General features: G+C 41.8%; 6 protein-coding genes across 12 annotated transcripts in view; 3 read left to right on the top strand and 3 right to left on the bottom strand.

The window, feature by feature from the left end:
• Positions 1-19731: 19731 nt before the first annotated feature.
• STXBP2 (syntaxin binding protein 2) lies at positions 19732-55928 on the top strand. 2 transcript variants are annotated; one of them, XM_087709742.1, is made up of 19 exons: positions 19732-19899; positions 37540-37589; positions 38703-38784; positions 39033-39172; positions 39485-39563; positions 41211-41314; positions 43101-43249; positions 43737-43821; positions 46761-46891; positions 47008-47115; positions 47455-47512; positions 48267-48332; positions 49552-49632; positions 49798-49936; positions 50675-50781; positions 53062-53157; positions 53615-53700; positions 54090-54247; positions 54335-55928. In XM_087709742.1, exons 1-19 carry the CDS (start codon positions 19863-19865, stop codon positions 54412-54414), a joined length of 1836 nt encoding a protein of 611 aa, XP_087565868.1. In that variant the 5' UTR covers positions 19732-19862; the 3' UTR covers positions 54415-55928. The 2 variants fall into 2 exon arrangements, with proteins under 2 accessions (XP_087565868.1, XP_087565869.1); XM_087709743.1 differs by having other exon boundaries at positions 19735-19899; positions 39096-39172.
• Positions 55929-64103: 8175 nt separating this feature from the next.
• On the top strand, positions 64104-82627 carry PCP2 (Purkinje cell protein 2). 2 transcript variants are annotated; one of them, XM_087709745.1, is made up of 5 exons: positions 64104-64121; positions 65478-65663; positions 79956-80079; positions 80838-80995; positions 82461-82627. In XM_087709745.1, the coding sequence occupies exons 1-5, from the start codon at positions 64104-64106 to the stop codon at positions 82464-82466; spliced, it is 492 nt and encodes a 163-aa protein (XP_087565871.1). In that variant the 3' UTR covers positions 82467-82627. The 2 variants fall into 2 exon arrangements, with proteins under 2 accessions (XP_087565871.1, XP_087565872.1); XM_087709746.1 differs by lacking the exons at positions 64104-64121; positions 65478-65663 and adding an exon at positions 67390-67635.
• Positions 82628-84258: 1631 nt separating this feature from the next.
• On the bottom strand, positions 84259-88268 carry PET100 (PET100 cytochrome c oxidase chaperone). The gene is made up of 4 exons (XM_087709752.1): positions 88134-88268; positions 86593-86673; positions 84466-84498; positions 84259-84376 (listed from the first exon to the last, which is right to left on the bottom strand). The coding sequence occupies exons 1-4, from the start codon at positions 88206-88208 to the stop codon at positions 84299-84301; spliced, it is 267 nt and encodes an 88-aa protein (XP_087565878.1). The 5' UTR covers positions 88209-88268; the 3' UTR covers positions 84259-84298.
• A 36-nt stretch (positions 88269-88304) lies between these two features.
• Positions 88305-111214, top strand: XAB2 (XPA binding protein 2). Its single transcript, XM_087709751.1, has 19 exons — positions 88305-88391; positions 89494-89642; positions 89972-90095; positions 92112-92309; positions 96305-96439; positions 96596-96760; positions 99304-99448; positions 99882-100033; positions 100458-100577; positions 100886-101017; positions 101377-101508; positions 102247-102360; positions 103017-103179; positions 103820-104010; positions 106735-106857; positions 107543-107714; positions 107826-107952; positions 110366-110475; positions 110611-111214. Exons 1-19 carry the CDS (start codon positions 88347-88349, stop codon positions 110670-110672), a joined length of 2559 nt encoding a protein of 852 aa, XP_087565877.1. The 5' UTR covers positions 88305-88346; the 3' UTR covers positions 110673-111214.
• A 693-nt stretch (positions 111215-111907) lies between these two features.
• Positions 111908-150674, bottom strand: CAMSAP3 (calmodulin regulated spectrin associated protein family member 3). Of its 4 annotated transcripts, none has more exons than XM_087709748.1 (19): positions 150343-150674; positions 139176-139441; positions 131684-131818; positions 130615-130713; positions 129832-129864; positions 128671-128718; positions 126759-126897; positions 126517-126656; positions 125963-126056; positions 124780-124828; positions 122715-122788; positions 121912-121984; positions 118620-120333; positions 117672-117808; positions 117185-117411; positions 115314-115410; positions 115050-115168; positions 114669-114787; positions 111908-113442 (listed from the first exon to the last, which is right to left on the bottom strand). In XM_087709748.1, the coding sequence occupies exons 1-19, from the start codon at positions 150488-150490 to the stop codon at positions 113134-113136; spliced, it is 4020 nt and encodes a 1339-aa protein (XP_087565874.1). In that variant the 5' UTR covers positions 150491-150674; the 3' UTR covers positions 111908-113133. The 4 variants fall into 4 exon arrangements, with proteins under 4 accessions (XP_087565874.1, XP_087565873.1, XP_087565875.1 ...); XM_087709747.1 differs by having other exon boundaries at positions 122715-122791; positions 150343-150673; XM_087709749.1 differs by lacking the exon at positions 129832-129864 and having other exon boundaries at positions 122715-122791; positions 150343-150673.
• Positions 150675-203766: 53092 nt separating this feature from the next.
• NOTCH3 (notch receptor 3) overlaps positions 203767-288358 on the bottom strand; it is an 87888-nt gene continuing 3296 nt past the window's right edge. Inside the window, exons 2-34 of one of the 2 annotated variants that reach the window (XM_087709754.1) lie at positions 277064-277145; positions 243484-243626; positions 242968-243303; positions 242264-242386; positions 241692-241925; positions 241335-241490; positions 240936-241121; positions 236348-236461; positions 234708-234821; positions 233714-233947; positions 233314-233424; positions 232564-232756; positions 232203-232348; positions 231920-232033; positions 230912-231031; positions 230625-230777; positions 228296-228524; positions 227142-227343; positions 226804-226957; positions 225587-225771; positions 223327-223459; positions 222471-222722; positions 221154-221266; positions 220198-220739; positions 219541-219861; positions 217799-217947; positions 211898-212117; positions 209532-209616; positions 209078-209240; positions 208132-208436; positions 207667-207814; positions 206799-206896; positions 203767-206332 (exon numbers count right to left, since the gene is read on the bottom strand). In XM_087709754.1, coding sequence (XP_087565880.1) covers positions 205085-206332; positions 206799-206896; positions 207667-207814; positions 208132-208436; positions 209078-209240; positions 209532-209616; positions 211898-212117; positions 217799-217947; positions 219541-219861; positions 220198-220739; positions 221154-221266; positions 222471-222722; positions 223327-223459; positions 225587-225771; positions 226804-226957; positions 227142-227343; positions 228296-228524; positions 230625-230777; positions 230912-231031; positions 231920-232033; positions 232203-232348; positions 232564-232756; positions 233314-233424; positions 233714-233947; positions 234708-234821; positions 236348-236461; positions 240936-241121; positions 241335-241490; positions 241692-241925; positions 242264-242386; positions 242968-243303; positions 243484-243626; positions 277064-277145 — 7106 coding nt within the window. In that variant the 3' untranslated portion in view covers positions 203767-205084. Of the gene's footprint in view, positions 206333-206798; positions 206897-207666; positions 207815-208131; positions 208437-209077; positions 209241-209477; positions 209617-211897; positions 212118-217798; positions 217948-219540; positions 219862-220197; positions 220740-221153; positions 221267-222470; positions 222723-223326; positions 223460-225586; positions 225772-226803; positions 226958-227141; positions 227344-228295; positions 228525-230624; positions 230778-230911; positions 231032-231919; positions 232034-232202; positions 232349-232563; positions 232757-233313; positions 233425-233713; positions 233948-234707; positions 234822-236347; positions 236462-240935; positions 241122-241334; positions 241491-241691; positions 241926-242263; positions 242387-242967; positions 243304-243483; positions 243627-277063; positions 277146-288358 lie in introns of both variants that reach the window. The other variant, XM_087709753.1, reaches the window with a different exon arrangement.

The raw sequence follows: 288358 nt of genomic DNA on the forward strand, positions 1-288358 counted from the left end.
AGATGAGAGATCACATGAAAAACATTTCTTAGGAGGCTCTATTTTGTCATGGGTGACATGGTTCCTTCCTACCAGCACAATTTCTTCAGCTGCCATATTCTCCTCTACCCATAGAGGTTTTTTCTACTTATGGAACTTTTTTTTAGAAGAGTAAAAAAATTCTCTAGGCCAAGGGCACCCAACCATGGCAACTTTAAGACTGAACATCGAGAAGGTTCCAGGCTAGGCCTGAGAGGAGAGGAGAGGAGAGGGAGAGGGAGAGGGAGAGGGAGAGGGAGAGGGAGAGGGAGAGGGAGAAGGAGAAGGAGAGGGAGAGGGAGAGGGAGAGGAGAGGAGAGGAAAGGAAAGGAAAGGAAAGGAAAGGAAAGGAAAGGAAAGAAGGAAAGGAAAGGAATTAATCCTTTATGCTCAGGTTTTTCTGGATAAAATGGAGAGAATCAGGTTGATAGGTAATTAATTTGTCTTTCAGACATCCCAGGATATCCTTCTGTGAAAACAGAGTCATCTGGCATACCATGGTAACCAGTTTGCTATTAAACTCCATTTAAGAACTTTGTCCTTCCTAAATCTGAGTCAACACAAGAAAGTGAAAAAAAATACTAATTTCGCTGCTCAGAAGCTTAATGTGTTCGTGCTTCAAAGCTCTGTAACTAAAAATGATAAGAGTCAAGGCTATAAATTGTTTACCGCAGCTGTCTCTTGAGAGCCTTATCGGTACTGGGAGAAGGAAAAAAATGGAACTTCTCTCTTGTGAAGATTAAAGCTACAGCAGCAGTAATTTACAATTTGGAACATGGAACAATTTACAGAAGAGGAAGCTTTAACTTTGCAAAAGATTTGGAATGCAATTCAAGAGTTATTGGTAACTTGGAGAATTGACAAGGACATAGAGTTTATACCAGAGATGGAGTTCCAAAAACTGAAGAGAAAAAGGAACACAAAGATAAGAATACTAATGATTTGATTTCTGAACTGAAAGTGGTTGAAAGCAAAAAAATGGGAGTTTGGAAGGGGGAATTCGATGGCCTGCAGCTTTATCCCAAATTTCAAGGCACAAAAGAAGAAAAAATAGAAAAAAATGATGGTTTTAAAGGAAAAAATCTTATCAGAAACAGGATTGGCAACCAAAGATAAATCAATTAAAGTAGCAAAAGGGCGCCGAGATTACCTGAGAGATCCAATAGACAATAAGGTGCAGAGAGATATCCATAAAAACTTTATCGAGGAAATAAATAGAAAATTAACTCCACAAATGGCAAAAGAAATAAGACTACATACCTTTTGGAAGGACACAGGTTGATATATGAAAATCGATAATAAAAAATAATAATAATAGCTAAGTTTGATGATTAGTAAGTAGGAATTTAGTAACTCTTTAGATTGCTTGTGTAAATAAATAGTTGATAATGGTAACAAGGTATATTTCTATGTTGGTTGGAGGTGAGGAAGTTGGATATAAGTAATAAATGATTTCGTTACAAACATTAATGATAATAATAATAATAATGATGAAATGATAAGACTTATAGTTAATAACATATATGTACTGGCTTAATATAAGGAATTTGGATAGAAATTGCAAACAATGATTTGGGGGGAAAAGGTTTAGAAATTTAAATAATTAATTCTTATTTTGAATATGTTATAAAGGTATAATGTTATTGGATATATGAACGTAGATAAAAAATTTAACTAAGTTTTATAATTAGTAAGTAGTAATTTAGTAATTTATAGATGGTTATGTTAAAAAATAATTGATAAGGGCAATAAGGTATACATATATGTTGGTTTGATGAGAAGAAAATAGATATAACAGTAAAGGGTTTTTTGTTAACCAATATTAATTATAACAACCAACAATGGAATGATAAGGATAAGGGGTACAGTTAATGATACATACATGTACCATCATAACAAAAGGAACGTGGACACAAATTGTAAACAGTGATTTGAGGGGAGAAAAGGGCTTAGATATTTTGTCAACTAATTTTTGTTTAGAATATGTTATAAAGGTTTAAGGCTACTGAATGACTCTGTAATAATTAATGAAATGCCATTAGGTGGTTGTGTTTTTTAACTATGGATTATTCTAGGCAAAAGGACATTAAAACAATTTCAGTTAAATGAGAACTATGATATGTTGAAAGTAAGACTCATCAAGAACTTTGATATTCGATATGAATGTACGTAATGACTCTGGAAGAGATGCACGAAAGCTAATTGTAACCAATTGACACACTTTCTACAAGTTGTAATGTAAGATGATTATTTTTGTGTGTGTTGTTTGTTTAGTAAAAATAAAAAAAATGTTTTTTAAAAAAATTCCAGTATTGGAGAATTCACAACTTCTGTAGGCAAGTTGTGCCACTGATTAATTGTTCTAACTCTCAGGAAATTTCTCCTTAGTTCTACGTTGTTTCTTTTCTTGATTAATTTCTATCCATTCCTTCTTGTTCTTCCCTCAGGTGCTTTGGAGAATTGCTTGAGTCCCTCTTCTTTGTGGCAGCCCCCAAGATATTGGAACACTGCTATCATGTCATCCCTAGTCCTTCTTTTCATTAAATTATACATACCCAATTCCAGCAACCATTCTTTATATGTTTTAGCCTCCAGGCCCCTCATCATCTTTGTTGCTCTTCTCAGCATTCTTTCTAGAGTCTCAACATCTCTTTTACATTGTGGCGACCAAAACTGGATGCAGTATTCAAAGTGTGATCTTACCAAGGCATTATAAAGTGGCATTAATATTTCACGTGATCTTCATTCATCCCTCTGTAAATGCATCCTCTTTCTTTTTTTTAATTAAAACATCTATTGCAAATTAAATTATATGAAAACAATATAAAATATTAATTAAACAATTATAGCATCCACTTTATCAAATGATTTAAAACATCAAGACTTCACCTTTTTTTAGACTTCCAGCTGATGACGCAGCAGTATCGGTCTTCCCACTCCTGTACTGAGTTCTCCCTGTTGGTGGGCTCTGAAAGGAGCCAAAGCTGCCCTGTAGGGGGGGGGGCAAAGCAAAGAGGGGCACCCTTTGAGGTTGCAGAGAGCCGCATCTCTCCTGCTTGGCCTGGAGCTCTTTTCCCCTCTCAGCCATAATGAGGAGAAGAGGCAACCTTAAGATGTCTGCCATGAAGCTGGCACAGCCGACTGAACAGCTAAGACTGGTGCTGGAGGGGAGTTAGTGAAAAGTATCTGGAACTGGGTGAGACGATTTCTTTTTACTCAAAATCTAACTCCAAAATGAAAAATCCAGGAGTAATATTTGCTCAGAATTACTTGTTAAAGTGGCAAGTGAACATTTTGAGAAAAATACAAGATTGGAAAGAAAAGATCACGGGAAGAAAAACAAAAAATCTTTAAAAATACAGAAAATTGGATTTTTAAATAGGGAAGGAATTGTTTTGGGAAGGCATTTTAAAATACTGGAACTATTTACTTAAAAAGTTAACTTTGATTTTATAAATTGATTTAAAATTAAATTGGATTGAAATTTATTAGTTTTGTAATAGCATTGAAATTTAAGCTAAGAGCACCACCTGCTGATGAAAGGAAATACAACATATATTTACAAGCCTGGCAAGATTTTGGATATGGAATAAACAATATTTATTTGGGGGACTGTGGAGATATTTACTGCATTATATGCACAAATGTGAGAACAAGGAAGATGTCTAATTAGAATGACCCCTGAATGTTATGATACATGATGGGATTTATAAAGAGAAATTAAAGAGATTTTGAACAATTCCCTGGAATACTTAATGCAACTGAAGGATCAACTATGAGACATAAGGAATTATGATCAGTGTATTTTTTTGAAGAGCAAATTCAGGCTTAAATATATGGATCTTGGACTACTGGATAAGAACAAGACCTATTAAAATAAGATGAGATGCTCCATCAGGGGAAAATAAGTGGATTCTTGGCTATATGGGATTAATGTATCAAAGTATAAAGGACATTATAATAAGAAATCAAATGGAGATTAAGGAAATAATGAATGGCATGGAGGGAAAGCTGGACAATATAATACAAGGGACAATGAGTAAAAATCAAGACACCCAGGAAAGGAGGAGTCAACAGAAAGAAAGGAAGAAAAAATAGAACAGACGAACCAGCAAATAAAAGAAGATAAAAAGGAGACAACAATACAAATAACGACTGATGAAACAAACAAAGGGAAAATACTTTAAGAGTTTTTAGAAGAGACTTGGAGACACAGGACAATATTTTTGACAAAGGCATGGGTAGATACTCCAGGTGCCTTCTCCAGGTGCCATCAGCTGGACAATGCCGGCTGGCGACGCCTTGGAGCAGGGCCTTCTCTGTTGCTGCTCCGGCCCTATGGAACGAGCTACCCTCAGAGATCCAGACCCTACCGACTCTCATGGCCTTCCGAAAAGCTATTAAAACCTGGCTATTCTGGCAGGCCTGGGGCTGTTGACCTCTGGATTGAGGTCCAGCCCCGCTTAGATTGGGTGCATGTTGTGTCTTTTTTTTAATTGTTGTGTTTTATTTGTTTTTAATCTTTCTTAATTTTTGTTTCTGTAAGCCACCCGGAGTCCTCCGGGATTGGGCAGCCTATAAATTTAATAAACAGTAAACAGTAAACAGTACTTTGAAAGCTAGACAGCTAGACAGCTAGGGAGAAATATTTAGATTGAATAGTCAGGATGTGGAAGCAGACAGAAGCAAAAATTTAAGAGAGGAATATGGGAGGTGAGTCAAAAAATGAATAAGAATTAAAATATAATGTGGGCAAGAGATAATGGTTAGAAAGGAAATGTCTTTTAATATAAGGGTGACATGATTAAAATAGCTATTCTAGAATAGCGATAGTGATAGAAATTTAAAAAGGGGAAACATTATATAAACATTTATATAATAAAATAAAAGCAACAAAAGGCAGGAAAATTAGATATTGAATGGTGTTATTATTATGTATGTTTAAATAATATTGTGATTGGCATTGGACTAACATACTGAAATATCAAATAATGGGAAAGCATAATTTAACATAAATATGTGTACTAATATTAGAACTACATTAACTGTAGTGAATAAGAATTAAAGTATTAATTTGGATAAGAGATGAGGGGTAAAAAGGAAAAGTCTTTTAAAAAAATATAATAGTGGCATGATTAAAAATTAGAATGGAGATAGAAATAAGAGGGAAGATTATTAATATAATATACACATTTTTATATAATGAGAAATGCAAGAATTGGAGAGAAGATTAGAAATTGAATAATGGAATTATGTATGTGTAAAGAATAGTGTGATTGGCATCATAATAATATATTGAAACATTTAATAATTAAATAATGAAAGATTATAACTTAATACAAATATGTGTATTAGTATTAGAATTATATAAGTTGGATGTTCATGCATTGATGTGTATATGTAAGATAAAATAAAAAACTTGGGGGGGGAAAGACCACTTTTAAAAAATCATGAAGTAACAGGGAAACGTATTATAAGTAGGAAAAATGGACTCTTGATAACACATGACATTAGCACTTAGACATACTGTATAGACTGCTTCACAGCTCTCTCTAAGCGGTTTACAGAGTCAGCAAATTGCCTTCAACAATCCGGGTCCTCATTTTACTGACCTCAAAAAGATGGATGGCTGAGTCAACCTTGAGCTGGTGAAAATTGAACCCCTGGCAATCAGCAGAATTAGCCTGCAATACTGCATTCTAACCATTCTGTCTCCATGGCTCCTCTTTTTATAATTTTTTTAAAATATAATTGTTTAATAATCTATGTCTCATGGATTTCCTGAGGAAGAAATGGCAGGAATGAATGCCACAAAAAGCAGAGCCAACAACTTCCATAATATGAAGAGTCATCAAGTACAGGTAGTCCTCAACTTATGGCCAAAATTGATCCCCAAATTTGTGCTGTTAAGTGAAACATTTGTTAATTGAATTTTGCCCCATTTTATGACACGTATTGCCACAGCTGTTAAGTGGCTCACTGCAATTGTTAAGTTAGCAACAGGTTGTTAAGTGAATCTGGCTATCTCATTGATTTTGCTTGTCAGAAGGTAGCAAAAGGGGATCACGTGACTCTGGGACACTGCAGCCATCCTAACTATGAACCAGTTGCCAAGCATCTGAATTTTGATCACATGACTATGGGGATGCTGCAATAGTTGTAAGTGTGAAAAATGCTCATAAGTCACTTTTTTCAGTGCCATTGTAACTTTGAATGGTCATTAAGTATAAGTATAATCTTTATTGTCATTGTACTTAAATACAACGATATTGGTTTTAACCTCACTGGTGCAAAATTATAGCAGAAATGAAAAAAAGAAAGGAAAAGAAAAAAACTAGCATGGAGTGATTGTGGTTGTATTTAAAAGTCTGACAGCCCAAGGATAGAAACTATCTTTAAACCTCTTTGTTCGGCTGGCTATACTTTGATGTCTTCTGCCCAATGGTAGAAGTGCAAAGAGACACTGACCAGTGTGTGAATCATCTCTGAGTATCTTCCTTACTCTGCTAAAGCAGCGAGATCTGGCGATGTCTGTCATGATGGGGTGTTGTTTTTTTTGCAAGCTGTGCTTATATTCTAAGACATACGGTAGACTGATTCTTCTCTGTAAGCCTACTACGACCTTTTTCCCTTCTTCTTTCTCTTTCTGTTTTGCCTGCGACAAGGAGGTAGGCTAGGAACTTTACCAGAATGTAGTTATTAGCCAGTAAGGTTGTTTGTTATTTATTTTACAATAAAAATATGTTTTTTAGAATATACCTCGGGTTTATTGCTCTTAATTGAAAAGTATACTCCAAGGAAAAACCACAATTCAACTTCCTTTTAAACACAGGGCTCAATTTCCAACCCTCACAATGTCATCCAGTGGTGTCAGAGGGCAACCAATGGTTTCTTGTGCCGAATTGATCATTCTATGAAGGGCCTTCCTGTCCACAGCTGTTAAACCAGCATACCATACTGTACTACAATATGTGAGGACACTTTCTATGGTGGACCGATAGAAAGAGGTCATCAGCTATTGTTCCACCTGATTTTTTCACAGGACTCTAAGGGAATGAAGTCTCTGTTGGGTCTTTTCAAACACCAGAGACGTGTTGTTTTTCCAGGTGAGACCTTAACTAATAAGAACTCCCAAGAATTTAAAAGAGGAAACCCTCTCCACACAGCGCCCCCTCGATATACAATGGGGCAGGCTCCTCTCTGGCAAAGGATCTAGAGTTGGTTAGAAAAATGCTTGGTAATGCTGGTCTGTGAGGCTGCTTCCGTAACCGAACTAGCAAACCAGCTCTGCATCCCCGCTTCTGCTTCCGCTCTCTTCGCCGCCTCCTAGGCCCAACAACAATCCATGGGGAGCCTGGCAGTCTTACTATGACACTTGGTATATTATGAGACTGCTGGAAATTAAATTATGAGAATTAAATTAAATTAATTAAATTGAATTAAATTATGAATTGAATTAAATTATGAATTAAATTATGATTACTGCTGGAAGTTAAATGAACTGATGTAAGTTAAAGCACCTGTAGACTGACTCTTCAATAATTCCTCTCCAGATAAGGAGAGGACTTGAGATTGCCCACAAATACTCCAGATAGCTGTTTCTAATGGGAAGATCACACAACAGCAGTCTCTGGCAAGTTTAGCTATCTTGCTCAAACTATGGTGACACCTTTGAAAACACTAAGTTCACTTTTTTTCCTAATCAGTTCCAGAAACTTTTTGTTAAATTTTTTTTAGTTATAAAAGAAAGTTTTAATGGGTTTAACAACTTACTGTACATAATTTATTTTTAATAAATAGCAAAATAGTGATTAAAACTTTGGTTTTAGAAAATTATAGACCAAAGATCCAGATAAGTTTGAAATTTTAAAAAATGAAATTAATTATAAAGAATTTTTCCATGGGAAAATGCTTTTTCTTTGATTTTATTTTTTAAAGGTAAGATTTTAAAACTGGACATTAGTTAGAATTAGAAGGAACTAAAGGTTACAATTAAAGGAGAAGAACACATAATATCGACTTAAAATTTCAGAATGAAGCAAAATATTGAACATATTGAAGGATATTTTTGAATCACTTAATTTAAGTATCAATAGAGAATCTGCCTCTATGGATAAGGTGACCAGATTTTCAGATTGGTAAAGAGGGACACCTTTGACCGGGGGGGGGGGGGACTTGATTAAAACATTTATACAGAGCAACAAAAATTTTCATACAACGCAAAAATAGTACTGTAATATTTTTTTATTTCAACATAACTACAATTTACAAATATAAATTGTAGCTGTTGCCAAACATCAAAATTTTGATGGCGTGACCATGAGGATGATGCAACGGTCGCTAAGTGTGAAAATGGTCGTTAAGTGTGAAAAATGGTCATCAGTCACTTTTTTCAATGCCATTGTATCTTTGGTCACTAAACCCATTATACAACCTTTCTTGCCACAGTTCTTAAGTGAATAACTGTAGCTGATAAGTTAGTAACATAAGTGAATCTGGTTTCCCCATTTGACTTTGTCAAAAGGTCACAAAAGGCGATTATATGACCCCGGGACACTGAAACCATCATAAATACGAATCTGTTGCCAAACATCAAATTTTTGATCGCGTGACCATGAGGATGCTGCAACCGTCGCTAAGTGTGAAAAATGGTCATCAGTCACTTTTTTCAATGCCATTGTAACTTTGGTCACTAAACCCATTATACCACCTTTCTTGCCACAGTTCTTAAGTGAATAACTGCAGCTGGTATTTTGTATTTTGGATAGAATCTTTTTTTAAATAGTCTAAGACAATTTAAAAAAATAATCCACACAGAATAAATTGAAGCAAAACATTTCAAACTATTCCACACAGAATAAATTGAAGTAAAACTATTTTTAAAATTCTATGCACAATACATTTCAAAGTATTGTGCATAGAATTTTTAAAAATGGTTTATTTCAATTTATTTGGGATAGAATCTTTTTTTAAAATAGTCTAAGACAATTAAAAAAAAGAATCCACACAGAATAAGACTATTTTAAAAAATCCTATGCACAATAAATAAAATATTATTTTAAAATGCATTAGAAAAAATAAAAGAAAAAAACTCAGCTCACTTACCAGCAGGCAGGCACTCCAAGTCAATCCAGAATGATGTAGATGTTAATACAAAGAACTGAGCAAATTAAAATGGTGAAATTAGTCCCAGGGAAATATTTTTCAAAGAAACCTTGCTACCATTTTTCCCACACGAGCCGACCTCCAACCTCCATGCCCCTCCCCTCTGGGAAATCCAGGAAGGAACAGTCGCTACTTCTCTAGCCAAAGTATTTCCTGGAGCTCTATGGTACTGGGTCATCTTTTCTTATAAAAGGAGGTAAAAGGGGCGGGGGTGGTTCCATTTTCTTGCTTTAACGTTTTAATATCTTCAATGAAAGTATTGAGACAGAGAGAGAGGTTAGACAGAGTGTCTTTTGTTTTGCCCCGGTTAGGATTTCTTAAGCAAATCCACTGCGCTTTCAACATGAAGCCAGGAAATCGGGACTTTTTTAAAACGCCGCAGGACACGGGACAAATTGTTAGAAATCGTGACTGTCCTGCCAAAATCGGGACGTCTGGTCACCTTCATTTTAGAGGGTAGGCCTTTATGTGGTATGACAAAATTAAGGTCAATGCAGCATTCAAGAATCATTTTGTTACCCATGCCATCCTAAGAATTTGGAATAAACTTAAAATAAGGCTTCTTCCTAAGATATCTCTTTGGTTGTTCACCTCAAGAAGCCTTTCTCAGAAAAGAAACAATAGTAACAGCAACTTGATGAACTTATGGTGAAATAATATGTTTTATTCAAGGTTAATCTAATTTAAAGTTGAAGAAAAAATGGAGTTAGAAGGTATATTTGTTACTGGTCCACATATTTACAACTAAAAAAATGATTTAACTTAGATAAGAAAATCCATACCTAGAGTTTGCAAAAAGTGAGTCTGAAATTGCATTGTGTGCTAATGACAGACATATTATTTTTAAGATTTATAAAATGTTGAGATTGAATTTGGAAAATGGCTATGTTAAAGACTATGATTCAATGGACAAAGAACTTTGGTTAGAATCAATGGAAAAATATGTGAATGAAAGAATTGACTTGTATATTGAACTACAATCTGAAAGAAAACTTTTATAAAATAATGTATTGTTAGTACTTAATGCCAGGAAACCATCGAAGATGTATAAAGGAATTTTATATGTATGCTGATGAATGTAAATGTAATAAGGATACTTTTTATTACCTCTGGTGGACTTGTGTCAAAGCAAAGAGATAACGGAACCAGAACTTTATTTTAATTCAGAAGACTCTTAAAATAAATATAAAGCTAAAACCAGAACTTTTCTTTTTTAATGTGATAAAGAACTTGAAATAAAATTCAGAACCGTTACTCTGTTATGCCGACGGCGCTGAGGATTTTATATCCACAAAGATGGAAACATACATCAATTCCCACAATGAAAGAATGTAAAGGGGATAGTGAGGATGGCAAAACTGACTGTTTTAATTAAAAAGAATTTATATTTTTCCTACTTGAGGATTACTTCTGGATGCTCAAAATTGCTGCTTTATGCTCAAAACAGAAAAAAATGAAACTTTGATTTTAGGTTTTGATTATCAGATTGACTTTGCTGTTATAGAAATGAAGTGAATTAACTAAAATGTAAAGCAAAAAGTTGTGTTTGTAGCTTTTGCTGTACTCTAGTGCAATAGTTCTCAACCTGTGGTCTGCAGACCCCTGCAGAGCCATAATGCCACCACAAGGGGTCTGTGAAGGCTTGAAGAAATGTTATGATTTAAATCTTAAGTCTTGCAGGTCTAATAGACATGATCCGTGACCACAAAAGATATTTAAAAGGGGATCTGTGGTGAAGGAAAGGTTGAGAACCAGTGGTGAGATTCAATTTTTTTACTACCAGTTCTGTGGGCGTGGCTTGGTGGGTGTGGTATATGGCTTGGTAGGCGTGGCTTGGTGGGCATGGAAGGGGAAGGATACTGCAAAATCCCTATTTCCTCCCGATTAGCTGGGACTCGGGAGGCAGAGAATGGATGGGGGCAGGCCCAGTCAGAGGTGTTATACTGGTTCTCCGACCAGTTCTCCAGAACTGGTCAGAACCTGCTGAATGCCACCTCTGTTGAGAACCATTTCTCTAGAGCAATGAAAAAAGTCAGAAGTCACTGCTTTTGGTTTTTTTCTTTATCCTGCACCTTTGCCTATCCAACATAAAAGTCTCCTCCAGTTGACATGCATAACATTCTGGTTCTTCTATTCAGTGCAATTTTTTTTATTGGAAAGACCAGGCAATTCTTCTACCTCTTGACCACTAGGTGGCAACCAAGAGATTTGTGCAGCTGCTGGATAAATGTTCTTGAAAAGCTAGAATTGGGGGGGGGGGGGGGGTACCAGGGTGGGAGCTGTATCAGCCCAAAGAGTCAAGGATATGCAACTTTTGAATCTAACCATTTTATTATTTCCTTTATTATGATGATTTGTTTAATGACTTTGCAGTTCTATGATGCCTAATTATCTAAATTGAACCCCATTACAAAAGTACTTATTACATATATTTTTTTTACAAATGTAAAAAAAAAATGTGCTTTTTTCTGGAAAAATAATAAAAAGATTAAGGAAAGGACAACATGAACCAGGGCTTAAGGCTTCCTTGGGAAGGGAAGGGAATTCCCTGCCAGGCAGGTTCAAGCGTATAAAAGATGATTCCATTAGAAATGTTAACAGGCTAGTGAGTTTCAACCACTGATCTGGTTACCAACCCACTTATAAAAGTTTTAAAAAGTGACCACAAAAAGTGGCTGCACATCTTTCAGATGGAAAAGGCTGGTCCCTCAAAGAATCAGCAAAACCAATTGGAACCACCCATGTGCCAACAGAGAACAGATTGTTGCAGGCTGCCTGTCCCATGCACAGCAACACACACTATGTTGCCTCCAGAAAGCATCTGATGATAGGAGAACAGGAAAAGCACCAAACGCATGGAAGTGTGATGAACAAAGGTAGAAACCAGGAAACTAAGCGTTTCAATCCTGCCTTAATATGGAAGCTGGATGGGAGCCAGTCACTCCCTCAATCAACCCAAGCCACAAAGTTGTTGTTGTTGTGGGGAAAATCATTGTCATATACATTCTTGTGGGTTCATTTCTCATTCTTCCAACTTAATAAGATGTAGGTGATTGCAACTGGGAAGAATGTTGACTATTACAGGCCCAGGGATGGAATTTAGAACCATGAATGTTTTCCTGACACAGTATTGCTTCCAGTATCTGATGAAAGCTGTGAAAGTTCTTGCATATTGACTTCTCTGAACTTTTAGCTCACCAAATTGTAGCTATGCCGGGTTCTTTAAAAGGTGCTGAAGTTGAAATTTTGAAGTTTTTAGTTGTCTTAAAATTATTATTGCATTTTAATATTCTGTTGCAATAAACCAGCCAGAAAACACTGTTCTTAGATAGGCTACCAACATGGTAATATAACAAAATGTTTAACCACTAGATTCCTACAAATAAAAATTAAAATAATTTCTCTGGTCAGGATCAATATAAGTCTGTAGCAAAGTCTAAATAAACCATGACAGATACTTCAGTTCCTAAATCGACAATTCTACTGAGTATTTAATTGGCAATTACAGCATTTCATCCATTTCTTTAGTCAAATTAATCTTTTATGTAGAAGGGCATAGTTTGGAACAGGTTAGAACATTTAGATACCTTGGGGTGATTTTCCACTCGCAAGGGACATGGAAGGCACACCTGTAGGAAGTTATCACCCAGCCCTTTCCCAGAAAAATGAAATATCCTAGGAAATATTGAAAAGGCAGAATATCTATCTGGATGTGAAAAGGAAGAAACATGTTTTAAAAGACAGAATAGCTGCCTGCAGCTTCCTGCCCATCCTCCTTTGTCAATGAGCCATTAAAGCCTGAGCTCGTCCACTTTACATAATAAAGAGTTCTCCCCTTCAGCTTCAGAGTGATGGGATTAAGGCATGATAATATTGGCCCTTTACCCAATTCACCACATGGTATCTGAGAACTCAACCAAACCTGGATTCAAAACGCAGCCTAGAGAGTTGCCCCTGTATGGGCCTATGGGAGTCTGACAGCCAATCAGAATACAAGCTCAAGATCAAAGGCCAGAGAGGGCATAAAACCAGGGACTCAGCTTCTCTCCCTTCCTTCTCTTTTCTCCACCAACATTGAAGCATGTGATCACCTTTTCTGTTAGGACTCAAACCATGTGGTCCTGTCCACCAATAAACCATCTTTCCAAGCAGCCTCCATGTCTCCAGTGTCTTTTTCCCCAATTGGAGCCAAACCCAGAAGGACATTGCTTCCAACAATACATTGTAAGCAGCCAATAGGTCCTCAAATGCAATTAAACACTTATTTTACACAGGCGGAGGGCAGTTAGTACCTGCTGCCTTAAAACTTTTCGAGGGCAAAACATTGGTGCAAATTCTATATGGGGCACAAACAGGAATCCTTGCAAAGAAAGACTTGCTAGAAATCATATAAACCAAATTCCTGCGAGCCATTTTAGCTGCACCAAAAAGAACTCCAGATGCCCAGTTAAGAATTGAAACAGGCATGCCTCAAATTCAGGTAAGAGCCTGGAAGAAGATGATTATTCATTGGCTTAAAATGCATTTCTTTCCAGAGGGACTGTCCCCACTGGTGTTGACGGACAACTTCCCCTCCCGCTGGAAACAGGCAATTGATCACAAGCTGGGCTCTTATGGGCTCTCACCATATTCTTAATGTCCCTAGGCTTTAACCGAGCATGCAAGTAATAATCAATAGAATGAAGGACATGGAGTTCCAAGAAGAACTAAATAGGTTGCCTCTCCACAGTAGGGCTAGAATCAAACAGGGTGTGTGGGAATCGGCCAGATATCTAAATGATCTGATCTTCCTAAAACAAAGAATAGCATTTTTCCGAGCCAGATTTAACATTCTTCCTTCAGCATTTCTCCAGGGCAGGTATAAGAGAACTCCAATAGCAGAACGGGTATGGATATGTGGTAAAGGAGAAGTTGAAGATATTTCATATGTTTTATTGTACTGTGAGCTATACAGAGTTCATAGGTCTGCATATATTCTCCCCTTTACTAAAGAGATTGCCAAGGGAGGGCAGACAATTTTTAAGTAGGCTTTCTCCTCCAGGACTCAAACCCGTCTACCACGCATGGAGTGGCAAAATTCTATGTTGCTGCAATGTCCACAAGAAAAAAAATGGTTACAGAATTATAGCTGTCACCTTGTACCAATTATTTGGACATATCGCTAACAATTTCTGGACCATTGTATTTACTCCCATACTTATCGGCTTTTCACCCATGTAAACCAGGGAGTGACCTAAACAGTTTGAGAGCATGTAAGTTATTATCCACTTTTAATATCAGTACCTTTTAAATATATTTTCATGTCAGTACTTTTTAATATATTGTAAAAAGTAATGTTTATTGCTGGTCTTTCACCATAATAAAGATTATTATTACTGCTGTTCTGTGGGAAAGATTCTCAGATAAACATATGGGACTCTAGATACACTATGGCCTTAGAGTAGCCTCCTTATCTCCTCATTCCTTTGCCAAAAGAAGACCAAGCTTAACTTTAATAGGAAGGTTTTTTTCCAATAGATTCTTTGTCCCAAACAAATTACTGTTTTAAATACTGTAGAGTTGTCCACTCTTTTTCAACTGATTGGCCTAAATATTTCAAGAGTGAGTTCACTCCTCCCCATACCTACCTGAGATACCATTCTTGTCTGCAGCAAGAAAAATATTTTTAAATATTACCAGAAACTTAGGCAACATCCTGGTTTATTCACCATTGAGCCACAGAGCAAAGAGGAGCAAAATCAAAGAGTTTACCTAAAACAAATCTGGTATAATCTTTTTTCAAGAATATGTTAACTCCAGTGATTAATTTCATCAGGATAGTTTTGCAAGATTTGAACATTTCCTCTAACTAAACAATCTGAAGCCTGCTTTCTAGGAGCTAGAGGATTAAAAAAATATTTTAAAGAAAAGTCAGAGAAAAAAATGAATTCTCACAAACAATATGAAAGAGAAGAATTAGGTTTTCTAAAGATAAAGTATTCCCTCCTCCATCATCTTATAAGTAGGACACAATTCTATTTAGTTTTGTTTTTCTTTTAAAAGCTGTTTATTCAGGATTTGGGAAGAATAAAGCACATTTTATGAAGGAATTGCACAATCCTAATCTTGAATGTTTTACAATTATATTAACTTAAGAAGGATCCCCAAACAAACATTTAGATCAATTCTATTATATGCTGATGAGGGTAGCAATGAGAAATTGCTTTGCAAGCTGTGGGAAAAAGTATAGAAACTGCTCCATTGACCCAAGTGATTCAGGACAGCCAGTTTTTCATATTTTGAAACACGTTATCTCCCATCCTATCAACCCCCCCCCCTTGTTTATTTATATGTAATCCCAGCAACCCCTGTTGCAGTAATGGAATTGAGCATCCAGGATTGGGTTTGTGGTTTCTGAAAGAACATACCATCTGTACAATTGATTGATCTGTTATTTTTCCTGATACTGAATAATTTGTTTACAAAATATGCTCCTAATGTGCTTGTTGCTCATTGACATCAATGTTATCACCTGGCTATTCCTATTCTAAAATGGTATATAATTTTTAGCCCCAACATATATAAATGATGCTCTTCTCTGGAATTTATATTCCATTTTCTGATACAGTGTGATCTATTTTTAATGGCTGATTCCAAATTCTAAAAATAAGTGATAAGGAAAATTATTTATTTACATTTTCCATACTATATATTATTTTATAGTTATAATATAATGCTGCCCTTTGTTAAAAAATTACTTTGGATATATAGAAACAAAAGGCTAGAGAAACTGAGAAAATCCATGTTTAATCAGAATGTACGGTAATCCCTTTGCAGACGGGTCCAGCAACTAATTTCTTCTACTGATCATGATGGATAAAGAGCTTAACAAACTCCATCTAATAAAGTACATGCCACCCATGAATGCCGAGGTAGATGAAACACAACAGCAAGTTAAGGTAAACTAAAACAACAATGTGCCAAACAGCAGGGGAAAATGAAAGCAGGATTGATGGGAAAATGTAACAAAGAGTCAGAATGTGGACTTCCAGGAACAAGAATTGTTCAAGAACGGCTATAATCCTCCCAAAATTGTCTTCAGAATTGTAACGACATAACATGACAATGGTTGATGAAAACCAACTGTTGCATTCGCTGGCTGGGGAATTCTGGGAGTTGAAGTCCAGACATCTTCAAGTTGCCAAGGTTGGGAAACGCTGTTTTATTGTACACCACCCAGAGTCCTTCTCTGAGGGAGATGGATAGTTCAGAAATGTGAAATATAAATGAATGAATCAATGAATCAATCCATCAATCAATGAACATTATTCTAGCTTTTATTCAATAAACCTCTTGTTTTCTGTGTGTATGCCTACTGGTGACCAAGATCTTGGAAATAATTTTTCTGTTTCCCCTTTCCCTCTTTTTAAACTATAGGTATCTCCATACAGCTATCATTTTCAATCTTTAAACACTCAGAATAATGTTTAAGTGTCCTATACTTGGTTATCACCACCACTAAACAGTGGACTCTTCCTCACAATCACATTAATAGCATTCTTGATACAGCATGACTGACAGGTAGGAGTATGAGCTGAAATCGGAGAAGATTGACTTGGGCCATTAGGTGAGCCCTCATATCTCCATCACATGAGTTGAAGCAGGGGTTTATGTGGTGAACCAAAAATGGCAGATCAATCAGGCAGCAACTGGCTATGAGTAGCAGCATCCAAAGCAGCCCAGCAAGAAGCAAAATGGTGCAGGAATATGCATACCTCACAATGGAATGTTCAGCTCTGTAAACCCACTGTTGACAAAATCAAGACAAAAGTTTTTACACTTTCACTGGGGAAAGAACTGTGCTTCTCAAAGCTGCTAAAAATGACTTCAAAACAAGGTTTCGCAAAATGCATAGAGACTCTGTAGTGCCTAGATTTATTATTATTTTTTGCAAAGTATTGTTGAGATATTACATGGACAAATCCCTCTGCAGGAGTCCAGGCCAAAATGGTCATAGAAGGCACTACACTGTCATCAGAAGGGGATCCCATAGAGGCCAATGAGAGCTAAGAAGATTCCAGCTTCCTAACCACATCATCACTAATACTGTTGATTTGACACTCTAAACATGCGTGGGAAAAGGAAGGAAGCACTTTATTAAAATCTGTACAGATAAGGTGGATCTAAGCTGACTCTACAAATAGCGAGGTGATGTACAAGCAGATATGTCTTCTGTGCAAGGTATTTCATACGTGCTTAATGGAATATGAGGATGAGCCCACTAAAAATTACAAGAGCTGTCTATCATTCCCTCCAGCTGATTTCCGATTTCAGTTGGAAAGCAAAAACTGGCATTCAACCAATGATAGTGTGCAATGATAGTATGGCATTTAACCTTCATGAGGAGGAAGAAGCCCAGAGGCCAGAAGATGAGGTGAGACAAAGGGAAAAAAACTAATTAAAACTATTCACCTCAGGATAGGTACCACGAACTTACATCTGCATATACCTGTTCAGCACAGCTGAGTTAGACTTTAATTGGCTCCACTGAGAACAAGCAGAGTACAAGAGCACCATGCTCATCCTGGAATGGCTGTCTGAAATGTCCTAAAAATCCCCAAGAGTTGGATTCTAGCTCTCTTCTCATCATTTTGGTTGCACCTTTTCGCCATCCTTTCCAGGCCTTAAGGAGGAGAAAATATTCTCTTCTTTTTCAGAATTTCAGGATTTGTTTTCAGGGTTGGGCTGAGGGCCTGGCCTATTATTTTATTAGCAAACTATTAAAGGGCTCTTTTATAAGTGAGCCATGAAGTAGCTTCAACCAAAACTAGTTCATTTAAATCGGTTTGTCCATCCTTTTGCTTGATGTAGCCATTGTTAGAATCAACAGTTAGCTAATACCCACTTTGACACCAGAAGAAGCTACAGAGGCTGGCCACAAACATTTCAGCTGTTGGAAGAAATATCCATCTGGGTTCAGTTCCAAATGGTGAGAAAGACACTGGAAACATGGAGATTGCTTGGAAAGATGGTTTAATAGTGGATAAGACTACATCATTTGAGGTCCTGGGCAATCAAGCACATGGGAGAGGGAGAGGGAGAGAGGGAGAGAGGGAGAGAGAGAAATGTATACTTCCTCTTGGGCTTTGAACTTGCTTCCTGTTCCTGTGAAAGAAATATATTCCAATTTGTTGTCAACTCCCATGGGGTAACTTTGTAGGTTGTCTTGAGTCCCAGGCTTGGTTGAATCTTGCTGGGTGATGTAATGAAGGGGCTTAATGGCTTTGTCCTGGTTTGGATCTTGACTGAGGGCTAATCCTGTCACCCTGGAGTTGAAGGTCTTTTATCTTGTAGATAAGGTGGCCTAGTCTTTCTGAGGCTATTAACAAAGGTGGGAACTGCTTTCCAAGAGCATGTTTCTCCTTTTCTCTTCCAGGGAGGTGTCTGCCTTTTTAATATTTTCTAGAATATTTCATTTTTCTAGAAAAGGGGTGGGTACTAACTTTCTACACAGTTATAGAAGTGTTAGTATGGCTGGCCTTTTGCAGCTGTCCTGAAGAATTTTGCAAGTGGGTCTATTACAGCAAGGAAAGGTAATATTAAACTGTGGTCAAGAATTGATCAATGTCCAGGCACAGATCCAGAGGTAAAAAGGTCATCATTAGCATGTTAAAAAAAATTAGAGGTTGAAAATTTTAGCTAATTAAGTGCCCTCCTTATGCTTATATGGGATGTTAGCCTAAATTTGCCAGAGAGGACATCATACTTCTCTTTAATTCTTAGAAATAAAGTGTTGAACTGCAGTTTCCTATCTCAGCCCAATTATTGGCTCAAATTGTGTTAGGTAAAATAAATCTAGTGTTGGGCTGACCAACATGGCTTTGATTTTGGCCTCTGACTGTTCCTGGGTAAAGTCCTAAATCATATGGCTTTCCAGGGAATTCATAATAGGTTAGCAGGACCCTCTTTTGATTCTGTGGCCCTAGATTGTCTCTCCCCATCTAACCCAACCCTTCTTTATTTTACAACTCGCATCTTGCTATCAAACTATTTTTCCCTTCAAAACCTTCCTTCACTTTGCAGTTTCCACAACCCGAAACCAATGACACCTCGATCCAATTAAAGAGAAAGAGAAAAGTTATTTTCCCCCTAAATTTTTATTTTATTCAAAAAGATCAAACTAAAAAAAAAATAAAGCAAATTAAACCGGAACATTAAAATTAAAGTGAGAAAGAGGAAAGTTCGTTCCGAGATGCTATGGAACAAATCGAAGAAAGCACCGATCGGAGCTCCTGTTCAGTACTGGGTGGTTTCTTTTATCTATCGCCAGTCGCTGCCTTGTATTTATCATCTCCGCCCTTTTCGTAAGCGCGCCCTGCTTGTGAAAAGGCTGCTTCTCTTGGGCGATTAGCTGCAGCCCCAAGACCTACGCACCCAGTTGACACTCAGCGGCAGGTACAACCCGTAGCAAGCGGCCCATTCCGCGCCTACGCGGGCTCCCACATCCGGTCCACCGCGCCAACGCGGGAGTCCGGGAGCGCCCTGCTGCACGTGAGGGGTGTGTCCCCGCGGGCCGGGCTGAGAAGTGGCGAGGTTCGAGGTCGGCTCCTCCCGCCTGAAGACGCGGAAGTGGCAGCCTCCGGCGGAGCAACAGCAGCAGCAACAACAGCACCAGGACCCAAAGAGGGACTGGGTGGGACATGGCGCCGACCGGGCTGAAGGCGGTCGTTGGCGAGAGTGAGTGTGAACGGGCCGTGTGGGTCGCTTAACATATGCGGGGTTCGTGGCTGTGAGGAATGGTAGCTTTCTCGGGATGGGGGGGCGCGAGTAGCGCCTTCCGTTCCACGTCGCTTTTTCCCGCCAGTTTTCCCGGGGTTTATTTGTCCTACGCTTTTGGTAGCAACAGGGGCTTCTCTGATAGGAGCAGGCTTATTGGGGAAGGTGGGGGGAGGAAGGGCGGGCTGACAATCCAGTCGCCGCCTCCTCCTCCTCCTCACCCGTTTCTCATGCCCCACTGAGGTCCGAATATGGAGATAGACTTCCTCAATTCTGGCGATCGTTGTTGCTTACGTTTCTTCGTTCTTCCTGCTGCTTCCTACATTCTTCGTCTCCACGCACAGCAGTCTATTCTGTCTTAACTAAACCGTCAACATATTTGCAATCACTAATCATGGAGAAGACTCAACTCCTTATATAAAGCCTTAATTTTTGTCTTAATGTGTCCTTAATTTGTTTTTTTCCACAGAAATAGTACCAGATTTCATTGCTGACATATTTTAGAGTATCATGCTGGTTTCTCCCCCCCCTCGCCCCTAAATCAAACACTCTTGTCTTTATGTCAGTGTGATTTATCTTCTACACTCTGTAGTAAATCTGAATTTGCATTCTCTTCCTTAAACTACCAGATGCTAAGGTTTTATTAGTTTAAACAGTCGAAAATACACGTTTTTTTCCTTCTCGCTAAATTTGAGTCATGCACAACATTAAGCCATGATATAGTTTTTATCGACTTAGCCTGTTTAGGGAACCATCACTCATAGCTTAACATATTTGAACTAGGGCATTGTGATTTGTTTGACAAAGGGTAATTTAAAAATGAGACTTAGAATACCTTCTTCCAACTCAGGTTTAAAAGTGGAGGCTTGAATTGCTCCTCTTCTAAGTAAATTTTATTTGTATCCCGAAGGGTTCCATATCCAACACACCTTCCTCTTATTTCTCCCACAACAACAACCCTGTGAGGTAAAGGGTTGGGCTAAGAGAGAGGAAGTGGCCCAAAGTCACCCAGTTGGCTTTCATAGTTAAGGCGGAACTTGAACTCATAGCCGCCTGCTTTTTAGTTTGGTGCCTTAACCACTTCACAAAACTGGTTCTGTATCTTCATAAGCTTATAAGCATGTCTTCATGTTTGGGAATTCATTTCTTAGTAAACTATTTCATAGTTAAATATTTAATTTCAATGTATCACTGATAATGGCCTACAGTTGCAGGTGCAGTTGTAGGCCACTATCAGTAAGTAGCATGTACAGCTTTGAACCTTTCTTAGTTACTTAAAATAAATGCCCTTGAAACTTGTACATCCTTGTTGCCTTATGAAGTTATTTAGCACCTGCCTAGTGTAGCCTCAAGCCCTAAAACCTCTTGATTTTTATCTTTCTGATAAGACCCAGTACTTCTTGCTCTGCAATAAATCCCAAAATTTAGTAATGGTATTTTTGCTCAATTTCCTTATTTGAACTAAGAAAAGTATTGATTAAACCAATCAGGTGTTTCCAAAATATACTGAGGAAATATATAATTTTTGAGATTGTTTTTGAGATTGTTATTCCAACACATAGAGAGGGAACTAGGCTAGGTAAGACAGAATTAAAACATTGTAGTAGGAATTGATTAATGTTAAATACTTATTCATGTTTTGATTATCATTGATGTGATCTATCTAGTTGTACTGACTGAGCTCATTTTAACTCCTTACCTCTGGTATAGTTGAAACAAAATGGCCTCCCCTTCGCCACCATAAAATATGGTACATATTCAAAAGTTTGTGTGTTTTCTGGTCCAAGTTTTCCATTTCAGCCAGAGTCCAGTTGATGATTCCAGCTGAGTAGTGTATCACTGGAACTGCCCATGTATTAATGGCTTTAATTATGTTTCCAGCATTCAGCTTTGATTTTAATATTTTGCGGACCCTCCTGATGCATTCCTGTTGCGTTGACTCTTTGACTTTTCTATTCAAGATGTTATCTGCTTCCAATATGCCTAGGTACTTGTAACCATCATCCTTTGCTAATGCTTTCACTATATTTCCATTTCCCAGTTCTATTCCTTCTGTTTTTTCCATTTTTCCTCGCCACATGGATTGTATAGCACATTTTTCAAGCCCAAAGTTCATTTTGATGTCACTGCTGAACAATTGAACTGTGTTGAGTTGTTGTTGTTTTTGTTATTATTATGTTAATATTTGGTGAGATTCACAGTCTTTGGGGCTGGTTGTTAGCTCAACAGCTCGAGTCCTAACCAAGAACCTATGAACTGTTAAGGTAACGTCGGAAGATAGAAGGTGTTCCAAGTAGGGCGTTTTTTTGTAGAATCAGAATGTTCAAGTTTGATAAATTTAACATTTTCAAATAGCGAGGTAGCCCTTTGGATATTGTTCCAAGGGCTCCAATTACAATCGGGACAACACACGATTTCTTTTTCCACAGTCGTTCAACTTCAATTTGTAAGTCCCGGTATTTTGTGATTTTTTTCTTGCTGTTTATCTTCAATTCATGCATCTCCAGGTATTGCAATGTCAATGACCCATACTTTTTTCTTTTCAACTATTGTTATGTCAGGTGTGTTGTGGGCCAAGTGCCTGTCAGTCTGGATTCTGAAGTCCCACAAGATCTTGACTTTCTCATTCTCTAAAACCTTTTCAACCTGATATTCCCAGTGGTTTTTGCTGTACTCAAATCCAAACGTTTGGCACAATTTCCAGTGAATGATCTTAGCAACGCTAAGTAGTCAGTTTGTGAAATTTTGCTGCACCCACTGATCAAGTGGTTGACTGTCTTGTCTTTCTCGTTATAGAGGCAACATTTGCTGTTGGTGGTAACATGTTGAATTTTTGTCTTCATGTAGTTTGTGGCTAAGGCTTGTTCTTGAGCTAGAATAGAATAGAATAGAATTTTATTATTTGTATGCCGCCCTTCTCCGGGAGGACTCGGGGAGGCGAACAATTCAAGGGGGAAAAGGGGGAACATAAAAAACGAAATACAAATAGTAAAAGTAAGCAACAGTCGCACAGCCATACATGTCGAGAGGGGAGGGAACTCATCACCCCCAGGCCTGCCGGCAAAGCCAGGTTTTGACGGCTTTTTGGAAGGCCTGGAGAGAGGTGAGGGTCCGAATCCCTACGGGGAGTTCATTCCAGAGGGCCGGAGCTGCCACAGAGAAGGCCCTCCCCCGGGTAATAGCCAGATGGCATTGGCTGGTAAATGGCACCCGGAGGAGGCCACCCCTGTGAGATCTAATGGGTCTGTGGGAGGTAATTGGCAGCAGGCGGTCTCTCAAGCTGCCAAAATAAAGCCTTCTGTTTCTTTTTTCAGTGTTCCTGATCTTAACCAGTTCGAACTTAGCTTTTGGTCAGCTTTGCCTTCAATACTTTTCAAGTATTGGCATAGCTTTGCTTTTCCAATTTTCAGCTCGCTTCTCAATTAGTTCTTATATACAGCTTTTGACTTTGTTGTCTTTAAAAGACCTCCTTTATTTACTTCCTTAATCATTGGTTCTTCACTTTTCTGGATGTAATCATTCAAGCTGTGTTTTTCTTCCACAGTCTGTTTTACTTGTAGGAGTCCTCGACCATCCTCTACTCTTGGTAGATATAATCAGTCAACATCACTTTTAGGGTGCAGAGAATCATTCATTGTCATAAGCTTCCTTGTTTTTCTGTCCAAATTGCCCAACTCCAGCTGTGTCCAGTCAATTATTCCTGCAGAGTATCAAATCACAGGTATTGCCCAGGTATTTATGGCTTTTATTATGTTTCCTCCACTCAATTTGGACTTTAATATCTTGCGAATTCGTCGAATGTACTTGGCTGAAGTTAATTCCTTGATTTTATTATGCATTAAGTCAGAGGCCTCTAAAATTCCCAAGTACTTGTAGTCTTCTTCTGGTTTTACTGTCTTTATCATTTCTTCATTCTCAAATTGCGTTCCATCATCTTCTAGGACCTTGCCTGCTTTGGTTGTCATTGTTGCACATTATTATTGTTGTTGTTATTGTTGTTGTTATTATTATTATTCCCTGAAAATTTTGAGACTGTTTTTGAGACAGGAGAAAGGTTAGTACGTTGCTGATATATTAGACTTAAGAATAAATACATAAATATTCTAGCTCATGTATCATAAATAGTTGGATTTTAATTGGTAGTATTTTACAATACTACCAATTTACAATCCAAAATATCTTTTCACTTGAAGCATTATTCTACAGTTAATGGCCATACAGATCAAGATCTTCAGTTAGCAAAAGAGAAATATTCCAATTTTGCGGATTTAGGATACAACCCAATCTAAAATCCAATGATACATGCACAATTGCATTGTTTGTTTACATTGTTTACAACTTTATGAGATGTGCAAACAATGATCTGATTTCCTTCAGGAATGAAATGAGATTGCATTAGTTTAAATAAAATTGTTGAATATTTTGCTATTCTTCTATAGACATTTTAAAACAATAGTTGCAAAAAATATGCAAATGTACTTCTTTTGAATGTGAAGATATTTTAAACAAGACTGAAATCTTGTTAGTCTTTTATAAATAAATCTATTTAGCAATTATTAGGTGCAGTAAGCATTTTTTTATATTAAAAGGAGTGTGTCTCATGTACTTTCAGAGTAATTTTTATTTTCCTTTTTGTGTATCATCAGATTCCTATGACTTGTATTGTTAAGTAAATAACATTTTAGTACAAAACATATTACCGTATTTTTCGGAGTATAAGACACTTTGAAGTATTAGACGTACCTAGCTTTTGGGGAGGAAAACAAGGTGGGGAGTGGAATCTGCCTTTGCCTCCTTGCAGAAGTACAGAAGATATACGCTGTTTATGGTGTTACATTTCAGACTATATTTGTACAGATGCTGTTAAAATTGATACGGCTTTCTGGAAGTATACATTATTCTCTGCTATTTAAAAGAAGATACAATAGCACTGGGCCTCTTCAGATCAAGCATTTATTTTAAAAAGCTGCTTCATTTTGTTAAGTTGTCTAGAACAGCAATTTTAAAGTAGTCTTTAAAAAATAAGTGTAATAATTTGAACATTCTATAGGCTTTTATAGTTATTGACTTACCTCCTTGCAGGTTAAAAAAAAAAAATCTGCCTCTGCCTCCCAGCAATTTGCCTCATTGCAGCAAACAGCAAGTTTCCCTTTCAATTTCAGTTTAAGCACAGGCTTCCCGATGATCAGCTGTTTCAGGCTGCAGGTATTGCCATAGCCTATTGCTGCCTCCACAAGCCCCATTTTCTCCATTTGCTGCAAGGAAGTAAATTGCAGGGAGGCAGAGGCCAAAGGATGGGGGCCGGTGGGGGGGTGGGCTACATTTGGTATATAAGACGCACACAAATTTTCACCCTCTTTTAGGGGTGGGGGAAGGGTACATCTTATACTCCAAAAAATGCAGTAGTTTTCATTGCACTTTGATTCTTTCATCAACCTATCATCATTTGACTGAAAAAGATTTATACTAAAATTTCAGGATGTTGGCATAATTCCCCTTCAACCACAAGTTCAATACATAGGAGGAAAAGAACCTATTAATCTTCTGTTCCACACATTATGCCTGAAAATATTCTGCATGTTTTATCTGTATGTGAGGACAATAATTTTGAAAAGTTATTGGCGGAATCTATACCTTGAAGTTAATATTGTAACATTTTTATAATCTTATTGAATATTTGATTTAAAAGATAATTAATACAAAGTAAAAAGGAATGACAGAATAAATGCAGAAAAGAAAGAAAAATATGCAGAAAGAAAAGAATATAGTAAAGAAAAAAATATATAAATTATCTCCCCTTTCATAACAAATATAACCATTTTAGTAACATCACTTTCTCTTAAAATACAATAAATGATCTCTGCTTTCTACATTTCATTTTCTATCTCTAAGTAAATCATTAAAACCTCATTCAGTCCTAATCAGTGAATATATGTATTTTAACCTTGATCAAATAAACTTGCATCCCTTCCCTTTATCTTTAATCTTGATCTTTAATCCCTTGAAATACTGCCCTAGAATTTGATTTGTATTCTTTTTTGGTCCCTTCTCATAAAACCATTCAGAATTTTAAGATTCTTTTGTAAATCAAATATAGGAAAGTTAGCCATATCACTGGTTGGGTTTGCTATTTCTATATTTTCTTTTCATTTTTAAGACATCAGCCAATTTTACTTGTATAACCGGTATAATATCTTTTCCCATATCATTCTTGTAGACGTCATTTTTAAATCCACATTCAAATCAGACTCAGTCTTGTCCAGTATAACTTGTTTCTCTTCCATTATGTCTTTTAAATACAGGCTATCTATAATGACAGAGATTTTTAAAAGTAAAACAAAATTCTTTAATATATCTGATGTTAAAGTATTTTGCCGCATTCTGTATTAGTAAATCAAATTGTATTCCTTAATTGTAATCATAGTTCCTTCCGATTTTCTCTAGTGTTCAGCCTTCAAAATCTGTTTTTTTTTTAAATTCAAAACAGGAGCATTTATAAGACTTATGATTAAGATTTATAATTAATTTCAAAATCTCATTTCAAATATATATGGATCTTTCCAAAATCTATATTTTAATCACCCTTTTGCTGTTTATTCAAAAATAAATGAATTTTTCAAATCCTCAAATCTGTATTCAAACTGTTTTTCTAAGGATTAAAGATTAAAAGAAAGTTAGTCATATCACTGTTTTCATTTGTTATTTCTATATCTTTTTAATTATTAAGACAGCCAATTTCACTTGTATATTCAGTGTAGTATCTTTTTCTATATCACTCTTTAAATCCACATTCAAATCAGACTCAATTTTGTCTGGTAAAACCTGTCCCTCTTCCATTACCCCTTTTAAATATAGTCATAATGGCAGAGATGAAAAAAATATTTTGCCCCATTCTGTATTAGTAAATCAAATTGTGTTCTCCTTTAATTATAATCTTAGTTCCTTCTGGTCTCCTCTAGCATTTAACCTTCAAAATCCTTGGGTTTTTTTTTAGAATTCAAAATAAGTGAATTTATAATCTTTATAATTAAGCTTTATAATTAATTGCAAAATCTTATTTGAAATCCATCTGGACCTTTGGTCCATTTGTAAATTTCCAAAATCTATGTTATCATCACCCCTTTGCTATTTATTCCAAAATAAATGAATTTTTCAAATCCTCAAACCTGTATTCAAAATCTCTTTTGCTAAGGATTAAAAGAAACAGACCAGGTACTCTAAAGTGTGCCGTTGCAAAGGTTTCTAATAACTTAAAAGCAATTAAGCAATTTCTGAAAGAAGTGAAGCCGAGCAAACTTTATGTCCATCCAAGCTTCTTTAGGTAACAAGAGAGTCCAGGTTCTCTTGGATTCTAAAAGACAGCAGAAGCATTCAATTCAGTGGTAAACTCCTTTGCAATCTATGTCTTCATCTAAATAGAAATATATTGCCGCTATAATCCAGATTTTTTTTACATTTAATGACAATTTTGCATTTTCTCATTACATTGCATATAAACAAATTTACAAAACAAACTACCAAAAAGGGCCACAGTGGCATTTGGAAAAAAGCTATGATTTATTTTTAAAAGCCCCGATATTAACTTTCAGGTTGTCATTTAATAAGTCCAGCAGCTAATTTTCAAATAAATGTAGCTCAATTTATACCTACAGTATTTCCAGTTGCGTTTCTTTCGAAAATGACTTGTTTTATTCCTCCACTTCAAAATTTTGAATAGTTATCCCTTTTCCCCAAATCTTTTGTCCCTATCATTTTTCCTTTCTCCTTCCATCTTTTTCCTAATCTACTCTAGTACTTTCCAGATTATGAACCAATTTTGGAGGCGATGTAAAGATAGAGATATGCTATCATATCCATCTAAGTAAATTATTTACTTAACAGACCCAGTCTTAAAGTGATAAAATAACTTGTAAAATTGTATACGCTCAGCCCAACTCAGCTGACAGGATTGTTGTAGAGAAAATAGGAGGAGCAAAGGGAGTATTGGTCTATGACAGTGATGGCAGATCTTTTTGGCACTGAGTGCCCAAACCAGAATATGCATGTGCTGGAGTGCCAACAACCCAAAGACCAACTGGCCAGTGTGCATGCACACACTGACCACCTGCCCTTCGGGTTTCCAGAGCCCACATGCTTGCCGGCCAGCTGGTCTTCGCACACCCTGCAGTGCTGGCCAGCTGGTCTTCGGGTTTCCAATGCTCCAACATGCACAAAGACCAGATAGCTGGTGTGCGTGCCCACAGAGAGGGTTCTGCATGCCACCTCTGGCACGCGTGGCATAGGTTCACCATCACGGTATATGACCTGCACTCAAAGAAACCTCCATCATGTTTGATCTGGTCCTTCAAGTTCCCCAATTAATGTCTGCTAATTTTTTTGTATACATGATGTACAATGACAATAAAAGCTTTGAACTAAGCCTTAATTCTTCTAGAGCTTTATTTTAATTCTAGACCACAGAAAGGAAGGGTGGAACATAAAACACCCACAAAATGAAGTGTGCTTTCCGCCTAGTCCCTTGTTTGCTGTCTTATCTTCCATTGTAGTGAAAACCTTAATTCAGGGCTGCCACTTATTATCCTTTTCATTACCATTAAGATGCAGACCTGTTTAAAGGATATCTATGAATAGGAACTGAACAGAAATAATTGGTTTAGAAGTCACATACTGTTACTTGATAAATATTGCATTCTGTTCTTTGTAACATCATGTCCAACATGTATATCAGTGGTGGGTTCCGGATCCCGTTGCAACCAGTACGGTGCAACAGGGCCGGCATCCACCACATGAACATGCGCTGTTCACGCATGCGCCCTTACCTCTTGCGACGCCTCCGCGAGCCTCTGCAATGCTCCAGCTGCTCAATGGAGTTTTGTGCAGGAGCCATGCGTGGAAGTGCCAAAGAGCTCAAATACAGATAAGGAGCTCGGGCGGGTTGGCCCTCCGGAGTACTGTATTAGAATGGTATCCAGTGCTCCGGGCAGGCACCGGTACGCCCATATCGGGGAGTACCGCCTACAACCCATCACTGATGTATATCCATTTGCATCTGGTTGAAAGTTTTAGCTGATGTTTAGTACAGTGTAGGGAAGTCAGTCTTCTTCTCTAAACTGCCCAGAAGCATGCAAATGTGATGGGTTGGGGGTTTAGAAAGTTGATAAAATAAATAATAAATAAATAAAGACACCAGGCTAGAAACTTGAAACTGAGTTCTAGTTTTACCTTAGGCATGAAAGCTGGCTGGGTGACTTTGGGCTATTTATTCTTGCTCTGTCCAACTCTTGTCACATGGTCATTGTTGCAAGAAAAATAATAGGAAGGAATATTAGGTATGTTCGCCATTTTGAGTTATTTCTAAAAGTATTAAAGCAAAATAAAATCATTATAAAAATATCTCATCTAAATGACATTTACCTGCATTGATATAACAAACTGTAAAGTAAAGATGTACAGTCTAAAGCTGCATGCAGGATTTAGTCCCGGACCCCTCCAAATATTGTTCAGAAATTGTAAGTTTTAATGTGATGGAAGTGAAAAACAATTATATATATATTATTAGAATTGTCTATTAACAATTAATAGTTACTAATTGTCTATTAACTATATCTAATGTTGCAAATAAAATCAACTCAGATTTAGTTTCTGCTCTGATCCACTCCCAACATGCCTGGATAAAATGACCCTATCCTATAGCAGGATTTAGTTACTATAATTCTCACAACATAATAAGACAACTGTTATGCTTCATACAATTTATATTTGGCTGAAGGCTACATTTCAGAATCAAGTGTTTCTATGTACATTTGATAGCTCTTAGTTTTTCATTTATTGACATTTTATAGATTTCCTAGAGTTCCTTTCCTCCAGGAGCTTAAAGTGATGAACATAGAACTCCCTTCCCCAATTTCACCTCCACCATCCGGTGAGGTAGGTTCAGCTGGAGAGAAAGAGAAAAAGAGGGGGAGGGGGGAAACCCCCAAATCACCCAGTGGGCTTCTGTGACTTGGGTTTCCAAGTCATCCTTTCCTATCAAATTATGTGACCCAGAGATTCATATTCCAAGATAGGAAGATAGCTGTTTTTCAACAAAATTAACAACCCTTTAGAATTCATGTGAAATGCTAAATTGGGACTAATGGAAAGTTGGAAAAAAGAGTTTCCAATCCCATTATAGCTGAAGTTAAGGGAATGAAAAAGAAACATACATGAGTTCAAGTCCCAGTGCAACTTGTTCCTATAACAAAATGTTCATCATTATTGAACATTTTGAACAAGTAGTATTTTTAGCCTAAAGAACAAAATGCTTTTCTATCCATTTGTAAAAGTCATAGGCACTCAAAATGTTCCTGACAGACTGTGATTTCCTTGCTTTTTAGCCAAAATATATTTGTACATTATGATAGCCATAATCAGGCTGTGTACAGAGGGATGCTGCCCTTAAATGTGAAAAAACCCAGCATTCCTTGTTTCCTATTCCTATAAGTAAAATATAGGACAAAAATGGAACCTAACCTAACCTCACCTTAACCCTAACCCTAAAACCAGAGTAGTGGCTGATGTCTTTTTAATAAGGAATTAAGGTATTACCAATTATACCTGTTTGATGGAACTGGAACCCACAGTTCTAGTATTGGCTCCAGAATTAAAATCTCTCCCCAAAGCTGACATAAATGAAGATGATAATGAAGATGATCTCAAGACACTCTGATTCAGAGAAAAAGTTGTTTCCCTTCTATATATTGGAGCTGATCCAATCATAAATATAAAATTAACATTTGGGAAATGATAATTTTGATGATTTAGATAGATAGATAGATAGATAGATAGATAGATAGATAGATAGATAGATAGATAGATAGATAGATGATAGATAGATAGACAGACAGACAGACAGACAGATAGATAGATAGATAGATGATAGATAGATATTCTTTTTATGATCCTGTGATCCCTTGCATTGGGGTTGTGTCTGGGCGATTAAATGAAGCTCAGCGTTTACTGGACAGATGCCCTTACTGACACCTATGAAGAGTTTGCAGCAGATATTGTCTCTTTGCGCTAATAGAGAAACATCTGTCACTGCCTAGGATTGAACTTCCAACCTTCTGCATGGGAGGCAAGTGTCTTCACTTCTAGGTCACTGTGCCATTCATTCATTACTATATATACTTCTGCAGAATCCCATCTGTAGGTAAACCAACCCTCAAATTTTTAACTAAAATATCATGGAAAACCGGCCAGCCATAGATAAGCTGAGCCTTAAAATTTTTGTATATTTTAATTTACAATCGGTTTTTCTATAGGTTTTCTAGTCAGAGCCTTGGGTGGTTTGTGCTTGTTTGCTACTATCTTTGCAAGTTAACACTAATACAAAGGGGTTGTAAAGTGCAATGCTAGTGAATATTAATCTGGAAGATCTAACTGAATATTTAAGTGCTTAAATTATTTTTAATGTTACAACTGATAAATAAATGCTTTTTACATGTTGATTTAAAAAGAAATAGTGAAAGTTTCAAATCCAGTATGTTTTCATGATTAAGTTGTACTTCAGTGAAGAATCTTAGTTTCAATCCCCATCTGATCCTGAAGCTATTCACAGTTGGAACCTCTGTGTGAACTAAATCCATCCTCATATGGCTATATGATGAAGGTCAAATATTCAGAGATTTCCATGTACATTACTTTAGACTTGAGAGACCGCCTACTGCCAATTACCTCCACTAGACCAATAAGATCCCATAGATTAGGCCTCCTCCGAATTCCATCAGCCGGCCAATGTCGACTGGCAACTACCCGGAGGAGAGCCTTCTTGGTGGCTGCTCCGACCCTCTGGAACGAACTCCCCGTGGAGATTTGTACCCTCACCACCCTCCAGACCTTCTGCATAGCCCTTAAAGCCTGGCTGTTCCGACAGGCCTGGGGCTAAAGACTTTAACCCCACTCGAATGGTATGACTGTTGTGCTTTTTTAACGGTGTATTGTTTTCATGTTTGTAACTTGTCTGTTGTTCCCCTTCCCTTATATTGTGAGCCGCCCTGAGTCCCCCCAGGGAAAAGGGCGGCATACAAATAAATCAAATCAAATCAAATCAATCAGACTTCATGAGGAAATGCAGGCTATGGTTATAGGAAATAGCATAAAATGGAAGACTTATCTGTTTTGCCAAATATAGAAACCAGACTTGATACTACGTTGCCTGCCTGATCACTCAATTGGTTCAAAATGATTTTTTTTCATTAAATGAAAGTATATAAAAAAATTTCAAGAGCTTTTATCAGTAGCAATGTTCAAAGGGATGGCTGTACAAGAGTGAATGAATAGGTGTGAATCATTTCCTGCTAGAGAACTTCTTAAGGACAAAACCAAATGAGCCTGGAAAGACGGAGGCACTGAATAATATACTGAATTAAGAGATCGGGTGATGGAAAAATAATTCAATAGTTTATCACCTACCTTGTTGAAAACTCTATGGGAATACTATTTTAATATGCCTTCATAATGTGTCTTAGATATTTCCCGTTTGGTTTTTCTTTACTATTCCTTCAAACAGTACCCAGTATAACCATGACTTCTATTTTCTTTTTAAACAATTTTTCAAAATTTCATTTGTATCTTTATTGTGTTTCAATTTTACAATATTTTTATTCAAATTTGCATTCCTCCCTTTTTTTTCTTTAGTTCAACTTCTTATTTGTTCGTATATAATTGCTTTGAAGGAAGGGAATTTGAATATGATCGAAATTGACATTCTTATGTCGATTTTTAGAAGTACTGTAACAAACCAGATTCCACATCCGAGGAGGAACAATACCTTCTTTTGAGAGGGTTATAGAGAAAATGGCCTTGATGTACACAGGGAAGATTCAATGATCAGTTGATATGGCTTGAGTCCATGTCAAGAAAACTTTTACCCAAACCCTTCATACAGGACAGTGGTGGGTTTAAAAAAATTTTTGAACCTACTCTGTGGGTGTGGCCTCCTTTGTGGGAGTGGCTGGCCAGCCATATGACCTGGTGGGAGTGGCTTGCTGGCCATGTGTTTTCTTTCTCTCTCTCTGTCTCTCTCTCTGTCTCTCTCTCTCTCTCCTTCCTTTTGTCTCTCTGTCCCTTTTTTCTTTTTTTCTTTCATCTCTCACTTTTTCTTTTTTCTTTTTTTATTTATTTATTTCTTCCTTTCTTCTTTTTCTCTCTCTGTGTGAGTCAGTCTGTGTGTGTGTGTTGTGTGTGTGTCTTTGCTCCTCCCTCCCTCCCTCTGTGTGTCTCTATGTGATTCTCATTCTCTCTCTCTCTCTCTCTCTCTCTCTCTCTCTCTCTCTCTCTCTCTCTCTCTCTCCTTCCTCCCTCTGTGTCTGTGTCTGTCTCTCATTCCCTCTATCTCTCTGTGCCTCTGTCTGTCTGTCTATTCGGCTGTTTAAAAAGCCCCGCTTGGAACTCCTCTCCTGTTCCTTCTTTTGCTGTCTGTACATGCAGTGTGGGTTGTGTTCCCTTTTCTTTCACAGCCACCTCGTTTCCAATTGGGGGAGGGGGAAGAAATCGATTTTTTCCATCCCTCTCCATGAATCCCCACCCCAATTGGAAACGAGCTGGCTATAAAAGACAAGGGAGCACAACCCGCACGGCTTGCTCAAACAGCAAAAGAAGGGACAGGAGAGGAGTTCGGCTGTGTGAAAAGCCCCACTTGGAACCCCTCTCCTGTTCCTTCTTTTGCTGTTTCTACATGCCGAACGAGTCGCACTGCCTTGTCGGCAAGGGCGCTTTGCAGCAACAGGGGCCAGGACCGGTACCGGCATTCCAGGAAGTTAATTATTTCCAGATTCACCGACCAACCGGTCCGCAAGAACCGGTAGGAACCCACCCCTGATACAGGACCACCCTATTTCACATGAAGATAAACGAGCACATTCAGACTCGCAGATCTCTGTTACTATTCTAGCAATAGCTTTAGGACCACAGTGTCTGTTTCTTAGTGTCTGGTTTACTTTATAGGCTGACAGGAGGCAAGCTTGTAGTGTGAAAAATTGAGAATTTCAGTCTTCTCTCACAGAATCCCTCTCAGTCTACACACCCTAGAATCACATTATTCTTGAGCCTGTCCAGCAAGAAAGACTAGCAAGTAGGACACAGTCTTGAATGGAATACTTGTTTTAGAAAATAACTATACCTAGTCAGGGATCCTTTTCCTTTAGAGTTGCCAGACCTGAGATGTAAGTGATCTGGAACTACATGGTTATAGCAATGAAGAAACTAATAATATGCTTTGAGGAGCTTTACAAAATCTTTCCACTCACATGTAAAAGAATCACGTTAGGAAGTAGCAATTTAATATGTATAGATGGTCCTTAACTTACAACCACAACTGGGAGCAGAACTTCCATTGCTAAGCAAGGTGGTTGTTAAGTGAGTTACACCTATTTCACAAACTTATTTGCCATGATCATTAAACAAATCCAGCTTCCCTTTTGACTTTGTCTGTCAGAAGCTGGCTGAGAAAAGCGCAATTGACAATCATATGACTCCAGAATTCTGGAACTGTCATAAACATATGCCAGTTGCCAAGTGACCAAATCATAAGTGCGAGAACTAGTCATAAGTTACTTTTTTCAGTGCTGTCCTAACTTTGAACAGACCCTAAACAAATGGTCATATATCAATGATTACCTGTAATGCTTACTCATGAATTTTAACAGTATTTTAACCCCTCTTCCAATATCTGGTACTGTAGATTGACTTGCAATTTGCCTGGGTTGAAACTGACTTTCTCCCTGCAAGCTTCCCACATATACAGTAAATGGGAAAGCCAGCAGAATTCAAGGGAGGAAGAAAGATTTTCGATGCTCCCTGCCAGCATCCCACAAAGAAATTCAATGGGAATTTCATGTCAGGGAAATTGAATTCCCCTATTCTCAAAGTGATGCATTTCGTAGATAACTTGCCATCTCATCTGCAAACACTTTATGTGTATCTTCTTCTTGAGTCACCTGAAGCCCACACCTGTACTGTTATTTTTTTTTCTTTCTTCTTAATATTCACCCAGGCACTTTCATCGGGGTTTTCATCCTTTCATTATCTACATATAATGAAGCTCCAGCTCTCAATTTGTTGGGCCTGTTTCTTTTGAATAAAGTATAGCCTACCAGTACAGGTAATCCTCAACTTCAGACTATAACTGGAACTGGAAAGCAGTGATAAAATGCCTGGTCATAAAACCTGTACTGTATTTTAATCATGAGATCTTTCCTACCATTGATTGGGAGTCAATCAGTACTTAAGACAGTAAGTAAACTTATGATAATTTAGGCACTTGATGAAAGCATTTTATCTTCTGCTTTATAATAGTCACTGGCTAGATAAATTATTGTAATATTTTGCTAATTATTCAACCCAAACTTCTTTGTTCCAGGTTCAGTATGTTACTTACTATGTAGTACAGGTACACATTTATGAAAATTTATGCTTTAGGGTTTTTAAAAAAAAAATCTGAAGATTTTCTGCATGTAACTGCTTTGTATGGGGAAATGGCATATGGAGCCTGCTATACTCAGTCAGAGGTCAGGCATCAAAATCCTTCAGTTTATCTTGTAGCAACTACTGTTTACAGCTTGTTTTACATTCTCTGGTTATTGCTGCAACTTTCCAAACCAGTATTACCAGTTCTTTTTAACATTTCTATTTGTCCTGTTAGAATAAGTGTGTGTGAGAGAGAAGCAGACAGACAGACAAACATCTGGGGCAATCTGAATATTTATGCACTTTAAGTGCCTGGTAGATTATTTAATTAACCTATGTGATTAATTAAGATAACAACAAAACTCAGAAAAAACAACATCACTGCTATTGAGCTGCTTTCTAAAGATTAATTCCATCAAATTTCATTTGGATTCATGCACTTTATAAATATATTCACTATTTTTAGTAAAGAAGGACAACTTATCTCATTCCTAACTACTAGCTCAATTTTCTGTTTGAATTTTTAGATAATTATCAAGTATTTGGACATTACAGCTCAAGAGATTGGTTCAAGCTGGTATATAGTTACTGTTGTAGAACAGCTTTCTGTAATTAATCCATGGGAGACATCTGCCATTTGTCAATTAGAGATCAGAATGAGTTTTAAAAATAGAAATCTTGGCTCTTATTTCTTTTCATGGAAAGACTAGGGGAAAATGAGCTCTGGACCAGGATCCCTGGAATTTAACCTCCTCTCTAAGTAAATGTACAATCAATAGGGAGCTGATGATCTTTTTTTTCTACAGAAGAAGCAAGATCATACTTCCCTGTCATTTGGGACAAGTCAGTGCCCTGTTTTCTGCTGCCAGAGATGGAGAAATCTGGAAGTTATAATTTCAACATATCTGAAAGGCTGATTAAAAGCTTCTGGATTCTTATTAATATTTGCCATTTTTATTGCCGACTTGAAAATACAATGCTATAAGAAGCAATATTGTGATTCCTTAGGTCACAATATTTTAAAAGTCACACATAATGTAGTCTAAATTCAAATTAACAGCTTTAAATGAAGTTTTTATAACAGTAGCCTTCAAACTGAATTCAGGGAAAAGTCAACCAAGCATCCAAATAAGATGAATCCTACATTGGAAATATGTTAGCCGAGCACATATAAGGCAACAGTATTATAAAAGACCTGCCTATCTCTCCCACCTTTCAAGGAGAAGTGGGGGTCTCAGAATCAGACCTCTAACGTTGTTTATGTACAATATACATAAACGCCAATAAAATCCAATGCAGAGTTCGCAGTTACCAGTTGAAAACCTGAAATACTATAGGTAGCAAAATTACCTAAAATATAAAGTTAGAACCTGCAGCAGAAAGAGCCACAAATGCTCTTTTTACATGCACTGGAAACCTTTCAAGACTGTAGGACTTCGTAAAATCACAGAACACACACAGCAGATCTGTGACGCTCTTGTTCTGAAGCGGCAGCAAGTGTTCAGATTTCTGACATACAGCAGCATCTCTGAGATGAATCTCAAACTCTCTGGAATCAACTATTTAAACACACAACCTGGACAGCACTTCACACCTCCTATGTTGACCTGGTCTTCAAGATCTTCAGAAGCTTCCCCCTAATGTGTGAAATAAGAGGGTAGAATGCCCAGTGATGGGACCCTGATTGTGGAGTGTCCCAAGGTTGCCCTGAGGAATTTTATACAGATGACAGAAATATTATTCCATGGCAACATTTTGCTATTTAGAGACGAGAACATGCTGTGAAAAGCCTTTCTTCATCATGAGACAAAATGACCAATAGTAGTCCTAGTATTTCTGGTTTTTAAGATTTTGGGAGGCTGTTTTTAAAATGTTTTAGATATTATAATAAAATTAATATATTGTGGAATGCCCTCCTAAGAAAATTTCATCTGACTACGTTATAGTCTTTTCACTATCAGTGAAGGTTTTTGTTTGTTTTACCCTAGCTTTGTAATTTTGGCTTGTATTGGGGTCAAGAACAACCTTTCTTATTGTAACAAAAAGCTATACTGGGATGATAAGAAAATTATTTGTCTGGCACAGGGCTCAGCTAATCATTCTCATTGTAATAAAAAAGCCTCCATTCTAACTTAATTGAACTTCACTTTTCAGAGATTCTGAATGATGTTATACACAGCATGAAGAAGGAAGGAGAATGGAAGGTTAGTACACCTCAGTGTCTTGGATGAGTTAAATTTGCCTGATCAGTTTACTAATTAAATTGTATGCATCTGCATTGACTTTCTGTTTACGTGTTTAAAAAAAAATCTCTGATGCAGTTAATTCATCGTACATTAAACTCTGGGCCTTGTGTTCAGAGACCTGCTGTATCCTTCACTGTGACACTTAAGGTTCTTCACGCTTCTCATATCTTTTCTTGATGCAGCAAGGTGGCAAGTCAGCCTTGAAATTACTAACTGAGACAGACTAAGATGTTATTAAATTAGTTTTGCTCTACTGGGTTTGCAAGTGTGTTATGTGGCTATGCTGATTATCTCATTATCTATCCTACAATTTGCTGTCAAGTTAATAAATATTCTCCATCTCAGAATATTCTGAAACATAGTTGCCCCTTTAAACTATACACCTATAGTTTACACACACACACACACACACACACACACACACACACACACGGAACCCCCAATGCTGTGACCAATTTTGCATTATACTAGCCGAAAAAATACTAGCTAAAGATAGAAAGCAGATCTTAAAGTATCAGTTCCTTTACCTTTCTGCAGAGAAGTTACACCAATGAGATAACAGGTTTTAAAGGATTCTCTGCAATGCAAATAAAATGTTTTAAATGCTAACTCTTCTCTATAGTAGTCTTAGAACTGGACTATTGAATGCTGACTTACATACCCCTTTATTAGCAAAGTGGTATTATGATCCAGCCATTCATAATGATAAAGATGCCTTAGAACAAAGGTCAGCTCCCCAAACTAAAAACCTCTTATTCTGGCTTATTCTGAAATAGGACTTGGGGGGGAGGTGGGGGGCAAGAAATGGATGTAAATGTGGGCATATTTCAATTATCTATACATGTTTGGGAGTAGAAATGAAAAATGGGAAGGCCACTATAGAACTGAATAGGAGAATAGGATTCCTTGGTGTTATAATTTCATTACACAGAAGGAAGTACTTGGGAACATGAGTACAGCTATCTATTGTTCCATGCCTTTTTATGACATAACTAATCATTGTAATTATACCTTTGCTCAACTTTAAAAATGGCTTCTTTATATATATTATTTCCCTCTCTGTCCCTTAAGGTCCTCATTATGGATCAATCCAGCACCCGCATCCTTTCCTCCTGCTTTAAGATGTCAGATCTTCTGGCTGAAGGAATCACAAGTGAGTGGCATGTGCAAGATACTATTTGTCTATGGTTGATCCTGTCAGCAGAGGCCTCCACTAGAGCTGGAAAGACTTCTATCTTTTGTGGCAGAACTCTCTGCCTTAGTTCTCCAACCCAATGTGTCCAGCCAGGTACAGCTGGGCCCTGGTTTCTTTAGATCAATCTACAATCAGCTTCTTCTAATACTGTCAGAATCAAATATGTATATCTTTTTACCATTTTTTTCCTCCTTCCATACCCCTAGGAATTGTTGCCCAATTCTTTGTCTTTCCATCCAGACATCTAATACACATTTTACTTTCTTCAGTTATTGAAGATATAAACAAGCGCCGAGAGCCCCTTCCCAGTCTGGAAGCCATCTATTTGATCAGCCCCATTGAGACGGTAGGTCCATTGCCTAGTTAGGCAGTTAATACATTGATGAATGCCTCCTTAGATATATCTTGTCAAATTTCCACAGATACTTAGGCTACTAATTAGAGTTTTCTGCCAACTCCTTGGAAAGGAAAAAAAAAAGTTGGGAAGAACAAAGGCAAATGCTTTCGATTTCCCTGAAGTCTCAAGAGGAATATTATCCACCCAGACATCACTATGATTAAGGGTGGTTAGTATAACTGGAGGGTCAAGATGTGGGAGTTAGTAGAAAATGTTTGGGATTTGTGCAACTGCTGCTAACAGCCTGTTCTCCATTTGCAGTCTGTCCGTGCTCTGATAAATGACTTTAAAAGCACTCCCACATTCACCTACAAGGCTGCCCACGTCTTCTTCACGGACAGTAAGTTCAAGGAATGTTCTCAGGCAAACAAGAAGATGTGTAGGACTGTCTTTACTAACTTGGTGTCTTCTAGATTGGGGGATCCTGGGATAACATTTATTGGAAGCTGGGTGAATGAAGAATAAAAGCAACAAGGAATTATGGAAAAAATATAAAATTATACATAGCATAACGGCAGCAAGAATAGCATATGCACAAGATTGGAAGAATAATAATATACCAACAAAAGGGAATGTTATAATGAAAGTGTTAGAGTGTGCAGAGATGGACAAATTTACAAAAGAAATCAAAGAAAAGGAGGAAACAGAATATTATATAGTATGGAATGAATAGTACAAATGGCTAGAGGACAGGTGTAAAGCTTAAGGAAAGACTAAATGAAGAAGATACAGGAGTTAGAAATTAACATTGTATAGATAGAGATAAACAGAGATAAACATGTATAAATGGAAAGGATTATAAATTAAGGACTGTATATAATAGTATCATATGTATAATAAAGAGAAACTGAAATAAGGGGGGAGAAGTAAATTTACAATGGGTGTTTACCCAGGTGGAAATGTTATACAGAAGGAAATTGCAAAAAAAAAAGAAGAAGAATAAAAGCAACTGAAGAGAGACTTAGCTAATCTTAAGTGTTTCCTTGTAATTTATTATTTTTTACTATGAATCAAAGGGCTTTTATGCAATTGCTTGAGATATAATAGCAAAGCTGTATGGGCCTAGGGAGGTTTTTTCCCCTTCCATTTAATCATGTTGGATGCTCAGAGGCTGCCTGGACAAGTCCCTGCAGTTTCTTCATGTGGTTTTTCAGAAGTGGTTTGTCATTCCCTCCATCCTGGGTCTGAAAGAAAGAGAATGGTCCAAGTTCACCCAGTTGGCTTTGTGCCCAAGGTGGAACTAGTATTCAGTCTCCTAGTTTCTAGCCTCATGCTTTAACTACCATCCCAAACTGGGCTCTCTAATCCATAGTTGATGCATTTTATCTATTTGATTCAAAATTGTACAATTCATGTTAAGCCATAATTTGTTTAACTATGATTTGATGACCCAAAGGTGCTTTTTCAGGAGGCAACTGGACTTTCTTGTTTGGCTTTTTCCCCCAAAGATGTTTTGCTTCTCATCCAAGAAGCTTCTTCACCTTTGACAGGATAGTGGGGAGTGTCGGAGCTGAAGAAGCTTCTTGGATGAGAAGCAAAATGTCTTCGAAAGAAAAAACAAGGCAGTCCTGTTCCCTCCTGAAAAAGCACCTTTGAGACAACCATGACCTGGATGACTGAGAATCTCTACAGACTCATGATTTGATGAATAAATTATTTGGTTCATGAATTCTGCTGAGAGGTAAACCATGTTTTGCACACCATAATGGCTAGATTCATCTAACACATTACATCCAACAGAAAAAAAATTATGTCCTAGTGTGGTTCATGAACCTGTTTCACTGAGATTATGAATTGTGCTAGATCCCAGAGAAGAATCTGACCAAGAGGGCTCAAAAGTACATTTCTATTCTGAGGCACTTAGGAAGTTTTAAGTGTACTTAAAAGTGTTTCTGGGGTTGACCTATAACCATAAAAAAAAACTTTCAGTAAAATGAATGGTACATCTGGAGGATGGTGAACATTAACTCCCACCCTTGTCTTTCAGCCTGCCCAGATGACCTCTTTAATGAGCTTAGCAAGTCCCGGATAACAAAAGCAATCAAGACACTCAAGGAGATCAATGTTGCCTTCCTTCCCTATGAATCACAGGTGAGGTGGAAAAGGGAACAGAGTAGTGGCCTCTAATTATCACTATAATCTCAAGGTTGTAAGGATAAATGAATTAACACTTTTGCTTTGACAGATTTCACTTTTAATAAAAATAATTATATTGAGCTACTAGCCATCACTAAAATCCTTGCAGAAGAAAAGAAGCAGAGCTTCTTTTAAGGGTCTATGGAACTTAAGGGGGAGGGAGGTACAATGGCTCAGTGATTAAGAAGCCAAGATTGTCAGCTGGAAAGCTAATAGCCGGGTTTCAAGATCTGAACACTGTGTGACAGGTGAAGCGCCCATACGTGCCACAGCTCCTGCCCACTTAACAGTTTGAAAGCATGAAAATGCAAGTAGATAAATAGGTACCACTTCAATGGGAAGGTAACTGTTCCACTTTTGTTGCATGTTCTGCTCTGCAATGTGATGTCATGTTGGCCATGTGACCACGGAACCATCTTTGGACAAGGCTGGCTCCCTCTGCTAAGAAAGGGAGATGAGCATCGCCCTCTAGAGTCCAACAGGACTGGTTAGGGGAAATTCTTTATCTTTAGAATTTGAGGACAGAGCCTGTGCAATTATGGAGATTACATGTAGACATCCTGGTCCCTTCCATTGTTTTGGATTCCAACTGGCATCAACATGGCTAGTGACGAGGATTTGGAATTGTAATGTCAATTTAGATAGGCATTGTGAAAATCGACTATATTATGAGATCATTATGAGAATCTACTAGTAAGTGACAAGAATCATTAATACATTGGATTCATGTAATGCTTATATATATTACATGAAATTCCAGTAGGAGTTCTAAAAGAAAATCTGTAATCTTCCCAGTTTCCAATTTGAGCAAAAGACTTGCTGGACCCAAGTGTTGAGAATGGGTTTTTTTGTCAGTCTTCTTGATCAGTTGTGTCTATTACATTCACTTCTATCGTAAGTCAAGTAGCCCACAGCTTATTGTCATGTATTTGAATAGAGAGAATTATTTTCTTTTTTCTTTCTTATGAATTAGCTATTGAATTTATAACTAGCCTGCTTGAGAGCCAGGTTGGTCTAATGGTTGAGGCACTACAACAGTAGAAAATAGGAAACCATGAGTTCTAATCTTCTGCCTTAGGCATGAAAGCTGGCTTGGTGACTTTAGACCTGTCACTCTCTCTCAGTCCATCTCACATGGTTGTTGTTCTGTGGAAAATAGAAGGAAATAGCATTAGGTATCTTCACCACCTTGAGTAATTTATAAAAAAGGCGGAATTTTAAAAACTATTTTAAAACGTCTGTGATTGTACACCCATTTTTCCCATCTTTTTCTATCAAATTACCCTCTGCCCACTCAGCATTTTGATTACTCTTAAGACAGCAAGCAAGAAAGTTCTTAAAACTTCAAGATTCTTTTAAGATTAGATGAACCATAATACACAATGTTAATTGCAAAGTTCGCAGAGCCAAGAAACTGGCAGCATTTAATGAAGTGTTGTACATCCAGAATTTTCAAATAACCATTAACTCTGGTCCTACCGGTAGTATGATGGCTTGAAGTTCTGAATGAGGAAACTATGTCTAGAGGAGTGACATCTAAGGTCATAGTATCCTGACAAATGCAGGACAAGGGTCAATTCAGGGCAAGTGGTTCCTGGAGGAACAGACTATTTTTAAGGAAGGACACCACTATTGTGAAAAAAAAGTTACCAGAACACTGTATTTACACTGCATTTCTCATAGATCACTAATATAACACTCCCATTTTTCCCCCATTTCTTCTCTCCTTCCTTCTCTTCAGGTGTATACCTTGGACAGCGCTCAAAGTTTCCATCATCTCTTTAGCCCCTACTGCAGGGAAGATAAAAACAACCACTTAGAGAAGATGGCAGAGCAGATTGCCACACTGTGTGACACCCTCAAGGAATACCCCTCAATTCGCTATAGGAAGTTAGTACAAAGGGAAGAGGGAGGGGGGAAAGAATTGATATTCTACCAGTGCTCTGTTTAAAACTATATAAAGAGAATGAGAACAAATTGGGGTGTAATACTTGACAACTTTAGGGTGCAATTCTGGAGCATATTGGGAGGCCACATCTGTCCATTATGCAATGAAGCATCCTGCTACTTTTAGTTGATTCAGACAGGGACTGGCCTACTTCTTATAATAAATGTTTGCTGCCAGACCAGCTCATCTGCAGGATCTGATGCTTTAATCATGTGTGAGACATTGTTTCATCAATTGAGCCCCCTGGACACATCTCTGCTGCCAGGGATTGAAAGCAAATTTTCTTACAGTATATGTGTATAAGAAAGTAGGCCAAGAAATGCAAGAGACAAATCACTCTTTACTTTGTCCAGGCATTGGTCTCCCTTGGTCTCCCTTCCAGAATGCCAGAAGCCCTGTTTCTAAATAACGATGTGTTTGTGGTTGCAGTGGTTCTGAAGAGTGTTGCCTATTGGCCCATGCAGTGTTGGCAAAGCTGAATGCCTTCAAAGCAGACAACCCAACCATGGGAGAGGTGAGCAATCCAAGAGCATCCCAGAATGTCAAAGAGCAGGCCAGTGGATGGAACAAGATAGCAAAGACTGTTGTGTCACTTATTGACGGATTTAAGAATGAAGAGGTTGGGTGTAGAAATGGACCATTTTCTAGCCTCTCATCTCTAGGAAGAAACTAGTCTCTCAAGAAGAGTTGGAAGAATCCGTCTTCCAAATACCCTGCTTCCCTGAAAATAAGACCTCCCCGGATAATAAGCCCAATCAGGCTTTTGAGTGCATGTGCGAAAATAAGCCCTTCTTTGAAAATAAGCCCTCCCCGAAAATATTGCAACACAGCAGCCATGAGGTGACCACGCTCACTGCTTCTTGCACCTCAAAAATAATAAGACCTCCCTGAAAATAAGGCCAAGTGCTTATTTCTGGGGGTCAAAAGAAAATAAGACCCTGTCTTGTTTTTGGGGAAACATGGTACTATCCTTGATTATAAACAGCGTATTTAAGTGGAAGTAAAGAAAATTCAAAGCCACAGAAACAGAATTATAGTGGGGACATGAAGCGTAAGAACATGAAAAAGCTCAACAACAGTGAAAAAGTAAAACTACTACAAAATGACATCATGGGCAACAGCAAATGGACTGGAAGTCCACATTTTGAGTCAGAGGATCACACTGTTTGCTACTAAAGACATGAAAAACAGGGCTGGAAACTGCTTTTATAGTTAGGAAAGGTATAGCAAGAACAGTACTAGGCTACAATCAAATATATCAGTTTGATTTGTGGACAGTAACATCAGTTAGACTTTTAGTTTGACATTTATCCTAATGTGTGCTGCAATGACTGATGTAGAAGCATAATTTGATGGTCAAGTTCAATTTGAATGTGCTGCTTGTGATTGGAGACTAGAATGCCAAAACTGGAAATATCAAGGGAGAAAATGTAGTTGGACTATATGACTTAAGAAACCAAAATGAAACAGGAGAATGTCTGATTGATTTCTGCCAATCCAATTGTCTCTGGAGATTCTCAGTCATCCAGATCATAGTTGTCCAAAAGGTGTTTTTTCAAGAGGCAATTGGGCTTAAATCTTTTTGTTGTTGTTTTTCTTCTTCGAAGACATTTCGCTTCTTATCCAAGAAGCTTCTTCAGTTTTCATCTTTACAGAAAAACAAGAAAGTCCAGTGGCCTCTTGAAAAAGCACCTTTAGGCCTGCCAATAAAACAAGGAAAAGCAAACACAGGACATTATTGTGTAAAAACCCAACCACTGCAAAATTCTATGTATAAGGCAAGGTGACTTCATAACAGAACTCTATCTAGAAACCTGGGAGTGCGTTACTTCCGAATAGGAGGAAGTACCGTACTGCTTTTTGCTTTAAGGAAGAGATAGTCATTTGATGTTGATTTATCTATAACAAGCAATTTTGAGACACTTGCTTATAAGACGCATTTTTACAGCCCATGCATGTGTTTTTATTGAGTAGTCATTAAACTCCTGAATGCATGAAAAAGGATGCTATTTATCTTTCTGCGCCAGTAGTGCTTGGATATGTTAGCTTCCCCTGCTAGTAGCTATGTGATTGAGATTTCTGAGATTGTGCAGTTCCAACATAACCAGCGAACATTTGTTTAGAAAAGGCTGTTCTAACCTACATCTGGAGTGCTACTAACTGAAAAAAAGATGAATGTCCATAGGCCTTTATAGTGTATTTGCATGCCACCTGCAGGCTAAATGATGTATTGCATTGTACTCCAGCACCAAAGAGTGGGCCAGCAGTCCTACAACTGTTTTGGATAGCCTTGGGCATGCTGAAAGTGTCTCGGTAGCAATGATGCCCTTGCTGCTGCCTTTGTAAATGTTTTAACTAGATGTTAAACAGCTGGCAGCATTTAGCTAAAACTGGGTTCTCCTGCCATCCTCTCGCAGTCATCATAATCAAAGTACCCTCAAAACTCAGGACATTATTAGGTCAGTTAAAGATATAGTGGACATGGTGGGATGTCCAGGTAGAATCTAAAGGACTTGTTTCAAATCTGCACTACAGAGAATTAATAGCCTCCAGCTTGCCTCTTTTGTTGCTTGCAGAGTATCACAAGTATAAGTTCATTATGCTTGTGTGGGTATTTACTTCAATACGCAGTCTAAAACCATCTCTATCTATTGGACCTGATGGACTATGTGCCTACTTCTTTAAAAAAACCTTTCCACTGCAATAGCAAAACCTCTAAGCATAGTTTTTGAAAAATCTTTCAGTATCAGCTACCTGCCCAAGCAATGGTCACAAGCCACAGTCATCCCTATCTTTAAAAAGGGAGAGCCCAGCCTAGTTGAAAATTACAGACCAATCTCTTTATGTTACATCACCTGCAGAGTCATGGAATCATTCATTAACCAATCTATAACCCTCCACCTAGAGACAAACAACCTACTCTCCAACAAACAATTTGCTTTCAGAAAAAAAATTACCCTGTAATATACAACTACTACACTGCAAAAACATATAGACTACACATCTTGATCAGGGCAAAGCAATAGACGCAATTTAGACTTGCAAGGGGTTTTGCATTGCTTGAATAATACATTTTTGACCAGGCTAGGGATGATTAAAGAGGCTGCACATAGTCAACAATGTTTGGAGGGGAGATTGGATCTGCACTGTTCAGCTGCTCCACTCTTCTTTAGTGCCTGTAGCAGGGCTGCTATTAAATAATTAGCAGCGCAGCTCTGTGACAGTCTTTTTATTTACTCAGGCCCACTGAGCTTGGGGGAATTTATTTCCAAATAGGATTACAGATTAAATCAATCTTGCCATGGTTCATACATTTCATAAGATGCAGGGTGTGTCCTGTGGATGACCACGCCTAAGGACTCCACTTAGCAGGGAAGGATGCAACATAACACACAGACCAAAATCACGAAGTATTTTATTTTATTTTTGTCTTCTCCTTTTTGCTGCTTTCAGGGCCCTGACAAATCTCGATCACAGCTTCTGATAGTTGACCGCAGCTATGATCTGGTGTCACCACTTCTTCATGAGCTCACCTTTCAAGCCATGGCTTATGACTTGCTCAACATTGACAGCGATACTTACCGGTGAGAGCTATTGTGGGGGTGAAGAATGAGGAAGGGAATAAAAGAATTCTGTGCCTTCCCACTTAGAGAGCAACCATAAGTTTCTTACAGAATATTACTCTGTTGCCTTCCTTCAGGTATGAATCCACAGGCATCAGTGACTCCAGGGAAAAGGTAGTACTCTTGGATGAGGACGATGACCTCTGGGTGCAATTACGCCACATGCACATCGCAGACGTATCCAAGTGAGACCCTACCCATCTACGCAGCCCTACATACAACTGTCTGCCTGATGGGTTTGTGAATCAGCCAGAACGATAATTGGCTGAAGCGATATAACCCTGCTGGAGCCCTTCTTCCTAAATTGGTCTGGGTTGCCATTGGTGTCCATTGTAAAGAGTGGAGGCGGGGCGGGGGGAGGGATGTTTCTTCCACCATTACCCTCTGTTCCAGAATTGCTGCCATTTCTGGTGCAGAGAGCCCTGAACTTTGAAGACTGCACAGAGTCCATTGTTGTGGGAGAGATGGAGAGTTGCACTTTTAGGATGTTTGTATTTGGCCCTGAATGTGACCTCCTTCCACAGGAAAGTGACTGAGCTCCTGCGTACCTTCTGTGAAAGCAAGAGGCTCACCACAGATAAGGTAGGATGGCCAGAGCCTTGTCTTAGCTGTGATTTGCTTTCCTGAAAGACATGCTGGGGGGTGGGGGGAGCTTGCATTCTATATCTTGCAAGCCAGGCTTCTTTGGTTCAAGTTACTTGACAGTGAAAGAAAACATCCGACTGCTGTTTGGTTTATCAGGGAGGAAAATCAACCTTACTTAACTAGGTCTCATTTGTTCTGGGCAACGTTTTGAAAACTCAGTTACGTGCACAATGCCCAAGAAAGGTCGAGAGGTACAGAGGGTGCAAAAACGGGAGGGTCTTTGAGTACACCAAGATGAGGAATCTTCAGGCAGAGCAACAAAAGTGACATTGAATTCATTTGGGAGAATAAGAGGCAGCAAAGGATAGAGACTGATGTTCCCCCATAGAGCCTTCATCCAAACAGAAATTCCAGACAAAATGACTTATTTCCATTCTTTGAAGTTTTAACATGGAGTTTCTTCACGCATCTTGAGTGACTGCTCTAGAAATTTAGAGCTTACTTAGCCAAACGTAGAAAAATAGAAGAACCATCAGCCTGTAGGTCTTGTAAAACAACTTTCATCAACCTGGATGCCCTGCAAATATCTTTGGGCTAAATCCAGAGTTATCTAGGAGTATAAGGAGCTCACTCAGTCAGGTTGAAGGGAGCTGTTATAAGCTGAGAGAGTTGCTTTTATCTGAAATTTTACTATCACTTGGATTACCTTTATGTTGAGTTTGTAAAGGGCAATGGCTGTTTTTCTTTCTAGGCTAACATTAAAGACCTCTCTCAGATCCTGAAGAAGATGCCTCAATACCAGAAAGAACTTCACAAGGTAAAAGCTGCAAAATGTACTTAATTATTTGTGTGCTGCAGTCAGTTATACTTATTTAAAATAAGTCAATCCTATAATCACCCACTATCAATTAGCATAAATTAGAGTACAATGACAGTGCAAATTGTTTCATGTTCTAAAATGTCTTTAAATCTGACACTAAAAGGCTGAATAAAAGCAACTGGAGGCATGTCCACAAAATCAGATCTGGACATGTTCATCTATGTTTAATTTGCTGAGCTAATATATTTCTCATTCATGCAGCTAATCCAATAGCAGAAAAAAAGCTTTCCCCCATTAATAGATATAGAGATCTAATTTTTCCAGCAGTAAGAATGTTTGCCTCACCCTGCCTTCTGGCTCTTTGACTTCAGCTGACATGGTACAGTCTTCCCAGTTCTTTATCTGCAAACCTGTAGAAAAATGTATGCGTTTACAACTTCTAAACCCAAAAGTTTAATTCCTTCACCCATCCATGTGTATCTAAATGGCCTGGCTAAATTTAAGCTCTAAGAGAGTTGAGGCAGGACTTGGATTGTATACAGTACCTTATAATATGACAGCTCCAAAAGACTGCAATCCCCATTGTTACGACTTCCACAAAGCTTAGCCCATCCCATCTTGCCACTATTCTCATACTTTCTGAATGTTCTGCACCAAACTTCTGCTTCTTCCTTGGGCTTCCATGGAAGCTAGCTGAGGTTGTTTTTTTTGAGAATTATATTTGGTTGTGAGAAAGATATCTCTCATTTTGTGTTGTCTTCAAAATCATCATTTTCCACATACTGTACTGAACCAAAATCTTTGCCTCAGAGATACCCTGAAACTCTCATCTCTCTCTCTCTCTAAATAGCCAGGTTTCTGGTTGTTAAGATGGGTGTATAATTGCCAGAAACTCTCAAGCTCTTCAGCCAGTCTTCCAAAGCTGTAAAGGAGATTGGGTAGTCAGGGCTGGGGCCATTGCACTGCCAGAAGGACAAGCAGAACAGATTGTGCAGAATAATCACAGGGACCAGCTTAATTTCATTTGTATAACTTTTATTGATTGTGGCATTTCTAGCTACTGCAGAATGTGGCTATTTTTTCAGAAGTCCCTTGGATCTTGCCTTGCTCCTTGTCTACAGGCAACTGTTTTGTTCATTGGAGGAACAGTAGGGAAAAACTTCAATGCTGGCAAAAAAAAAAAGCCCACTGTTTATCATCCTCTTTCATCCTGCAGTATTCCACCCATTTGCATCTGGCTGAAGATTGTATGAATAGCTTTAAGGGCACCATAGAGAAGCTGTGCAGCGTGGAGCAGGTAGGCACATTATGAATTCAGGAGCGGCGAGAGCAAGAGAGAACGGCCATCACAGCCCAACTCTTGTGTATTCACGGTGAAATACAACCTACTTTGGGTGTCTCTCCTTCTCTTCCCTGGTGAAAAGGATCGATTCTGATGGGCATCTTTTCTCCCTCCTCACAGGACCTGGCCACAGGGGCAGATGCTGAAGGGGAGAAAATCAAGAACCCTATGAAGAGTATCGTGCCAATTGTCCTTGATACCAGTGTGGAGGCATTTGATAAAATTCGCATTATCCTGCTTTGCATACTTCTCCAGAATGGTACCGTTGCTGGATAACTTCTCTCTCAAATGCCTAGGTTAGGGAAAGGTCCCCTGTAAGGACCAAAAGGAAGAGAAATTTCAGGATGCTTCTTGTCCATACCCAGATGCCATATTTACACAGCACTGCTAGGTGTTACATCTGTCTCCTAGGAGGCGTTAAGCCCCTTCTATGACTAACTACATCAAACTCATATGTCTCAGGTGGTTGTCTCAACTGTCATTTTATAATCCTCTGAACCACTACAGAAAAGAAGGTCCTTGCTTTCGTTTTAAATTTTTGTTTCTACACAACATATTTTTTAAAAAGCATAAAAATCCATAGTAGCACAATCAGACTCATGGTTAGTGCTTATCCACTTCCACTCCTGGGTGAAGAAAACTGAAATAGCAGCAGAAATGGAGAGAACTGCTAGCCTAGAAACCAGGAGCCTAGGAGTTCCAGTGTGATGACTTACAACCGAAAAATGCAGATTCTGCTAAGAAGCAGAAGAAATAGATTCACAAAAAGATTCACTAGAGCACCTGTAATAATTGGTGGGAACATTGAGTTGAAAAAATTAGTTGCATAGAGCAAGTTGAAATACAAACTGATAAAGCCTTGGAGCATAACACACCAGATTTAGCAGCGGTTGAGAAAAATAAAGTGTGGGTGATTGATGTGGCAACAGCAGGGGATAATACAATAAAAGGCAAAGGTTATACTTTGAATGACTCAACTTTCATTCCTTTCACTTAGGCATTAACGAGGAGAACCTCACAAAGCTCATCCAACATGCCAACATCCAACAGGAGAGAGACACCCTCTACAATATGCACTGTCTGGGAGCCGCCATCATGCCGGAGGTATTTCATATGCACACCTGCTTAGTGACATTTGTTGGGCAGGTAGCTTGTACGTGTGCAGTTTGTGCATAGTTACCACTTACTAGTGCAGTCTGAATGATGGCCCTGACAATTCAAGGACAAGGGTAATCTCTGGCTATCCTATTGATGAAGATGAGAAAACCTCTCTATTTAGTCTGCCAATGTTGTATGTTTCTCTCTACTCATTCTTCTCTCTGCTCTTTTCCTCACTTGCCTGTCCCTCAGCCTGTCCTGCTGGAGCCATTTAGGTAAGTCACTCCATCTTCCTCTAAACACTGAACTTTCCTGAACCATCTTGTCCATCCCCTCCTGCCCTTCTTCCAGCAGGCCCGGTTCCTGCTCTTTTCATTTTTTTATATTTTTTTTCATTCAAGGTTTTTTATTTTTTAATACAAATTATACATATTATAGAAAAGAAGAGTTGTCTGGGTCTTTTGTTTTACATCCTTTCAATTACATAGCCCTTTTTACGTTATAGTATAATAGTTTTATTTTCACTTTCAGTCAAATTATTCTCTTCCATTATTTTTCATATTTATAGTTATTTTTTTCTTAATGCATAAACAATATCTTCAATTGCCCCAGCAAATTTTCATTTCTTATTTTCTTCATTGGTATATTTTGCTATATACAGCATACATCCTCTAATATAGACAGCATTTCTTTCAATTTTTTCCTACCATTACCTATATACTATCATTTCTTTATTTTTTAGTTACGTAACAATAACAATCTTACTACTATTTTCTTTAGCCTACTAATATAACTCTTTTCCCCTTTCTTCCTTTTTTAACCATTTTCTCTTGGGCTCTCTAAAATCCCAATTTTATTTTATTTTTTCTTCTCCCCTAATTTCTTCTTTTTCTTTCCCCTATTTTTGTGGTAATTGTATCTTTTCTTCAGCGTATTTACTTTTATTATTCTAGTAATTTCCCCCAAGATTTTCCCTGTTCTCCTCCTTACTATTTTGTGGTTTCTTTTTTGGGCGATCTCCCCCTTCATCTACTTTTCCTTTGTGACTAAAAATCCCAGTGAAATCTTCTATCTGCATTTTATTTTCAATTCTTCTTTTTCCACCTTATCTTCCTGTATCTTATTTGTGTCCACTTTTACCCCCTCTTCTCCTTTTTCTTGTTCTGTATATCCCCTTTCAGTTCCTAGCTTTCCTTTACCAATTAACGTTTCATCTGTGCTTTTCAACCTCACAAATAATTCATCATACATTCAAATCTCCATTTTGCAAGTTTAACTATTTTAACAGATTTTTAAATTTGGGGGTTATATCACATTTAGTTGCAAATTTAGGGTCTTCCAAATTCTGTTGCTCAATTTTAAAATTAATCCAGTCTAGTCCATGTTTTACACAGCTGTAGATAGTTGCAGTCAAAACAATGTTGAAAAGGCAACTCCCATGGCCTCAAAGCCTCTTCCTGAGTCACACTATGGCTCTCACTCCCCCCCCCCCCATTTCTTTCAAAGTATTTTAAATCCACAAAAAAATAAAGTGAAAATAAGGAGGAAAAGGATTTCCCTGTGTTATTATTATTATTTTTCTTCACTAGCCAGCGTAGTCTTTTCTGCTCACAGGTAAATGGCTCTCTCCAAACAGCAATACAATTCCACAGCTAGTTGTCAATAGCCATCAAAAACAATTTTAATCCAGAGAGACTAGAATCAGATAAGGAGAAAAGAGACTTCCCCCAGGGCTCTTCCTTTTAGTTGTTAATTTTTCCTTCACTTCCACATTGCGGAAGACACAATCCTCTGAGGCTTTGATGCTTAGCCTCCTCTGCCACCTTTTTTTAGTAACGTTCCACGAAAGACATTTAGTTAGCCAATAATTTTGCTTTGGGATCCTTTTTAAGATTAAAATCAGCTTTTTCCTTTTTTCTGTGAGTTGGTCAATCACTCGCCCGGTTCCAACACTCGTTCCAGACACCACTCTTGCCCAATAACTTAGTCCAGGTGCCCCAGCTTTATAGCAGTCATTCAGTTATGGCCGCTGCCCCTGCTGCCGGTTTGAAGGGTTTTGTCTCCAACTTCCCAAGACAAGGAAGGATAGGACATCAGAGCCATCCCTTCTTCTCCCCTGTCCCTCCAGGACAGGTTTTCAGTCCGAAGACCTCCCAACGGTGGTTTGTCCAGCTGGATTTCCACAAGGCTCAGCAGAGCATGCTTTTTTCCCAGCCGGTCTCTCTGTGATGCTTCTGGCTTCTCTCCTCATCTTTTTATTCTTTTAATGGGCTTTTCTACTCTCAGGACACTGCTGGAAACCTGAAGCCTGTGAGGAAAGTGCGGTTAGAGCCTACTTACCAACTCTCCCGGTGGATTCCTATTCTTAAGGATGTCATGGAGGTACTTAGAAGGAGGGAGAGGGAGCTGGCTGCCTTGAGTGTTGGTTGTGTACTTGAAGATGGATTCAGCTTCAGTCCTGAGGCAAATCCAGTTGAGAATCCATCTACCCTGTGTATCTTTGTGACCTGGATTGCACAAGAAAAAATATTAAGCTCTTGCCATAGAAAATAAACAAAAGATAAATCTTGAAGTCCTTATTACTATGTTGTTCTGTAATCCAGATCTATTGTGCAGCCAAACTGCACAACTTTGACTTCTTGCTTAGATAGTAGTTGTGATTAGGATGAAATGTTTGAGAATAGAACACCCCCAGGGGGAAAATGGCTGTGCCCGGGCATGCAAACTGAGCAGCCAGGATCAGCCATACGGCTTTTGTAGTCTTTTACACAATCCCAGATTTTATCAAACCAGGAAAAAAAGGGAACCCGTCTTTTTACTTTTGCTCATCTTGACACAGGATGCCATTGAAGACAAGCTGGATAAGAAGGTCTGGCCTTATGTGTCCTGCCCGGCCCCTGGTCCCTGTTCCCAAACTGCCGTGAGGTAAGTCATGCTCCAAATAGAAGAAAGCATAAGGCGGCACCATTTTTAACACAGAGACCAGATCTAAATGTAAATGATAAGGAGAAAATGTACTCACCTCTTAGGTAAAGATGTTTGCTTTTCCACTTAAGCTGTGTTGAAGAACACGCTCACATCACGTACGCGCCTGTTTGAAAGAATTGTAGGTGCAATTCCTTGAACGGCTGAAGAGTATATGATAGAGCTGATTCTTTCTATGTACATTTGGGAGGGTGGGGATCCTTCATCTCTTGGGCCTGTTTTGGTGTTGCTTGTTCCCAAATGCAAGGAAAGGCTGTTTTTCCCAGATTGCTAGGTTGACAGTCTTTTTGCAGATGGTCCCTCTGCCCATATCCATTTTTGTCTCACAGTGCCCGTTTTGGACATTGGCACAAGACCAAGACAGCAACTGAGTACAGGACAGGACCCCGTCTTATCCTGTATGTGCTTGGCGGTGTTACCATGTCAGAGATGCGTTGTGCCTATGAAGTCACGGAGGCTACTGATGGAAAATGGGAAGTGCTGATTGGTAAGTAGACAGCCAATGGATAGGCTGATTCTTCACATGTGCCTTGTTTTTTATGGGTTCCTGTGGTAATCCTCCTCTTCCCAACAGGGTCATCCCACATCCTGACCCCCAAGCAGTTCCTGGAAGATGTACGCAACCTGACTGAGCAGACACCGCTGAAGACTTAAAACTTCTAGCCCCTAAGAGACTTGCTGGCAGCTGTTCTATTAGCTACCTTTTTCTTCAGCAAGATGGCTTCTTCCTCATCAGTGCCTTTGTCTGAACTCTTCTGAGGCTGGCCCTATCTTGATCCAACCTTTAGCCAGCTATCATGATTGAATTGACACTGGAAGGACCTCACTCGGGGCCTAGAATGACGATAAGGATCTATCTTCATCTCTTATTATGTTGTGGTTTCTGGACACCCTTTATTTTTCTGCCCTCCCACAAATAAGGGAAGAAGGAAGGGCTATGTAGTTCATGAATAAGTCTCTCCTACTCTTGCCTAGAAGTTATTTGTTCCCTTACATGATGACTTGCCAAGAAATCAATTCTTTTGACTTGACCTACACAAATTTGATGGCTTTCATCAGAGCCTGTTTCTTTCTTTTTTCCCCCAGCAAAGGAAATCGATCAACAAAAGTGATTGCTTGTTCCTCCTTTATGAAAATATTCTGGAACAAACTCTCATTTCTGGATTCCCACATTTAGAAGCTTGGCTTTAACACTTAGCTTGAAAGGATGATTGATTGCTGCTTTTAAAAAGTGGGAAAGGTGATTTTGCTGAAGAGGTCATGTGCTGTCTTCGTTATAAAGATTGCACAGCTCAGCCGAGGAATCTCAGTCTTTAAAATAAATATGAAATTCAAGATTGTTGGCATTCTCTCTTCTGTAGAGGAGAATTCAAGCTGTGATAGACAAGAAAATAATTTTTGCTTCCCATATAAAGAATTGGGTATGTCAGCCTTTATCTTGGAAAGTTACTGTGCCAGTTGAAGACACTATTTATGAGTGTCTTTATTTTGGCCTTGTTCCACAACATACTACAAGGGGCTTCCTGATAACAGCATGGAAACAGTAGCCGGTCAAAAATGTTGCAGCAAGACTTCACCATGATGCAGTGACATGTAGGCTACTGCTTTACACTCCACAAGTGTCTTTGCTTGTATTTCTGACCTTAGTTTAAAATATTGAAATTAAACATTTAACCAGAGCTCCAAATTGTCTTCAGAATACCTTCAGATATTTAACGTATTTATTATTAAAAGATGTTACAGTATTTTAAGTTTAGTAAATTTCAATAAATGTGTAAAGATTATGCATTTCTGTAAAAGATATTAGGGATATTTTCAGATGGTCCAGCTCAGACATCTTCCCAAAAGGTGAGATGGAGACCATAATGACACTCATCCTACAGAGACTTATCTGGCATAAATGATCACCTTGGAGCCAGAATAAGTGGCCTGTGAAAATAAACAAGGCTTCATCTTTGGTTTTGTTTTTTAAATCTACATTTGAACTGTTTAGCTTTTTCTGTGACACAAGATTTATTCAGGCTTTCTTGTGTATTTGTTTCTTAATGTTTAGAGGGAGTATGTTATTCTATCTGATGTTGTATACGTTTAAGCTGCATTCACTGAACTGTCCAGTTAAAATGTAGCTATTGGTTGTGACAGAGACAAATAAAAATAGAGAAAGATAATTTTGCTGTGCCATGAGAGGAAAATAGATACGCCTTTTGATTTTGTGCTAAACATGGAATAGCTTTACATCCTGTGATAATTGCAGGTAGAGAGGTCCTTTTTCATTAATATTTTAATGCTAAACTAATCAGCAAAAGTACAGGTATATATAAGTATTAAAGGATCAATACAATCTCATAACTGACAAGTATAATAATAATAAGAGGATAAATAATATGTAATTGTAAAAGCTCAAGTTTTCTCTTTTCCCTTTTGTTGAAAAAATTCTAAAGGTTACAAGCACGTAGCAACAATCCACCACTGCAAATTAGTTGTAGATTTCTCTTTCCAATGTGTATTGATTCCTTTAGCTAATTCCCATATCTCCCCTTCTATTTTACTTTGATTGTTTCCAAGTAGACTTCAACTCAAGCTGTAAACCCATATTAAGAATTGTATTAATTCTTAAAGCCCAAAGCACAATCATAACAGGGAAAGAATAATTTTTACCAGTTAATGTTCCAGCTTCTGAGTTACATCTACAACAGGGTGATTCTTATAGCTAACCCTTATTGAAATTCTGTGATGCATCTCTTGAGTAATTCAGGCAGAATATTGTTTCTATAAGAAACTCCATGCAAATACAAGCAAAGGTTTTTAGAATGGATTCATATTTAATGTATGAAGCATATCCAACTATTGCAAGAAGGGACAGTTCTACCTAAGGTGCGAGTAACACAGTGCATAACCACACAAATGTATTTTAAAATGACGGCACACTATTCTGCTTCAGTACTTTTACACCAGTATAACATTGTGATAAATGTTTGCACCTGAAAATTGATGCACGGTCATCTTTAATACATACGTGTATATGCACGAATACTAGATGTTCCAAACGCATCCATCATTATGTGGCAATATTAATGACCTGGGATGGGCTACAATGTGGCTGATTCATTGACTGTCTGACTTAGTATGTGAATCAATTTCCCATTCATGCTAGTTGGATTCTGCTATTTTTCCTATGTGTTGTGGCTGGGTTTCATTTTTTTAGATTCAGAAGTACATAATACAACTTTTATGTACTTCCATCTGGCAAACTCTTGTATGATGAAAGGGGTTGAGATCTCAGTATCCTATAAGTCGTTTTTATGTGATGTCCTGTTGCAGATCTTTTTTTGGACACCCCCACACAATCTGCCCTGTGTAAAGCTTTAAGTCCTGATTCCTGCTTGGGAATTAATTGCAATTACTATCCATTTAGATAATTACTGTAAAGCAGCTGTCTTTAGCTGGATAGTGGGTCGAAAGAGTGGGATGTGTGTGTGTGTGAGAGAGAGAGACAGACAGAGGTACAAATTGGTGCTAAATGCTTCTTTGACAGTCTCCACCTAGATCCCTTTCTGCTTGGGAAAGCAGCAAAGAAGGAGCTGTTGTATAAGATGGTTTTAGAATGACTTCTGTAGCTACACTGCCAAAAGCTCCCAGTGCAAGAGCCAGGTATACTTTCCCCTTCTGGCTTGGTAAAAGAAAATGACTGTGAAAAGCAAAGAAAAAACTTGTTTATCAGTGATCTAATTTAAGTCCTTTAAGCAATTTTATAGATTTTTGTTTGTGCGTTTACAGCATCTTTTGTAGATGAAGGTAAATGTTTCCATGATTGCCTGTATAAGCCACAAATTATACACAATGCCGGAGAGGAATGCTGTCTATAGCTGGGATTTTCAAACTTTTCAATCCACAGAACCGGTTTAAAAGAAAATTCTAAGAACCCCTGAGCCAAGAGGAGAAGTTCTAGTTTTGAAAAAGGGTTGCATTTAAAAGTGAACTTTTCCCCTCTTTTAGTTCTTAGTCTCTCACCCAACTCCATTTAGGTTCCACATGATGCAATTTGATGAACTCTGCTCTAGGGCAGGACAGACAACCATTTTCATAACCTGATTATCAAGAGGATAGTTTGGGCTGATGGCAGTGGTAGTCCAATTCCCCCCAGACTTTGTTCTGCTGGAAAAGGGAGTCACTTATTAAAAAAGAGTTTCAAAGATGAATCACGCACAGTATATTTTTGGAAGAATGCTTTTCCATTTTAATTTGGTTCCATTTCCTTCCATCATTTCATCCTTCACTGGAGGGAAAAACTCATTCAGTAGAGCTAGGGACACAGTTTCAAATGTAGTGGGCAATTTCTCTTGACATTTTGCAAAGAAAAGACAGTGTCAAACAACTTTTCAAGAGCTGAACTCCCTTTGCTAGTCATTTTAGTATTACTGTGGAAAAGTCCAGTAGGGGGAAGCCTATATGGTTAACCAAGGGAGACCAGACCAGAGAGGAGAGATTCTATCATTGACACAATATTCTTCCCCACTTTGTCTCTAAATAAGTACAAAATACTTTCCTCAAATCCTTTTCTGAAATACTCTTCTTTGAAAACATCTCTAAAATAAATTATCTTGCAAATGACAAAACTGGCAGGAAAACACAGGTGAATTTCACTGTCTCGTAGTAGTCGTGAGGCTTTGCAGCCCTTTGCCATGCTTCTTGAAACCTCCCACAGATGCTAGCATAGTGTAGCTGGAAGACCTTTTTGAGTTATGCAATTAGCTCCAATGCGATGGTAAATTTAGCAAGCAACCCATATCCCAATCTGTTTATGGGATGGATTGAGCTTTTAAACCTCATTTCCTAATTACTGGACAAGCTCCAGCAACCCCACTTGAACCAATCTATTATAAGCCTGCTAACTGGTGCCGGAGAACAGTTAAGATCCAATGAGTAATATGCTTCTATCGTATATTTTTTTAACGTAGGAAGCAGCGTAATGGGGAGGGAAAACCTCTTCCTGTGTGCCACTTCTTTAAATACCTTTAAGTAGGGTTATAGCAGGTGATCCAAGCCTTGTTTGATCACCCCTTTTTAAATTAATATTGCAATGGCTGCAACGAGAAGGGGCCAGAAAATGTCAGTTGAACACAGCACTTACAGGCAGAGTGCTTTTTGACAATTAGGATCAAACTATTTTATAGTCTTCAGGTGTGAATTTTTCAGAGTTGTTTTATTATTACAGAAAGGGAACTAAACTATTTTAAAAGGACTGCATGCTGAGTCTGCATTAAATGGGAGGAAATTAGTTTTTAATCTCCTTCCTGGATTTTACTCAGTGTACTACACTTGGCCTATGTGTCTGAATTAATGAGATATTCCTTCCTTTGCATTGAGAGCATGCAGTTTCTGAATGCCAAACACAAAAATAATAAAATAATCTCAACATACCTAACTCTATTTTAGTAAGTATGTACCTACAGAAAAGATAAATGCAAGAGAGTTTATCAGCAGGACAGATCTATAGCGCAGGTAACCGAGTCAGTTTCATCAGTGACATTGCTTCTTCAATGTATTGTCCTCTGCTGGGTTTGGACTTCGGTTCCCATATGCCCCAGACTCATAGGAACCATGGAAGCTGGATTTCTCAGAGTTTGAGGGCAACATACTGAAATATTCTTATTACATTGCAGCAAACTAGATGAGAAGCTGCAGCCCAGAATAGTTGGATAGTACCATTTCCTGGCAAATAGGATTTCCATAAGTTGGTCCTGTTTCTAAGATGCACACCTGATTTCTGCATCTACATAGAATACAAAGGGGTTCCACCACAAAACCGCGAAGGACAAAATCGCGCTCGACGAAAGCGTGCATTTGACGTCATCACAGTGCGACGAAAACATCGCGCTGTGATCGAAAAATGTAAAAATAAAGCGAAAACCTTACCCTAACCCCCCCAAACCTAACCCTTAACCCTAAATCTAACCCTAAACGTAACCCTTAACCTAACGCTAAACCTAACGCTAACCCTTAACCTAACGCTAAACGTAACACTAACGCTCTAAACCTAAACCTAAACCTAAACCTAAACCTAACCCTTATGTTTATGTGAATCGGCTTGCTTTAATTTTAATTTTATTTCAATTTTTATTTTTTTTCGTCGTGCTGTGATGACGTCAAATGCGCGCTTTCGTCGAGCGCGATTTTGTCCTCCGCGGTTTTGACGGGTCACGATACAAAGGAATGAAGTAGACAGGGAACAAGGAGCATGTCTGCTCCCACTCCTGATATCTTGAAAAAAATCTATAAACATTTCATATGTAATTAAGGACTACACACACATTCATTTGAAATAAGGATGGCCATTACCCCTCTAGGCATTTACCGAAAATACTTTGGATAAAACTATCTTAGCATTGCTTGCTAATAATGGATATTTTAATCATAAGAGCAACTCTGTAACATCAGACCATAGAGCTGTGTAGTTCAGCCTCCTGCTCTCTGTTGTGACCAAACCTCCCAATCACAAACCCTGCATACCTATTCCCTCAGATATCAGAGCAATAGGTGACAATTGTGACTGGTAACCAGCCATTGGATAGTTCTATCCTGTGTATTTTCCTACCTGGACACCATGTGGTTCAAGACAGATGTCTGAAGAACATTGAATGGGTCTCATTATTTGGGGCCACTTCAACTAAGAACAAACCTGCTGCTATTTATTTTATTAAATTGTTAAATGAATCAAAATGTTGGGGTTGCACTGCAGTAAAATAGCCACCTGCTGATGCCATTTTTTAAATGGAAGTAACCGGAGGCATTGCACATCACTTCAAAGTTGTACATACTTTGTGGCAGGTGTGAGTTGAATTGCTGGGAATTATCTGAATTAGAGCATTCAGCCCTAGAGCTTTTAGGCTACTCTGCTGTTCTTGGAATAGAGAGGGATGCCTCTGTGGAAGTACTAAAATCTCACATTCAATAGGAAAAGGTGAAATGCTGCACAGTTCATAAAGCACTGTTTGTTCAGAAGTTTAACACATACACGAACTGTTTGTGAAGCATTCCCTGGCCCTCAAAATTTCCACCTTAACTTAAAACTTACAAAAGGGGCTACCATAAAACTGATTCACCAAATGGAACGGAGTATTAACACCTACAAGTGTGGCAGTTTCCCTAAAGCCCCTGTAATTAAACCATGCGAAGACAAGAAGAAGAAGAAGTCCTCATTTTCCTCAGAATCACTTTTAAGAGTGACTGTCCATTTGCTTTGCTCTTCTGAAGCAGTCTTCCCTATGCCTGGGCATTGCTTCTAGGTGAAGGAACCTTCTGCATGGACCTTGCAGGTAAGCAGTTCTGGAGTCGTGCCTGTTTGTTTAGTCAAGGTTTTCATTATTAGTAAGGAACCAGTGAAGAAGTCCAAGTGTTGCTTGGTGCCAAGAGAAGGAAGGACAACTTCCTGAGAACATCATATGCCAACATGAAGAATGTTGAAATGTTGCCACCGTTCCTCTCCCAAGGAAGCCAACAAGGATGGGATAAGCAATCAGGCATCTGTGGACCCACCTGATTCCCATGTTGAATTCTCTATGAAGATGCCTTCCTTTGTTCTGTCATTCTGTAAAGTGGTTATGGACACAAATCATTCAAACCTATATAAAATATAAGAAATATTACAAGCAAGCAGATCATGAGCACTAGGACATTGTTTTTTTTTTAAATTAATTTTTTTTAATTTCAATTTAAAACAAGTACAACATCTTTCTTTACATGTTATAGAAAGTGTATCAGTCGGTCACAAATAAACTTTGGTACATCTCCTCCACAGTCAACAAACATAACTCATGTTAACTCAAGTATTTTAACTCAGATATTCATACATATCACCATCGTCATATATCCATTTTCATTTGACTGTAATTATTATTTAAAAATATTGATAATAATAATACTCTTAAACAATACATGCCCACACCGGTGGGAAAAGAAAAAGTCAAAAAACAAAAACAAAAAAAAACAAAAAAAACAAAACAAAAAAGATAAGAACAAAAGACAAGGCAGGGAAGAAAAAAGAAAAAAAAACACAGGTATATATTATTTTTAAAAAAGTATATCAGTTGGTTACAACATGTTTTGGTGCATCTCTTCCATTAATTCATATTAATTCAAATATCTTAACTCAAATGTTTACCATTTTGACATCATTATACCTCCACTTCTAGTTAACTACAGTTATTTAAACATCCTTCAACCTTAACTATGCCAAAGAGTTAATCCATAACCACATGCTGACATTTCATTTACTTGTTTGTAAAATCCTCTATTGACATCAAATCCTCATATCCTGTTTTAGCTAAACATCCATAATATTTAATACCAAAAATTCCATCTTCCATGCAATATAATTTATTATCATTCTCCCTTCTTTATGTAGTTGTATCATATATCATAACATTTTCCCCATATTAATTAACATTTAACTGTATATATTTTATTTTATTTTTTAGTAGTGATAATTATTGTGATTAATAACCTTTATATATATTTCCAACCTTCCTTTCTCATATCCAATTATTATTTATCATATCAACTCCACATTATATACATTACTATCAATATCAATTATTATTCAGCTATATCTATTATAAATAAGAGTAATTAGATTTAGCTAATTTTAAGTTGTATTCTTCCATCTATCAGCCTATGTCTCTCCAATAACAAAACCTTCTCAGTCCTATTGCCATTCATTGATTTACCAAATGTTTTTATAAGCAAGTCCAAACAGGGATATCTTCGCATCTTTTTGCTCAGGATGTCTCTGATGAGATAATAATGTTGTCCCAGGCTTGTTAAACTTTTCAAATTGACTTTAATTCTCAAGGGTGGAATTTTCATTTCTCCTGCGCTCTGTCTCTTAAAATGAATCTTCTTTATAGCTCCCCCCCTTTCCAGCATAGCATTCCTTTCTTCCTCCGAGATAGACCAGACGTCATTTCTCACATTTTTCATTTGTATTTCAGGAACATTCAAACATTCAACGTTCTCACCTTTTCCTCCATATTTTAATGTCAAATAATCCAATTTTTTTTCAAATCTTTGATATGAATCAAACAGCTTTCGAAATGCGGAAAAAAGAATTTGAAGCGAGCCCTTGGGAATATAATTCGACGCCATGTTGTGTCGCAGTTAGAGGCTCTAAGGTATTTGCAACTAAAAACACGCTGGGAGCTGTGCGATCTTATCTGATCTTAGACCAACACAGCCAAGCAATAAAAGTGTCAGATTGTGAAGGGCCAATTAGTAGTAGGTTAGTTTTACAACCCACTTAGAAAGAGTCAGGGGGGAATGTTGAAGAATTCCTTAAAGCGTTTAAGAAATAGGGTAACCGCCGGCCATAAATCCATTTTAAAAAAACCAATTCGCCGCTAGATTCTTCTGTTCTTTGGTTTCAATTAGCTTAAATTTTAGTGCGGACCGTCTCTCTTTGAGTAATAAAATCAGCTTACCAGTTGAATCCACTTACACCATTCTTAGGGGCAACCTGCAGTTTCAGTTAGCATACAGCTAATCCAGAAAGGAGTTGGCAGGAGGGGTTAATTCCAAGCCCCCCCCCCAGAGACTTTGCGAACGTCTCTGAGGTCACTGGATCTCCCCTCACCTTTCACTGTCTTCTCCGGGACAGCTAGGGTCCGATGACCCGTCCAAAATTCCTTCGGAATAGGGGAATTTCAGGAATAGCCTGAAACTCCGTCTTCTCACTGCTAAGCCCCGCCTTCTTCCCAGCACTAGGACATTGTTGAATGTATACTTATAATAGCAGATACATTTTTTAAAGCAAATTTCTGAGCATGTGTTAATCTGGTTCTGGTTTTGGTTTTCCATTCTCTCTTCTCACACTTTTTCACAACCTCTTTGGATTAACCTAATGCCAAACCAAGTATGCCCCCCAATGTTGCAATACACTCACACTTTGCTCCCCTCAAAGCAAAGCCAGTCTTTCTACTGAGTTTTTCTTTGTTGCAGAGGGTTTAAAATTGAGACATTTTAAATTCTTCCAATGGCTTACTTCTGATGCCCACCCACCCAAAAAAAGAAGAAAAGGAAGAAAAGGTGACGGAACACTTACTCTGCTGCTTTTTATAGAATAATCTAATTGCAATTGTCTCTCTTTCTTACCGCCTCTCCCCAAGGAAGTCAGGAGTCATAGAAACTTGTGTTGGGAAAAGGCAAAACTAGCTTGTGTTAACAAGGCTCCAAGGCCCACAAAACTCCAAGGGCCCTGGTTTTTTGCTAGTGTAAAAAAAGAAAGGAGTTAGAGCACATACAAGAGAGCATAAAGAAAGAGTTTAAGAAGGCTCCTCTGCAGGAAGTGGATGTCAGGAGCATCTCAGGTAAGGGAGCAGATCATGTTGACTGGGGGCCTGCAATGGGAGCTTCTGTGCTTGACTTAAGGCAGGGGTCAGCAACCCACAGCTTGAGCCGCATACGGCTTTTTTCATCTCTCTGCTGCGGCTCCCCGTTGCTCAAAATATGCGTCACAACTGCCAATGTGGAACACCTGCTGGAACGTGATTTCTTGAGCTTTTCAACCCCCAGTACGCCAACCATGGTTAAATCCAAGGAAAAAAAAACAGTTTTAAAAGAAAACAGAATGTTTAATTCAACTTCATATACTAGTTTTTTGGCCACTCAGGAAATAGTCAGGCACAGGAAAGGTTTTGTGGCTCCCGGGGTTTTGTTTTGTTTTTTCCTATGGGAAATGGGTCCAAATGACTCCAACCCCTGCCTTAAGGAGAAGGGCTAAATTTTCTGGGTCCTTCTGGTTGGCACAGTGAATTATCCACCATCAGTAGAAGATACTGAAAGGGAGGAAAGGGTTGCATACAACATTGCACATACTGCACAACGAATCTGTTAATTTTGGAGGGGAAAATGTATATGTTGCAATTTCCCAGGGATGACCCAGACTTGTCAGATGCTTTGGGCTCATCCCTGAAACAATATTGGCTTTAGAAGTGTAGAAGGGCAGAGCAGTGTTCTTAATGCTGGTCTGTCCTTACTCAACCATGGTTTTTTTTAAGCCATCACTTCAGGGCCAAATCGCCTGACATCAAGTGAGCCATGTCTTGTCTGGTAAAAAGCTTTTCATAGAAGAAGTGACTCCAGAGTCACTTCACTTGGATTATATTCTGAGATTTGGCTACCAACTCCGGCAAGTACTTTACCAGGGAGCAGAAAGCAAGAGCAGTATTTCAAAGCCCATTCTTTGTCACTAGTGGTCACAATGGCAAAACCATAAAATAACAACTCAGTGACAATTTGGAAGAGGAAGGTGTCTTTCTAACTGGAGAAGGCGGTAGATAGGATGTCAAGGGGAGAGGTAAGGAAAGAAGGTATTCCCAATTCTATTTTCACAATTAACACTTTGATTCCCCTTGCTTCCTTCTTTTCTCCCTCCATTTTTCTTTCTTTCTTCCTTCCTTCCTTCCTTCCTTCCTTCCTTCCTTCCTTCCTTTCTTTCTTTCTTTCTTTTTTTCTTTCTTTCTCCTTTGCATTTCTCTGCCAGAACACTACTTCCAATTTTGTCTCCAACAGGCCTACAAGGCAGATTTGGTTACATATAGGGAGTGGTTCAAAATTTTCCCATCAGAGTTCTAGCTGAGCAGGGACCTGAGCCTGAGTCTTCCTCACTCTGGCTGCGGTGCTCTAACACCCCCCCTCCTCCACATCGGTTTTCCTTTCTCTAGGTGATGAAGAAGAAAAACAGCTTTGGAAATGCAAAGCGTCCACGGAAGTTGTGCCTATATTCATTCAGGGCCCTCTCCATGCCGGGCCGCCCCTACCAAACTCTTCCCAGTTCCTTTCTTGGAGACTATGACAGCAGCATCCGCTATGCCAGCACCAGGACCCCCAAGGGACCGTTCTCTGAAAGTGTAAGTGAATGGGGCACCTCCCCAGATGCTTCTGGACATTCATCTAAATTTGCTTGTGGGACCTCACTGCAACCTAATCCTGCTCGCTCTCCCTGAACAGGTTTGCCATTAGGGTTAACCCCCCTGCTCCCCATCCTAGTTATGAAAACCTGTCCTGGGCTTTGCTGCCAGGATTGGCTGGACATGTTACCTGTGTTGCAATATGCCTCCACTTTAATTTAGAGGCAGTAACAGGTCCCATTCCTGAGCTTGCAAAGCTGTATTAATCTTCTGGCATCTCCCTGCCCTCGAGGTTAACTGCCACTTGCTTGACCTCCAGAGCCAACCAACTAAGCAAGGTCCACTTTGGATACACACCAGTACTCCTTCACACAACAGCAGCAGAAAGATTTACTCATCCCTGTTCTATTCCTCTGTCCTATCCCCTTTTCTCCCCACCATAGACCACTCCAGCGTGGACTAGAATGCATCTAGAGGATACTTTGGGGGCGGGGGAGGGAGGTGCAATAGATCTTCCCTAATTCTCATAGTCACAAACACCTTATGGATCATGGAAGACAGATGCTGCTTCCCTTCTCACTATCATATTACTAATTCTAATTGTCACACAATTAAGACAATTTTAAAATCAACATTTAGTTCCTATACCCAATGGGCATGTAGTTCACCTGCTTTGCTCTCCCCCCCCCCACTTCCCTCCCCCCCAATGCTGGTTTTTGGTCTGCAAATACATTACAAAAGTACAGGGCTGGTTCTACAAATCTCTAGATTTATTTATCCCCATATCCATCCCACCCACCACCCGTAAGGAAAGGCAGGAAGTATCAAATGATCTTGCTGCCAAAGACAAGGCTGGTTGTGTTTCAGAAGATGCTCTGGCTTTAAATCTGACAGGGCAACATCAGTGTTGCTGGCCTACTGAATTTCCAGCAAATATTTAATTTAATTTTATTAATGTACAATAGATCTGCGTAGGAGAAAGAGAGAAGGTGGGTGAGTTTGGGAATAAGGAAGTGACCTGCTCATGTTCAGATTACTGATAAGCAATTACCAAGTGAGAACAGGATTGCCACCCAACTAATCCAGGCCAATTGCTTTCTTCCTGCTATGATTGTGCCAAAGATTTGTTAACATACCAGGCCAAATATTATCAAAACAAAAGTTGGCAATAACTTTTTACACTTTAGGGAAGTTTATCTTTGCTTTACAAACGTAACTCTTTATTATGGAATCATAAGGCTGGGCACCAGGTGATACAGCTAAAGATTGTGAGTCAGCTTGAGGGCCAGGATCTCAAACAAGTCAAACAAGCAGCACCCAAAACCAGGGCAATGGAATTTTCTCACTTGGGAACCAAATGTATTGGATTGCCAACCAAGGAATGCCTTCAGATTCCCTTAGGATCAGGACAGGACCAAGACAAAATAATATTTGGAAGTGTTGCAAATCAAGAATACTCCTTCGTAGTATGACAGAACTGTGCACAAAGATATGCATCCTCCTGCACATAGATCCACAGTCCCTAATAAAGAGTATTACAATTATTCAGGATAATCTTTATGCAGATTATCGGGACCTGATGGACAGAGCAGATTGGATGCCTGTGTTTATTAAATATGAATTTTTATCCCTGCGCAGAGAGTGGGATTGTTATGGGGGTGTGGCCTTGAGCCAAGGAGGGGGCTTAGTGCTGCCACTCTGTATAAATCACTAAAGCAGGATCAGGGCAGCCAGAGGGTAGGCAAAGTCCATGTGCTGAGACATCCCACAATCAACGCCGGAACAAAAGAGCTTCATTGGTAGGAAAGGAGCCCATTTTGAACAGTGTTTGCAAGAAGGGTACCTCACAATGACAACGGTAGAAGCCAAAGCTGAAGAGGAGGACAAAAAGGAACCAGACTCGGTGTCAGATCCCGCTCCAGATCCCGCTCCAGAGGCAGCAACCACACCAGCATCCGATCCACCAAGCAGGGTAAGGTTGTTGCTTGCGCAAGGATTTGGGTCTGTCCTGTTCACACATTGCTCTGGGACCAGAGACTGGTTAGTGTTGGGATTGAGCTTTGAGGGAGAACAAGTGCCACGTATCAAGGCCATGAGCAGAACGCAAAAGAGCAGGATTCAGATAAGGACAGAAATGGTTTTTTGAAAAAAATATGATGCATCATGAGCATTTCAGTCAGGAAGTCCTGGGATAGCTCCAGTTGAGCTGATTCTCAACTGTTGCTTTTTCTGCCTTTCTTCTCCCCGCCCCCTCTGCATTCAAGGTTGCCTCTACAATTCCCGCCCTGTTCAACAGCATTGCCTGCAAGTAGAGTTTTCAGGGTCCTCTTTCAATATGTATGACTACATCACTACTGACTATTACTCTTCCATAGCTGATGATCTGTTTATGTCATCCATGCAGATAGATTTCTTCTGGGAATACTGATTGCACCTACATACTCTAGACTTTCCTCAGAGACTTCAGTCTCAGCATTTTAAATTAAAAGGGTGTGAAAATAAATTCAGGAAGTAACTGTGAAGGAAGCATAAATGAAAAATACCAGAATGTGTTTTCTGCAGTTAATGAGGGTGATTGGTTATGTCTCTTCCTGGAGAGTCTGCTATCCAATCACAACCTTGATTTAAATTTCAAGGAAGAAAAGGAGGTTACCATCAACAGGAAGCATTTGGAGAAGAAAACAGACAACCCAAATTATCTATTTTCTATGCTCTTCACAGATGGAAAGTGTATAGGTTTGCCATTTTAACTTAAATATTTCTAAATGGGTCATATTTCTTTTCAGGGAAATTTGGAAAGTGCCTATTCTCTCTATTTTAATTTAGAATAATGATTTCTAAATGTGTCGTATTCCCCCCGCCCCAGGGAAATTTTCACAGCTTCCACCCCAAAATAAGGCCACCAGTGCCTTTTCAGTGCAGAAATCCAAATGTTGCTTTCCCAGCAGAAAGCTGCTTATAGAATATATACATATCTCCCTCACAGATCCCTTCCTATTCCAACTGGGTTGCCCAAAAGTTTTCATTGGTCCGAAAAGTTTTAACTGCCCTTCAAGGAGAGCAATTTTTCAAGAAGCATCATAGAACACAAAGGGGAATGATTACGGGGGTTTGTTTTCCCCCCAGTTCCAAGCAATGCAATGCCTCTCCAACCCACCCATAAATCAGCTCTTTCCCATACTGTAGGTATTTGTGTTTTGCACTTTTCCTCCTCGCTTGCAGAATGTGACTTTTGTCCTTGTTCAATTCCAATCTGTTCATTTCACTTCATTGTTCATGAATGTCTAGATCTTTTCGACTCTTCTCTCTTTCTTCTAAGGCGTTGACTACCCCTCCCAACATTGTGGGATCTGCAGAGTTCTCTCAACACCGTCATCCAAGTCATTGGTGAAAATGTTGAAAGACCCAGGGCCTAGGACAGAGCCATGGGCACACCTTCCATGCATGCACTTGGTCATAGAGAAATCTAGATTAATTGGGTGATCTGGGACTTTTCCAGTTTCCTATATTTTCATCATTTAATTGGGGTCAAATCCTGACAGGGAAGAAAAAAAGGAAACTTTAACTGCCCAAAGCTTAGTTGCTTCATTCCTTTTGCCCTCTTCCATTCCTAAGGAACAACACTTTTTCTGCAATAAATATACATCGGGCTTCTAATGGTATTTGAGTGGACCGCACATCCATATGCAGTTCAGGCTCTAAGTTCAAGGTGTCTTTCCCAAGTGTAATGCTTGGTAAATGTTGATTTAGGTGACGTAAACAATGCTAGGAAGGAAAATCTGGTGGGCATATATGCAAATCACTTTTACATTTGCTCACCCAAATGATCAACCTTCTGTGACACAATTAACTCCACCTCTTGAAGTACAGCATGCTGTTCCATAATATATGACTCTGAATCCTCTACACTGATTGTGATTGCCTATGATCCTTCAGAGCATTGAACAAATCAGTAATATATTTAATATCTTCTCAGTAATATCTGTCTGGAAGCAGGCTCAGGTTTCTGCTCAGCAAAGAGTACAGTAACCTTAATTGAGCTGTTTCTTAAGAGCAGATGGCAGATTTTTTATTGTAAATGAAATATCAACACTGCGAAAAGAGAAGAGAGAACGAAGTGATCAGAACCTACCTATATTGATCTGCATTTAGCATACTTCCTATAATATTTTTATTAAAGTTTAAAAATACAAAGATAAAAAATTAATGCAAATTAAGAAAAAGATTTTTAAAAATTAAAAAGTGTAGCGAGATGGAAAAATATAAAGAAAAAAGCTATATAGAGAAATTGATGAAAATTCTCGGTCATCCAGGTAGACCTATCTGGAAATTGAGACATGACAACTGGACTCATTTTCTTCTTGGTCTAAGACGTTTTGCTGTTCATCCAAGCAGCTTCCCTAGTCAAAGCAAGTTAGTAAGGCAGGGAGTCATTGCAATGTACCAACTCCTTCTGCACCAATCTCAGAAAATGTGTGGCAATAAGTTGATGAAGATTCTCAGTCATCTGGAAACTGAATCAGGCAACTGGATTTATTTTCTTGTTTCTTTTTAATTTTTTTAATATAAAGAAATGACTTTTCCCTTCATTATGGCAAGTATAAACAAATCCAGTAATTTGTCACCTTTTCTAACATTTCAATAATGGATCTCTTCTTCCCATGTTTTATATCTATAAACAAATCTTTAAAGTTTCATATTCAGTCCTAGTCAAGAAAAACCCATTAATGCTGCTAAAAATGCATATATATTTTAACCTTGATCAAATGAACCAACTTTATATTCCTTCTTTTTGCTTTTAAAAATCTTGGAGCTTCTAAATAGCGTTCCAAAAGCCAGTTACTTTTCATTCCTCTTGCTTCAGAACTCCCTCAAACAGTGTAACACAACTCTTTTGTAAATCCAGGATAAGAAACTTATCCAAGTCACCCTTCTGATTTATTATTTGTATGTTCTCTTAGTTATTAAGATATCAGCCAATTTTATTTGTAAATCCAGTTTAACATCTTTTTCCATATCATTCTTGTAATTTGTCATATTTAAATTCAAATCTAAAATGTGATGCTGAGTTGTATCTTTTTCCATCTCTTCTTTTAAGCCCATATTTATGGTTGCAGACCATGTAAAGAGAAGTTTCTGAGTGCATTGTTCTGAAATAGCCTCAAATTATTCCAAAATTGAATTACTTTTTTCCCTTCTGTATTAGTGATCTCTTCTCTAATTATAATCTTTTGTTCTTTCTGGTTGCTGCTAGTATCCAGCCTTCAACATCTCCTTTAATCATGTTTTTTTCTAATCCACAAAATTTTCCCACAGGAAGATGAAGTTCAAAATCGTCATACATTTTTAATAGGATTTTAAACAACTTCACGGAAAGGATTCTTATAATTAGTTTGAAATTTTTATTACCAATCCATCTGACCCCATTTAGAACTTTCCAAAATCAAAGTTCTAATCTCCCTTTTGCTGTTTATTTTAGATTTTTTATTTTAAGTTTACATGAAACTTCTTTTGCTTAGGGTTGAAGGAAAATTACCTGGTGTGATGAAATTTGTCATACTGAAGGTTCTTAATACACAAAAAGCAGTTAGCAAGCCATTTCTTAAAGCAATAAGAGAGGAAATGGGTGAACCCAGTATCCAAATCATACTTGAATAAAGGCTGTCTTTACCTCAGCTCTCAGAGCTCTAAAGCTTACTGGAAACCACTGTTTCTTGCGGGGAGCATCTATATGGAACAAAGGTGGATAATCCCGATAGGAGATAAATTTTGGTGGCTCAGTGGCTAAGACACTGAGCTTGTCGATCAGAAAGGTCGGCAGTTCGGTGGTTCGAATCCCTAGTAGAGGTCTCCTGCATGAGCAGGGGGTTGGATTAGATGTTACTGTTGCTGATAAGTGCCAGGCTATTCACAGGCTCCTTGTTCCTCCACAATCATCACTACAAAAAGCAAAACTGTCTTCAGTCTGCTATTTCTTCCTTGGAAGCACCTAACACACTTCCACAGAAATGCGTTAGATAGCGAGTAGATCTAGAGCTCTGAATTTCCTATGGGAATAGTGATGGTAAATTGGTTTACCACCTGTTTGCTGTATTTCAGAAAAAATTCCTATAGGATTTTCTTTCCAAGGACAAAAATAATGCAGTCCACCTTTTATGTCAGTTCACTTGATTTAGGAAAGGAAAGATTATTTGCCATTCTATTTCAAGCAAACTATTTCTCCAAGAGCTAATCTGGAACTGCTGAATTCACTCTCAGTGTGAAAGCAATTCTACCAATGTCTTCCTTTATTGTCTTGCCTCCCTTCTGAAGCCTTTCGGGCGGTGCTGAGTAAAGGGGATCAGCCTATGCTGTTCAGGTCCATTATGCCTACAGGTGATTGCAAGCAGTGATGTGCAGACAGAGGAGGCAGGGAAGGCAGGGCCTCACCACTGTCATCATGAAAAGAAAAGAAAAATGTAAAAGGAAAAAGGCTGAGGTAGTTGCTGCCAGAGTCACAGTGGATGACTCTGCTTAGTGCTTAACTGTTTAAAAAAGCCTCTTAAAAAGTGTCCTCTACAGGAGGAGACGAGAGAACCATGTGCCTCATTTAGTCTATCTTTATGATCACTTGAGCAGAGTTAAGCAAGGGTTAAAAGCCGAAAAATTCCTTATGTAGACGAGGCCTCCTCCGGTAAAGGGCACTTTTTTAGAGGCTTTTTTAAACAATTAAGCAGAGTCATCCATTGGGACTCTGGGAGCAGCTAATCCAGCCTGACCTCAGCAGCTCTTGCCTTTTTCCTTTTACATTTTCATCATGGCAGACAAGAGCAGAGTTGAAATCCTCTGTGAAACAGCTGGAACAGGTATGTGGGTCGAAGGGAGGGGGAGAAATTCAAAATTAATTTGTAAGTAATTGTATTATTGCAAGGTGTGTGTGTGTGTGTGTGTGTTTTTACCCGCCTCTGCTGGCCCGCGGGATGGCACTTTTTTTATGTCGGACATAGTAGCAGGGGTTTTGGACATAGCAGCAGGGCTTTGGGACATAGCAGCAGGCCAGGGCTTTTGGACATAGCGGCAGGGCAGCTTTTGCCTCTAGTGCCGGAGCGGCAGAGTGGCTTTGGTTCCATTCTTTGAAGCTTTCCATAGGTCCTCTCTGCTTTTAAAGTCTTCTGTTCGTCTAAGGAAGTTTTTCCTCTATGGCGGACATAGCTCCAGGGCTTTTGGACGTCCAAAAGCCCTGCTGCTGTGTCCGCCATAGAGATGGGATGCGTCCCACCTCTATGGCAGACATAGCGTTAGGGCGTCCAAAAGCCTCTATGTCAGACAGAAGCGGCGGGACGCTTTCTTTCAGCTTTTGCCTGCCCCGCAGGGCAAAAGCCGAAAGAAAGCACCCCGCCGCTTCTGTCTGAGATAGAGGTGTCCCGCGCCCCACAGCGGGGCACCTCTATGTCAGACAGAAGTGGCGGCGTGCTTCCTTTTGGCTTTTGCCCTGTGGGGTGGGCAAAAGCCGCTTTCTTTCTTTTTGCCTCACTAGTCATAAACCTCACCACACGTCACTGACTGCAAGATACCCCAATGGCAGGAAATATATTCTATCATCTTCTTTATTGACATCAGAACAGAATAGAATAGAATAGAATAACTTCATTGTCACTTTAAATGTACACTAATCGGCATATATTACAATGAAATTTCATTGCATACAAGTCTCAAAGGGTAACCACATCCAATGTTCATTACATAAGCATGACAAACAAACAAATAAATAAATAAATAAATAAATAAATAAATAAATAAATAGTTAAAAAAGATAAAAGAGGAAGAACATACTTTAGCTATCTGCCCCACAAATCCCCCAAATTGTTCTCTTTTGCTTTTGCTTGTTTCTCTTCATTCATTTTGTAATGTTTTCACCTTGGGCAATCATTTTCTTATGCTTGTAAGAGCACAGCTACTTAGTACTTTAGCAGTTCTCCTTAGCTGGAAATCTGAAATAGAAGGGCTTGTATATAGCCCCCATCCATCCATCCATCCATCCATCCATCCATCCATCCATCCATTCACTTTCTTTCAGAAATTTTTAGACTTCTACCTTCTACTTCAATATTCTGGACTAGTTTTTATAGTTCCTGGGATAGGATTAACTATGTGTGAAATAGAGCAGTTATACTTTTTTCCCCCAAAACACACTTGTCATTCAGAGGCCTCTGCCAAGCACTTCACATTGGGGGTTTTTATGCCAATGTAAGGCATATAACTCTTAATTTTAGGAAATGTAATGGTATGTGGGAATGACTTGGAAGACATGAGGAAGAGTCACAAACTAGACGAAGCTCAGATAAGAAATAGCTGAATCCACGGAAGGAATGGTAGTGTGGCAAAGACCTCTGCAGGGGCCCTTCCCAGTTTCTTGGATGGTAAAAGTAAAAGGGGTAGTGATGTACTTCCACACTTAAAACATACAATAAAGCTAGAGCTAATAGATCTGGGTGTGTGTAATGATATATGGGAATGAACTTGAGAGAAGAGGGGAAACAATCAGATAAAATGTGGAGAGGAGCCCATAGCTGAATAATGGGCAGAGAAAGAAACTTAGAAAGGATCAACTCCAAACTTACCAGGTGGAAAAAAGAGACAGCAGGAGATTTCTATTTTAAGATTGACCAGATCCTGTTAATGTAGCCTTTAGAATTTTAGAATTGGCTCATCTTGTCATGCATCCTGTCTGGTCTGCTTGTGAGGCTGACAGAGGACTTTTTTTTGCTGAGCAACAAAAATAGCAAGTGCTGAAAAGGTGAAGTATTTAGAACTAGCAGCTCTTGAGTTGTAGACTCCTGTTATTTTGTGTTTCTTGTTTCTCTAAAAATAGCATTAAGTCTATTTTAAGTCTGCAAATGTGCCCAGTTTCAAAGCATTTGTTGTTTGAAACAGCAGAGTATTTTTAAAAGCGGTTTATAAAAGGGGGGGATTTTCTCCCTCCTATTGTCTATTTGGAAGTTCTGTTTCAATTCACACAAACACACACACACACACACACACACACACAATCCCCTCTCTTTCATTTAGTCCTATTCCATTTTTGCAGACTGCCTAGACAAGTCCTTTCAGCTTTCTTGGCAAGGTTTTTCAGAAATGGTTTGCCATTGCCTCTTTCCTTGGGTCGAAAGAAAATGACTGGCTCAAAGTCACTTAGCTGGGTTTGTGCCTAAGGCTGGATTAGAACTCATTAATCAGTTTCAACATGTCTATAGACACATCATCTGGAAATCACTCCGATGTAACTGATAATATGCATTTATCTGAACTATGAAACAAATTGTACTTGGTAACACATTTTTTAATTCATAGTTACTATGCATTATTTTAATCCATACTTTCAGCAGCTGCTTTAGTTACAGGAAGCTTATGGTTTTATCATTCAGATAAGGCAGTAGTTCTATGAATCCCTAAATTATCCCTTATAATTAAAAAAAAGAGGGGTTATTATTTGGGAAAGTGACCTCAGCCTCAGTAATTTTTCATGCTTAAATGGCAAATTAAAAAATGCAAAAACCAAACTCCATCGATCTATAAACACGCAATCTAACTTCCTATAAAAGCTTAAGTTCTCAGAGAAAGCCTTTGGCAGATGAAACATGGATGGGCTATTAAGATAAATGGTAAGTGCCTATGAACTATGCAGCTCACTTAGGTTTGGCTAATATACTCCATAATCCCTAGACAAAAAAAAGGTTAGGAATTATTTTAAATATCTTTTCTGTAGGGGCTAGTCGAAAGGTAAAAATAAACGCTGGTGTTATTATGGTAAATTACTTGAAACCAGTAGAATCCATTTTAATTTCTTCTATCTATAATTAGTTAGAAATCAATCATCTCGACAGGTTACTTAAAAATCACATCAACCTTTGTTTCTAAGCACAGCTCTGGCACCAGTTATTTAGGGCAACAAATTCAGGAAAGGCCAGACATTGTTTATTATGACAGGGAATGGTCTTGAAATTCTATAAATCTGCAAAATAGATGCAGGAACAGGAAGGAATCTCATTGGCGACCCTTCCTACGTCTTCCTCATTTAAATGAAGGGCTTATCCATAGACATCCCAAAGTTCATACTCTAAATGAGAATGGTGCTCCCAAAACAAAGAGAAAGACCAGACCATTTGACTGACATGAAGATATGCCTTGATGTGCCTGATCAGGGAAGGCAAAAATGATTTTTATTCATTTATTCACTTTCATCATTTGAATTCAGTTGTAAGCTGTGACCTCAATTTACAACCATTTTTTAAGTGACTGGTTGAAGTTACAACAGACCAGAAAAAAAACGACTTACAACCTGTCCTCACACTTTTAACCATTGCAACATCCCTAGGATTGCATGGCGCTTTGGGCGCTTAGCATGTATGTATGTACAACAGTGGCAGAATTCCAGGGTTACGTGATTGCCATTGTGATCTTCCTAGCCAGCTTCCAACAAGAAGTCTATCAGGGAAGTTAGATTCACTTAACAATCATGTGATTCACTTAAGTGCAGTGATTCATTTAACAACCATACGAAAAACGGCCATAAAAGTGGGTGGAACTCACTTAACAACCCCTTGCTTTGCAACAGGAATTCAGTTCCCAATTATGGTTGTAAGTCAAGGACTACCTGTACAGTCTTATTAGTTGCAGGGAAAAATCTAAACATTAAGTGCAGCAGCTACCTTGTTTCTAAACGCTTAGAGGAACGTAATTTGTGGAAGTCATTAAGGGGTTACTATCTCACCCATGCTTGAATTCACTTGATCAAAAATCATATTCTGATATGTCCAAACATGTAGATTTTCCCTTTCCCCATCCCCTGCAAGTCAGATTCAGGTCCTAACATACGGTATTTGGGGATTAAGATTCATATTTTTATGGGGAGAAGTCTTGTGTTATTTTGAATGGCTAAAATTCATGAGAATTCATAGGTAGGTTTGCTTTGATTCTAACGTCACATGGATCTTTTCCAATAAGGCAGATTTGATTGTGCATTTGGGATTCTGCCAGCGCTGATGCACAGCCTTTCTCATATGTTTGGGTAAGATATGAGGAAGAATAAGAAACAACTTATGGTCAAGGAAAATTGATCATCGTTTTTCAAAAATCAGCATTGTTTGCAAAGACAAGTAGGAACCTTCAGTTGGACACTATATGATGGGACAGTAAGCTAAAAACAAAACATCAAACAATGAATGGTATTAGCAATAGCACTTAGACTTATATAGTGGTGAAATTCAATTTTTTTAACTACCGGTTCTGTGGGAGTGGTGTGGCTTGGTGGGTGTGACAGGGGAAGGATACTGCAAAATCCCCATTCCCTCCCCATTCCAGGGGAAGGATACTGCAAAATCCCCATTCCAGGGGAAGGATACTGCAAAATCCCCATTCCCATCCCACTGTGGGCCCAGCCAGAAGTGGCATTTGCTGGTTCTCTGATCTACTCAAAATGTTCGCTAACGGTTCTCCAGAACCTGTCAGAACCTGCTGGATTTCACCTCTGCTTATGTACCGCTTCATAGTGCTTTTACAGCCCTCTCTAAGCAGTTTATAGAGTCAGCATCTTGCCCCCAATAATCTGGGGTATTTGATTGGTATTTAATAGTATTTGGCACTAATTCATGGTTGCAGTTTTGCAAGGAGGAGGTAAGCAGTTACACCATCCTTCAAACTTTCCAAATTAAGAATTACTATTTCTTCTTACCTAGATACAGTTGTTAAATTCACATAATCTGGATTCCAAATTAATCTTTCTTCTGGGTTTACAGTACAGAGGCTAAACAAACCACTTCAAGCCTATTATTTATTAGAAAAGCAATCATCAATTATATACTATTTTGAAAAACAAATATTATAGAAACATTATTGATACTAAAAGAAAGTGCTCTATATTTCTCTTCTGAGCCACAGTGGTGCAGTGGTGAGAATGCGATACTGCAGCTACTTCTACTGACTGCTGGCTGCCTCCAATTTGGCAATTCAAATCTCACCAGGCTCAAGGTAGACTTGGCCTTCCATCCTTCCAAGATGGGTAAAATGAGAATCCAGATTGTTGGGGACAATATGCTGATTCTGTAAACCACTGTGAAGCAGTATATAAGTCTAAGTGCTATTGCTATTGCTATTCTAAAGGCAGTGTATTTGCTTCCCTCGCTCCAGTATTTTCAGGCATGTTTGTTACTCTGGTTCTGACAGAGTCTCCTACCATGTGTCTCTCTCATTTGCTCTCCAGCTGTTCTAAGTCAAAAGGGAAGTCAAGTAGGATCTTTTGCCATTTTTCAGAAGATCATTCATTCTAAGCTCTTCCTCCTCCCGCTGGCAGCTCAATGAATGATAGCTGTGCCTTATATAAAGACCCCTTCCTCCCTGGGAGATCACACTCCATCTGCTTTAGTTATTGTCCAGGGGATGATAATAGCATTAAGCTGATCCCAGTTATTTTGCTTCAGCATTTGCCTCCAGACATTGAGCAACCAACATAAAGCTTAAAGCTCACTTAATGAGCAAATGAAAAACATCCTTTGCTCCCCCCCCTTTTTTTTTGAACCTAAGGTTTTAAAAGCGAACTCTTGGTTTTCCTATACAGTCCTGATGCTGTGTAAAGAGCTGTGAGTCCTTTTTCTGATGCTACATTTTGCAAAGGGATATGATTAAGAGATGAGTCATCATCTATAATCTACTTTTGGGTAAAACCTCCATATAAGGACCGTGTGGGGGAAGGGCTTGTTTTACTTCCAAAGGTCAATAGAAAGTATGTCATCTGTGCAATCTGCATAATTTCAGTAATGAAGTTATTAAGGAAATGATGCAAAATATGTCGCTTGCAATAACCTATACCATCTGCATAATTTACGCAAATGATGTTAACAAAAACTAATATAAATTTCAACTACTTTGGCTGCATCCAACCTGACTGTTACTCAGGAAAAGTATTCTGATGGAAAGTTTATCCATTACAACCAGAGTCTGTTGAAAGGAGGCTTATTTAGTCAAAGGTTTACGGTACTTAATACATTATTACCATAAGGAACAGAATCAATAAAATAGAAGACCGAGCCACTTTCTCACCTTTTGCATACAAGCAACCTCGATTTATATCATAGGAATCAGTGATGGGATTCAAAACCTTTTACTACTGGTTCTGTGGGCGTGGCTTGGTGGGCATGGCAGGGGAAGGATACTGTAAAATCTCCATTCCCTTCCACTCCAGGGGAAGGTTACTGAAAATCCCCACTTCTTCCCAATCAGCTGGGACTCATGAGGCAGAGAATAGATGGGGGCGGGGTCAGTCAGAGGTGGTATTTTCCGGTTCTCTGAACTACTCAAAATTTCTGCTATCGGTTCTCCAGAACTGGTCAGAACCTACTGAGTACCACCTCTGATAGGAATAATGAAAGTTGCTACACTTGCAAAGGTATTGCAAGGATTTCTGCCAGCAGTAGAGAGCTGGCAGCCATCTAGATGTTGCTGTACTAAAAGTTCTCCTCACCTTTAGCCCTGATGATCAGGTTATTGAGAGCTGTAATCTAGTCCCATTTAGGGGAGGCCAATGGTCTAATAGAATGTGCTTTGGATGCCCAAATGCACTACTGTGTATAAAGTATATGCAAAGTCCAAAGCTCACAAAAACTCATACCTTTAAGTAAAAGTTTTAAATAGAAAAGGTGCTGCCAGATTCCTTCTGAATAAATGCTAGCAATCTTTTCATTCGCGCATCTATCCTAGATGGCACAAATAGCGCTTTAGCATAGCATATTACTTAGACTGATATACCATTTCACATTACTTTACAGCCCTCTCTAAGCAGTTTACAGAGTCAGCATATTGCTCCCAACAATCTGGATCCTCATCTTACCCACCTCGGAAGGATGGAAGGCTGAGTCAACCTTGAACCTGATGAGATTCGAACTGCCAAACTGCAGGCAGCCAGCAGCTGGCTGTCATAGCCTGCAACACTGCATTCTAATCACTGCGCCACCACGGCTCTTTAGAATTCATATTCACTCTTTTTTCATTAAGTTTGATAAGGCAAAGCAAGAAATACACAGAGGAGAGGGCCACATAAGTCTATTATTGGCCTTTGTAGTTCAATATCATATCAAAAGCTCGACAAGTCAGTAAATGTCTGATTGTCATATATTCCTAGCTGAATCCTTCAAGTGAGCAATGTTAGAAAGCTACATAGCTTTGCCTCTGAGGTTGATGACAAAGACCGGCCAGTGGAAAAATTAAGACAGCTAAAGTTGGAACCAATTGATTATTGCTCTTATTCTTCTTCTGTTACAGTCAGGCTCTCCGGAACAAGAAGGCTTCTTCAATCTGCTGACTCATGTGCAGGGAGGACGTATGGATGAGCAACGCTGTAACGTTCAAATTGTACATAGCAAGAGTGGCTCAGAGCCCGAAAAGAGTGAGTTCTCTAAGCTAAATAAGGTTTAGTAAATCCAGGAGTTACTAGCGTGAATGATCTTCTCAAGACCAAGCTAAACTTTTGATCCTGACTACTGCTGAAGAGAGATCCACATCTTCTTTTGAGTCTGCTTTCAGTATTTACAAAACAGATGTCTTGGGACATGGGAAAGTTTTCTTGCAGACTAAATTCTCACAAAACTCATGTAAAGTAGTCTTAGAAAGTTCTCTTCCACTCCAGATTAACATTCTGATAACCCATTTACTCTGAACCTTTTTCTAAAGCGCAATTGAGATCCCCTAACTATTGGCCCTGTTTGTTAAGCCATTTCCAATATTGCTTGGGCATTTCATTTGCTAAATAAAGGTTCATTGGCTTTCAATGATTGTATGGATATGTCCATCTGGGGTGTTTTATTTGTTTGTTTGCTTGCTTTTTTTATATATATTTGTCATTTTTCACATTTTTGAATCGCCCATCTCCTTCAGATCCAGAGGTAGTTTATTGTTGTCTTCTTCTGAGATATGAAGATTATTTTCCTGGTAGTCTTCATTCAACCTTGTTTTAAAATCAGCCAAAATTAGCTAGGAGCTCTCACATCCATAAAATGCTAAGAAGCAAAAGATACCAAATGGACAAAATGGAAATGTTTGACATACTGCAGACTAGTGACATCTAAAACAATGAAAAGAATGCTACTGTTGCTGTCCTTCATTATGCCCTCCATTGATAACTGCTTCTATTTTTTGGGCCTGCAGAGGACAGCCCCAGCCCACCCCCTGAAATGGATAACTTCATGGAAATGCTGGCTCATACACAGAGCCGACGAATGGACGATCAAAGGGTCAGCTTCAACTACCTTCCTGGTTTTCAGAGCAGTAACACCAGCAGCCTATCAGGCTCCGGGGCCACCAAGGTGAGTCTCTTCAGAAATGGATGTGAACAGGGGCAGGGTGGCCATTAAAACCTGCCCAGACAGTAAAGAAGCAGGGTTGGTAAATCAATCAAACTGATTAGGCCATACACCCTGTTCTTAGACGCCTTTTCTTACTAAGTCTGGAAACAGGCTAGAAGTGGTATTCAGCAGGTTCTGACCAGTTCTGGAGAACCGGTAGCGGAAATTTTGATTAGTTCGGAGAACAGGTAAATACCACCTCAGACTGCCCCCATCTATTCTCTGCCTCCTGAGTCCCAGCTGATCGGGAGGGAATGGAGATTTTGCAGTCTCCTTTCCCTGCCATGCCCACCAAGCCACGCCCGCAGAACTGGTAGTAAAAATGTTTGAATTCCGCCACTGAAACAGGCAAAGGAAATATAAATAGTGCGGCATCTCTTTTGCTTTTTTTAATGAGTTCCCTAACTCACTAAAATTCTCCGGATGGATCGTGTAATGGAAAATATATACTGTAAAATCTGAAACCTTGATAACAACAACTAGCACACACCTTTGCAGCACAAAAGAAACAGAGACACTCTTTCCCCTTATTCCACCATCATTTAGCAAACACGAGAGAAACTTGATATATTTTTCAAGATAATAATAGCATAAGAAACAGCAATTTCATCTATGGAGCTATCATGTTTGCACATGTACGTTTTGTACACGTGTAAAAAGGAACAGGGCTTTGATCACAACAACATATCCCATCTTGCAATTTTGGACAGCCTGTGGATGGGTTTCCTGCCATTTCAAAGTTGTTCTCTACCTTTGTGATGGTATGCATCCGGAACCCGGTTGCATTTTAATTCAAATGCAGTCTTTTTTGTACCTAAAAAGTCCTCCAGTGCCCAACCAATCTGAATCTTTACTCTTGGCACCATCCTCACATCCATGCATTAAGACTCATGAGTGCTTCCTACCTGTCCCATAGAATAGAAGACCTATTTTTGAAAGCCTTCCTTGGCAACCCTAGCTTCAAGGACTGGCCAAACATAGTTACCACCTCTTTAGCACTTATGTGGACCAAACTACTATTTCTTTTTTCTTCACATTATCAAGCAACTTGTTTTCCCATGGGCATCAACACTCTGATCTCAGTAAGTCAAGCAAACAGAAGGGAATAGGACAGACAGTTGTGCCTTGAGCAAAGACAAATTATGTTGGCAAATTTCTTTAGGGCAAAAAAAATCCAGGGTATTTGTCATAAGGTGACAATGTGCTTGGTGCAAAAGTCTCTAGTGAGAATTGTGCATTATCTATCACTATGAAAGGATTCAGGGCACCCAGTCATAGCCTCTCAAAATTCGGGCCCCAGTTGATTCTATCTGTGTATGCATATGTATGCTTGTGTCTGCTTCTACCTAGTCAAGCCACTCTATGGAGAGGAAAATTATTCTGTCTTTTGCTGCATTATCATCCTCTGCCTATTTTCTTCTTGCAGAAATGAGATCTTCCCCAGCCCTGCTTGGAAAAGCAGCAGAGAGACACCAATGTGATGCCACCAAGCATGCACTGTGGCTCTCACTCAAGATCATCCCCTCACTGCTGTATCAGCCCTGCACATTTACTGTATATGCTCTGTGATTCTAATAAACATGCCCAACCATTCCTCCTTGTTGATTTCCTTAGCAGATCTCCTAGTAGCAGGATGGGCATGCCACTACAAGACAACACTGCTGGTGGCTTGAAGAAGATAGCTGTTTCTTGCTACCCATATGTATAAGCAAAGCAAAAATGTGGATAACATTGCTACTAATTCTGTCTGCAGCTCAGGAAATAGTGAAGAATACATAAGACAAAAGAATTCCGAATCCCGCTTTCTCCCTCAAGAGACAAAGCTCTTGCCGCTGGACTAGATAACTGGATCCAAATTCCATCAAAAAGAAAATGACACCTCTAACATTATTCATGGTTCAGTTTCATGTCATAACCTAGAAAACAAATAAATTGATCCCAGTAAGCCCTCTTGAATTCCTGATTTAAATTACCTGTACTAGATGGGGTAGTGACACCTGTTCTCATTCGATGGAAAAGAACCAGAACAGCTATTGAAAGAATAGCACATTAAGGACACACTTACCCATATCCTTCTCTAGGTATCTATAGAACAGCACTGATGGTGCTGTGGTTAAAATGCGAGATTGCAGGCTAACTCTGCCAACTTGCCAGGAGTTCAATCCGGACTGGCTCAAGGTTGACTCAGCCTTCCGTCCTTCCAAGGTCGTTAAAATGTGGACGCAGATTGTTGGGGGAAATATACTGACTCTGTAAACCACTTTAGAAAGAGCTGTAAAGCACTGTGAAGTGGTATATAAGTCTAAATGCTATTGCTATTTGCAATGGCATTAGTGGGCACAAATGACTAAATGCACATTGCAAAGTAAACTCAGCCCACAATACCCTTACATGTGACACCATGAGGCAGGTATGAAAGGGAAGAATTACTAGGTCTCAATGCAGGTCTCATCAATTTGACACCCTTGTGACTTGGAACAGATGTTTATAACTCCTTTTCACATGAAATCTGCATACATTTTCAACCACATATATTCAAGGAGCATTAAAATAAGAATAAAAGTGCAGGGGAACTAAAACCCAAGCAATAAGAGTGCTCAGAGAAGCTACTGGTTGTCCCAAATGTGCTTTTCCAAAAGGCACTTGGCAACTGCTGCAAACATTTAGCATCTCATCCAAGAAGCTTCTTTAGTTCAAGAACCAGGTTAGTCTTGGTTTGAAAACTGAAGAAGCTTCTTGAACGAGAAGCAAAATGTTTTCAAGGAAAAACCAAGAGAGTCTAGATATCTTTTGGAAAACCACCTTTAGGTTCTCCACCTATTGTTTTCTTTCTTTCCAGCTTTTCAAATCAAGACTAACCTTGTTCAGCAGTTACTGGAAAAAGACGATACACTACTAATCCCATACACCACTGTTCCCTAACCCAGTTCCCCTTTAGGTGTTTTGCTGCTATTAGTTGACTAATTCTGATTCAAAGATACCTAAGAAAACATCACAAACTGAACTTCAGTCTGGGAGAAGCAAATAAAGTACTATACACACTAATATAATCTTCCTGTATGTTGCTTTAGTCAAGGTGATTCACATGAGACAGTTGCCAAGTTAGTGATTAATTTTAATGATTATACATTGCAAGAGACTAATCACAACTGAAGAAACAAAAATTTTCTCATTTATATCCCAAAAATGCCTGAGATATTTACAGAATACAATTGAGAATTACATATATACAAAATACAGAATTTATTGTGGAATACCACTCCATTATTTTTTAGCCTCCTGCAGCTGTTTCTTCTCATTCATCTCCCGCAGTCTTTTTCTAAAGGCTTCTAGATCTTTTCTCTGGAGAAGACAAAAATGCAATTTTCACCATAGGTTTTTCTCCCTTCCAAAGTTTACAATAATGACATTTATTGTAGCAACAGATTTACCTGCTCTTCATTTAGAGGTGGAAAGATGCTGCTCTGTAGAAAATGTAGCAAGAAAACAATTAGTGTCAGAAGTGATACAAGAAGTAATGACAGAATGTAAAATGCCATCAAGAAAAAATGGAAAGGAGATCAGTAAGTAAAATGCTGTGCTTAAAAGTAATCATTGAATGGAAACTGGAATCAATCATTTAGGAGGAAAGATGCACTATGTTCCATTTGTGAATTTCTTTTAGCAATAGCAGTAGACTTATATACCGCTTCATAGGCCTTTCAGGCCTCTCTAAGCGGTTTACAGAGAGTCAGCATATTGCCCCCAACAATCTGGGTCCTCATTTTACCCACCTTGGAAGGATGGAAGGCTGAGTCAACCCTGAGCCGGTGAGATTTGAACCGCTGACCTGCTGATCTAGCAGTAGCCTGCAGTGCTGCATTTTAACCACTGCGCCACCATGGCTCTTTTATTTCAGCACGATAGACTATTGAGTTCAGCCAATGCTTGAGCAAGTCCTTGTTCAGTTTAAATCAAAATAGAAAAAATGCAGAATAGCAGAATAATGGAGTTGGAAGGGACCTTGGCAGTCTTCTATCCCAACCCATTGCTCAAGCAGGAAACTCTATACCCTTTCAGACAAATGGTGGTCCAATCTCTTCTTAAAAACCTACAGTGTTGGAGCATACACAACTTCTGGAGGCAAGTTGTTCCTCTGATTAATTGTTCTAATAGTCAGGAAATTTCTCCTAGGTTCTAGGTTGGTTCTCTCCTTAATTAGTTTTCCTCCATTGCTTCTTGTCCTATCTTCAGATGCTTTGGAGAATCGGTTGACCCCCTCTTCTTTGTGGCAGCATTTAGATACTGGAACGCTACTATCATTTCACCCCTAGTCCTTCTTTTTATTAAATTAGGCATGTCCAATTCTTGCAACCTGCAATACTCGTTCTTCATGTTTTAGCTTTCAGTTCCCTCATCATCTTTGTTGTTCTTCTCTGCCCTCTTTCAGGAGTCTCAACATCTTTTTTTATATTGTGGTGACCAAAACTGGCTGCAATATTCCAAGTCTGGTCTTAACAAGGCATTGAAAAGTGGTATTAACACTTCACATGATCTTGATTCTATCTGTCCATTAATGCAGCCTAGGACTGTGTTGGCTTTTTTGGCAGCTGCAGCATACTGCTGTCTCATAGTTAAGATCCCTCTTACAGTTATTACTGTTGAGCCAAATACCTCCTATTCTATACTTGAGCATTTGTTTTTTTCTTGCTTAAATATAAAGCCTTGCTTTTCTCTACATTGAATTTCATTTTGTTAGATAAGTCTCATTGTTCAAATCTGTCAAGATCTTCTGTATCTTGATCCTATCTTCTGGAGTATTGGCTATTCCTGTGAGCTTGGTGTCATCTGCAAATTTGATGAGTTCCCCTTCTATTCCCTCATGTAAGTCATGATGAAGATATTGAAGAGTACTGGGTCTAAGACAGCCTTGAGGTACCCCACTGCATACTTCCCTCCATGTAGATGCACTTCCATTAAGGACTACACATTGAGTGTGGTTTGTCTCTTTGACTTACAAATCCATCTGGTTGTGATGTGGTCTAACCCACATTTTTCTATTTTATCAAGTAGTAGGTTGTGGTCAACTTTATCAAATGCATTAATGAAATCCAAGTAAATTATATCCACAGCATTTTGCTGGTCCACTAATTTTGTCACTATGTCAAAGAATGCAATAAGATTTCTCTGGCATGATTTGTTTTTAACAAATCTAAGTTGGTTTTTGGTTATGATGTTTGCCTCTAGGTCAGCAGTCTCCAACCATTCCAGCTCTGCAGGCCAGCAGTGGTTGTAGGGGGAAGAGAGGGGATGGTTTCACATCCACACTGCTTGCACAAATGCAACTTTGCAAGCTCGCCTGCCACTTGCATGGCCCAGTTCCCATTGGGCATGGCTCAGTATCAGGCCGCAGACTGGGTATTGGGGACCCCTGCCCTAGGTGTTCACAGATTTGTTACTTATCTTTTCAGATACCAGGAATAAGATATCAGGTTGATTCCCTTTTGTTTTGAAGATGAACATCAGGAAAACTTTGGAAATAAATTATTAGCCCAAATTTTTGTCATTTAATTACTTACTGCGATTCCATATTTTTCAAACAATTCTGTCTGATTTGCTATCCAGAATATAGAGACCGGGAATGTTAGATACAGTATCATCTGAAAGAGAAAGAAAAAATACCAAATGCCATTAGTTGAATCATAGAAAAGAAATTATTTTACAGGACGTATATTCACTTGACAACTGTCTTGTTCAGCAAGAAAATTTTGGGCTCAATTGAGATCATAAGTTGAGGGCTGTACCCCTTTCCTCAATAGCTCCAAGTTTCTGATCTCCAGGAAACAGAGAGTGCCTCAAAGTTTAAGCCCCAAGGAGTAACTGTGGGAGGCAGAATTGTTTCTCTACAAAGCCTATTAGCAAGTGCAGATTAGAGTTCACACACTGAAACACGTATTTTCCTCCAAAAAGAAGAATTCCTGAATTCTTATGTTTTTTAAAAAAAATCATGTATGTATGTACTAGCTAATACCCGTCCTTCGCTATGAAACTATGTGATCGGGCTTGATAAATCGACACTTACAGCTTGAAAATTAATTGATTTGATTTTGATTTGATTTTATTGTATTTCTATGCCGCCCTATTCCCAGAGGGACTCAGGGCGGCTCACAAACCAAGTAAGGGGGGGGGGGGGAATACAAACAGGAAAAAGAAAAAAAAGAGACAACGGACAAACAACACAACAATTTAAGAACAATCAACACCCACACAATTCGAGCCGGGACGGGAACTCATCAGCCCCAGGCCTGTCGGAACAGCCAGGTTTTAAGGGCTTTGCGGAAAGCCTGAAGGGTGGTGAGGGTCCGAATCTCCACGGGGAGCTTGTTCCAATGAACAGCTCCTTTCCTCTTCTCTCCTCAAACTTGCCCCACAGAAGCCTCTCTTCTCTTATCCCTCTCCTCTCCCTCAGGCTAGCCCACTGATCCTCTCCTACCCTCTTTTCTCCCTCAGGCTTGCCCCACAGAGTCCTCTCCTATCTTATCCCCTTTATCCCCCTCAAGATAGCCCATTGATCCTCTCCAAACTCCCAGCCGGATGAGTCACATGCTGGCCACGCCCAAGTGGCAGTTGGAACAGAGTTCTTTTCAAATTGGGAGGGTGAGTAGAATATCTAACTCCTTAGCATCAGAGCGTGCTAATAATAATATAAGAAATACTAATGGTCTGATGGTCATTTAGAAAAATCCTTTCTTAGCAGGGATCTAGAAGCCAAGAGGAACATACGTGCCAAATTTCAAGTTTGTAGGCTTTACGGTTCTGGTGGTTTTGTAATGCTACGCGAGTGGCATTATGTAAGTATATTGCTACGAAATTTCATTTTTATGTATGCCAACCAGTGAACATTCAAAGTGACAATAAACGTTAGTGTAAATCTAAGTCTGCACTATGTCGCAGGTTCTCCGACCTTGACCCTTCCCCCAAAGTGGAACGTAGGAAGCCGCCCGGGGATCTACCTGGCCCCCAAAAGACGGGAGGCCTTGTCGAGAGGCTTCCACCCGATCGATCCCTTTAATAAACCCGATGGCCCCCGCCCCCTTCCCGCCACCATCGCATTACAGACCCGAAAAATCTCAAGCTGGTTCCTGGATATCATGGTGCCAGGCGACGGAAAGGAGACCCGCCTCCTCTCTCCCATGGCCAATGGGAGGCCAGTCCGATGCAAGACTGAGAGGAGGGACTGATTCGACGTTGAATTTCGAACGCAACGGAGAAGGGGGGGTGGAAAGTCGTCATCTTTGCGCGCCGTATTTGGCCTCGACAGGAAAAGTCCGCGATGCCGGAGTCGGAGACGGTGTCAGGAAAGCGGGAGCTTTTCTTCGTGAGTACGGCTGGGGAAGAGATTGGGTCCCTGGGTCGGGAGGATGGGCTTCCATCGATGTTTACGTGGCGAGGTTTTTTCTCAGTAGAACCGCTCGGAAGGGGAGGCTCGCTTCGAGATTTTTTTCTCCAATGGAGCCGTAGAATACTGTACTTTATTGGCCAAGTGTGATCGGAGGGATTTGTCTCCAGTGCAAAAGCTGCAAAGCAGCAGAGTAGTCATAATCATCATAATGATACCAATAAGAAGCGGGTAATGAAGAAGATGGGAAGGATGATGATGATGATGATGATGATGATATAGCCATACAACATGGATAAATAGACCTAGGCATAAGTCTTTTAAAGTGTATGGATATTGGTCTAAGTATATTCTTACACAAACACACCCGATCATGAACAGAAAAAAACAGTGTAGTCACAGTGGATCGCTTTTGCAACCTTGTCAATATACCATAGGGATTTTTGTTTGTGGGGAAAAACTAATGCCTTTTCATTATCAACTGAATGGCAATCCATAAAGATCAGACAGGAATGCCTGGCTGTCTGAAACTACTGCCTGCATTTTATCTTAAAGAAATGATTTGGGAAATATATAGGCACCCTAAAATGCTTGTATAGCCAACTTCCTTCTAACAGTATATGATTAAAGAATGAAAATCACATAATGCTATATTGCTTTTGAAAGCACATTTTAAGATAAGTATAGCTGCAATTTCTCTGCACCTTTGTAAGGTGGGCAGGAAAGACCATAACATCATTACAGTATCTAATATTGCAATTAAAATAATAGTATTTCCAAGTCTGCTACAACTTTTATATCAATATTTAGTAAGATAGTCTTATAAAATTATTATATTACCATATAACTTGTGGTGTGGAGCATTACAGAGATGTGCCAGTAGCTATTTAATGACACTGATATTAGGATAAGTGTTTAGATTTTCTGGGTCCCCCACATATGTGTTATTACTACTTAATGCTATGATCTATCCTATGGAAATAATCTGAAAATAATGTTGTTGAGATATTGAAATTGTAGGGCTGTTCAGTGAAAGAAATCAGTGCTTTTTGTCCAAATCCGTACCACCTCTCTTGCACAGGAGGAAGAAGACCTACAGTATGAAGAAGAGATCTTGCGCAACCCATTCTCTGTCAAGTGTTGGATCCGCTATATTGATTTCAAGCAGAATGCTCCCAAAAATATCCTGAACCTGATCTATGAGAGAGCTCTTAAAGAATTGCCAGGAAGGTATGGTTATCTTTCATTCATTATGATTGTTTTGAAAATTACATTTTTGCAAATACTAAAATTATTTTTTAACACCCAGTTTTTTTTATAGAAGCCACTGATTTTTCAAAGTCAATAACTTGGATGCCCCTTCTGCCAACCCACCCCCGTTTTTTTGTCTGTTTGTTTTTGTTGAAAGAGATCAGTAATACTTTATGTAGCTACTTTGTGCGCTAAATCTTCCCAACAAAGTGTGAAGATTGCGGTTCAAAATTTGCTGCCAATCAGAGTCGGAAAAGATCAAAATTCTTTACTTTGATGTCAATGGTCTCTTTTGTTGTGTTTTGCAGCTACAAGCTCTGGTACAACTACCTTAAGCAGAGGCGGAAACAAGTGAAGAGCAAATGTGTAACAGATTCCTGCTATGAAGAAGTGAACAACTGCCATGAACGTGCCCTGGTCTTCATGCATAAGGTACAGTGTTAGCTGCAAATGGTAGAGCCCAAAAGCAGTAGGAAGACATGAATGAGAAAAACATATGCCTTAAACTCAAGTGGGCTTGGTTTGAAACACTTGCTAATTAGTTTTCTGATTGGAAAGGAAGGTGACTACAGGTAGTCGATTTATGACCCATTCCTTAACAACTGTTTAAAGTTAGGACAGGCTCGAAAAAAAGTTACCTCCTTACAACCTATCCTCAGAGATATGACTGCTACACTGCTCTTGTGGTTATATAATCACATTTTGGTTGCTTGGGAGCTGGCTTACGTTTATGGCTGGTTGCAGTATCCCATGGTCATATGATTGCGTTTTGCTTCCCCCCCCCCCCCCCAAGACCCTGATTAGATAAGCTGGATTCAGATTTACACTACATGATATGTTTAACAACCATGGTGTTCACTTAGTGGCCATTATCAAAATGATCATAAAGTTGAGTCCAGTCATGTAATGACTCAACTTACTATGGAAAATGCCCATAATCAAGGCTTACTGCAGTGCTTGTTAGACAACAAATGCTAGAGGGACTCTGAAGAATATTGAGTAAGACTAAGGAAGGGGTATACTCAAATTTATTCTTCTCAGAAAGATGAGATTTCAGTGCATAAGTAACATGATATAAGCAATACATATTCACAGGTAAGGGATCTGAAGTTACTATTCATAAGGGAGCTCTGGTTATTTCTTTGACTTGCGAAACCAAAAAGGGAGGACTAAAACAGTAAAATGGGGAGGAAAACATCCAAAATTGGCTAGACTCAGTGGTGGCTGTAAGTCAAGGACTTTCTGTAAGATTTTTTTTAACGGGCTGGAACAGTTTTCCTATGAAGAAAGGTTGCAATATTGAGATTTTGGGGGTCTAGAAAACAGGCGAATGAGAGGAAGCATGGTTGAGCTGTAAAAATTATGCATGATGTAAACAAAGTGAACAAGGAGAAGCTATTTTCTCCTTCCCAAATTACTAGAACCAGAGGTCATCTAATGAAATTGAATCTTGGAACAATCAAGGTAGGAAAAAAGGAGGGGCATTTTAAACAACATGTAATTCACTACCTCAAGATATGTTACTGGCTACTGTGTTTCCCTAAAAATAAGACAGGGTCTTATTTTCTTTTGACACCCCCCCCCCCAAAATAAGCACTTGGCATTATTTTTGGGGAGGTCTTATTATTTTTGAGGTACAGGAGGTGGCGAGCGTGGTCATCTCATGGCTGCTGCTGTGTTACAATATTTTCGGGGAGGGCTTATTTTAGCGCATGCGCTCAAAAGCCCGATTGGGCTTATTATCCGGGAGGTCTTATTTTCAGGGAAACAGGGTACTATCTGACTTCAAAAAAATGAAAGTCATGGTGATCATTGCCTATTATCCTTCATAGTGATGTGACTGCTTCTGAAGACTAGTGAGCTTTCTTGTGCAATTGGTTGGCCACTGTGAGAACAGACAGCTGGACTAGATGAGCCAAAGGTCCAATCCATCAGGAGAGTGACTATGTTCTTATTTGAAACATTTACATTTATTTCAGTTATGGCTTCTTTTTAGGGTGTTGTTTTCACAAATATAAAGGCCATTCCAACATGAAGTTATAGGTGGAGCCTTTTTATTCAAGGATGTGTGGTGTTTGTGTGTGGACAATATGGACTTTTGTCTGATTCAATGAATGGAATGGAATGGAATGGAAAATTTATTTATAGGCCGCCCTTTTCCCTGGGGGGACTCAGGGCGGCTTACAACTTATGAGGAAGGGGATACAAACAATGACATATAAAAACAATACATAATTAAAAATAGAAACAACATTCACCATTCGGGTGGGGACAGATTACAATCTTTAACCCCAGGCCTGACGGGATAGCCAGATCTTGAGGGCTGTGCAGAAGGTCTGGAGGGTGGTGAGGGTACGAATCTCTACGGGGAGATCGTTCCAAAGGGTCGGAGCTACTACTGAAAAGGCCCTCCTGAAGGGATTATTTCATTTCTTATATTTCCTACAGATGCCTCGGATATGGCTAGATTACTGCCAGTTTCTCATGGACCAATGTCGCATCACCCGTACCCGCAGGACATTCGATCGGGCCCTCAGAGCTCTGCCCATCACACAGCACCATCGTATCTGGCCACTTTACCTGAAGTTTGTGCGACTCTATCCATTACCTGAAACAGCTGTACGGGTCTACCGTAGGTACCTAAAGGTGAGGGTGTCTTACCGTTCCCACTATTGGTACTCCTTGTCAGGATTGCCCAATTATGAGATGTCCTTTTGTTATGGGAACAGTCCATCTCATAAGCACCTTGGTGGTTGCCAGGTTCTCATGGTCCACACACACATTCTCAGCATTCTATTTTCCTCTCCCCAAATTCATTGGCAAGTTAAAAAGAGTTGAGTTTGAAAGAAGCAAAATGATTCAGTCTTGACACTCCTTGACTTAAAACCCATTCACTTAGCATCCAGTTCAAAATTACAACGGCACTGCAAAAAGTCATCATTGGTCCTCTCACAACTGTTGCAGCATCCCCATAGTCACATCATCAAAATTTCGGCACTTGGAGAGGAGGAGCCAATGTCCCTACAGTACGGATGTGCGGTCTCGATGTTCTGAGACTGCAGCTGATACTTTTGCCACTGGGGGGGTCCAATCAGACCTAAAACGCCCTGATGAGACGGTGAACAGGAAGACCACGTCTTGCTGATATCAGGGACAACGCAAGTCTCTGATTGATACAAGAGAAGGACTTCAAGCTGGCAACAAAAGGCAGCCTAGGCTGATGAAGGAACGGAAGGAAATGGAAAGAGAAAGTGTGATCATCTGGTGAATCTTTTCTGTTTTGAAAAAAAAAATGCCCCCCAAAATCTCTTTTATGCTAAATTAAATCCTTAAGCAGAAGAAGTTAGCGGCGGAACTGATCTTCATTGGATTGTTTTGGTTAGTATGCTTTCCTTTTTGTAACTACACTTTGTGGATTGAAATGCTCCTCACAATTTGTTTTCTCTCTCTCCCCTCTTAAAGTGAACAGACCGGTTTTTCTTCTTCGGCTCCTTCCTGCTTTATTTTTCAACTTAAGGACTAAAATCTCCCTCTCTACTCTAACGAAAATTGTCTATTATTTGCAATTAAACGCCATTTAAGAACTTTGTCCCTCCTAAATCTGAGACAACACAAGAAAGTGAAAAAATACTTGAATTCTGCTGCTTGAAGGCTACAGGCTAGAGGTTTTTTTTGAAACCATGCATTTGTTCCTGTTTCTCCTTTGATCTCACTGTCTTTGTGCTTCAAAGCTCTGTAACTAAAAGTGATAAGAACCAAGGGCACAAAGTGTTTACCACAGCTGTCCCTTGAGAGCCTTATTGGCACTGGGAGGGGGGGGGAAATGGAACCTCTTGTGAAGATTGCAAATGATTTTTGAAAGCTAGAGTGGCAGTAATTTACAATTTGGAAACATGGATCAATTTTCAGAAGAGGAAACTTTAATTTTGCAAAAGATTTGGGATGCAATTCAAAAGTTATTGGAGGTAACTTGGAGAATTTCCAAGAAGATAAGAGTTTATATCAGAAAAAAATGAGGGAGATGGAGCTCCAAAAACTGAAGAGAAAAATGAACACAAAGATAAGAAAACTAATGATTTGATTTCTGAAATGAAACTGGTTAAAAGCAAAAAAATGGGAGTTTGGAGGGGGGAATTCGATGGTCCAGAGCTCTACCCCAAATTTCAAGGCACAAAAGAAGAAAAAAGAGAAAAAATGATGGTTTTAAAGAGAAAATTTTTATCAGAAGCAGGATTGACAATCAAAGATAATTCAATTAAAGTAGCAAAAGGGTGCTGAGATTAACTGAGAGATCCAACAGTCAACAAGGTGCGGAGCGATGTCCATAAAAACTTTACCAAGGATATAAACAGAAGATTAACTCCACAAATGGCAAAAGAAATAAGACCACATGCCTTCTGGAAGGACACAGTTTGATATATGAAAATTGATAATAAAAAAAATAGCTAAGTTTGATGATTAGTAAGTAGGAATTTAGTAATTTTTAGATTGCTTGCTTAAATGAATAGTTGATAATGGTAACAAGATATATTTCTATGTTTGATGGAGGTGAGGAAGCTGGATATAAGTAATAAATGATTTCGTTAACAAATATTAATGATAACAATAATAATGAAATGATAAGAGATAGTTAACGACATATATGTACTGGTTTAATATAAGGAATTTGGATATAAATTGCGAACAATAATTTGGGAAAAAGGTTTAGAAATTTAATTAATTAATTCTGACTTTGAATATGTTATAAAGGTGTAATGTTATTGGATATATGAAAGTAGATAACAAAAAATTTAACTTTTATAATTAGTAAGTAAGTAATTTAGTAACTTATAGATTGTTTTGTTAAATAATTGATAAGGGCAATAAGGTATATATATATGTTGGTTTGATGAGAAGAAAATAGATATAACAGTAAAGGATTTTTTGTTAACCAATATTAATTACAACAACTAACAATGGAATGATAAGGGATACAGTTAATGATGTATATATGTTCATGTGACTGCCATTTGCATCATTCCCAACTGACTTCTGACAAAGTCAATGGGGCAGCAGAGCCAGGTTCACTTAACAACTGCATGATTCACTTAATTACTGCAATGATTTGCTTTACGACCATGGCAAAAAGTCATAAAATTGGGCACAACATTTAACAACTGCCTAGTTTAACAGCAGAAATTCTGGTCCCAATTGTAGTAGTAAGTCCTGAGCTACCTGTAATATATATTTTATTAGAATTTCCCTCTTTGAAGTGGTTGTTTACTCAAAAAAAATGGTGGTCAATCAGAGAATACCTTGGTTCTTCCCCCTTTTGGCTACTTTTTGTTACTGGCATAGATAAGGAACTGAGAATTTTTTTTTATTTGCAGTTTTCTTGAGCCCTTTGTTGCAAACCTTTGGCCTGAGGAAGACTATTTCTGTCAAAGTCTAAGAACAGACATAGTTTGTTTGATTAGTGTGTTTTATGCAAGTGATGTGAATTATGACAAGAAAGGCATAAAAATTGGCGTTTTTGTTGAGGTAATTGTGACCTTCAGCTGATTGATTGTGGTCTGTTATAGGTGCTTCTATTTGTTCTCTGCGTGTTTATGATAAAAATCAGGTGTAAATATGTTCAGATGTCATCAGCTTTAATATGGCAAACCAGCACAGTCAGAGTGTGTGTGTGCGTGTGTGTGTGTTTGTCTGTGTGTCCCCCCACACATGTTCTATCGTTCCTTCTTGTACACAACTGCTAAAATACAGAATCTTTGTCCTTTTTCTTTGGAATCTTGTAAATGTACATAAAAGAAGCGATTACATAATATGTGACTCAAAAACAACTTCTAGATATACATATAGACTATCATAATTTCACAACCATCATGACCATTGCTAAGAATTTCAAGAGGTAAAGTCCACACATCTGTAAGTTGCCAGAGTTGGGGAATAATGGAATGTACCTGATCCCATGTGCAAGTTAAAGATAAAACTTGGTTAAAGACCTCAAAAGATTAGTTAAAGTTTCTGAGCTAAGGCATTTAAGGAAATACTACAGTCTTGGCCTAGTCTCATTTTCCTGTTCTTTCTTAATTGGCATAGGATTTGTGGACAAATAGAACCTGCCTCAACTCCTCTGCCAAGAAATAAAACTCTTGAAATCACACACAATTCAAAAGGAACTTTTTACTGAGGGATGGTGATTGCAGAAAAGTCAGGTGGAGTCTGAAAAATCAGGTGCAAAGCATAAAGCTAATTTTACGGAGGGGGGGAGATATAGTTGGCACATGGCCCTGAAAATCAGGGGATTGGGTTTTTTCATTTCTGAAATAGTGTGATTATTAGATATATTAATAATCAGAAGTATAAGTTTAGGGTTGCTGAGTTTTGCGCCCCTTTGTGTTTTCAAACTCTTATATAACATTGACCAAGTACAGCTTAATTATTCCTCAGTGTTCTCTCCCAAGCAAAATAATCATAAACTGAACACCTAATATATTCATCTAACGTAGGCTGATGAATGCAGATTGGTTCTTGCACTCGACTAGTCTTCAGAATAGCATTTCCATCAGCACTCTTAAGTAATCCTAAACTCTCTTAACAGCTAGGTGCTCTGAGCCCGTGATATGAGGTTTATAGGTATGGTTTCTTTTACGTTGCAGCTGAGCCCTGAGAACGCAGAGGAATATATTGAGTATCTGCACTCCATTGACCGTCTGGATGAAGCCGCTGTCCGTCTTGCAGCTGTAGTGAATGATGAGCGTTTTGTTTCCAAGGAGGGGAAATCCAATTATCAGGTAGGTTTCTGTAATAGACAATCATTTCTACCATCCATTTAATTTGCATATTAAATCTCCTTTGCCTAAGCCTGCGTGCTTTTCCTATGCCTCTCAGAAACTTTTCCGAGTTCTCTATTGCCTTTTACTGTTTGGCCCTTTGGGCTTCTTTTGCAGTTATGGCACGAGCTCTGTGATCTCATCTCTCAAAATCCAGACAAGGTGAAATCACTCAATGTGGGGGCCATCATCCGAGGTGGCCTGACTCGTTTCACAGACCAGTTGGGCAAGCTGTGGTGTTCTTTGGCAGATTACTACATCCGCAGTGGCCATTTTGAGAAGGTAGGCACTGAATCCAGCGGTCTGCATGATATGATGATACAGGCTAAAATCCTATCCCTGGAAGAAATTTCCCAAAGCATAGATTGGACGGAGAGCAGCCACCAAATTGTTTTGTACCCCTGATTTAACCCTACTAAAGTGAGAAAATCTTAGGCTAGGTTAGAAATGGATCTGGCATTCTGCAGGTCAGTTTGTACAGCCCTGGGAACTTCAGTTAAGTCTAATATTTTTTAAACTCTTACCAAAGATTTGGGGACAAAAAATCAATTGTGCATCACTATCAACCTTTCAGTTGTGCATCATTCAGCCTTCCATCCTTCCGAGGTTAGTAAATGAGGACCCAGATTGTTGGAGGCAATATGCTGACTGCTTAAAGAGTGCTGTAAAACAGCGGTCACCAATTGGTGGTCCGTGGACCGCTCGTGGTCCACAAGAAAATTTTGGTGATCCCCAGAAAACTTATTTGCATTTTTTATATTGCACTAAATCAGGGCTCCTCAAACTACAGCCCCTGGACCAGATACATGCAATGAATGCTTGTGTTGCTGCAGAGAGTCTCCCCCTTCGGGGTCTTTTTTGCGGGTCGCAGAGGGGGCAGAAATTTGGACTTGGGGTCTGTTTCAGCCTCCTGGTGCGGGGCTGTGAGCGAAGGCTGGAGGGAAGAGCCGGAGGACCTTATTCCAGTGGGACTGCATCATGGCCTGGAACTGGCTGACCATCTCAGCTTGCTGAGCTTCCCAAGCGCTGGAACCTGGCCTTATTACAGGTCTTCCCTCTGCTTGGAAAGCCTATACTCATAGCCCCAGTGAGGAGCTTCTGCTGAGCCTCCTTCTCAGTCAGATCCAATTTGAACTGAGCTATTTTCCCAACTCTTTCTTGTGGTGGTTGCTTAGCTCCAACAACTGCTTCCTGTTGGGGCCCTAAGAAGCCCAGGCGGGCAGGCGAGGAGTGGCAAGTAGAGGTTGACAAGGTGCCCCTTGACATAAGTGACATCGAGTTGGCCATGCCCACCCAGTCACATGACCATCTAACGACGCCCACCCAGCTGGTCATTAGACTGATCATATTAGTGGTCCGCGGGATTTAAAATTTGAATTTAGTGATCCCTGAGGTCAGAAAGGTTGGTGACCCCTACTGTAAAACACTATAAAGTGGTATACAAGTCTAAGTGCTATTGCTCTTTTGCAGCCCTCGAAATGTAGCTGGGAAACAAATACTGTTTCCTGCTTATTAGTTCGGAAGCATAAAATGGTTACCTACCCCTTCAGAGGAGAGCAGTAACTATTACAAAAAGTTAAGATTAGGGAGTTCAGAACAGGGCACATGAGAACCAGTTTGTCTAAAGGTTAGGGCATCAGGCTAGAAGCCAGGAGACTGTGAATTTGAGTCCCACCTTAGGAATGAAAGCCAGCTTAGGTGACTTTGGGCCACCTTAAGAATGAAACCCACCTTAGGTGACTTTTTCAGCTCAATTTACCTCGCTGGATTGTTGTGGAGAAAATAGAAGGAGCATTGTGTGTGTTCACTGCTTTGGGATAGTTATACAAATAATAAAGATAAGATATAAATAACTTCATTGTTCATGGGTACACATGACTTATATTCCATTTTTAGAATCTTGTCAGCCTTTGCTAGCTTTAGGAGGTTGAAAAGAAGAAGAAGAGGCCAATTGTGGGCCCTGTACAACTTCTGGACTTCATTTCAAAATAACTTTTCTTTGCCCACACAAAGAGAGAGAAAAAGGGCAGTATCCCTGGAATAGGAAATCTGTAGAACCAAACACATGCCATCAGATCCCTAGCCTGTTTCAGGCCCAAAGGGTAGATTCAGCCAATATTATTAGGTTTGTCTTTCTCATGGGACTTTAGGATCATGAGCTTCTCAGTGGCCATGGCAGGAAAATGCTCTCAGGGACTCTTTGAATTCTGTGTTAGCTTCCGTAGTACACTTTGCATCGATAAAAAAATATTAGTGCACTCTATAACTGCAGGGTAGTCTTTAGGGAATGCCAGATAGATTTTAAAAAACCTTTGTTTTCTAGCCCATGGGCAAAGAAAACAGCTAGAGGAAGCTGGACATTTCTTATCTTTGGCTCTGTCGGATGAGCTTGAAACTTCATTCTTTTTCAGATACGAACCAAAAATACTCTTAGTTATTGGACTTTGGATTTGACGGGAAAATCAAATTATGGGTGCAATTTTCTGTTGCCTGAAGTTTGCTTTTCGAGTAGGATCAAGCCTCTCAGCCATCACTTTGACGTAGGAGGTGTAATTTCTTAGCAGCAACTGGAACAGTTTAGGAGGAAGATTTTTCTCCCTGTTAGACCATGTTCATTCCAGTGCTCTGCCTTTTAACTGACTGGGCTGTCCCACATAAATGAGAACCTGGTTTTCCTAAAGATGGATTGTGTCCTGAGAGATGGACCGTGCTTTTATAAAACCAATCTCTTTTGAAGAGAGGTGCAAACCGCCAGGTGGCTGAAGAAGAGAGGCCAAACAAGTTGTGTTCTGGAGCAGCTTTGGTGACTATTGTCTCTGTCTTAGGCTCGCGATGTGTATGAAGAAGCTATTCAGACAGTGATGACGGTACGGGATTTCACTCAAGTGTTTGACAGCTACGCCCAGTTTGAGGAGAGCATGATTGCTGCCAAGATGGAGACCAACTCTGAAATGGGACGTGAGGAGGATGGTAAGAGCAGCTTAGCCAGAAGAAAGCAAATGTTACTCCTTTTCTTTAAGCTGGATCTAAGGGAGAAAGTAACACAGTTTTTGAGTCTTCTAAAGCTTTCCGACTTTCACCAATCAGGACTTCCCAGATTGCTTGGTCTTACAATCCTCCTTCATTTCATCATCCTTCACCATTGGCTATGCTAGCTAGAGCTGATGGTTGATGTTAGAGTTCTCCAATTCTGTCCATCTTTATCCTGGATTTTTACATGATGCTGGGTTGTTTCCCTGTGTTTTATTACAGATAATACCTTAATGTTAACAGAAAACGGCTTCTCTCTTTTTATCCATCCCGTACATTAGTTATAGGCTGCACAACTCTTACTTTTCTTATTCTTCCCATGCCTTTGGAAAAGTATAATTTCATTTCTGCTGTTTCTCTGTTTGGAAAACAGATGACGTAGATCTGGAACTGCGTCTGGCACGCTTTGAGCAACTGATCACACGGCGACCTCTGCTTCTCAACAGTGTCCTCCTGCGCCAGAATCCTCACAATGTCCATGAGTGGCATAAGAGGGTGAAGCTGTATGAAGGCAAGCCTTGGGAGGTAGGAGAACATTCCTCTCTGAATGACTAAAGCTCTCATGTTCCCAAGCCAGTAGCCTACAACACTGTTCCCATTTATTAAATACTGGATTTTATGTTAGATAACAGTAACATTCTGGATCTGGAGCTCATGGAAATACCTTTCAAGCAGTTAACTTGAATCAGTCAGCCACCCAGTTTGAGAGCCCTTGGAGGTTAGTCTGAGAAAATAGGAGATATCGGTGCTTCTTTTCATGTACTTGCATCTCGAAGTAGCTAAAAAAAAATTCTGCCTTTTAACGAGGCTGAGTTAACGCAAAGATTTTTTTTCTTCTCACCTGCTCAGTTTTATGTTTCGCGGTATTTCACCCAAGCATGAAGCAAGCAAGAAAGGAACCTTCCAATCATGACTTACTCCTTTCTGACTTACTTTTTACTCCTTCCAGATCATCAACACGTACACAGAAGCCGTGCAGACGGTTGATCCATTTAAAGCCACCGGAAAGACACAGACATTGTGGGTTTCTTTTGCCAAGTTCTACGAGACAAATGGACAGATCGAAGACGTGAGTGATGCACTGGGCCGAGGCAAGCACTGCCCTAGCCTATTTCCAGCTTCTCTTTCCTAGCTGCTGTCTGAAGAGTTAAATTATGGGTTTTTCACAATCAACGTATAAAAACATTCCAAATGGGTACTTGGAGGTTGTAGGGTTTCTGAGAAGGTCCCCAGTCCTTGGTGATGCACAAAGCAATTTGGGGAGGGTTTTTTTCAGGTGCATTACAGACTAGAGCCCAAAGAGAAAACACGGTGAGGTGTTTTTATTTTTCTTCTAGCTTTTCCTCTGATTTTTTTTCTTTCTCTGTCTTATACCAGGCCAGAACAATTTTTGAAAAGGCCACTAAGGTGAACTTTAAGCAGGTGGATGAGCTGGCCAGCGTCTGGTGCGAGTATGGGGAGATGGAGCTGCGGCATGAGAACTACGATCAAGCCCTGCGAATCCTGAGGGTGAGAAGAAGCCAAACAAACAGGGAGAGGCCATTTTGGAGTCTTAGAATCAAACTTGCTGGACTAATAGTTTTCCAAATGATTAGGTTTGAGCAGATGGTCTCTGTAGTCTCTCTCTATCTTCTCGGATATTGTGGACCAAGAATCTGCTTGCTGGGAAGCTGACAGAGATTCTTTTTACTCCACAATAAGAGGGGCTTGGGGTCAGTTAAACAAGGCTGAAGAAAGTCAGGATTCCTTTTGCATACAACAAAGCTACGTGTATGTGTATATACTGTATGTGAACCCAATTCTTAACCTGCTTGCTCCAGGGGTTCTACTTCCTCTGTTCTCATCGTCATTTTTTTTTCTCCTTCCAGAAAGCTACAGCTATCCCAGCTAAGAAAGCCGAATATTTTGATTCCACAGAGCCTGTGCAGAACCGTGTATATAAGTCCCTCAAGGTTTGGTCCATGCTGGCTGACTTGGAAGAAAGTCTCGGCACTTTCAAAGTAAGTGGTCTTGGTTCGCTGCCATTCTTACCTAGCCCAGCTGGCATTTCTCCTGGCAATTTTTACAATGGGCCATCTTGCCAAGCAGAGATTTATTAGCCTCAGCTTGGCATCTAGAAGAAGCTTCCCCTTTTTGTCTCTTTAGACCTGATGAGATTGGACAAAGTCCTGTAACCAAGCACAGAGGAAATGTTTTAAAAATAATAATCCCCCCTTAGAATCAAATCAAGGTATTTCTTACCCTTCTTAATTTGCAGGTGAATAGGAAAGCATCCAAACTAAAAGATAGTCTTGTCTTTTTTTTTTGCTCTTCCTCTTTAAGGAATCCGAGCATCCTTTCCCTCCTATTTCATGAGTTTGGCTTGGAAATAATCTATTGAAGCCGCAGGGCCAGGACAGAATTAGTGACACAACCATCTGTTCCTTCCCCTGAGTAGCTAAAGAAGAATGGTAATAACAGTCTCCTATAAGTGCATTGCTGTATTTCTATTCATTTAATGTCTGTCATGTTACTGATAGAGAGTGTGACAGCACCTGATTTGACCAGCTTAGGGGTTGGGGTGGGAGCCAGGAAGGTACACTACAAAAGCCATTCAATCTCAAATTTAAGTGTTTCCTCTCGATCTGGACATGGTTGGGAAGTGAGTAATAAGATTCTGTGCCTGTGATTGGGGTTCTGGTCCAGCATAATATTGAAGTGTTTTTGTTTGTTTGTTTGTTTTGCTTTCCCATTCCTAGTCTACTAAGGCTGTATATGATCGCATTTTGGACCTTCGCATTGCCACCCCACAAATCATCATTAACTATGGTCTGTTCCTGGAAGAACACAAATATTTTGAAGAGAGCTTCAAGGTGAGTTGGTTTCATCAATGCTGCCTTCTGCCATCTGGGTCTCTGTCAGTGTAGAAATCATTGAACCTGGAACACTGCATGTTACAGATGGTAGTACAGAAGCGAACTCCGAACCAGCTGCAGTACACTAAGATCTTGTTATGTACAGTATGTTGCAAAGGCTAATTATTGAATCTTTCTCTTTCTCAAATCTCTGAACAAATTAGCCAATATACTCTACGTTGAGATGTTCTATGTTTCAGAGCAACCTGTAAGCTTAGGTTTAGGGACAGCTTACGAGGTGGAGTAAATATTTTGCACTATAATTGCCATGCATCTTTGTTGTCCTTAGCTATTGTTTATAATTATCGAAAAAGTGTGTTGGCTTTCTTCTGAAATGGCAATCAGATTTTTCTTGTTTAATTGGAAAACGTTAAACAGAAACATAACTAAGGTATTATTAGCAGTCGAATACAGGAGAAGAGTCCTAGGATCTCCGATTAAAGTGGTTTTGGATTGGTTAGCAATTTTCAGGAAAAAAAATATTCCTTAAAATGTGAATCAGTATAGTCAAGGGATGACAGTCCCATATGGTATTTAAGTGAGTGGGGAAGAGGGAAGAGCTTTCTGCAAAGCCATCTGAACGTTTGGTTTATACTTTTTGTTCATTTTGGCAGGCATATGAGAGAGGCATCTCCTTGTTTAAGTGGCCAAATGTTTATGATATCTGGAACACCTATCTAACCAAATTCATTGACCGCTATGGTGGCAAGAAGTTGGAGCGTGCTCGGGATCTTTTTGAGCAGGCCCTGGATGGCTGTCCCCAGAAATTTGCAAAAAGTATGTATTAAATGTCTCTCTAGCGAAAAGTTGAATCACAAACTCTTCCTATTCAGTCAGATTCTAATTATAAGAAAGGTTGGATAGAACAAGTCTTCTGGGCAACAGTTTATTGTACCAAAGCTCCTAGCCTACCCAATAATCCGTATGGGTGGACTTGCTGTATTGGTCTGAGAAGGATCTTGAGGACTCAAAAATGCCTTTTTCATTGGAAATTGGGTAAAGAGAACTTCTCTTCCCAACGTTGCTTTTTCAAAAGGCAACTGGACTTTGTTTTTGCTTGACGACATTTCAGTTTCATCCAGGAAGCTTCTTTAGTTCAGTTCTTCAGAACTGAAGAAGCTTCTTGATATCATGTCAAAGACCAAAAAAAAGTCCAGTTGCCTTTTGAAAAAGCAACGTTTGGACAACCGTGATTTGGATGACTGAGAATCTCCATAGACCTAGATTCTAGAACTTCTCTTCATTTCTTCATCATTTAGGGGAGGAGAGCAAGATGAATCAGAGCGGGCAAATTCTCAGCACGGACTTATTTGAGTGCTTTTTGATAACAAGCGTGCTAATAAGTCTGGATATGAAAAACGTTGACCTGAAATTGAAGGGAGATGAAATCTGGCTCTGATTTTCTTTCCTTTTGCAGCCATCTATCTCTTATATGCCAGGCTGGAGGAGGAATATGGGCTGGCCCGCCATGCCATGGCAGTATATGAGCGAGCTACCCAGGCTGTGCTGCCTGCAGAGCAGCATGATATGTACAACATCTACATCAAGAGAGCAGCTGAAATTTATGGCGTCACCCACACACGTAGCATCTATGAGAAGGCGATTGAGGTTAGTTTATGCTCTTTCAATTGCATCTATTGGTTTTCTCTTCTGAACCAATATGATTCAGCTTCCTTCAAAGAATGGCACGGCTTAATCTATTCTAGCTGGCCAACCACAATTAAAAACGTGGGTCACTTATTAGAGCATGTGCATCTTGGGTTGCTTCCTCCTATATAAATCTGCAGGTATCCTGAGGTCATAGTTATCAAATTAAACCTAGAGGAAAGGAATGGTTTTTGTTGAGTTGATCAGAAAGGCCAGGAAGAACTGCCTGCTCCCTTGGAGAAGATTACTTTTATTCTTGACTAGGTCAAGCAGGAAACAGTCCTTCTGGAGCTGACTGGCAAGAAAAGAAAAATTAAAAAAGCCAAAAAAAGAAACCAGCCATCAGGATAAAAGATAGAAGTCCAACAATGGCAAAAGCTTCTATCCCACTTCATGGTCAGGTGCTCAAGGACGAGTGTGAATTTCTAGAACAACTGATATGCCTCTAAGACTACAACCAGCCAGTGTTAATCCCTAGTGTCTGCAACAACATCCATACAGCACTGGCAGCTTTGTTGTACTTTGTGATAACAGAAGAGCGACAGGGAAGCCAGAGAACAGCATAGCATCCTGCCCTCTCCCAATCAGTCCAAAAGCGGAATTTCACAAGCAGTTCCAGAAGAGGGAAAGTGGGGTGTTGCAAATAGATTGATAGACTCTGCCCATAGCTTTTCGTTCTGTTCACATGAGATGAAACAGCAGGGGTACAAAGGGAATCCACTATCTGTAGTAGTCTATCAGGAGGACATAGAGACCCAAATATGGGAATCCTCAGCCCCTTTTGCACCTGCCACTTTGGTTATGAAAGAAAGAGAGATACCCTATCTTAGGTGCTCAAGGTAGTTTTAATTCTCCCACTAAAGGGACCTGAAGGAGAACACTATAGCTCCTGATAGAAGCCAGGCACCAAGCAAGATGCCAGACTTGCTAGCTCCAGCCAAGAAAGTGGGCAACATGTAATATCTATGAGCCTAGTCATTTAACAATTAAAGGAGAAGCGTTTCTGGGCAAAACAGAGAGGAATCTTTTATCTCTCTGGAGTCTTGCTCTGGCATCTACTTCATCACAAATTTCTTCTTCCATCTGGCCCTCAACATCCTTGTCTCTTTTCTCCCACCTCACACTGCAGGAGGAAAGTAAAAAAAGCCACTATCATAATGAGTCAAAAAAGCATAGGAAAAAAAAATAGCTTCAAGAAGCACCAGAGCCCAGACAGCAGCCTCCATAAAAGTCAGGTGCATCATTTCACCTATTTTGTGACCTTGCTCATCCTACAGATTTTGCAGGGAGAATGGCACTGGCCCCATCGGACATGCAGTTCTTTGTGGAATAGGAGGAGGAGGAAGAGGAACTTTAGAGGGGATGCACAGCTAGATAGCTTAGATTTCACATTAAAAGAATGCACAGTATTACTAGACAAAAGTGGTAAAGATCCTTAAACTGGAATAGGTAACCATGAATAGATCACCATATGCAAGCCCTTAATGAGGGGAAGATAGTCAGTGAATCTCTTGAGCTACAATTGATTTAGAGTAAGTATTCTTCGTTCAGACCTATTATTTAGATTCCAGCTGAAATATTCGCTTAGAAGACACTGTTCTTGGTAGCTGTGTCAGCCAGGAAAGTGGAGGAGCTCTAGACATTGTTGCGAGGCTTGTGCGTTTTCCCACATCGGCATTGTAACTTTATTCCTAAGTGATTGTGTTGCCCAATTGTATCCCAAATACATCCAACACTAGCAAAATATTCAGCACGTTAAATATTTGCAGGATACTTGGGATTCACTGAAACCAAACACCAAGCAGTCTGTTTATGTATACAAACCAGGAGCACAAATTAAGCGGGTCTGAGGCTCATCCATTCAGGTGCTGACTAAGATTGTATTGTATTAGCACATAAAACTTGCCTCAAGCAGATTTCCGAAAGCTTTCTCAGATGAGACTTTTGATTGATTGGAGAAAGTATTATAGCACTTATAGGCCCACCTTAGGAAATACCTCTCCTGCCGCCATAACTTTGGAGACTATGATTATATTTTGAACTTGCTGTTCAGATGCTCTTCTGGCCAGTGGACAACAGACTCACCAGCACAAAGAGCAAAGAATTTGCAGTTGAGGAAGAAAGTTAACCTCATAGTTGAGGATTATGTTTTTGCCGATTGAATGGAGTTTGGTATAGATGTAAGATCTCCTATGAATGAAGTCAGTTCCTTTGTCTGCAGAGTGGTTCCTCCATAAAGAGCAGAAAAGCTTTGCTGGGTTTGTTTTTTTCACCTAAAGAAAAGTTAATCCTTTTCTGTAAAGTCTGTTGTCCGATGCCCAGAAGAATTCTTCCCACTAAATCTACCTCTCGTCCTTTTCAGGTTGCATCAGCATTTATCTCTTTGGCTGTGGCATCCATATAGCCACAGACTTTTTCACATTGTTCAAATTGGTTTTGTTTTCCTGGTACAAAACTCCTAGATCAATTCAGCTATTCCAATTGCTGAAATATTCTGAAAGCCCTCTGGGTAATCGTAATCCTTACATGCTATACTTAGCTCTAGATTATTAGTTCACACCATCCTAATGTCAGGGTTCCAGGTAACACCCCCAACGAAAGAAGACTCCCAGGCTTCCAGGTCTGACACCTAGAAGCTGAAGTATTGAAGGGCATGGTACATTTAAATATCCCTACTTCTTTCAGGTGCTGACAGATGAACATGCTCAGGACATGTGCCTGCGCTTTGCTGATATGGAATGCAAATTGGGTGAAATAGACCGAGCTCGGGCAATCTATTCCTATTGTTCACAGATGTGTGACCCTCGAGTAAGTGGCTTTTTCTGTGTACTAGAAAACTAGCATACTGTCTGCTTGTGGCAATACTTAAGTTGGGAGGAGGAAGGAAGCAGCTTCTCATTTTGCCAAAAGAGCAGAGATGATCACTTCCTGCTCAGTTCAAAATTAAGTGGCACTCATTGCTAATTGGTGCCAAGAGGCATGATGAGTACCAAACACATTTTTCCCATAAGGAAAAATGTAGTGAGTCACAAGGCAGCCGATACCAATAAGTTCTAGCCTGTGCGTTGAGTGCCAAGCAAATGATAAGTACCAAGACAAAATTTTCACGTCAAAATGCATTGAGTACCAAAATTGATGAGTTTCAAAGTAGTTGAGTACCGGGGTACTACTGTATATGTATTATGATACGACAATCTTATATGCAGTTCTGGAAAAACAAGGATGGATTCTTCCATCTGCAACCATTGATGGATAAATAAAGGTGTGTGTGTTTGTTTTGCTTATGCAATAAATATATCCCTGTTGTTTATGGCTGCCCATTCCTGATGTAGAAGATAAGAGAGTGCAATAATAGTTGACCTCTGTCCTCTTAACCTCATTAAATCTTTCCCTTTTTTATATCAGAAAGCTCAGAGGAAACTGTTGAATTTTGCCACCATCTCTTTCTCAGCGGTCCTCAAAAAACACACATCTTTTTGGTTTCCCTTCCCAGACTACAGCCAACTTCTGGCAGACATGGAAAGAATTCGAGATTCGGCATGGGAACGAAGACACTATCCGAGAAATGCTGCGCATTAAGCGAAGTGTACAGGCTACTTACAATACTCAGGTTAACTTCATGGCTTCTCAGATGCTAAAGGTTTACAGCAATGCCACAGGCACAGGTACTTCTTGCCTTCTCTTAAGACAGAGATGAGCTACATCTTCTGTTCTCTTCTAAACCCCCTCCCTGTCCTTCCTACTCTTCCTTCCTCTTTAACATTGTCTTGTTTCAGTGTCTGACTTGGCACCAGGACAAAGCGGCATGGATGACATGAAGCTCTTAGAGCAGCGAGCAGAACACCTGGCAGCTGAAGCAGAAAGAGATCAGCCTCGAGCTAAGGAGAAGATCTTGTTTGTCAGGTGAGGGTACTATAAGTAGACAACTTGTTTATATTTTCCCCCCTATGAAGACTATTTGAATTCATAACATCCAAAAAACATGATGGGAAAAATGTGACCGATTCCTTGATTTGTATTCAGAAACTCAAGACAATGTATATTATTTTAACCCATCAAGAATCAGGAAGAAACAGTTGAATAGATAGTGCCTTAGCTGCTAACATGTCTAGAATGAGAACAGGACTGTGGTGTTGCCTTGAGAAACTAACACAATTTTCTACCAAACAGCTATTTCAGCTTTCAAGCTTTCAAATGCATTTTTCCAGGGAAAGATGACACTGAAGTATTGTCAAGGACAGCCTGCTTTGCATTTACAGTTTTTGTACTTTTTGTACAGTGTGGTCTGAATGATTTTTGATGCATTCGGAAGCCAATAGAGAGTACTATTTGGCTTTCTGATTTCACTGACTACTAACGTGACTGTGTGTCATCGAGATGATGTCAACTTTTAGTGGCAATACACATAAGATTTTCTCCATGATGCTGTCCCTAATGGGATGCTTCAGGTCTTCCACCAATCCACCCAAATGCCATTGTTACTGACTCTATCCAGTTGTCTGCTGGTCTCTTTCCTTCAACCTTTCCCAGTATTACAGCTTTTTCCAGAGAGGTCCACCTTCAAATAATGTAACAGTATGTGAGAAAGATCTTGGGTGACAGAATATAGAGATGCTGCCTCGGGAATGATCAGATAAGAGGTAGCATAGCTTGCAGCTGGATGCTGATGGGCTGGGCAAGAGACTCAGAACGGACCCTCTCTATTTTTCGGGCCGTAAAAGAGAAGGCAGGAGAATTAGACTTAAGTGAGGCATTACATGGCAACAACTTGTGATTTCACTTCTGCATCTCCCATTAACTGCTTGTCGCAAGCCGGTTGGAAACAGGCAAATGGTAATCATGTTGCTGTGAGATGCTGTGACGGTTGTGAATGTGTGCCGATCGCAAAGCATCGGAGTGGCAATCACATGGCTGTGGGACATTGATGATCGTAAATATAAAAGATCACAGTCATCATAACTTCTAACAGTCACTAAACGAGGCAGTTGGTAAGCAAGAACTACCGGTACTGATTTCTTTGGTTTTTCCAATTATCCAACTTGCATCAGCTGTAATGTCTCCTATTATTCAACCTTTTTTAAAGTTAACTCCAAATCCGGCATTATTTTTTCCATGTAGAACTCTGATCCTAAGCATTATTTTGTTAACATGTATAATGAAGGGTGTTTTATGATACTTTGCACATTCCATCAAATCCCCCTTTTCAGGAACTGGAATGTAAATCATCCTCTTCAAATCTCTTGGTCCTCATATTATTCTCCAGATTTGCTGGCGTAGCTTGATTAGAACCTTTACTGATTCTTCTTCTGTTGCGTGTTGTATTTCTGTAGGTGTTCCATCAGTTTCTGTAGTCTTCCAATTTGACAATAATTAACTTCTAGTCATAGAGGTTCTTGTAAGTAGGGAATATCTTTTATGGTATATGGATGCTGACCACCATTTTGAACATTTTCTTGGTTTTCCATCTTCAGTGTGTTTCCATCCTCAATGTCCTTATAAATGTTACTATAATATTACTTCTTGTCTTTTCTAACAGTTGTCTGAAGCTTTTGCTAAGCTCCTGAGGTTTTTTTATCTTTCCTTGTTCTTCATAGCAATTTCCAGTTTGGTTTCTTCTCTTCTTGGTCTCTGGCAAACTCTTGCCACGTTCATACTTAGAAACTTCTTTGGAAGATAAAGTTATCTTCCTCCTTACCTCAGTAACTCTACCAAAGTAGCCTAGACCAGGGGTGCCAAACTCAAGGCCGGTGGGCCACATTTGGCCCACAATCTGGTCAAATCTGGCCCCAGGGCTCTCCTGGTCTACTCAGTGCGAGGAGGAAAAATCAGGCCAATGTACCCAATATGAAGAGGAAACAAGCCAGCAATTTGGGGAGTGGCATCAAGCTGGTCACGCCCACCCAGTTGACCACACCCAGCTGGTCCACCCTGAGGCCAACTACAGCCCTGATGCAGCCCTCAAATTGAGTTTGACACCCCTGGCCTAGACTGAGAGAATCGCTTTCCAAAAGGCAAGTTGTAATCACCATAGCTAAACAGAGATGTGAAGCTGGTTCTTCCAGGCGGTGAAGATAACTGGGTGCTTTGAAAATGTTTAGATATGAATTCACTCTTTCCGTATTAGAAAATTTATATGACAGGATGGCTATCTCTGCTTTAGATGTACAAATGTCAAAATTTTAAATACATTTTTTGAAAACGTGAAGCCAGGGCAAAAGGACAGGCAGCTCCTTTTCTTAGAGAAGGGTAAGTACAGGACAGTTCTGATCGGAAATCATGCTGTCAAGTTCACTCTTCTTCCCTTGCTTCTTTTCAGGAGTGATGCTTCCCGCAGTGAATTGGCTGAACTTTCCAAGCAGGCCAATCCTGATGAGATAGACATCGATTTGGATGAAAGCGATGAGAGTGAAGACAATGAGCCTGATGGTAAGAGGGAGGATGGTAACGCAGCAGCATTCTTCTGGTGCTATGGCTGTTGACTTTGATGAATAGGAGCTCTGTTTTTGAAAAGCCAATATATGCTTGGTTTTCATACTAACCATTCTAATTCTTCTTTTACAGAGGTGCAGCTGGAACAGAAGATGGTCCCCTCTGCTGTGTTTGGTGGCCTTAAAGATGACTGAACTATTTGTTATTAATGAACTGCTTTAAGCTGGAGTAGAGACAACACCTTCCTGGTTAACCAGTGTGTAAAGCCTTTTCTTTGTGATCTTCTAAGCTGCTGTTCTTCTTGGCAACTCAACATAATAGAGAAAGAAGCGATTTATAAAATGCTGTTGATAGTTGTATTGTGTTTAACCAACAGGAAGAGAAACGTTTCTCCCAAGTAATTTACATTTAAAATGGAAGGTTTGCGGAAAGGATGGTAATGAATGCAGACACTTATTTCTTCATGGGGAATTTTCTTAAACTCAGGCTTATCTTTCTGGAAATATGGTAATATCTATTCTTAACCAACTTCATTATCACTAAAAGCTTTATTATTGCCTGGGCTGAAATCTTAAATTACAAACAAGGCAATTGTGGAGACAAGGGGAGAGGGGAGCTTAATGTATATAGTGCTCCAAGGTGAAATAATTGTTTACTGTGTAAAATTAGCCTTCATTCATAGAAATGAACTTTTAAAATGAATGTTCCTATATTTTTATAAACATTAAGAACTGCAGATTTAATAATTTTTTTTGCAATACAAAACCAAGATTACAGATTTTCTTAAATTATAGCTTTCCTTAAAGTGGAATTCTTTAATTTGGAGTCTTCAAGGTGCTGAAACTAAATCCCCCAGAATTCCCAGCCAGTATGGTTAGGCAGAGGAGAAATAGAAGTTAAGCCTTCTCTCCATCTCATTTTTATATTTATTTGCCAGGAACAAATTGTAACTAATTATATATTAGCTTTGACATTAGAAAATTGAAGCGTATGTTCCCCTTATGGCTTTAAATGCATTTGAACAAGTAGGAAAAAGTGGATAACTCCATAGAGCTCAGAGTAACTTTCAATTCCACTAACAAATACTGGCAGGAGTTTCTTAAGATACAAGACAATAGGAACTAATCCTATCTTGAACTCCTCGTTGAACACAGACATCTGCATTTTTCCTCCACAGGTAGATTGTAGCAACCTCCCTGGTATGCCTGCATTTTTTACTTAAAATAATCAAGGGATAGTATTCATTCTAAACGATTCTACCACATATTATGGAAAGTAGGAATGAACGAGCCCCTTTCACAACTGTGTGGCATTCAGTTTCTAATTTCAGTATCCACTAGTCTTGCACAGGAGCAAGGACGCTTCACCTGCTTATCAGTGGTACAGGCTTCAAGATTCAAACATTCACCGAGTCATGACCAGTAAAGAGCTCATTTAAGTTACTTTATTAAGTGGGAAGGACAAAAATCCCAACCCACTTTTTACATCAACTCAACCCTGCCCTATACCCCCCAGACACCTACATGACGCTCAGCCAACCACAAGAGACCAGAATAAGGTTGAACAAGACAGGATTAGAGTGAAGCATCCAAGCTGAATGGGACTGGCTCCCTCCCAACTTCCCCTTACTCTGCTTTGCAAGCAACTTCTATCCGAGGCATAAAGGTTGGATGGCAAATGAGGCTCCAATAATCAAGGGCTACTTAACATTCTGCGCCCAGGCTCCTCTATCTCTTGGGAAGGCTGCATACCCAGCCTCACAGCCTTGGAAGCAGGTGAACAGGGTTTGGAGAAAGGAAGGAGGAAAGAGAAAAAGGAAGATGGACCACACTCCTCCCTAAAGTGGTTGGAGTTTTCTTTTGGCAGTTCAACTCGGGGTACACAGAGACCTGCTCTATGACTAGCAGCCACCAGCTTCTCAACATGTAAATGATAGCAGCTGCTGAAAAGAGATCCCATTAACAGCTCTTTCTCAGCTGTACACCCAATAGCCCTTGTAAATAAGGGAGTAGACAAAAGGGAAAAAGGAATGAGCACACATACATACATACACTCCTTGCTCTGTACTACCTCCACCATGCCAACTTCATATACAAATTCACCCTACCCGCTGTTCCAAATTTGTTCTTTTTTATATACAAATAATTGAAAAATCATTAAATAGCTCATATATATATATATAATATGTATAGTATGTATAAGTATAAACAGGGAGACCCAAGAAATGAAAAAAACCAACAGAATCTTCCAGGCAAACAAGGAGTCTGAAAAATAGACTCTTCCTTCTGGCCGCACATTAACATTCAGGTAGTGGTTAGAGGCAAGAAGCAAACCCTTATTTAGGGCAATGTTACTATGGCAACTCTTTGAGACTTTAGCTTACGGGATTTGCAGGTTACACAGAACCTAGCCTTCCAACACCATACCGCCCCACAACCCAAAGCAGCCAATAGTAGTCTCATCTTCATAGCAGGCACCAGAAGAATTTCACAGATAACTCTGATCCAGCCAGAGATAGTGCTGGCCCAGGACTAGAGTCTCAGACCCATGCCCAACAGCCTCGTCAACTCAAGTCATCCATCACGGATGGCCAGCCGTTAGGTGTCGTAGATCTAAATCTAGGCAGAGAGTAGGAGTAACACCAGGTTCTTCAGGTCACAGCTCTTTTGGTGTGCTTGGCTTCTTGGGGGTGCCTGGCTTCTTGGTCTGCCAGAGATGGCCCTGGATAGTGAAGGCGTCCACACTCATGGACATGGTCTTGCTGGGAATCTGAGTGAAACGCTTGCGGTCAGAGCTATACTTGTAGATGCCTTCAATCATGGGCAAGGTAATGGTGCGGGGCCCGTAGCCTGCTAAACGTGTCAATTCATCTGTTTCTCCAGACAGGGTGTAGAGCGCTCGGAACTGGCAACTTGAATCACGGAAGAGAATGAGGAAGTGGTTCGCTTTGCTCTTTTCAACTTCCTAAGATTGAGAGGAAAGAAACATAATCAAAAGATTAGATAAGGCCAAAGTATAAAACACAAAACAATAACCATAGTGACACAATGGTTAGAATGCAGTATTGCAGGCTAACTCTGCTGACTCATCAGTTCGATTCTGACCGGCTCAAGATTGACTCAGCCTTCCAGCTTTCTGAGGTGGATAAAATGAGGACCCAGATTGTTGGGGGAAATATGCTGATTCTGTAAACTGCTTAACAAGGGCTATAAAGCACTGGCATATATTTAAGGACACCAGAAGGAAAATCTTATGAAGAAGCACCCAGCCTACTAAATTAAGCCAATACAAATATACATAGAGATATATTTGTATTTCCCCAGTTAATCATGATTGGAAGCAGAATTTCAATTGCTAAGTGATGCAATCATAAAGCATGACATGTATAGTTATTTGCATCACGTAGCAATGGCAATCCTAGCAGCCTCTATTGCCATTGTTAAGCGAGGTTCACAGGTTGTTAGGCAAGGACCTTTTTACAACACCCTCACAGCTTCCAACAACCAAGTCAATGGGTAAACCAGCAGGAAATCGGAAGTCCAGGAAGTTTGGAAGTAGGCTCACAGGCATGTAAGTGGTTGTTGTCAAGTGGGGGAGAGGTCACGAGGGACTAATGTGTTACACGAGGGGCAAGGCCTAAATTGGCTGCTCTTGAGCAGGGGAGGGTGTGTGAGTGGCTGGTGAGGCTCAAGTACAAGCCCTGTGATGGCTGCTTCCAGGCAGGAGGGTACACAAGGAACTGGTGTGCCTCATTGAGGTTTGTGATGTTGCAAGGTGGGACGACTTAAGAACAACTTATGACCTTCCTAGACAGCTTTCTCATTTCTTTTATTTGAGGGAAGTTGGCAGAGAAAGTTGCAAATAGCAATCATGTGATTATGGGACTCTGCAACTGTCATAAGTGCAAGCCAGTTGCCCAGATTGTGATCATGACACCATGGAGATGCTGAAATGGCCAGAACTTTGAGGACGAGATGTTCAGTGCAGTGGTAACCAAACAGTTGCTGAGTGAGTGGACTACCAAGGACTACCGGTAGCTCCAAAGCTATTGATGCACAGCTGCAGCCACACTTGTCCCAATTTTTAAGGCAATTACTCTTAGATTTGATACCAACGTCTGCATGCTGTGCCCATTTCAAGAAAGGAGGACTATCTTTCCCATGGTTCATTTTCACTATGTCTTGACTTACCTCCAAGATACGGATTTTCTGGGGTTCATTGACCTTGCCAGCGAGGCAGCAGTGAGACAATGCATTATGGATGATGTATTTATTGGACTTGGCACTGGGCTCCTTATACAGCTTGGGCCCTGCAGAAATACAATGAAGTTAGCCTAGAAGATAGGTTACATTTCTCCCCTTCTGAAGGAAAGCAGACAAAAAAAAGCATTCATAAATGCTTTGCAGTGAAAGAAGATGGAACCGGAAGGGCCTTACGCATAGCCAAGGCCACTTCAAGATGGGACACCTGGAAGTGTGTGTGGTGTGTGTGTGTGTGTGTTGTAGACAACCACCCTCTGCCATGACAGGAGAGGAATGTTATGATCTGTGGAACAGCAGAATATGATTTACCAGTATATTCTGGAATGGAAGCTGGTGAGGAGGCAGTCGATGCATTTTCCCAATCACGTTCCCGGTTCTGATTTGGCAGCAATCGATTAGGAGACATTGGCCCAGAAGGTGATGCAGCTCTGGGGAACAGATCAATATATTTAACCCTGGATTTAAGAAAACTTCAATCATTTGTACACAGATGCATTTCCTTGGATATGGCTCCCAGGTCTAAATCTTCCTCACCCAAATTGCCAGCCATATAGACAAGCAATGCCTACTCACCGCGAAGCTCTCTTGACGAAGAGGGAGTTTCCCGGATCATTGGCCACAGTCGAAAGAGAGAGAGTAGACTGAGAGTAGACTTTGCTGAGCTTGGAGCCTAAGAAAAACGGATACCAATAAGAGCTGGCATAGTAGCCTCATTTATAAGACTAAGAAAGAAGCTCATTCATTTTGAGAGTTTGTCAGACCTTGATTTTTGTTTCTTGGGGTGGGGTGGGGGGAATCAACAAAGCAACTTCCAAAGGTACTAAGTCAAAACTAACAATCGCATGCAATTAAGCAGCTAAAGAATCAAATGCTTGCTTTAAAAGAGAAATATCCTCCATTGTCAGCAGAGCCCAACTGACTGTTTCATAGCATCTATTAAAAGAAATCATTTGTGTGTTGCGATAATGGCAGACCTGTGTTAAAATCTCATCTGAAAGGATGGCATAATGTCACCCTATCAGACAATCCCATAAGCCTTCTGATCTAAGTCACCGAGAATTTTAAAATAATAACCAGTGCTGCATTAAAACACAAACAAGACACCACTGTAGCGGATACCATGAAGGCAAGACATGATTCTAAAACAGAGAATGGAGCCAAGTATTATCAAACTGATAAAAAAGAAACCCACTTCCCTTTCCCAAACTACTTCTCCAAAGGATTGATGCATGTGTTGAAAGTTGTCTGACAATCTATGTTTAGAAATTATATTAATCCCACCTCCAAGACCACCAGTTATCTATGCCGCAGTTAAAGAAAGTCCAAAATGTACCAAATTGGGTTAGTAACAGGGATGAAATTAGGCAGGTTCTGGAAAACCAGTAGCGGAAATTTTGAGTAGTTCAGAGAATTGGCAAATACCACCTCTAGGTGGCCTCCGAGTGGAGTGGGAATGGAGATTTTGCAGTATCCTTCCCCTGCCACGCCCACCAAGCCACACCCACAAAACCGGTGATAAAAAAAATTGAATTTCACCACTGGTTAGTAAGATCAGGTATCAATAAAAACAGTTTGGTGAAAGTAATGAAATCCAGAACTGTAATTATTATAAGGGTTTTGGAAATCCCTAAAGCCTCACAAGAGATTAACCTAGCCAGGTCAGGCAGAGGGAGAACCAACTAAGACCTTTGATAATTCATTATCATCCCGGGGGCTAAGGGATAGGCATACAGGGAGATAATGACATCATGATAGATCAATATACCACATTTTTCGGAGTATAAGATGCACCTTTTTCCCTCAGAAAAGAGGGTGAAAATCTGGGTGCGTCTTATCCACTGAATACAGCATTTTTGGCCTCCTAAAACCCCATCCCCTTTCCAAAAATGGCCGTGCATAGCCTTTAGGATGCTTCCAGAGTGCTCCTGGGGGCTGGGGAGGGCAGAAATGAGCAAAAAATGGGCGTTTTTTGCTCATTTTTGCCCCCCCCCAGCCCCCAGGAGCACTTTACAAGCCTCCTAAAGGCTATACACCCCTCTCTTTTTTTGACAAAAAAATGGGCCCTTTTCGCAAAAAATGAGCAATTTTTTGCTCATTTTTGCCCCAGCCCCCAGGAGCATTTTACAAGCCTCCTAAAGGCTATTCATGCCCTTTTTTTGACAAAACCGGGCCTGTTTTCATAAAAAATGGGCCATTTTTGGGAGGGAGGTCTGCAGAGTGCAAAACCTTTTTTTTCAATTTGCCTCTTCAAAATCTTGGTGCGTCTTATACACCAGTGAGTGTTATACTCTGAAAACTACAGTAATCACAGCCTTTGAAACCCCCTTCTCACACTCCAGAGGTCCCTTCAGTCTCAATTCTCTGGAGAAACCACTGACTTTTCCCTGTCTTGATGAAACTGGACTGCTTTTCCTGGCCTTCCTCCCTCTTGTCATAACTCTTACCAAGGAGTCCTTTGATAGGGCTGCGGGCAAGGGCAGAATCATCGCAAAAGACTGTTTTAGGCCGTCCTTTCTTTAGGGCACGAACGGTTGTGGGCTTCTGACGCAGCACTTTATCTAGATCGTCCATCAGTTTGAGTTGATGACGCCTCTGGTACTCTTGGCGAGTGAAGTCGCCACGCCTTGGCCCAACTTCTTCCTCTACTCGGGCCCGCTCATCTGTTTGAACTCTGGAAAAAATAGTCAGAAATCCACAGGGGATATTAATCAATTGGCTCTATCCATCCAACTATCAAAATTGTATGACTCTCTCGCACCCTGCTGTTAATTGGCCGGGTTGAAAAGATATGTGTAAATTGGCACCAATTGCTTGGTTCTAATAGTCGCATGCATATGACAGGTGATACCTCACTACATCAAAGCAGCTACCATGCCACTGGGCAGAGTGGCAAGTATAGACACAACAATATGATGGCTCATCCCATCTTACTTGGCTTCCTCTTTCTTCTGTTCCTTCTCTGCCTCCTGCCACTGTTTTCTGCGCCGTGCCTCCTCACTTCGCCGCTGCTGTCTCTCTAAGAAAGTGGCTCGCTTCTGTGCCATTTCCTCTTCGGCCTTATCCTCATCCTGTGTGGAAAAAAACATGTCAGCTGAGTAACCCTAATGGATCAGCATCAGTTTTGAATTCCAAAAGAGTTAGTTCACTCTTGTCCTCTCCACCCTCAGATTGGAGACTCTGACAATAATCTCCCGCACATCTTGGAGGACTTGAGCACTTCCCTTTTGCCTACTCATGCCAGTTTTGTGTTCTGCTTGTAGCAGACTTCAACCAAATTGTATTTGAAACCTATGAGACTGGGTGCTACCTCTAGGATTATGTCAGTGGGCCTCAGGCTTACTATCATATTTTGAAAGTGGTCGTGCAACTAGAAGTCAGAAAACAGGATTCAGTTGCAACAAATATTATCACACACATGACTTCAGGATCTTTAATCTCCAGCATTCATAACATGAGATATACAGCTAGTTCCAATTCTAGATGCCACAGAAATGTGTTCTGATGACTAGAGAACAGCTACTGAAGCTGTTGCGACTGCTGGGATTTAGGCTGGCCAATGACAGAACAGAGAAAAAATCCTCTGAAAACATTTTTCTCATGTTCTATTATTTCTCAAACAGGAGTTACTTGCACATCTTCACATAGAGTTTAAATCCTTTGTCTGACAATTCCCGCCTAATAACCTTGTGCCTACCAGGTGGCATTTTGGGACACACTTCCCTTGGCAGAATCTGACATGCCCAGATCATCCAAGTTCATCTCAGAACTGCTGGTATCTAAGCAGAAGCACCAAGCAGCCTCCTTCCCTTCTCCCAGAAGCTCTTTTACAGAAGGCAGAAAGCTCTGTCAGGTACAGTAGGTAGTTACTTCAATTCTCACCTTAAAAAAGAAGCCCAGACCTGTACGGGGCTCAGAATCCAAAGTCTCAGCAATTGATTCCTCCAGGGAGTCATCCCCATCCACATCTTCATCCTCCTCTCCTTTTAAGCTAGACAGAGGGATTTCAATCAAGCTACTGTGTCGATCACTGGGTGAGGAGACATCACTGGTGCCATCACCTGAAACACGAGCATTGCCTCCTTGTGGAGGAACAGAGGCCACCGGCCGCAGATTATTCTGGGCTTCCACCTCAGGCACAGGCAGCACCTCCTCAGCAAAATGGATGGAGGAACGAGTCTGTACAGGAACCTGGCTGGGGGAGAATTTGCGGAGGTGTGGAAGATTGTCCACGTTATGAGGAGGCGTCAGGACTCGTGTGAGAGGTGGCAGCTTTAGCTCAACTGGCCGGGTGTGTTTGGGACTCTTGGGAGGCATGGGGGCTGGAGACTTCTTGGGTGTGGGCTGGGGTGAGCGAGATTTGCGGGAAGGCGAAGGCGAAGGGGAGGACAGTTCCAGTGAAGAGCGGGGAGGAGCCCCCTCGCGGCCAGTCCTTGGGGCGGGGATCACCCAGGCTTGTGCGCTAGGCTTCTTCTCCTGCATGAGGCGTTGCTGTTGCTCACTCAGGCGCTGCATGTCCAACTGCAGTGAGCTCAAAGCTGTGTTCAGTTTGGCCACTGCTCGGTTGTAATCACCCAGATTCTCATCAAGCGGTCCCCCTTTGGTGATATCAGGAGAGAAAGTAACCTGTTTATTATCCAGGCGGGTACGTGGGCTTCCAGCTTCTTCCTCGGTCTCTAGCTGAGCAAGCCGCTCCTCCAGGGCAAGTCGACCATCCTCAGACTGAGAGTCAGGAGCCTTCTGTAGTTGTAAGAAGGCACTCTTGCCCAAGCGCTGACGATGCCGGGTAAATATAGCCTCTATGCGTTTCTTCTGAGCCTCGATGGCCCGACGCTTCTCCTCCAACCGAGAACTCAACTGGCTCATTTCTGAGCTAAGGGCAGGGCTTTGGGCGGGACTTTCTTCTGATGGCCCCTGACCAGCCTCTGAACCTTCAGAGCTGATCCCGCTAGATTTGCTGTCGGTAGCTGCCAGTTTCTTCTTGCGTTCTGCAAAGCTGGTCATGCGCACCCCAGAGACGGAGGAGGCAGTGCTCTCTGGCTGTGAACTCAGGGAGCTCACGCCTGAGGTGGAATCGTCGGGGCCTCCTGCAAGCCTCAAGGGCTCCTCAGCATCGGAGTCCAGACTACCTTCTTGCACAGGTTCTGCACCATTGGGGCCCCCATTATGGCAGCGGTAAACAGTGGGCAGGGGAGTCTTTTCCAGCACAGACGTTCTAGGAGGCTCTGGTGAGTGCAAATAAAAGCCATCGGGGGCTCCCTCGGGGACCAGGCGTTCACTGCTGTGAATGATCTGCAGCGCTTCCTCAATGGTGGGCAAGTCAGGGTAGCCATCATTTAAGCCATTCTCTAGAGCTGGTCCCTCTTGATTTTTGTGTCCAGCCCCATGGAGTGACGGCATTACTAATCCATTGGGGGCCTCAGCAGCCTCAGTAGGCCATGGGTGGGAAGAGCGAGGCAAGGAGGAATAGAGGGTCGGCGCCAGGCTGTCAGAACTGACAGAACGAAGGATGCCCACCGGGTTCCCCATCACAATATCCACATCACTGTCCAGGCCAAAGGGGATGCTGAACGAGACCGCCTGTGATAAGGGATGGCTAGAAAAAAAGGAGGAAAAAAGGAGAGAATATTAAGGGTGAGAAAGGATTGGCTGAGAAAGTCCAATTTGAACTTCTACTCCAGCATTGTATAGCTTCTTTTTCACAATTTTATATCCAAACCTACAGCTATGACATCCTACACGACTCTTACCCTAAATATCTAGTCTTCCTCATACCTCCCGAGAATTCCAGGTTATAGTTTTAAAGTTCCTGGACTTAAGGAAAAAGACTTGGAAGCCTGAAGGTGGCTATTAATGAGTTGAAAAAGCCACAGAGATGAGGTCATGGAGGGAAGAGGTATCAGACACAGGTAGAACTTTCAGTGACCTACACAATGTTTTGTTTACTCTCTTAACTAGAAAGCAGAACAACATATGCAGAATATTTTATTTAGCTTTCATTGAGCAGTGGAAGGCAGATGTTTTTCACATCTAATTATTTGCCATCCTGCTTCCTGTTATTTTTAATTAATTGAACTGTTTAACTGTTGATGATTGGTAGAAAGTTTAAACAGATGCAAACCAACCCTAAGTACAACTTTGAAAATGGTGGGAAAACAAGAACTCCATCATTTAAATAAATTTGCATTTTAAAAAAAATATTTCCACCTTAATAAAAGTCAAAATCATTTTTGTTTCTTAAAAACAACAAAAGCAATTATCATTACAACTGGAACAACTAGAACCACATTAATTAGATTTGGCTTTGTTCAAACTCATGTCTAACCACTTGGGAGTTCAATGTTGCATGGCCTTTGCCACCACTTTTCTTTCAATGGCCTAACTAAGAATTATTTTCTGAAGATGTTCAGTATTTACCACAATGTTTCTCAACCTTAGGGGATTGCTGGCTGGGAAATTCTGGGAGTTGGGAGTCCATGTATCTTAATGTTATTGGGGTTGATCAACACATGCGAACAACACTTCTGGTTTCTGCTCCATCTTAAATCCCTGAACTACCACTTCCAGATGTGTCGAGATAATCACAGAGATGCTAGCTGGGAATTCTGGATGTTGTCAGGATGCCAATATATTCAAAATTACAAGTTTGCAGAAAACTTTATTGGTGACTGAGCCAAATTAATCTTAACCTATTACCAGCTGTTAAAACACCATTTCAAAAATGTAAACAGATACCCCACTAACTGTCAATTATTCACTTACGTTTTGCCTTTTGGCTCAAACTTTGCTTAAGGGAAATTAATGTCCTTGGTATTACTCCTACTTAATACACGGAAAGGGAGACCATCAGGGAATGCCAAGACTTTAGGCTAGACTGGGAAATGGAAACCACTTACTAAGAAAACTGCATTAGTGGGTGCCTTTTAGTAATTTAGTCTTTTAGTTCCTTCCTATTATTCCAGCTCACTTCATCTTAATTTCTGTGCTAATTTCCTTATTGTTATTATTCTTTCCCTCATTGCCTTCCTGCCTAACTTTTGCCACCCCACTGTACAAACTGCTCGTGGTTAATCAACGGCTGCCTAATCAACGGTTCTGCATTCTTCCTGGTAGCTCTTCCTAGCTTTTCAGGAGTGTCAGGAAATCACCCACAGTTCCTCCTCCCACCTCTCACCTGAGCTGCTTCTTGCTCCATGATTTACCAAAGCCTTCTACTTGGGACATGGATGTAGAATGATGCAGGGAACCTACGTGCACAAAGGCAGAAAGTCACAACAAAGCACAATTCGAAGGAGATCACACAGTGGTTTTCTCTAGTAGCTGGATTCAAGGCCTGCTTTGAAAAAGAATGACAAGCACCTCAGGAGGATTATTACTGGGAAGGCATTTATTTCTCCCATTAGATCAGCGTAAGGAGAAACAAGTAATATGGAGAAACTGGAACAATATTCTACTTTAGCAGAAGTATCTTTCGCAATTACGCTAGGATTGGCCAATCTTTGGTCATTTTACTCTCCTTGATTATTATTTTTTGAGGTTGGAATTTCATTAAAATCCAAGGCTGTTGATTTGCATACAGTACAATCTTAAACATGTTAAGTTTAGAAGTGTCGCTGAACTCAGTGGGAAAATGTTCAAAGGAGTAAGCCACAATTGCTTTACATAATTGAAAGCACCTGGCGGAGTACGTCCTTATCACACAACTAGACCAACAAGCTTGCTATGCCTCTTATTTTTCCTGACCTGTGTGTAGCCACAGCCCAGAACCACTGGAAGGCTACCCAGCGCTGAGCATTCAAAACCAACCTAATCATTGGGAAATGCTGGAAGCCAAGATCAAGATAACCTTTTAAGATTTTCAAAAGCCGCTATGCCTGGCGTAACACCATGTACTTCCAACAAAGCTTTGCTTTTTCTATATCTACATGAAAGTTACGTGGAACCGCGAGGCGAAGAAGAGAAGGAGCCAGATCTTACCTAAGGAGCCACAGAGCGGTGACTGTGCCTGTCCTCCAGGCAGCAGTGGGTGGCGCAAGCTGAACACAGGGGAGCTACTGCAAAACAAGAGCAAGAAGCAAAGATTGGATCAAAAGAGGGATAACTTTTCTGCATGTTGCACACAGGAAGACAGAACGCTAGCCTGATTATTATAGGACTAACATACAGGATTTGCACCAATAAGCAACAAATCTCCCTAAAATAGTTCTATCCCCCCTGCTCACAGATATATGTAGTAACTAAAGAGAAACAGCAAATTGTGGGTGGCAACTGGATACTTAGAGGTACTTAAACACCTGGGACGGGAGAAGGTGAGAAAGCAGGAGGGACAAAAAAAACTCAAGAAGGAATTAAACAATCCTAAAGTTACTATATACACACACAAATGTATATAAATATGACATATGTCTATATAAGGTGAAGAGTCAATCAGTTCATTCATTTGATAAAGTGAATGTGTATTCACTGACTTGCAGAAACAGGTTATTCTAATTTGCTGCCTAGAGGCCTTCCCATAACTTGCAAATGAGAGGAGAGCTGTGCCAGAGATCTAAATAAGATCAAAGGTTTTCTCTGTCTTTCAAAAAAAAAAATTATCAGCCTGAAGCGATTTGGGAATTGCAGTGCTGGCCAAGAATCTTTCCTCCAACCATGCAACTCAATCCAGGCATATCAAGGAGGCTCTCCTGATCAAGAGTTAGATCTTGTGAGAACAAGTAGCACTCTACTCTTACTTCAGAATATCCCAGACTCAGTTCTTTCCCCTGGAGCAAAGGCAGGTTCCACAGCTTGAAACATGAGGAGGCATCAACACACAATAACACACACAGTGAGTTCTCCCCACCCTCAGAGCAGGAATAACTCCTTCCAGATCCAATTTTACTTGAAGAGACTTCTAGCATGTAAAAAGGCCCGGGGGAGAAAAGCATAGAACTATCAACAGGAAAGTCAAGTTTTGGAACCCTGGATGAGTGCCACTTCTCAAGTGACAAACCAGGCTCTGAAATAGCCACAACTCAAAAGGTACTTGGACGGATTACAAAAGGAAGATTGTCTTTATTAAAGGTTGCAACAGGTGATCCAGGGACCAATAGTGCACGGAGTCTTTGGCACAGTACTAAAATAAAGAAAAACAAAAGGGCCAAAATCTGGCAAGATTTGGAAATCCAGTCATATTTTAGTCATTTTAATTTAAAACCTGTTATATATTTAATCTTGGGAACTCATAAGCATCATTTGTACTATGCAATGCATGTTCCCAGAGTCTAACACAGCATTTGGATTAGACTACTGATAGAGCAACAACCACTGACGGGGGGGGGGGGGTGTCTGAGGGCAAACTAATTATAGACACACTGCCTGTTCTCTACCTTTCCAGGTAATGCCACTCAAAATGGCTGAATCAACCCTTACCAAGGTACATATATAATCAGAACCCTTAGCAGGGGACGACAAGGAAGAACTGTTGTTTTGTTAAGTTTCTTTGTTTAATCATTAGACATACAACTACTTTGCAGGAAAGGATTTACTCCTGGGATACAATCCATTCTCTGTGTCTTTAAGGTAAAGGTAAAGGTTCTCCTTGCACATATGTGCTACTCATTCCCGGCTCTAGGGGGCAGTACTCATCTCTGTTTCAAAGCCAAAGAGCCAGGCTGTCTGAAGGCATTCTCCATGGTCATGTGGCCGTCCGACTACATGGCAAAGGCGCACAGAACGCTGTTACCTTCCCATCAAAGGTGGCTCCTATTTTTTCTACTTGCATTTTTACATGCTTTCGAACTGCTAGGTTGGCAGAAGCTGGGACAAGTAATGTGAGCTCTCTCCATTACGTGGCACTAGGGATTCGAATTGCCGACCTTTCTGATCGACAAGCTCAGTGTCTTAGCCACTGAGCCACTGCGTTCCATTCTCTGTGTCTTTAGAAATCCTCAATGTTGCTTCCCAATACACAGAATCCTAGCCACCCACTCCCAGCACAGGGGAGACAGGATACACGTAACACAGGGATAACTGCAGGTGGAAAGATCAAGGACTCACTCACCTGTTCTTTCCACTATTTGGTGTTGAGGCATCATTCAGGCCAGGGGAATCTGAAAGAAATCAGCAGTTTTACTACAAGAGCAGAGAGAGGAGGGAAAAAGCAAGGATTCAAACTGACAATTGCACTGATAGAAGGTCAGAAGAGGGAGGAAGTATCAGCCACCTGTACCCAGACGCAGGAAAGAAGTCTGCTCTGATCTCAGCTCAGAAAGGAGGCCATTGTTCCAGAATGGAGCAGTGCCAGATCACAGTGGACTTTGCTGTTACTCTAGCTGGAATGTGGATTTGGCAAAAGGAGCAACAGTGATAGTCCCCTATCAAGTGCCAAATTATAACTGTGGGGATGTGCATGTACCCTAGACACTGGCTGTCTATATACCGCAGATTGCTCCAGTTAGACAGGGATTCACCATGTGGTATACCAAATAAATGAGAAAAATCCCATGTTCATGAAAAAAAGGAGGCAGAAGTGTTTGCAATATACAAACTCCAAATCTCTCGCTCCTAAATTCTAAAAAATATATATGGAAGAACCTGGATGTTAACAAGGATGAAGTAATTAATGCAAACTTCTGAGGAAAAGATACCCAGAATAATCTATATTCCCACAGATACAAAGGATATAAACTATATGAAGGAAAATGCTAATTCTTTTAGTTTAGTAAATTAGATCAAACTGCTCTGAGATGTTTGGGATACTTATGCTTTGCTTTGGCCTCCCTATTAGAAAACAGGAAACCTGTTGTTTTCTGGTTTAGAACCCTAAGAAAAAATATACAATCTGTGATTGACTCCCTGCCCCCACCTCCCCCTAAAACTTGGGAGCCTGAATATTTTGGTTTTTTTTAAGGAGCAGCATTGGTTGAAGAGCTGCAAGAAATGTGAAAATATGCAATTCAGCTGGTTACAGTGACGATATCGGTACATCCTCCTTCATCTTCCAATGGCCTTTACCTTTCCCCCCCCCCCCCTTCAATATCCACTTCCTCATATTCAGAGACACATTAACTTAATGTGACCCGCCTACTATCTCATTTTGCATAACCTGCCCTGCATGATAGCAGCTTCTACATTACAAGGCAGGAAAGGCCTGGTAGTTGGGAAGAGACAAATGGTTCTCTTGTGAAGATATATATTTTTATAAGTCCCAAGAATTGTGGTGAATGGACATACTATCTTCTTACCTTGAACTCTTGGCAGTTCCTTTGGACACACAAAATCTGGCTTTACTACCTCAAAGCACAGAAACAATTCAGCCAGGAATACTCCCACGTTGACCTGAGGAAGCAAAGCAGGAAGTGAGTCAAGGCTCGGTTTTTTCTCCCTTGGCTTGAATTGGAGCAGGAAGGAAGCCCTGGGATCTCTGCTCTATAGCGGCACAGACAACAAGCAAAGCGGGTAGCAATTCCATCTTCGCACCCAAACCTCTCTTTTCCCCCCTCCCAGCACCACTCCAACCTCTACCTTAAAAGGGCCTCGTTGTTTCTGCACAATCAGTTTTTGGTTAATGTGGCTTGAGACATCGGCCAAGATTTATTAGGGCAAGACAGGCTGAGTGCCGGTACAAAGCAATAATCCCCACTTGCTCCACAGGAAGAGGAACTTTTCTGGGCTTCCCCATTGTGCCAGGGCAGCCATTTGCTCCTCTTCCTTCAATTAGACAAGAAGACTCCTTCCTGCACCCTTTTGCCTCTCAAGTAGCAGAGCTTTCGGTTCTCCAGCCAGTCCCAGGACTCACCCTTAGCAGTGGTGGCATGTAGAGCAGGTCCTCCAGTGAGAGGAAACAGGAACCACCCAAATAATCTGAAGAAAAGCCCTGGATCAGCTGCAGGTTATACAAGCTGTCTGCCACCGACATGGTCTCCTTCAGGCACACATCTACCAGGAAGCAGACAAGGAGGTTATAGTAGCAAAAGGAACGAGGAGCCATTCATCTTGTGACTCTGAAGGGCTGCCCCCTCCTTCCACTCAGTCGCTCACCTTCAAGGCGTATGAGCTGCGGGCAATAGTAGTGGATTGTGGCCGCAATGGCCCCTCCGCTGGCCAAGTCCTTTATTCCTGTGATGGCAGGGAAACACGGTGTCTGTTTGGGCAATGCTTTATCCTTCCGGTAGCGGATCTGAGCAGGACCAAAAAAAAAAAAAAATGGAAGGAGAATTCAAAGCCATGATAGCGGGGTTTTAGCTCCATGTGCCAGAGAAGCTGGAACAATGCCCTCCCGTCTCCATGCCCAATGTTCAAAGCTCCTCTGGTCTCATGCAGCAGTCTTCACAGACGCTACCAGGGAGAGTTCCCAGTGGGGTAAAGGACCCGCTGAAATCAAACCCCCTCCCTCCCCCCAAATACAGTATTCCCCTCCTCTGGATGCCAAGAGCAAACTGCATGCAGGGAAGGAGGCGTGATAAAAGCAGGGAGGGATGGGCAAGCAAGAAATTTGCAGGAGCCCCTCGAAAGGCAACAGAGACGACAAGCAGAAGAAGGACTCAGCCATTACTTGGGGGGCGGGAAGGGTCATTTCAGGAACACTTCTGAATGATCCTAAAGCAAGGTTCTCCAACCTTGGCAAGTTTAAGACCTGTGGACTTCAACTCCCAGAATTCTGGGAGTTGAAGTCCACAAGTCTTAAACTTGCCAAGGTTGGAGACCCCTGTCCTAAAGAACAAGAATCCTTTCCCACTATGTAATCCAAGGGAGGCCTGATCCCAGGCTTTGTCCCACAAGCTAGACTAGCCTTTTGCAAGATGCCCTATATCTGCATAACACTAAAAGCCCCCCAATTCCCAGGTAGCATGGCTAACCATCAGACTTCTAGGGTTGACTGTAACACCACAAAGTCCAACTGGAAAGATTCGCTTTGGAGATAAGGGAAAGGCGGAAGACCCAGTTTTCAGTTCCTCCATCATCCCCACCCGCTTAGAAAATGATATGCTATCCTTTACCACTCTGTATATGCTTGTCCTCAACCCCAGGACACAGCACACAAGACAACAAAGGCAACACTACCAGCAGAGACACACACAGAGCAGGGCAGGCCACACATCAAGAGTGCACATGGTAAGGAGGGGAAGGAAGGAAGGAGGGAAGGAAGGAGGGAGGGACACAGACAGGCAGACACAGATACTCAGCAGGCCAGCAAAGAGGAGGAGAAATAAAAGGAAGCAAATGGGACACCTCCATTCCTGCTGAAATGAGCTGGAGGGAGGATCAACAGAACTCCTGGGTGGCATCTAAGAATTGTAAGCTTTGGAGGACAACCTCCTGCTCTCCATAACCCGCAGAATCAGCGAATTCAGAAAGGAAATCCTTCTTCTAGCCTGTTTTTCCAGCTATCTCCTCCAGAAAAGAAGATGGGGAGAAACTAGAGACATCTCATCTAGCTACCAAAGACAAAAAGGGGTCATGGTGCAGGTGTGGGGTGGGAGCTAGAGTATGCAGAGATTAAACTGATGAAAATATGCACCTGTAGGTGGTCTTCCTAAAATTTGATTGTCTCTTATAACTCTGGAGAGAATACAGAAATAGTTTTGAGTAATAAGGCATCTCACGGACAATGAAAAGGCACCCCCAAAATTCCAAAGTTTCTAAATTCCTAGAGAGATGCAAGATCATTACAGTCCTCAGTTCCAAGGAGGACATAACAGCCATGAACATCTGTAGCCAACCAAGGAAGCTGTGGATTGGTCTGGCCGTAGATTAAAAACAGCTGGAAAAAATAGGAGGGCGCAAGGGGAAGCTCGCCTCTTGAGGAACCCAAGCAGGTTGCGGGGAGCATGGGGGGAAAAGGGCAGACCCATTGCAGCAGGAACAGCCAGAAGTTCAAGAACAGCAACCCAAGTGGATGGCAAAGTGGTGCAGGTGGGCGGGCAGGTGAGCACGCCGATGGATACATTACCACAGGAGGCTTATTCCCCGACTCCTTCAAACAAAAAGCGATGGCATGCTGGATGCAACAGCAAAGAAAAGAGAGAGCCTGATCAATGCACCCACCAGGAGGGAGAGAGAAGGGAAGGGTTGCTGCCTTGCAAGGCTGGGGATGGGAGTCCCTGATGTGGGGAGGGGGCCACCAGTATTTAACTTGGGCCTGAGCTAGAGGAACGCTTCCCGGCATGCACTTGAAATCTTGGGAAACCCCTATGCCTTCTGGATGACCCCCACCTCCTAAATACCAACACACTGGATCTCAACAGATCTGGGGAGACTCTCCTCTGTTGTTCTTCAAACTTAGCAACTTTAAAATGTGTGGACTTCACAACCCCCAAGAATTGCTGGCTGGGGAATTCTGGGAATTGAAGTCCACACATCTTTTAAAGTCTTCAAATGAGAAAAAGTCTGCTCTAAGCCTTTATTCAGCTGCACCACGTACAGCAGGGCAGTAAGCAAAGGGGAGGAGGGGGCAGAGGCAACACAAAGGGGAAAAAGGGAAAAGACATGCCAGGTAACTAGCATGCGGTTCCTACTGGCAGCTCCAAGCATGAACTGCCCTGCTCTGGCTTTCTCTTAAGCCCTCCCCATAAATGACAGGTGGGCTTTCTGTTGATCTCTGAAACCAGGGCATTAGACCCCCCGCCCAAACGCCTGTAACCCCGAGAAGGCTGTGTAATCAAGGCAGAAAATGAAGGCACATATGAATCCACCTATATGATATGCAACAGATAACCTCTTCCTCCAGGGCCCCCAGAGAGGAGGACACAGGGAGCTAAGAGAGACCAAAGCAGGTACAGATTGTGAATGGAAGGAGGAGGGTTAGAGAACAAAGGATGCTGGGATATACCAGCATCCCAGCAGCTGGAGTCTCCTAGGGGAACTCACTGACTCCCTACCCGCAGACATCCCCTCTACCCCCATCATGTCTCTGTTTTGGGGATTGGTGCCTGTCGAAACAGACCAACCAAGTCACCCAAAATCTTCTCCAAGGGAAGCTCTAGATAAGGAACTACACAGGGACCTCTGTCCCAGAGTCTTAGACCCCCAGCATCCTTTGCTCTGGGTCCCCCTGGCATGCAGCACAGGAGCCAAGGCAGCAGGGAGATAATAAATAAAGCCACCCACTTACAGGAACCAGTTTCCAGTACCACCTGGTGGGACACTGAAGCAGAGGAAGGAGAGAGGCCAGAGGGAGAAGAGGAGAGAGATGCAGAAAAAGACAGCTCGGTCACATACCACAACTCGACTGTATTCAGCACAGGCAACCAAAGAGGCCGTTGAGCTGGGACGGGGGGAGGGGGCACTGAGCCCACCAGGAATGGAAACAGGATTGCCCCTCATATACTCCCCAATGCTCAATAGTTCAGCCCAGGAGAACCAGCCAGCCCCACTGAACAGCTTGGAGGGGGGAGGAATAAATGGTCAGCATTTGCTGGCAGTCAAGCGGGCAACCCACGGGGCAAGACAGGAAGTTAACCCCAATCAGAGTGGCTTTGGCTTTACAAGTGGGCGAGTGAGAGAGAAAGAGAGACACCCTCCTCCCAAGAGGAGGGAGGGTGGATGGAAGCAAACTCTATCCTCTAAGGCAGGAGTCTGCAAACTTGGCAGCTTTAAGACTTGTGGACTTCAACTCCCAGAATTCCCCAGCCAGCTTGGCTGGCTGGGGAATTCTGGGAGTTGAAGTCCACAAGTCTTAAAGCTGCTAAGTTTACAGACTCCTGCTCTAAGGCAATGGTGAAGGGACAGCTTGTAAACATAACAAAGCCAGTGTGGGGAAAAGCTCTTTCGATGATGAACGCAGCAGTGCCTCTTATTGCTGCCACCCCAAGTTAAACCAGTCTCTGAGCGCCACTCCCACCACCCCTCCCCTGCTTCTCTCAGGAGGGCAGCCACAACAGCAAAGCACCCACACCTTGGGACCACTACAGGATGCTGGAGTCTGGCCATCGGTTCCAGGAGCTGAACGCTGAGAGGATTCCTGTTCCGCCGTCTGTTGTATCTTGTGAATTATCTGCAGGGCGGCAACAAGGAGTCATTTGCAAACATGCAACACAAACAACGGGCCCGGTATGGCTTCCTTCCCTCCTCGCCCCCTTTTCTCCTTGTCCTGGTCCTAAACCATGGGCCCTTGTGGGTTTTCCCTGATTTTAGTTCATCCACATTTTTTTCCCATCATCTTTCCCAATTACTCTATTCTAAGAGTAATTTTGTATAGGAAGTCCTTGACTTACGAGTTACGATGGCACTGAAAATTGTGACTTATGACCGTTTGCAGCTAGTTACGACCTTTGCAGCCTCCCCACGATGATCATGTGGTCAATATTCAGATGCTTGGCAACTGATTCATATTTATGACCATTGCTATGTCCCGGGGTCATGTGATCCCCTTTTGCAACCTTCTGACAAGCAAAGTCAATGGGGAAGCCAGGTTCACTTAGCAACCGGATTACTAACTTATCAATTGTTAAGTGATTCACTTAACAACTGTGGTCAGAAAAGTCGTAAAATGGGGCAAAACTCACTTAACAAATGTTTCACTTAACAACAGAAATTTTGAGCTTTATTGTGAGTCGAGGATTAGCTTTATCATATTTTTTTTCCTTTCCCATACTCTTGAGATGAAGTGCAGTCTTCTGCCACTGTTCCTTGCCCTGCCCTTAACCTTCACAACCTGAGCCTTCTTCAACTTCCAGGCTGGGCTGAAGAAAGGGGGAAAGGGGGCGGTAATAATTTTAATCTCACAAATCAAGAACAGAATTAGATGGGGAAGTTGATCTACGTAATCCAACCACAGTTAACCTAGCGTTGAATTTTACATGTCATCAATAGCATGTACTTGGGCTAAGGAGGCAGATCTTAAATTTGTTCTACCTAGCCTCTGTCACATGGATTAGTGTGTGCAGAAAATGGGATGTCCCCATGCATAAGCTCCTTGGATGCAGATAAAAGAGAAAGAATGCAAATGAATGAACATTTAATACCATATCTATCCAGCGTAGCAGTTTCTGGTCCCAGGAGACGGTTGCTGGCTCAATGCCCAATGCAACACTTAATGAGCTGGTGGCTTCCAATGCAAATGCTGTCATCAGAGAGTCAATTAATGCCAGGTGTGCCCCCTACAAGTCAAGCAGGGAAAAAATAGAGAAAAATGTAATCAGAAAAACTATAGTACTCATAAGGGCATCCGTACCACACAAATGGGAGTCACATATACACACATCTGGCACTATCTGACAGAGTATGAAATAACACAAGAAGAGAGAATGATCTGACCTGTAATAGAAGCAAGCTTAATCTCTCTTTACCATGCTGGTCTTCCGTATCTCAAGTGAACGTAAATCTGGAGCAGGAATAGCCTTAAAATGCTTATCACTCAATAGGTTCTAAATTTTCAGGCTATAATTCAAAACACATTCACATTTCTGACCCTTATAACTTTTTCAAAATACCTTACTTAATACAGCCACAAAAATATTACACCAACATACAGCAGATCAAAAACTAGATTCTCTCACTCTTCCATACTGTAGTTTCAACAATAAAGGTTGAAAACCCAATCTTTGTCATACACTGCCTGGTACAGCCAATATACTTGAAAAATAATATTTTGTCAAATTATTCATCTCAATAGCAATAGTATTTAGAGTTATATACCACTTCATAGTGCTTTTACAGGCCCTCTCTAAGCAGTTTACAGAGTCATCATATTGCCTCCAACAATCTGAGTCCTCATTTTACCCACCATGGAAGGATGAGTCAACCTTCAGCCTGGTGAGATTTGATCTGCCAAACTGCAGCTAGCAGTGAGCTGAAGTAGCCTGCAGTACTGCACTCTAACCACTGCACCACCTCAGCTCAAAGTCATATGGTTTAAGCAAGTCACCTAAAACTATCTGAATACAATTTTCTATAATAAAAATTAAGTCTGACATAAGGAACTTCAAAAATGTTTGGAAGGTTAATCAAATATGACTAACACACCAGACACAAATTGCAAAGGACCAAATCTTGGCAAAAGTATGGCAACAACACAATCCTTTCTGTTTGATTTGAAAAAGTTAATTTCCACCTTAATCCCACTGCTACTTATATCTTAGGTTGGCCATTTTAAGATTTTAAAACAGTTAAGAAAAAAAAACCTGGATAAAACCATTAGATATGCCATCTGCTAATTCTCCAGAATCTTGAATACAAAGTCTCTCAACACTGCTCAACAAAACATCAGAGCCAAGAACTGCTGATCCAGAAGTAACAACTTTTAAAAACCTCACTGAGAACATAATAACCAAATAACCCAACTTCCAAAGGCATTCTACTAAAGAAAAAAAAATGAAAGGCTGGTAATCATTGGTGGGATAAATCCCAGATTTTTATTTTGTTGCTCACTGCCACTCCAGAGTAAACGAGTTCAATGTTTCTCCAATATTACAGCTACTGTCATTTAAACATCTGCTACAATATCTACACAATGTAAAGGAAAAAAACAAGTTTGCTGCCTATAGCATAGCATCAACAAATGGAAACTTGTCCAAATAAAGCATTTACTCAAGAAATTTAATTGGTTACAGTGATTCCTACTTGTTCAATTTCTATTAGCTTTAGTTTTCCCAAGTTTATTTGCTCCCCATTACTTCATCAAGTTGGCAATTTCTTTAAAAATGGGCATAGATTTTAAATTTGAATTCTACTGTGAAATATAAAACAAGACAATTATCAACCACAATTACATTTCCAATTCACAGAGGTTGAAAGTGCAAATTAGGTAGGCTTAAATTAAAATTTGAACTGAGCTAATTTCTAAGCCACCCTTCAATGTTGATTTAAAAAGGAAAGATGCATTTACTTTTAGGAGAGGCAGAAAGTGAATCTATACTTACAGCAACGCCTACATCTAGCACTTACTGGAGAGGTTTCTACAGTTGCAATATGATAAGAAGAAGAAAATAACAGGATCCTGGTTCACCCCATGTTCATATGATAGATTAGCTTAATGTAGCAAAAGAATAAAATAACAAAGCTTCTTTTGCTCATATCAAATCTTTCAATTCTCACCAAAAAAGCTTTCTGCATATAGGGAAAGACTAGGCTTTATTCTTCCCTCTGCAAATTTAATTTTCCAAGAAAATCTTTCTAAAAAATAGAAAATAGAATGGTCTTAAAAGTGGGAAGCAGTTTATTATTTTATTCTCCTGATTGTGTGCATCTTTGAATAGTTTTGCTCAAGACAGCTTTGTTCAAAGAGCATGGATGAAGTCAAATCTATATTAGTAGCTTGTGTGACTTTATCCCATAACCCAAGTCCTAGGCTGTAAACCAAGGATCAAATGAGTAAGCTCTCCTTAACAAAGGAGACTCAAGTGCTTACACACACACACACACACACACACACACATGCACGCACACACACTCATCTTCCAGAGTTCTAGGGTTAGTTAGGGAAGTTTTTGGAAGGAGAATAAAGGTGTTTCCGCAGGAAATGAGGAATCTTCATTCCTCAATTGTTAACAATTATAGTTACCATAAAATCTGCAGAGATTCTGATTATGCAAACTGAATATTGATGTATATTGTGTAGTGAAAAAGGAAATGGAAAATAAGATGTGTTAACCTTTGAATAATTTCTTTGGGGAGTGAGAAATGCCAAGAAAAGAGTCAGAGATGTTGGGAAAGGTGAGGAAGAAAAGGCTGATGGGAAAATGGAACTGGAGTAAGAAGAAGATGAAGGACACCATAGGGCAGATGATGTGTTTCTTATCCATGGTATATAAAAAGGGTTTAAATTTTACATATGTGAAACCAGCCAGATGAGTATTGTGTAAATATTTTCTCAAAACAACTTTTATACAACTCCTCTCTCTGAGGATCGTAGATCTGCACAATGAAATCAAGTACATATTTCTTCACTATTATCTCGGTTTCAGACCACAGCCCCAGCCAGTGAATCTGGGAATTTAAGCAATATAAATCCTATCAAGACAGGTTCACTGGGAGTAAGAGGGTGGTACCAAGGAAGATCTCTGTTGATTAAAGGCCCACAAAACATCCAATTCGATGCGAAGCCTTGGAATTGAACTGTTTGAGAGCAGAACATTCCTTGCCTACTGATTAAACCCAGTTCTCATAGAACTGGACTTGTTTCTTTTGCCCAGGGCTTTTTAACAGAATCAAGATCCAATTTATACAGTGGGAACTTTCATTTATAAGAATGTGCAAGAGAAGATTGTGAGTCAAAGACTGGATGAGTTTAACTGGCTCCTACATACGATGACACCATTCACTAACATCATTAACCTGGAAGGTTTGAGATTTGATAAATTAATGAAAAACAGGGCAATTCATGATTATTATTCATGAAAGCTATAAATTACTTTCAGTATTTGGAAGCCATGTGCAATGGGTTACTGGTTCCTCAGAAAATAAGCAGAGAATATTATCCATTCCTGCCTAGCTTATAGATTTCAGGGGCCTCTGGTTGGCTTAGAAAGGCATTTGGGTTTTATGTTTTAATCCACTAGAGCATGTGGATTCAGTGGGATGCCTGGCAGCAACTAGATCTTAGAAGCCAGAACTTTGTAATCTTTTCTGAGCCAAAAAAAAGGCACTTGAACTTTGAGTTGTATGCTAATGACAACACTCTAAAATGGGAGTAGAGCCAGAACAAAGTAGGTAAGACAAGGAGGGGGAAAATCAATTTCATAGCATGTCTCTTGTATTGCAATAAAAATTACAGTTCAGAAACAACTTCTGATATTGCTTTGAGGGCTGTTGCAAAATTATTTGGCCCTGAAGTTGCAGCTGGTTCCTCTTCAGTAAGCAAAAATAAGGAAAGGATTACATTTGAATCTCTAAGTACAGACTTTCCTAAGATGTTAAACACTGCAGCAAAAAGAACTTCAGCAGCAAAAAATAAATTCACCAGGTAATTAATACACCCTGGGAGAGAGTTAATTGGAAGGAGGAAAAAAGCAGAAAAGGAGCACCTTAAGCCTGAAGGAAAACCTGAAAACAAGTTCTCTTGTTTTTAACAAACCTTAAGAGATTGGATGTAAGATAACACACACTGTAAAAGGCTGCTCCCCAATTACTTCTTTGCCCCAAATGTCGGGTCTCTCTTTTCCCAGCAAGGAAAAGGCACAAAACCTAGCCCAAGCTAAACTCTATAGCAATAGCAATAGCAATAGCAGTAGACTTATATACCGCTTCATAGGCCTTTCAGGCCTCTCTAAGCAGTTTACAGAGAGTCAGCATATTGCCCCCAACAATCTGGGTCCTCATTTTACCCACCTCCGAAGGATGGAAGGCTGAGTCAGCCCTGAGCCGGTGAGATTTGAACCGCTGACCTGCTGATCTAGCAGTAGCCTGCAGTGCTGCATTTAACCACTGCGCCACCTTGGCTCTTACAGGTCTGACTACATGGGAAGACAGGATAAGTGCATGAAAATGGTGTCACACTGGCCAGGGGAGTAGAATAATGGCCATTTTCAACTCTCTAGGTGCTAGTCGTTACTTTTAAAGCCCTACATGGTATCGGACCTAGGTACTTGAGAGACCGCCTTCTGCCAATTACCTCCCTACGACCAATTAGATCCCACAGATTAGGCCTCCTCCGGATTCCATCAGCTAGCCAATGTCATCTGTTGACTCCTCGGGGGAGGGCCTTCTCTGTGGCTGCTCCGGCCCTCTGGAACGATCTCCCCGTGGAGATTCGGACCCTCACCACCCTTCAGGCTTTCCGCAAAGCCGTTAAGACCTGGCTGTTCTGGCATCCCTGGGGCTGATGAGTTCCCAGCTCCACTCGAATTGTTGCGGCTGTTGATGAGTTTTTTTAATCTGTTTTTTGTATTTTGTTTTGTCTTGTTTGTTTCTTTGTATTGCCCCCTTTCCCTATTTGGTTTGTTAGCCGCCCTGAGTCCCCTCGGGAATAGGGCGGCATACAAGTTTAATAAACTAAACTAAACTAACTAAACTAACTCAAGCGACATCTTTTACACATTTTACTGGTAATGAGCCAATGTGATTCCCTTCAAAGACCTGCTGATCCACAGCTTTGTCATCCCATCTTTCAAGATGATTCCAGAATTGCAGGGCACACAAGCCTCATAATCCTGAAAAAAGACACAGCTGCATTAATGAGTAACAATTTGTATTGACTTGCTTTTGCTTTCCACAGCATTTATTCAGAATCAAATCCAAAGCAAAGTATTGTGGGGTGGGGAGAGAACTTTCTCAAAATCTCAGCAGAATTAAGATTCACCCTGTAATTTCTTCAAACTTCTAGCTAGCCTATCTCTCAACAGATAGCAAGCCTATTGCAGCTTCCAGTCTTGATAAAAATTCCAAAGCAAAATCAATTATCAATCTGTGAGAACAACCAATCCAACTAGACACCTGCTGATAGGATCTCAACAGATTCTATGCTCCTCATCTCTTCCACATACTGAACACGTCAGAAAATTTTTTAGTTGTTGGCACGTGGAGGTGGTGAAAAGAAATCCCCATTCCCAAAGATGTTAGTAAGTTATCAGGGTGCAATCCTAGCATTGACCAGAAAACCTGAGAGAAGACACTCTTTTAATGATACTTTGCCACCAACGATCAGGTCAAAGAGAATTTTAGCAATCTACAAGGCTTCCAGCTTTTTCAGAATCAAGTACTGAACATTTTGTAACTTTTATAGATGCCTTCCACTGCTGTTGTCTTTGACATATCCACTTCCTTTTATTCTGTTAAAAAAAACCCTTGTGTACACACATCTATGGAGGGCATAGGTCACGGTTATCCCAAAGGTGCTTTTCTAAGTGACAAAGAACTGAAGAAGCTTCTTGGCTGAGAAGTGAAATGTTTTCGAAGAAAAAAAAAATCCCAGGAAAATCCAGCTGCCTTTTGGAAAAGCACCTTTGGGACTTGTGTCCACACATATCACTAGAATGGGAAGGGAAGAGAAAGTTCCCACCGGTCTTATCAAGATAGAAAGGAGATAGAGTCATTTTGTCTTCACTTCTGTGAATAAATGCTGTGGGCAGCATTAGAGGTCTGAGGTTTGAGGTTTATTTTATTTATATGCCCCTGAGGGACTCAGGGCGGCTCACAAACCCAAGGGGAGGGGGAGGTAAACACAAAGAAACTACAACAGAAAAGGTACGGGGGGGGGGGGGGGAGAGACATTTATTGCCTCTTGCTTTTTTCTCTACACATTCTAGTTATAATGGGAATGGCCGGAATGCTGCCCACATTAAACAAAACCTGAATTCTCACACATGTTCTTATTAAACAGAGGTGTTTGGTTTATCTTTCCTACATGAGGATGTACACATCTGTCAACTCCAACCATCAAAACTGTGGGTTTTCACCATCCAATCTTAGCCCTCGGATATATCAGCCTTTGAAATATGGTGGCTGCAGGAAACTGGAGCAAGATCCTCAACTCCAACAAGTACCTTAAGCCCTGGGGGAAAACAGAATTACTTATGTGGTGGCTCTAGCCACACCTTCATGTTCCCCACCCAGAAAAAGAGGGAGGGAGGGAGTTCCCACAGGGTGGCTGAGATCTAAACATGCAAAAGCCCCACCTTGAAGCTGAGGCACCACATGGGACACTCCTGATATTCAGCAGAGATTGGGGGGAACAGTAAGGTGATTTGGGGTCCAGCCTGGCATCTTTAGGGACTTTAGGATGCCACTGGGAGGTTTCATACCTATAGAGGAACACTTCATTTAAAATTCCCCCCCCTCCTTTTCTTGAGTTTGTGCCTTCCAGTTACTGGCTGCAACTGATGGGAGTTGTAGTTCTATACATCTGCAAGGCATCTGCCCGAATGCCTTTGGGAGGGGTCTTTACCAGTGGTGGGTTGCTCCCAGTTCAGCTGAACCGGTAGTAGTGACAGCGGGAGACCCCATTCACCCGCCCAGACGCTTCTGCATATGCGCAGTAGCATGCATGAACCGGTAGTAAAAATATTTGCAAACCACCACTAGTCCTTACACAAAACCATCTGCTCTAAGATCCACTGCACACATGCCTAGGATTCCTTTGGCAGAAGCTCCATTTGGGAGGCATTCTCATCAATATCATAGATGAGGCTTAAATGCCCAGATGTTATGTCTCATCTGCATAGGCCAACCCTATTCCAAATTTGAAGTACTTGCTTGATAAAAAGGGCAGCTTCTTTCTTTATGATAATGTAGAGGTGGATAGAGGAGAGACACAACTAAGCAAAATAAAAGCAAGCTAATCCAGATTTTCTGAGCTCCTGTCCCTAGACAACCCAAGAGATCCGAGTAAATTAGCAGAATTAACCTTTCAAGGAATTCTGAGTTGGTACTGCACTTCGGATCTCTACTATCTGCTCCAGCTAAAGATGTGGAGAACCACTCGTTCATTCAACCCACTGCACCATTTGAAGCCTCCTATCCCGCAGTACCAGATCAAAGTTGCCTCTGGGAGCATAGCTGCCCTCTTCCCTCCAGACTTACCAGCTTGATTGGTTTGTGATGCAGATCAGCTTCCTTGACAGGCTTGTCTTGAAAGGTGGGCACCAAGCCACGATGGGCCAAAAGTTGCAGCAAGGCAGCATTATCCTTTGGGGGAAGGGTGCCGTCAGGGCCTGAAGGCAAGACCTGGCACCAGGCACGGCAGTAGACATCGGAAGATAGCAGCAGGCGGATGAGAGGAGGCTTCATATGCTCCTGTTCATATTGGTCTGTATAAAAGGGCTCACGCAGTTCAGCAGGGATGTGTTCTGTAAGAGAGAAGCAAGTGGTCACGCTGAAGGTATCACCCTATAAATGTGGCGCCCATGTTTAGTTGCCTTGAATGGTCCATTGGCTTTGGCCCCTGCTTTAGCCCCAGTTCAATGAGTTGCAATCAGAGATGAGAACATTGGATCCGGGCACAGCATAGCCAGGTTCAAATCCCTCCAAAACACAACAGGTTGCCAGGGAGGATTATCAGCCCTCCATCTAACCTCCCTCCACATAACTATTTTTTTCCCTTTCTGAGGGCCTCCAGATATCTTGGGCTGCAATTTCCATCTTTCCTCTGGCTAGGATGATGAGAATGATAGCTTGGTACATCTGAAAGGGATCAAAGGGAAACTTGCTATGTGAATAAAGGAGGGAAATAATATAGATTGCACCCTTCATTGGAGTTTAGGCTTCATATACAGTGACAGGTAACGGGCATCAGAGAGGAGAAAGAGCTGTGAGGTGTGTTGCTTTAGGCCTTTCAGTGTCTACTTTATCTTCCACTGTCTCCACTGATTTGTCTCCTGGGTTACAGATAGTTAGAACAAGGTAGTTCTGCAGAAGGCTCCTTCTGGCCTAACTGCAAATGAAGAAGAGGGAACTGTGTAGCCTTCCAGTGAGGTTTTTTAATAGAAGTTGGTTTCTTTGCTCTTCTGAGCCTGGATTGAATGAGAATTGGACAGAAAGCTGCAATTTTGCTCAATGCTGCACCTTAGCATTCTCAGCCCAATAAATGAGACCAAAGCATCTGCTCAGTGAATAGCAATACTCTTCAAATATAATGTGTTCATGTACTGTACAATGCACATTTTCTAAAAAAATATGCTTTTAGGCTCACTTTCAGTATTCTTAAATATACTATGAGGTTCTTTTTAAAAAAAATAGTTTATTGTGGTCTTAGATCAGAACCAGTACAGTAATATGTAGCTAGATTCCATCCCTGGCATACTTTTATCTCTTTACTATGTCCAGGAGTACATCAGATCTTGATAAAGACAAGGGTTCTGATCCACTAATAAGTAGAACTTGCCTCACATCACAAAACTTCTTTCTCCATTACAAAACCATAAAGAGATCAAGAGATCATGGAAAGAAGGAAAAGTACTGCTTTTCCTAACTCTCTTATTAAGAGGGATAAAATTTGCAGTTCTATGAGTGACAGGGAAAAGAATAAATCATTCTGTTCCTAGACTGATAACCAAGAAATCGCTAATCAATATATTTTACAGGATGGATACAGCGAGGAAAAGATTAAAGTCCATTTGTTCAGGCACAATAAGATTTCCAGCACACACAAAGATACAAGTGTGAATGCTGCCCCAGCATTTCAGTACAGATGACTTGGCAACATCTGAGATTTGGAGCTGGAAGTTTCCCCAGCTTCATCTTCCTTGCAGAAGCTCTACCTGCAACAGTTTATCACTCTTATTTAGAATGATTTCCATATAGCAAGAAGAAAATAGAGGAGAAAAAAAGAGAATGGCCAGATAATTACTTAGGCAATCTAATCTTAGGACTATATGATCAATATTAAATGGGATGGGGGAGGAAAAAACAGCTTCAGAAAACCAGTCTCACACATATGAAGTTAACACACAAACACACCCCATCAAATAATAAATATAGTTAGAAACAACCAATGTTGTTAGTATCACCGGCAACGTCTGATTATATACCTCGTAATATATTTTTTTAGTAACTATCCCATGTAGCCACCCTAGATGAAGAAAGGTTATAGAGCTATATAGCTACAATGAAATAAAAGTGTTTAGGAATACTGTATCCAGTTTCTAAGTTCAAGTGAAGAAATAGTCAGAACTTCAAATTTCACCTTTAGTTTCACCTGTTTAGTTTGCAAAAGGTGTGGGTTTGCAAATAAGCCAGAAAGTAGATCAGAAATCAGGCTCATGGATTCTTTTTCTTCTTTGGGGAATCGTGAAATTTCATTTCCCAGAGTCTCTGATACTCTTGACTGAGCATCAGAAAGCAAATCATAATGTATTAATCTGTGGGGGGAAAAACTGCTAGAGCTGACATTCACATGCTCTATTGGCTACTTCCTCAAGAGGCCACGAGACTCAGGATCAGGATCTACGTGTCAGCTCCTGCCAGTAAAGCTGGCTCTGAGGGACATTCCTGAGTTAAGAGCAAGGAAGGAGAACAGGTGGAACAGCTTCACCAGCTGATTCAGCATCACCTGATCACAGCCACCACTGCAAACTTGGCTAAAAGCCCAGCTCCTGATGGGGCAGACCTACTCTAGCTAGGAGATAACCGGACCCTCTCAAAGGCTGCAGGGCATCCAATATTAGTAAGAGCTTGCTTGGGGCAGAAGGCATAAATCCTCCATCAAATATACTTCCTATATTGTTGCTATATTTCCTTGAGTCCAACCTCAGTTTAGAAGGGAACCTCACCTTGAAATATACAAGTAAAGGAAGTAATGCTTTGATACAGCATAAGAAAGGGCACAGAGCAAAATGGAGTCACACTTTCCATACTAAGAACTTTATCAGGCAAAGTCCCCCACAGGGCAAAAATTAAGCTTACAGATAATTTATTACACATCTACAGTTTCACCTCATGGGTCAATCATTTCCCAGGACAAGTTTTATGGAGCTTAAATCTAGCCAAGTAGTTTCCTAGCTTAAGAAAACTATTATCCTCTCAGCATCTGAAATTCACAAACCTTTCAGCAGTAAAGGCTATTTATTTAGGCATGTCCAACAAGAAAGCTTTTAGGATACTGCTGCCAAAGCCTTAAACTCATAAACCAAGCCCCACTTGAGGTTGCACTAACACAAAGACACCTATTTCCTTCAAGCCAGGAAATCCTAACGTGATTCACATCCTGGGACTTGAAGGACAGCTGCCATTGATAGAGCAGGTTACCCAATTTATTGAGTAGGTTTCAGTTTCTGTGCAACCCATTATCATTCAAGATGGCTCCCAGATTGGCATAAGGTGACAATTTTACAATTGGCCACTTAGGTGATTCAGAAGGTGTGGCGCAAAAAGCAAAGTCTGGGAATTAAGATCATTCTTAAATTCCAAAGGAATTTCATTCTAAAGTTCCAAAGGAAATGTTTCTTAGAATTACCTTTGCCCTGACAGTGAACCAGTGGAAGATTAGTCATACTGCCAAGTATATCACAGCAAGGTAGGCATGCCCAATGGCCTGCTTCACTGACAAACATCAGTCAGTTTTCTTTTTGTTCAGCTGATTATAAATCTAAGCAGTTTGTTTTAGTGTGAGAGCCAAGCCACTATGGCTTGCTTAACAACTCATGGCTGCAAGTCCTGACTTTGCAGACGTCCAACCAGAAGGCAGAAAATAACCTTTCCCCTGTACACTGATCTCTTCATTACAAATAGTCCTCAGCTTATGTCCATTTATTTAACAAAACTCAAAAGTTATGGCAAAACTGAGAAAAATGGACATGTGATCAACTCTCTTAAGTTCTAGCCAGGTTCTATGGCTGTGTGGTCATGATTCAAAAACTCAGGTGCCACTAGGTATGACTTTCATCATGTGATGTAGACCTGCAAAGCTGATGGGGCCATGGCAAGGGGAAAAAGGACTTTGTTCTAATATGAACACCGTAAAAGCGAAGTGTTAAATCCTCCTCCCCTCCAAACACATACAATTTCACTGCAACAGCAGGAGATGGGAAACCTTTTCAGTCTTGAGGTTGCCAATGGCAACAGAAAACCATCAATCTTGGGTAGGATCACTCAGAGAAATTAGAAAATTCCTCCTGGAAAAGGCTGTTTCTCATCATCACAGCCATTAATAGCAGAAAACCAGTGATCTAGGCTGCTAGTAAGCAGGAAAGTACACGAGCAGGAAAGTACACGAGGGGCTTCTACAACTTCAACAGCTGCTCATTTTGCATACACAGAACTACAGGTAGACTTTGGTCTGTCCTTTCCTTTACTATAACTTGGATAAGGTTACTAGATTGGGTTGCAAAAAATGCAGCAAAGAGTTTTCTACCTTTTCTAAGTCTCAGTTAGCACCTTCTATTCAAATATTATCTTCAGGAGGAAACAACTCCAGCTATTACATACATATGATATATACACATACTTTTATAAGTATATACAAGCACAGACCCAGACATGCCTGCAAGTAGAAAACTAAGTTATAGCTGAGTGAGTGAGTATGTAGCCTAGAACTTGTTATCAGAATATTTGGAGGGGGTGGGAGATGTTGCTGGTTTTTAATATGAGAAAATACTCAAAAATATAACTATCAGTACAGCCTGCTGGTAATTTATTTATGCATTTATTTTTACAGTCAGAGCTTGTACTTGTAGGACAAGGACTTGTACTGTCCTTGTAAATATGACCAGAACAATTTAATTACAAGGAAATTTAATTACAAGGAAAAAAAGATTCTTGGTTATTAAAACCAAAGTTCCTAACAGAAGTTAAAAAGAACCAGCTATCCTTAGTCAGATGCTTTCCAGATGTGTTAGAACAGGGGTGTCAAACTTGCAGCCCATGGGCCAAATGCATCAGGCACTGGCCACTCCACTTAGTGAAGGGGGGGGGAGTTGTGATACGCCACGTGAACGACATGTTGTTACGGGTTTGACATCCCTGTGTTAGAATGTAACTTCTCCCATTTGGGTGTTTTTCAGATTTTTTGGACTAGATCTCCCATACTCCACAACCAGCACACTGTCCAGTAATTCTGGCAGACTGCAGGGCTGCGAGTGAAGAACTATAAGGCATATAAGAACTGATGGTCAATGGAACAGAACAGGAAGAAGTTACAGTACTTAAAATAGCAATCAGCCTTTGCCCCCAAGGCATCTGAGAATCAGAGTTACTCCTATTGAGTCCAGAAGGTCAGTTTCATAGACAGTTTTTATATTAGGATCCCAGGCCTGCCAAGAGACAGGTAGATGAGACCCAATGACCTAAACTCTGCCACAAATATATTGAAGTATATTCCCAAGGCACAGGAGTTTAATTGAAGCCAGGAAGCTGTTTTATAAAATCACATGTAGGAATTTTAGCGAAGTGGCCAGATTACAGAGAAAAGCAAGCAACCTAGCCACAGTTACCTACTCCTCCCACTTGGAATACTAAGGTCACCATTTAGGGGTGCAGTCAAGGATGGGAGGCAAGCAGAAGTCTATAAAGACAAATTTAATGGACCCCAGAGATGTGCCAAGTGTAAGACAATATCCACGTCACAGAGATCTGGTTGGTCATACATACTCGGTTTCATAAGGCAGAGTTTTGCCGAATGAGATTAAAGGTCTATGCAGAGCAGCACCAGGTTTCTGCACAATAAATAACCATATGCCTAGAAGCAGGAGATGGAGGCAGCAGCATCTTCCTATTTAGGTATCCAGTAGTCATCATTATAAGCACAGAGCTATCATGCAGCCATGATGCCAAATGGCCATTAAAATCTTCATCCCTCCTAGATCCATCTTATTTCATTTTTAAAAACGCTGAAGTTGGAAGGTATACAACACATTTTCAAGCACTAATTTGAGCATAAACTAGTTTTGAGATCAGAACACTGTTCCAAAGCTAGAGCCGCTCTAAAGTCAGAACAACTTGAATTTGAAATTTTTATACAAGCTTAGAAGCTCTCATTTCATTTTCCAGCAATAATTTTCTACTTTAATTGATTATCAAGGAGTATTTTCTATTCTGTTCCAAGGTTTCCTTTATTCACAGTGCTATTACTATGAAGGTTATCATACTTCAAAAGCATTATTGTGCCCACTGCCAGTTCCACACTGAACAATTTTACACAAAAGTGGTGTGGACCACTTTTTTGAAAGAAAACTCTGAAATCTTTTAGTCACTATGAAAAAAACACACTAATCTTATTTTGCAGAGGTAAGAGTAACCAAAGTGTGGATTGTCAGTTTCTGGGGTGGAAACACAATCAAGGAGAGGCGTTTCAAAATTATCTTCCTTTCCTTCTGTGGTGAGGCAGAGCAAGACTCAGGTATTTTTCTATCTGCAATACATTTATTGCTAGCTAAGAACAGAATTTTTCTACCAACAATCTCTGGACTTTCCAGTCTGCAGATAAAGGAGAAAGTGCTTACACAGAAAATTTAGCTACAAGTCCAATATACAGTTAAATCAGCAAGAGACAAGTGAGGCAATAAGAAAGGAAAGCCTATGAGGCAGAATGAATCTAAAGGCAAGTTCTACAACCAAAAAGCTGTAACCTCTTACTTTGTCCGTGTCTGTCTGGTCTGTCTGGTCTGTCTGGTCTGTCTGTCTGTCTGTCTGTCTGTGTGTGTGTGTGTGTGTGTGTCCGTCCACAATCTCAATTTTAAGCCAAGTACTTTTTAAGCTAATAAAATATTGTTCAGCTTCTGAAGCCACAATGACAAATGCAACCCTCTAAAGACCTCCAAATCACAGTGCAAGTCAGCAGCCTTCTCAAAACTGCTGCAGGAATCATTACTACATCAGCCATGCAGTCATAATTAAGGAGTCATACGCATCCCTATAGTCTAAAAGAGACCTTTCTGATAGAAAACCGATCACTAACTTTGGTAGGAGAAGTTCAGTGCCTCTAACAGCGTATCATGGGATCCTACATGAGAATATAATTAAGACAATAATAATAACAAAGGATGTAAGCTCCAAGCATCCATGGCCTAGTTAAAAAGACCAGGAAGAGTTTGGAAAAATACCAAGAGACAAGGCTAGCGTTCAATCAAGCACTTTCCTGAGAATTCAATGTATAATGTCCTTGACATAACAAGGCAAATTCGCCAAAAGATCAATCAAGGTCTTGATTTGATGTGAGAATATTCAACATGGGGAACCATATAGTGTTGAAAGGGAATAAGAGCAATAGCTTTTCAGTATGGATCTTCTCAGTGCAGTTTCCTCATAATAAACCTCAGATGCACAATAAATTGATCAAACAGCTATGCAGGAAAGGTGGGTATTATGGTTATAATCTGGCTCCTAATCAACTATACTCCCAAATCTTAGAAAATCAAGGAACAAACAAAGCCACTAACAGTCTTTTTGGAGAAATCTTTTAAATATACAGCAGACACCATTGAAAATTTCTATAGAATTCAAATGCACATTTGAAAGTAGAATATAATATGTAAATTGTGAGCAATAAGAGTATCATAAAAGTTTGCATGGCAAGTGATTCTGCTGTAATAAGCACTGAGGTGGAGATAATTCAATATCATGATAGCTGAGAAATTTGGGGATTGTGGTCCCTACATATTTAAAGGACAACATATTCGTTTAGACCATCTCCATGTGCCTTTTGATGCTGATGAGAATCTATACTGCAGCCCAAGGCATACTGTTACAGCATACAATAAAGTTGGATCTGTATTCATGTTTCTTTACATATTTGTAAAAAAAAACTGAGTACACTAATAAATGCCTTAACAATTTTTTATATTAGTGTAATGAGTCAGCAGTGTGATGTTACTTTAAACAGGATTCCATTACAGAGAAGCAAGGAGTAAAAAGAGGTGTAGTTAATTTAAATAAAAGTGACATTGGCTGAAATAGCTAATCATATAGACGTTTATATACAGACCAACTGTCTTTCTGTTCTTTTCTCACCAGCTTCGTATTAGGCTTCCTGCACATCTCATTTGCAAGCATACATCTTAAATAGGGCAATTTTGCTCAACTGCAAAATTACTTGATAGTTTGGAGATGGACTGATAAAAGATAGGTGGAGTTAATTTTTCTCTTTGCATTCCATTTCTCAAGTCAGCAAATTAAACCATAATAGCATTTTATATTCCTATATTATCAAGAAATAGCTGTTTGTCATATTGGATTGGATTAAAGGTTCAGTCTATCTATTTTATCCAGAGCATAACAATACTAAAATTGTGGTAACAGAGTTGCAAAACTCAATACCATCCAATTAGTCAGCCAGACAAACAATTGAAATTTTGGGTCAATTTCTGCTGGTCATTTTTGATCCAGTCACTTCCACCTATTTCCTCTCCCATTCCTGTCCATCCTTTTGCCAAAATCCTTCAAAGGTATGGAAAGTTCCAAGCTGTGATCTAACATACAAGGGCGAAATTTGTCCAAGAAATTAATCTCAGCATGCTACCTTAATTTACATAATTATAGCCAACTTTCGCATTTATACAACAGCAGTCTCAGCCAGGAAACCTATGAGGGGATAGCTAGCTTACAAGGAAAGCATCAGTCCCAGGATGGGTAAATTAAGTAGGTCTAACCCACAGGAATGATTAGATTTGTACCCAGAGATTGTGCCAGAGATGGAGACATTCCTGGGGAGAATGTGGGCCCATTTCTTGAATCATCAATATAAATAATCATTCCAGATTACTTTTACATATAAATGAGAAAAAAGTGCAGGCAAAAATATTTCTGATATAACATGCATTAGGTTAGATTACAAGGTCTCTGATGAAATTACTTGCTAATACTTATGTTAAAAAGGACGTTAAATTTTGTTTTATTTCACTGCACCTTCAATTGTGTACATCCCCCAAATACCCTGCTTTGAACTATTGATGACTCTCACCAGCAACCAATTTCTGGAATAGCTGGTAACTGTGCCACGTTTATTTTGGGGTCATGGGAGGAGGAGCTGATGCATTCAGAAGGACTTGACTGCCAGACTGGACAGTGCTTTAAATTTCTGCCAATCCCAGGAAACACATTTTCCACTTTTCACTGAACTCTGAACCCAGCACTGGCTTTGCAAGCCTGATTATTCTGGCCTCAGTCCAAGGCAAACGACAAGTCTCTCTTACTTCCATCACAGTGTGCTGTTGGTGTGTCATCAAGATGACAAGGAAGGGTAGGGACAAGGGGAACCTGTTTCACTTGGGTTTGACCAGATATGTAGACTTAATTCCAAAGATGAAAACTGGTCTCCCAATTCCACTCTTGTGAGGATATTCACAGACACACAGACATGGAATTTCAAAGAGTGTGACAATTACTCTTTTCTTCTTGTTGCTCCATGGAATAGTTGTTGCATCTCACTCAGAGGAGGTCATGATTCCAGGAGTTGAGGAGAGAACAGCTTCTGGGCACAAAAGCCCTGAACCAAGAGGAGAAAAATTATTAATTGACTCACATGCCATTTTCCTGCTCCCAGGCTGGCTTGAATCCCAGCAGGACTCAAACCCTATTATGCTATTTCTAGGTCAACAGCCTCAGAGGAATGCCCCTCATTCACATATACACAAACACAAATACATACACAGAGACATCGGGAGGAAGGTCTGTCCATTACCAGTTAAGTACCCTGATTGGAGATTCACTGGCGACAGGAAGCGCCTCATATTTTTTATACATAAGTTTGACAATCCTCAAAATTAAAGTTGATCTCACATGCCATTTTTGGTTCAAATGAGCCCACTATCACTTTCTGCAATCGCACTGTTAGAGCTGTGAAATGGCTCTTCAGGAGAGATTGATGGGTAGGGATCCGATGTCCATGGGCTCACCTCTTTGGGGCACTGGGTTTTTGTTTTGGGCAATCAAGAGAATGAAAGGATGACATCACGAGAGCGAAGCAAAATCTAGGTTATCAAGAACTGGAGAGAAGTGCCACTGACGCCCACTTTCCTGGAGGAACAGCAAGGATGTTAATCCCACTAGGGATTTTCCGCTACCCCTCCTTTCCCCTTCATTGTGCATGGCCAATTTGCAAATCCTCACAGAACATTAATTCCAGGCCCAGCAGAGACAAAGAAAACCGCAACTAGAGCCCAGGGGGTTGCCTGGGTGCAAAGTCTGCCGCCTGGCACTGCCAGACGAAAGAAGAGGACCATGCTAAGAGGCAGTGGCCTTTCCACTGCACTTGTTTAGACACCCCACCAAGGCACACTAGCAAAGGATCAAGCATTCATTAAGTCCTTTTTGCTCATAAAAGCTAATGAACCGGGGGGGGGGGGTGAAGCAATATAGCTTAAGCTGGTAGCATCCTTTTCCCCAAAGAATTTTCCATTGCCGAACAAAGGTAAACACCAACATTGCCTTCCTGTTCAAGGATCTGTCGGTGCCACCAAATAGGGTGGGGCAGCCATGATACCATCAGGCTTGGAGAACATGGTCCTTGGGGTGCTCAGCCAAGCAAGTGTTGCTAAGCCTTTGATCTCACCTAGCAGCCTGCTAGTCCTGCAGAAGATTAGGCTGTAACAAAAGCCAACACAAAGCTACAGTATAAGGCACTGGAGCGACTGAGAAGAGAAGAGGGAGGAGATAATATTTACATATGGCAGAGTAGGACAGAAGCTGCAGTAGACATGGCCAAATGCCCCCCACCCAGTGCCCCCAACGGCCCCCTCACATGCCTCTTATAACCCATCTCCCAGACCTCTCCTTCCTACATCTGGGAAAAGCAAGCACCTGTTTGGTGAGAAGAAAAGATAGGAAGTAATCCTCCTAGGCGCAAGGCGACCCCCACAACTGCGGGCTCTGCCAGCCCCACCCGGACCACTATCTGGTTGAGAAAGCGCAAGTGAGCTGAGCTCATTGTTAGCGCCTGAAAAGGGGGTGGCATTGGGGGGGGGGTGGAAGCAAGATTGCCAAAGCCAATTGCCACCGCACCCCAGGACAGATGCGACCAGGTGGAGCATCCCTGAAGCCGGGAGAGAGGAGGGCGAGGCTGACATATTCATTCTCCCAGCCGTCGCCAAGTAGAGGGAGAAAGAAACTGCGGCTCAAATGAAAAAAAAAAACACCACTCAGTCAATAAGCTGCTAGAGAGAAAAAGAACGAGAAAGAAAGAAAGATCGGGTCACAATAGCGTCCCGAGGGAGGTAATCCCCTCTCCCTCACCGCCTTCTCTATGAAAAAGAAAAACAGAGGGCATCGTCCAACACCATACCAGCCTTCCCCGCCTCCCCCCGGATGCCACCGGTCGTACCTGCACCGCCGTAGGCTTTGGCGAGCACCCAGGCCAAGCTGGCAGCGCTCCGCGCCCGAGGGAAATCATACTGATCCAAAGGCTTGATCTCGGGCACCAGGAAGCTCTTCCTCATGGCCGCGGCAGCTGCAGGGGCAGCAGCAACCATGGCCCCACCACCGGGAAAGAGAAGTGGACACGGCCTGGTGTGGCGGCGGCGGCGGCTAAGGCGACAGCAACGGAGACTAAGCTGGCGGCGGTGGCCCCAGCCGAGCGCATCCCCGTCCGGTTTTTTTTCTCTTTCCCTCCCCTCCAGCTCCAGGTGCGAACGCCCGCCCAGTCGTCCCAGTTTTTCCCGCCCCCCCTCCGCTGCCACGTGATCGAGGCCGTCAATCAAGGCGTGGGGAGGAGTTTCCAGACAGGTAATTGCCCGAGGCAAAAGGAGGCGCTGGGTCTAACGTGGGTTGGGTGGATTTGAAGCCGCAGCCCGGGGTGGGTGGGGCGCGTGCGCGCCTTGCACCAAGCAGGCTGGAGGGGTGGGGGGGTGCTTGGAGTCCATTGAGCGTTTGTGCCAGCGCTCTCCCGGCGGTGGGGAGGGAGAGGACGAGAAATGAGATCGGGATTTCCCTCTCTTCTTCCCTCCCCCTCCTTCCTGGCTATATAGGCTGGAGACGGCTACGGCAGTCCTCCTGCTGGAGAGAGAGAGAGACACACACAAAGGAACCGCAGCCCGGGTTGGAGCAAGCGCGTGCGTGCTCGCTCTCTTCGTATGCACACCTCCACCATGTTAGCAAGCAAGCAAGGGGGCGGACGGGGTGGACATGAATGACCCTCCCCCGAAGAAAGACGAGTTATCCCTCGGAGCGTACCCCCAACCTAACCCGGACGTTTGCTCGCTTCCATGGCCGACGCGCAGCGCTAGTCTGGCTTTGCGCCCGGCGTTTGTGGGGAAGCATTGCTTTGGAAAACGGAATAGAATTACGCTTCTTCCTCTTGCTCCGACACGCTCCCATTTTTGCCAACAATGATGCTGCGCGGCTGGGGAAGGCCGCCGAGATGGTCATTGGGGCATTTTCTGAGAGAAATGTTAAGGGGGAATTTAAAAGCAATCCTAGCAAAGACCGAAATCCAGCGCCCGTGAGGAGAAAGGTTTAGTTCTCCTGTGGCTTTAACTGAGGGTAACCCATCGAAGATTAAGGGGCGATAAAGGTATAAGCGGAATTTGCGGCTGAAAGATGCGGTAAAGACCATTCGGTTTGGCTGCAGCAAGTAATTACCATTTTGTTTGGCTGGAGCCAATCTAAATTCTATTGATCCGGAGAACGGGGGTGGTACCTAAAGATTGAATGGCGTGGAGACCAACGCCTTGAATCCTTCAGTTTTTCACCCTAAAATTGTTGTGGTTTTTTTTTTTGTCTAATATATTCATTCTTCTGGTTGACCGAAAACAAATTGTCGGAATAAATTTAAAAAAAAAAACACCTCGTACCGTGGTTCTTCCTACTCACCCCTGTTACATGAAATAGTTCAGTCCACTGCCGAGTTTATTCTACCCAATACAGTATCACAGAAGGTCAGCATTTAATTTGGAAGCTTTAAAAGGGAATTAGAAAAAGGCATGAATGAAGGTAAGCCTAGCAAGACATCTTGGCACTGAGATCATCTGAAGCCTCCATATTCAGAGGCAAAATAATTACAAATGACAGTTTTAATTATTTAAGCAGGGAGGTAATGAAATTGTCAGGGTCCCATTTGCTTGCTTGTGCCTACATGCAAATGAAATCTAGTTTTAACTGATTCATATTGCCCCATGTTGCATGTATAAGCAAAGACAGATTCACATATGTCTGTGCCACTCCTTCCTCTCCCCGCCTTCCTAGCTAGGTTCCCACCCTGTTCGCAAGACAAGCATCCTCAACAGCTAAACTTTTAAAATGAGTGTTTTGAAATTAGGAATTTATTTCAGGGCATTTCACATTTTCAATGAGAATCTGAGGTTTGTATGTAGCCAAGGGTTTTTCCAGATGCGTTTTTCCAGATGCTTTAATTTTATTCCAGATGTCATAGTCATCTTGAAACTCCAAAGAGCAATCCAGGAAGCAGGCAGTTCTGTACATTAACATAAAAATGATAGTCTGTTTTTCCAGTGGTGTGGAGACAGAAAAATTGTATAAAACCAGCCCTTCCAGTTTCTTGTTTTTCCACATTGGAGTCTATATAAGCTTCTTTCCTTGATGTCAAGCTTGAATTTTGCCCATTAGAAGTAATTAGTTGTTTTGTATGAAGCAACTACTGTATCAGCTTTTATTTAAAACTTAGGAATACTTTCAATCTATTCGCCATAATAAACAAGAGCCAGTTTAGTTTAGTGATTAAGGCATCAGACTAGAAATTGGAAGACTGGATTTTAATACCACTTTGGGCACAAAGCCAGATGGGGATGGATGGATCTTTTGAAAGGAGGCAAGGGCAAACTACCTGAGAAAAAGCTAGCCAAGAAAACTGCAGGGCATGTCCAGGCAGCCTCTGAGAATCAGACACATTTGAATGGGAGAAAAAAAAAACATAAGGGCATTTGGATCTTATCAACTAATTTAGAGTGTTTATATACTTGGCAATCTCCAATTGCGGCTAGAATATTTAAATAGAGACAGGATTGCAGACAGTGATAGAATCCATATCAATGTAAGCTGAACAGAGAAATCTTTTGAATCTCATGCCCTCCAGATACTGTACATTATGACTACAGTTCCCAGAGTTACCATTCACTAGCCATGCTAATTAGAAATTTTAAGAGTTACCCTAAGTTCCAAGAACTTAGGGTAACCAGGCCGTGTGGGCTCCCATTTAAGGAAGTATCTATTTTTTTTCCTTTTGCTTTTTTGTTCCAGGGTAGAAACCAGTGGTGGGATTCAGCCAGTTCGCACCTATTCGGGAGAACCGGTTGGTAACTTTCTAAGCAGTTCGGGAACTGGTTGTTAGAAGAAATCTCATTTTGTTTTTTTCTACTTTACAGGGATAATCCTGTAAGGAAGGCAGGAAGGAAACATTCTGGTGTTGTTTCTAGCCTAATCTTTATTGCCCTGCTTACAGAAACTGCCTCTCCAGTTAACCCTTATTACATTGTAACAACTAAGGCGAAGTGTTCTTCAACGTGAGTGATGTTGAGTTGGCCATGCCCACCCAGTCACATGACCACTGAGTCACGCCTACCCAGCTGGTCATTAGGGCTGAGAACTGGTTGTTAAATTATTTTAATCCCTCCACAGGTAGAAACCCAAATTCTTAAAACAAAAGGGACAGCAATAAAAGAACCTGAAGTAGCCTGTAATTGTGACAAGTACATGAGGCAACACATGTGTTTTATTTAGCAAGGAATAATGTGTCCTTTAATGTCTTTGGTAAAGTATGTTAGTGGATGGCACATCTAACAAAAAATTGAACTGCCTCCTGAATTGAACTGTATATAGAGATACAACCAACTAATTTGATGAGGTAAATAATTTGCTACTTTGGTTGCAAGAAATGCTATACAGTTAATATCCTATGTGCCATTTTCAGTTAAATAAGCTATATTAGAAGTCATGTAAAACTTCATACATGGAGGCCTAATATAATGTAATATCTGTATCTCTTGCTGCTCTGAGAGTTTAAGGAAAGACGGACCATAAAAGGCCATTTTTGATAGATACAAGAAGTCCCAGATCTTTATGCCTATCCACACATCTTAAATCGAGGTAGATTCAGGTGCAGGAGCCCTTTCCCAAGACATACCTGGGAAAGGATGATGTCTGTACAATCTTTCAAATATTCACCTCCCAATAACTGAAAATTTAAAGGTAGCTTTGAACTGAATCTGGACATTTTGAGAGCTAATTAAAGAGGTAAGATACTGGTAATCACAAAATGGAAATCCACGATCATAGAAGAAGACTCAACATTCACATTTATGTTAAGTATTTACTAAAGCTTAATTGTCATTCTAATCAATACTGTCTCTAAATTGCTCACTGCATTCTGGACCAACTAAAGTAGTCAGGCATTTTTCAGAAGCAAAGCGTAATATAATAGTCATACCTTGATATAACTAAGATGTACAACTTTGGCAAGGCCATTGCTACCTATTTCAGTTCAGGAACAACGCCAATCTTAGGAGTATTTCTAAATTGCAGATCTCCTTAAACAGAATGGAACCTCCCTCCAGAATAGGCTGAATCTCTCATTTTGGATAGCCATTTATCTAACCAACGGAATCCTGGATTAAGTCATATCAAAACTCTTACTGATTCCAGAAAGTGGCTGAGATTATCCCAAGTAATACAGCCTAGCAAGATCCAAATAATGGATCTTTAAAAAAAATGATAAATCCAAATTAAAAAATACAAGGTAATTTTTTTATTACATTTGAATTTAAAAAAGAACTTTGCCAATAACTAATATTCATCTTAATCCATGTATTCTTGTGAAAGAATATGGATAAGTGATGTAACTTGTCCTTCTATCCTCCTTCTTCCCCCAAACACAAAACTTTTATCATATCCTAGAAAAACAGAAGACTTTTAGTGAGTTCATTTTATTTGAAAGCCACTCTTTGGAATGTGTGTTCATGTAGGGTGGCTTTTTAATTTCACACTGTAACATACAAGAATTTTAAGGATTATTTTTTCTGTCCTTTTTTCTACATTGCCAGTTTGTCTCAAATTAGTGTGGTAGGAGAAAGGAAAAACTATAATTTTGAAAAACTTCAAAAGCATTACTGAGGATCAGTCAAATGAAGGACTTCTTTACGTGTCTTAAATTATTAGATTCTAGTCTAGACACAAGAAATCAGTTAGAATGGTAGTGTCTGCTTTTATCTAATTCCAATAAGAATTTTCTCCACTCTAACCCCTTAAAGTAAAGTTTCCCCTCTCACATATGTGCTAGTCATCCCCGACTCTAGGGGGCGGTGCTCATCTCCGTTTCAAAGCCGAAGAGCCAGCCTGTCCAAAGATTTCTCCATGGTCATGTGGCTAGCATGACTAAACGCCAAAGGCGCACAGAACACTGTTACCTTCTCACCAAAGTGGTCCCTATTTTTCTACTTGCATTTTTACATGCTTCCGAATTGCTAGGTTGGCAGAAGCTGGGACAAGTAACAGGAGCTCATTCCGTTATGCAGCGCTAGGGATTCGAACCGCCGAACTGCTGACCTTTCTGATCAACAAGCTCAGCATCTTAGCCACTGAGCCACTGCATCCCTTTCTAATGCCTTAGAGATATCAAAACAACTCCTGAAATACTCAAAGTATGATCCCTTCTCCAAAGAGAAACATGTTTGAGGCAACTATTGTAGATATTCTACAGGTAGTCCTCACTTTACAACCATGACAGATCAGAACTTTCATCACTAAGTGATATGGTCGTTCAGTGAGTTGCACCCAATTTTTGTTGTTTTAAAAAAAATCACATGACTCTTGAGCAAATATGGCTTCCCGTTTTGACTTTGGTTGTTGAAAGCCACTTGGGAAAGTCATAACGGGTGATCACGTGACCCCAGGATGCCTCAATTGTTGTGAATCGCCAAGCACCTGAATTCTGATCACAGGGGCACTGCAATAGTCATAAGTATGAGGAGCAGTCTTAAGGCACTTTTTTCAGCACCACCATAGTTTCAAATAGTTGTTAAACAAATAATTGTAGGTTGAGGACTACTGTACCATGAGCATGATGTCACTTTTTAAAGGCTACCCATCAGGGTCAGCCTAGTCAGTGGTCTGAGATAATGAAACTTTTCTTGTTTGGTGGTCTTGATCTTTCAGTGGATACACACACATATACGTACACACACATACACACACACCAGGATAGTCTTTCTCTTGGCATTATTCTCCACTTTTCTTATTGATTAAATCAGGAAAACAGCAGCAGAGCGAAGTCTGACATTGACTCCTCTTGGGGAATGCAGTGCAAGTTTCTGTCCGTAAATGATTAACAGATTTACTGAGAGGTCAGCCAAAACATTCTGTAGGACAGTGTTTCCCAAACCTTTTCTTTCATTACTCCAGACCGCTTATCAGAAAATCTGTTTTCCCGCTTATCAGAAAGTCCTTATTTAAATGTCCCTGTTGTGATTGGGTAACAGGTTTGTGGGTCCAAAGGAGGAAAAAAACACATTTACCCAATTTTGCATAATTTACCCAGGTTTAGGAAACAATGCTCTAGAGTCTTTAATTTTTGCCACAGTAAGTGACCCAGAGCTTCAGTGTCACCTATGCAGATGCAAATTTAAATATTGATGACAGAACTCTCGGCAGCTAAGAACCTGGGGGAAGATGGCGCATGAAGAGCTAAAAAACAAAAATGATCAAGGGAAGGCTTGTACTCCTCTAAAAAGAAAAGATTTGAACTATTTATTGTAGAAAACAATGCCAATAATATATGACGTGAATGTGATATATGAAATCATGCACCATGCAAAAAGGGAAATATTCCCCCCCACACACACACTCTCTCACATCTAAAATATTAGAGACTAGGATCATATGCAATAAAGCTGGATAGTGACATTTTCAAAACAAAAATAAACACTTCTCTACTGTCTAGTGCAGTGATGGGAAATCTTTTGGGCTCAGTGTATCAAAAATTCAGAAAATGCCTAACTTGCCTCTGCTGGCATGTGTCTCCCCCCCCCCCCCCCCCTTCAACACACAAGGGAAACAATTCTTTACACATTTATTTATTTTAAAAAAATATATGAATTGAGGCATCTCCAGGTCATAGAAGACCTTCATTCTTGTAGCAACTTTGGAGAATGATCTTCTGTGGCATATCCTGTTTTCACATTACTTTTAGAGGCTCCAGACACATCCTATTGCATGGGCCTCTAAGTCTTTTAAAATCTCACAAAAGGACATCCCACTTTAGCACAATGCTTGGAAGCTCCAGAGGCTACACAAGAGCATAGCTCTCTTGTGTGACTTCCAGAGGGCATGCAAGAATATACCACATTCTTACACAGCCTACATAACCTCCAAAAACTGTGTGAGAATAGGGTGTGCTTTAAATAGTAGTTGACCAGTTTTGGTGTGTCACCCAAAACATGAATGTCATTTTTGATATGTGGTCAGAGGTTTGCCATCATTGGTCTAGTTGTAGTTAATTTAGTTGTAGTTTATTCAATTTGTATGCCGCCCTATTCCCGAGAGACTCGGGGCAGCTAACAACCAAGAGGGAAGGGGATATAAATAAGAAAATAAAAGACAAACAAATTAAAATAGAACAACAGTCACAGCTTCAAATGGGGCTGGAAATTCATCAGCCCCACGCCTGCCGGAACAACCAGGTCTTCGTGGCTTTGCAGAAAGCCTGGAGGGTGGTGAGGGTCCGGATCTCCATGGGGAGATCGTTCCAGATGGCCGGAGCAGCCACAGAGAAGGCCCTCCCCCGGGGGGTTGCCAGTCGCCACTGGCTGGCAGATGGAATTCGGAGGAGGCCTAATCTGTGGGATCTGATAGGTCTTAGGGAGGTAATTGGCAGGAGGCGGTCTCTCAAGTACCCAGGTCCAATACCATGTAGGGCTTTAAAAGTAACGACTAGCACCTTGAAGCGTGTCTGGAGCCCAATGGGCAACCAGTGCAGCTCGTGGAGGATAGGTGTCACGTGGGTGGACCAAGGTGCACCCACAATCGCTCGCGCGGCTGCATTCTGGACAAGCTGAAGTCTCCGAATATTCTTCAAGGGCAGCCCCATGTAGAGCGCATTACAGTAGTCCAGTCTTGAGGTCACAAGGGCGTGACTGACGATTCGGAAGGCCTCCCAGTCCAGGTAGGGTCGCAATTGGTGCACCAGGCGAACCTTGGCAAATGCCCCCCTGGTCACAGCCGACAGATGATGTTCTAAAGTCAGCTGCGGGTCCAGGAGGACTCCCAAATTGCGAACCCTTTCTGAGGGGCATATAATTTCACCCCCCCAGCCTGAGAGATGGAGTACATAGCCAATCTTTGGGAGGGAGCATCAATAGCCACTCGGTCTTGTTGGGATTGAGTGCAAGCTTGTTCATTCCCATCCAGACCCTGACAGCCTCCAGGCACTGACACATCACTTCAACCGCTTCACTGAGTTGGCACAGGGCGGACAGATACAGCTGTGTATCATCCGCATATTGATGGTATTTTATCCTGTGCCGACGTATGATCTCACCCAGTGGCTTCATGTAGATGTTAAATAGGAGGGGGGACAGGACCGAACCCTGCGGCACACCATAGTTGAGGGGCCTAGGGGTCGATCTCTGCCCTCCGACCTACACTGACTGCGACCTGTCCGAGAAGTAGGAGGAGAACCACCGAAGAACAGTGCCTCCCACTCCCACCTCCCACAACTGCCGCAGAAGGATACCATGGTTGATGGTATTGAAGGCCGCTGAGAGGTCAAGAAGCACTAGGATAGAGGTATGGCCCCTATCCCTGGCTCTCCAGAGATCATCGATCAGTGCGACCAAAGCAGTTTCCGTGCTGTAGCCAGGCCTGAATCCAGACTGAAAGGAATCCAGATAATCGGTTTCATCCAAGGACCGCCGGAGTTGAAAGGCCACCACTTTCTCAACAACCTTCCCTACAAAGGGGAGGTTGGAAACTGGACGGTAGTTACTCAAAATGGCTGGATCCAAAGATGGCTTCTTCAGGACGTGACCCGTCAAAAGCGCGGACGGCAAAAGCGCGATCGACAAAATCGCGCCTTTGACGTCATCACAGCGCGACGAAAAAGATCGAAAAATTCAAATAAAAATTAATAAAAATTAAATTAAACCAAGCCGATTCACATAAAGGTAAGGGTTAGGGTTAGGGTTAGGGTTAGGTTAAGGGTTAGGGTTAGCTTTAGAGCGTTAGCGTTAGCGTTAGGTTAAGGGTTAGCGTTAGGTTTTTCGTTACTTTAACGGTTAGGTTTAGGGTTAGGTTTAGGGTTAGGTTAAGAGTTAGGTTTAGGGTTAGGTTTAGGGTTAGGTTCGGGGGGCTTAGGGTAAGGTTTTCGCTTTATTTTTACATTTTTCGAACTTTTTCGTCGCGCTGTGATGACGTCACAGCGCGCTTTTGTCGAGCGCGATTTTGTCCTACGCGCTTTTGTGGTGGAACCCTTCAGGAGGGGTCTCACCACCGCAGCCTTTAGAAGGAGTGGGAAGGATCCCTCCCAGAAAGAGGTGTTAACTATCGTCCGGATCCAGCCACGTGTCACCTCCCTGCTGTTCGCGACCAGCCAGGAGGGGCACGGGTCCAGTATACAAGTGGAGGCACTCACCGCTCCCATGGCCTTGTCCACTTCCTCAGGCGTGACAAGTTCCTCCTCCCTACAGTGGGGGATTGGTTTCCGAAAGTCAAGCCTCAGTAGGAAGTGATCAGACCATGACGAGGGCGAGATCTCAATACCCCTCAAATCTAGATCACATCTCCACTGTTCCGAGAGGAATACGAGGTCAAGTGTGTGACCCGCTGAGAGAGTCAGGCCCCAAATTACTTGGGTCAAGTCCATGGCTGTCATGGAAGCCATGAACTCCTGCACCCCGTCAGAGTGATCACCGAGGAAGGGCAGGTTGAAATCCCCCAGTATCATAAGTCTGGGGAACTCAACCGCCAGCTCGGCTACGGACTCGAGGAGCGAGGGGAGGGCTGTTGCAACGCTGTTGGGAGGAAGGTATGTTAGCAACAAACCCACTTGACCCCCGAGGTCCAACTTCACCAGCAAGGACTCACACCTGACAAACTCCGGAGCAGGGATCCTACAAGGAACTAAAGACCTTCGGATGATGATAGCCACTCCCCCACCCCTTTTCTGGGGTCGCGGCTGATGAAGCACCTGAAAACCCTCTGAGCACATTTCAGTGAGGGGGACTCCTCCCTCAGGGCCCAGCCAGGTTTCAGTAATACATGCCAGGTCTGCCCCCTCGTCTAATATTAGGTCCCGGACGAGGGGAGCCTGGGGAACCACAGACCTGGCATTTAGCAACAGCAGCCTGAGACCAGGGCCCTGACAACTCTCGCCATCTGGCCTTGGAGTGGAACTAGTAGGGCCGGAAGGAGAGATCGCTGTGATGTAGCGAACCCTCCTTCCCCGGTAATGGCTAGCCCTAAAGTTCCCACCGTACCTGCCCCTCCCCGTCAAGACCGTAATGTTCCGGCCCACTCCCGTGTCTGTAGTCCCCATTCCCCCCATAGCTGCTGCATTCTTTGGCAGGCCATTTAACTCAAGCATCCTAAGACTGGGATTGGGCCTGGGCCCCCTGACACTTCTGCAGTAGCACTCAGTGCAGGAGGCACCAGGTTGTAGTCCCAGCCCTCTCAAACATACGCATCCATTCACCGAAGCAGTCCCCACGTAACAGTTAAAAACACAAAATACAGCAATAATAGGTTAATAAAAGTGGGCACATTCATTCAATCACACCCATACCACATGCACTCCCCATACCATTTAAAAAATTGCGCAAAAGTGCAAAATTCAAGTTCGTGCAAAATCGTCCTAATGTGGAAGAGGAAAGCTAATGTTCCAGTCTTCTCCAACAGGGAGAGCAGGTCCAAAAGTCTGGAACAGTTGGAGGGTTAATGTCAGTTGGAGGGAGGTAAAAAGCAAACTCCCTGCCCACGTCCTCTTTGTCCCTTGCCCTCTCTTTCTGCCAAGATAGAAACGCAGGATAGCAAGCAGGAGCACAAACGGGGATCTCAGGGAGGCCGGAGATAGATTCAAAAGTCTCGGCTTAATCCACAATGATGGTCCGGAGGACGAAGGTAGGGGCAGGGATGGTCGGGAGGCACAAAAGCCGTAGATGACAACAGTTATAGCAGCGAGGCCGATCATGGTCATTAGACGGCCGGGATGACAGTGGTCGGAGCACAGCTCCCCTAGCAGCCAGAGTGAAACCAAAAAGGACTGCGTCCACAATGGGGGGGGGGAACATCTGAGCCACAGCGTTCTCAGGCAGCATCAGCGAGCCAGTGGACCATCGGGCTAGCAGCCCCAACCCTAAACACTAACACTAACACTAACCCTAACCTGCCCTAGCCCTGACCCTAACCCTAACCCTAAAATAGCCCTGACCCTAGCCCTAACCCTAATCCTAGCCCAGCAACAGCAACGGTTCTAACGCACCGGTGAATCATATAATTTGTAAGATGCAGTGGTGATCACCAGTTTGGAGTGTTTTAAAGAGGGGCTCTTGAAGGATAAAAGATTAACCACCAGTAATCATGATAAAAAATACAATAGTTATGTCTAAGGTGGTGTGCCTGTCAGTACCAAATCCTGAAGATCAAATAGAGAATATTGCAAAGATGTTCTGCTTTTAAATCTACTAGAAGCCAGTATGGGAATACAATAATTGACAAAATGAATCAAAAATTGATCCCCCAGAGCTCTTGCTATGTTTTTCTATTCCCTCTCTTCCTAAGATCTGATTATCTTCTAAGATCAATCAGGACAGCCAGGGTTAATAAGGAGCTTATTTCAATGTGGAATTTTTCAAATGTGCATAAAGATTATTCCAGTTTCCCCCTTGAATCCTCTATTGTAAGCTTCACAAATTCCTCCTCAATACGGAAATGAGAGCAGACTGAGTTTTTGATGCACTTTTCTTTTTTTCCCTTCCAGTGGAGGGAAAGAGGGTACATGACATCACATTTCTACTGGTACAGATACAGATTTTAAAAGATATAGAGAATATAGCAAGGAGGAGGAAACAGTAAAGATGGTAGAATAGGGGTGGATAGACAACAAATGGTAGCATTGTTCTTAAAACAGTGGAATGCAGGTTCCTTCTCTGCCTTATTTTTCCCAAATGTAGCCAGCTTTGCCCTGCAATTGTCCTTCCTGTCATCCTGTGCCAATCTCATTCCCATTGTCTTAGATATGGCACTGTTCCAGATTCATTTATTGCATTTGTATCCTGCTTTGTCTCGGAGAGCTCAAACAGGCAGGGGAAGGTTTTCCCTAATCTTACTCCTACAACAGCAGCTGTGAGATAGGTTGAGCTGAGAGAGAGTGATCAACCTGGATCTCCCCATCCAAGCTCTCATTTACTTCTCCTCCCAAATCTCCAGAAGTTTGCTTCATAGCTACAATCACATCTACTCCATGCTATGCTGTGTTCTATAGATGTGCCCCCAGGACATTTGGAGGGCATTGGCTTAGGAAAGATTATTCTAAGTAAACATGCTTAGGGGGATACTAGAAAGGCAATATTTTTTTAGTTCTGTATAAGGTTACAAATAAACCATTAAGTTCCCAAGCAGCCACCCTGTTGCATTAGTTAAAACCCTTGAACCTCACAGAAACAAACTTAATCCAAAACACACAGTTTTTCATTATCTCCACCAATCTGATACAAGTTGTAATTTTATTTCCCAACAGTCCACTTTTCCATGATTTTAATTCTAAATTATTCTGAAATAGTACCCAAATGCATGTTGCCTACAGATTGTTATTAGCTGCTTAGGAATTTAATAGTTTATTTGTAACCTTTTACAGAAATAAGAAAAATTGTCATTGAATCAGACTGACGGTTGATTGCGAAACCTTACCACCTGTGTATTAATTATTTAAAAACTTTATTAAACAAACATTCCTAAGGCAATTCAACTCAAATAAAATTTTATGTACTTTCTCTCCCTGCTCCAATCAGTTTCATCTGCCCACAAAAAATTCTCTGGAAGATTAGAGGGCTTTGCGAACAATGTGGGACAGACTATGGGTCAGCTGCACAGAGAACGGAATCACCCCACTCTTCATTAAGATCACAGTTTATTTGTGCAGGCAAAACAAAGAGTTGCTTCTTCATGCACTCAAGATCATTATGAACAATTTAAGCATATTGAAAACAATACCACCTGTAGTGGAGCCCCCTTGTAGATTTTACCTTATACGAGTTCAAACGTGACTTTGTTTATCTTGAGATGAGCTATGAAACCTGCCAGCTATTTGCAGAGGCAAGTAGCACATGCCAATGTATTTCTCTTGAATTATGCTGTTGTTGATTTGTCCTAATTAAACATTCAGATTCAAGATTAGGAATGATAAGGAAGTGGGGCAAATGTTTTCTCTCTCTAATTACTAGTACAATCCCAGCCCTTCTGTCTTCCAGGGTCAGGGTATATTTGCTCTATCAGGTTATCTCCATGTAAATAGTTTTATTATCACTGAAATGATCCTGCCATTGTCTAATCCACACGACCCCAGCGGTTATTATTTCTGTGATGAGTTGAGCGGATGATCCAGCTGTAATAATTTCTGCCTTGGATTCATCCTGACTGGAAAACAATAGCAGGAAAAAGAATCTCAGTGCAATGTCATGCAATGCATAGCACACATTTTACTTAATCAGAAGCAAGTTTTGTCCATTGAAGGCTATATGTGAAAGATTCTCATGTTAGTTCTTGTTTCCTGAACTAAGAGAATTGGTTAGCAATTTCAACTATTTGAAATCTAAGAGGCACACTAATCCCCCAAGCTATATAATCAAGTCTTCCACTAAAGACGATTGTGTACAAACTCTGGCCTGTTTCTCCTACGCAGAATCCAGAGAAACATTGCTGACAGTTATCAGAGAAAGAGTATGTGAAGGAGGCTCTAGCTTTTTATGTGAAATTGTTGATATAAACGTGGGGCAAAGTAGACATCTGGGTTTATTTCAGTATCTTTATCATGACTCATGAAATCCCACTGCAAGATAGGAGGAGTCACACTTACTTTGTCTTAACAAGCATTGACTTTTCCTCAGCAGCAGATCAGAAAATTACTTAAATGGAAATGGATAGAAATCCTGCATATTGATAAATCATTATGGGGACATACAGGTGAAACTCAAAAATTAGAATATCGAGCAAAAGTTCATTTATTTCAGTAATGCAACTTAAAAGGTGAAATTAATATAAGAGATAAGACTCATTACATGCAAAGCAAGATAGTTCAAGTCGTGATTTGTCATAATTGTGATGATTATGGCGTACAGCTCATGAAAACCCCAAATCCACCATCTCAGAAAATTAGAACATTACATGCGATCAATAAAACAAGGGTTGTACATAGAACAATATCGGACCTCTGAATAGTATAAGTATGCATATGTACTCAGTACTTGGTTTGGGCCCCTTTTGCAGCAATTACTGCCTCAATGCACCGTGGCATGGAAGCTATCAGCCTGAAGCACTGCTGAGGTGTTATGGAAGGCCAGGATGCTTCAATAACGGCCTTCAGCTCTCCTGCATTGTTCGGTCTCATGTCTCTCATCTTTCTCTTGGCAATGCCCCATAGATTCTCTATGGGGTTCAGGTCAGGTGTGTTTGCTGGCCAATCAAGCACAGTAATCCCACAGTCATTGGACCAGGTTTTGGTGCTTTTGGCAATGTGGGCAGCTGGAAAATGAAGTCAGCATCCCCATAAAGCTCATCTGCGGAAGGAAGCATGAAATGCTCCAAAATCTGCTGGTAGACAGCTGCGTTGACCCTGGTCTTAATGAAGCACAGTGGTCCAAAGTCTTGTTGCTCAGTGGTCCAAAGTCCTCTTTTCTGATGAGAGCAACTTTTGCCAAAGGCACCAAAACCTGGTTCAATGACCGTGGGATTACTGTGTTGATTGGCCTCTCCATTCTTCCTCCATACTCTGGGTCCTTGGTTTCCAAATGAGATGAAAAAGTTGCTCTCATCAGAAAAGAGGACTTTGGACCACTGAGCAACAGGACTTTGGACCACTGTGCTTCATTAAGACCAGGGTCAACGCAGCCATCTACCAGGAGATTTTCACCTGTAGGTGGTCCTCAAAGGCTGTTAGGTGGAATCATACGATATAGAGCATAGTCAAGAATAATAGGAGGTATATCAGTTTCTCTAGGGCTGTTGGAAAGAATATAGCAGAACACACATGTGTGCTTAATATGAGTGGATACAAAGTGTAATAAATCAGTAGTCATCCACCAAACCCTCTTTCCACCCAACCCAACTCTCAGTCAGGTTTCAGGAGACAAAGGCCTGGAGGTCTACCCACCACCATCACCAAAAGGCAGATTATCTGATCTCTTCTCCGTCAGGTTTCAGATGGGAATACAGTAGTGAAGCAACATTAGCACTGTGAATGGTTTGGGATGGGAATGTGTGTTGTGCATCCATCCACCCACTCTTTGATCTATCAGTGGCTTTCAATAGCATTTACCATGTTGGAGTTGCAAGTGAGGGAATGAAAAGGACTCCTTTCCTTCATGGCTGATTCCAATCTGTATTATGGGACAGAGGTCTTTGTTTGAAGAGGTTTTTCCCCACTCTGTCTTAACACCTGCATGAAAACGCTGGACAATTCAACAACATGAGGTACAGTATCATTAGTATCTGGCTACTGCTACTGCTGGTTCATTCACGGGCAAGCTTCTCTATGTGCGCATGCGCAGTAGTAAAAAATGCTTCTGCGCATGCACAGAAGCAAAAAACAAGATGGCGGTTCCTATGGCACCGCCAATAGAACTACCTACTCGGCCAAACCAGTCTAAGCCAGTAGGAACCCACTTCTGATTAGTATGATGAAGATTTTCAGCCATACATCTCCACCCCGGAGATGCTGGAGGCTATGACGGACGGATGAGGATGAACCAGCTCTCATTCAATCTTGGCAAGATGGCGTGGCTTTGGATTTTTGGCTTTCCTGGATGCTATCTTTGACTTTTGATGGGATAGCACTCCCCTGTACACAATTTAGGGGAACAACTTCTGCTCCTGAGATAGTTGTAGCCATGGCTAGGAGAATCTTTAGACAAATTCATCTGGCGTGCCTATTATGCCTAACGTTGAATGGAAGGCCTTACAGTCATGTCTCCTCCTACATCTTCCTCCTGGATTACTACAATGCATTCCACACATGGACCGTCCAGAAGTTACAGCTAGTCTAGAGTGCAAAAGCCTGCACAAGTCTGGCTGTCCTATGGTTTGCCCATATTATACTGCTGCTGTACGAGCTGCACTGGGTCCCAGGTTCTTTCCAGGTCCAATTCAAGGTGCTAGTTATCACCTTTAAAGCCTAAACAGCAGAGGGCCAGGTTATTTGAGGATCTGCCTCCCTTTGAGGTTATCTGCCCACCCGATAGTAAAAGTGTGATAGTGTGAGAATGTTCCAGGACTCTTCTCTTAAATGTTGTAATCTGGTAGAACCTTGGAGGTATGTTTTCTCTATTAATGTTGTGTAGTATGGCTGTTTTTTTCTTTTCTTTTTTCTTTTTACTGATCTTGCAGTGAGCCACACAGGAGTATTCTGTACAACATGAATCACCATGTAAGCATTTTAATGAATAGGTTTCCCCATTGTACCTCTGGTATTGATGTACAAGTCGCATAGTCCACAAAAGCATGGTTATGGCACTGAAAGATTACATGTGAATTGTTCCTTACCGTCTTCTCCCAACTCTGATCAATTTTAGCTGTTTCTGCAGGGTATTAGAGACATTTGACAGGAATAGCCCAAACAGCTGTCATAGCCAGCTGTTTGATCTCCCGCTCCACCCTTCCCAAGCTGGCACATCCCCAGTTATAAGATTTCTTCCCTAATTAAAATATACTACATCTCTACCTATAAATTAGAATACTAGAAAATATGCTTGTTGAAAAGTAAATTTAAACGGGGGTGGTGATATGTTTGTTTTGTTTTGTTTTTGGCTGGGAAGCAGGAATTTTTAAATTAGTAGTTGTATCTGCACATTTCCCATGCAGCCTTTCTCCTGTTCCTGTGTGCTCATTGAAACCCCTACTTAACTATTTAGACATTGGGGCTCTATCTAGTTAATTTCACTCTTGTTTCAGAAAGGAAAAAGGGACCTTAGCAAGGAGAAGGAAAGGAAGTCAGTCACAGTAAGAAAGACTCGTACAAGTCCATTTCATCTTTACTGTCTATAACATAAAGAGCTTAAAATGTGTGGAATAAATTATGACACAAAAAAAGGTTTGTAGGGAGAACAGTAAGGCTTTTTAGGATGGCATCCTTGGTTTGCTATTAGTGCCCAATCCGTGTAAATGTCAGCTCCCATGCAAACAGGACTATCTCCAAAGTCACCGGAGTGTGATAATAACCACTCTTTCAAATCCTGCAACTAACTGGTATCTTCTTCCTTATCACAGTTGTTTACTTAGACATTTCCGTCCTATTTGGAAATCATCTCTACCTGGAATAATTGTAGTTCTCTCAGGGTCAACATGAGGTGGGAAGTAGAAAGCAGTTTTCAGCCATTGGAAGATTTTGCACCTCATGCTAAGTCATAAAAATTTAATATCTAACTTTTGAGATAGAAGGAAACTTCTAGTTCTGATGACTTCTTCCCTGTTTATTGCAATGTCAAATAAAATTAGAAATAATTAATTAGTTCCTAATTAACAGTTTTTCTCCCATTCCCATATTATACAGAAGTCGTGAACAAAGCCTGCCCTTTGCATGCATGGCTTGCCTCCAAACTGCACATAGGCCCTTGAGCGTTCTCTGCAGGAGAACCCAACAGGCATTTCCCCTTTGGAAAGTAAAGCAGACTTATTGGACTCTAAATATTCAGAGTGTTACAGACTGCACACAGGTTAAAAGAAAGAAAGGAACCTACAAGCCACAAAGTATCACTTCTGAGACCATCTCCCATGTCTTTTATTACTTTCTTCTTTGCTATGCAAGAGTAATACTCAGGGGTGGGCTTCAAAAAATTTAGCAAGGCGTTCTCTGCCTGATTGCTGGGTGAACGTGGCCATGGTGGGTGTGGCCTAATCAGCCTCCTGCACCATGGTGGTGGGGGGTGTTTTTGCCCTTCCTAGGCTCTGGAAGGTTTCTTTTAGCCTCCGGGAGGGTGAAAACAGCCTTCCCAGGCTCTGGAGGCCCTCTAGAGTCTGGAAATAGGCCCGTTTCTGGCCTTCCCAAACTTCCTGCATCCAAAACGGGCCGCATGGGGACTCCTGGGAGGGGAGGGGTGGGCGGGGCCAGCCAGAAGTGGGATCTGGAGGTTCTCCAAACTGCAGAGAAACTTAGCAAGAGGTTCTCCCGAACCCCTGCAAATCCCCAGGAACCAACCCCTGGTAATATTGCAGCTAGATAGGCCCACATTGTAACCTAACCAGAACAGTTAAGTTTGGCTTGGATGCCATGCCAATGCACTGCATTGTGCCTGGACACATTAATCCTTCCAAACCCAGTAAAGCAGATCATCACTTCTCTGGCAAAAGAGCTAAACAGAAAATTGGCTTACCATGATTACTTAGAGATTTGTTTCTAAAGTAAATTTGGAAATGGACAGTTTCACTTCCCTCACAAGTATTTTTTCCAGACTGATGTTTGATCATAATGTGGTGTAGAATGGAAGGATTATGTGTGTGCTAGGAAAATATTATATATTGTACCCTCCTATTGCAGTAGAAGTTCCTAATTTAGACAAAACTGCAGCCGGTGTAACAAACAGCTTTATATTTCTGAACTTATAAACTGATAACCTGAAAGGGTATTTTGAATTGTAGCATTGCCTATAAGAAGATGGAAACCACACATTTAGCATTTTCATTGTGGCAACATTTTTCTCAGCCAGACTGAAAGTCTGCGCTGCCTGCCTGCTTGTGCAATTCACAAGAGCACTTTACATTGTGCAGGTGATTACTCTGTGATTTAACTGTTATAGGACTTTTGATTAATGGCTTGTTCTGCTAGTTGAAGCAGCTTGAGTGTCTAACTCACAATGCAAACAAACTAATGCTTAGGACTCTTCAATATAGGACTTACTTGCCTCTCATGCAGAAATCGACTGGAAATTTAATCAGCTTTAAAAAAATGGTGTTCAGATTTAGTCCCTACTTCGGGTTTGGCAATGATGCTGGCCAAATGTTAAAATGGCCTTTGGTTGGTGAATTTCCCTTTATCCCACTCGCCCATGTCTTTGAAGTCATGTGGTTTCCATTTGATGGACCATTTGTATGAGTCTCTGTCCATTCACTCCTCCTCATACTTGTTAGACCTATTAGGCAGACCAGACCAAAAAAACCAACTCCTTAAGTAGACTAAAACTACATTGTTATAATGACTGGCTGTAATAATACAATATCTCCAATAGGATTGTCCTATACTTCTCATCTTTCTAATAGTTCAGTCAATTAGAGAGGTGTTTTCCTTAGCCACTTCTGAACGTTATCTCATCAAGAGTTGAGGTGGTGCAGTAGTTAGAGTATAGTACTGCAGGCTACTTCAGCTGACTGCTAGCTGCAGTTTGGCAAGTTCAAATCTCACTAGCTCAAGGTTGACTCAGCCTTCCATCCTTCCGAGGTGGGTAAAATGAGGACCCAGATTGTTGGGGGCAATAGGCAGACTCTGTAAACTGCTTAGAGAGGGCCTGTAAAAGCTCTATGAAGCGGTATATAAGTCTAAGTCAGTGTTTCTCAACCTTGGCAACTTGAAGATGTCCAGACTTCAACTCCCAGAATTCCCCAGCCAGCATTCGCTGGCTGGGGAATTCTGGGAGTTGAAGTCCGGACATCTTCAAGTTGCCAAGGTTGAGAAACACTGGTCTAAGTGCTATTGCTATTGCAGATTTTAAAAACGCTTCCTCCCATTTTGTCTGTGTAACAATTCCTGCACATCTTCATTAAAGTCATCTTACTCTCTATAACACTTGACAGCTTCCTCCTCGATATGTCTACCAGTTGGGAAATACAAAGAAGACAAAGAGTTAAATTATTCTTCTTGTCACTAGGGTTAGAAGAAGAAGAAAAAAACTACCACAGTTTCAGTGGTTATTCAAGCATCCCTGAGTGAAACCTCTGTGGGGGATTGCAACCAGTGATCAGGCGGAATGCACAGTAAGTAACTGGAGGGGTTTTCCTGAAAAAGAAAATGAAGAGCAGCAGACAGTCTGCATAACGTCTCTCTTGCAGGCACAAGGGAAAAAGACTAATTTTCATATGGTTGAAGAAAATATGTGTAGAGGCTGCTGTCACAGTAGGTTGGGGCAGGTTAAGCATGACATCTTTGTCCTGACCTTGAGAATAGTGAGCTGTTCTCACATCAGGAGGAACTTAGGGCATGTGGCTAAGCCCTTCAACTAATCTCACCCAGCACACTGAACTCCAAACTAGCCACTTAAATGATATTCATAGTTTGGTATTAAATCAACCCAGGGATTTGGGCTAACTCCAAAAAATATAGTTAACCATGAATGTATTATATCCTGAAAAAAATAGAGTTTAACATAATAGAAGATAATAGGAACAGAACCCAGTAAAATTTGTAGCATGAGTGAGGTAATGGGGATTTGTCTATAGCAGGGGTGTCAAACTCACGGCATCTGTGGGCCAGATGCATTATACACTGGCCACAACCACCCCCATTTTAAGGAAGGGGAAAAGTCACGATACATCACGTAGTGACGGTGACGTCACGGTGTCAAATACAGGTTTGACACCCCAGATCTATAGTAAATCACTTGATGGCACACAGTATTATTGAAAGATGTTATGAATTACACAAATAATGTTCTCATTTTTTGTGAGTGAGATAGAATTGCTTTGTAAGCCAGGTTCTTCCACAGAACTCGTCCTTCCTACCCCCCTTTTTTTTTCCAGATTAGGATTTATGAACAGTTTTTTTTTTCTTCATCTTGCCTTTCGTTTTAATAGATTGAACAAACTGATCTGGAACCTAAGTGTTGACCATTTACAGAACTGACACTATCATATAAGGAACCACAAATATTTCTGACAAATCCACCAAGCTTTGCAGTTTAGAGTTTATTTTCTGTTCCATGGACAAATTAGATCATGTTCCTCAAGGGATGAGAAACACTTCTGATGCGTAGCAAAAAAGTAAATAGTGTTCACCCGTCTCTTTTTTGAAAGTGGTGGCAACATATGGCTTGTGTAATCACATAACCAATTTCAGCTGCCTTTTTTTGGGAGGGGGGAAATATGGTTTGCTGGCTGAAGTTATTGACATTAGCAAGCACATAAATAAAATTTAACAGAATAAATACGCCTACAGTATATATATGCTTGAAAAAAAATCATCAAGGATGATTTGCAAGATAGGGTGGAGATTTCCACAAAACCTGGAAGACAAGTTTTAGTTTCTACAATTTTCAAGTTAATCACTTTCTATTTCAGATTTCTTTGCATTTCCAGAACTTTGCCTTCAATAAAGCCATCTCACAACTTCTATGTTAAACTGCTTACCAACAAAACCCCTTTATTCCAACTTTTACCAGCATTTCTATAGTCTGTATATCAATGTAAGAAATACAAGGAAATGGCTGTCTGCTGAAACGACAGAATTATGGGATAACAAACAGATGTGCTTATTGCAATTGATTAAAGTGGGGGAGATGAGTGTGTGTGAAAAATCTTTGTCTGAAGTATTTATAGACAATGAGAAACCATCATTGCGATGCTGCTTTCCTTGTGGTCTAGCTGTGGAGACAGAGAATTATACAAACATGTTCATTCACATTTTAGCAGCTTAGCATATGAGGAGAAACTCCAGGAAAGGATGGAGCGCTCTTAGCCTAATACTCCATAATAGGCTAAAAATTATCCATTGAACAAGTTCACATGATAATCACAAGGTGGAGTGTGTGTGTTTGGCTTAGCATGTGAAATAAACCTAGCCATGTGGTATATCATTTGAGGTGTATTGCTTAGTGCAATGAAACCAGCCAAGTGTAGTTATAAAAACAAACCACAGCTTAGCATGTCCAACCATTAGTAAGGGGACTGCTACTCAATATGTAGGGATAGTGCAATTAAGATGCATGTTCCCATTTTCTGATATCACACGTTCACTACCTCCTCCTGCACTTGGCATTTTGAATGAGGTACTTCTCAGTACCATTAGTCTCTCTTGGGTGCAACAATAGATTTTGAAATACTTTGAATATTTTTCTGAATTCAGTTTCAGTTTGTGGAGAGTGAATCATAGCTTTATATCCTGACCTTCTGATTTCCTTAACTCAGCTAAGAAAGTGTTCCCTGTGCTGTGTCAGGTTATTATTCACATCAATATCTTGTGCCTTTCACAGATAAGCTAACCACACAATTTTGTTACACAGTCAGTCCAACTCCTGCAAACATTCCAATAGACTTCTTAGATTAATTATTTCCAAGTCCCCATTTCAAAGGAAAAAAGAAAAGGCAGCCATTCAAACAAACAAGGTACGGCTACCTTTGCAAGATGCACTCAGGCAAAATGTTAATCGGTCACCTTTTAACCAGCTGAGTAGTTGTCAAATATTTTTTTTTAAAAACCTTTCTTAAAAACATCAAAAAGGTTGTGGACTCTCACCTTGTCCTTTGCTGACTGAATTAAAACATGGTGACAAAAAAGGTGATGATTTCAGAAATCATGATTAACTACAGGTAGTCCTTGACTTATAACAGTTCATTTAGTGATTGTTTGAAGTTGCAATGCAAGGATTAAATCCAGCAGGTTCTGGAGAGCCGGTAGCGGAAATTTTGAGTAGTTCGGGGAACCGGCAAATACCTCCTCTGGCTGGCCCCAGATTGGGATGGGAATGGGGATTTTGGAGTATCCTTCCCCCGCCAGCCAACCAAGCCACACCCACAGAACCGGTAGTAAAAAAAATTGAATTTCACCACTGTTGCAATGGCCCTGAAAAAAGTGACATTACTGTTTTTAACACTTATGACTTTTGCAGTATCCCCTTGGTCATGTCATCAAAATCTAGATGCTTGGCAACTGGCTCATATTTATGACAGTTGCACTATCCCAACGTCATGTGATCACTTTTTGCAATCTTCTGACATGGAAAGTTAATCAGAAAGCCACTTAACAACCGTGTTATTAACCTAACAACTGCAGTGATTCGCTTAACAACTGTGGCAAGAAAGATGATAAAATGGGGCAAAATTCACTCAACTGCAGAAATTTTGGGCTCAATTGTGGTCATAAGTTGAGGACTACCGGTATTTTAAATATTCACAACAACAGCATCCATGAATTTGAAGTTTGAAGTTTGAAGTTTATTGGTATTTGTATGCCGCCCACTCCCAGGGGACTCTGGATGGCTTACAGACAGCAAGGGAATTAAAAATTAAAAAATTAAAAATAGAGACATAATCATTTTAAAATTACACAACATACATACACTTAAAATGGGGCTGGATGCTGATCAACAGCCCCAGGCCTGCCGGAACAGCCAGGTCTTAGTGGCTTTACGGAAGGCCGGAAGAGTAGTGAGAGTCCGGATCTCTACGGGGAGATCATTCCATAGGGCCAGGGCGGCAACAGAGAAGGCCCTCCCCCAGGGGGTCGCTAGCCAACATTGACCCGCCGATGGTACCCGGAGGAGGCCCAATCTGTGCGATCTAATCGGTCTTTGGGAGGTAAATGGCAGGAGGCGGTCTCTCAGGTAGCCAGCTCCTAAACCATGTAGGGCTTTAAAAGTAAGAATTGTAGAAATATATTAAATTTAGGCACAAATATGTACTCAGGCCATAGAAGTTTAGTCTTTTTCACACAAAGAAATCCCATTGGCAATCTGCTAAAAGATCTGAAAGGGCAGGGACAACAACTTTCCCTTTCCCATTCTTTTCCTTATCCCCCCTCACACCACACTTGTTCAGAAGAAACAACCAAATATATTCTTGTTATGATTCCTCCCTCAAGACCTTCCTTTTTTCATATATATATTTTTTTTTGGGGGGGGGGAAGAAGCCCTTTGTGCGTGATTGGAGATGAAGCTGCATCCATTTTGCAGGAATCACATTCAAGTACAATGCACGAAGCATGGGCCTCCTGGGTAAAATAATGTATACATTGAGAAAGAGAGAAATCCCAGCTGGTGCAGGAGGAAAGAAAGAGGAATCAGTCAAAAAAACTGACCCTGTTCCTTCTAAGCTTCCTCTTAGGACAGCCCAGCATTTTCTCTCTCTCCCACTGCAACTGAGGCCCTAAACTATCCCTCTGTGCCCGGAAAAGCTGTGTAAGCGGTGGGGGTGGGGGTGTTTTTTCTTTTTCTGCTTATTCGGTGCATAGAACTCTTGCAAAGACTCTGGACCTCCAAAAGTTCACCGCACACTGTTTGGGAACCATTCCTTTGTGATGAATGTAGCTTGTGTGGTTACTTTATGTTTCATTCTTTCATGTGAACTCCAGATAGTGTGCGGTGGTGCAATTTCAATGTGCCTGTATTATAATCCAGTAAAATATATGATGCATTGCATAACTGCATTCATTCACTAGCCACCAACCTCAAATTATTTGTCCTCTAGCCACATGGATAACACATATGGATAGCTGGAGAACAAGAAGGGTAAGGTCAGGATGTTTTACCACAATGCCCAAATACTATAACCAATTTTGTCACAGCACAGGCCAGTTTGCTCTAAAGTACTCTAGATAGGGAAAAGCTCTAAATTAACTTTAGACAGAGAGAGCAATCAACCAATGTAAGAGCTTCTCTTCCTAAGTTGTGGGAACTTCATCACTAGAAGCTTTCAAGAAGAGAGTGTACTGCCATCTGTCAGAAATGGGGTAGGCTCTCCTGCTTGGGCGGGGGGGGGGGTTAGCTAGACGACCTACAAAGTCCCTTCCAACTCTGTTAATCTGTTAATTTATTAAACTTGGGCCCATCTTTTCAATATGTTCTGTCCTTGGAGGCAAACCCATTAAAAATGAACCTATTTTTTATTGTAAAAAAGTTTTTTATTTTTCCTTTCAAATTCATTCTTAAATGTACATTCTTATCATTGCTATTTAACATTTGTCAATTCATATCATTTTTCCGCCTGTATATTTACATCTTCATACTTCCTTATTTCCCCTCCCCCTGATTTAATAATGTGTCATTTGAGTTATTTGTTTTATGCTTTGTTCCTTTCTCTTTCTATTTGTATCTTTTTTCAAGCCAATCATAAAATCGCCCCCATGTCCTGTAGTACACTGATTCCTCCTTGTCCTTTATTCTCAATGTCAACCTGTTCATTTCTGCACAATCTAATATCTTCTTTATTACCTCCCCTTCCGATGGGATTTTGTCTGCCTTCCAATTTTGTGCAAATACAATTCTAAAAAAATCAACCTATTTTAAGATGGTTATATTCATTCATGAAAATATACTTCCCCTTCCATCCTCTAATCTGTGAATGTTGACATATGAAGATCAGAACTATTTTGTCACAGGCCTATGTAGCATTTTGGTATGTAGCCTCCATATAGTGCTTCCAAATTTCTTTTAAGTATTCCCAATTGATGTTACATCCTCACTCCAAAGCATCTTTTGCAGTTTAGATCCAAAGTCCTCTTACAGCTCTTTTCAGTTCTCAAAAAATAAACATAAAATATATATGAGCCGAGGTGGCGCAGTGGTTAAATGCAGCACTGCAGGCTACTGCTAGATCAGTAGTTCAGCGGTTCAAATCTCACTGGCTCAGGGTTGACTCAGCCTTCCATCCTTCCGAGGTGGGTAAAATGAGGACCCAGATTGTTGGGGGCAATATGCCGACTCTCTGTAAACCGCTTAGAGAGGGCTGAAAGCCCTATGAAGCGGTATATAAGTCTACTGCTATTGCTATATGGGATAAATTCTTGAGTAGAGTGAGGAGAAGGAAACCTTCTCCAGGAGGAGAAGGTATTGTCTAAGTGGGTAGGGTGCTCACTCACTCATAATTTTTCCTTCCTTGTGGACATAAATGGGAAGGGCAATGAAAGAAGTTTCAGTTTCTCCCAAAACAGAAAATTATGCTGTGACTGGACTCCTATTACTTTTTTTAAAATGAGAAAGCTATGGAGAGAAAATGTCCTCTGTTGTACTTGGTATTTCAACAATAGACCAGTATCATTATTTCAGCAGTTGTGATTTCCTGCAAATTTCTTGTGGCCTCCCAGGAGATCCTCTCCATTCATAACAAAGGAGAGTCATGAAGTCTCTATAGGAGGTGATGATCTTTGGAAGAATTGGAAGAGCTGATGGAAGCCAAAAATGATTTGAAATAAGATGTAACTGCCATGCAAGGGATTATGTATTAGCTTCAGGCCCATCGTTCTTGGCAAGACTTTTTAAGGCTAATGATGGTTGCAAGTTGCAACCAAGAAGGTGATGACTTACTGTGTTCCGTGACTTGATGACTTTTAGCTGATGATCAAAATCATATAAAACTTTTAGCTGAATTCTCTTCAGCTTATGAATGTACTTCTACCTCTGTGTTCCTACTAATGCAGGGAAGGTATGGGAATTTAAAGAGGTGTTTATTTCCATTGTTTCCCAAAGAAACTACAATAATCTAGATAAGAAGACACACTGGCTGGGATAATCTGCTAACTGGGACGGAGTAGTACAACAGGTTCAGTACCAAGAGTCTCTTGTTGGTTTCTGCAGAAGCTCAGATGGCTTCAGTAGTCAAATGAAGCAGCCTTCACCTGCTTAGATTGATTTGCCATTTTGACCTCAGTCCTCTCTTAGTCCTTTGCTATCTCAGAACAACTTGGTAACTTTCTGATTGCCTGATGTTGACCTCATGTTATTGTTCCCAGCCCATGATTTAAGCAGTCTGGAGAAGTCCTGAAAAAGAACAAGTTTTCCTGCTTAAGTTGATGTGTTTGTCCATAACACCTAAGTGTGAAAAATTCATAGTGCTTCAGCATCCTTTTTCAGAAAGGACAGGTAACTTTCTGCAGGATGTGAGGTGTGGGAAGGTATTATCATGCTCCCTTCTTTAGATTACTGGCTGATGGTACATGCCAATCTCGCCATTGAAGAAACTTTTACCTGAAAATATTGCTCCCAACACATAAGGACACATAAGTATTTGATTAGAAAGGTGGTATGGACTCAATCAAGATTCTAGATCAGGGGTGTCAAACTGGTGGCCTATGGGCCAGATGCGTCATGTGAAGATCACACCCATCTCAGCTCCACGAAGGGGAAAAACGTTGTGAAATGTCACAACTCACATGACAGCTACATGACACCACATGTTTGACACCCGTGCTCTAGACCAATGTTTCTCAACCTTGGCAACTTGAAGATGTCCGGGACTTCAACTCCCAGAATTCCCCAGCCAGCGAATGCTGGCTGGGGAATTCTGGGAGTTGAAGTCCCGGACATCTTCAAGTTGCCAAGGTTGAGAAACACTGCTCTAGACCATGGAAGAAATAGCAGTCACTCTTATAACCACAAGCAAGAGCTGGTGGGTCATTAAATCATTAGTGAGGAAAGGCTGAATATGTGCAGAAAGCTGTTATCTAGGAATAGTGCCCAAACCACCTATCCTCTAGTTATATAGAAACTAGACTATTGTATTCCATTTTACAAGCCTACTTTGAATACTGTGCAATTAGCATGCTTGTTTAGACAGAATAAAATATCCACATAGTTACTCCAGGCTGTCAGAATATATTATACCTATTTTGCAAAAGCTGTGTTGACTTGTCAATTTTTTTCTGGTTTGAAAAATCTTTAAAGCTCAGAATAACGTATGGCCAAATTGTCTGAAGAATTACCTATTGCATTTAAAGTCGCCTGGATTCCTTCCAGGGCATTGACAGACGATCATTCAGAAGGCTAAGAAGTAGAATGGTGTGTGCCAGCAAGGCTTTTTGAAGGAACGTCTCAGAAATCCTGGTAGAAGCACACCAGCTGTAAAGAGGTTTCTAAGCTCTAGGGTAAAGTTTGCAATTTGGCACTGACCCAGGATTTGAGGCAACATATTCCATGACCAGCTGCCTGGATTCTAACCTTACATAGCTGGACTTAGTTAGCATTCTAGTCTAATTTTTGCCTTGGGTCTTTCAGTGATAGCTTTCATAATTGTTTTGGTTTCTAGCCATTGCAACACATTCCTGCTCAGTCTTCTGGCAACTAGTGATTAGAGAAAATGACTTCTTAGCCTAAACCTTAACAATTTGCCTAATTCTTCTCCAGCGGAAAGAGAAGATGTTTTCTTAACAGATCTATCCTTTAGGACAGTGGTGGGTTTTAAAAAAATTTACTACAGGTTCTCTGGGTGTGGCTTGGTGGGTGTGGCAAGGGAAGGATACTGTAAAATCTGCATTCCCTCCCCCTCAAGGGGAGTTACTGCAAAATCCCCATTTCCTCCCGATCAGCTGGAACTCGGGAGGCAGAGAATAGAAGAGGTGGGGCCAGTCAGAGGTGGTATTTCCCAGTTCTCCAAACTACTCAAAATTTCCGTTACCTGTTCTCCAGAACTGGTCAGAACCTGCTGAATACCACCTCTATTTAAGGAGGATTAAAGTGGGAGATTTAAGTGATGAACCTTCATTTATGGAACTCCTTGGAAAGCAGGACCGTATATTAATGTCTTTAAGAGATTTTGAACATTTTTATTTGGGGTTACTAATTATTAATATTTAAACAATGTTGAACTATTTCCCCTTTTTCTATTGTGCTGCTTGTGTGTGTATTCATAGGTGTTTGTGTATATTTAATTGGTCGTTACTGTTTTTAATACCTGATGCAATTTCTTTGTATATTTGTGCTTTGCAATATAGCTGTGTTTTAGTTTAATCTTTTGCATGAAGCATGATAATGTTGTGGTTTTATAAGTTATTATGAGCCATAAGCCATAGCTCTAAGAGTAGCTTGCCAAGCTGGGAAAAAAACCAAAACAATAGCAGCTGCTGAAGCCATTGAAAAGATTAAGCTAAGGACTTTGTAAGAAAAGTAAGCCCCTGGAGAGCCTTTCATGCTAATAGTATCCGGTTATTAAAGGTGAATGGTTTTATTTTTTTCTCATTCTCTGTAATGCTCTTTCCATAGAAGTATGTTGGATGCTCTTGAACAAAGTCTCCACCCACTGATAGGTATCAAGATCAAGTTTTTTACACTTAGTAGACACAGATTGGAGAACAATCAAGAATGTGGAATAACTCTAGTTCCCTCTTCATATTGTGATTCCTACCCTCTTAAATTTTGTTTTCAAATTCCAGAGTTGTATTATTGTGCTCCTTTTCAATATTAATATACTGTATATTCTTCTGCACCTATAAATTGTTTTTCTAAGTGCAAATCTTCTTTTGCATTATTTCCTGGTACCTTATTTCTTAAGTTTCTAAAGACAAGGTGTGTAGCACAGATCTTATAACTACTTCATTTGGCCTTATTGGAAAACAATTCACTCTTTTCAAATAGCTTTTGAATGATAATATTTTATTAAAGAATTCACACAAGGATTCATATTTTTTCATATAAACAAGGACTTAGTTTCATAACTGTCTTGGAATGGAATATTGTGTAGATGTTCTATAATAAACTTCTCAAATAAGAAAACACCTACTAGTTAAAGTAAAATTGTTATAAGAGAACATCAAAGATAATTTTTTAGTGTATGTTAATCTAACAATTTATTGATCCTAAGGGAAAGGATTACAGTAACTTACTGGTTTTTAGACAAAGTATTATATGTAATTGTTTCTTTATGATATAATATACATTGGGAAGTTTTTAAAGATTTTAAATCAACTATCACTTTTTCACATTTTGCACTAAATTGTACAGATTTAACTTTTCAGCTAGGAAGGCATTATTAAGTATTAATATTCACAAGAATGGTGAGACGTATAGATAATTTAAAGATAAATGCATCTTTAGAGAGTTTTTTTTAGAGTTTTATTGAACACTTATAGGCCGCCCTTTTCCCTGAGGGGACTCAGGGCGGCTTACAATAATGAGGGGGGGAGTGCAAGACAAGACATAAAAGAAAATGTGAGTAAAAAATAATTAACAATAAAAGCACAACATTCACTCAGCATTCGGGCGGGGAGAGAGTAAAGTCCTATCCCCAGGCCTGACGGGATAGCCAGATCTTGAGGGCCGTGCGGAAGGCCTGGACGGTGGTGAGGGTGCGGATCTCCACGGGGAGATTGTTCCATAGCGTCGGAGTTGCAACTGAGAAGGCTCTCCTCTGCGTAGTCGCCAGTCGGCACTGACTGGCGGATGGAATTCGGAGGAGGCCTATCCTGTGCGATCTGATGGGACGCAGGGAGGTAATTGGCAGAAGGCGGTCTCTCAAATAGCCAGATCCACTACCCTGGAGCGCTTTGTGGATGGTAAGTAGGACCTTGAAGTGCACCCGGAGATCAACAAGTAGCCAGCGCAGCTCACGGAGGATCGGTGTTATGTGGGCGAACTGCGGTGCGCCCACGATCACTCGCGCGGCCGCATTCTGGACTAGCTGAAGTCGCCGGATGCTCTTCAAGGGCAGCCCCATGTAGAGCACATTGCAGTATTCCAGCCTAGAGATCACAAGGGCTCGAGTGACTGTTGTGAGGGCCTCCCAGTTCAGGTAATAGCAATAGCAGTAGACTAGGGCCGCAACTGGCGCACCAGGCGAACCTGGGCAAATGCCCCCCTGGTCACAGCTGACAAGTGATGGTCAAAACTCAGCTGTGGGTCCAGGAGGACTCCCAAGTTGCGGACCCTGTCTGAGGGGTATAAATTTTGCCCCCCCAGCCTGATTGATGGGACATTAGCCAAATTGTTGGGAGGAAAACACAACAGCCACTCGGTCTTTTCCGGGTTGAGTACCAGTTTGTTAGCTCTCATCCAGTCTTTAACAGCCTCAAGGCCCCGGTTCATCACGTCCACCGCTTCATTGAGTTGGCACGGGGCGGACAGATACAACTGTGTATCGTCCGCGTATTGATGGTATTTTATCCCGTGCCTCCGAATGATCTCGCCCAGCGGTTTCATGTATATGTTGAATAGTAGGGGGGATAAGACCGAGCCCTGTGGCACCCCATAAGTTAGGGGCCTCGGGGACGATCTCTGACCCCCCACCAACACCGACTGCGACCTGTCCGAGAGGTAGGAGGAGAACCACTGCAAAACAGTGCCGCCCACCCCCACCTCCCGCAGTCGTCGCAGAAGGATACCATGGTCGATGGTATCGAAAGCCGCTGAGAGGTCAAGGAGAACCAGGATGGAGGAATATCCTCCATCTCTGGCTCTCCAGAGATCATCGGTCAATGCGACCAAAGCGGTTTCTGTGCTGTAACCGGGCCTGAAGCCGGACTGGAAGGGGTCAAGATAGTTAGCTTCCTCCAAGGTACGCTGAAGCTGGAAGGCCACCACCTTCTCGACAACCTTCCCCACAAAGGGGAGGTTGGAGACTGGGCGGTAGTTATTAAGAACTGCTGGATCCAGAGACGGTTTCTTCAGGAGGGGTCTCACCACCGCCACCTTAAGCGCGGTGGGGAAGTACCCCTCCCAAAGAGAGGCGGTAACAACCGCCTGCATCCAGCCTCGTGTCACCTCACTGCTGTTGGCAACCAGCCAGGAGGGACACGGGTCCAGTATACAGGTGGAGGCGCTCACAGCTCGCATAGCCTTGTCCACATCCCCGGAGGCAACATCCTGAAACTCAACCCAGAGATGGTCTGCCAAATCATTCCCTTGTGTCTCGGCTGGATCTGCAGGAGTGGAGTCCAGGTCCGATCGAAACCGAGCAACTTTGTCCGCCAAGAACTGAACATACTCCTCAGCCTTACCCTGTAGCGGGTTCCCCGTCTCCCTCCTATTTAGGAGGGAGCGGGTTATCCTAAACAGGGCGGCTGGGCGGGACTCGGCAGACGCTACCAAGGAGGCAATGTGTGATCTTTTGGCTGTTCTCAAAGCCCGAATGTACTCCTTGGTGCATGCTGTCAACAGTGCTCGGTTCGACTCGGACCTATCGGACCTCCACAGGTGCTCTAGGCATCTCCTCCGGCGCTTTATCTCCCGGAGCTCCTTGGTGAACCAAGGAGGCCTCCGTGAGCCGCTGACCCGGAGGGGCCGTAGTGGCGCAATCCGGTCCAGAGACCCTGATGCTGCCCAGTGCCAGGCCGCAGCAAGAGTCTCCGCCGAACTGTGGGCGAGAGCATCTGGAATAACCCCAAGCTCCGTCTGGAACCTAACAGGGTCCATAAGTCGCCTGGGGCGGAACCACCTGGTCGGTTCCTCCTCCCTACGGTGGGGGTTTGGCCTCCGGAAGTCTAGCCTCAGTAGGCAGTGGTCTGACCACGACAGGGGAATGGTCTCATTTCCCCTCAGACCAAGATCATAGCTCCACTGCTCCGAGAGGAATACGAGGTCGAGTGTGTGCCCCGCTGAGTGGGTAGGGCCTCAGGATTACCTGGGTCAAGCCCATGGCTGTCATGGAAGCCATGAACTCCTGCGCTCCATCAGAGTGTTCACCGAGCGAAGGCAAATTGAAGTCCCCCAGAACCATGAGCCTAGGGAACTCAACTGCTAGCTCGGCTACTGACTCGAGGAGCGAGGGGAGGGCTGCTGCAACGCAGTTGGGAGGCAGGTACGTTAGCAGCAAGCCCACTTGACCCTTGAGGTCCAACTTCACTAGTAGGGACTCACACCCGGCAAGCTCCAGAGCAGGGATCCTACGAGGTGCTAAAGACTCCCGGACTACAATAGCCACACCACCACCCCTTCTCTGGGCTCTCGGCTGATGAAGCACCTGAAATCCATCTGGGCACATCTCTACGAGGGGGACTCCTCCCTCCGTGCCCAGCCATGTCTCAGTAATACATGCCAGGTCTGCCCCCTCGTCTAAAATCAAGTCCCGGACGAGGGGAGCCTTATGAACAACAGACCTGGCATTTCAGCGACAGCAGCCTGAGACCAGGGTCCTGATTGCTCGCGCCATCTGACCTTGGAGTGGGACTCATAGGGCCGGAAGGAGGGATCTCTGCGATATAGCGAACCCTCCTTCCCCGGTAATGGCCAGCCCTAAAGTCCCCGCCGTATCTGCCTCTCCCTGTTATGACCGCAATGCTCGGACTCTCTCCCGTGGATGTAGTTCCCCCAACCACCCCAATGACCCCCGCATACCCCGCCAGGTCCTCCGAATCAGACATACTCAGACACTCACACAAACAGTCCCCACAATATAGTTAAAAACACAGAAAAAAGATACAATGATAATAATACTAAAAGTGGGTCTTTCATACTAACACATTCAATCCCATACACTCAGCATACCCGATTAAAATTGCGCAGACACAGAGTTTAAATTATGAGTTCCGGAAGAGCCAAACTCCCTTCCTCCAAGTTCCAGAAAGATCCAAGGCCAAGGTCCAAGGTCCGTATTATGTAGGATGATTGTAGATGGAGGGGGGGCAGAGCATAAGCCCCAGATATTAACAAGCACGAGCTTTGCAGTCTCACACCCTCCAAGTCAAGATAAAGCATAGAGTGATCATCAATAACGGTCCATAGGAGATATAAGGATGATGTGCAGGGGGATATCTTATCCTCCCCCTCTCCTAAAGTCCTGGGAGGGCCAAAGTCTAGATGTCTAAAGTCTAAAAATGGCTGGAACCAGTTGAAAGGGGGAAGGGGAGGGTGCCAGCTTGGTGACCAGTTTTTAAAACGCCAGGTCCCTGTCCCTGGGGCTGCCATCCTCTGTCACTCCTTTCCCCAAATCGAATGCACCATAAGTATGTAGACCATAAGGTGTCAAGTGTTAAGTCAGGTGGTCGCTGCTCAAATTAGATGTTCCAGGGCAGCAATGGTAGCAAGCGATGGAGAAGGGCGGCTGTTCCAGGCCAATGCCGATGGTCGCAGGCCAGGCAGTGAAAAACTCGTGTTGAATGGGAAAACAGGGAAACAGGCAGGCAAGGCTCCGCAGCAGCAGGGGCAGGCAGGGAAAGAAATTGTCCGACACATGGGAGGATAAGAGGAGAGGCTACAACGGCGAGAGAGGTAGGCACAACAGCACAAGATAGGGGAGGGGCGGGCGTTCAGGCGAGCTATGATGGTGGTGGCTAGATCGCCGCTCAATTCGCTCACCCAAGCCACGATAGTTTCCCCTCCTCTTTAGGGCAATGGAAGATGGTAGTGGTAATAAAAGATGGTAGCAGCCAATTATAAAAATCCCCAAGGCTCACCACTCCTTCTTTCTAGGCTGTGGGTGAAAATCCAGGGTTCCTCTCCGGACCCCACACTGCTTAAATCTAAAAAGAACAGCGGGGGAGTTCCATTCGTGAGAGCAAAAAGCTCAGGCAGCCATTTTTTTCCATCCAATTCCCGCTGCCGCCGTTCCGCTGCTCTAGGGCGACTTCCAGGACCAGGGACTCGCTGATAAAGTTAGTGGGCTCACCAGGTCGAGCAGACGACAACAGGGGCACCCAGGGGCACCCAGGTATCCAAGATGATAAAAAGACGCCGACCGTCCGTGCGTCGCCGCCGTCGCCGCCCTCGCGCAGCTGGATGGTTCAGGCTGCTAAACGCTGTGAAGGCTAAAACAAGCCTTCGGGAGCGATGTATTCCAAGGTTCCTTCTGGTCCTTCAGTTCTAGAGATCTTAAGCTCACCCAGAGGCTCTTTCCGAAAACTTTGCGGACTGTTTGGAAGGCTTCTCAGTACTTTTTCGCCAGATTACGAAGAGCGAAAAAAGCACGGTCGCCATTCCAAACCCGCACATGCGCAGTCTTTAAGTTTTATTTATTATTTATACATGAATATGATACCCATCCAATAACATGTGGAGGTACTGACATTCAGTTTAAAAAGATATTTAAAATCCCCCCCTTTTTGGGTTAAAAAAAATTCAACATATTCTGTTTTTATGGTAAATCCCTTATTAACTGATCATAACTGAGCACTAACTCTGCAATTTCTTTGTTCACTTAACTGATATTGTATCTTTGCGGGTTTTTTTCTTTTGACTTGACTGTTTCCTTTAAAAAATTTTGAAAAAAAGAATGATGACTAAGTCTGTATTGAGTTGCTAATATATATAATAAATAGATGTCTGCTACTTGGGTGATAGTTCTAGATAGAGACGTCACATTGACAAAGATATGCATTGTCAAAGCTACGTGTCTCCCAGTTGTAACATCTGGCTGTGAAAGCTTAACCATTAAAAAACATTGAACCAAAACAATCCGTGTGTTTAAACTATGCTACTGGAGGAAACTGTTAAGAATTGGGACTTCCAGAGAAGACATGGTGGAGTGAAGATGTGCCTGCAAAACGTGGAGCTGATGAGCATGGTGGAATGAGGAGTCAGTAAATACACCAGCTCTTCATATCTCCTCTTTGAACAAGGAGAGGACTTGAGATTGCCAACAGGTTCTTCAAAAGGATGCTTCTTGTCAAGAGACCACAAGACACTGATCTCTGGCATGTTTACAGCTCTGGGAGATGAAGGAGTATCATCTTGTTCAGTTGGTGCCTCTGAAGGGACACTAATTTTCCAACTTCCTTTTGAAATCATTTGTGCAAGGAATTTGGGCATCCCGATCGAAGCCGTGGTTTGCAAGGATAGCAACACGCTGTGTGGAAAAGAGTTGGTTTATTTCAAGAGTAAAGGAGATTACCAGAATGAGCCCGAGGGAGGGGTCAAGAGTGTCATCTGTCATGAGTCCTTTTGCGCCTACAAGAGGTCTAAGTCCAACCCACTGAATTTCTTCTCTTCTTAACTCTCACTAATTTCCCTTGACCATTAGTAGTTCAGATTCTTGTAAAGAGCTGAAGCTTACAATAAATCTTTTGGAGACACAGTTGAATTGCCAGACTCCATGCTCTGAAAGGTAGCTACAAATGAGGTACAGAAATCAGACATATTTCTAGAAAAAGTTGTAGGGGTGCAGTGTTTGAGTCTGTGTGAGTTATGTAATGTGCATTCGGGTGGACTTATAGTTTGCTGAGAGACAAATTTTAATTAACTTTATGTATTTTATAGTCATTGTTTCTTAAAGTATGGATTAAGTCTGGTTTACCTATTTAGACATTTAAGGAAGTTTATGTAAAAGATTCTTCCCTGTTTGCTGTTCCATTTGATTTAATCCATTTCAGCTCAGTTGTCAATTATGTAATGGAGATGTGATTTAGTAATCTTCTGCAACAATATATTACCTTTGTTTGCAACAGATATTTTTAGTCTCTGTCAATTATAAATTCTGTTAATGGTTAAGGGGAAGTTGGAAACAGTAGAAGGAATAAAATTTATTTTGATTTAAAACTTTCCACACATTGTCAATTGCTTTTCAACTATTACAAATCTTTGGATCAACAAATTTCCCAAAACCAAGCAAATTTCCTTGGTGAAAGAAGTTTTAATGACAACTTTAAGAACTTTAAAAATATTTGGAGAATAAACAACAAAAGTGTGATTAAAACTTCGGTTTTGAAATGTTCCAAATGGACTAAGGGTCCAAATAAATTTGGAATAAGGTTTTGGAATTAATTATAAAGAATCCTTTCCATGGGAAAATGCTTTTGTTTTGAAGACCTTAAAGATCTTAAAAATTGGACACAAGGGGAAACTAGAAAGATTAAAATTAAAAAGAATCCATAATATTGAGTTACAATAATAGAATGAAACAAAGTATTCTAAAATTAGACATTTTGCAGGCTACATTTTAACAGTGGACACCAAAGTTAATTTTAATAGTATTTATTTTATTTAATAGACTGTGCTTAAAAATGTTAAAAATATGTTATGGAAGAGGAGTAAGTGGAAAAGTGATTTAGAAAAAACAAACCAAGATAACTGAATAATTTTCCCATATTGGACTTACAAAAAGGACTTGTGGAGAAAAAATGAAGATAAATCAGGCAGTAAAGATGTAGATCAGGAACTTGCAACCTGCAGGCCGAATGTGTCGCACACTGGCCACACCTACCCCTGTTTTAGTGAAGGAGGGAAACTCACAATATGTCACGTGATGACAATATGACAATGCAAGTTTGAGACCCCTGATCTAGCTTATTAGAAATAAAAAGAAGTTATATAAAGTTAATTTATTTTATCAAGGTTAGATAAAAGATGGATATTTTATATCCGATAACCCTTAATAGATTTTGCTTACATCAGGAGTAAAATGATGAGGCTTTATGGATTTGTTTATAGAAAAGATATATGGGAAGAAATCATTTGTTGTATTTTAAGAGAAGGGGATAACCTACTTAAATTGTTTATATTTGTGCTAAAGGGGGGAAGTCATTTTTTATATATTTTCTTTTTCTTTACAAATATGTTTTTCTTTTCTGCACCTTTTTATTTTTATCCCTTTATTGTTTAGTCTGTGTCATTTTGTTGTTGTATTTGTAATCTTTAATAAAATTACAACTATTTAAAAAATGGCTTAGGGGAATTAAAATAATATTGTGGATATAAAGGAACACATGATTCAAAACTAGATGAAATAAAATCAGACAGCATTGGTAATTAACTAATGTTTAAATACATTGGACAGAAAAAGCAAAAGCAAGAGTTACTGGAGAAGATCATCATTCCTGGAAAAAGTTTGAAAAATTGAAGGTAATAAAAAGAAGCTGACAGAAGACAATTTGATATCACTGATGACATAAACATGAGATTACACAAGCTCAGAGAAGCAGTTTGTGACACATAACCTGCAAAACCAATGTTGAGTCACAGAGTTGGAATCAATTGAACTATTGAACAACAATATCTCATCAACGGGCAAGGATTTCTTAAAAACAGAATGTGAAGCTACCCCAAAACTAGATTGCACATCACATTTTCTCTTTCTTATCAGGAAGTTATGATTACAAGAAATCCTTGACTTATAACCATTGGTTTAGCGACTGTTAGAAGTCACAAAAGCACTGAAAAAAGTGATTCACAACCAGTCTTTGCACTTATGACCATCACAACATTCCCACAATCATTGGATCAAAAGTCACAAGCCTGGAAACCAGCATGATTTACAACATTTGCTGATTTAACAACTGAATGATTAATTTAACATTGCAATAATTTGATTAACAACTATGGCCAAAAAAAAAGGTTGTAAAATTGAGTGCAACTCACTTTTCAATGGCCTTGCTTTGCAACAGAAATTCTGATCCCATCTGTGGTTGTAACTTGAGGATTACCTGCATTAAATCTATGGAAGTGGGTAGATTCCTGATGAGTTTCCTGTTGATCATTTTCTTGGAATATTGAGAAAATTTTTGATATAGTGTCTTGAACGATTTTGATAATTTATTATGGATAGTTCAATAAGTTTTATTCCGTCATTAAATGTGACTATCAATAGCATGTCATCCCTGTGATTTAAAATATCACTATGGCACTAATAAAAAGCATCATAGTAGTGGAGGCGTTATCTAATTTTGCTTTATATGCCAATGTTTTCATTTTTAATTAAAATTAAATCAACTCATTGAAGAACAGTCAGATAAGAGGGAGAATAGCCCAGAGCTGCTTAGTGGGCAGAGGAAGAGGCTCAGAATGTAAAAGTGACAGTGGGAGACTTGTACTTTTAGAGTTGCAAGATTCAGTTAATGCAGCTTTACAATAATATAGAGTTAGCTTATCTGGCTATTTTTCCTCTCTGGTCTACCTGATAAGCTTGACAGAAAGTGCAGTGTAGCTTTATGATGGACAAAAGGTATACGGACCAAATTTTGGCTCCTTAGGTGGTTATGCAGAAATGAATCTGAAAAAGTAAATATATCACACATTAGTTTAACTGATGAAGCATCTGCTTAAGTTAAAAAAAACCTGAATTGTGTAATTGGCATTGCATTGCTGAGGGTGATTAAGAATTATATCTGATTGACATAAAGCATGTGTGAGAGTATATTAAATGTTTAGCAACTGGTTCATCATTGTGCAAGGAGTCAGGCAAGGATAGGTGATGTTCCTTTGATTATTTTATGTGCATAAGTAATGTTAGATGTGCTATTATTCGGGGACATTAGTGTTATGTACCTTTGTATTCAGATGATGCCATGTGGTTGGCTGAGAATCCAAATAGTTGCAGTGAATATTAGAGTGTAAGTTGCAAGAAGAAGCATGGATTTGAAAATTAATACATCAAAGATGAATGTCATGATGATTGACAGGAAGAATGGAAGCAATTATTCTATGTAATTAACAAAAAAAAAACCTTAAGGAAAAAATATCTGCAAGTAAGAACATGTTTCTGTATATAGGTTGTTCTCAATTTACAACCATTTGTTTAATGAACATTTGGAAGTTACAAGAACCCTGAAAAAAGTGACATGATCATTTTCTACTTATAACCATTGCAGCATCTCCATGGTCATGGGATCAAAAATTCAGATGCTTGGCAACAGGCATGTACTTATGACATTTGGGGTGTCCCAGGGTCACATGACCTTTTTCCCACCTGACTTCCCCAAGTCAATGTGGAAGCCAGATTTACTTTACAACCATGTTAATTTAACAATTGCAGTGATTCACTTAACAACCATGGCAAAAAAGTCATAAAATGGGGCAAACCCACTTAACAAATATCTCACTTAGCAATGGAAATGTTGGGCTCAACTGTGGTCATTAAATCAACCACCTATACTTCTTGTTATGGAAGTTGGAGCTGAAATTATCAAAATAAACATAAAAATAAGCTCAGTGCAATGAGAATGAGGCCTTGAGGTGTGGCTATTAACAGGAGATAGGGTTAGGAATGAGGAAGCCCTGGATGAATGGGAACTGAGCATGAAAATAAAAGCACCGTAGAGAAGGACATTGTAGAGGCAAGCCTTTACAATTTTATATTGAATTGCAAAACTAATACATGGTGAAAGACATGGTGGAAACAAAGATGGTATCGAAGGACAGAAAAGCATGGAGAAAGATAATGAAGTTGGTGCAAAATAGATTGACTATGTTTTAATGTGCCCTTAATTTACTTACTTATTTTTGCTTATTCTTATTTTCCCTTCTATAATTTGCGTAATATTGTTCATTACAAAATGGAATGATAGAGCTGCCTATTTATCAAAAGGCTCCTGGGCCTCTTGACTAAGATGAAGTGCCTTTCAAATGTAGCCATTAAACTGAGATCCTACAGTGGATGGGAAAAGATAATTTTACACCATTTATAGCAGTTTCTCTGAAAGGCATATGTCGTTTATTTGTCTTTGAGCCATTGTTTATCTTTAAAAAAAATCTCAAGGCTATCCTTGTCACTTCTCTTTGTCTACATTCCCAGAAGATGTTCAAGGAGATCCTGAGCTGGATGCAGAGTTTCTCAGTCACCCCATGGCTGGCTTTCTCTTGCAGCAACCTCAAAACCTGCTATTCTCCCATAATCTCCAAAACAGCCATGGAAAAAGGAAGAAACTGAGTTTGGAGCAGGTTTTCAATGAACTTCTTTCCTATATTAGAGCCACAGGCAAGAGGAGGATTCAAGAAAAATATTTTTTCTCTTCTCCCTCCTGTTGCTGTGAGCACAATTTATTTATTTTTTAAAAAAGAAAGATCATACTGGAATATCATAAATTCCCCACTCTGCCATTTTTATTTACTATAATAATTTAGGATTTGGTTACAACCCTATGGTTACAATGAAATATTTTTTCCTCTGCTTCTTGGAACAATTTGGGGCCAAGATAAAGTTTTTCTCAAGACAAGTTTACTTTCTGGTAACTTTATTGGCACATGTGTCTTGTTCTTAGCAAGACAATGGAAGTGATTTGACTTTCTGCGGGTTTTTTTTTCAACTGTTTATCCTAGTTTGCAGGAATCCTGGGATTCACTGGTTGTCCCTCATCCTAGAATAAATCAGGTACAATACTAGATGGCTTTTCAAGGTGAGACAAGCTATAAACCATCTAGAACAGTGTTTTTCAACCACTGTGCCGCGGCACACTAGTGTGCCGTGACATAGTGTAAGGTGTGCCGTGGGAAAAACACCTTATATATAGTCAATATAGGCACAGAGTTAAATTTTTTTAACATTTTCTAATGGTGGTGTGTCTCGTGATTTTTTTCATGAAAAAAGTGTGCCTTTGCACAAAAAAGGTTGAAAAACACTGATCTAGAACATTTTCACACTGCTAATTTGGAGAACCGGCCAGTCATTTTTGGGATGATATACCACTAACGAATTGCAAACCAGAAGGATGGCATATACTGTATTATAAATGTCTTAATCTTGAGCCCTATTTATTTTAAGCTTCCCTAACCCTTGGAAGAAAGGTATAGGTGGAGCTATGAAGAACTCATACCCAGCTGCAGAAAGATTTCCTGAGCAGGATGAGGTGTGGTGGACAACTGTTGCATTTTTGTTTTGTGAGCTCATGAGAGATTCTAAAGAAGTATGCTTAAAATGAAGCTACTTGGCAACTCTCCTGAATTTTTATCTAGGACATACTTGCCAACACGTGCAACTTGACTCCACCCTGGCACATAGACTCACATACCCTTTTCAGACTTCAGGCCATACAGGTCTTGGCAGGCCTTTAAAATGGTACCTCTCCCATCCCTGAAGTGCACCCTGGCACACCCTTGGCTTATTTCCCAAGGTCTGTCAGCCCCCAAAGTGTTAGGGGCTCCCATCTGCTTCTCTCCCCAACAGATGGTTGCTTACGACTGGCTACTGTTATGCACTAGAATGCTACTGCAGGGTTATGATCTTCTAGATTCCTGGTCCCATCCTCAGCTAACCTAAAATGTAAATACCCATGTGGCAGCAGAGATCTCAATTGCAACAGCAGTGCTGTTCAACTCATTCTAGAAGAAATGAGCATTGCTGGAGTTCTGCAGTGTGTCTCATTCAAACTGGTCATCCTGCGTCATTCTGCGTGACTCACACTTTTCTCAAAGGCACTGAAGCAGCCAGGGGAGATGATAGAGACTGAGATTCTTCCTCTCAATTATGTCCAGTTTTCAGAAGACACAACTTCTTCACAAGTCCTGCTTTAGGCATGAGCCTACCTGGGTGATCTTGTATCAGCCAATCTCTCTTACTACTAGAAATAAAGCAATGACAAACCATTTTCAAAATTCTTGTCCAGGAGACTGCAGGTTCTAGTCCAGAGTTGCCAGGAATCAACCCTGACTTGACGGCACACAAACACACATTTAGCATAGCGAGTCTGCAAGTGTGCGTATATATTTAATTTTGCTTACAGCTTCCCACATCCTACACTTAGATAGCCTAAACTCCCTTTGTTTTCTTCAGTAAGTCATTTCTCAGACCTGAACTGGACTTCAGTTGCCTCGTAAATTGCCTCAGTTAATAGAAGAAACAAGGAAGTTTGATTCTCTGGGAAATTAAGACTAAAGGACAGTTATCTTCCAGGTGAAGTTGGTGGAATCATAAAAAATGGCAACTCTGGCCATTGCCACCATTTTGTATGTTGGAGAATTCTGGGAGTTGAAGTCCACAAGTCTTAAAGTTGCCAAGTTTGGGAACCACTGTTGTAGCGCATTCCTACAATATCACAGCTTACATATTTAAGCCAGTTCTAGATTTTAAGGGAATCCCATTAAATGTTGATTAGCAATCTTCTCTGAGCCAGCCACCAGTTCCCTGGCGCTGTGTTCATCTGTCCTTGCAGCTTTCATCCCACATGGCTTGCAAACAGACAGAGAGAACAAAGATGAAGGGAAGGAGTGATAGATAATTGGTGTATTCGTCCCTCATAAAGATTTCATTTCCAAACTGCAGAAGTCAAGAGGGGAAGCCATGTTGGAATACTGTAGCAAAAAATTAAAAACATTATTCCAACATGAATCCATTTATTTGAGCATAAGAGTTTGAGGGGCAATTGCATAAAGCAGCTGCTATAAGTGATCTTTAGTAAAAGGTGAAAGATGTATACAATTTGAAGAGAAACTACAGTATGTAATCTACAGATTCGATCAATAAATTAAATTATTGCTACTTTTATAACTGCATGAACGCACATATTATTTTAATATACGTATTTATGAGCCTCACTTAACAGAAACTAATACTCCTTTTTCTTTAATCACTCTGCATTTAAAATACAGTAGCTATTAATTTATCGACTTTAGGTATTTGATGAAGCCACTTCATCAATTTCCAGATTACACCAGAATGCTTTTCTTATTTTTTCTAGTAGAAAGATATTCAACATTATTAGACAACTACTATTTTTGTGTGTAATAGTTGAGTGTAATAAAATCCTATGAAACCCAATCAGTTCAAATAGACTGAACTGGAAGCATGTCTATCTCTGCTCCCACCTGGTGGCAAGTAAGGGAAAACAGGAAATTAAAAAAATAAAGTAAATAGGCCAGGGATGACACCTACTAAGGAATTATTAGAAGGTTTAAAGGGATAATAGAACAGATTGATTGACTACGGATTGATCCTGTAGTCAAAAAGAAAAGCAGAGAAACGGGCAATGCCTACTTAGGTAAATCGATAGACAGTTTGAGGAAGCTTTTACATCGCCTGTTTCTGGATGCAAGTAACAGCTTTTAAAATACAGGGGCCCAGGAAGAAACACTTTCAGATTCTTTCATTAGAATGGGAGTGACTGGTTAGAATGTAGAATGCATGTTGTGCTTTTACTACTTATCTTGTCTTTATATCGTTTATTGTGTATTGTACCCCCTCCCTATTGGTTGTAAGCTGCCCTGAGTCCCCTCAGGGAAAAGGGCGGCCTATAAATTTTAATAAAATACCAAAATACCAAAAAATTATTCAGCCATTCAAGTATTTCAGTATTTTTCAGTATTTCAGAAAATCTGCCTTTTATTCACAAAGAAGCCTAGCTTCCTTCATGGTTAAGGAAACCTGCATTTTGGTGTATTTGTGGGTGAAGATGTCTATGCTTCTTTAGAAGTGTTCCAAAGATGTGGATGTGTAAATGTATGGAAAAATAGGTGGAGTGTTATATTAGACCAGAGAAAACATCAAGACTTCACTGGTTCAACAAATTAAGTCCTAAAAACTATAGCTCCCTGACAAAAATACCTTCTGTATTGAAAAGCTGTATTAAAAACAAGAGACCCAGATCAAAACAGAGCCTTCATTCTGTTATTCAATAGTTGGATAAAAGTGTCAAATCCAGTCTAAACATCTGGCTGATTGTGCAACCAACCATCATTTAAAAATTCCCTTCAGACAAGTTTGAAAGAAAAGTGAGGCAACATCAAAGCAGTGGCGAGTTCCGGATCCCGTTCCAACCGGTACGGTTGGAACGGGCCTGGCATTGTCCACATGGACGTGTGCAGTGCGCGCATGCGTTATACCTCCCTGCAACGGCTCCGCAAGCCTCTGCGATGCTCCAGCTGCTCAGCGAAGTGTCGCGCAGGCGCCGTACGCGCCATGCACGTGCGTGGAAACGCCAAAGGCTTAAAGGAAAGGTAAGGAGCGTGGGCGGGCGGGCCCTCCGAAGCACCGTACCAGAACAGTACCCGGTGCTCTGGTACGCCTGTACCGGGGCGTACCGCCTGCAACCCACCACTGCATCAAGGGAAAAATACCCCTAGAAAAATAGTGGATGTAGTTATAGATATCACCCCAAGGCTGCGATCTTTATCGAGGGTATGGCTTCTGGTTGCAGAGTCTTCTGTATCCAGCGAAGTCTCTCAGGCTATCCCTCAACATAGCACCAATGGCACATGAGAATGCTCTGAGCTCAAAAGTCTTATTGCCTCAGCACTCACCACCTGACCTGCATTCTTGCCATGGCATACCAAAGAATGGACACGTGTTGTTTCTTTAAAAAAAAAAAAAAGACAAATAGATGTATTTCTTCTCCAATCAATGATGCAGCAGCTATTTTGGCAGGCTTTTTGTCAGCAATGAGAGGAAAGCTTTCATCTTATGCTTTCAGCCAGAGCGATGGCAATTAGGCAACTTACGCCTTACTTTCCTTTCAAAAGTGCAAAAGCCCATTCACTATTTCGTCTGAGGCAGAGGTGGAATTAAAATGATTCATATAAAAATGTAATTCACTGGGAAACACAAAGTAGCAGGCATATGTGATTGGTTTCCTGCATGATTACATTCCCTTACTTCATGGGAGGGTGCTGATTGCACCAATTTCTGAGATACAGCCATTATTGAGCGTATTTTCTTGGCTATCATCTTTCTCACACAGGGTTACACCTCCTAAATTAACTGCAGAACTCTGAAAACTGCCTTGTATTAATCCCAGAGCACACTTTTATTCTTTATAACCCTCCCCAAATAGAACCAATGGTTTTTTTTAACCACTTAGGGCCACAAATTCTAAATATAGAGCTGTGGTAAAAATGAAATTCTGCACATGAGGTTGGGCTACCTTTTTACCAGGGAAAACTTCAATATCCCCATGGAAGTGAATGAACTGTGATAATAGGATGCAAATCTCCTACACTCTGCTGATTTATAACTCAAAGCAATGTAGAATATTAGTTTGTAAAATCCTACTGATTTTTCAGTTTCTATTTTGAAATAAAATCTTGAGAATGTCAGTTGGTCTTATCTGAACTGCATGTCTCGAAGGTGGTGTGGGAGTAGTCACAGCTGGGTGACTGAGGTAAATCCCATACCTCTGCTCCTCCTCCTGACTCCCCCAGATTAACCCATGGCCTGGGAAGGAAGGGAACAGTAACACACACACACAGACACACACACCTCCCTTCCTGGTCCCTGACTGACCACAACTAACTACTCAGGCCCCTAGGCACAGAGCGCACCTAATGGGTGGGAAGTGACTACTCCCATGCTGCTTTCGAGACATGCAGTTCAGGTAAGACCAATTGACAGTCTCCAAAGTGGGGTGTGGGAGGAGTCACAGCTGGGACATACCAAAGCTAGATGTCCATGGGAGGGGTCATTGGGCCTGAGTCCCCCGAGAGTCCAGGACTCCCTGCAGAACCCTCCTCCTGAAGGCAGCCTCCACGGAGGCGTAGGAATCTAGCCAGTAGTGTCTGATGAATGGCAAGGGCGACGACCAGGCAGCTGCTCTGCAGATCTCCTCGATGGGTGCCTGGGTCGCCCAGGCCGCGGAGGTGGCTGCACTCCTGGTGGAGTGCACGGTGATGCCCTCTGGTACCTGGAAGCCTCGTGCCTCATAGGCCTTGGAGATGGCCAGTCTGATCCATCTGCTGATGGTGGCCGGGGAGACCTTAGCTCCTCGGGTTGAAGGTTAGAAGGAGACAAAGAGTGTAAGGCCGCCATGTGCAGGGCACTTCTTACGTCCAGATGGTGCCAGGACATTTCCCTTCCCCTGGAGGGGTTCGGACAGATGTCCGGGAGAACTATTTCCTGAGCTCTATGGAAGGGAGAGTTGATCTTGGGCATGAAGGCAGGGTTGAGTCTGAGGACGACCCGGTTGTCGTGGAAGGAACAGAGATCCACCCTGCTGGAAAGAGTGTTAAGCTCGGACACCCTCCTGGCCGAGGTGATTGCTACCAGGAAGATCACCTTGAGGGTCAGGAACTTTAGGCTCATCTCCCTCAGGGGCTTGAAAGGTGCCTCCAGCAGCATTTGGAGCACCGTGGGGAGGTCCCAGGTGGGAAAGTGGTGGACTGACGTGGACCAAAGGTTTGCTGCCCCTCTGAGGAATTGCCTTATGACTGGGTGCTGGACAAGGATTGGGAGCCCCCCCCCAAAATGTAGCTAAGGCTGAGACCTCCCTCCTGCGGGTACTGTGGGCCAACTCCTTCTCTAGACCATCCTGGAGGAAGTCCAGTACCTGGGAAACGGTGGCCGAGGTCGGGTTTATCACCACAGCCCGGCACCAGGTCACAAAGTGGCCCAGGACGCGTTGTACATTCGAGTGGTGGAACCCCTTCTGGAAGCCTCAATAATAATAGAGAGCCGAGGTGGCGCAGTGGTTAGAGTGCAGTACTGCAGCCACTTCAGCTGACTGTTAGCTGCAGTTCGGCGGTTCAAATCTCACCAGCTCAAGGTTGACTCAGCCTTCCATCCTTCCGAGGTGGATAAAATGAGGACCCAGACTGTGGGGGCAATATGCTGACTCTGTAAACCGCTTAGAGAGGGCTGAAAGCCCTATGAAGCAGTATATAAGTCTAACTGCTATTGCTATTGCTATAGTCCTGATGACTCCGGCAGAGAAGTGGGCTTCCTTAGCTGCTCCCACTCAAGTGCCAGGGGGTCAGATGGAGCCACTCTGGGTCTGGGTGTTCCAGAGTCCCCTGGCGCAGAGCCACCCCCCCCCCCTGTGGGATTCTCCAGTGGGAGAATCTGGGGAAAATGTCCCTAGGTCTGTGAACCAGGGGCAACGGGGCCAATAGGGGCCCTAGGATGACCTCTGCCCTCTCTCCTCAGGACCCCGGGGAGGAGGGGAAGGAGAGGGAAGGCATAGAGGAGGCCCATCAGCCATCTGCAGCCTAGGACATCGGTGTCCACTGCTCCTCAAGATGGGAACCTTGAGATGAAACTTGGCAGCTGGGTGTTTGACAGGGAGGCAAAGAGATCTACTGTTGGCCAACTGAATCTCTGGCAGATCTGTTCGAAGATTCTGGGATGAAGCTGTCACTCCCCGTTGTCCACTGTCTCTCTGCTGAGCCAGTCCACCTGTTGGTTCTCTACCCCAGAGATGTGCTGTGCCCAGATCGATTGGAGGTTCCGTTCTGCCCAGCTCTCCAGCCGAAGAGCTTCGTTGCATAGTGCCTTGGAGTCCATGCCTCCCTGTTTGTTCACGTGTACCTTAGCTGCCAGGTTGTCCGTCAGGACCAGGATATGCTGACCAGAGACTGTCGCCTTGAAGTATCAAAGGGTTAGATGGATCGCTCTGAGCTCCAGCCAGTTGATGTTCTTCGCAGGTCCGTTGGGGTCCAGTGGTCCTGCGCTAGCTGGGACTCCAGGTGTGCCCCCCAGTCGAACAGACTTGCATCTGTCACTAGGACCATTCTTTCTGGTTCCCTGAACAGGGATCCCTTGCCCAGAGCTGGCGACAGCCACCAGCAGAGGGAAAGGAGCACCTGGGATGTCACGGGGACTTTGAAGCTCGCATCGCTTGTCCATCCCTCTGGTAAGGAAGCAGGAACCACCGCAGCTCTCTGGCACAATCCCAATGAAGGAGATGAGTTTCCCGAGAAGCCTGGAGAGAAGAGCTATGGGAACAGAGCGAGTGTTGCGAATCTCCTGAACCAGCTGAACAATACTGTCCCTATGCTCCTCACAGGTCACTGAGTCAATGATGGTCCCTAAATGTTGGAGCCTGGTGGAAGGGGGCGGATGGTTCTTCTCAAGGTTAATCGAGAACCCTAGGGACCTCAGGATGCTGATTCTCCTCGGCCCTGGCAGCTGACTTGGCCAGGACGAGAATATCATCTAGGTAGCAATGTAGTCGGACTGGGATGGAATGGAGGTGCCCCGCTGCTGTGGCCAATACCTTGGTGAAGGTTTTGGGGGCCGATGTTAACCCAAAGGGAAGGGCCCTGTATTGGTAATGGGTACCCTCGTAGGAGAATCTGAGGAACCTACGGTGCTCGGTGATCATGATGTGTAGGTAGGCCTCCATGAGGTCTATGGAGGCTAGGAAGTACCCTTGTCGGATACCTTCCAGGATGGACTTGAGGGAGGCCATCTTGAACCTCTGGTAGACCAGTCTGGAGTTCAGTAACTTGAGGTCCAAGATGGCCCTCCGAACCTTTGGGAACTAAAAACAGGTTTGAATAGAATCCTGACCCCTTCTCCCCCTCCAGAACCAACTCTACTGCATTGATATCCAGCAGGTGTTGGATAGCTTTTTGCATGAAGGAGCACTTGGCTGGAGAAGATCCAGAACCTATTCGGGGGATGTGAGCGGAACTTCAGTCTTAGCCCAAGCCTAACGGTCGGGAGAACTCACTCACCCGTGGTGATGTGCTCCCACGTATCCGCGAACAAGGCAAGACAGCCGCCAATGGGGTGATCCAGAGCCGGATCACTTGGACCTGCAGAAGGGATGCCCCCCCCCCCCCCGAAAGGGCCGCTTGCCCTGCAGTTGGAACCTGTATCTGTCCCTGGCATACTGCCCATCTCCCTGTCTGGGGGATCTGGCTGCAGAGTACCTCAGTTGTTGGAAGTCCGACTCAGGGGGATGATAGGAGGGCCTCCGGGGATAAGGAGCCAGTTGATGATCGGAGCGCCTGTTCATGGACGGAAAGACCTTACGTTTGTTCTTGTTTTCACGAGGATGGGGTCCAGCGATGAGCCAAAGAGCTTGTCTCCAGTGTAATCTGCCCGTACCAGATGCCATTTTGCCCGGGACTCGTGCAATGGCGCAGTCACAGCAAATGTTTGGATGTCACTGAGAAAGATAAAGCTCTGGACAAATACTATACCATGTCTAGCGTGGCGTTGGCTGAAAATTGGGTGGCCGCCATTAACTTTGTAATGTCCTGCAGCAGTCTCACATCTGATGCCAGTGTTCTGTCCCGGAGTTGCTCCAGCCATAACAGGGTGGACCTGTTGAAGAAAGATGCCGCCACCCTAATCGCCCATGTCATGGCCTGGAATGTCTTGTGCATGACCAGTTCCGCCCTCCTGTCCTCCACCTAGAGGCAGTTGGAGATGTCTCCCATCACTACTGCGGAGGAGGCTAGGTTAGTCACTGGAGTGTCCACTGCAGGAACCTGTAAAGCCTGGGTGAAGGTAGCATTAAGGTTGTAAAACCTGCGATCATTGCTCCCCGGGGTTGGGAAAGTACCTGGTTTAACCCACTGGGACTTCTAGGAAGAGGTCTGGGGTAGGCCTCTACCTGGGGCCTGTGGAAGGGCCCCTTCTTGTTCTCCCTGCTCGTGCAAGGGGTGGCAGCAGTTTGGGTGGGCTCTGGGATACTGTCCAGGTCTGCAGTGGCCTTGGCCTTGCGTAACAAGCAATTAAACAAGACAGGAGGGAAGAGCCCCATGATAGGTGCCCCAGGGACCTGGGAGTCCTCGTCTTCTGAAAACCCAAGTTCCTTCTGCTCTTCCTCTTCTAAACCTGGCAGTGGAGGATTAAGGCGACCTGGACTCTCTGGAGACAGGGGACTTTGGTTGGTTTAGATGTCCTCTTGGGGTACCATGAGAAGACCTTCTCCTAGAGCCCTGGGACTGGTGCTTCATCCCCATGGCAATCCCTTGCGCGATGGCTCTGGCTAAAACATCCTGAAAGCTTTCAGGAAGCTCTGGATAAACGAAGGAAAGGTCAGGGGGTTGCAATGTCGTCCCTGGGGCTGGCGATTGTGGCACTAAATGATGCCTAGTGGGACTAGAGGCTCTGCAGCTGAAGGGACCCCCTGTACCCCCAAGGGGTGTGCAGGCAATAGAGGGGGTGATAAGGAACTTTGCCCTCTGCTAGACCCTCCGGGAGATCCCGGGGATTCATGCTGGACCTCCTCCAGCGTGGAAAGCCTGCGAGGGGAGTGAGATCTGGAAGGAGAAGGGCTGATGGTGTCCCCAGCCCTCCTCCTGGTCACCCTGGTGGTCCACACCTCCCTGCTAGGGATCTCCTTCCTTGCAGCCTTAGAGATGCTCTTTTTGGAGTTAGACCTCCCCCTGGTGACTAGGGGACCCCCTGGAGGTCCCCTCACCCAGATCAGAGTCCCCTGGAGATCTAGGGACAGCCACTCCCCTGTTCCTCGTGGCCTCTACCATAATCCTTACTCACGGTCACGCTCACCACCTCGCTTCTGTTTTGCCGGCTTCAGCTTTACTGCGCATCCTGCGCCTTTAAGGGTTCCCAAGTGAGTCACCGATTGTGGCACGATTGCCAGCCCACCACCAAACAGCTGGGCTCTCCCTGGATTACTGGTGGAGCACAGGCCCAAGGAACTCCCTCCCAGATTCCGGTGGTGGCTTCTGAGCACCCGTGTTGTTCGTAACCAGGCATACCAACCACACGCTCCACTCACGTGCTCCTCTCAAGATGGCGACCACCGAACATGTGGTCTGAATCTGCCGGTTCCAATCGGTTGTCTTCTGCCATCCCTCGGGGCTTCCTGCGATCCTCTGCCAGCTGTGACTCCTCGGGGATTGTGCTGAGCAGCACCTGCAGCGTGCAGCCTGGAGCCTCCCCCCCACGACCGCCCAGCCGCTTGGAGGCTCTCCACTAGCGCAGCAAGCACCGCCTGAGCAAAGCTAGCAATTAGAGAGCCACGAGTGAGGAGAGTTGGTTAGAAGTCGAAAAAACAGCTGAAAGGTAAGAAGTCTTCAAATCGAAGACAGTCAGGAAAGTACTCCTTCTGGGCCGAAGACTGAGGTTAATCTGGGGGAGTCAGGAGGAGGAGCAGAGGTGTCGCCTCAAGATTTACCTCAGTCTCCGGGCAAATGGGCTATATTAATACCCAGCTGTGACTCCTCCCACGCTCCACTTCAGAGACTTTCTTCATCTCCAAAATTTCCGGCTTGGCCGACTGGCAGAGGTAGGAGGGGAGGGGATAGTTTTGCACATGTGTCACTTTCACAAATGCAGCTTTACACAAGTACGCAAGCACACACACACACACACACACACACCCCTCTCTTCTGTGGCCCATTTATGAATGGACTGTGGACCCAGCACAGGGTTGCAGCCTGGGGGTTGATGATCCCTGCTTTAGAAGATTTCAATGGCTGTCTTGTTTACAAATTAATGTGTGCAGAAGGGAAAAATGGGACAGAAAGTATGAAAGTTGTTGAACAGTAATTGCAGCAAGTACCGTATTTTCACGACCATAAGCCGCACTGAAAATCCTAAAATTTGATCCAAAATCGGCAGTGCGGCTTATAACCCGGTGCGCTTTATATGTGGAAAAAGATCTCCCAGCTGCTTTGCTCCTCGCGACTGCAATAGATGTCCAGAAGCGGCCCCTGGGGCCAATGGGGACCGGACCCCCAGCTCGACAGCCCCTGTCGCCTCTGGACGTCCACCGCAGCTGTGAGGAGCCGAGGAGAGCGCGGAGAAGAGCGCGCGACGGCCCCCGGCGCTCCGGGAAGCGGGAGAGGCGCGCGGCCCAGCCTCTCCTCCCTGGACGCCGCAGCAGCAGCCCCAAGCGCACCGATCCCCGCGCCCTTCGCATCGGGGCATGCTCTTGCAGCACGCCCCGATGCGAAAAACAGAGATCGGTGCGCCCGGGGCCGCCGCCGCAACGTCCAGGGAGGAGAAATCAAACCGCGCACCTCTCCCGCCTCCCGGAGCGCCAAGAACCGTCGCGCGCTCCCCTCCACACTCTCCTCGGCTCCCCACAACCGCAACAGACGTCCAGAAGCGACAGGGGCCACCGAGCCGGAAATCCAATCCCCACCAGCCCCCACCATCCCCACCAGCACGCGACGGCCCCCGGCGCTCCGGGAAGTGGGAGAGGCGCGCGGCCCGGCCTCTCCTCCCTGGACGCCGCAGCAGCAGCCCCAAACTCACCGATCCCAGTGCCTTTCGCATCGGGGCGCGCTGCAAGAGCATGCCCCGATGCGAAAAACACAGAGATCGGTGCGCCCGGGGCCGCCGCTGCGACGTCCAGGGAGGAGAAACCAAGCCGCGCGCCCCTCCCAGCCGCCCTCGGTGCCCCCCGGAGCGCCAAGAACCCTCGTGCCGCTCCTCGCGACTGCAACAGATGTCCAGAAGCGTCGGGAAATGTGCGGCTTATAACCCGGTGCGCTTTATATGTGGAAAAAGTTTGAAAAATTAACGTTAATTGATACTGCGGCTTATAATCCGGTGCGGCTTTTGGTCGTGAAAATACGGTACATGGATCATGCTTAAAAGTCTGTAGAGATTCTCAGTCATCCAGGCCATGGTTGTCCCAGTGCTTTTTCAGGAGGCATCTAGACTTTGTTTTTTCTTTTGAAGATATTTCGTTTCTCATCTAAGAAGCTTCTTCAGCTCTGGCAGGATGGTGGGAAATCATGTTTAAATTATAAAAGTAGGCGTTGCAATAAACTGAACCTGCAATGAACCATACTGCTACATTATTTAGGTTGTAAAAGAAAGTGTCTTATTTTGTCTTTTTAACAATGCAAAAGAATGTGCACTGTGCTGCCACTGATTTTTCTGCTTTAGATGAATATACCATAAAAGTTTAATCTTTGTTAAATTTCAAACAAAAAGCTTGCTTTGGAAGTATGAACCGTTTTCTTAAAAATAAATATGTATTGTTCACTTGTGGTGTACTGAGTCGAAGGAGTCAGGCAGTTAAAAATTCAAGTGAATGTTTTCAGTAAAAAACATTAAGAATAATATTTTATTAGAAATAGTTTGTCTTGTGGCATCAAATTTGTTTTTCAAATATTCTGTACATCTTTTGTTTTTATGTATGTTGTGCACTCGATTTCTTGAAGATATTTTTCTGGTAGAAACTTGATCAATACTATTTGTTTTACCTCTGCACAATATACTGAGGAAGCTCAACAGCTGCAACACAGGGGGGGGGGACCCAAACATGTGTAACCACACCTCTCCCCCCACCCCCAATGGAAGCCTAATGCAAGACATAATAGCTACTATATTTCAGTAGTAGAAAATGAATGTCGAAAAAATCTCTGTTGGGAAGGAAAAGTTCAAAACATTCTAATTTAAATTATGCAGGCTGTCTAAGTGCTTCACTCTTTGCAATCTCTCACAATGGAATATTGACTCAAGAGTTGGCCTATTCTTTTAAAGTTTTTGTCCAAATGTTTATGTTCATACCGAACCAGCCAGAGAATAGCCATAGTCTTGTAGTGGAATGACAGTTGTTGTTGGTACTCTGAATTGACTCGGATGGAAAGAAAACAAGGCAATATTTTTGTTAGTGGAACATTTGTACATTCTTTAATGTATTGTTACACAGTCTAAATAAACAATGAAAAATAAATGACACAGAGGAAGGGAAGGCAGTTTCCTTATTAGCTATGTTTATTATGCCACGGCTTAAGCCGTTCTGTACAGAAAGCACCCAGCTGCTTTAAAGCTACTTGTTTTACACTGGATTTTTTTTTTAAAAAAAAGTTTCAAAATGAGCTAGAAATGGTCCTATGATGGCAAGGTGGGGGGGGGGCAACTGGCAGAGCCGTTACTCCACTATGCTACATAGCATGGAAAGGGAGAAGGAAGCAGAAAGCAGTGGTTGCCCAGGGGAACAAGATCCTGCCTGCCACTACTCCCACCAGCAATATTTACAGCCAGGAATAACTGGAATGTACAGGGTACAAGGAGGTAGGGTATACAAAGCAAAATAGATAGCAGACTGCTGGGCCAAAAGTCTTCATGAGAAACAAAAGCATTTTATACTAACTTAGTACCTTTTATGCCAAAGTGAAGCCCTTGTATCTGTGATTGCCTCAAGATCCTATAGTACCACAGGGGCAAAACATGTGACATTGATTGGTCAAAGGCAGCCTTAGATAAGATCCAGGGGTGACAAAAGAGGGTCAGGTATAAAAATACAGAGTGGCTCAAAATACTCTGGAGACTAGAAAGTCGCCAGGACTATTGCTAGCATTAGGAGAAAGAACTCAGGAGGTGGAGCGGGGACTGGAAGATGGGGAGTGCAGCAGGATTTAAGATGAATAAATTAACCTGGAATGTGACGAAGTGCCAAGTTTGAGGATGGAGCTGTGGGGCTTAGATCCCTGTGTGACAGAGGCAAGATTTGTGACTCGATCCTCTGGACGGCAGTGCCAGTGAGCTAATGCTGCGTACCCAGTACACAAATACCTTGAGCAGAGTCCCGTCCCAACATGGTGGGAGGGGAGGTGGCTGCTCAGCCCGAAAGACAAAACCATTCCAAGGAAGAACAAGGGATACAATTCTCTCCCTTCCTTACAGCCCTAGACCCGGAGGAAGAAGAGTGGCACGCAACAGGATCTGATACTGAATACATTGTAAAAAAAAATAGAAAAGCTTAAGAGTTAAATGAAAGGTTTATACAAAAAGATCTCTTGTAAAAAAAAAGGTTCCCCAAAAACTAGTTGATGAGACAACATGGGAGGGGAAGAAAGGGCTGTCCTGAGCTCCATGGCAGTGTGGGAATGATGAGGCCATCCTTTCCTCTCCTCCATCAGACATTTTTTTAAAAAAAACTTTTTACACTTTAGTTTTTTCTTATAAAAACACAATTATGGGGGAATGAGAACCCCAAGGCTGGCACAGGCCCCAATGGGGGCCACAGAGGGACCTAGGCCTCTGGGATGTGTTTCACAACAAGTGCCTCATGCAAACACCTGCATTTTAGCGGAGGGCTCTGCCGAAGGAAGCTGGGTGTGGCTTGGCCCTAATACAGTTGGGCTGGGTGTGGATTCAGACCAGTCAGATAAGGAATGTGGTGAGGGACTACTCCATTGCTCTGGGGATTCTGGCGAAGGAGTCAGATAGGGGTGCTCACTGGGAGGGTGAAGGAAGTGCTTGGGTGTTGCGTCCTGCCCCTGCGTATAACTGTGCTGTGATGGTGGGGTTGGATAATCCTCTACCCCTGCTGCCTTCAGGTATGGTGGGGGCCCTCCGCGTGGTGGTGCCACCTGACCCTGGCCCTCTTGGGGTGAGACAGGTTGGTTACTGCGCACAGCAGCTGGTGGCGGAGGCATTGGCTGGGGAGCTTCCTTGGCCTGGGCTGGAGCTGGGTTGGGCAAGCCCTGAGAGCTGTGCCCCATGGCCATGTGGCTGGGCAGAAGCAATCCTGGTGGGAAAGCTTGGCCAGACTGGTGCAGGTTGGGATGGGAAGCAGCAGGGTGGACTACCCCTATGATGGGTTGGCACTGAGAAGTGGGAACACGGGCACGCCACTCAAAAGGCATGGCCACAGGGCTCACCATGCCCAGACTCAGCCCCATGCGGCCAGGTGGCACAGAGAGGCGGTTCATGGAAAGCAGAGTGCCATCTCCTAGGTCACTAAGGCGTGCCAGGCTGACAGCAAAGGGTGGGTCCATCATGCCATGGACCATAGGGGTAGAGGGCACTGACATCGAGGCATTGGCAGTGTGAAAGACCCCAGGTGAGGCAGGGTTAGGCACATAGGGAGAGTCCAATGAGTCGACTGGAGACAGGGTGACAGAGCTCTCCAGGAGAGAGCCTTGACACTCCAAATTGAGCTTTTTGGCACGCGCCTTGGCCTCTTTGCTCTCCCGTGCCAGGCTGGCACTGCTTCCTGCTGTCACATTCTTTGTGCTGGGCCGACGGCTCTTCTTGCCCTGTGGAGTGGGCTTCAGGCTAGGTAAGAAGCTATTGGGAGGGCACATGAGAGGGGAGAGAGAGTGACCAGCAGGCAGGACTCCCTGTGGGCTGCGCACAGTGTTGTAGTCATCCAAAAGTCGAACAATATCGTGGTGCAAGCGCTCCTGAGCCACATCACGTGGCAGTCGATCCATATGGTCAGTGATCTCACGGTTGGCAAAGTGATCCAGTAGAATCTTGGCTGCCTCATAACTGCCCTCCCGAGCTGCTAGAAACAGTGGGGTTTCCTCCTGTTGCAGAGAAGGCAAATTCATGACCACATTCGACAAACAGTTTGACATTCTCAGAGGACCAGAATTCCCTGCTAAATATGGCCAACAGTCCCTGAAGGCATTGTCGAAATGGCCAATTTAAATCAATAGCAGTGAGTGACTGTACAAATCACTCTCTCCTCAATGCTCCCATATACATTCAAGACCCACTCATTCTAAAGGAAATCTCCAGGTCAAATGGGAATATATTTTCAAGTGTATCATTTAGGCTGCAACAAGTATAAACTAAAAAAAAATTTTTTCAGTCCAAAATGGAAGAGGGAGAAAAGAGGGGTGGATATACATCTACTTGGTACAAAAGCCTAAACAGCCCTGCTTTCTCACTGGAAAAGATGGGAGCTATCCCTTTCCTCTTAGCTCCATCTTTGGGGACAGTTATGATAAAGTCTTAATGTGGTTTTAAAAAGGCAACTGGAGAACTTACCTTACTGTCCTGCATGTCCTTGTTGGCCCCGTTCTTCAGTAGAGCAATTGTAGCCTCTACATTATTGACAGCCGCTGCCCAATGCAGGGCTGATTTTCCTGGTAGAAGTAATACCAAGAGAATAAATGTATTTGCCACATGCTAGTAATTCTTAAGATTTTTCTAAAAGCCTTCTACTATACCTCTTTTCCTAATTTTAAGGAATTATCTTTCTTCAATCAGATTGTCATCTTCCATATTGCCCATTATCACTGAGCTTTGTATACATTAAAAGACGCTGTGCTTTTGTGCTCTTAATATGAGCTAATATGAGGATAACAGAAAAAAAAATCTTCCAATAAATCAGCTGATCTGTGGCCAAGAAAATTCTTAAATAAAAACTTGAAGAACTATGATTTATTTGCTGCAGGGGAAAATTAATAAATTTATTTATAAAAGACTGGAAGGATACATCTACTGGCAGAATCTATTGTTCATAATATTTTGGTCATGAAGCCCTCTCCCTAATTAATAACTACAAGTCATCTTCATAACCAAAATCTTTTAATATTTATCACATATTCTAGTCGCTCCCTCTCCCAGCTGTCTGTATAGCTTCTGCAGCAGTACATTTCATCAACATGTGTTAAAAAAAGAAGCTAAGGAATAGAGCAGTAGCCAGGTTGGAAAGGTTAAAAAATATATATGTTGAATTATGAGCCTCTTTACTAAATCAATCTGGGGTAATCTTGTAAATGAGTTATGAAGCGGTTACCTAAGAATCTAAAGTGGAATGTAGTGGAAATCAATAGAACATAGTTAAATTAAGTAACTTGTCCCAAACCTAGATAAACTAAGACTAAACCAATTCATTTTGCAAATTACATACCCAATTCATCCACGGCATTGACATCAGCATGACAGGCGATCAATTCTTCCACCATGCCTTCAACAGCTAACCTTGCTGCCAGGATCAGTGCAGTTGAACCATCTCCCATTCGAGCATCTAAATCTGTAGATCGATTCCGGATCAGGATCTAACAAGAGTGTTAGGCGGAAGAAGAGCAAACTATGTCATTCAACGTAGTAAAGTAGTACTGTCTACATTACAATATTTAAGTCAACTGCTATTTGGTTATTGAGAAAGCTAGGGATGACTTTTGGGAGTTTCTCGGAGGTTAACAGATCGATGGCACACAAACTAGATTGCAACATTCGCAGTTGAAATCACATTAAAACAAAAGAGACACTGTGTCTTTGTGCTCTTAATAACAGAAAAATTGTATTTCTAGAAGTAGAAAGGCTCCACTGGTTCATTCATAGAGTGAGTAAATATCTCCAGGACAAGGCTCACCTGAAAGACTCCTTGGGCATCAGCAGTCACAGCAGCATGAAGTGGGGTACGTCCTGTGTTATCTTGAGCATTGGTGTCGGCACCAGCATCGAGCAAGCGTTTGGCAGCATCCGCCCGGGCATACCTAGCAGCCAAATGTAGCGCAGTCTCCCCTGTGCGGTCTGTTTGGGCACTCAAGTTAGCCCCCTGGCAGATAAGGTCTGAGATAATGTTGGCAGAAGAGTCATCTGCTTCCTCTTCCTCAGCCAGATCAGTCTCCATGCCACCGCCGCAAAAGGAGGCCAACATAAGTGGGGTAAAACCATCTGTATGGACAATACAATAAAAGATGACTTTAATGTAATTTCTTCTTTATTGAACGAATGCAATAATCATTTATGAAACCTGTATGCCAATCATCTCTCAATGACTCACAATGCTCATACAAAGGAATTACAATAAAATCAATCAAATTGTTTTTATAGAACAATATATGCGAAAATTAAGAAAAGGACACAAAGAGAGAAATCCTGAAATGAAGACTCCACCAGAGGCAGTGGTGGAATTCAGTCAGTTCGCATCTATTCGGGAGAACCGGTTGCTAACTTTCTAAGCAGTTCAGAGAACCAGTTGTTAAAAGAAATCTCATTTTGTTTTTTTCCACTTTACAGGGCTAATCCTGCAAGGAAGGCAGGAAAGAAACCTTCTGGTGTTGTTTCTAGCCTAAACTTTATTGCCCTGCTTACAGAAACTGCCTCTCCGGTTAACCCTTATTACATAGTAACAGCAAAGCACCCATTGATGTGAGGGATGTTGGGTTGGCCACACCCACCCAGTCACATAACCACCGAGCCACGCCTACCCAGCTGGTCATTAGGGCAAAGAACCGGTTGTTAAACTATTTGAATCCCACCAGTGACCAGAGGGCATGTGTACAATGTCCATCTAACAAGCTGTTTTGTGTTACCTGGCCCACGGACATTGACATCCATGCAGTCAGTATCAAATTCACCCTGGGGTGGTGTCAGGGCCATAGATGGAGGCATACGAATATCTGCTGCCACCAAGTGATGCTGTGTCCATTGTCGGCAATCCACTGGGTCTTCGCAATCTAGGGCTGGCTCTTCCACCTGGCGATGAAGAACACAACATTTATCACACAGAGTCGTATTTCCTCTACAGAGTCTGCATTATATAGTATGTAGCATGTACTGATTACAATGTCCTTTTTGGGAAACACCAAACCAGTTAGGCCACCAGGAGCTTGACAGAGAACCGCGCGTATAACATTGCCCAGACTTGAAAACCAGAAAGGGGAAGAAAAGGAGAAGAGGCAATGGAATAGTTCGGAATATGAGCTGGAATACCTTTGCAGCTCCGGTTCTCAAGTCAGCCAAAGTCTCACAATGAGCAGGCAATACCTTAAGACGCTTGGCCTCTGGGCATTCGGCTTCCAGCCAGTCTTCCGAGCTGTCTGGTATCAGGCTCTCCCCTTTGCCAATATTCCTGAAAGAGGAAAACGTATGCAGTGAGATGAGAGGCTCAAGCATAAAAGGCAATGGAATTGTACCTCTGGCTATATCCCAAGCATCCACCTGCAGGCACATACAGAAGGGCAAAAAATTATTTAGCCAGCCACCAATTGTGCAAGTTCTCCACTTAAAAAGATGAGAGAGGCCTGTAATTGACATCATAGACCTCAACTATGAGAGACAAAATGAGAAAACAAATCCAGACAATCACATTGTCTGATTTGGAAAGAATTTTTTGGCAAATTATGGTGGAAAATAAGTATTTGGTCACCTACAAACAAGCAAGATTTCTGGCTCTCACAGACCTGTAACTTTTTCTTTAAGAGGCTCCTCTGTCCTCCACTCATTACCTGTATTAATGGCACCTGTTTGAACTTGTTAGCAGTATAAAAGACACCTGTCCACAACCTCAAACAGTCACACTCCAAACTCCACCATGGTGAAGACCAAAGAGCTATCGAAGGACACCAGAAACAAAAGTGTAGACCTGCACCAGGCTGGGCAGACTGAATCTGCAATAGGCAAGCAGCTTGGTGTGGAGAAAGCAACTGTGGGAGCAATAATTAGAAAATGGAAGACATACAAGACCACTGATAATCTCCCTCGATCTGTGGCTCCACGCAAGATCTCACCCCGTGGGGTCAAAATGATCACAAGAACGGTGAGCAAAAATCCCAGAACCACACAGGGGGACCTAGTGAATGACCTGCAGAGAGCTGGGACCAACGTAACAAAGGCTACCATCAGTAACACACTACGCCGCCAGGGACTCAGATCCTGCAGTGCCAGACGTGTCCCCCTGCTTAAGCCAGTACATGTCCGGGCCCGTCTGAAGTTTGCTAGAGAGCATTTGGATGATCCAGAAGAGGACTGGGAGGATGTAATATGGTCAGATGAAACCAAAGTAGAACTGTTTGGTAGAAACACAATTCGTCATGTTTGGAGGAGAGAGAATGCTGAGTTGCATCCAAAGAACACCATACCTACCGTGAAGCACTGGGGTGGCAACATCATGCTTTGGAGCTGTTTCTCTGCAAAGGGACCAGGTTGACTGATCCGTGTATAGGAAAGAATGAATGGGGACATGTATCATGAGATTTTGAGTGCAAACCTCCTTCCATTAGCAAGGGCATTGAAGATGAAACGTGGCTGGGTCTTTCAGCATGACAATGATCCCAAACACACTACCTGGGCAACGAAGGAGTGGCTTCATAAGAAGCATTTCAAGGTCCTGGAGTGGCCTAGCCAGTCTCCAGATCTCAATCCCATAGAAAACCTTTGGAGGGAGTTGAATGTCCATGTTGCCCAGCGACAGCCCCAAAACATCACTGCTCTAGAGATCTGCATGGAGGAATGGGCCAACATACCAGCAACAGTGTGTGCTAACCTTGTGAAGACTTACAGAAAACGTTTGACCTCTGTCATTGCCAACAAAGGATATATAACAAAGTATTGAGATGAACTTTTGATATTGACCAAATACTTATTTTCCACCATAATTTGCACAAAAAAAAATTCTTTCCAAATCAGACAATGTGATTGTCTGGATTTGTTTTCTCATTTTGTCTCTCATAGTTGAGGTCTACCTATGATGTCAATTAAAGGCCTCTCTCATCTTTTTAAGTGGGAGAACTTGCACAATTGGTGGCTGACTAAATACTTCTTTGCCCCACTGTATGTGTGCCCGGTTCACTTTTTTGCCATCTTGTACCATGTTTTTATCCATTAAAAGTTTTTCATCCGCTGTTATTTTTTTTATGATGGATGATTTTAATGTTTTTCAATGTTGTAAGCCGCCCAGAGTCGTTGGATATGAGAAATGGCAGCCAATATTTAATTAATTAATTAATGAGAAACAGCTAGCATTGAAGTAAAACAGAAGAAAGCTGACTATCCTTTACAGCAGAGACAACATACTATAGCTACGGCTACAAACAATTCATACAAAGGCCACAAGTGGTAAGAATATTCCATGCAGGCACGTAATCTGGTAGAAGAGGGATGGAATCCTTCTCCATTAGCCCACTGGGCTTCTAGGCTTATTGTAGGAAAATAAAAATATCTTCCTTAATAGTTTACATAGCAGGAAGGGGACATCAGGTTTTGCCACATTAAATCTGTCACATAGCAAGACATTAACAAGATTTGACAGTGAATGCCCCTGAGCCTTTTCTCTCTCTATTCTTTAACAAGCCTCTGAAACAAAGATGTGAGATTGTTCCTCCATAGCTCTTGAATGAATAAGGGCCTCTTACTTCATGCCCAGGGCATCCTGACCCACAGGCTCACGCCGGTTCTTGTTGCTACTCTCTTTCTTCAGACTGAAACCTTCAGGAAACCAGAGAGTGCTGTGTTCTCTCTTACGCCGGGCCACCAGCACGCCTAGTACCAGGATCACGAGGAGAATGAGGGCTGCTACAACCACCAAGGGCAATAACTTGAAGGGGTCGACTGGGCCGATTGTATCTTTTGCACCTGAAGAAGCAATAGATCTGTCAGTGTTCCAAATATCATGCAGAATTAAATGAGAGTCCAAGGCAGAGATATCCTTAAAGTTCCAATTTAATAAGACAGACATGTTGGTACATCTTTGGAAATCCCAATTCTGAAAACTTCCTGAGATTCCACCCAGTTGAAAGTTCATGATCTTATCCCCACACCCATAAATCCATCACATGGTCCAATCTTCTTCGGCCATGCTGGCATCTCTACCCAACTGGTTCCGGTCAGGTGCAGAGGTGTGGAGACAAAAGATGACCTTGGCTTCCAGAAAGGAATGACAACAACACATTCCACAATTCTATTCCTTTCTATTCCCCCCTCCCAATTACTACACTAATGAAACAGCATAGTGAAATAATAGAAAGTGTGGCAGGCCAAAGATCCTAAAAGGAACATAACTATAGGCCTGACAGGCGGCCTCTCCTCAGAAGAAAAATGATTCCTGAAAAGAGAACAACATCAAAGTTAGCAATAAAAAAAATTAACCACCTCTTTCCCCCCCCCCCTCCAGGGGGACCCTTTTTCTTATCGGGAAACTTCTGATGGAATTGTTTTATTAACCTATCAGCCTTTAGTTCCCAACTTTTCACCCAATTGGCTTCGGATAAAGGGTCTTATGCTGGACTCAATTACTGGTTTCAACAAGCTACAATTAAATACTGGGTAAATTTTCCCTAGAATTCTGGGTAGACTGAGTCGAACTGTAACTGGGTTTATTATCTTTTCTATTGGAAATGGACCTAGAAATTTTGGGCCCAATTTCTTACAAGGCATTCTTAATCTTGTGTATTTGATAGATACAAAAACTTTGTCCCCCACACGAAAGGGGGGTTGGAGCGAGCAGTGTTTATCAGCTTGCTTCTTGTAGGCTTCTGCCGCATCTGCTTGAGCCTTCTTCGTATTTTCCCATCCTTTCTTTAGTGTGTCCATGCATTCATTCAGAGACATGGAGGAGGAAGGTTCTCTAGGAAGCTCAGGCATGGGAACAAATTCCATGCCACTGGTAATCTGGAAAGGAGTTAATCCAGTGCTCCTGTGGACCGCATTGTTGTACACCACTTTGGCAAAAGGTAGCAAGTTTGACCAGTTGTCTTGCTGATAGCCCACATAACACTGGATGTATTGTTCCACCATTGCATTGACCCTCTCTGCTGCGCTGTTCGTGCTGGGATGAAAAGCTGAGCTGAGTCCTTGTGTGGACCCGATGGATCTCAGGAATTCTCTCCAGAATTTGGCAATGAACTGAACTCCGCGGTCTGAAATGATCCTCTTGAGCACCCCGTGCAGACGATAAATGTGTTTCACAAAAGTTTTCGCTAATTTCTTTGCGGACAGCAGCCCTGAGCAAGCAATGAGATATGCCTGCTTGGAAAACAAATCAATAACTGTCCAAATTACTCTATTTCCACTGCTGTCTGGAAGTTCGACAATGAAGTCCATTGCAATCTCTTCCCATGGTCGGCTAGGGCTGGCCACTCATTGTAGTAGTCCAGGGGGTTTCCCCGGTCATGTTTTCATTGTTGCGCAAGTAGTACAGTTTTTAACACAATCTTCCACCTCTGATTTCATCCTTGGCCACCAAAATTGACGCCTGGCAAAGTGGAGCGTTTTTAGGAATCCAAAATAGCCGCCTAATTTTGCATCATGGCTTCTCTGTAGGGCTTCCAGCCTCAATCCCGCAGGGACGTACAGTTTGGACCCCTTCCAGGCTAAACCTCTGCTCATCGTTAGAATGTCCTTGTTATTGTTGAACCATGGGTCTGCTGGGAGTGCTGCTTTGAACTCTGTCATCAGCTTATCTTAGCAACGGGTGGTGACCTGAGCCACCTGTTGGTGGGAGGAAGAAATGATGGATTGAACAACTTCTTCCTTCTTACTGTTGTTCTATGGTTTTCTCGACAAAGCATCTGCCAACAAGTTCTTCCCTGCAGGGATGTGTTTAATGTTGAATTTGAACCTTTGGAAGTATTGTGCCCAGCGAACTTGTTTGGGAGATAATCTTCGATGGGCATGGATAGCTTTGAGGTTTTTATGATCAGTCCAGACCTCGAACAGCATATCCCCCCTCCAAGAGATGTCTCCACATGAGCAGGCTCCACCTGATTGCAAATGCCTTTCTCCCAAATGGCCCACCTCCTTTCAGTAGTAGTGAGTTTCTTAGAGATGTAAGCACATGGCAAGAGGTGGCCCTCCCTATTCTTTTGTAGTAGCAGCTATTGCTACATCACTGGCATCCATCTGGATGATGAATGGTCGCTTGGGATCAGGGTGTTGCAGTATGGGCTCTTGGGCAAAGAGCCGTTTTAATTTCTCAAAGGCTTTTTGACAGTCCATTGTCCATTTCAGGGGTTGGTTTGCTTTTGGTTTCGTGGGGGGAAGGCCCTGTTTTTAATAGCTCAATCAATGGAAGGGCAATTTCGGCAAAAGTTGGAATGAACTGCTTGTAGAAATTTGCCAATCCAAGGAAGCTTTGTAGTTGTCTGCAAGTACTTGGAGGTTTCCAGTCTAATACAGTTTTCACTTTTCCTGGATCCATTTCTATCCCCTCATTGGAAATGTGATAACCCAAGTAATCTAGTGAGGTCTTGTGAAACTCACACTTTGACAACTTTGTGTACAGCTTGGCGGCCAAAAGTTTTTTCAGGACTCGCTGTACCAGCTTCACGTGTTCTTCTAGGGTTTCAGAGAAGATCAAGATGTCATCTAGATAAACAAGCACTCCACAGTACAGATGGTCATGTAGCACCTCATTTATGTACTGCATGAAGACTGCAGGTGCTCCTTGTAGCCCAAATGGCATGACTTTGTACTGAAAACTGCCAAGGGGAGTGTTAAAAGCGGTCTTCCATTCATCTCCCTCTCTGATCCGTATGCGGTAATACGCCTCTCTCAAGTCCAGCTTGGTAAAGATCTTGCCTTTTGCCAAGTGGTTTACCATATCTTTCATGAGGGGAAGGGGATAAGTGTTCTTTTCACATACCGCATTCAAGGCTCACAGATCAACACAGATGAACCCCACCATCTTTTTTTCTCTGAAGAGCACTGGGGCTGCTACTTTCGACTTCACTGGTTCGATAAACCCCCGTTTCAAATTGATGTCTATGTAATTCCTCAATTCAACCATCTCTTTGGGGGTCATGGAGTACATTTTCAGCTTCGGTAAGTTAGCCCCCAGTTTGAAGTCTATTGCACAATCTGTGGGCCGGTGGGGAGGGGAATATAGTTGCAATCTTCCTCACTGAATACCCACGCTAAGTCCCAGTAGTCTTTTGGTACTTGTTGGATCCCTGGAAGTTTGGTGTCTGATGCAGGTGCCACAGGTTCTGGACAGTCTGAGTTGTTGGGTCCCATCGTTCCTGCGTGGCCTTTTGGCTCCACCGGTGGTAGTGGCCCAAAGCCGATAATCAATTTTCTAACGCCGTCCTCCCACTTTATTGTAGGCACCCATTTGTCCAATATAATTGGTTCCTGCATTCTTGGAGTTACAATGAATCTGAGGAATTCATAGTGGCGGCCTATCATCAACTTTACCAACTCGGTAATTTTAGTGGCTGGGGCCCCTCTAATCAGTGTTCCATCCACTTGCTCGAACCGAATGAGATGGTTTAGGGGTCTTGCACGTATACCTAGTTGCTCCACAATCGGCATGCTGATTAAGCATCGGGTGCAGTTGTGTCCACAATTGCCCCAACTTCCCCTTCCACTCCAGTTTCTGGCACTTGGAGGTTGCATTTTATTGTAAAGGGGTGGATGGGTGCACTAATCATTGGGTTGTCTTCAGCATTCCCCTCCTCCGAGGCCTCCCCCTTGGTAGGACTCTTTGTCACCTTAGGTTGGGGATCCTCTTCCGGAGGTTGTTGGCCCAGATGACTTTTCTGTGGTAGCTTCTGGGGCCTTCTCTTTACCACTCTGGCAGTTGGTGCACATGTTTGTGCCAGCACTCTGACGCTCTGTGGCCAAATTGACAGCAACGCTGGCATTTTATTGGCTTCCCTGAGGGACAGAACCTAGTTGCATCTTTAACTTTAGGAATCGCCTCATCACATTGTTCTGCTACCCATCCTGCAGTAATCCCCTCATTCATCTCTTCTTCCACTGTTGAGAACTCTTCTCTGTAGGAAGGTGGGGTAAGAACCTGTTGGGGCATTGCAGGTGCATATTGTCCCACCATCCATCTTGCAGCCTTCCCCTCATTCATCCCTTCTTCCATTGACGAGAACTCTTCTCTGTAGGAAGGTGGGGTAAGAATCTGTTGGGGCATTGCAGGGGAGACTGGAACCAGTGGGGAGGGTCAATCTCTCAGTTGGCCACTGCCCAGTTGTCTGCCATGGTGCCATCTGCTGCGGGAGGGCAGGTGCCCACTGGCATCTCTTCCATCCATGAACTGGGGTTAAGACCCATCCCGGGGGTTCCGGATTCAGAGGTTGCAGTTCAACCAACAATGGCTGGCAGGGGGGGGTTGTATGCCAAGGGGCCCTCTGCTGGCTTGGAGGAACTTCCCATGCTGATGGCCACGTAGGTGCCCACTGGCATCTTTTCCATCCATACTCTGAGAAGAAAGCCCAATTTGGTGGTGCTTCATTCACAAGCTGCGGCCCAATTTCTGGTGGCTGGCAAGTGAAAGATGCTGGCGAAATCCCTTCTTGCTGGCTGGGATGAACTTCCCATTTTGATAGGGAATCTGTCTTCAACTCAGTTGCAGGGTAATGGGTCATTTCATTTATCACTGTTTGGAAGGAGTAATTATCTCCACTCCAGTCAATTGCAGCTTTCATTAGTGAAAGGGGGGGTACCAAAGGTGGGAAGGGGGTACAAATAAGACAAAAGACAAACAGATTAAAAAACAACAACAGTCACAACATTTCAAGTGGGGCTGGAAATACATCAGCCCCAGGCCTGCCGGAACAACCACGTCTTCGTGGCTTTGCGGAAAGCGTGGAGGGTGGTGAGGGTCCGGATCTCCACGGGTAGATCGTTCCAGAGGGCCGGAACAGCCACAGAGAAGGCTCTCCCCCGGGGGTTTGCCAGTCGGCACTGGCTGGCAGATGGAATTCGGAGGAGGCCTAATCTGTGGGATCTAATCGGTCTTAGGGAGGTAATTGGCAGTTAACTATCATCCAGATCCAGCCGCATGTCACCTCCCTGCTGTTCGCGACCAGCCAGGAGGGGCACGGGTCCAGTATACAAGTGAAGGCACTCACCGCTCCCATGGCCTTGTCCGCTTCCTCAGGCGTGACAAGTTGAAACTCAATCCATAAATTCCTCTCAAGACCTTCCCCCGGTACCTCAGCTGGCTCTGAGCAATTGGAGTCCAGGTCTGTCCGAATCCGAGTGACTTTATCCGCTAGAAACTGAACAAACTCCTCAGCTCTACTTTGTAAAGGGTCATCCGCTTCCCTCCCTTTCAAGAGGGAGCGGGTTATTCTAAACAAGGTGGCTGGGCGCGATTCAGCGGACGCAATAAGAGTGGCAAAATGCGCACATTTCGCCGCCCGTATTGCCACGAGATAGGCTCTGACATAGGCTCTTATCAGTTCTCGGTCTGACTCAGAGTTACTGGCCCTCCAGCGGTGCTCTAGGCGTCTCTTTTGGCTTTCCTGAAGTGCCTTTTCCTTGCCCCTTGTTGAAAAGAAAAGAAAAAAAAACCACCTAACCTTTCACAGCTTTCAGTGGATATGGAAACTCTAGACGCTCCACCGCCGACAGGGCAGCGAGGTAATCAGCAGCACTTTCTGCATCAGGGAAGCATTTGTTTGAAGCTTGGTAGCAAAGACGGTTGTCAATCTCAAGGGTGACCTCAGACCTAGAGAAAGCGGCAAGGGTTATCAGGGTCTCCTTTAGCGTCCTGGAGGATTCCAGGGAAAGACAAAAGTCCAGTTACCTCCTTTGCGTTTTGTTTTACTCTCTGTTCAGCCTTAAGTCCACGGAATAGGCCTGAGTGGACACATTTGGTTTTCGTGCAGTCATTCCCCAATGTGAATTATGGATGAACTTGCTTCTAAGTTATATTAATCCTTTTAAAAACCCAAATATATTTTAAGTTTTATAAAAGGCATGCTGTACCATTGTGTAACAGCCGATTTAGCTCATTTGTTCATCTCTTTATGCTACTGTTTAATTATCATGAACTGGCTTCTGGGGATCTATCACTCTCTTAAGAAGCTTGTTTAATGTCGTTCTTTTTTTAAAAAATGAAGCAGAGTTATTAACTGTCAGATTTTATAGGACAGGCAGGGACAACTGGATAAAAGTGGCCCAAGAGATAAGCGGGCCCCAAGGCATGTTGGGCTTTATAGATGAAACCCAGCATTTCGAAATGCAGTCTACAAGCCAGGAGTAACTGGGGTAATTTGAAGAGCAGAGATGTTGCAGGGGCAACCTGAACTATACTTGTCATTGCTTTTCTGTGGCCATATTCTGGACCAGTTATAGCTTCCAAGTGATCTTCAAGGACAGTCCTATCTAGAGCCTCCTAACAAATAGGGATTATAGTAGACAGGTAGCAGTCATTTAGCAGCCACAAATGGGAATCTGGCACTCTCCAAGAAGCCAGAAGTTTTAATGTAGTTTTAAAAACAAAGCACCGTTATTAAGCAGCAGATTTTATAGGGGACCGATTGCTCTGTCATGGAGCAAAGCAGTACTAAGTGGGAAACCATGTGACCACAACTGTGTTTTCCTTTTCCCTGCTTCCCTACCCTTTGGAATTATCCCAGAGCTAGGATAATTAGCAAGGAGGGAATTAAAACCTGTATTTAGGTTCACTGGAAAAGTAGCAATTATAGGAGAGCAAGTAGGGGAAATACACACTGAAAGGAGTGCCTCAGTTAACAGCCCACTACACAAAGAGCCCAGTGTATTCATTATTATGTGCCTGCTTTTTATAATGTGATCCTTTCCTCTTCACTCTCTCTGCTCTGGCGGGAAAGATAACATTTTTAACAGCACTTTCCCCTCTGTCTGACTCTTTTTTTTTCTTCCCCTCATTCTAGAGGGAAGAAATTAGAGAGGAAGGGATTACAAGAGAGCAAGCAGGCACACCATAGGAAATACACCGGGCAGCAGGCTTAGCATGCACGCTCCCAGCCCCAATTACACTCTTTTTGATGTGTATTCCTCATATGCTTACTTGTTCTCTTGTAATCCCTTCCTCTCCAATCTCTCCCCTCTGCAAGGTGGTAGGGATAACAAGTCAGGCATAGGACAAGGCATATTGACTAACTATAATGGCAATCACATGACTGAGAAACACTGTGATAAGTTATTTTTTCAGCACTGTGGTAATTTTGAACTTGACCAAGGCAGCTGATAAGCTTAGGGGACCTGCAGTTCATAATAAAATGAGCTTACTTATCTTACTCTCAAAACTCTTCTTTTTTTACTGCATAAAACTCACCCAATTATTTCTTGGCCCAGTTCCCTGCGTAGTCGTCGGCCAGTTCCATAATAAGGTTTGATCATGTAGTCGCCATTCTCATCTAGACGGAATCTCAGGGAGGTCCTTAAAATGGCACTCAGCTTCTGCAGGAAGATGGTGCTGGTGCGGAGCAGTTCATCAGGATGCAACAGCACGGTGATGATTAGAACCCCATCTGCCAAGTGCTCAGGCACTTCCCGTGCACAATCCAGCCCATCCCAGCCGCACTCTTCATTATTACACCCTTGGTCACAATTCCCATCAGCAAAGTGATCTGAGCAGTATTTCTCATAAATAGGGCTGTAAAAGAGAAAGGAGATGGAAATGTAAAACAAATCCTATCGTAACACAAAATGTATCCTTCGTTGACAAAGAACCATGAAGGAGTTGCAGGGAATACCTTTCCATATGCACCACAAATCAACCAACTGAGTCATCAGGATTACATATATTGAGACAACTCACCCTCCCCCAAAAGAAAGATATCTAGAACGAGGAGGGAGGAAAATGCAAGTTCGGAACAAAATCTCACTGTGTCATTCAGTTAATCTAGCAGAAGAATGCATACTATTAGTTCTAACAAGCACTAGGGAAATGACCTACAGGCTCCCCTTCAAAGACATAGGCAGAACTCACTTGCAGGTGCGCTCGCGATTCTTGCAGTCAAAGTTGTCATAAAGGCACTCAACGGTATTGCAGAGTTCATCACACTGACTATTGTTGAAGAACTGCCAGCACTGAGGGCTCTCACACTGCTTCCAAGGATTATCCACCAAAAGAGAACAGTCACCTCCATCCCAGCGACAAGCTGGGCTATTGCACATCTTGTCACAATAGGAGTCCCCTGCCTTTGCAGCACACTCTTCCAATGGACAATGGAGCTCAGGGTGCAGAGATGGCCGTGCGGTGCGTGCAGTTTGACAGCGAACACCTGTGTAGTCACCAGGACAAAGGCACTGAAAATAGGGGGGAGTGGCAATCTCATGGCAGACACCCCCATTGTGGCAAGGTTGATTGACACAACTGCTATTGGCACGGATGCGACAATCAGGTCCAATCCATCCAGGAAGGCAGTAACAGTGGGCACCTAGAGGGGAAGGCCGGCAATTGCCACCATTGAAACAGAAGAATTCTCGGCAAGAGAACACACTGCGCTCACAATTGGTGCCCAAGTAGCTCTGAAAAAGAACCATAAGAAGAAGAGATCGTAAAGAAAGTCAGACAAACAAAATATTCATCAATAAAGTATCTCTGGTAGAGAGTGTGTCCCTTCTTGCAACTGTCACTCTGGTAAGAAAAACCTTTCCCACCCAAAGTTTAAGAATCATATTCATATACCTATAATACTACATATTTCTCTTGTAGAAACTATAGCCAGATCTGGAATCGCTTGTTTTCTAATACTCCCCAAACAGGAATAGCATTCTGACCATCATTAAATGTCAGCTTCTTCACTCGTAGCACAGCTTCAGTGTATCCACCTTACGTTCCTCCCTATTTCACTCTTCCTTGCCCTGCTTAATTCCTTATAATATTTATACACAGGGAATGTACTTTGGTGTCAAACATATAGCCTTGCGCTAAGTACTCACCCGAGGGCACTGGCAGGTATATCCGAGAGGCAAGTTTACTGCCAGTTTACATTGCCCACCGTTCTGGCAAGGCTGAGATTCACATGCATTCACAATGTTTTTGCAGTGGCGGCCTAAAAGGGAGAAAAAAATATTATTCTGCCAATGATACTGCAAACTTTTCAGAACACATCACCCTATTAAATGTGACACATATTTTAGTACCAGCTTCTGTACCTGATTCACATAAATGCCTACTGAGCTCTATCAACATTTAACTAGCAACTGAGTATATTTTTTCCCAATTAGGGATAAATTATAAAAGTATTCAACCAGTCAGGCACAGCTACTTTTCTCTTATTGATCATCAAACTCTCCCTCCTTCCCTCTGTGTATATGTGTGTTGTTGTTGAACCACAGCTCCCAAAATTTCTAAGAAATCTAACCAATTCTAGGAATTATAGTTCAATTCCCGGAGGTTGTCTCTCTGTGATCACCATCTTATCAGATATAATTTGGATTCCCTATCATGAAAATGTAATGGCAGCAAAATACAGCTATACATATGTGACCTTAGACTCATTTAATGTGAGTTACAGAATACAAATCAAACTCAAAACTCAAGCAAATGGAAAGCAAGCTGAAATAGAATACACAAGTGACTATATATTAATCGTATAAGTTAAAGTTAACCTGGAAATGCCCCACAGATCATAGAATGCAAAGCTTTCAATTTGAAAAATGCAAAAGAAATATACTTGAGATAGACCAAATAGAAAAACAAATCAACCGTACTTGGGGGGTTCCAGCAGAATAAATATGTGATTATTTAAAAGCATTGTTCCATAAGATTATCATGAAGGACATGAATAGAAGTGCAATAGACTAGAATAGAACAGAATTGTTTATTGGCCAAGTGTTATTGGACACACAAGGAATTTGTCTTTGATGCATATGCCCTCAGTGTACATAAAGACATGAAAAGATACATAATTCATGACTCATGAGAATCCAGAGAAGTTTAGGTAAAATATACACATATTTATTCATCTGCTACTTTGCTAAAATAGATGATCAATTACTCAGAGAAACAAAATATTTTCTTGTGACACCTTTGCCAGAATGCCTGAATGCTCATTTTGTGATTTTTTGAAGCCCAAGTCATCAAATAATGACTTTCCAAGGGCAACTCATAAAAAATTTCATACAATTTTAATGCTTTTTCCTGCTGACATTCATTTTAGCCTGTCTTCTCTGCTCTCCACTGCAGCCCAGCTTCACACATTCTTCCTTGCCCATTGAATCCATCACATTCGCCTTATTGGCACCCTTACTCACCGGTGTAGCCTGGCTTGCAGATGCACTGGTAGTCACGGGCTTCTTGAATGCAGTCCAGGGTGTTGCGCGGATGGCAGGGATTGGACTGACATTCATTTATATCTCCCTCACAACGCTCGCCTGTAAAGCCTGGTGGGCAGCTGCATCGGTAGCCACCCACTCTGTCCACGCATGTCCCATTGTTCAGGCATTTGGGGACACGGCTAATAGGATTCGTGGCACAGTCATCCTCATTTATTTCACACAAGACACCTAAAGAGATAAATAACAAACAATCATACCAAACATTCTAATACTATGTACCCCAAACATTTCCCCACCTCTTGAACTGCCTGTCATAAGAAAAAAAAAATTCTGAAGGTGAGAAAACACCATCTGGTCTATTCAAAGTGTATTCAGTTCCGGCTCCCATCAATACTACTAATATAACAAAAGCTATTAACAACAAAAGCTGTAACAATTGCTATTGTAATGCAGTGTTTCTCTTTCTTATTACCTGAATAGAAACACTGGGTAGGAAATCAACCATGTTCCAAATAGAAAACAATTACAATAATCTCTGATGGTCAGCCATGATGGCTAGAGGCTAATGAGAGTCTATATTCAGGAAAGTCATCAACTATTCACAGTTGGAAAAAGTCCAGTTCTTTCAAATGAGCTCATATTCTCTATTAAGTGATTTAAGAAAAAAAATCCAGGTCTCCTCTTCACATAAGTAAATGAAAGTCAGAGCTGCCTTGGTTAAATCTAATATATGTCCCTCTGTGTCTTATGCTTTCAACCTAAAAATATTAACAATGTTACAAGCAACAAAAAGAGCCTTTATCCCACTCCCCTCAAAAAGTCACCTGCTTACCTAGTGTCCCTGGTGGGCAGGAACAAATGTAGCGACCTGTGAGGTCAATGCAAGTTCCACCATTCTGGCATGGATGTGACTGACATTCATCAATATCAAATTCACAGTTTTTCCCCTCAAAGCCTAGAGGACACTAAAATGAGAGAAAAAAGGTAAAGATAATAAGACAAAGTATTATTAAAAACATACTTTCAAAGTACCTCTTCTCCATTCTTCATTAAATCAAGAATACTGAATAAGATTTAGAATTTTTAAACGGTTCCAATATATGCTCATCATACAGATAATAGTTTGCCTTAACAGCATTAGAAATAACATAGAGCAGAGCAAAAATATATCATCCACATAATCGTAAACAATGGTGCAAAATGCCTATTTTTAATAGCAAGTAGTGATACCTCAATTGTGAGGAAGAGGAGAATTTTGTGACCTAATGTGCTGTGAAAGCTGTACGAGACAGAATTGCACGGGGGCAAAGAGGTTAAGGCTGCACGTCAAACATATGAGCAGAATAGAAGTTGGGAGGTGAATTGGGTTATTTGCCCTTTTAACTGTGATTTGCCTATTTAAGGACAAGTGAGACACCATTTTCCTCATGTCTCCCGTTTAAAACAATGAGAAATCATTAATAGCTTTCAATCATGTTCAGAGTTTTCCCATGGTTGCCTACCTGATTTACCATAGTACATATGAACAGAAAGGTGCTCTCCATTCCTTTTACACTTATGGTAAATTATAGGAAAACTCTTAAAACACTTCCCTGCCTGCCACAGGACATCTGCCTATAGCTGGCAGCTACATTTCAAGGTAATTACCTGAAACTAGCTTTGTCTTTAGCCTTGATTCAGACAGTAATGTAAATGCAGTCATTCTCCAGAACCAATCATACTGTAGAAATAACTAAATAACTATAAGAGTTATTTGGAAGAGATTAATATGCTCTTTTATTACCTAAAGCCCTTCTTTCATTGAATTTGATAGGCCAGCAACATTTTTACCATAGGAAAATATATTAAGACTAGACTAGAATAGAATTCTTTATTGGCCAAGTGTGATTGGACACACAAGGAATTTGTCCTTGGTGCATATGCTCCCAGTGTACATAGAAAGACAAGATGCATTCGGCAAGAATCATAAGGTACAACACTTAATGATAGTCATAGGGTACAAATAAGCAATCAGGAAACAATCAATATCAATATAAATCATAAGGATACAAGCAACTAAGTTACAGTCCTGCAGTCATAAGTGGGAGGAGATGGGTGATAGGAACGATGAGAAGACGAATAGTAATAGTAATGCAGACTTAGTGAATAGTTTGACAGTGGTGAGGGAATTATTTGTTTAGCAGAGTAATGGCCTTTGGGGAAAAAATGTGAGGGGTCTGTAAATATTTTCATGGCCCTCTTTTTGACTCATGCAGTGTACAGGTCCTCAATGGAAGGCAGGCTGGCAGTAATTGTTTTTTGTGTAGTTCTGATTATCCTCTGAAATCTGTGTCTGTCTTGTTGGGTTGCAGCACCAAACCAGACAGTTATAGAGATGCAATGATTTAAGAAAAGATGACAAAGTGGGTGTAGAATGGTAGCAAAAGGGCTGTGTTAATACCCAGTTGTGACTCCTCCCACGCCCCACTTCGAAGACTGGTAGAAACTGTCATCCAAGTACTGAATACTTAAGTATAGAGGGAAAACTTTTAACTTTCCAGATTTTCTTAAATTATAAGCCTTCCCTATCCAACCAGGGTAACAATTGCATTTGTTTCTATTTTGCAAAATTAGTTATATACAGTTTCTACTTGCTTAGTGAAATCTGAAAGATCACTGAAGGTACCAGTTTGATCTAGCCCATGGTTACAACAAAAATCCAAGAAACAATGTAAAGTATTTTACTGTTCACATACCCTGAATTAAGGGATTACAGGGTTGTAAAAAGGGAGTTATTCAGTGCTGATGAGGAATATCAAATATGCATAAATGTTACACTGTGTGTTGAAACAGCAACAACAGAAAACAACTGCAGTATTTTATGAAGTAATGTACTCAACACAGGGGCAACACAGACCATTGGGAGATAGTTGTTTTTTTATCTTATTTTACATTGATTGGAAAAATAAGGTTTGTGCCAGTTCCTTGGCTCCCAATCTTCGCAAAATCCTCTTGCAATGTTAGGGCCTTCAACCCTTTCTTTATGGAGCAGCACTTTCCCTAGAACATAAGCTAGGTTGTCTGCCTGATATGGCTGGCTAGGCCTTCCTCACCTCACAGACATAACCTCCCACAAAACTGCGGCAGGTACCCCCATTCCGACATAGGCTGTGCTGGCAGTGATTGACCTCACTCTCACAGTAGCTGCCAGTGTAGCTCTTCTTGCAAATACAGTAGTGTGTATTGCCAGCATCCACACAACGGCCTCCATAATGGCACACTTGTTCCTTGGTCACACCTATGCCGAGAAAAAGAGAATTACTCACTGTGTGCTCTCAACCTATCCTCTGTACCACTTCCTAAAAGAACTAAACAGAATGAGCGAGAACAAAGAAAGTGAAGAAAAATGAAACAACTATACATAATTAAAATTATTTATGCTCTGAGCCTTTGAAAATAGCTGGAATTCCTTCTAAGTTCAAATTTCTTGAGGAAAAACACACTTTTCCAGCATTTCTGAAATTTGATTCCAATTTCTCTTTAAAGGCTACATTTACTGTTCTCATTGGCATCATTTGGGGGAAATTGAATTATGTTTATAAAATAAATAAAATAAGTGGCAGATTTAAAAAGTGAAAGATTATATAATATCCTTGATATAGCCAGAGCAAGGGCTTTCAATTGTTTTCAGGTTACACAATGATTTAGAAATTAAAAAATGATTTAGAAACATTCTTGAAAACCTTGGCCATGACGCAACACTTTAGTGATAGAAAATTGCCTGTGTTTGAGTAAACATCTTCCCCTAAATCCCTCAAATTCTCAAGTGACCCCAGGATTCCATGGAACATAATTTGAAACACTGTGAACTAGGGGGCCAAACAAACTGTAATCTCTATTGTACAGTTCATTGATTACCAAGACATTCAGTGTTGTTTAGCGATATCCCATTTTGAAATAAACATAATAAACATACTCTCTGACTAAACATTGAAACATCTGCTAATGCTGGATCTATTATTGGGTCAAATAACATTAACAATATTTGCACTATTGTTGGGAGAACATAGAAAATAAAATTTCATGGAAGTGAAATATTTTATGGACACTCAGAGGAACTGCAGTTGGAAGATTAATTGGTGGCTCAGTGGATTTAAAGACATTGTCCCAGTAGCTCTGAAATATTTGAACAGTGAGTACAAGATGATGTTCAGAATCCTGGATAATTAACAACCCACATTTGAGTTGGTGGCTGAGACATTTTCACTATGAGCACAAGTAGCAGAGGAACAGACAACTTGGAAATGAACTGGAGCAGAAAGACCCTTACCTCGGTTCCTCGCTACCACTTCACAAGAAACATTTGGGATGTCACAGTAACGGCCAGTCCAGCCTCCAGGGCAATCACAGGATAAAGTAGCACCCGACTGTATGCAGTGCCCACCATTTTGACAGGGGGAGCGGCTACACAAATCCAGAAGGTTCTGGAAGGGCAAAACAATGCAAGAATATGTGACAAAATATTGTGGTCTTACCAATGTCAAACACTCATCTTCCCTTTGTATTGAGCTACTGTGGTAAATATCCTTTAGTCTCAGATTTTCTGGTAGACAACTTGCTTACTTTAGATAAACTCTAAAGATGTAACTTGTTTTCAACTCAAATTACCTGGCACTGAGGACCTGTGTAGCCCTGAGGACAGGTGCAACGATAGGACTGCACACCATCATGGCACACCCCACCATTGAGGCAGGGCTGTGACTGGCACTCATCAATCTCATGCTGGCAATGGGTGCCTGTGAAGCCAGCACGACAGTGGCATGTGTATGAATTTACTCCATCCAAGCATGTTCCACCATTGAAGCAAGAGCTGCCAGAAGATAAACAGAGAAATACAAAATGACAAGAGAGACCAGTGAGACTTTCTAGCCTGAGTTTCCTCAAGAGAGATGTAACTTCTCCTAGGCTAAATATGTTGGCAAACAAATATCTAAAAGAATGATTTCTACTCTTATCTGAAAAATGAAACAGTAAGAAAAGCCATTCTGTTCTCCAGACAGGCCCAGTAATTAATCTTTCCCCTTGCTCAATATTTAGGATTCAGTTTACCTACGACAGGCAATAACAATAGCACTCAGACTTGTATACTGCTTTACAGTCCTTTACATCCCTCTCTTAAGAGTCAGCATATTGCCCCCAACAATTTGGGTCCTCATTTTACCGACTTCGGAAGGATGGAAGGCAGAGTCAACCTTGAACCTGGTGAGATTCGAATGGCCTAATAGCAGTTGCCGGCAGTAGCCTGCAGTACTGCATTCTAACCACTGCGCCACTGTGGCTCATGGAACATTATAGGAAATCTTCCTACACTTTTAACATCCAATGCTTTCTCCAATTGGACTATATGGTCTAGGAGCAGATAATTCAAAGGAACCGAGTTACAGAATTCAGAATTCAAGAGGACCATGTATACAAAATGATCTACTTCTCCATTTGAAAACTACTGAAAAAGATCATTTTCTACCCTTTGCACTATATATTCGTCCATGGATTGAGAAACATGATAGCAGAGGCTTCATAAACCCCTTCAACTGAATGAAGCATTATGTTTCACAGAAAGAAAAGTGGGCATGTAACTTGGTACGTGATGCAAATCTCCAGAATAACTTTCACCACTGTACTGTTTGGCTTTAGCACTATGAAGGGAATCTAGGAGCCACACTGCACGCTGAACTGTTCAGCAACCTGCATTCACCACCACTGAGATTGTGAGCAAGACATGAGATGCTGAACCCTTAGAACAATAATCCTAACAATCTCACCTGTCAGTGCACTCCTGCACATTGTGCTCACAGTGTAAGCCAGCCCAGCCTGGGGAACAAGTACAAGTGTAGCTGTTGACATAGTCCGTACAGGTGGCCCCATTGCGGCAGGGGTTGCTCAGGCACTCATTAGTTTCAGTTGCACAACGTGGTCCTGTGAAACCTGGCAGGCAAGTGCATGTGAAGGAACTGATGCCATCCTGACAGCCGCCACCATTCAGGCAAGGATCTATTGGCAGGGAGAACATTCAAAATGTTTTTTAATAAGCATAAGCATTCTTTTCTTTTACCAGGAAGTCTTCAGACAAATGACTAAATTCTGTATTTTGCATATTCTCATGCATTTAGCATAGTGGTGGTGAACTTACGGCATGGAGGCATGCCATGATGTTTTGGGTGTCACGCCAGTATTCCCCAACACCAAACAACTATTCTTAAAAACATGCCCTATTCTCATGACTTCTGGACACTAAGAGAATTGGTTGTGCTCTCGTGTCCACTCTGGAAGCTGGGCGAGAGGACTGTGCTTTTTGAACCCTCAGAAAATCTTGTGAGAAACAGAGCAAGCTTTCAGGTGATATTTGGAGGCTATGCAAGAATGGGTGGGCTCTTGTGTTGGGTCCTGGAAGAACATTTTTCCAAAGTTGTTTCAAGACTGAAGGCCTTGTGCAACCTGGAACAACCTTGTGAGAGTTGCAGGAGCCTCTCAAACAGAAAGAGAACACCATCTGAAGGTAAGTAGTGCATGGCAGATTTGGGGGAGGGCTGCAAGTCAATTATGTTGTTCCCTAAGACTTGTACACCTTGGGGTATGGCATAAGGTGACCTTTATGAGTGGGACCACGGAGCGAAAGCTGAAGTCAAGGCATCTGCTTCAATCGTAACCTCAGCACTATCATTGATTGTTGCTGTTGAAAGTAATCTAGATCAGAGTTCACCAATATTTCGGACCTCAGGGACCACTAAATTTATAATAATTTTAAATCCCGCGGACCTCTAATAGGATTTTTTTTTTAAAGATAAAATACCGTATTTTTTAGAGTATAAGATGCACCTTTTTCCCCGAAAAAAGAGGGAGAAAATCTGGATGCATCTTATACACTGAATAAAGCATTTTTGGCCTCCCAAAACCCCGCCCCCTTCACAAAAATGGATGTGCAGAGGCTTTGGGAGGCCTGCAAAGTGCTCCTGGGTGCTGGGGAGGGCAAAAACAAGCAAAAAATTTGCCATTTTTCCCTCTAGACTACAGCATTCTACAAGCTTCCCAAAGCCTACATATGCCCTGTTTTTCGTAAAAAACAGACCGGCTCATTTTGAGGAGGGGCAGCCCCCAAGAGCACTTTGCAGGCCTCTCAAACTCTCTGCACGCCCCGTTTTTCACAAAAAAATGAGGCATGCAGAGGGTTTGGGAGGGCTGCAGAGTGCAAAACCTTTTTTAAAAAAATTACTTCTTCAAAATCTTGGTGCATCCTATACTCTGAAAAAAACGGTAGTATTTAGTGCAATATAAAAATGCAAATAATTTTTCTGCAGACCACCAAAAAATTTTCATGGATCACCAGTGGTCCATGGACCACTGTTTGATCACCACTGATCTAGATTAACAGATTAACAGAGTTGGAAGGGACCTTGTAGTCCAACCCCCCACCCAAGCAGGAGACCCTACACCATTTCTGACAGGTGGCAGTCCAGTCTCTTCTTGAAAGCTTCCAGTGATAAAGCTCTCACAATTTCCGAAGGCAACTTCTGTTTCATTGGTTGATTGTTCTCACTGTCAGAAAATTTCTCCTTATTTCCAGGTTGAACCTTGATCAATTTCCATCCATTATTCCTTCTCTGGCCTTCAGGTGCTTTGGAAAAATAACTTGAATAGATTGGGGGGGGGGGGGCTGTGATAGAGAATTCTTTGTTTTTTGTTTGGTCTTTGTGTGGGGAAAAGAAAGACATGCCTGAAAAGTCAATTTAGGCATATTGCAAATTATAATACTGATGCCAAAAGTTCACCATCACTGATCTATTATCATAACTGCCTCTGGACTTCAGACTTAAGATCATTGCCAAAGCATTTAAATATGTCTAAATCTCACTGGAAATGAATGAAGGCGTTCCAATTCTGGTTTCATGTGTCAGGATAAGTCAGAATTAGTTTTAAGAAAACAGTTGAACAAAGGCCTTGAGACTGTAGTTTGACAAGACAACAAGAAGGCAGGAATCTTAGGTCAGAAATAATGCCATACATCCTGTCTCAAAAAAACAATCTAGCAGGAGACCAAACTCTTTAGTTCCAATCAGATTCTTTCTTGTTTTTCCATGAATTCCATAAACTTACTAGGTGTGCAATCATCAATATCCATCTCACAATTGATGCCGGTGTAGCCAGGGCGGCAGGCGCATCTATAGCTGCCAAGGGTGTTGGTGCAAGTTCCCCTGTTTCGGCATGGGTTCTGGTCACATTCATTAATGTCAATGTGGCATTGCTGCCCTATGGGAAGACAACAAAACGTATACAGTTGTTTTAAAGTGTTTGCCACTTTCTTTATCTTGTTTCCATTCAAAGCTATTCAAAAAACAATACTCTGAAAGCGATGGGAGGGAAAGGACACATAGTCATAATACCTTGCCAGCCTGGTGCACAACTGCAAGTAAATCCTTCATAATCAGGTGTATGGTCACAAACACCATTGTTCTCACATGGGTTAGGGTAGCAAGGAGCCAAGACATTCTCACAGTTCCGTCCTGGGGAAGGGGGGGAAATGAGAAGCCTGTCAAAGAGTATGTAGGTATTCCACTGGCCCAACATGAGAATATCTGGAGTTGCAAGTATAAGACTCCCAAGTGAACACAAAGGAAATTCCATGAACAGATGTTTAGCCACAAAGTGCCATGAGTGGGAATTTTGTTTCATATATAAAACATAAATAATTAAAGGTTTATTTACTACTATTTGTTGAAAAGAACTAATCTCTTTCTATGGGAAAGCATATCTTGATATATGTCAAGCATCCAAGCCATAATATACTGCTGCTTACAAAATAGTGGTTTCTCTCCATAAACAATGGATACTGCTTCAATTTAAAGTGAAACCCAAAATAGAATTGCAGAACTGTCATAGACCCATACTGGGCAATGCTGACGACCTTATCCGTTGTGAGAATTCACTCAACTTCCTCCCCTCCAGATGTTCTTATAGTATTATCTGACATCAATACTTAAACAAGGAAGATACCAAGATGTCAAGAAACCAAAGGCAAGATTACAGCCTCTTTCTTCTTGCCCTGTTTTGTATGTACACATATACATTTATATCTTTTAGGCTTTGTTTTGACACATATCTATTTCAACTTGGACTTCAAGAACAACATGGATTATGTATACAGCTGAGATTTTTACACAATTAATACCAGAGCTATTATGATTGTATCATGGAAAGAAAAAGTACAGATTGTGAATATGGGCCATGATCCTTCCAGCTTCCAATCTAGTACTCAGTATCAATTATTTTTTGTGCATTTGCAATATTGATATAGCAATTTCCAGAGGACAGGCTGGAGCAAGAATTATGTTAACCCCCAAAGAAGCATCAAATCCATCAACCAACTCTATTGCAAAGAACTCTCCACTCACCAGTGTAGGGCAAGTCACACAGACAAGTGTAACTGGCAATGCCATCAATACAGGTGCCCTGGTTGAGGCAGGGGCTAGAAGCACAGTCGTTTATATTAATCTGGCAGTAAGTCCCTGAAGAGAAAATGATAATCTTATTAATCCTATAAACTAAAACTTGAGAAGAAACCAGTGCCCTCATGCAGAATTGAAAGAAAGGGGAAATTGGTGTCCTGGTGGAATTATTTAGGGAAAAGCATGGGCAAGGTAAGCGCAGCAAGGTAAGCAGAGCAAGGAAGCATACCCTGGAAGCCTTCTTTGCATTTACAGCGATAGCCATTGACATAATCTGTGCAGGTGCCATAATGCTGACACGGATTGGATTCACACTCATTATGGTTCACGTCACAATTGGTTCCAGTCCAGCCTGGCTCACATTTACACTGGTACCTAAACAAAATAAAATCACCAAGTCAAGATTCCTCACATCTTCCAAAACAGTTCACCAAGGCCACTCAAATGGCTTATAGATGCAGATTTAATGCACTGCTTTCTTCTCAGTCACAAATCTCTCACAGGAATAAACCCTCTCCCACTCCTGACCGACCAGCAGTTTTCCACAAAGGCAACCATCATCTGGACTTGGGCCTAGTTAAATCTCTCACCCATTGATGTCATCATGGCATGTGCCATGCACGCAGGGGCTGCTGCTGCACTCATCCACTTCTGAATAGCAATGTGGATCATGGAAACCCTCAGGACAAAGGCAAGAGAACCCATCTTCACCATCCACACAGGTACCTCCATTCTTGCAGGGGTTGGATGCACATTCATTAATCTCTATGTTACACAGAGGACCTGAAAGGGGGGGGAGAAAAAGACTGCTCAGCAATGAGATGATCAAGCTTATAGCTTTGAGGAACAGTAGGTCAGTCCGACTTTGCCTCCTGTACAAATTAAAATCAAACCCATAGAAAGCTACATGTATTTGGGGCACAAGTGCACTAGACCTATAAATGGCATATCAGGGGTGGGGTATATATATTCCAAAACAAGTGGGTACATCACAAGCAATGATTTGATTTTGAATACTTTTAAGTTAAGAACTGGTAAAAATTTGTGCTCTTTATTTAATCCTTTTTCAATTTGTTACAGTTCAGCAACTATTTTTAGAAAGGCTAAATCTATTATCAGAGAGGCAACTTTAACCACATAACATCCTGGATCCAAAGTTTGTACATTTCTCTCCTACAGCCATTCTGAACCCCCCCAATTTCTAGCTGCAAAGCCAATTTCTAATCTATAAGCAGAATTATCTGTGCTATAATCCAATTTTACTGATTTTATAATGAATGCCTCCTGTCCTTTCTTGCCCCAGCCCACCAGCCAAGCATAACCCATCACCCAGCCATCACCTGTGAAGCCAGGTTTGCAGATGCAATCATAGCGATTGATGCCATCACGACAGTTCCCATAGTCACAAGGATTGCTGGCACAGTCATCAAAGTTTATCTCACAGTTAGCACCTTAAAGGAAAGGACATATTATGGGTCTCAGAAAAGCAGTAGTCCTCCCCTCCCTTCACCAGGCTCCATGATAGCTGGATTTGTGTTTTGTGTTGACTAAATGACATGTGTATATGATAAGGTACGCTAGGACCTGTTAGCAAGGTTCTTGAAACATCATTTAAGGGTGCTGCCTGCAAGTGATACAGATGGTAAAGCGACTGCTCAAGAGTTCTGTCCTTTAAGAGAGGGATTGAACCCAAGCAAGGAAGAGAGAACAGTTTTTTTAGAGTAAGAAAAATGTTCCTACCTGAGGTCCCTGGCTGACAGTGGCAGAGGTACTGATTTACTAGGTCAAGACATTTGCCTCCGTGCTGACAGGGATTACTGTGGCACTCATTGATCTGGTTCTCACAGCGATACCCAGTGTAACCAGCCACACACATACAGGTGAAGCTGGCAATGCCATCTACACAAGTGCCATGGTGGCAAGGATCTGGGGAACAGTCATCTATGTTTTTTTCACACAAAACCCCTTCAAAACCTATAAGAAAAACAGAAGACAGCATTATAGGGATTACAGTAACTTCCTGGGGGATGTCTATGGCGATTCTAAAGCCATACTGGTCATGGTTGTCCCGAAGATGCCTTTTTTCCCTTTTTCAAGAGACAACTGGACTTTCTGGTTTTTCTTTGAAAATGTTTTGCTTCTCATCCAAGAAGCTTCTTCAGTTCCTGGGGAAGTTCTCCTAACTTTAATTTTAGGAATTGAAAAGTCAAACCAAGCTATTGATCAAAAAGAGACCAATGTCTCATCTTCCAGTTATCTTAATGGAACTAAGATATGTGTAAACTGAAATTTAGACACTGAACAAAAGATGGCCAATTCCAATCACAGCAAAGCATAATAAAAGTCTGTCCCCAATTACAACAGTTAAGTAGGAGGAATTAGATGCCATCTGCCATTATAGGGAAACACTACTATATCCCTGGAAAAAAAAATACTATGTACACTTTTAGTTTGAAAAAACATTTTATCATTCTTTTTCCACTGATTCAAGAACTAATACCAAAGATAGAAATAAACTATCCCTGAATCAAGTGTTAGTGACTATTACTTCAAATTCTTCTTTTACAAAAAAACACACTTTTGGATGAAGAGATATATTATGAGGAAAAGAACTCATATCATACATACAATATATAGAAAACAGCATGGCAGCATTTATTTCTCCCTGTGTTAGTATCCCATAAACCCTTGCATTTATTATGAAATCTCATCAACTTCTGTAGTAAGCAATCACCTTCTGTACAACGGCATTCATAAGCATTGGGCCTATCCACGCACTTGGCACCATTCTGGCATGGTGTGCTGGCGCACTCATCAATGTCTATTTGGCACATAGAACCCGAGAAGCCTGAATGTGGAAGGAAAATATGTCAAGCGAATCAGAAAAATCAATGAAAAGGTAATTAAACCATAGGTCCTACTTCATCAGATAGTACATCCCAACGATAACTCACAAAAATAGTGCTTCCTGTTTGCTATTCACGCTGATAGAAATTTTATATATCTGTATCATATTTTACAAGTTTGTTGAGTGCAAAGATGAGAGAGTTTGATTTTGTTCCTTATGCTATTGACTTTTGATTTTGGTTTTAATCTTATTATTGTAAACCATCTATAGAGTTTTGGGAGCCAGGAAATTTAGAAATATAGTAAAGGACTGGATTTAATAGGCTTCAGTGTGAAAGACCTCATATTCAATGAACTAATGTTCCCCATCAGTTAATATTATTTGTTGTCTCCATGCAAATTTCCTAAATTGTCACAGATAACAACATTTACTTCATAAAGCATTGCAACACCATGCGTACGTGCAATACTTCTGGGCTTAAATTCAATATGACCTTGGGAAGAATGGAAGTACTACCTGAATGGTTACTTCTGATACTTTTTTTCAGTTACCTTTTTCTGTAAGGAAAATCCTATATAAGCAGCCCATTGGCATTAGGAGAAATAAATAGCATTACAAGCATGGTTCAGGATCAGTATGCCAATTCTAAGAGAGTTTCCAAATGGCTGGAACTAGATCAACCCAGTATAAGCTGACAATTTGAACAACAACACCCCCCCCCAAAAAAAGACAGGCAATAATAGAAAAGGTTTGGCACTGTAAAATACAGCTTAGTCACACAACTCAGCCTTACCACCAGAGGCCTATAACAAGAGCTCTTAATGTCTCTCTCCCTTCTCTCCACAGGGGGCTTTGCAGTGTCTACCCCACATGTAAATTGGGTTCAGGGGCCTGAGCGACAGGCTAGGGAAACAAAGATGCCATTGTCCAAGCTCCCACAGAGCATGCTAGAGGCCTGTCTGCCAATCTACCCTAAAAACAACTAAATGGGGCATAGTACCTCCACCCGGTTACACAGCAGAAAGGCTGGGCAAGTCCTGGGGAAGAAGCTAATGATACTGCCATAAAATTACAGTGGTAGCCCAGACACTGACCAAAAATCTTCAGATAGGCTGTTTTGCTTAGCACTGGATACCTAGGCAGTCTAAACAATGAGGCAGTAGGCAAGAAATGTCACAGGGGGCAGTACGGATTCAAGAGAAATTGCAGCATAAGTCTAAAAACAAAGCAGCGCATATTGTTAAGTTGACTCAAGGAACAGGCATTCTCAAAATATTACAAAACTAAGCTTCTTACAAAAAGGGATTGCAGTTTCCCAATCTTCGAAACGTCAGGGCTTGGCAAACTTCAAATACACTCAAAGCACATACATGTGGTGTCAAGTAAGAAGAAGCCAAGTGGGAGGAAAAAAATGGTTTCTAGATACAGAATCTGTAATGTTATGCAGAAAAAAACAATCCACTTTCATTTCTTTCCCAGTTGAGAAATTGAGGTAAGGCTCCTGATTGGCAAACTTCTCTACTTACCTGAGGGGCAGGTGCAACTGAATCCATTGACCATATCCTTGCAAACACCCCCATTGACACAGGGATTGCTTTCACACTCGTTGATATTTATCTCACAGTAAGTACCACTGAAACCTGCAATCACAAAGAATAATTTCTATTGTAAACTCTAACCTCATCCTCTTTTCACCCTGTCTCCCTATATATCTGTAACATGTACTCAGCATATATGAAATAATGGGACAAAGCCCATGTCATCAGGAACACAAATTGACAAAGATACACCAAAGGAAATGGCATTTTATTTGTAAAATTGGGCAATCATAAAATCTAGGGTTTTTTTGAACTGTTTGAATCCTCACTTAACAACCGGTTGCTTAATGACTGTTTTCAACTTATGATGGACCCCTCCAAAAGGTACAGGTAGTCCTCAATTTACAACCACAATTGAGCCCAACATTTATGTTGGTAAGTGAGAAATTTTTTAAGTGAATGTTGCCCCATTTTATGACTTTTCTTGCCACAGTTGTTAAGTTATTCACTGCAGTTGTTAAATTAGTACGGTTGTTAAGTGAACTTGGTTTCCCCGTTGACTTTGCTTGTCAGAAGGTCACAAAAGGTCACAGAAGGTCACATGATCTTGGAACACGGCAAACTATCCTCAACGTGAATCAGTTGTCAAGCATCCAAATGTAAGTCACATCACCATGGGGATGCTGCAACAGTTGTAAGTGTGAAAAATGGGCATAACTCACTTTTTTCAGTGATGTAACTTCAAACGGTCACTCAGTGAACTGTTGTAAGTTGAGGACTACCTATACTTATGAGAGTTCTGATGGAAACACTCCCCTGCAGTTACACTTTGAACGCTTGGCAATCTGCTCGCCTCTATGGCTGGTTGTAGCAAAGCACCGCCACATGATTCTATTATTCTTTTGACTTATGAAAATTCAGAGGTGCATATTGTTAATAAGTTAACGACTATCTGAACAAAGAAAGCTTTAATAGTTATCAGAATTATTGTTTCACTGGTCAGAAACAATTTTCTTCTGAAAATTCCAACCTTGATTATTTCTCTCTAATCCCAATATTTCAGCACATCAGCACATTCCAACCTTATAGTCATAGTAGCCAACTGCATTAAGCACACCCTTACTATTTCAAATGATGAATTGAGCACATCTCTTATGTAACTACTACTACTACTACTACTAATAATAATAATAATAATTATTATTATACAATTGTATCACAGCGGCCAGTTGTTTCACCGGATTTGGCATTGGTTACTAGTCAGGCCCCACCCAGGGCCTAGGACGTCGTAACGTATTTTCTTAATATGCGTGCAGATCCAAGCAGTGCGGCTTTTTGCATTTGACTGATGGTGATTTTGTCAATTTTTAACTGTTTTAAATGTAATTCCAGTGCTTTTGGAATAGCACCCAGTGTGCCAATTACCACTGGAATTACCACTGCTGGTTTGTGCCATAGTCGTTGAATTTCGATTTTTAAGTCCTGATATCTTGCGATTTTTTCATGTTCCTTCTCGGCGACCCTGCTATCACCTGGTATTGCGATGTCTATGATTGTGACCTTATTTTTCTCAACCAGTGTGATGTCTGGTGTATTATGCGCCAGTATTTTGTCGGTTTGTATACGGAAATCCCACAAGATCTTGACCATCTGATTTTCGGTGACTTTTTCAGGCTGATGTTCCCACCAGTTTGTTGCTGTTTTAATATTATAATTTTTGCACAAATTCCAATGGATCATTTGTGCTACTGAATTGTGCCGCAATTTATAATCAGTCTGCGCGATTTTTTTACAGCAGCTGAGTATGTGATCAACAGTTTCATCAGCTTCTTTGCAAAGTCTGCATTTGGCATCATCAGAGGATTTTTCGATTTTGGCCTTAATGGCATTTGTGCGGATAGCTTGTTCTTGCGCAGCCAGGATTAGTGACTCTGTTTCTTTCTTTAATGTACCTGTTGTTAACCATAACCAAGTTTGTTCACTGTCCACTTTATCTTTTATTTTTTTCCAGAAATTGGCCATGCAGTGCTTTGTTCTGCCAACTCTCCATTCTTGATTTTATCACATCTTTTCTGTATTCTTGTTTCGTCTGTTGGGTCTTCAGTAGATTTTTGTTCTTTACTTCGATTAATAGATGTTCTTGACTTTCTTCTTCTTCTTCTTCTTCTTATTATTATTATTATTATTATTATTATTATTATTATTATTATTATGTTAATCTTTGGTGAGATTCACAGCCTTTGGGGCTGGTTGGTAGCTCAACAGCTCGAGTCCTAACCAAGGACCTAGGAGCTGTTAAGGTAACGTTGGAGAATATAAGCTGTTCCAAGTAGGGTGGTTTTTTGTAGAATCAGAATGTTCAAGTCCGATAAATTTAGAATTTCCAAATAGCAAGGTAGCCCTTTAGGTATTGCTCCAAGGGCTCCAATTACAATCGGGACAACACACCATTTCTTTTTCCACAGTTGCTCAACTTCAATTTGCAAGTCCCGGTACTTTGTGATTTTTTTCTTGCTGCTTATCTTCTATTATTATTATTATTATTATTATTATTATTATTATTATTATTATCATCATCATCATCATCATTATTAAAATTATTATTGTATCCCACTTTTTAAATATATAATTCAAGGCAGTTAACATATCCATTACTCTTGCCTCCTTTTTTTCTCACAGCAATCCTGTGAGGTTGAATATTCAAACTTAAGTGAGATAATCTGCTAATCCAATATGACAGGCAATATAATACTGTAGTGGTTCTCAGTCAATTAAATCAAATCCATAAACTGTATTTTAAAATGTCTTCAGTTTTCACTTTTAATACAGTAAATAGCAATAGATATAATCCATATAAACCAAAGTTCTTTGGGGTCCTCAATTATTTTTAATGATGTAAAGCAGAACTGAGACCAAAATGTTTGAGAACTACTGTAATATGGTATCCATTTTCAATTAAGTTTGGTTTCCTGGAATGGTGGATTCTACCCTGCTTATATCCTTTCATGTAGGACAGCATTATACATAAGTTACAGCATATGCATTTATAATGAGCATGATTACAGGTTGAACTTCTGATATATATATGTATCTACTGAAAAAGATAAATTAGGTGATATAGAAAATATCTGTTGCTCAAGAAATAGCTTGATCTAGTTTAAGATGGCATCCTTTTTAAGGGTTCCTATTTCCTGCTATGAAAAGAAGATTGTACAGGGAAATAATACGATTCATATTGGGCAATTTCTGAAGCCACTTATGTAGTCTTAATATTACAGTCCTTTCACTGTATCCTAATCCCAAAAGGAATGGCTCCAGGACAGAGTAATACTGGGCCAGCAACCTGCAACATTAAAATGAAGTTTACTATCCCCTTCTGCCCAAAGGCATTTGCAGCTAGGAAGACTTACCCCTCCCCCAGGCCTGTACAAAAAGCTAGCATTAACCAATGAGTGAGCAAGGAAGGAGAATGTTGCTCCCTATATGGGGTAATGGAAGCACAAAGAACAGCCAATTCTCATCACTCACTAGGCCAGCCTGACATTAATATTCCAAGCACAATGCTGCACTCCCAACTGTCTGTATGAACATTGTACAAATTTATGCAATACCTCAATCTTAAAAGTTCTGCCACAATGGGAAATGGACAACTGTATAGTCATCTCTCACTTTCTATGAAATGTGGTGTGTGTGTGTGCATGCTTTGATTCTAGAGAAACTTCTGAAAGGCTCAACCGGCTTTTTGCCCCAGTATACAGCATAATAAGGGTATGCTGCAGAGAAATTTCTATGAAAGATGCAACATTCAAAACTCTAGCTTTTTTCATGAATGATTCTTCCTCAGCTCTTCATCTAAGTTTATATTGGCTATCTAAATATTAAGGAATTGTGGTTTCATGATAGTAAAGTGACATCCACAATTAGCAAGAGAGAGAGAGAGAGAAAGAAAAACTTCAGGGTAGGTACTTGAAATCACGAGGTTTGTAGCTCCAATAGTTCTGCATCTCTTATTTTAAGGGGAAAAAAACCCTATGGTAAACTGCAGATATACAATGGGCAAATGACACATCAGCCTAAGTAAATCCCACCTGACACCTCTCCACCAAAGTAATAAGGAATTATTATTCAATAAATCCAACAATCCAATAAAGAGCAATACATCAAAGGAAACATGGATAAATCAGACTCTAAGATCCACTTTGTCTTCCAGAATTAGACACATGTGAAGTGCAAAACACAAGAAGCTAGGCTCTTGCCAAGCAAACAACTAGATATGAAGCAGTCAAGGTTATTCAATTATTTTCAGAAAGTACTTGTAATACCTTTTATCTATTATAGAGCTTCACAATAACAGTGAATGACTTCTCTCAATTTACTTTTTAAAAAACAATTTGAACCAAGGAAGTAAACTACTTAAGCTCATTCAAGGAACCCAGTTTTCTCAGAGATTTGACTCTCTTCCTTTCCCGTCACCTGCATATTTTTTTTCCCCTGCTTTTGAGATTATTCTCACTACCACGGGCAGCAACTTAAGTATATATTTCAGTAATTTTGGAGCCAGATTCAGGGATCCTACCTGACATGCAGATGCATGTAAACTCTCCAATACGGTCAAGGCAGGTGGCATCATTCTGGCAAGGCATGGAGAGGCATTCATTGATGTCTGTCTCACAGCGTGGACCTGTATAACCACGTCCACACTGGCACTGGAAGGAGCCTTGTGTGTTCACACATTTGCCAAAATGCTCACATGGATTAGCTCCTGCAGATAGCAAAACAGTAAGTGAAAGTGGTTGGCTGACTGGCCCAAAATTATACTTGTAGAGACAACTTGAGACAAAACAATTCAAAGGCATGCCAGCAGAGGTCAGTCTATCTCAGAAAACCTTTGGACCCTCCCATTGTTTCGAAGATGCATAATTCCATGCATCCAATCCTTCTTGAATACCTCCATACAAAAAAAAGAAATTCTCACCAATGGAGCATTCATCCACATCTTGATCACAGGCTCCACCAGTAAAACCTGGTGGGCAGGTGCAGATGGCACGGCCATTCATTGGGTTGGTGTCACAAATGGCATCTTCATGGCAAGGATTACTGACACAGGCATCATCCAAGTGACAAAGGAGGCCTGAAAGAGAAAGGTCACCACGCAAGAAGAAATATATATGGTAAGAAATAAGAAAAAAACATGAAGCAACAGTGTTCATTATTTCTTTTGAAATAATCATATTCTTTTTATTCAATGTCCATATACCCATTGCCTTTTCAGTTTATTTATTTAAAACTGATTAAAGTCTGCTGATGTAAAAGCATGGTAGAAGCTAGCTACCTGTCTTGCCCATAGGACATGCGCAATAGAAGGAAGCCACACGATCATGGCAAGTAGCACCATGAAAACAGACAGCTGTCTGGCAGTCATCAATGTTCTCACTACAGCTCTCCCCCGTCCAGCCATTGACACAGACACATGAATGGCCTCCATTGGTATTGAAGCAAGTGCCTCCATTGTGGCAAGCATTGGGCTGCAGCTGGCATTCATCCACGTCCTCAGTACAGAATTGGCCTATGGTGCAGAAAAAAGGGATACTTTTAGTGAAATGTTTTCCAAAGCAGAGTTGAATCCAAAAGTTGTAGTTCCTCTTCTGTTCCCAGTTGTGAGTTGTTATTGCTCTTCTTTGTTCCTAGTTCACTAAGCCAGCATAAAACAGTTTCACCAAAATTGGAAGGATTAAAAAATAGTCTTATCCATCAAACAGGTAGATTTCCGAATTAGATAGTTAATATTTTTATAATACCATGGAGAAAAGGAATTATTTATAACCAGATCTTAAAAGCTGCCCAGAATTTTATTAAGCCCCCTGAAATTAATCACATTCTGTTTCTTGCCCTGCTTTCCCATACCTGTCCACTCTGGAGGACACTGGCAGTTGTAGGTGTTAACACCATCCACACATGTGCCTCCGTTCAAGCACATGTGGTCTGGGCAGTCATCTATGTTAATTTCACAGTTGTGTCCTTCAAAACCTGAAAGGAGGGAAGAAGATAATTTAGCCTAATTGGGGACAGTGGGAAAATTAGCTTCAGGAAAGGAAAACAAAAAACTCCAGTATTAAAGTGGAATGCGCAATTATGCATCCTTTGGGGGAGTGAATTCTATCAAGCACATACAAGGCTACCTTCTAGGATAGATGACATACAATTTAAAGTTTGGTTAGGAATTGTTAGCCAAAGAGTCTCTTGAGTTATGCAGTGAAAGGCCTTCCTGCATTCCTGATCATAAACTAGATCAAGGAGGAAGCATTAGCCAAGCCTCCTACTGCATTCTGGCTCAAACAGCCACAGCGGTGTCTGCTAACTTGCCTACCCCGCCTCCCTTTAGATTGCTTCCTTCCTGCTCTGCCAAAGCTCTCAATAGCTTCCCATGAGTTTCCTGACAGGAAAGCAGTGAAATACAATTTAGCAAAAGCAAATAGTTAAGCTTGTGTTCCATGTGATTCTCCTATTTCACATAACCCAATTGCATCAGTTATTTTTATGCTGACCATCTCTCTCCACCACGGCCTCATAGAGGAGAGGTGAGCAACAATTTTTGGAAGTTCACTCACCAGGTAAGCAAGCACACTCATAGCTGAGATCTCCCGTCTGACGGCAAGTGCCTCCATTGAGACACTGAGAAGGAGCACAAGGGGTAGAGATACTCTCACAGTGCTGTCCTGTATAACCAGCTTGACACTGACAGCGAAAGGAGCCAGGTGTATTAAGACAGGTACCGCCATGCTGACACAGACCAGACACCCGACATTCATCTACATCACTCCGACAATTGCGGCCTTGGTAACCTGATGGGCAGGTGCAATTATATCGGCCATTCCAGTTAGTACAGCGGCCACCATTGACACATGGTTTGCTGGCACATGCATCAAACAGAGAGCAGTCCTGACCTAAACAGAAAAGGGAATACATTATGAATATGGAAGTTGCCCCCCCCCAAAGATCTACTTCCTCGTATATATTCAGGGCTCATTCTTCCTGGAAATCACCCAGTTATACTGCCATTCCAATAGACTACTTTTCTACCAGAAGCTTTTATCTCCCTATTCCATCACACCAGATATCCTCACCTCGGAAGCCCTTGGGACAGGTACATTGGTAGTGCACAGTGCCATCACGCAAGGTGCTTTCACATGAACCCCCATTGGCACAGGGTGATTGATGACATGGATCTTGAAACTGGCAGTGCTCTCCAAACAGACCAGGCTGGCATCTAGCAGAATGGGGAGGAAAAGCTTATTAGTTTTGTCCATCATACATTGGACGTATATTCTAAAGACCTACAACTAATACAGATTCGATCTAAAGTAAAGAATTTTGAAATGGTAGCGTGTGAGAAATTTGTCAGAAATAGCTGCAAAGGTGATACAGAAAGCAATTCTAGAGAGGTTGCCTTTGGAGGAAAGGGGAGAGAAAAGTTGTACTTGAAGCAAAGAGCCTCCAAAAAAGAACACAATCAGATAGCAGCCTCAAACTTCACAAACCCTTCCCCCCATTTTCCACTTTCACAAGTTAATGTGGCTATTACGACTTATTCATATCATACTTCCATAAAGAATTATTTCAATGAGCAATTAGAATCTCTTTTCACCAACTCACATATTTATTCTTTGTGCATAAACCACTTAAGAATTGTAAATAGGTTAAGAGCCTGCACGCTTTGCTGCAAACCTTATTCCTCCATTAAATAACACTTCAGTGAAGTCAATTTCTTCTAATTTGCACTATCCTAGTTTACCAGTATCTGTCATCTGCGTATTTTGCTAACTGCCCACATTCACCTTTGCCAAGCTGAAAATAGATATCTTAAATATTGGCCTTGCCTCAGGTTCCAGCCAACCATTTCCTCTTACTAACAAATCCCAGGCAAATCTAAGAAAAGAACTATTCCCGTTCAGGACACGATATTGTCAGCAGAACTCACCACCCCACCCCTCCCAAAAAAAACCCAAAACAAAACAAAACAGAGAGAAATTGAAAACAGGGTACAGTTAAAAACAGGTTTGTATATTTGGCATACAACTTAATTTAATGGCATTGAACATTGCCAATATATTGATATATGCTTGAGACTGGGCTAAATGTAGTTTCTAAAATATTGTTGTAATGCCTGGTATCAGGAGTTCTGACATTTTTTAAATCAAGTTTTAAAAGCTAGTCAAGTGACTATTAGTCAAGGTAGTCAAAGAATGAAGGATTTTACAGGATTCAAGAATCCATAGCATGGATTCCAGGCACTCTTTGACAAAAGGCTGAATTCAAATCAAATAGAAAAAAAACTGGAAACATCCTGCTTGCACCTGAGAAAAATATTGCCAACACCTGACAGACAAAAAAAGAGCGCGCTGCACTGACATATAAACATGGGTGAAATAGCTACTGTGCCCAGAAAGAAAGTGCTTAAACTTGGCATGGCTAGCTAGAGAGAGAGAACCACATATTGAAGCATTCTTCCTTCAACTCTTGCAGTTTTTAAAACCTGGCATTTGCAGAAGCCAATTCTTTCCCGCAAATTGGCTCCTTCTGCCTCTCAAAACTTTCCACCAGTCTGGGCCCAGTAAAGTAATAGCTAACCAAATCTGGGCATTTGACATCCCCCCCCCTCCCCCAGGGCCACATCCAGTGCATGGCTGTCCAGCCCATGTGAAGTCAATCAGAAATTAGAAGTCAAATGTAAGTAAGCATATACCATGCATGCAATACAACTGCATTGCTTTGATTTTAAAGGGAACTGTTATTTTTTTTCCAATTTGCATTGAAAAAAATCTTCACAGTAGTGAGTTGGTCCTGTTGGTTTGGCCCTCCAAAACAGTCCCTGTTCCTCATGTGGCTCCTTGGGAAAATTAATAGCTCATCCCTGGGCTAACCCAAGGAGTGCTGGTGGGAGCGTTAGGCAGCCCCCTTTCCTAATCCACAGTCATTCTGGAATCATTCAAACAGGCCACTCAAATCCAGGGGCCTCAGAGCCCTCTCCCAGCCTCTGCCCACAGCCTGCCATTGCCATAGCAACGCAGAAAGCCTGTTTGTTTTTCTGCCCAAGCCTGAACAGCACGTCCTATGCACTGGCCAGGCCTTGCCAATCCACAGAGGGATCAGGCAAGGAATGGGAACACCAGACCAACTACAAGGCAGATCCAGCTTGTCACATGAGGCACAGGCACCACCCACCCACCCTCTTGCCAAAAATGTCAGCCACCCTGCAGAAGTTGTCGGCTGACCACTGCTTCCCAGCAGCTCAAATCTAAAGCAGATGCCATGAATCTTGTGCAAGCGAGGGCCAACAAAAAGTTTACCCAAAGCCAAAGATAGGCCTCTGACGAGGTCCAGTTGTCATGGAAACTCAGAGGGAGAAAGATAATTGAAGCCGGTCAGCGGTGGATGAGATCCATCTGAAGCATAGAGAAGGCTCAGAACAGCCTGTCTGAAAATCAAGAAGGCAGCTCTACTGGAATGGAGGGGGACCTTGAGCCAGGAGGGGGTGGGAAAGCCAGAGAAAGGTAGACACAACTTACAGACAGCAACTGGTCAAAGGAAAACACATTCAATGTCCCTGCAACTGCATCTGGAGGAAAGCTGCCAGTAGCACTTTGGCAGCTCTATATATGTGTGTGTGTGGTCATTATGCACTCAGGTGCCTGTACACACAGAACACTCAGGAAGTTAAAAATAAATAAACACTGGAATCTATTATGTGATTTGTAGATTTGTGAAGTGCTATAAAATTAACCCATAGCAGCAATTTAAGATTTAAAGGAGCCATAACCCACACTCATTGTTCTTTAAGAAACCAAATATTTTACTAACATTTGCTTATTGATCTTGGGATGTTTCAACCTAGAAGAAAATCTATTCTGCAATCTAACCAAGAAGTGTATCCTGTTCTGGTTAAACCCACATAGATTGACCATTCATTCAAAGAGGTATTGTAAACAAAAGATTATATGTACTGTATGTATTTTTTCAGCAAACCTTGTCCCCAACCTTACAATAAGTTTACTTTTCAAAAAACCAGTTTAGCTTCTCTTCAGTTTCGCTAAATCACAATAGCAGCGCCTTCAAGTCAACTCCCTTAGAACTCATGTCAAGATAAACTACAGTCTTCAAGTCCTACCGTGTTTCCCTGAAAATATGACATTTCCTGATAATAAGGCCATGCGACATTTTTCTGGTGTGCAAAAATATAAGTCCTCGCCCATAAATAAGCTCTCTGGACAACCCCCCACCTCCGGCCAGGCAGAGTGCCGCTCACCAACCTAGCAGTATCCTGAAGGTGCCAAGCCACGGGAACTGGGGGGGAGGCAAAGATGACACCCTTTCCAGCTGGGCACAGCGCCATTCACTGACCCAGGGGTATTGCCAAGCCGCGTGAGCGCCTGTTTGCCGCCGCCCAGCTCCCGCGGCTTGGCACCTTCAAAATGCCAGTGAAAGGCGCTCTGCATGGCTGAAGAGGGGGGGTTGCATGAGCGGCTGTTCCGCTCCCACTCGTGCGCCTCCCAGCCTCACGATGCCCTGGCCCAGCTCTCCCCACAGCTAGAGCACCTCCGCTGCTGCCGCAACCATCCCAGCATGGCTTTTTCGGCAGCTTCCAAACTGAGTCTTCCGGCAGTGGCTGCTCTGAGTGTACGCTCTATGGTTGTGGGCCAGGGCATCGTGAGGCTGGGAGGCACACAAGCGGGTTCTTCACTAATGATTAAGGAAGTAAGTAAAGGAGGCTTTTTAAAGACAACTAAGTCAAAAGCTGAATATATATTAAAAAAAGAAGTAATTGAGAAGCGAGCTGAAAAAATGGAAAAACAAAGCTATGCATAACCAATACTTGAAAAGTATTGAAGGCAAAGCTGACCAAAAGCTCATTTGGAACTGGTTAAGATCAGGAGCACTGAAAAAAGAAACAGAAGGCTTTATTTTGGCAGCTCAAGAACAAGCCTTAGCCCCAAACTGCATATAGGCAAAAATTCAACATCCTCCTCATCATCATTATTGCCAGAAGTTTGGATTTGAGTACAGCAAAAACAACTGGGAACATCAGGTTAAGAAGGTTCTAGAGAATGAAAAAAATCAAGATCTTGTGCAATTTCAGAATTCAGAATGACAGGCACTTGGTCCACAACACATCTGATATAACAATAGTTGAAAAGAAAAAAGTTTGGTTCATTGATATTGCAATACCTGGTGATGCGCAAATTGAAGATAAACAGCCAAAAAAAAAAAAATGAAGTTGAGTAACTGTGGAAAAAGAAATCATGTGTTGTCCTGATAGTAACTGGAGCCCTTGGAGCAATACCTAAAGGGCTACCTCGCTATTTGGAAATTCTAAATTTATCGGACTTGAACATTCTACAAAAAACCACCCTACTTGGAACAGCTTATATCCTCCGACGTTACCTTAACAGTTCCTAAGTCCTTGTTTAGGACTCGAGCTGTTGAGCTACCAGCCAGCCCCAAAGGCTGTGAATCTCACCAAAGATTAACCACATAATAATAATAATAATAATAATAATAATAATAATAATAATAATAATAATATATTATTATTATTATTATTATTATTATTATTATTATTCACATACTCAGCTGCTGTAAAAAAATCACGCAGACTGATTATAAATTGCGGCACAATTCAGTAGCACAAATGATCCATTGGAATTTGTGCAAAAATTATAATATCAAAACAGCAAAAAACTGGTGGGAACATCAGCCTGAAAAAGTCACCGAAAATCGGATGGTCAAGATCTTGTGGGATTTCCGTATACAAACTGACAAAATACTGGCGCATAATACACCAGACATCACACTGGTTGAGAAAAATAAGGTCACAATCATAGACATCGCAATACCAGGTGATAGCAGGGTCGCCGAGAAGGAACATGAAAAAATCGCAAGATACCAGGACTTAAAAATCGAAATTCAGCGACTATGGCACAAACCAGCAGTGGTAATTCCAGTGGTAATTGGCACACTGGGTGCTATTCCAAAAGTACTGGAATTACATTTAAAACAGTTAAAAATTGACAAAATCACCATCAGTCAAATGCAAAAAGCCGCACTGCTTGGATCTGCACGCATATTAAGAAAATACGTTACGACGTCCTAGGCCCCTGGGTGGGGCCCGACTAGTAACCAATGCCAAATCCGGCGAAACAACTGGCCGCTGTGATACAATTGTATAATAATAATAATAATAATAATAATAATAATAATAATAATAATAATAATAACAACAACAACAACAACAACAACAACAACAACAACAACAATAACAACAACAACAACAACAATAGAAACTCTATGGAAAGTCAGAAATAGAAATCCAATCATTGACAAACACAGTCTGAGTATTCAGCACCAATATTTCAATGCAGTTTGGCATGGAAAAATGTGCCACTGTATCCATAAAAAGAGGCAAAATCACTGCATGTGAGGGAATTGAAATGCCCAATGGCCAACTAATTAAATGCAACAAAAATGAAGCCTACAAATACTTAGGCATTCTGCAGTTGGATAATATCAAGCATGGAGAAGTAAAAACTATTGTCAGGCGAGAGTACACCAACAGATTTAGAAAAATTTTGAAATCTAAATTGAATGGTGGAAATACAATCAAGGCCATAAATACCTGGGCAATACCAGTTATAAGATACACAGCTGGTATAGTTAATTGGACACGAGCTGATTTGGACATTTTGGACCGAAAAACCAGGAAACTAATGACAATGCACTATAGTTTACATCCACGTGGTGATACTGATAGACTATATCTGCCCCGAAAATCAGGTAGCAGAGGATTATTACAAGTGAAGCAAACAGTTGAAGAAGAAAAACATGCACTGGCTGATTATTTAAAAGAAAGTCAAGAACATCTATTAATTGAAGTAAAGAACAAAAAACTACTGAAGGCCCAACAGACGAAACAAGAATACAGAAAACATGTGATAAAATCAAGAATGGAGAGTTGGTTGAGAAAAATAAGGTCACAATCATAGACATCGCAATACCAGGTGATAGCAGGGTCGCTGAGAAGGAACATGAAAAAATCGCAAAATACCAGGACTTAAAAATTGAAATTCAATGACTATGGCACAAACCAGCAGTGGTAATTCCAGTGGTAATTGGCACACTGGGTGCTATTCCAAAAGCACTGGAATTACATTTAAAACAGTTAGAAATTGACAAAATCACCATCAGTCAAATGCAAAAAGCCGCACTGCTTGGATCTGCACGCATATTACGAAAATACATTACGACGTCCTAGGCCCCTAGGTGAGGCCCAACTAGTAACCAATGCCAAATCCGGCGAAACAACTGGCCACTGTGATACAATTGTATAATAATAATAATAATGTGATACCCATTGTCATTGGGGCACTTGGTACCATGTCCAAGAATTTTATAAGATACATCAACAAATTGCAGCTTCCTGCAATAACACCAGTGAAACTGCAAAAAAAACTGTGCTACTTGGAACCTCTTATATTTTAAGAAGGTACTTGGTTGATACCTAGGATGCTGGCAGAAACCTGTATCAACCATTACCACAAGTCAATGGTATTTGTGATGCATTTTTAATGTTCAGTTGGCTGAGTTTCATGTTTAATGAATAAAGTATAAAAATAAAAACATGTATCCTTCACTTTATACACAATTGAATTGAAAACCCCTGGTACTGCATTAGTATTGTACTATACAGTAGAATTCAACATAGTTACTGCTCTGGGATAGAAGCTGTTTTTCAGCCTATTTGACCTTGTTTTTATTGTCCTGTTCTGTCTGCCAGATGGCAATAATTTAAAAAAAAGGGTGCCCAGGATGAGATAGATCTTTAAGGTGAACTTTTTTGAACTTTCTTAAGGCAGTAGGAGCTATGAAGGTCTTCCAAGGAGGGGCGAGGGCAATTAATGATCCTCCGGGCAATGACATTGTGGAGTGCTGTCCCAACTGCCACTGTCCAATTGGCAAACCATACACAGATGCAGTAAGTTAAAATACTCTTTATGGCGCAGGAGTAGAAGGCCACCAGCAGTTTTTCATTTAGTTGTTTTCTGAGAAGTCTCAGGTATTATAATCTCTGCTGGGCCCTTTTAACCAGTGCTGTAATGTGAGCACCCCAGGTCAGGTCCTCTTTTATGATAACACCCAAAAATTTAAAACTGGCAATTCGCTCCACTTGGTCTCCATTGATAACCAAGGTCTGATCTATTCCTTCTGTAGTCCACTAAAAGCTCCTTGGTCTTATTAGTGTTAAGGACCAAATTATTGTCCCCACACCATTAAAGCAACCGGGAATAAGGAGTGTTGTTTGCTGTCAGTTTATACAATCTAGTGGCTTTCCCTGTCAATGTTGCTGGGGGTGGTCTCGGAGTTAGAGGCTCTTTGATTGGGCTGTTTACTGTTGGCTTCTTTGGCAGTTTCTTGATTGGGGTATTGTTTACTTGATTGTTGATCTCATGTTAATCTTGGAGTCGATCTGGGTGCTGATTGTTGGTGGAGAGGTACTTGGGTTTTCTGTTCTCTTTTTGGCTGGTTGATTGTCTCTTTTGCATAGTTAATAGATGTTGTTAATGTCTATTGATGGCTAATTTGTCAGAGTTCCCAGCTTCTAGAAATTCCCTGGTGTTTTTTGGACTTGGCTTGGTCTAGGATGGTCATTTTTTCCCCAAATGAAACTATGGTTAAGTCTGTCTATATGTTGTAAAATTAAAGGCCTGGTGTGGCCAGCAGCTGCCTTGTGAGAGGCCAGGCTGGGTTTGTCTCAGCAGCAGCAGCAGAACATAGCAAAGGTCAACTGCAGGTGGCAGGGTGAGAGGAACACAGGATGGCAGGGTCAGCAGGATCAGGGGAAAGCAAGGGAGCCAGAAAGGCAATGATTGGGGCTAGGGGTGAGATGGGCAGGGGAAAGTTGAAGAGGAGGAAGTCCCTTACCTTAACTAGGTTTGGGGCTCAGAGGAACCAAGCCAGGAATAGTTTGGATCCAGGTAGCTTGCCTAATTGCAGGGGGGATTCAGTTAATGGCAGCAACTGTGAGGCTGCTCAAGTTTTTTGAGAAGTCTGAATAGGTTCTGTTCCTGCTAAGGGCTCCTTTCACATATCTAATCTTATTCCGTCCATCCTTTCTATGCTTGTCTTCTAGAAGAGGTAAGGAATGAATACGTTTAGGAATAATATAAAACAAAGGGCTTCTAAAGGCAGAAGACTCTTTTCTTTAATGGATGGATGGTGATGGTGGTGTTTTCATTGCTTCATTTGGAGGGGGGAGAGTGCACCAGTGGTGGGTTCTTACCACTGGTTTGGCCAAACTGGTAGTGGTTTGGCAGCCTGGGTTGCTGGAACCGGCAGCAACCCAGGCCTGCCACGCCCCTGAACTGGTTCTCCGGATGGATCTTGGTTTTTTGCTTCTCGCATGCTCAGAGCAATTTTTATTGCAGTGCGCATGTGCATGCAGTGCGCAAGAAGCACGCGGCTGCAGCCATGAGCAAACCAGCAGTACAGGGCGGGGCATAACCTTTTCCTAGGGGGTCACAGCAAGATCGACAGCAGTTTACAACTTCCGCGACACCTCATTTTAAAGCCCATAAAAAACTGAATTGAATGAGCTATTAAATGTTAAATTTGCTTTAAGAATGGCTGGAAAATTCGATTCGGAAGAACAAAGGATCATTGACAGAATAAAATGCATTGCCTTTCGAGAGGCTCGCGATGCTGGAGCGACGTTTATCAATCGAAAATGGATTGCAAACAAATTGAAACGTCATCCGGATTGGGTTACTGATAATTGGAACAAAACAGCCCAAGAATGTTTCACAAAATTTGGAGAAGGGCGTCCTCTGCAACTGTCCCAAGAAAGCAAAGCCATCATTGCAACTGGCAGTCGCAAACAACGAAAAGGAAACCAAAAAGTGGCCCAAGAAATCCTTCAAATTCGTGGAAAACGAGTTGATCAAAGGACAATCGGCCGATATCGAGAACGAGAAGGTTTGAAGCCATTCCACGTCATTTGCAAACCATTGAAAACTCAAACACACGTTCAAGATCGGCTTTGGTTGTGCGATTGGTTGTCTGAATGGACCGAGGAAGATTTTCTTCATTTGGCGCCATCTGACGAATTCTTCGTTTATGCCATTCGAAAACCGAATTTCCAGAACGATCGAATTTGGGCTAAAGACGTCGACGACATCGCCAAACATGAACGATATCGACAAATCGTTCGCAATCCGACTTGCATCGGGATTTTCGTCATTTTCACAGCCAAGAAACTGCATTGGGTTTTGAAGGATAAAGGGGAATCCTGGGATGGCAGTTATTTCCGTGAGAAAATTTTATTGGAGAATGTCATTCCATTTCTCAGTGATCCAGACAATGTCTTGGTGGTTGGTGAGGCTGTCTTTCTTCATGACAAAGCTCCTTGCATGCGTGCAAATGCGACTCAGCAATTGTTAAAGGAAAACAATGTCGAATTTTGGGGCAATGACGTCTGGCCGGGAAATTCGCCAGATCTCAATCCGGCAGAGAACATTGGGGCCATAATTAAGGATGAAGTGGAAGCTCTGATGATTCAGGAGCAAGGTCAAAATCGATATTCGGTTGAAACTTTGAGAATGAATTTGGAAACTGTGTTGAAAAATCTGGAAAATCGAACGGAACTGTTTGAAGATTTGTTGTGTTCTTATCCACCTCGTTTGAATGCTGTTCGAAGGGCTAATGGTGGTCATACTGACTATTAAATCGTGTCAATAAACTCAGTTTTTGATGGGCTTTCGAATGGTGTATGAATTATTTGTGTTGTTATTACAAGTGTTGCTGTGACCCCCTAGGAAAAGGTTATGCCCCGCCCTGTAGTGATTGCCGGAACCCACCTCTGGTAGGTACCCCAGATCTTCCCTTACTGCCTAGCCTTTTGCCACAAAACTAGTCTATAAGGCAAAAAAGGTCCCTTTGCATGTGATTTCTATTTCTGGAAGGAACAATGTTGTACTCAGGCCCACTTCACCTTTCAGCAGGGTGAGGCTGTTCAGGCATTCCTGTATTTCGTCTCCTTGGAGCGTGAAATGACAGGCAGAGCCAGAGTCAATCAGTTCTTCTACAATCTAGAACTCTCCTTTCCCCCTTTATAGTTGTTCCTCTTTCCCAGCCATATACCAAGTTGTGGGATGAACAGTTCTTACTCCCCAAATCACTGAGGAAGTCTTATGTCCTCATGTTGCCTGAGAAGTTACTGGCATTGAATTAGCAGTTGCCATAGGGGGGGAAATGTTGGAAGTGCTGTTTAATCACCAATTCTGAGACTTTTCTTATGTCGAGCATCACCTTTTCCTTATCTTGCTTGGTGGCCATGATGGAATTTTCAGTTGGTGTTATTCTACTACAGAGAGGATTTGTAGTTATTGTCACTTTAAATGACTTTAGTGCTCTTCAGCTGTCAGCAAAACTCACATTAATGAGTATGGAGATTCTTAGTCATCCAGGTCATGGTTGTCCCAAAGATGCTTTTTCAAGAGGTAACTGGACTTTCTGGTTTTTCTTTGAAGACATTTAGCTTCTCATCAGTGGTGAAATCCATTTTTCCCCCCTACTGGTTCTGTGGGTGTGGCTTGGTAGGCATGGCTTGGTAGGGGGGTGTCATGGCCAACTTTATGTCACTGACAGCAACCCACTGAGTCACGCCCACCAAGCTATGCCCACAGAACCGAGCCACACAGCCGTCCGCCCCAAACCAAGCGGTGGGAAGGCTTCAGGATGACTCAGGACTGCTGAAAAGGCTTCCCCCAAGCCTTCAGCGTATCCCAGGATTGCAACGCTGAAGGCTCAGCATGAAAGGATTGAAGACTTAGCAGGAAAATGGGGAGTGGGTTTTTTTCATCTGTCCTTTTCTCAGTCTGTGCTGAGCTTAAGAAAAGGCTGAAGGCTTGGGAGAGGGATTTTTCTGCCTGTCCTCCTTTTCCTGCCTGTCCTCCTGAAGCCTCCATGAATCTTCTAGCAGCCGGGACAGAAAATCTTCTGGCAGTCAGGGCAGAGAGGTGGTGAGGGCGAAGCTGCCCCACATGGAGCTGAAACCATAGAGCGGGAAGGGACGCACACTCCCAGAGTGGCCGCTGCTGGAAGACTCTCTGCCCTGGCTCCCGGAAGACTCGGCAGCAGGTGGCTAGCCTGACCGACCTGTTCTCCACTTCCAGCGGCTTTCAGCCGGGGATTTAGAAACCGCAGAGGAAGCCTGCCATGCCCGCCGAGGATGGGAGAAGAGACAGCAAGAAGAGCCATGTCTCACTCCACACGTCTTGCTTCTCCCCAACCCTACCTGCCACCCCTCTCAATAAAGAGATGGCAGGGAAGGGAAGCAGCCAGGCTGCTGTTACCATTGGGGTGGGGCATGTTGGGCTGCAAGGCGCATGTCTTCCTGACACTTGTAGCTCTGTTGCGTTCCTTCCTATTGTGTCCAGGGAAATACGTTGTAAAAAAAAACTTCTCACGGGTTAAATCAAACTTCTCAAAGTCGCAAGTAGGTTTTTTTACACCGTGTTTCCCTGGACACAATGGCGAGGAACGCGACAGAACTGCAAGTCTCAAGTAAGACGTGCGTCTTGCACCGCAACACACCCCACTCTTTCCCAAATTGCATCCCTAAAAGGGGTGGGTGGCTAAGCGAGGGACAGGAAGCCCTGCCATGCCCGGTCCCCTTCGTGTTGGCTCAGGAAGGAGAGGAATGGGGAGTAGCAGCAACTGCCATTACCAGATGCAGGGAGGAGAGCTGGAGCTGTTGCTGCTTCCCATTCCCCTCCTTCCTGAGCCAACATGAAGGGAACCGCGGCATTGAGTGTCCTGTGAAGGACGCAGAATTGCAAAAACCAGCCAGTCCCAGGCAGTGTGCAGAAAATGATAGGGGCACTTCAGCTGCACGGCTCTGCCGAGGGGCTCATGCCTTCTTGAGGCGGAGAGCAGATTGCGCAAATGGGTCAGCAGGGAGCCGCAGAAGAGGGGTCAAAGAGCTGCAGGACCCAGCACTTTGGTAAGGCTGATGGCGGGCAGCCCTTGGTGCAGACGCAGCTCTGGAGCTGAGAATGGTGGTGGCGCCAGGGGTGCTCGCGGTGCAGCAGACTGGGACATCCACCTGGCGCCTTCCCTCCCGAAGCACCACTGCCACTGCTGCTGCCCCTCTCAGCCCCAGAGCAGTGGCTGCATCTCCACCAAGGGCTGCCCACCCACCCACTGGCCTGGCTGAATGCTGACCTCAGAAGGCAAGCAGGCATGGGGGACCTCCGGGAAGGCAATGTGGAAGGCAGACAAGCATGGCAGGGCTTTTTCTTCTTTGTAAAAGTTAAAGCCAATAAGTGACCATTATTCTTGTCAAGAAAACAAAGCTGAAGACTGAAAGGGTTTCCAATGGCCTTGTCTTCTCACTAGTTATGTCTATCGCTCTGTCATAATCAGATGCTTTTACAAATCACATACATGCACCAACCATAAAGAGATCCTCAATCATTTTATTTGGAACTGAACTAGAAGAACATACACTAGGAATTACTAGAAATATTTTCTTGGCTTGCTAACAAGCTGCCACAATGTTGTAAAGGTAAAAGATGCCAACTTGAAGAGAGTTTGTATAATTCCTCATAGCCCTATACAAAAAGGAAAATAATCATTTCAAAGGCTGGGATTAACCTCAGAGCAACCCTACTAATCAGTATATTTAGAGTTGAGAAATACTTCCACAAGAGCTGTACGACAGAAGTCAGGAAAAAAAGACAATTCCTCTTTATGCACTTGATTCATTTGCTCAGATCATTAATTATTATCTGAATTCTCTTTATTCTGTAATCTTCCCTGGGAATGCCAAATCAGTTTCTGAAGGACACAGAGAACTTAGTTTTCAGAAACAAACCCTTGCTCTAAAGGTTCATTACTACATATTGGGTGATGAGAATATTCAATATTCATAATACACGCAACTAGGCACCGTATAAATACCACACGCAGAATAGCTCAAATAGCTCTGCTGGAGGGAAGTTTCCCGAGGATGGGCTCCAGCACAAGTCCAAAAACTCAAGAGACTAAATCTCTGATCTCGGTGACATTATCTTGGGATACATATATTGATCTTCATTCTAAGAATATTCAATCTCTTACCAAGAGCACTGGGCTATAATTTTCATAATCTCTAGCAAGAACAAGTACTATATATTCTGATCTGCCACATTCGTGTGCCGTGGCACATCCATGTAAGCATGGGTAGCTATGTGAATAAAAAGGGTACCATTTTTTAAACAAAAATAGAAGTCAGGAATGTGAGCATCGGGGGTCCCAATATGATATGGAGAACATAATGAATCTTGGCCTTGTGGCTCATGGTCTCCTGCTATGACACATGAAGTTCTGGAGAAACTCTCCCAGCAAATTCACCTAAAATCCTAGCTCTTTCATTGCAGCTGTTGAAAGAGAAACAGAACTTGGACTTGCCTTGCTCCCGAAAATGCAGTCTGGTATCTAGATTTTTATTTGTTGGCCTGAATGACTGGCAATTTAGTCTTGTTTATTTTGGAATCAAAAACAGAAACTTTAAATGCATGGATGGAAATTTTTTTCACTTTAAAAAACTAACAATCAAAAAGGATTTAACCTTTCCCCCTTGCGCTGCAGTTCCAGAGAAAACTACTTTTTGAACCTGGCATTTCCCCCAGGGGGGGAAGCTGCCACTGGCACTAATGACAAATTCCTTTCCAGAGCAAAGAGCAGCTTTAATTATTTTCACTGGTATGGGAAAGCAAGAAAGACTCATGTCTTCACTTCAGAGTCACAAAAACTTGATTCTTCCTGCCTCAATTATTACTTTAAAAGGGAAAAAAAATTAAAATTTGTTCAGTTTGAAGTATCAACTAGTTTCTGTGTCCTCTGTTGGGTTTGTTCATACAGAAAGGTAATACTTTAACTATGGTTTGTTAAAAAGACAGCATAGAAGTCTGGTTTACACACATAGTATCACTAAATCAAAATCAGAGGCACAAAGGAAGAACATTGGCCTGCAGCATATGGCAGACCTGCCATAAACTACTGTCCTGCACCAACAAGTAGGGCCTTGTTAATCTAAGGAACACTCCTCCTTGCCCCAGGGCAATATACATGCAATCTTATAACCCGTGGTACCTTGATTCCCTCAACAAGAAGGCCTCTTCTTTCAGTAATAGCAGCCAAGGCTGGCACTGTGCCCCTGCCTGCTCACCTTCAGAAAAAAGTCAGTTTCTGTCTCTCCTTCCAGAGGCTGTGAATCACCAAATCTGTCTCTGCACATCGCTCAGCGCTCCGTGACTCAGCCTTACGCCAGGGTTGAGCCGGCATTAGTAGCAGGCCTGGAGCCCTTTGCCAAAAACTGAAAGACTGTGGCTTGCTTGAGGGCACTGCAGGCAAATCTCATTCACACCCATCCAAATAAGGAAAACAACAGCTTTTCTCAGCTCAGCTCACCGAAAAGAAATTGCGCACCAGCAAAGAGGACTTTTCTTGGTCAGCAGCACCAAAAGAATACAGCTTGAAGGAAGAAGATCAGCCACACAGCCTCCTTCTAGGACTGCCTTTCTTGCTGCAGAATCCTGGCAAATAATATTTTAAAGCCTTGGTAGTTTTTCAGGTTTCTGGCCCAATTTCTGATGCTGTTGTTTGCAAAGATCCAAACTGAAAAATCCAAACCTCCCTCTTGCCAAGCCATGAGTTAGACATATGTTTCTCAAACTTAGCAATTAAGATATGGGGACTTTTAACTCCCAAAAATTCCCAGCCAGCCATGTTCCACAGTTAAAGGAACAAGGAAAGAGCTAACTTCATTTTATTTAATTCTTAAATGTACAAGTGGATAAATGCTTAAAATTAAGCTAATACAAGATTCCACCTATAATAGAGATCATCTCTTGCACTTTGGGGAGGGGGAGAGTAACTTTGTATATTTATGACTGGAGGAAAAAGGTACCTAACTTATGTGCAAACGCCACATAAATGTAGAATTAATGCTGTGGGGGAAAAGAAGCAACGGGGCCATTGCATATTACACAGGAAGCAAAACCAGAGGATGTGCAAGTGACTCACATTTTGTTTTTTGTAGCTAATATCCCAAACTCACCATATTTTATAACCTCTCATTAAGCTGGAACAAATTATTATCTTGCTTTATTGTTTCCACTGTCTCCCCCAGTCGCCCTGAAATTTGTATTTTGTGGCAGCACAAAATCTATCCTGTAAAATCTAGAGCCGTGATGGTGAACCTATGGCACACGTGCTGGAAGTGGCACACAGAGCCATCGCCCATTGCTCTTTCGGGTTCTAGCGCACCAGCCAACTGGTCTTCACGCCTGTGGGAGCGCCGGAAACTAGAAGAGCAGCCGCCGGGCACACATGCCACGCCAGGCAGCTTCTCTTCTGCTTTCCGGCATGCGCACTGGCCACCTGGTCTTCCAGTTTCTGGTGTGCATGTACATGTAAAGACCAGCTGGCCGGTGCACATACGCGTGCCGGAAACTGGAAAATCATTTTCCCGGTGTGCGCATGCACACTGGGCGGCTATTCTTCTGGTTTCTGGCATGCGTGTGCGCATACTTGCTCCCATTTTGCCACTCATTGCGGATTAGGTTCACCAACACTGATCTAGAGCATGAAAAAGCAAGGAAATGCCAAGTTCTGACACAATTAGAATTTATTGCGGGGATGTTAATTCAAATAAATACTGCTCTCCAAGCTAGATATGACAATACCAAATGAATGTTTATTTCCACAGATATGTCCTGTTCAAGTAAAAAGTAAGGGAAAAGGAATTCTTAACAGTAAAATGGTCATTGAGTCATTTTTGTCCCCTTCTGACTCACAGTATTATAATCAAGAATGGGTGGCAGGCAGAGTTAATGGAGTACATATGTGAATGAGAGGCCTGTCATTTCATTTCATTTATTATATTTATATGCTGCCCTTTTCCCCCGAAGGGGACTCAGGGCGGCTAACAAATCAAATCATGGAAGGGGGGGGGGGGTACAGACAAAAAAATAAAAAATAAACGATACATAACAATACATAATTTAAAAACACACAACAGTCATACCATTCCAGACGGGGGCAACAGCTCTTTAGCCCCAGGCCTGTGGGAACAGCCAGGTTTTAACGGCTTTGCGGAAGGCCTGGAGGGTGGTGAGGGTTCGAATCTCCATGGGGAGTTCGTTCCAAAGGGTCGGAGCAGCCACAGAGAAGGCTCTCCTCCGGGTAGTCGCCAATCGACACTGGCCGGCGGATGGAATTCGGAGGAGGCCTAATCTGTGGGATCTAATCGGTCTAGCGGAGGTGATTGGAGCAGAGCAAGTTTGGTCCCAAAATGGCTGTAACCAAAAGGAATTCTTGTGCAGAATGACCATTGGCTTACCTGAAGGGTCCTTTTCTGTGCACCGTGGGATAGTCCAAGCAACGGATTAAATCAGTTTGGTTCCCTGGGACTGAGGAATCCTTTTCCTTTGCCACGCTTCCTGGTGTTACTTGGCACCAGAATTTTGAGAGGGTCTGGAACCATGAAGGCTGGAAGCATGATGAATCAGGTAAAGAAAGTCCAAGTTGACATGACAGTCATGAATCCCTGGACTGAGAAACCAGGGTGGGTTGGACTCTCTCGTGGTTCCACAGAAAAGGACCCTTCAGGTAAGACCAATGGTCATATTCCTGTGCACCGCTTGGGGAGTCCAAGCGACGGGACATACCCAAGTTACATGTCACTAGGGCGGGCAGAAGAACAGTCTTGGGATTCAGTCATGGAAACAACTGCCTGTAGCACCCACCTGCCGAAGACATGCCCAGGGAACGACCAAGATCCAGGAGATCATCTTCCCCAACAGTTGAGATAGGAATAGCACGGAGACCTGCCTCAACCCCAGAACCTTGCGGGTCAGGGATACTAAACTGTCTATCCTGTCCTGGGAAAGGAACACCCTGCAAGCTGAGGTGTCTATCACCGCCCCCAGATGGATGAGTTTGGTAGCTGGGATGAGATGACTCTTTTCCAGGTTCAGGGAGAACCCGTGATTCCTGAGGGACCTCATTGTAATGTGGAGGTTCCGTAAGGCCTGTTTCCTGGACGATGATTGGATGAGAATGTCATCCAGGTAACATTGAAGCTTTATGGGCCTGTGCCTGAGTTGTGCTGCAACCACTGACAGAACTTTTGTGAAGGTCCTGGGTGCCGATGATAGGCCAAATGGAAGGGCCCTGTACTGGTAGTGTCGGCCAGCACAGAAAAACCGCAGGAACCTTCGGTGTTGTGGCCGAATGGGAATGTGTAGGTAAGCCTCCTTCAAGTCGATGGACGTGAGGAGGTCCCCCTGGCGAATCCCCACTAAGATAGTCTGCAGGGATTGCATCTTGAACCTCCTGTATGCGATGTGACAGTTGAGGTTCTTGAGGTCCAAGATGGCTCTCCATCCTGCTGAGTTCTTGGGCACCAGGAAGAGAATGGAATAAAATCCCCTCCCTTCCTAGTTGGGTAGAACTTGTTCTACAGCATTGATCTCCAGGAGATGGCGAATTTCCTGGGTCATGAGTTCCCTCTTGAGAGGTCAAGAGGGTGTCAGACAGCGGATGAAGTTCCGAGGGAGTTGGGAGAGAAACTCCAAGAAAAGCCTCTCCCTGACAGTCTGGAGGACCCAGGCATTCTCCGTGGTCAGTGCCCATTGGAGAGCGAACAGCTGGAGCCAGCCCCCAATGGGAGGGGATCGATGATGGTCACTTGGACTTGCGGAAGGGCTTGTTGGAGGCTCCGCCACTGTTGGACATGCAGTAGTTGAACTGCTGCCTACCCCTGTCTCGAAAGGACTGCCTGTCCTGGGACTACCTCCCTACTGACCAGCTGGTCTGTTCGAGGGAGCGGAAGAGGGTCCTGCAGACTCACTGGAATGAAAGGACAGTCTCTTGAAATAGGGAGATGATTTACTATCCTGTTTCTTGTTCAGGGTGGGCAGAACTTTCTGTTTATCTTTGGATTCAATCAAGAAGGGGTCTAAGACTTCCCCAAATAATTTGGACCCCTTAAACGGGGCAAACACCAATTTCCACTTGTTCTTCTGGTCCGCCTATCAGTGACGGAGCCAGACGAGGCGGCGGGATGTCACGTTGGACGCTAATGCCCTAGAGGTGAATTTGGCCGCATTAAGCCAAATAATGGGACGCCACAATAATTTTTGTTATGCCCTGGTGAAGACGAGTGTCTCCTGCTGGTAGTTTAGCCTGAAGCTCACGCAGCCAAATGACAGAGGTTTTGTTAAAGAAGGAGGCAGAGGAAGAAGCCTTAATGGCCCAGGCCACCGCCTGATGAGTCTTGTGGCAGGCCTTCTCCGCTTTTTTGTCCTCCGCCTTGAGGCCTTCCAACAAGTCAGCCGGAAGGACTGAATTAGAAGAGAGAGCCGCTATTGGGGGGGGGGGGTCTACAGATGACAGTACCAGGATGTCTTCCAGCGCAGGGTCAACTGAGTACAACTTCTTGTCCCTGCCACTGGGCACGGCCAGGGAGCCAGGCTGGGCCCACTGCCGTTGAATGACATCCATAAAGAGATCTGGGACCGGCACCAGTTCTTGCTGAGGTGCCTGAACATTAAACATGCTAGCATTGGGGTTAACCAGAGTGGAATCCGAGGATCCTTGCACGGTCTTAGGTTTGGTACCCACTTGGGTGGTGTTCTTACCTTGTGCAAGATGGACTTAAATAGGCTTAAAGAGCCCCGAGAAGGCAGAGGCATCCAGAGGAAGGTCCTCATCCTCCGAGAGCTCCTGCTCCTCTTGATCCGGGTCCTCCAAAACGGAAGCCTCGCTTAGCACCGAGGACTCCAGAGATGGGTGATGGACCCACCTGGCGGTGGAGGGAGCCTCCTGCCTGGGCTGAGAGGAGTTGGGAGTGATGGGTACTTGGTCATGCCTCTGCATCCCCTGGGCAATACCCTGGGAGATGGCACGGGCGACCACTGCCTGCATGTGGGCAGATAACTCAGGTTTCTGAGCTATGGCAGAGTCCGAACCAATGGGGTCCCTGGAAGGAGGAGGAACATGCCGGGCAAGGATGGGATCAGCGAGCCCCCCCCCCCGGGGTTAGGGTCCTCAGGGGCGGGACCTGACTCAGAAACACATGAAAAAGCAGGAGAGCCCGGTTCAGCCAGAGACCTATCCAGGGAGAGGTCCTGGGAGTCCACTTCCTCATCAATTACAGACAGGCGATCCCTCCTTGGGAGTGGTGGAATGACTTCTCCCAACATCCTGGCTTTGGGCCTTCTCGAATTGTTTGTCGAGAGCCTGCTGCCGCCTCTCTGTATCCCTACCCGCCACAGTGGAAGGTGCCTTATAAGGATGGCTATCCTGACTGGCCACCCTGCCCTTCCTTCCCCCCTTGCCCCTGCCTGCAGAAGTTCCCTTGCTAGGGGCTTGAGAGGGACCTGGTCTACCGTCAGGGGAGTCAGATGGGCCAGAATGCTCCATGGCCTGATGGCACAGACTTCAGACAATAGGCCAATACAGGTGGAGGTCAGGAGATAAAGGAGATTCTGGTGGCTGGTGCTGGATTAGAGGACACGCGGATATTGTGGAAGCAGGAACAGTTTGTGGGGAAAAAATCCAGGGGAGTAAAACTGGGGCTCTGCAATGACTCCAATGAATCCAGACACTCGATGGGAGGTGAGAAAGTAGAAAAGCAGCCAAGGCTACAAGACTAGGCAGATAGATCAGAGAGAATCAATGGATAAAAGGCAAAAAATGTATATAAAAATCCTCCCTGTGCCGGTGTATGACCACCAGATGGCCAAGACGCCAGCGCCTCTTGGGAAAATGATGGTTGTGGAAATGACCCAGCCGGAGACCTGATCGAGGCCAGCTAACCACCCTGCGGCTATCTGCAGAAGTGTGACTGAGCGGAAACACCAATGGGAGAAAAGACGCAAATTCAGGTCCTCCTAATTGGCTGCCACTCCGGTGCGAGGGAGAAGGAGGTAAAGATGGTGGCCACATGATTTAAAATGACTGTGCACCCCTCCGTGGCAGGCTACGCCCTCTAAAAGGTGAGAAAAACACAAAAAACACAACAAGGGGAACGCCGGCAGCCGCCGGAAACCTTGCCGCTCCTGCCGTGCTTTAAAGCAAAGGCGGCAGCTCTCTGCTGCCGTCCAAAGGCGGCGCAGCAAGCGGAGCACCCACCACAACCACGCCTACCTCCGGAGAAATTGTTTCTCTAGGAGAAATCAAAATGACGTAAAGCAAAAAGAGGGAGACAAATGAACTGCTAATTATAGGAAAAACAAATTAAGGAAAAGGAAATACTAGAAGGAGTCCAAGCCTAGAGAGCCTGGAGTTCACAAATATAAGTCCTGAACGGGCAGACTGAGGAAAAATTCTGGGGCCAAGCAACACCAGGAGGCATGGCCAAGGAAAAAGATTCCTCAGTCCCAGGGCAACCAGACTGATTTAACCCGTTGCTTGGACTCTCCAAGTGATACACAGGAAAAGCACCATTTCCCTGACTTTCAATGACATATAAATCAATCTTTTAAACCAATCATAGGGGCTAGGATCTTTGGACTTTAATGTAAATGGTATTTGTAATAAGTTCTTTGTATCTTTAGCTGAAAAATGGTCAGGAGATTTTAAAATATATAATTTGGATACTAACTGCCCCACTGGCAAGAGAAAGAAATTATCTTTGGGATCCCTATTTTTTTTAAAGAAAAGATATTTTTCCAATAGATTAGTGATCAGACATCAACAAGTGAGAAACACAAATTTCCTCTGCTCCTGGAGCTTGCAGAGATGCCATCTCTTCAAGAACGCCTTCCTGGTGTTATAAATAAGTCCTATAGAAGGAGGACATCAAACACTAAATCCCCACCCTGGAATATAATGCTGGTAATGTTCAGAATTAAGTCCTATTGGGCTTAATTGGATTTACTACCATCAAAGCATGCACAAGACTGCAGCCTAAGGTTTCCCGTGCTAGTCTGCCCAATTCTTTTGCACAAATAAAAAGCTAGTGAGGCCGATTAGCCCTGAATCCTAGCATATCAAAATCCAGACTATGAAACCAAGGAAACTAAAATTCTAGGATTAGAATTCATGTGTATATTTGCATATTCTGAATGGAAAGGTTTATACTGGCTGCCCACAGTAAGATGATTCATTCATTTTCTTTCTTTCTTTCTTTCTTTCTTTCTTTCTTTCTTTCTTTCTTTCTTTCTTTCTTTCTTTCTTTCTCACTCTCTCTCCCCTGAATATTAAATTTTGTTTGTCTCAAACAGATTAAGCAATAGATATGAAGGACCAAGCACGAAGACAGAAAACCCGTGTGGAGTATAATGACCCCTCTGCAAACAAACTTCTTGAGTAGAAGTGGTGCACATATTTGAGGAGAGGCTTTCATTTTACACTCGGCATTTTTACATCTACAAATAGTGTGCAAGATTCTGCAGCCTCAGGGTTAGTGTTAAAAACTAAAACCTGTATTTCATCAGCATCTAACATTCTCAACCAATACCTCCTTTGTAGCAGGTTTAATTCACTTCCAATATCCATCCTAGCTCATTCCGTGCCCGCCCACCCCCATTAATTTCTCCTCTCCCAGCTCCAACCATACTCTCTTTTCCTTCTTCTACACCTTTCTTAGAAGCTTTCCCTCTCATTTCCCAACCAACTACTTGCACCAATTTTGAAGCAACTGCCAAAGGCCTTCAACAAATTCCACTTCCTCATTCAAGCCACAAAGGAGGGAGGGTGGAGGAAAGGAGAAATAGGCTGACCTGAAATGAAAAGTACCTATTGTCTTCCTCCCCCAATTGGGTATAGCCAAACCAAAAGAAGTCAAAAGGTGACCATATCCCTTTCAGAGGCCTCTGTGCAGGTGTTGAGGAGGAGGTAGAAAGGAAAGAAGGGGGAGAAGGAGGAGATGAGGAAAGCTTTTCCCTTCAATACTGGGCACTCCCAGGCCTCCCCACTCAACCTGTCCGACAGGTTTTAGACCATCCTGCATATTTTTTTCCTTTTTCTTGAACCCCCAGCAAAATACGTCAGTCGTTTCCCAAAAGCCCACCCGCCCCCATCCTTCGTACCACTATTCTTCACAAAGCCTAAAAGAAATTGGCGAAATGCCATTGCAGTGCTGGTGGCAGTATTCTGTCTTTGGACTCCAGATCAAGTTTACGGGCTAGCTATTCTTTTTCATGTTGTATCAAATCCCAGCCAGGGATCCAGGCCAGACTTTGTGCCTGCCAGTGATTCACCTGTTCTGGGCGTGGCAGCTTCAGGCAGATCCACCTGTCCTGAATTCCAACATAAGGCAGCTGTGTGCCAAGTTAGTAACTCACCACACAAGTTCATTCACCTGCCACTAGGAGAAACAACTGAAGGAACAGGGTGAGTGAGAATTTAAGAGCCCTGGGCCATCCACGCAATGGAAGCTAGAAAAGTACCTTGCACCATATCACCTCAACAGGAAGCGATGTTTATAAATTAACAATGCTGAAATGTACTGTGTCTTCTGTACTCTAAATCGCTCTTCCTTTTTCCTTCCCCCTCCTCCAACTTTCACAATTTAGCAGTATAGCTTGGAAATCCTGTTATAGGAAAGTAGAGCCAACATTGTAAGGCAACATAAAACGTATTCTAAAGAGTATTCTCCTACAATGCAATGCAGTGCCTGCCAAAATATGCACAAGATCCTATACAAGGTAGCTTAGTGGCTGTCAAACCAATCAAAACAATAAGCATCCAATATTGACAAATCCCCGTAACAACCATCCAGCTTGAGGAATGTACTATCTTATAAACCAGAATGGATAAAAATCAATGATTTTTTTAAAAAAATTAAAAATCGGATGTTTTTTTTTATTTAAATCAGATTTTTTTTATTTTTATCAAATTTATTTTAATAAAATGCTTTTGGAGTAAAAATCTATCTAAAGATAGTTTTCTATTTAAGATACGTTAATAATTTAGTTTATTCAACATGAAATGGAGCTTAGTTATGTAGCATGAGGCTGTATATTTTTTAATATTGGGACTGTCTGTTAGTCAACAGCATGTCAGAAGAGGAGCCGCTGCGGGACAGATGAACAGTTGCTCTTTTAAAATTATGGTTTAAATTGAGATGATTTAAATCAAGCCTTTTTACTAGTTATTTAAATCACAATATAAATATACCCTGTTATAAACAGACAGGTCAAAAGAAAAGATTCCCTATGATTTATGAATTAAAGTCTCCCAAGTTTAATTTTTATTTAAAGTTTAAGGATGCTCCAAACAGGATTGGAAGTAGGATATTTTTTCCCAAATCAAATCTGTTCTACCCCAATACTGATATTGTATTTATTTCTCATATTTTTATGGTTGCCCATCTCGTAAAAACAAAAAATTGTATAACAATTGATAAAAACAACTAATATATAAAAACCGATCAATTTAAATATTAAAAAGTCACCATTACAAATGAAAAAAAACCCTACTTTTTAAAAATATATATATACAAACCACAGAGATACAGTAAAAGATCAACCACAATGGAGCCCTCTAAGAATGTTCCCAGTTCCCCTGGGACCTGAGGGCTGGTCTCATGCCTTCAGAGACAATATCTGAGGGACTCCAGAAATGGTAACTTGGGTGGGGGGGAGGTTGTGAAGAAATATTATATCAGGTGGGTAACACTGCAGACAAGGGCTGCCTCCTGGGACCCACCAAATGATATGTAATGGGTTTTGGGGGGCATTTTTTGGCCAAGGCTCTAACAGCACTTTGTCGAATTCAGAAAGCATTACGCTCTCTAGTCTCCTGAAGTGCCTCATCGTGATGGCAGAGAGGGCATGACTCCTAGGAGTGATGAGCAAAGAACTCTGCGTATACCTAGAGCAAAGAATCTCAGTCTTGGCAACTTTAAGATTCACATACTTCCAACTCTTAAACTTCCCAAGCCAGCATGGGGAACTAGCTGGCTGAGGAAATTCTGGAAGTTCAGAAGTCCCAGAACTTTAAGTCCACATATCTTAAAGCGGCCAAGATTGGGAACCCCTGGCCTAGAATATATACTTACCAAAGAACCACCCAATAGATATACAGGTTGTCATAGCTGTCTAGCTAAGGCAAGCACACACCTCTATCAGCATAAACCAGTCTGGTATAGCAATTATGGAATTGGATTAGAAACCAGGAGACTGTAAATTCTAGTCTTTCCTTTGGAAGGAAAGCCAGCTGGATTATTTATACCGTATTTTTTCGGAGTATAAAATGCTTCGAAGTATAAGATGCACATACTTTTTGGGGAGGAAAACAATGGGAAAATAATCTGCCCCTGCCTCCCAGCAGAACCAGTTTGTCCTAGTTCTTATAATAGCTATAAAATTTGTAGATAAAGATTTTTTTTAAAGAAGGAAGAAGCAGGTGATAATTTTACTAACAATATTTAATAGTTTAATATTGTGTGGGAGAAGGCAATGGGAAACAACTACTGTGTTTTACTAAGAAAACTACATGGATAGGCAATATGGGGTGATTGACAATATAATGCTGGATGATGGGCCCTTCAGCTCAGCTAACACTCAATATGCTACTGAAGAATTGCTGAGTATCTTTTGGAGTACTAATGGTATTTATGATGTAGTAAGATTAAAGCCTTTGGGGGGGTCTAGTTGCTGATGTTGCCATGAAGGAAAAGAAAATCCAAAGCCACAAAGACAGAAATATAGTAAGAATACAAAACATAAGAAGTATGAAACTCAATACGGTGAAAGATTAAATAAACTGAGCTAGAATGACATCTTAGGCACCAATAAATTGTAATGGACTGGAATTGACTACTTTCATTCCAGTGGTGGGATTCAGCCAATTTGCACCATTTAGGGAGAACCGGTTGTTAATTTTCTGAGCAGTTTGGTGAACTGGTTGTTGGAAGAAGTCATTAGGGCAGAGAACTGGTTGTTAAATTATTTGAATCCCACCACTGTTTCATTCAGGAGATCATACTGTTGTCTCTGCAGTATATGATAAACAAAGAGGGCAGTGCTAATTTCACAGGCAAGAACATTATGACAAACACAGTGCTTGGGTACAATAAACTCAGTAACTGATCAGTTGGACTTCACAGATAATCTTTAATTATAACAATTATCCAAGTTTGGGCATCAATCACTGATGCAAAAGAGGAAGTTGTCAAGTTTTATGGTCAAGTTTTTAAAAATGAAATCAACAGGACATGCCAGTTGTGCTGTTTATGATTGGAGACTGCCAAACTATACCAAAAACACCATAGTTGATTATATAGGCTAAGTTATCAGTTTCTGCCAATCCAATTATTTCTTCGTTGCTAACAGTCTTCAAACAGCCAGAACATTGCCTCTTTACATGGACATCACCAGATTGAGTAAGACGAAACCAAATTGGTACAAGAAGGCAGAAGAGTTCAGGTACAAAACAGACACGACCAGACTGCAGAATAGACTGAAAATTGGTTAAATGAAAGTTCCACGTCAAACTTAAGCAGAAGAAAGCCAACCACTATCTGCAAAATGATAGACTCAGCATTTTCAAGGAAAAGGGCGTTGGTACTTACCTGATACGCCTCTTCTCATAGTGGGGGGAGGAGTATCCAGGATGGGTGTTGACTTTGTCCTCTCATGATTGGATGAGTCAGATAAGCTCTTTGGGTAACGCCCCCTGGCCAGCAGGACTACCCATTCTTTTGACGAAGAGCTCCATCCGACTCGTTGCACATTCACTCCAGACTCTTAATTCAGTTCTTAGCTTTTATCGTCTTCAACATCAATATTTATATAACTTCATAAAACTGTGAACATAAAACTTAGTCATACAAACATAGTCAGGGAGGGACTGGATACTCCTCCCCCCACTATGAGAAGAGGCGTATCAGGTAAGTACCAACGCCCTTTCTCCATAGTGAGGGGGGAGGAGTATCCAGGATGGGACGTACCAAAGCCTGCACGTCCCTAGGGAGGGAGACCCCAGAGGCCCCATGTCCCCCGCTTGTGCCAGTTGAGGCGTGGGCTCCGCCCTGTGAACCACCTGCAACGCCCTGCGTCCAAGAGGCCCTGCGTCCAAGAGGCTTTTGCCCTGCGGGGTAAAAGAGTCCAGTTTATGGTTCCTAGCAAAGGGAGAGGGGGAAGCCCACGTGGCTGCCCTGCAGATTCCGGCCAGGGCTGTCTGCGTGGCCCAGGCCCTGGATGTGGCTGCGCTCCGCGTGGAGTGAGCTGTGATATGATTGGTGTCTGAAAGCCCTGTGATTGGTATGCAGTGGCAACACAGGTTTGCAACCACCTACCTATTGTGGTGGAAGTCACCCTGTTACCCAGGCCCCTATTGGAAAGAAACAAACAGAGCTTCGGATTTCCTGACTGGCCTGGTTCTCCTGAGATAATCCTCAGGGCCCTCCTTATGCCCAGAGTGAGCCCCTTCTTTCCCCCCCGTCTGGACAGAAGTTGGGCAAATCAGTTCCTGGGTTTGATGGAAGCAGAAGCCCACCTTGGGATGAAGGGCGTAACCCCACTCTGTCTTAGTGGGGGAAGCAGAGACCCTCCCCGGTGGAGAGCTTGCAGTTCATATATCTGCCTGGCGGGGGGGGATGGCCACCAGAAAGGCCACCGTGAGAATCAGGAACTTAAGGGAAGCTGTTCGTAAAGGCTCAGATGGAGCACCTATTGGAGCGTCCCCTACCCTGTGTAAGTCCCAGGAATGGTACTTGAACGCTGCGTGCGGTTTGGGGTTGGAAGCCCCCTTGAGGAATTGTCTGACCACAGGAAGGTGAGTCAAGCTCTGGTTCCTGCCACGCAGGACAACTGGCGAGAAGTCTGGGACCTGTCTCCTAATTGTGTTAGAAGCTAACCCTCTGTCCCGGCCTGCCTGGAAGAGGTCCAGAATCTGAGGCACTGAGGCCTGGCTAGGATTGTGCCCCAGGGAATTACACCATGAGGCAGAGGCCTGCCACATGGAGCCATATATACGCTCTGTGGAAGGTGTGCGGGCAGTCTGGATAGTCTGCATCACCCTGGGGGGGGGGGGAGGGTCTTTCCCCAGGATGCTCCGTTCCAAGAGCTAAGCGGTCAGCTGGAGCCATTGACGGTCTGGGTGCTCCAGCGACCCCTGGTTAAGGGATATTCCCTCCAGGGGGAATCTCCATGGCCTCTCCGTTGAAGGCGACTGGAGCTCTGCAACCACAGTCTCCGGGGCCAGAGAGGCACCAAGAGAACCCCTTCTGCCCCCTCCCGAAGGGTTTCCCATATGACCCTGGGGATCAGGGGTAAGGGCGGAAGGCATACCGACAACCCCTGGTCCAGGGGCTTCGCAGATCGGCCGCCCCTTCTGCCCCCCCCCATGTCTGGTACCTGGAGATGACCCTCAGGAGCTGAGCGTTGAGGGCGTGGCGGATAAGTCGATCTCCGGGTGTCCGAAGCACTCTGCCATTTCCTTGAAGATTGCTGGCTGCAGCTTCCGCTCCAAACTGTCCCCTTGGTCCGGCTGAGCCAGTCGGCTCTGATGTATCCCACCCCTGCTATATGTTCTGCCCTCGGCGAAAGTTGTCTAAATTCATAGGCTATCTGAGGTGCTTCTGCGATCTCTCATAGTCGGGCATCCCATTCTGAGTTTGTGGTGGGTTCTGGCATGGGGACCAGCCTATCTGACCCTTTTTTCCCCCCCGGCCATAAGGGTGCTATGATTCTATGGCTAGGATTAGCGCAGAGATATTCTGAATGTAAACACCGATGGAGTTTAATGGGCGGCCACTAGAGTGTGTGTAACGATGAAGAGAGGGAAGCTAAGGCTCACAATAAAGGCCTGCCACAAAGGTAAAATAATAATAATAACAAGAATCACAACAACAATAATAATAATAAAATAAAATACAAAAAGGGGGGGCATCTTCCCGCCTGATAAAACCAAGAAAGATTAAGGAAACAATTGGTCCCTTGCTGGGAGAAAGTGGCCCGAAGGTGACAGGCAGCAGGGGTAGAGCCGAACTATTTAACTCGTGCTTGGCATCTGTCTTTACCAGCAGGGATAAGCTATCCAACCTATCAAAAACAGCACCCCAAATTCAGATTAGGGACCCAAGATGAGATAGGGAAGAAATGGTAGCCTGTCTATCTTAGGCAAGGTCCAATTCCCAGGACCGGGTTACACCCCAGGGATCTGAAGGAGCTGGCGGATGAGATCTCCAAACAACTGAAACTATATCTATCAGAGCTCCTGGAGTACCGGAGAACCACTATAGAATTGCTGATGTGATTCCCCCCCTTCAGAAAGTGAGAAAACCGGCTCGAGAGCCCAAAGCCAACATGGGTTTGTCAAAAACAGATCATACTAGACTAGCCATAATGAATGTTGTGTTTTATAGTTAATTTTTTATTCACGTTTCTTTTATGTCTTGTTTTGCACTCCCTTCCCCCATTGTTGTAAGCCGCCCTGAGTCCCCTCAGGGAAAAGGGCGGCCTATAAATGTTCAATAAATCTAAATCTACAAATCTTCTTAGATTACGGTGACAACCCTAGTGGACCATAGGAATGCCATTGATATAGTTAACTTGGACTTCAGCAAGTCCTGATAAGGTAGACCATAACCTACTACTAGCTAAAGTAGAAGACTGAGGATTAGACCTAGTCACACCAGGTGCCTTGGTAACTGGTGCACACACCTATACTCCTCAATGGGACTGCCTCTTCATGGAGGGAAGAGTGCAGTGAGTCCCCCAAGGCTCAGGTTGAGCCCAGTACTCTTCAACATCTTCATCAGTGATTTGAATGAGGGTGTTAGGTGTGTAAGCTAACATTTGGGATAGCAAAATAAATGCCATGATAGTAGTACTGTTTCTTTAAGAACTGCTGTTATCTCAAGCGGTCATGAGAAGGAGCCAGAATGACTGTTAGCTCTCTGTTTGTTAAATGCTGATGGGGGGGGGTCATCAGGTTAGCAGGTGACCCCAAGCTGGCAGGAATAGCCAACACTTCAGAATACAGGCTAAAGATACAGAAGGATCTTGGTACCCTTGAACATTGGGCACTACCTAGGGAAATGGGATTCAAAGAGGTAAGGTTCTACCTTTAGGCAACGAAGGTGAAGTGCACAGGTACAGAATACCTTGCTCCACAGTAGTAACTGTGAAGGGGATCTAGGAGTCCTGGTGGACCACCCTTTAATATGAGCCAGCGGTGTGCAATAGCTGCCAGAAAACCTAACACAGTTTTTGGCTGCATAAACAGAGGAATAGAATCAAGCTCCCGTGAAGTGTTCATTCCACCTTATAAGGCCTTGGAAAGGCCAGATTGGAATTCTGCATTCAATTTGGTCACCATGATGTAGAAAGGATGTGGGGGTTCTAGGGAGAGTGCAGAGAAGAGCAACAGAGGGATCAGGCTGGAGGCTAAGGCCTATGAAGAACGGTTGCAGGAATTGGGCAGGTCTAGTTTACTGAAAGGAAAGACTAGTGGAGACGTGATAGTAGTGTTCCAATATCTCAGGGGTTGCCACAGGGAAGAGGCAACCTGATTATCCTCCAAGGCATCTGAGTGCAGAATTAGAAGTAATGGGTGGAATCTAATAAGGAGAGAAGCAACTTAGAACTGGGAGAAATTTCCTGACAGTTAGACAATTAATCAGTGGAACAACCTGCCTCCGGACGTTGTGAATGCCCCAACAGTGGAAGATTTTTAAGCAGCTGTTGGATGGTAATAGCAATAGCAGTTAGAATTATATACTGCTTCATAGGTCTTTCAGCCCTCTCTAAGTGGTTTACAGAGTCAGCTGTTAACCATTGAGCTACAGGGCTGACTAGTAATGATAGCCATTTGTCTGAAATGGTGTAGGAATTTCTGCTTAGGCGAGGGGTTGGGCTAGAAGACCTACAAGGTTCCTGCCCCTTCTGCTATTGTATTGCATAGTATTGTATTGTATAGCATTTGCTCTTTGCCTATTCACCCCCACCCTTGGAAAGCCTTGGGGGAGGGGGGTAATCTCTAACCTGATTGGAGGTTCTTCTGTCTCTCCCTGGGGGCTGAATACTCTTCCTTGGCTTGGCCACGTGGGGCCCCTCCCCCCTTCTTTCCAAATGGTTTTGCAAGGCAATTGCCATCGCCCCGCCCTCAGAACTTAGCCACAAAAAACAGCTTTTGTTTTGCCTCCTACTCAGGGACTTCCCGCCCCTCCCCCCTCCTTCTCCTACTCAAGGAGAATTTTCTTAAGGGTGAAGGAGACTTAGCCCCCCCCAAAAAACGCAGCTCTTGCTGGAAGCCTTTTTCTGATGGCATTCTCGCCAAGTCTCTTTCTCCTCCTTAAAGGAGAGTGTCCTTAAAGGGGGGGGGGCTTTTCCTGTTACTATGCAGTTAGAAAGGGAGAGAACGGGCTTTTAGGCAGGATTTCTGAAGCACCAAGCCGGGAATCCTCCTCTGGGAGGTGAGGAGTTCTCAGGTTGGGGGGGGGGGGGTTTCGTGCAGTCTTGATTCATCTAGGAAGTAGGGGGGGGAGATCCACCGCCTGCCTCTAACTCCCTTAACAAGCCTCCTGTTGGCCCTTTGCTGCATCCCCCGCCCTTGGCTAATGCCTCTGCGATGGTTTCTCACCTTTCAAGGGCTCCACAAGCCTCCGGTTGTGGCTGGAGGGCTGAGAGTTGAGGCTCTGAGCTGCTGGGGGCAGCCATCTTGGACCATGTGGTTTCAAGATGGCCCCGGCTCCAAATTCAAACGGCTCCTCCTTGCTGGAGCACATGGAAATGGCCTTTTGCCTTTGCAGGCTTGCCATGGCTGCAGCTCTCTCCCCTGTCTTCCGCAGCTCTTTGTAAGCCTTTCCGGCTCTCACCTTGTCGGCTGCCAGCACAGGTGTTCCAGGGTATTTTAGCCAGCTTCGTGGCTCAACCCGAGGGGAGCAGAGGAGCGCTTCTGCTCCTGATTAGCCTCTGCATCAAGGGCTGCTTCTAGGAAGCATATTGCCCTCTCCTCCTGCCTGCCCGGCAATTGTCCTCCCTGAGTGACTCCGTCTCACTCAGTGGCCAGGGCAGCGTGCCGCCCCAGGGGGCTTGTGGCAGTCCAGTCCTTGCAGGAGGAGGCTGTGTTCGATGAAGGGAGGCAGGATTCGCCGGATCCAAGTTTATTTTCCTTACTCCTTTGTAAATTACTGGAGTTACTGAGTAGTGCAACTTTTCCTTGAGGAGATGAGTCAGAAGAATGGGTAGTCCTGCTGGCCAGGGGGCGTTACCCAAAGAGCTTATCTGACTCATCCAATCATGAGAGGACAAAGTCAACACCCATCCTGGATACTCCTCCCCCCTCACTATGGAGAACATCGGAATCACTTTGAAGTTTTGAACCTCATTGACAATTAGAAGAGTTAGAGGAATTGGAGAAAGAAATCAGAAAAATCTTAATGATGAAGAAACAGAAGAAAGCAAACTGGGTGTCAGAACAAATGGTGCAAATTGTCAAAAAATCAAAAAAGACAACGATCTCAGAAAGGAACTTAACAAAGAATATCAGAGAGCTGTTAGAAAAGACAAGAAGCAATACCACAATAACATTTGTCAAGACACTGAAGATGGAAAAAGATGTTCAAAGAAAGTTCTTTGAACTGAAAAAAAGGTACCAAGTGCAAATAGTAGCTTATAATAAAAAGATTCAAAAAAGAAGAGCAAACAAAGATGGAAAGAGCACACTAAAATCATTAAAGAACTCAACAGCCAAGATACTTTTTGATATTCCATGTCTACAAGAACCTCTGTACTAGAAGATGAAGTTAAAACAGCACTAAATTACCAAATCAGAGGGCTACAGGAATTGATTAAATATCTACAGAAATATAGCAAGCAATAGAAAAAGAAATTGTAAAAATTCTAATGAACCAGGCCAGCAAATCAGGAGAACATCAGTGATCAACAGATTAGAAAAGGTCAGCCTAATATATCAATTCTAAAGAAACAGAATATACAATATCCTTCATTTCACATACTAGCAAAATAAGGTTTAGGATTATTCATTGCAGGTTAGATGCTACAATAGAAATGAAGCTACCTAATGTCAAGTTTATTTTAGAAAAGGCAAAGGAAGAAGATCTATTACTGTTGATGTATGCAGGACAATTGAGAAAGCTGAAGAATACCAAAAATAAGACAATATATGCTTCACCAATTGTAGAAAGCTCTTCTACTGTGTTGATCATATCAAGTTGTGGAATGTCCTTAAGAAAACAAGAATCCCAGACCATCCCATTTTCCTCATTCAAAAAACTATACACAGGACAGGAAGCCACAGTCTGGACAGATAATGCTCCAAAAAGACCAAGAAGTGAAGCAATGGTGTATTAAAGTCTCTGATTATTTATTCAAACTAAACGCTGAATACATCTTGCGGGAGGCTGGATTGCAAGACAAGGGTGTCCTTTAAACTGGAAGAAGAACTGGGCTAGGCTGGTGACATTACTCAGCTGAAAATACAAATGATCTGCAAACTCTAGTAATGAAAATCTAGGGGCACAGTGAAAAAAAGGACTAAATATAAAGGAGATGGGACAATATATACAGCAACCAGTCTTAGAACAGAAAGTGAAGATACTAAAACACTGAATAGCTTCTGTCTTTTAAGATCAACAATAAAGGAACTAGCAGTCAAGAATAGCTTCTCTTGATAAGTTTATAATGTCAGGAAAGGAGGAAGAAAAGAAAAAAGGACAACGAAAAGATGGATGGACCTGATTACAGCAGCAATCAGTGCAATGCACCATTGACATGAAGCACCAAGTTTGGAGACCAGATCATCATGGAGAAAGTGTATCCTGTGTGGTCATGAAGAATCACATCCACTTGATAGCTTGTTTATCAGATGCTTATCCCATCTTCCCTTCCACTAATTCAAGCGTGGTTTAGGAAAGGATTAGTTTTTTTATCCTCACAACAAAGATATTGGGTGGCATGGGCAGATAAATAACAAACCGGTCTAGTGGAGCTCCACCCTAAATGCTTCATGGTACAGCAGTAATCTGAACTCAAGTTTCCTTAAACTAACTTCATCTGCTCTGTTATACTTATTCTCTTTTGACGCGGGGGATCAAATTAACAAAATGCCTTGTAGCAGTGTTCCAACTGAAAAACACTCCAAGTATAAATCTGAACTTAATGGATATTATGCAGGATGACTACCTCACAACTCCTCCGGACCAAGCAAGAATCTGTAATGGGGCAAAGCCACTGAGAATCCCTTCCAAATAAATCCATCTTCAAGTGAATCCACCTTCACTATGAAGGTTGTAAGAATTTCCAGACCTTTTATTTTCTATGTGACATTCCACAACAACCTTACCATACTTCCACTTGACGATTGTAGGGCTTCCGAAGTAAACTACACACTTGTTTTTCACAAAATATCTAGTGAGAGCCAGAAATCAAGATCTTAGACCTTTCCAAGATCCCTTGGAAAAGGGAGATCCTGGTTAAAGTTCCCACTTGATCATAGAGTTGTGTCATTCACTCAACCTAAGTTACTTTACAGGATTATAATGAGAAATAAAATTAGAGAAGAGTCTGTGAAAGCTGCTTTTGGTTTTCACAGAAAGCAGGACATAAACAAGTAAATGTAAACTAGAAGAAGAAAAAATAACTTAAGCTAGTTCGGCTGTTATTAAAGCCATGCGTAGAGTTCACTTACATGCAAGCAGCAATTCCATTGGAGTAAACAACACAGGTCCCACCATTCTCACAGGGTTTATTGCCATCTAGACACTGGACAGCTGTGGAGGAGGAAAAAAAAGAGCTTAGTTAAAACAAGCTATGTATAATGGCAGGAATTATAAATTTACATTTTAGCTCAAAAGAACAAACCAAAAGACTATAGTCCAATATAAGCTGGAACCACATGACTGGAAATCTACGATTTGATCTTAAAAACCAATTCTAAAAGCTGCTATTTTATCACTACATCCTGTTTAATCTGGTACATCTTTTACTTTTCTATTCTCCAGTAATACTCCAAAATGAGTCAGTCAGCCTTCCTCTTATTTACTTTCCTTCCATCAAGTAAGAACTCAGATCCATCCACAGTGCAGATCAGTGTGTGTCTATCCTTCAGGCAGTAATTCTGCAGAGGTTCAAGCAAACTTTTCTCGGCCCCAACTCAAAACAAGAGTTCCTCTCTTACAACATACACTACACAAATAAATAGGAAGGGAGGTTCCTTCTATCTCCTCCCTGACACTATGTATATTGTTAAACAAGATGATATCATGAAGTTTTGCTATAACAATTCTTGTCCATAATCCCACAAATGAAAATGTTTCTTCCTAAAATACTCACTAAAGGAATGGCTATTGGTTGCTATCAGGACATTTCAGAACAAAGACAGAGGGTCATGAGAATTTGCAAAAATGTGAAAGTCGGGGGGGGGGGACTCTTAAATCCGTTAATGCATAATTAAAATAGTACTCCTCCATAAATGGCTTCAAAGATCCAAGAATTGTTAACCACCCTGTGTGGGGGGAAGGGGAAGAGGCAGAAGGAAAAAAACCTACTGATAACTACTATGGAATCCTCGGTAAAGTATGATATTACATGTTAAAATCAAATAATTAAAATAATTATGAATAGCAAAACTAGTGAGATTCTTTCATAGAATAGGCCTGATTGGTTCCACTGGCACAGCCTTAACCTCTGCACTTCTTAGCAATTATAGGCCACTTTCTTTGCTGAAGGTCAAAAGGTAAGCAGAAGCCCAGGAAAAGTCCAGAGGAAAAGGATGAATTGGCACATTCTTGGTAGAAAAAAATGGCCTCTTCTCATGACCCCCCTCTCCTCTTCCTGTCTTGTGGGAAGGCAAAGCACAGATCTCATAGAGAGAAGAACTATTATGGGATGTACATGAAAGTCCAAGTCAGATGCATTTCAATATTCAAACATTTTAACCAGGAGAGACACTGACTACACTGGCTAAGAGGGATTGGAATTCATCTGAGAATTCTGTCAAAAACAAGCATGGGAAAGTTTATAACTTAATTATGGTTAAAGTTTATATTTTAATTATGGGATATATGTGTGTCTACTGCTACTATCCACAACATATTAGGGGATATGTAAGTGTTCAATATACCATTTCTTTTCTTCAGAGCAAATGCTTAAGAGCAGTGGTTAGAATGCAGTATTGCAGGCTAATTCTGCTGACTACCTACTGTAAGCAGTTCGGCAGTTCGATCCTGATCAGCTCAAGGTTGACTCAGCCTTCCATCCTTCCGAAACCGGTAAAATGAGCACCCACAGATTGTTGGGGGCAATATGCTGAGAGTGTAAATCGCTTAGAAAGGGCTGTAAAGCACTGTGAAGCAGTATACAAGTCTAAGTGCTATTGCTATGTGCTATTATGTTCACACTCTTCAAAAAAATGACAATATGACTACCTTACTTCACACTACGTAGGCTCCTCTATTCAGTCCTGGATTGTTCTAGTGTCCGGGAAACCTTGTAATGACAATATCAAAGCAAGGACCAATGCCACCAAACAACTTAGCAGAGGAGCGGCTATGTCTTCAGTTGAAGAACTGGGTCGCTATGTCAGGCCTTACTACAATGACAGATTCCACTGCCAGCTCAACAACCTCAAGGGGGATTTCTTATCAGATGCAACCAGAAGTCAGCCATTTATTCAGCAGTGGCTACTCCAGGAGCAACCAAAGGTCTACAGACATACAACTACATTCTTGTCACTCTGCACTAGACATGAGGTTTTGCAGAGACTGGGCAATTCTAGGCAATGCCCTAGAACAGAAGGATCTGCAGGGATGGTTAATTGCAAATAGCACTGAGCTCAGAAATGTCAGAAATATCTGCAGACAAACCTATGCTAACAAAAGTGGCTGCAAACATGAGGGACTCTGAATCCCACAGTCAGCCTCCTCTGAAAATGCTGGAAGCAGTGTTGAGTGGGGCATAAGGAGGCAATTAGTAAGTTGCCCAACATATTTTCTGGTAGGGGGCTCAGCCTAAGGGAAAGTACTGCAAATGGAAGCACCCCAACCCCCGTCAACCATATGAGCGGAGTGCTTAAGTGCCCTATGAAAAGATCACAAGAAAACAGACCTCTATTCCTCAAGGAAGCCCTTATGCAAGAGAGGTACTGTTAGTGCTCCAGGCAGGCCCAGTCAAGGAGGGAAATTCAGCTGAAGAACAGGGCCCCGGCTGAAACCCTCCCTCTCAAAGCAGAGAGAAGATGGAAGGAGTTGGGGCCCAGGCAGTTCCCTCATTCTCAGCCACTTTCCAGAGACCCACTTGTAAGAGAGTGCGTGCCCAGCACACAGATCAGTTCCAGACAATGCCTCTCCCCCCTTCACTGCCGCCCCTTACTCCGTCAGCATGCAGAGCCAGCAAAAATGCTGCAGCAAAATGTTTCTCGGCAACTCTGTGCTCAGTCTGGAGTAAAATAAGCCCTACTTTAACTGAAGCCAAGGTGCTGTACTTTTCACCAACCCCATGGCTTTCACAAGACAACAAACATTACAAGTCACGGGGTTCTGACATTAAATACCTTGCTGGCATCTGCAGAGACTTACTCACATCTTTGTATGCAGAACAAAGCAGTCTATTTTAGCTCTCCGCCTTTGTAACAAGAACTATTCTCTGTATGCACATCATACTCTATGTACACCTATGTACATACGTCCTAATAAAAGGGCAGGGATTCTTTGGAAGGAAGTCCTTCAAAGGACATCTTTCAAATTTAGCATCCTGCTTTTAAACACAGACACATTCTCGGAACAGACAACCAAAAGAGACAGTTAAGAATTTCATCAGAGATTATTCCTGGCACTGTGCAAGCCCTCATTTTCCTCCACAATTTCCTTCTTTCCAGAGCATGCAGCCAAATCTGAGTCAATGGAATGCAATCCCAGATCCCTCGCTGCTCTCAAAAGTTGCAGTTTCTACCATCGCACACCATCTTGGCAGCCAAGAGTTCAACATATGTTACATTTTCAGCATCCATGCATTGGGGCCTGGCTAAGAGAATCTCAATTCTCTAACCCAGTGCTGAGCTCCAGCTGCCAATAGCTAGAGCAAAGGCCAAACAAACAACAGGTTAGTCTACAGCTGTGCTACAGCAAGGCACAAGTTTGAGATGCAATCATATATGCCCAGGAGGAAAGTACAACATGGAATGCTGTGTCAAAAGAAGATACCTATCACTGGACTTCATATTTTAGCATTTTGGAAACCTCCATCCTGCGTACCTTCTTTTCTATTAAGTTAAACCTAGCAAGAGAGTTTGGACATGAGAGAATCCAGATTTCCCTCAGTTCAAAGGGAAGGCTAAACCTTCACATTCAAGCAGCCCAGGAATTCATTTTGATCCACCACCATTAGCTTCCCTAAGGAACCCAGAAAGATAGCTCCTGAAAGCTCTGCCTCAGTCTATCCAGAAACAAACAGGACAGCAATTAGGTTTCCTGCCCTTGAAAGAACCATTGGGAATAAGAAAGGGCAGAGGTTACTCATCCAGGCAGAGATTTTACAGTCAAGTGCTGACTCCCACTGCTTTGACCACTTAATCCTCACGTCATGTTCTTAGCATGACTAAGCTAAGTGCCAGGAGTCCTGGCTTCTCACCCTCATCCCATACATCCATCCTTTCCCCACGAGTAAGCAGCACTGCTTGTGTAAACTATATACAACAATGAAACAAGCCCCAATCCACCTTTCTTCTCTCCATCTGCCAAATGAAGTGGCTGTTTGCTCTCCTATGGCAGAACTAATCCTGAAAAGGCTATCTCTAATTTCCAAAGAAACATAAAAACAAGATTCTATTTTGCATTCCTTGCATTGGGAATTAATAAAGAAAACGATAGTTACGATAGTTAAGAATTTGGTCTTATTGATGAAAATCAGAATCTCGGGTTGATTTGGGGTGGACGGTGGAAGTTCTTGCAGCTATGAAACAGATTTTAACTAAAGCCTCAGAAGTTAGGAGAGAGGACACATGAAACCAGTGTTTCTCAACTTGGCAAGCTTAATATGGGTGGACGTCAATTCCCAAAATTCTAAGAGTTGAGATCCACTCATCTTAAACTTTCCAAGGTTGTGTAACACAGCATTAGACATTCAGGTCAGTTTGAATTAACTCTCTTGCTCTTCCCTACAGCTACTGTAAAATGATGAGCAATAATAGTAATAATAATAATAATTCATTTGGAACACAATACGCCAGATATCATGGTTGTCAAGGACCGAAGCGTACAGTTCATTGATATTGCTGTACTAGGAGATGCCAGAGTCAAATAAAAAGAACTGGAAAAAAAATCACAAAATATCGTGACCTGGCCATTGAACTACACAACTTTGGATGAAACATGTAACAGTTATACCCATTATCATTGGGGCACTTGGTACCATGTCGAAGAATTTTACAAAAAGCATCAAGAAATTGCAACTTCCTGCAACAACACCAGCGGAACTGCAAAAAACTGCACTACTCGGAACATCATATATTTTAAGAAGGTACTTGGTACCTAGGACACTGGCAACAATATCAACCATATCAACCTTCAGTACCAGTTAATGGTATTTGTGATGCATTTTTAAATGTTCAATTAACTGAGTTTCATTATTTAATGAATAAAAGAGATAATAATAATAATGCTATGTAAATTTACTTGATTTATGTGCAAGTTTAGGCTGCTTTATTTTGTTTATGCTTAAAAAAAAACAAAGCACAAGGCATATTCATTCAAAATGTGACTTGTGAAGGACAATTATTATCAAATTTGTAATTAATGCCTGATCTCTTGGTTTCACTTCATCATTTGCACCATATTAATTCATAGCATAATACTATTATTATAGGCAGATTCTATCAGATGTGTCACGTAAAAACAAATAAAGCAAAGTTATCATTTAAACTTTCTCAAGATGTATGTATGAGAAACAAATGCTTCCGTATCCTCATAGCAGCTATTATGTTGGTCCCTCATGTAATCAGGCCCTAGTTTAGTTCACGAATAGAACTGACTGTGCTAGCTCCCTTAGTCTAAAACAGGAGTTTCAAACTCGCAGCATCACATAAACCGGGAGTGGGCATGGCCAGTGCGTGATGCATCCAACCTGTGGGCCGCGAGTTTGACAGCCCTGGTCTAAAATTTCAGTCAGTTCTAACGTGTAATCAGAAAACACCTGGTTGAATCAAGAAAAAAGGAATGCTTTGAATCCAAGTCTTGCTATGCCTAAAAGGAAGAGCAGGGAACATTGGCCCAGAAGACTGATTTATATTAATTAATATGCTCTAATCTGCTATGATGGCCATTCTACAGAGGACAGGAGTCCTATAGTTCTCAATTTAAAATCTTGCCTCATAAAGCACCTGTCTCATGCACTGCCTCAATTAAAAATGAAGCAACAAAGGCACAGTCATACAAAACTGCTTAGCTGTTAATGACTGGAGGTCAAATTGAGTTTTTTATTGGAAACAAAGACGCTCTAGAATATATTTATAATTTTAAAAAGCAAATGAATGTAAGAATTTTTTTTTAAAAAAAGACTATTTTAATGGAAGCAAACTGACTCCTTTTATCAATATTGGTATCTTGTCAACGTTTAAACCTTTACATAACTTATCTGTTCACTAGTGTGGCCAACTAAATGCATAGCTATTCCATAATCACAGCTACTCAATAAAGAGCCCTTATTTACACTTTACATGTTTGATGACGTTTTTACTATATTAGTGCAATAAAAGCTGCTACAGCTAAAACCATTTTTTTTAATCTTCTCAAAGTAATATGCAGCTATCCTTGTTCACTGCCTAATCCTTATTCAAAATGGGGGTTTAGTTCTCCCATTTGGACTGTATATTTCTGGTGGAATACAACCTACCGGTAACTATCTCCAATTCATGCAATTAATTCAGGAAAAGATTAGAATGAAGATTTAATTCTTACCTATAAACCACCAGATTTGGGAACTGGTGCATGTGCCATTGTCATAAAACATGTAAATTCCTTTTGCATAAGCATCACGTAGCCTTTGCTTACGTGGGACTATATCATAACAGAGTACAGAGGTTAACCACTAAGAACTTTATAATGCTTGAAGAAAACTTAAGATGTAGCTTTGAAAATACAAGGGGCTAAGGACACTGAGCTACAATTTCCCCAGGGTATGTCCACTGTGTCTCTCAGTGGACACATTACAATGTATCTCCCATTACAGAATTTACCACAAAGCAAGCAATGAATATTCAAGAGATCTGTGCTATGTTAAGCACGAAGCCCTCCATCCAATTGTGTGGCAGACAGCATCAGAGAGAGATGTGTCTTTATGCCTTCTGACTTAAGCAAGATAATCATAAACACATTGTTCAAAGCGGAGGAGCAAATGAAGTAACAAATAAGATGAGATTCCCCACTATCAAGGTCATATTAAATTAAAACCAACAGTGTAATTTCAATAAGTAGGTAGACAGGCTGATTAAGGTTTTTAGGTCACTACAGCACTTAAGACATAAACACTGAGTAAATTCATCAGTGAGCTTTGAAAGATGGCCTGCCCTTGATACATTATAGATTATGCAACTTGAGCCTTGTCGTCAGGCTTACCTTACTATTCCCACTGTGTACTTCAGAATTAACCCTTCCTGGATGATAATCGAGTTGCTCCTTGCAACAAAAACATTTCATTTGCAACACAAAAGGAAGACATGAAGATTATAAAGATTGCTACATAAGAAAGAGGTTGAGTTTCACTTCCAAGAGGCACTAATCTGCTGCCAGTACCCCAAAAGATTTCTATACACACCAAAATTCTGGTCATGCAACAGCTGTTCCCTTTAAGAAAGAGGAGTCATCATCTGGATGGAGTAACCGGCTAGCTCACAGCACATCATGCTCAACAAACCCCTATTATCTTGTCTTGTTTTCTTTTCAAAGAATGCTGTAGGAACTCATGGAATTTCTCAATGAGAAGATCAAAATCGCCAGCCAGATAAGCTCCTTTAAAAGATAACTTGCTTATTGCTATTGATACTCTGGGCAACTTTGCAGTATAAGTGAATACTGAATTCACTGTTCAATGGGGTTATTTTTGTTCTATTTGCTGGGCTAAGAGAAAATGACTGACCCAGAGTCACCCAGTGAGTTTCCATCATACTGAAGGTGGACCTGGGTCAGATCTCCCAGATTTGGGTCAACACTTTAGCCACTGCATCACACTAGTTCTGTTCAATTGTTTACAAATAAAGTAACATAACGAGGGCTGCTAATAAACTTAAGGAAAGGCTGGATAAATATGTTTTCCAGCTTCTAGTGGAAATCCTCAACAGAAGAGGCTATTTAATTTATATTGGTCATTTATTCCAATTGCTATGATTGACCATGAACCCTCAACGGCTGACACAATGCCATTGCTGAAATAAGGTTCTACAACACCGAAAAGTTTTCAAGGCAGAGGTAGACACCGTGATTTGAAAACAATACATTAATACAATAAACATACTGTATGCTATTTAGCACAGCTTCTCTTTCTCAAATATACCTAGACTAGGGGACATCTCTCAAAAACAATTTTCCAACCCTGAATGAGCCTTCCAAAATTCCCCATTTTCTTTTTAATGCTCAAATGACACGGGATGTGCACACCACCCACATTGCTTAGTTACCATGCAGGGTGTGGTTAAGTGATTTCAGCTCCTTTTTGGCTGCCACTTTTAAACAGGGCTGTGCAATTATTTGTTACAAAAAAAAAATCAAGATTCTGTGCCAGAGTACACACTATTTATTCTGAGCCCAAAAAAAATGTCCCAAAATATTATTGTAAAGAGAGCAAATCTGCATATGTTAATTATATTGTGTAACTTATTCTTAGTTGTGGTGTAGAATAATTGGCACCGCAGAGTACAGCACACCACAATTCCTCACCATTTAAAGTTTTTTCATTGATTTTTTTCAAATGTCACCAGCCTTTGCCCTTCCTTACCTATTTTTATAGCTCTAAAAGCTAAAAGACTGCTTTAGAAAACAAGGTCGAAACTGATTAAATGCATTTAAAATATGGTTATTTAGATAAATTTTGCATCAAATACTAATTGTGGTGCTTGCATAAAACACATCAACAATACAGAGCCTCAACTATAAGGAGCTGGAAAAAAATTGCATAGGATCAAAAAAAGAAAAAACAACAATTATTCTAAAGTATTCTTAGCCCCACTTTTCAATCAAAAGGCTCCAAAGTTGTATAGTGATAGAGATAGAGAGATAGATCGATATTTATGTATATGTGTGTGTGTGTATACACACACACACACACACACAAAGAGAAACTCCTCTCCCACATTTATAATCTAAAGTACTTTTAACACAAAAAAGAAAATGGGATAGGGATGGAAAAGCAAGCAAAACAAACCAACGATTGTTGGGGCATAAAATTCTTAAAGTAATAACTATAGTGGAGCTGGACATTCCTGGTCTTATCATAAATAGCTGGAATGGAATTATACCCAACATGGCAAGAGAGAGATAACTTATAAGAGACAAGTAAAATTCTGACCAAAAAAGGGATATTTTGAGTGAAACATCTCAAAAGAGATTGGGTCCAAATGTCAAAGACACAATGTGCCCTCCTTCATAGCTCCCTTCTCAAAAAGGCTCAGGCTGCCAATGTTTCCCACTGTTTTAAGGCGGATCAACATTTGCACTTATTTTCATTAAGGCTACTATAACTTTAAAAAATGTGGGAAACTACTAGATGGCAGCAGAGATACAGTAAATTTAAACTCTTTGCTGCCTTCTAGTTGTTATCCAGATGTTACAGTCCCTATATAGTGGCCCCATTTTCATCATGCTGCTTTTAAACATAATGTTTACAAACTATAAATTGGTACCAGAATCACAATAAGGTAGGACCAGGCTATAACACAACTAAGAGACTGTTTGAACACATACATGCACTTTAAATCCCAAGTTGATAAAAGAAAAAGAGGATACCGATTGAAAGTCAGTTCCAGAAATGACTGAATGCAGCAAAGCTGTCTAAGGGCATCCCAAATTCTCTCCAGCTGCCTTTGCAATGCCTTTGTTAACCAGCATGCCATGTGGGCAGAATAAAGAGGCTGAGAGTTGAATGGCCAGCTGGTTGGCTCACTATTGCCTCTGGAGAGGCTGTAGCAGGAAAGCAGCTGCTGTATCTCAACAACTCTCTGCTCTAAGTACAGACAACTTCAGTTCATAGGATCCAGAAATGGGGAGGGAATGCATCTTCCCTGAATCCAGCAGAAAAAGTCCAACCACGGCATATGGAAGGAAACCACAATTTCCCCTTCCAGAAGTATACTGAAGTAAAAGCATCCTGAATGGAGGATAAAGATAAAGGTTCCCCTCATACATGTGCTAGTCGTTCCTGACTCTAGGGGGCGGTGCTGATCTCCGTTTCAAAGCCAAAAAGCCAGCGCTGTCCGAAGATGTTTCCGTGGTCATGTGGCCGGCATGATCAAACAACAAAGGAGCACGGAATGCTGTTACCTTCCCACCAAAGGTGGTCCCTATTTTTCTACTTGCATTTTTACATGCTTTCAAACTGCTAGGTTGGCAGAAGCTGGGACAAGTAACGGGAGCTCACTCCCTTACGCGGTGCTAGGGATTCGAACTGCCAAACTGCCGACCTTTCTGATTTGACATGCTCAGCATCTTAGCCACTGATCCACCGTGAAGGATAATGGAAGCCAATTAAATGTAATCAGTTGGTAACTGGACCAAACTGAATCCAGCCATCAGGGAAAATCCATGAAAGTACTCCAACAAAACTAGATTAAAATGCCTATTTGGCATGTCCACCTCACGACTGGAAAAACAAGGGAAGTTTCAAATCCCCAGAGAGAATTCTCCAATAGCGAAGCTCTGATGACTCCTACAGCAAACCTACAGAAACATGGAAAATGTCCTTTCAAATTTCTTTCGGGATATATAAAAAGAAGTAGGAATATTAATGAGTGTAGGGGAAGCAATTGCAAGAAGCATACTGAATTTAAAAACTCAATTTTACAGGTTGACATCAAAGAAATTACTGTGCAGCTTGGCTCTTAAACAAGTAAGGCCTGCCTGGCTTCAATCTTTGTAAATGAATCCTCGCTCCTTTTAATGACACAACTGACTGAAAGGGCTTAAATGTCCAGTCCTAAACCAAATACTTTATAGCAACAGATTCCACCTGTTCTGTAAGACATTTTATCTTACAAAATCTCTTTTACAGAGAATACAGATTTTTTTTTCATCTGAAGGAATGCGGTGTATGTCAAAGTTGAAAAAAATTCTGCATATGGTCATCACATGAAACGGCTTTTAAATAAGGATTTTTTCAAGTAAAGCGCTAGATCACCACGTTGCTATTAGCCTAACAAAGCAGAAAATAAGAAACAGCCTCGGAAAAGACAAAATGTCTGCTTTGCAAGGAAATGGATTCTACATCTGTTGATGGCAACCCTAACCAAAACTACATCTGTTGATGGCAAAGGAAAATATTTTTTTTCCTTCTCAATCCAAGGAAACTGTTCATGTTCTCAATCAGTGATTGAATGTCAGCAAGAGACTGGATGAAACAGAGGTAGTGTTAAAAAGCACATCTGGGTACAAGGCAACCTTCAAAATTAATGAGCCTGTTTGTTTGCTACTTACTCAGTACTTGACTCAGAGTAACTCAAATCTTCAATAACAATAATCAATTGAAAGAAAAACATACTTAAAAAAACACAAACCAAAAGAACAACATAGAAACATATAAAGCACTATGGGAAAATAATGCACTGGGCTATACCAGTGCCTGGTGGGAGGTGGGGGAAGCAAAACTTTAATGCCTTCCAAAAAAGCAGGCAGGGTTGGGTCAAACCGAATCTCAGGGGAAATGCTGTTCCAGAGGGAAGGAACAGCAGCAGAGAAAGAGCTTACAAGATCCTTGAACTCTCAAATTCCTGGTTTGGAGCATATCC

This window comes from Thamnophis sirtalis, unplaced genomic scaffold (genome assembly GCF_051295495.1).
Source record: "Thamnophis sirtalis isolate CommonGarterSnake01/CBP01778 unplaced genomic scaffold, rThaSir2_p1.2 scaffold_3, whole genome shotgun sequence".
Classification (NCBI taxonomy): domain Eukaryota; kingdom Metazoa; phylum Chordata; class Lepidosauria; order Squamata; family Natricidae; genus Thamnophis; species Thamnophis sirtalis.

Bases quoted from the DNA above. Each gene is read 5' to 3' on its own strand.
- PET100 (XM_087709752.1), bottom strand. From the start codon at position 88,208: ATGGGAGAGAGGAGGCGGGTCTCCTTTCCGTCGCCTGGCACCATGATA. The intron at 86,674-88,133 runs GTCTGTAATGCG...TTTCTCTTTCAG, and splicing joins ACCAGCTTGAGATTTTTCGG to ATGATACTGTATCTAACATT. The intron at 84,377-84,465 runs GTAAATCTGTTG...TGTCTTCTCCAG, and splicing joins CACCTCTAAATGAAGAGCAG to AGAAAAGATCTAGAAGCCTT.
- CAMSAP3 (XM_087709747.1), bottom strand. From the start codon at position 150,490: ATGGTTGCTGCTGCCCCTGCAGCTGCCGCGGCCATGAGGAAGAGCTTC. The intron at 131,819-139,175 runs GTAAGTCTGGAG...CTTGACTTGTAG, and splicing joins ATCACAAACCAATCAAGCTG to GGGGCACACCTGGCATTAAT. The intron at 126,057-126,516 runs GTGAGTCCTGGG...TTGCTTCCTCAG, and splicing joins ACATGCCACCACTGCTAAGG to GTCAACGTGGGAGTATTCCT.
- STXBP2 (XM_087709742.1), top strand. From the start codon at position 19,863: ATGGCGCCGACCGGGCTGAAGGCGGTCGTTGGCGAGA. The intron at 50,782-53,061 runs GTATTTCATATG...TTCTACTCTCAG, and splicing joins GAGCCGCCATCATGCCGGAG to GACACTGCTGGAAACCTGAA. The intron at 53,701-54,089 runs GTAAGTCATGCT...TTTGTCTCACAG, and splicing joins TGTTCCCAAACTGCCGTGAG to TGCCCGTTTTGGACATTGGC.
- XAB2 (XM_087709751.1), top strand. From the start codon at position 88,347: ATGCCGGAGTCGGAGACGGTGTCAGGAAAGCGGGAGCTTTTCTTC. The intron at 99,449-99,881 runs GTAAGAGCAGCT...TTTGGAAAACAG, and splicing joins AATGGGACGTGAGGAGGATG to ATGACGTAGATCTGGAACTG. The intron at 101,018-101,376 runs GTGAGAAGAAGC...TTCTCCTTCCAG, and splicing joins AAGCCCTGCGAATCCTGAGG to AAAGCTACAGCTATCCCAGC.
- PCP2 (XM_087709745.1), top strand. The intron at 65,664-79,955 runs GTAAGTGAATGG...CTTCTGTTACAG, and splicing joins AGGGACCGTTCTCTGAAAGT to TCAGGCTCTCCGGAACAAGA. The intron at 80,080-80,837 runs GTGAGTTCTCTA...TTGGGCCTGCAG, and splicing joins TGGCTCAGAGCCCGAAAAGA to AGGACAGCCCCAGCCCACCC.